The sequence below is a fragment of the Scyliorhinus torazame genome, chromosome 12 (assembly GCF_047496885.1).
Source record: "Scyliorhinus torazame isolate Kashiwa2021f chromosome 12, sScyTor2.1, whole genome shotgun sequence".
Lineage (NCBI taxonomy): Eukaryota > Metazoa > Chordata > Chondrichthyes > Carcharhiniformes > Scyliorhinidae > Scyliorhinus > Scyliorhinus torazame.
In genome coordinates this window covers 41,885,423-42,142,115 of record NC_092718.1, presented here as the reverse complement: position 1 = coordinate 42,142,115, position 256,693 = coordinate 41,885,423, and the positions used below count along the sequence as shown (strand labels likewise).

Below are 256,693 nucleotides of genomic sequence, written 5' to 3'. Positions count from 1 at the left end.
CCCAAATTTTCAAAGTCGCTGCCACCACCGGACTCGTGGTGTACCTAGTCGGCGGGAGCGGCAGCGGTGCTGTCACCAGCGCTCCCAGACTCGTGCCCACACAGGACACCATCTCCAGCCTCTTCCACACCGCCCCCTCCCCCTCCATTACCCACTTGCGTATCATGGCCACATTGGCAGCCCAGTAATACCCTCACAGATTAGGTAACGCTAACCCTCCTCTGTCCCTACTCCGCTCCAGAAACACCCTTCTCACCCTCAGGGTCTTTTTCGCCCACATGAATCCCATGATGCTCCTACTGACCCGCTTAAAAAAGGCCTTAGGGATCAGGATGGGGAGGGACTGGAATATAAAAAGGAACCTCAGGAGCACCGTCATCTTCACCGACTGTACCCTACCCGCCAAGGGGAGTGGCAGCATATCCCACCTTTTAAACTCCTCCTCCATCTGCTCCACCAGCCTCGTCAAGTTGAGCTTGTGTAGGGCCCCCCAGCTCCCGGCCACCTGGATCCCCAGGTACCGAAAACTCCTTTCCACCCTCTTCAGTGGAAGCTCGTCTATCCCCCTTCCCTGGTCCCCTGGGTGTACCACGAAGAGCTCACTCTTCCCCACGTTGAACGTAAACCCGGAAAGGTCCCCAAACTCCCTGAGGATTCGCATCACCTCCGGCATCCCCCCCCACTGGGTCCGCCAAATACAGTAACAGGTCATCGGCATACAACGAAACCCGGTGTTCCTTCCCCCCCCCCCCCCCACCCCGACCAGCCCCCTCCAGTTCCTGGACTCCCTTAGAGCCATAGCCAAAGGCTCAATTGCCAATGCAAATAGCAAGGGGGATAGGGGGCACCCCTGCCTCGTCCCCCGGTACAGCTAAAAGTATTCCGACCTCCTCCGGTTCGTGGCCACACTCGCCACCGGAGCTTCGTAAAGTAGCCTAACCCAACTAATGAACCCCTCCCTGAACCCAAACCTCCTCAACACTTCCCAGAGGTACCCCCACTCCACCCTATCGAAGGCCTTCTCTGCGTCCATCGCCGCCACTATGTCCGTCTCCCCCTCCACTGTAGGCATCATGATTACGTTAAGGAGCCTCCGCACATTGGTATTCAGCTGTCTACCCTTAACAAAACCCGTCTGGTCCTCGTGAATCACCCCTGGGACACAGTCCTCAATTCTGGTAGCCAACACCTTTGCTAACAGCTTCACGTCCACGTTGAGGAGAGAGATTGGCCTATACGATCCACGCTGTAATGGGTCCTTGTCCCGCTTCAAGATCAGCGAAATCAGCGCCCTGGACATCGTCGGCGGTAGGGTCCCCCCCTCCCTCGCCTCATTGAAAGTCCTCACTAATAGAGGGCCCAGCAGGTTCATGTACTTATGGTAAAATTCCACCGGGAACCCATCTGGCCCCGGTGCCTTCCCCACCTGCATACTCCCCAGCCCCTTAGTCAGCTCCTCCAGCCCTACCGGTGCCCTAAGCCCAGCTACCTGCTCCTCCTCCACCCTCGGGAACCTCAGTCGATCCAAAAATCGACACATCCCCCCCTCCTCCGTCGGGGGCTCAGACCTATACAGCCCCTCATAAAAGTCTCTAAATACCCCATTTATTCCCACCGCACTCCGCACCATGTTCCCCCCTTTATCCCTAACTCCCCCAATCTCCCTCGCTGCCTTCTGCTTCCGAAGCTGGTGTGCCAACATCCGGCTAGCCTTCTCCCCGTATTCGTACACCACCCCTTGCGTTTCCTCCACTGCACCTCTGCCTTCTTGGTGGTCAACAGGTCGAACTCGACCTGGAGGCTTCGTCACTCCTTGAGTAGTCCCTCCTCGGGGACCTCTGCATACCTCCTATCCACCCTTAAAATCTCCCCTACCAATCTCTCCCTCTCTCTCCTCTCCTTCTTCTCCTTGTGGGCCCTAGTGGAGATTAGCTCTCCCCTAATCACCGCCTTCAGCACCTCCCAGCCCACCCCCACCTGCACATCCACATTATCGTGAGCCTCTAGATAGCTTTCAATGCAACCCCGGATCCGCCCGCTCACCTCCTCATCTGCCAGCAAGCCCACATCCAGGCGCCACAGCGGGCGCTGGTCCCTCTCCTCCCCTAGCTCCAGATCCACCCAATGCGGGGCATGGTCTGAGATGGCTATGGCTGAATACTCCGTGCCCTCCACCCTCGGAATTAGTGCCCTGCTCATAACAAAGAAATCTATCCGGGAGTAGGCTTTATGGACGTGGGGGAAAAAAGAACATTCCCTGGCCCCCGGCCTGACAAATCCACTCCTCCTATCTGGTCCATAAACCCCCTCAGCACCTTGGCCGCCACCGGCCTCTTACCTGTCCTGGACCTGGAGCGGTCCAATGCTGGATCCAGTACGGCCCAACATGCGCCGCATAAATCCGGCATCGTCCCAATTCGGGGCATAAACATTCACTAATACCACCCGCACCCCCTGCAGCTTACCACTCACCATCACATACCTACCTCTATTGTCTGCCACGATGTTGGCCCATTCCCTTTTAGGGATTGCTTTGATAAGTCATGACCTGGACTGGGTCCTGAACTCTTATTGTCCAGAGGGTTGGTTCTGGTAGCTCTGATCTTTCTTTTTTCTTTCTCTTCTATTGGAGACCCTGGGTCTAAGACTTGTTGTTGCCGGTCCCTTCTTCATAGTCCTGTAGTTACATAATTGATATTGGTTCTATTCTGAACCTGGATGGGGGTTAAATTGTGTTGTGGGGTAGGTACCTAATTCCCTATTAGAGCTGGGGTTCTCGTGGATTTTCATTTGTTTTTTGTAGTTCTGGGTATGATGTATCTGCTCTTGGCTTCTGCATGGGTGCAATTGGGTCTGATATCCATAAGAGATGGATGATGTCGTTCTCCTGTTCCATTCTGTGCCCATGTGTGTTGAGTTGTTTGTTCGCTTCTCCTTATCCATAGAATCCTTACAGTGCAGAAGCAGGGTGTTTTGCTCATCGTATTGCACCAACCCTCTGAAAGACCACCTTATCTAGGCCCACTCTCCCCCCTATCCCATAACCCTACCTAACCTTCACATCTTTGGACACTAAGGGACAATTTAGCATGGCCAATCCACCTAACCTGCGCTTCTTTGGACTGTAGCGGGAAACCGGAGCACCCGGAGGAAACCCACACAGACACGGGAAGAACATGCAAACTCCACAGTCAGTCAACCCAAAGCTGGAATCAAACCTGGGTCCCTGGCACTGTGAGACCTCAGTGCATGGTATTATGTATGGTATTATTTTGTAGCGTGTGATTCTAAAATGTAAAATCTTAATACTTTTTTAAGAACTGATGTTCAGTTGTAAATTTTATAAAAAATATATGGACAACCAGGGGAACCCCTAAATATGCTGTGGGCAGCGGGAAAACACGCCAAGTCTTCTGACCCCGACCTTCTGACCCTAATGAGCTATGCAACCAGGTGTTTTGCACCGTATTCCATGGCAGGCCAGGCCTGATGGCGGGTAGTCTGCGTTCGTATCCGAGTGCCATATTAAAAAGGTGCCCAGCATCACCAACTCACTATTGAAGATGGACCTCCAGGAGCACGCTGAGGTGGGAAGATAAACCGCCTGAAGAAAAAGATGGATCTTCAAGAACATTCTGAGACTGGAAGATGGACCCTCCTGACACAGAATCTGGAAGCTCCATCAGTAGATGCACCCCGTACCCACTGCTGCAGTGTTCCGGGCTCCAGGGTTCCGAACTCTGGACCCAGGCATTGCTCAAGTGAGTGCCAACATCTGTATGCCACATTGTTCGAGGTGTGTTTTACCCTTTGGCGTCGGAGAGAATCAGACATGGGTGCTCGAGCCTTCATCTGCATCCCATTAGTAGATGCAGATCGATTTCATGCCAGCTAACTGCAGGTTCACAATGGTGCCCACTGGGCACGAGAAGAAGATCCTGTGGGAAATTCATGCCAGTAAAACTGATTTTTGGGCCTCCTGCCAAATTCTGCAGTGGGGCCACAGGAGAATTCGACTCATCATCTCTGAGCACACCACTTTTGACTGGCAGCTCAAGGGTTAAATGGGCAGTCGCATCGCATTCTCACAACTTTGGAAGGCCACCTAACCGGCTTTGACAGCGGCCTCCCAGTGGTGGGGGTAGATGGACGGGTCCCTCTGGTCATCAGGCACTCTGTGTCTGATCAAGAGACCTGGCATTGGGAAGAGGGGGCTGCTAAATGCCACTCCCCTGTCCCTGCCTCGACCACCCTGCCCCATCGCATGACCCCCATCCCATGAGCCCCCTTCCTCCCTCACTTACTGGGCCTCTGGTGGATGCATTGCTGCCAGCTTCCACAGCTCCCACTGGTACTAGCACCAATGAAGAGCTCCAAGCCTCTGATTGACCAGCATCCCTCGGAAGGTGGGGCCTCCGCCATCAGGCACTTAAGGACCTGAGGAGCACTTCATTATGTTAGGCCCCCTGCACAGAACTGGTGGGGATTCTTCCCCAGTTCTACAACTGGTGGGTGAGACCCTCTCAATCCCACAAAATTTCAGCCTACAATTCTGTTTTTCGTTCTTTTTTAAATCCAAACATGTTCAAAAGTACAAAAACATAAATATGCTGGGAACATTCTCCACATCTCACGGATTTACAGTTTGTACAAGTTTTTTCTCCTTTTCACCCCCTCCCCTCCCTCCTCCGCCGCCCCCACCACCACCCCGCGACAAACAATTCCTCAAATATGGTCGTGAACAGTCCCCGCCGTGTCTCAAAGCCCTCCGCCGATCTCCTCAATTCACACTTAATCTTCTCCAACCGGAGGAAGTCGTACAGGTCCCCTAGCCAGGCCTCCACCCCCGGCAGCGTTGTCGACCTCCATTCCAGCGAAATTCTTCGCCGGGCAACCGGAGAGGCGAAGGCCACCACATTGGCCTTCCACCCCTTCATCAGATCCGGCATTTCTGATACCCCAAAAATCGCCACCATAGGGTCCGGCCCGGCCTCTACTCCCACAATCTTTGCTGATGTCTCGCACATCCCCTCCCAGTATCTCTCCAACTTCTCACAACCCCAGAACATATTTAGGGCAGCACGGTAGCATGGTGGTTAGCACAATTGCTTCACAGCTCCAGGGTCCCAGGTTTGATTCCCGGCTTGGGTCACTGTCTGTGCGGAGTCTGCACGTTCTCCACGTGTGTGCGTGGGTTTCCTCCGGGTGCTCCGGTTTCCTCACACAGTCCAAAGATGTGCAGGTTAGGTGGATTGGCCATACTAAATTGCCCTTAGTGTCCAAAATTGCCCTTAGTGTTGGGTGGGGTTACTGGGTTATGGGGATAAGGTGGAGGTGTGGGCTTGGGTAGGGTGCTCTTTCAAAGAGCCGGTTCAGACTCGATGGGCCGAATGGCCTCCTTCTGCGCTCTAAATTCTATGATAATATGTACGTGGTTTGCTGGCCTTCGCCCACACTTCTCTGCCACCACCTGGAAGAATCCACTCATCCTCGCACGAGTCATGTGCACCACTTTAAACTGTATCAAACTCATCCTCACACACGAGGAGATCAAATTCATCCTGCACAGCACCTCACTCGACACATCCCACCCGATCTCCCCCCACAACTCCTCCTCCCATTTCTCCTTAATCCTCATCACTTGCATTCCCCCTGCTCCCCCAGCCATTCATATATATCCCCAATCCTACCCTCCCCTTCCACGTCTGGAAGTAGTCACTGTTCCAATAGGGCATATTTCAGCAGCTTGGGAAACCCTCTCCATACCTTCCGTGCAAAGTCCCTGACTTGCATGGACCTAAATTTGCTTCCCTTCCCGCAGCTCTTCCAGACTTGCAAACCTCGCCTCCAGATTTAGAGCCCTCGCCCTCACCAGCCCCACCACTCTCCACCTCCTATACATGCCATCTGTCTCCCTCAGCTTGATCCCGTGGTTCTCACACAACGGTGTTAACATTGACATCCCCTCCATCAAATCCAGAGTGAAATGCCTGACCCACCCATCACTTTCTCAACCGAACCGGATCCTTCACCCGGAGGTGAATCCCATGCAGGAAGACCACCCCCACGTTCGAGCTCCTCAAGTGTGCAAAGATCTGAGTCCTCTTCACGGGCCCGTTCACCCTCGTACATTCCATGTTACGAACCTTACCGGAGGCTTGCGCCTCCATTCGCCTCTACTGTCCGCCATCCACCGATTCTGTCCCCTTTAATTTCACCCCAAACCGGGACCATCCAAGATGGTCCCCTTATCCATCCATGAAACGGCTCCTGTTGACCTCACCGCTCTCCCCCCCCTCTCAAACAAAGACACATCCAAAGTCACAGATCACCTCCTCCAAAACTGCTCCCTTACAAACTTATTGGCCTTTAACAAATAATCACAACAATAAAATCGCCTCATCTGAGAAGAACAAAACCCCTCCGCTTTCCGGCCCCCACACTACCCGCAGATTCCAAACTCCATTGTCCCAACTCCTCCGTCTCCCGTCAACGTTTTGCCAGCAGCCGGTCAATGGGGTTTCCCATTGTGGGCACCTCCACACCATCGGGAAATCCGCAGGTCTGAGTGTGCTGCGGGCAAAACGGAGGATCCCGCCGACGGAGAATCCAGCTCAGGATTTCTGAACTTGGACAGAAGTGGGTCTGCAGGCTCTGATCCGATTCAACCTTCCCCCACCACACCCCTAACCCCACACATGATGGTGGGTCTTGATTCCCCATGTGGAGCACTGACCTTCCAAATTAAACATCTTGGGCGGATACTCGGTTTGCCGACGGCGAAATCGGGGTGTGCGATCGAGCAGAGAATAGCTCCCGACGCCGCAATCATGGCAGGCACTGGTTCAACGCCAAATCGCAATGCTTCGTCTCCTCGAAAACAGTGTAATTTTGACGCACGCCACGTGTAGTTGCAACCGGGTTTGCATCTCAATAGCAGGCCCACCCACAATGCTCCGCCTCTGGTGGGCCATGTTCCCGACGGCCCGGTCCACGCGTGCTCTCAACAGTTGTGAACCTGGCGTGGTGGCTGCGGAGAGAGAGGCAGGGCGTACGGACCGTGTCCAGCACCGCCACACATTGCTGGCAGTAATGCCGCTGGCCGGAGGGGGGGGGGGGCTTCTGCCAGGGCTGGGGGGAATAGTGGTGTTGGCCAGTAGGTGGGCTGTGGGGTCGGAGTTGACGGGGACGCGGTCCAGCACATCCAGTGCCATCAGTGTGTGTGTGGAGGTTGTATAGTCTACACGCGGCTGCAGCTCGTCAGCCCTGCGCTTGTCCAACACGGATCTGGCGATTCCCGCGCCGTTTTGTGTGTGTTCTGCTGGTGCTCCATGCCGCGCTGATGCTAGCTCTTTACCGGTAGCAGAATCGGCGCGGGTGTGGTGCCGATCTTTCTGAAGTGGAACTCCACGGATCCTCCGTTGGCATCAGCACTTAGACTCAGGAATGGAGAATCCAGCCCCATGTGTCTGCTCTCTCAGGTGGATGTAAAAGATCCTATGCCGCTATTCAAAGTGAGTCCTTTCTGGTGTCCTGACCAACATGTGACCCGCAACCAACCTCACTAAAATGAATATCTGTCTATTATTGCGGGACCTTGCTGTACTAACATTGGCTGCTCCGTTTTCTACATTACAGCAGTGACCACACTTTAAAAATGCGTTGGGACAACCCGAGGTATTGAAAGGTGCTATCTAAATGCAAGTCTTTCTTTATGATGAGTGTATAGTAAAAAAAAACTATACACTAGTTAAAATAATGGAAAGATAATCAACTGACAAAATAAATATGCCTTTTAGTTTGCATACCGTTAATGAATCTTTTGAAATCGAGTTATGAATTAATATATGCAGAAAAAAAAAGCAAGGGACAGGGGAAGTAACACACCAGCCCTTCTGAGGTGCCTTTTTGTTAGGAATCTAAGCTTCTCTTTCAATCCTGCCAATCAAATTACATTCTGCCAGATCTGTTATTTCTTAAGGCAACATGAAACAGAAAATTCCCTTTCTCCCAGACTAGCTAGGTTGCTAAGGAACGAGATTAGGCCATCGATGTTGCAGGCTGTCAGATTGAGATGAAATATTCAATAAAGATCAATCACTGAAGACAATTATTTGATGAGTAGTTTGCAGAAATGCAAACCTGCAAAATAATTATTCAGGAAACACTGTTCTTGAAGCCAGTGGGTTTATCATAACTGACACAACTCTTGAATCTTCTGCAAGTCTGGCTCTGTAGTTCCAAAATCATTTATTTTTATACCAAAAATATCACACTACTGGATTATTATCCAATGGTATGACAAATACATTTCACTCCAAACATTTCAATGTTCTTTAAAAAAACACCAGCATTGTTTTCCTTATTTTGTGTTCTTTTTAAAATATTTTTATTCTCCTCCTTTTTCACATTTTCTCCCAAATCTACACCCAACAATAAACAATAATCAATTGAATGGTGGAGCAGGCTCGAGGAGCCAGATGGCCTACTCCTGCTCCTAGTTCTAAATATGTTCTAAAATATATCAATAACAATAATCCCATCCTCCCACCAAACCCCAAACACTAGCCCGCATGTTAACATAAACAAATGACGACTTCCGGTGGCGGCCATAGAGGAGTAGGTCACACATTTGATAGCTCCCACCTGTAACGGACATTTGGACCTTTCTCCCCCGTTTATTTCCGGATTTTGTGGGATAAATCGATGAAGAGTGAGACAGTAAGGAGAAATCCCCCTCTGGTGTATGGAGAATTCGACCAGAAGTGGCCGTGTGAGAAGACAACGTCCTATAAGGGAGACGCAAGTAGAGCTGGTAACACGGGACAGCATGGCGGGGCAGCAGGGCCGTGGGGAGACGACACAGTGGTCGACGGAGCAGCTGATGAGGTTTTTCGAGGATTTCTTCGCCAAGCTGAAGAAGGACACGCTGGACCCGATTAAGGCTTCGATTGATCAAGTGGTTCAGAATCAGGAAACCCATGGGAGAGTGATCCAGGAGGTGGAACAAAAGTTATCTGAGCACGAGGGGTACATAACCATGCTGGAAAACAAGGTGGGAATGATGAACGACCACCAGGAAAGAATGCAGGAGAAGCTGGAGAACCTGGAGAATAGGTCCAGGAGGCAGAATCTCAGAATTGTTGGCCTCCCTGAAGGCAGTGAGGGATCAGATGTGAGGGCCTATGTGACGGACATGTTGGAGACGTTGATGGGGGCTGGGGCGTTCCCTCGGCCCCTGGAATTGGACAGAGCGCACAGAACCCTCTCGAGGAAGCCCAGAGCGAACGAGCCACCGAGGGCCATGATGGTACGTTTTCACCGTTTCATGGACAAGGAATACATTTTGCGGTGGGCCAAGAAAGAACGGAGCAGGAAGTGGGAGAACTTTGAGTTGCGCATCTATCAGGACCTGGGAGAGGATTTGGCCAAGAGGCGAGCTGGGTTCAATCGGGCAAAATCAACCCTCTTTAAGAAGGGGGTGAAGTCTAGGATGCTGTACCCAGCTCGTCTGTGGGTCACACATGAGGAACGAGGCTTCTACTTTGAAACACCAGATGAAGTACGGACTTTTATTAAAGAAATGAAGCTGGAGGCGAATTAAAAGACATTGAAGCCTTGGAGAAGTACTGTGGCGGCGATTTGCTGTGCTGGATTGTATACATCTAAGTAGCGCTATGTGAAATAAGAGGCTGTGTGGATGGTTAAAGGTTGCTTTGTCTTGCAGGGAGCTAGTTAGAGGGGGGGGATGGGCTTTGAATTTGGTTCTGGTTTTTGGGTGATTACTTTTTGAAAGTGACTGTTTCTTCACTGTTTTTTTTCCTGATGTTTGTTTACTGGGGAATGTGATGCTTTTAAAATGTTTATTCATGTGGGGGGGGGGGGGGGAGGGGAGAGAACAATAGGGAGACAGACTGCTTGGTGCCGGGGTGGCCGCTATCAAGTCAGCATGGGTCAGCTGACTCTCGGAAGCGCAGTGGGGGGGGGGGGGTGAGCATGTGTTAAGCTGGAGCTTGACTTGGGGTTTGGGTTTCTAGTGTTGTTGCTGGGGGGGGGGGGGGGGAGGGGGAGAGCTGCTTTGCTGACAGGGAGGAACTGTTACTAGGGGACAAATGGGAGGTCGGGAATGGTGACTGCCCGAGTGGGGACTCGAGGAACGGAGGGCGCGAGCTCAAGGCTGGCCTAAAAAGGGTGATGGCTAGTCGGCGGTGGGAGGGGGGGGTTGGAAGCCCCCTCAACCAGGCTGATCACATGGAACGTTAGAGGACTGAATGGGCCGGTCAAGAGGGCTTGTGTGTTCGCACATTGAGGGGCATGAAGGCGGACGTGGCAATGCTACAAGAGACACACCTAAAGGTTACAGACCAGACAAGATTGAGGAAGGGGTGGGTCAGCCAAGTGTTCCACTCAGGACTGGACTCAAAGACCAGGGGGGTAGCGATCTTGTCTGCAAACGAGTGGCATTCGAGGCAGGGAGAATCGTGTTAGACAAGTGGGGTAGGTACATAATGGTGAGTGGGAACCTGGAGGGGGTGCGAGTGATACTTGTGAACATATATGCTCCGAATCGGGACAACGTGGAATTTATGAGGCGGGTTTTAGGTAAGATCCCAGACTTAGAGTCACATAACCTGATCATGGGAGGGGACTTCAATACAGTCACTGATTCGGAATTGGACTGGTCAAAATCCAGGACAGGGAGGAGGCCGGCTGCGGCAAAGGAATTGAAGGGTTTTATAGAACAGATGGGGGGAGTAGACCCATGGAGGTTTGCACGGCCGAGGACGAAGGTGTTTTCCTTTTTCTCACATGTCCACAGGGTAGGAAGGAACTTAAGCAAGGAGTCAGGAGGGCTAGAAGGGGTCACGAAAAGTCATTGGCAAATAGGGTTAAGGAAAATCCCAAGGCTTTTTACACGTACATAAAAAGCAAGAGGGAAACGGTTGGCCCACTGAAGGATAGGCAAGGGAATCTATGTGTGGAGCCAGAGGAAATGGGCGAGGTACTTAATGAATACTTTGCATCAGTATTCACCAAAGAGAAGGAATTGGTGGATGTTGAGTCTGGAGAAGGGTGTGTAGATAGCCTGGGTCACATTGAGATCCAAAAAGACGAGGTGATGGGCGTCTTGAAAAATATTAAGGTAGATAAGTCCCCAGGGCCTGATGGGATCTACCCCAGAATACTGAAGGAGGCTAGAGAGGAAATTGCTGAGGCCTTGACAGAAATCTTTGGATCCTCACTGTCTTCAGGTGATGTCCCGGAGGACTGGAGAATAGCCAATGTTGTTCCTTTGTTTAAGAAGGGTAGCAAGGATAATCCAGGGAACTACAGGCCAGTGAGCCTTATGTCAGTGGTAGGAAATTACTGGAGAGAATTCTTCAAGACAGGATCTATTCCCATTTGGAAGCAAATGGACATATTAGTGAGAGGCAGCATGGTTTTGTGAAGGGGAGGTAATGTCTCACTAACTTGATAGAGTTTTTCGAAGAGGTCACAAAGATGATTGATGCAGGTAGGGCAGAGGATGTTGTCTAAATGGACTTCAGTAAGGCCTTTGACAAGGTCCCTCATGGTAGACTAGTACAAAAGGTGAAGTCACACGGGATCAGGGGTGAGCTGGCAAGGTGGATACAGAACTGGCTAGGTCATAGAAGGCAGAGAGTAGCAATGGAAGGATGCTTTTCTAATTGGAGGGCTGTGACTAGTGGTGTTCCGCAGGGATCAGTGCTGGGACCTTTGCTGTTTGTAGTACATATAAATGATTTGGAGGAAAATGTAACTGGTCTGATTAGTAAGTTTGCAGACGACACAAAGGTTGGTGGAATTGCGGATAGCGATGAGGACTGTCAGAGGATACATCAGGATTTAGATTGTTTGGAGACTTGGGCGGAGAGATGGCAGATGGAGTTTAATCCGGACAAATGTGAGGTAATGCATTTTGGAAGGTCTAATGCAGGTAGGGAATATACAGTGAATGGTAGAACCCTCAAGAGTATTGAAAGTGACTTCCGGTTGCGGCTATGCCTAGGTAGGTCGCACGTTCGGCAGCTCCCGCCAGGAACGGACCTTTGGGCTCTCTAGAGGGGCCCCAACAGCAATTGTTCGACGGCTTCCAGTGTGGAAAGGTGACAGCAAGGTCCCCCCGACATTATATTGATTGGACCAGGAGTGGAGCGGTGAAAAAAGTGATCTTGGAGCAGCGGAAAGTGAGAGGGAGAAAAAACAAGATGGCGGCGGGTGGAGACCAAGCAGCATGGGCGCAGTGGTCGCAGGAGCAGCTGGGGTTTCTTAAACGCTGCTTTGAGGAGCTGAAAACCAAAATGCTGGCGCTAATGAAGGCGGCGATCGAGAAGCTAGTGGAGACCCAGAAGGCCCAAGGGGCGGTGATCCGGGAGGTGCGGCAAAAAGCTTCGGAGAACGAGGACGAGATCTTGGGCCTGGCGGTGAAGGTGGAGGCGCACAAGGCGCTGCACAAGAGGTGGGCGGAAAGATTTGAGGACCTGGAGAATAGGTCGAGGAGGAAAAATCTTCGGATTCTGGGTCTCCCTGAAGGAGTGGAGGGGCCCGATGCCAGGGCATATGTGAGCACGATGCTCAATTCGCTGATGGGCGCGGGAGCCTTCCCGAGGCCCCTGGAGCTAGATGGGGCCCACTGGGTCCTAGCAAGGAGACCCAAGGCCAACGAGCCGCCAAGGGCTGTAGTGGTGAGGTTCCACCGCTTTATGGACAGAGAGTGTGTCCTGAAATGGGCCAAGAAAGAGTGGAGCAGCAGGTGGGAGAACACGGAGATCCGAATCTACCAGGACTGGAGTGCAGAGGTGGCTAAGAAGAGAGCTGGTTTCAATCGGGCTAAGGCGGTGCTCCATCGGAAGGGGGTGAAGTTAGGTATGCTGCAGCCAGCGCGATTGTGGGTCACGTTCCAGGATCGGCACCACTATTTCGAAACGCCTGATGAGGCATAGAGCTTTATACGGACTGAAACGTTGGACTCAAATTGAGGGTTTGTTGTGGGGCGATGTTTACTGTGTATATGGTGTTTATTACGTTTGGGGAATGTTCCTTTGGTTGGGTGCTGGATGGGGATGGGTGAAGGGATTTGATGGAGAGACTGTGGGAGAGTGTGGGTGTCGGTGTTGGAGGGGTAGACCCCCACCCCCACCCCCCCCACGAAGGAAGAGGGGGAGTGGAGGCCCGGGGATGGGGAATTGGGGTAAGGCCGCAAAAGGAGCTGCGCCAGAGGGGGCGGGGCCGGCTCAGGAAAGCGCGGGCTTTTTCCCGCGCTAGGGAAGGACGGGGGTGGGAGCCGGCCGGGGGGGGATGGGCGGTGCTGGAGAGGAGCGCACACTGACTGCCATGGAGGGGGAGGGGGGATTCTCACACTGGAGGGGGTCGATGGAATGGCGGGAGAGGCCGGGGTCAGCAGGAGTCAGCTGACTTGCGGGAGTGTTATGGGGGAGCAAAAGGGCTAGATGCGGATCTAGCGGGGGGAGGGGGGGGTATACGGTTGCTGCTGCATTGGCCAAAGGGGAGCTGGAAGTGGGAGAGGTGGTCGGGGCGGGGGTCCGCCGTCTGGGGGACTGGAGGGTGCGGGAGACGCGGGCACGTGGCTGGCCTAGAAAAGGAGATGGCTAATCGGCAAAGGGGGGGGGGGGGTGAGCAGCCCCCCAATCCGGCTGATAACATGGAATGTGAGGGGCCTGAACGGGCTGGTCAAGAGGGCCCGGGTGTTCGCGCACTTAAAAGGACTGAAGGCAGACGTGGTTATGCTCCAGGAGACACATTTGAAGGTGGCAGATCAGGTTAGGCTGAGAAAGGGATGGTTAGGACAGGTATTCCATTCAGGGTTGGATGCGAAGAACAGAGGGGTTGCAATACTGGTGGGGAAGCGGGTGTCGTTTGAGGCAATGAATATTGTAGTGGATAATGGCGGTCGATATGTGATGGTGAGCGGTAGGTTGCAGGGGGTGCGGGTGGTACTGGTAAACGTATATGCCCCGAACTGGGATGATGCCGGATTTATGAAACGCATGCTGGGTCGGATTCCGGACCTGGAGGTAGGAAGCTTGATAATGGGGGGGGATTTCATCACGGTGCTGGACCCAGCACTGGATCGCTCTAGGTCCAAGGCGGGTAAGAGGCCGGCTGCGGCCAAGGTGCTTAGGGGGTTTATGGACCAGATGGGGGGAGTGGATCCATGAAGGTTTGTCAGGCCCCTGGCCAGGGAATTTTCATTCTTTTCCCACGTCCATAGAGCCTACTCCCAGATAGATTTTTTTATTTTGAGTAGGGCGCTAATCCCGAAAGTGGAGGGAACAGAGTATTCGGCCATAGCCATCTCAGACCACGCCCCACACTGGGTGGAGCTGGAGTTAGGAGAGGAGAGGGACCAACGCCCGCTGTGGCGTCTTGATATGGGATTATTGGCGGATGAGGAGGTGTGCGGGCGGGTGCGAAGGTGCATTGAAAGATATTTGGAGGCCAATGACAACGGGGAGGTGCAGGTGGGGGTAGTCTGGGAGGCGCTGAAGGCGGTGGTCAGGGGAGAGTTAATCTCCATCAGGGCCCACAGGGAGAAGAGAGAGGGCAGGGAGAGGGAGAGGTTGGTGGGGGAGATCTTAAGGGTGGACAGGTGATATGCAGAGGCCCCGAGGAGGGACTACTCAGGGAGCGGCGGAACCTCCAGACGGAGTTCGACCTGTTGACCACAGGGAAAGCAGAGGCACAGTGGAGGAAAGCGCAGGGGGCGACGTATGAGTATGGGGAGAAGGCGAGTCGGATGCTGGCACACCAGCTTCGTAAGAGGGAGGCAGCGAGGGAGATAGGTGGAGTTAAGGATAGCAGGGGGAATACGGTGCGGAGTGCAGTGAGAATAAACGAGGTATTTAGGGACTTCTATGGGGATCTGTACAGATCTGAGCCCCCAGCGGGGGAAGAGGGGATACAACGATTTTTGGATCAGCTGAGGTTCCCGAGGGTGGAGGAGGAGGAGGTGGCTGGTTTGGAGGCGCCGATTAGGCTGGAGGTGCTGGTTAAAGGATTGGGGAGCATGCAGGCGGGGGAGGCCCCGGGGCCAGATGGGATCCCAGTCGAGTTTTACAGGAAATACGTGGACCTGCTAGGCCCGTTGCTAGTGAGGACTTTCAATAAGGCAAGGGAGGGGGGGGACCTTGCCCCTGACAATGTCCGGGGCGCTGATCTCTCTGATTCTGAAGCGGGACAAGGACCCACTGCAATGTGGGTCGTATAGACCGATGTCGCTCCTCAATGTGGATGCTAAGTTGCTGGCAAAAGTGCTGGCTACGAGAATTGAGGACTGTGTCCCGGGGGTGATTCATGAGGACCAGACGGGATTTGTAAAGGGCAGGCAGCTAAACACCAATGTGCGGAGGCTCCTCAATGTGATTATGATGCCCTCGGTGGAGGGAGAAGCGGAGGTAGTGGCAGCTATGGACGCGGAGAAGGCCTTCGACCGGGTGGAGTGGGAGTATCTTTGGGAAGTGTTGCGGAGGTTTGGGTTCAGGGAGGGGTTCATCAGCTGGGTCAGGTTGCTATATAGAGCCCCGGTGGCGAGTGTGGCTACGAATCGGCGGAGGTCGGAGTACTTTCGGCTGTACCGAGGGACGAGGCAGGGGTGTCCCCTGTCCCCCTTAGTTGTTTGCATTGGCAATTGAGCCTCGGGTCATGGCACTAGGGAGTCCAGGAAATGGAGGGGACTGGTCCGAGGGGGAGAAGAACATCGGGTATCGCTATATGCGGACGACCTGTTGCTATATGTGGCAGATCCGATGGAGGGGATGGCGGAGGTCATGCGGATCCTAAGGGAGTTTGGGGACTTCTCGGGGTATAAGCTCAATGTAGGGAAAAGTGAGCTCTTTGTGGTGCATCCAGGGGACCAGGGAAAGGGGATAGACGACCTACCGTTGAAAAGGGCGGAAAGGAGCTTTCGGTACTTAGGGATCCAGGTGGCTGGGAGTTGGGGGGCCCTGCATAGGCTCAATTTGACCCGCTTGGTGGAGCAGATGGAGGAGGATTTCAAAAGATGGGATGTGCTGCCACTCTCGCTAGCGGGCAGGGTGCAGTCGGTTAAAATAATGGTCCACCCAAGGTTTCCCTTTGTGTTCCAGTGCCTTCCCATTATGATTCCCAAGGCCTTTTTCAAATGGGTAGGTAGGAGCATCATGGGTTTCTTGTGGGCAAATAAGACCCCGAGGGTAAAGAGGGTGTTTCTGGAGCGTAGTAGCGACAGGGGAGGGCTGGCGCTGCCGAATCTGTGCGGCTATTATTGGGCTACCAATGTGGCAATGATCCGTAAGTGGGTAATGGAGGGAGAGGGGGCGGCGTGGAAGAGGTTGGAGATGGCGTCCTGTGTGGGCACGAGCCTGAGGGCGCTGGCGACGGCACCGCTGCCGCTCTTGCCGACAAGGTACACCACGAATCCGGTGGTGGCGGCGACATTGAAGATCTGGGGGCAGTGGAGACGACACAGGGGCGAGGTGGGAGCCTCGGTTTGTTCCCCGATTCAGGAGAACCATCGGTTCGTCCCGGGAAGGATGGATGGGGGGTTTCGGAGCTGGCATCGGGCAGGGATTAGAAGAATGGGGGACCTGTTTATAGATGGGACGTTTGCGAGCCTAGGGTCGCTGGAGGAGACGTTTGGGTTACCCCCGGGAAATGCTTTCAGGTATATGCAAGTGAGGGCATTTGTGAGGCGGCAGGTGAGGGAATTCCCGCTGCTCCCGGCACAGGGGACTCAGGACAGAGTGATTTCGGGTGTATGGGTTGGAGAAGGCAGGGTTTCGGCGATCTACCAGGAGCTGAAAGAAGAGGAGGAGGCCTTGGTAGAGGAGTTAAAGGGCAAGTGGGAGGAGGAGCTTGGGGAGGAGATAGATGAGGGTCTGTGGGCAGATGCCCTGAGTAGGGTTAACTCTTCCTCCTCTTGCGCCAGGCTCAGCCTAATACAATTCAAGGTTACTCACAGAGCGCATATGACAGGGGCGAGGTTGAGTAGGCGAATCACGTCCACATGTTCTGGTCGTGCCCGGCACTGGATGGGTTTTGGAGGGGTTTCGCGAGGACTATTCCAAGGTGGTGAAAGTCCAGATCAAGCCGAGTTGGGGGCTAGCACTATTTGGAGTGTCGGACGAGCCGGGAGTGCAGGAGGCGAAAGAGGCCGGTATCCTGGCCTTTGCGTCCCTGGTAGCCCGGCGGAGGATCTTGCTATTATGGAAGGACGCAAAGCCCCCCAGTGTGGAAGCCTGGATAAATGACATTACAGGGTTCATCAAGCTGGAGAGGATAAAGTTTGCCTTACGAGGGTCTGAGCAGGGGTTCTTCAGGCGGTGGCAACCGTTCCTAGACTATCTCGCGGAGCGTTAGGAGGAGGTCAGCAGCAGCAACCCAAGGGTGGGGGTGGATGGGGAGGGGGGGTCTCTTTCGGGGGGGGAATTCGGGTGGGTGGGGGGGGGCTTTCCTATGGGTACCTTTGAATGTCATATGGGGGGGGGGGGTTACTGTATATGGGGGAAACCCAATGCATAAGTTTTGTAAAATTTTTGACTGTTGTGTTTATGTTTCTTTCTTTTTGTTATTGGGGGTGGGGGGGGGGGGGTGTTAGAAATTTTGTTGGAAAATTTGAATAAACATATTTTTTTTTAAAAAGAGTATTGAAAGTCAGAGAGATCTAGGTATACAGGTCCACAGGTCACTGAAAGGGGCAACACAGGTGGAGAAGGTAGTCAAGAAGGCATACGGCATGCTTGCCTTCATTGGCCGGGGCACTGAGTATAAGAATTGGCAAGTCATGTTGCAGCTGTATAGAACCTTAGTTAGGCCACACTTGTTTCAACTCTGGTCGCCACATTACCAGAAAGATGTGGAGGCTTCAGAGAGGGTGCAGAAGAGATTTACCAGAATGTTGCCTGGTATGGAGGGCATTAGCTATGAGGAGCGGTTGAATAAACTCGGTTTGTTCTCACTGGAACGAAGGAGGTTGAGGGGAGACCTGATGGAGGTCTACAAAATTATGAGGGGCATAGACAGAGTGGATAGTCAGAGGCTTTTCCCCAGGATAGAGGGGTCAATTACTAGGGGGCATAGGTTTAAGGTGCGAGGGGCAAGGTTTAGAGTAGATGTACGAGGCAAGTTTTTTTATACAGAGGGCAGTGGGTGCCTGGAACTCGCTACCGGAGGAGGTGGTGGAAGCAGGGACGATAGTGACGTTAAAGGGGCATCTTGACAAATACATGAATAGGATGGGAATAGAGGGATACGGACCCAGGAAGTGTAAAAGATTGTAGTTTAGTCGGGCAGCATGGTCGGCACGGGCTTGGAGGGCCGAAGGGCCTGTTCCTGTGCTGTACTTTTCTTTGTTCTTTGTTCTTTGTTCTTTGTATACTCTCGTATCGACTTTTTTGTTCTGAGCAGGGCGCTAAATCCGAAGGTGGTGGATACTGAGTACTTGGCAATCGCAGAGTCGAATCATGCCCCGCATTGGGTGGATCTACGGGTCAGTGTGGAGAGAGGGCAATGCCCGCTTTGGAGAATGGATGTGGGGTTGTTGGCGGACGAAGCGAGCTGTGGGTGGGTTAACAAGTCCATCCAGAACTACCTGGAAACAAATGATGCGGGGGAGGTCTCTGCAGTGACTGTCTGGGAAGCTTTGAAGGCAGTCATCAGAGGGGAATTAATCTCGATACGGGCCCACAGAGAAAAGGTGGAACGGGCTGAGAGGGACAGGTTAGTTGAGGAGATACTCCAGGTGGACAGGAGATACTCGGAGGTCCCGGACGCGGGGCTACTGAGGGAGCGGTGGAGGTTACAGGTGGAGTTTGGGCTGTTGACCACAGGGAAAGCGGTGGAACAGTTGAGGAAGGCAAGGGGGGCGATTTATGAGTACGGGGAAAAGGCAAGCAGAATGTTGGCGCACCAGCTCAGGAAAAGAGAGGCAGCTAGGGAGATAGGTAGCGTAAAGAGTAGAGACGGTAATACTGTCCTGGACCCAACCGGGGGATAAACGAGGTTTCATAGATTTCATAGAATTTACAGTGCAGAAGGAGGCCATTCGGCCCATCGAGTCTGCACCGGCTCTTGGAAAGAGCACCCTACCCAAGCCCACACCACCCTATCCCCATAACCCAGTAACCCCACTCAACCAACACTAAGGGCAATTTAGCATGGCCAATCCACCTAACCTGCATATCTTTGGACTGTGGGAGGAAACCGGAGCACCCGGAGGAAACCCACGCACACACGGGGAGAATGTGCAGACTCCGCACAGACAGTGACCCAGCCGGGAATCGAACCTGGGACCCTGGAGCTGTGAAGCAATTGCGCTAACCGCTATGCTACCGCGCTGCCCCGTTTAAGGTGTTTAAGGACTTCTATAGTAAATTATATGAGTCAGAACCCCCTGCTGGGGTGGAGGGGATGAGGCAGTTTTTGGATCAGTTGAGGTTCCCGAGGGTGGAGGAGGACCTGGTGGAAGGGCTGGGAGCCCCAATTGTGATTGAGGAAATGATCAAGGGGCTGGAGGGCATGCAGTCGGGCAAGGCCCCGGGGCCTGACGGCTACCCGGTGGAAATCTATAAGAAGTTTTCAGAGATATTGAGCCCACTGCTGGTGAGGACATTTAACGAAGCAAGAGAGAAGGGAGTCCTGCCCCCAACAATGTTGCAGGCCTCGATTTCATTGATCCTGAAACGGGAGAAGGATCCGGAGCAATGCGGGTCATACAGGCCGAATTCTCTACTGAATGTGGATGCCAAACTGCTGGCTAAGATACTGGGCACAAGGAGAGAGGACTGTGTCCCGGGGGTGATAGGGGAATACCAGACTGGATTTGTTAAGGGCAGGCAACTCAAGGCCAATGTTCGAAGGCTTCTCAATGTTATTATGATGCCCTCAGAAGGAGTGGAGGTGGTGGTAGCGATGGATGCGGAGAAGGCTTTTGATCGGGTGGAGTGGAATTACCTGTGGGAGGCGCTGGGAAGGTTTGGGTTTGGTGAGGGCTTTATTGACTGGGTGCGGTTGCTCTATCAGGCACCAGTAGCGAGTGTGCGTACGAACCGGCTGAGGTCAGGGTACTTTATATGACACCGAGGGACAAGGTAAGGGTGCCCCCTCTCCCCATTACTGTTTGCTCTGGTCATAGAGCCATTGGCCATGGCGTTACGAGCATCTAGGAACTGGAAAGGGCTGGTTTTGGGGGAGGGGGGGTGGAGCACCGGGTCTCGCTCTACGCAGCTGACCTGCTCTTGTACATTTCAGACCCGCTGGAGGGGATGGGGAAGTAATGCGAATCTTGGGGGAATTTGGCAATTTTTCAGGGTAGAAATTGAACATGGGGAAAAGCGAGGTATTTGCGAACCAGGCAAGAGGTCATGTGAAGAGACTGGGAGAGCTGCCGCTTAGAATGGTGGGAAGAGCTTTCGATAGGTGGGAATCCAGGTGGCCCGCAAATGGGAGGTACTACACAAGTTAAACCTATCCCGGTTGGTAGAACAAATGGAAGGGGACTTTAAGAGATGGGACATGCTCCCGCTATCACTGGCGGGGAGGGTACAGAACGTGAAAATGACTGTCCTTCCCAGATTTCTGTTTCTTTTTCAGTGCCTCCCCATCATCATCCCTAAGGCCTTTTTCAAGCGGGTGAATAAGATTATTTCGGGATTTGTGTGGGCGAGTAAAACCCTGCGAGTGAAGAAAATGTTGCTGGAGCGCAGTTGGGGGGAGGATGGGCTGGCGCTGCCAAACGTCTGCAACTACTACTGGGCGGCTAATATAGCCATGATTAGGAAGTGGGTAGTGGGGAAGGGGTCAGCATGGGAGCGGATGGAGGCGGCGTCATGTAAAGACACCAGTTTGGGAGCACTGGTAACAGCACCTCTGCCATTCTCGCCGGTCCGATACTCCACAAGTCCGGTGATAGTGGCGGCTCTGAGGATCTGGGGACAATGGAGGAGATATAAGAGAGTGGAGGGTGCATCGATTTGGACCCCGATTTATAATAACCACAGGTGTATACCAGGTAGGCTAGCTGGCGGGTTCCGGAGTTGGCAGAGGGCAGGACTTAGAAGGATGGGGGATCTATTAATAGACGGGAGCATTCCCAGCTTGAATGTTTTGGAGGATAAATTTAAATTGCCAGCAGGGAATGGTTTTGGGTATTTGCAGGTGCGAGACTGCCTGAGAAAACAGGTGCCGGCCTTTCCGCTGCTGCCGCCATGGGGGATACAGGATAGAGTATTTCCAGTACCTGGGTGGGAGAGGGGAAGGTATCGGATATTTACCAGGAACTTTCGTAGGTGGAGGAAACCCCGGTGGAGGAGCTTAAGGGCAAGTGGGAGGACGAGCTAGCTGGAGAGATAGAGGCGGGTCTATGGGCGGATGCCCGAGGCAGGGTTAATACCTCCTCATCATGTGCCAGGCTTGGTAGTTCAGGTAGTCCACCGGGCACACATGACAATGGATAGGATGAGTAGGTTTTTCGGGGTAGAGGACAGGAGTGCGAGGTGCGCGGGAAGCCCAGCAAATCATGTCCACATGTTTTGGACATGCCCAAAGCTTAGAGGGTTTTGGCAGGGTTTTGCTAAGACAATGTCCACGGTGCTAAAAACACGGGTGGTGCCGAGTCCAGAGGTAGCGATCTTTGGAGTGTCGGAAGATCTGGGAGTTCAGGGGGCGAAAGAGGCCGACATCTTGGCCTTTGCCTCCCTGGTAGCCCGGAGACGGATCTTGTTAATGTGGAGGGACTCGAAGCCCCCGAGTGTAGAGACCTGAGTTAGTGACAAGGCTGGGTTTCTCAGTCTCGAGAAAATAAAGTTTGCCTTAAGAGGGTCAATGTTGGGGTTCACCCGGAGGTGGCAGCCGTTCGTCAACTTTCTCGGGGGAAATTAAAATGTCAGCAGATGCAGTATTCCATGGGGGGGATGGTTGAGGTGCGTGAAGATTGGGCTGGGGAGGGAAATGCTTATTTGACCATGTTGATGTCATTGTTTATGTTACTGTTATAAAAATTTTCAAATACCTCAATAAAGTACTATTAAAAAAAACATAAACAAATGACAAAAAGGAATCAGGAATCATCCATAATCACCATTAACACATACAGTCCCCCTCCCCCCAACCCTCCCAGCACCCCGCCGCCCCCAATGTTTGATGTGATCCAATTCTCGAAAGTGCATAATGAATAACACCCATGAATTGGGGAACCCCTCCATCCTTCCCCTCAGTTCAAATTTGACCTTTTCAAGCGTCAAGAATTCCAGCAGGTCCCCCCGCCACGCCAGGGCACAGGGTGGAGAGGTTGATCTCCACCCGAACAGGATCCGCCTTCGGGCGATCAACGAGGCGAAGGCTACAACATCCGTGCCCGTTTCCAACCCTGGCTGGTCCAACGCCCCAACTGTGTTTTCTTTTTAAATGACAAATACCCCTCTATGGTCGCCTTTAAGGTCAAGGACCACAATTTCAGCCAATGGGTTGTTCGAGGTCCCCACTCACAAACACGCCTGAGACAATTCTGTCTGTTTTTTGAAAATATTTTATACATTTAGAGTACTCAATTCTATTTTTAAATTTTTCCAATTAAATGGCAATTTAGCGTGGCCAAACACTTACCTTCCTACCCTGCACATCTTTGGGTTGTGGAGATGAGACCCACGCAGACACGGGAAGAATGTGCAATTCTCTCCCCCCCCCCCCCCAGAAAGTTCCTAAATTTAGTCCATAGTCTGGGTAGAGTTACAACATCTATTCTATGTCCATGTTGTAAGTGCTTTCATCATCCTCTGTGGGTCCTCTCATGCCTGGAATGTCTGATATGGGATCAGCATGGATATCCACAGAAACGGTACTTCAGGTTGTCATGGTTAGTGCTTGGCGGCACATCTGCAGCCATGACACCTCTGGTATTCCTCTGGGAGCATTGGATGTTGTGGGTTTGGCATTGATGGTCCTCAAAATATAATGAACCAAATTTCAAAGCTTGTCTCCACATGGGCTGGTTGACTGCAATGTTCTCCCAAGAGTGGTAGCCTGCAATGCAGAAGTCTGAGGATTTCTAAAATGGTATTCTTGTATATTTTACACTGGCCATCTCGATGTCATTTACCCTGAGGCAGTTCCCCATAGAATATCTGCTTGGGGATCCTGTACTCATCCATGTAGGAGACATGATCCACGCAATCTAACCTGAATTTAATATCATTGCACTTTCTGTAATGACGACATTGAAACGTTTATAATGTTCTTTTTATTGTAATGAAGCACCTCAAGAGTGCAACATGATTTATGTTAAAAATTTGAGTATTACACGGTGGTGCACTGGTTAGCACTGCTGCCTCACGGCACCGAGGTCCCAGGTTCGATCCTGGCTCTGGGTCACTGTCTGTGTGGAGTTTGCACATTCTCCCCGTATCTGCTTGGGTCTCACCCCCACAACCCAAAGATGAGAAGGCTAGGTGGATTGGCCACACTAAATTGCCCCTTAATTGGAAAAATGAATTGGTTACTCTAAAAAAAAATTTTTTTTAATTTGAATATCATCGCATTTTTTAATGATAGCTATTTTGAAACGTTTGATTAGGTATTTTATGAGTTTTTGAAAATAAATTTTTAATAAATTCTTTTTATCCAATTAAGGGGCAATTTAACGTGGCCAATTTACCTACCCTGCACATCTTATGGGTTGTGGTGGTGAGACGCACACAGACATGGGGAGAATGTGCAAACTCCACACGGACAGTGACCCGGGGCCGGGATCGAATCCAGGTCCTCGGCGCATGAGGCAGAAGTGCTAACCACTGCGCCACCGTGCTGCCCTTCGATATTTTATGAATAAAAAAAATCTAAGCTGAATTATCTGGTACTGGTTTACCTGTAAACACGACGAACACTATGGAATACGACAAGATTCAAGATCTCTGATGGGACAATCCACATTCAATGACTGTTGCTTGGTGACTCACTTGGTCAATCAAAACCGAATGCAATTTAAATGAGATACAATGAAATGGATCAAAATAATGTTTTAAATTGTCTTCATAAAGAAACGGCGGAAAAGAGCTTATTTCAAGTTGTTACCAGATATATTTGCATGTGATCACTATCACTGTGTATTAATAACAGCCTGACTAGTCATCAGCATTTCCCATTAGCTGTGATCTGTAATGGCCTATTTTATCCCATCATCATTCTTAAGCTAATTACACCAGCGGTTAAGGCTCTTCATTCATAGTAATTCACAGATTCATCATAGATAAACACCACAACAAAGCAGATGATTTAGTACCTTCATTCATCAAGTTTTACATAAAACTTAACTGTCATGCAAAATTAACTGCAGACTCACAAAAGGCAATTAAGGCTAGTGCACTTGTTTTGTGTGTTAAAATCCTTTGCTGATTGCATTTGTCAAATCCCATTCTGCCTGCTGCGTGCCCTCATTGTTCTGTAATGTGTGGTGTCACATCGCACAATGTACATGCAGGACACAAACGTACTTTTAAGATTCTGACAGCAAATTTCATCCTTACTCAAATCGTAGCGCTCAAAATCTTTTATTTGTAAATTGAATGATAAGCTATTGAAGCTAGTCCTTTCCTGCCAAAGAAACTGTACAATGTAACTGTCAACCTGTAACCACATAACACCAAGGAAAATGTTTTAAATTACTTTTTTTTTTTAGGCACAGATGCAATCATTCTGTCTCTTGGGACTTTACCGGACTTCAAATGCTTTAAGCAAACTTCGGAATAACTTGGTTTATTCTGGATCACAGTTAGTCTGGTTTGTGACAATCAAAGCTTTTTGCTGCTGCTTGTTAAGTTGGCATCGAGAGAAGTCGCAAGACAGGCCAGGCTGCAGAATCATCAGAATTTGACAGTTTCGTGTGGCTGCTGTTGGGTGGCCATTTGTAGGAACAAAATGAATTAGGAGCAGGAATAGGCTCTTCAGCCTCTCCAGCCTGCTCCAACATTCAATAAGAGCGTGGTTGATATGATTGTGACCTCGACCCCACATTCCCACCTACCCCCGATAACCTTTGACCCCCTTGCTTATCAAGAATCTATCTAGTTCTGCCGAGTCAGAGTACAGGGGGTAGATAGAGAACCTTGTGGCATGGTGCAACAACAACTACCTCTCCCTCAATGTCAGCAGAATATCGACTTCAGAAAGTGAAATATCCCACATGCCCCTGTCTGCATCAACGGGGCCGAGGTGGAGATGGTTGACAGCTTCACATTCCTAGGTGTAAACATCACCAACAGTCTGTCCTGGTCTGCCCACGTCGACACAATGACCAAGCACAACAGCGCCTATACTTTCTCAGGAAACTAAGGAAATTCGGCATGTCCACATTGACTCTTATCAATTATTACAGATGCACCATAGAAAGCAGCCTATCTGGCTGCATCACAGCCTGGTATGGCAACTGCTCAGCTCAAGATCGTAAGAAACTACAGAAGTCATTCCAACCTCTTTCACTGGGCAGAAGACACAAAAGTCTGTGAACATGCAACAACACATTCAAAAACAGCTTCTTCACGCTGATACTCCCGATTGGCCCTCTTACGGACTGAAATGATCTCTCCAGGCATCTTCTCTACTGTTGTAGCAGTACACTCCGTATGCTTCACCCAATGTTTATATCTATGTACTTACATTGTGAACTTATCATATATCCTGTTTTTCATGTATCGAACGATCTGCTTGGGCTGTGCGCAGAACAATACTTTTCACTGTACCTCAGTACACATGACAATAAATCTAAATCTAAATATTGGTTTTGCAAAGATCGTCAGGCCTATTCAGGCAGGCAGTGAGGGAGAGGGTACCTGACTTGAGTTTGGGTAGGGAAGTGGCATGAACTGGCTATCCTTAGGTCCTTCATAGGCAATGCCTTGGGATTGAGGATGACTTCTTTCCACTCCAAGTTCCATGGATTCTGAGATGGCTTTTAAGTCCAATGCACAAGTTGCAGACTCTACCGCATGGGAGGGGGTGGGGCAGGTGATGATTGAAGGCTTGGGCGGTTGGGTTGTTTGGAGGTTTGTGCCCTCCTTCAGGCACCTCAACGCCGCCTCTACATATCACTGGCATAGTCTTTGGTGTCTGCCAGAATGAGTCTTCTTTGTTTTGCTTGGCCACCATCCAGGGTCTCTCATGAGTCGGCAGGTATGGTGGATCTCTTTGAGAACGCTACGAGGACATCCCTAAAACTGTCCTCTTCAGAGTCTCCTGCTGTGACAAGCTCCCAGTGGACTATCTGCATCTTACGTGTGTTCTTTATGACACCTCCACACTCTGTCACTACATCATACTGATGCGCATAGCACCCTGGTCTCAATTGAGTATCTGTCATGAAGTCTGAGTGACATAGCCATAGACATAGAATTTACAATGCAGAAGGGGCCATTTGGCCTATCGAGTCCGCACCAGAAAGACCAACCCACCTAAGCCCACACCTCCACTCCATCCCCACAACCCAGTAACCCCACCTAACATTTTTGAACACTATGGGCAATTTAGCATGGCCAATCCACCGAACCTGCACATCTTTGGACTGTGGGAGGAAACCCACGCAAACACGGGGAGAATGTGCAGACTCCGCATAGACAGTGACCCAAGCCAGGAATCGAACCTGCTCCGGAAAGAAGTAGAAGGCGTACATCGAATGAGCAAGGTCGATGTTAGTGAGGTAGAAAGAGAGAACTTAGAGTTGAGGAGGAAGTTGGCAGCAAAAGACAGAGATGTGGATGATGCCAAGAGGGCACACCAGTCTTGTCTGGCGCACTTAAGCAGCTTCCAGTCCCAGTACGAAAAGGCCTATCAGGACACGTAACGTGCAGTCCTGGTACGAGAGGAAACCGAGAAGCAGGTAGAGACATTGCAGAGGCAGTGTAGTGACCTGAAGGCAGTGTTAAGAGCACTCCATGCTGCCACCACGGAGCAAAGACAAAGCTCACTAGACCACGCAAAGTGCCGGAAGCAGATTGCAGAACCGCAATCTCTGCTTTCAGTTCAAAAAGGATTCCAGGAAACCTTTGGATCCCAGTTAGACGAGGAAGACGGCCCTGATTGGGAAGAGTTAAATGAGACAGCGCAGAGATATGTTCAGGGAACATGTGCGCAGGGAAAGCCCCAAAAGAGGAAAGCGCCCCAACCCCCCATAGAGCAGATAGTTCAAGCTCCAATGAACCCAGTAACTACCCACCGCACAGCCACATCGGACGACACGGAATTTCTGTGAACCACCCCCTTAACAGTGACCCAATTACGGGACGTGTGCGAGAAAATCAAACCGTTCCTCCCCACCTCAGACCCCCACCACTTCTTTGCCAGAGTAAAGCAGCAGGCGACCATGTACGGCCTGGATGAGCAAGAGCATGTAAAGCTCACAGTTTTGAGTCTAGACCCTTCGGTCGTAGCAGCCCTTCCCGACCCACAGAATGTAGGAGGAGGCACCCTTGCAGAAATGCATACCGCAGTCCGAGACGCGATCGGGTATAACCGGGGTGACCCTGTAGATGGCCTCAATAAATGCAGGCAAAAGAAAACCGAGCACCCCACAGCGTTCGCTGGACGCCTGTGGATCCATTTTGCAGCAGTTTTTGGAGACTTAGACCGCGCCCATTTGTCCCCAGACAACATGGCCAAATGGACCCCCACCCTTATCTCCCATGCCCATGAAACAGGACAAAAAGCTTGTGCGAACTATGATCCCTCAGAGGAGGCTCATAATGAGAAATGGGTCGTAAAAAGATTGTCCCACGCCTGGGAGCAGCCTGTACAAAACAAACCCGCAGTTAAACATCCCGAAGAGAAGCAGGCAGAAGCAGACAGACAAGCAGTTAAGGCACACCAGAACCCCGCATGGGTAAATGAAGGAAAGAACAGCCCGCCACCCAAGTCACAGGAGTGTTACAACTGTGGCCATTTAGGACACTTTGCAAGAGAGTGCAATGCCCCTAGAAAGCCACAGAGAGCCCAGCAGACGGGCACTCTGAGTAAGAATAAGACAGAACCCATACGTAGTGTGAGCACCCGTTCAGATCAGACGGACCTGAACGGAACGGACTGACGGTGTTCGCGCTCCCACAGTTGGGTCTGCGACACCCTTTGGGATAGGTCCGGCCGACCAGTAGTTGCAGCAAAAATACGGGGACAGCCCATCGAATTTCTCTGGGACACAGGAGGGTCCCGGACCACAATAAATTCCGCCACCATGTTTCAAAAGGACACGTGGCCCACTACAGCAATATCACCCTCAGCGGCTTTACAGGCCACTCACAGCAGGGACACATCACAGCCCCTGTGCCCATTCAAATCGGCACCATCATCACCAAGGATCCCATAGTCTTAGTCGATCTACCCCACACAGCAGAACACATTCTGGGAATCGATTTTATGAATTCCCACAAGCTATCATTTGATCCAGTCAACCAGTGTGTCTGGAAAATGGCAAAATCTGCAAGAACCCCTGTAACGCTCACAATAGGGGAATACGCCAACAAAATTAGCGCAGTAGGCGAATTTTGGTTTAACCCGACCACGCTTAGCACGGACAAGCAGGTTAGGGCAGTTCTGCAAAAGAACAGGACAGCATTCGCGACCCACAAACACGACTGTGGCCGGATGACTGGTTCAGTGCAAATCACAGGACCTGACCCTAGGCCCCAAAAGCAATATGCATTTCCCCAAGAGGCAGATGGAGAAATTTCAAAAGTAATCGACAGCTTATTAGAGCAGGGCGTACTTAGATCATTGGCCTCCACTAATAATGCCCCGATTTGGCCAGTGAGAAAGCCCGACGGATCATGGCAACTGGCCATCGATTACCGGGAACTCAACAAAGTCACCCCCCGCAGCCGCCCCCACAGTAGCATCAAGTCCCGAGACCATGCTCAAGCAGGGACTCAATTCCCGATACTTTACGGTTTTGGATGTCAGTAATGGATTCTGGTCCATTCCATTGGCAAAGGCGTGCCAGTACAAATTTGCCTTCACTTTTAAAGCACAGCAGTACACGTGGACATGCCTGCCACAAGGATTCCACAACTCCCCCTCCATTTTCCACCGACAGCTGGCAAATGGTTTAGCCAAATTTTCTCGTCCCGAATGTCTGGTCCAGTACGTAGATGACCTACTACTGCAGACATACACCAAGCAAGAGCACATTGAGCTTCTGTCCGAACTCCTGGAACTCCTACAAGCAATCGGATGTAAAGTTAACCCCAAAAAAGCCCAGATATTGGAAAACAGAGTGATATATTTGGGTACAATTATCACGCACGGTAAACTCGAGATCGAGCATAAAAGGATTGACTTGATTGCTAAATTGCCTCTTCCCCAGTTTCAGCCCTCCGGTCATTTTTAGGACTGGTTGGCTACTGCTGAAACCACATTGACGTTTTCACCAGCAAGGCAGTACCCCTCTCAGACCTCCTAACGAAAGGAGCCCCCTGGGAATGGCTTCCGCAGCATACGGATGCTGTGGACTCGTTGAAAAGAGCACTCATAGCAGCCCCCGCACTACAAGATCCAGACATGCTTTCCCCTTACGCTATAGCGGTAGCAAGTACAGACCGCACCCTTTTGGCCGTGCTCCTCCAGGAACGGCGCGAACAGTTAAGGCCCGAAGCTTACACCTCCCGACTTTTAGATGCTGTGGAGCAGGGATTTTCAGCCTGTGAAAGGCACCTGCTCGCAGTTTTTTGGGCAGTACAGTATTTTTCTTACATTACCGGACTGAATCCCATCACAATCCTCACAGAACACACCCCCACCCAACGTTTACTGGACGGACGACTTAAAGACGGTACAGTTAGTCAGATTAGAGCAGCCAGATGGACCCTTCTTTTGCAGGGACGACACATCACTGTTAAAAGGACAAAGACCCACACCTTTTTAGCCGACAGCCTACAGTACCCCGGAACCCCCCATGAATGTGAAATTATCTCTCCACACCACAACGCAGGCCCCTTTATTGCTAAAACACCCCCCGAAAGATACGTAGTTCAACCCAGAGACCCAAGCACACAGACACGTGCGAACCCATTAGAATATATGTCCACAATATTAGAAGGGAAACGCATAACAGGGTGCGGCATTTATGTCGAGGACGCGCAGGGACGGCCCGAGAAGAAATAGCAATAAAACTTCCAGGACACTTAGGCGCGCAGGCAGCAGAACTTGCGGCCATCGCATACATAGTGGAACACCCAGATTCCTTCCCCAGCCCAGCAGACATATACTCGGACAGCCTCTATGTCTGCAACAGCCTTACGGAATTCCTATCCCTGTGGAAAGCAAGAGGATTTGTTTCTGCAGACGGAAAACCCCTCCCCTCAGCCCCATTGCTCCGTCACATTTTACAGCGAGCACAGAACAGGACTTTTGGAATAGTCAAAGTTCGAAGTCACCATCATTCCTCCCCCCCTGGAAATGTAAAAGCCGACGCACTGGCTAAAGCAGGTTCCAGGCACAGATATTTTTGGACACCCCCCGAAAGCGCAGCAGTGAATGCAGTTCAGGTCTCGCAGACTAATATCGAGGATTTAGTGCAGGCCCAGAAGCAGGATAGCAATCTCAGGGAGATTTTAAAAGGAAGATTCCCAGCATCTTTTGATAGGTTTATCCCAGAACAACCCGGACAGATACGCCAAAAAGGCTCAACTCAGTCACATCCGACCCGTTAATGGCCCCTGGACTAACCTCCAGATTGATTTTATAGGACCATTGCCCCCTTGCCGGAATGGTTATAAATATGTACTTGTGGTGATAGACACGGTTACAAAATGGGTGGAAGCATTCCCATCCATAACAAACACTGCAAAGACCACAGCCAAGATTTTAACCCACCACATCTTTACAAGATGGGGACTCCCCCGCAGCATTGAATCCGACCAAGGTTCCCATTTTACGGGACGTGTCATGAAGAACGTCCTCACGATATTTGGCATTACCCAAAAATTCTACATTGCATACCATCCCCAGTCAAGTGGTATCGTGGAGCGCATGAATCGGACCCTAAAATCCACCCTCAGAAAAATGGTCCAGCAAAACAACACCACTTGGGACTCAGTACTCCCCTTTGCGCTGATGTTTTTGCGAAATACAGTTTCAACATCCACAGGTTACACCCCACACACCCTCATGACCGGACGCCCCATGAAAGGCACAGAATTTTTATTAGGATTAGATTTGACCACCCCGAAGTGACGGCCCTCACACACGAGAAAGCAGTAGAACAATTAGTGGCGAATGTTAAAACGGCTCAGCTAGCAGCCGCCGTGAAATTGGGCACAAGAAAGAAACAGAACAAGGCCTGTTTCGATAAGACAGTGCATGCGACTGAGTTCAGTGTAGGACAGCAAGTCATGCTCTCCGTACACAACCCCAGTACATTCCTGTCACCTAAGTATTCGGGTCCGTACTCCATTGCGGCCAAAGAAAGCCCTTCCGTCTACAAAATAAAGTATCCCAATGGAAAGACTGCGTGGTTCCATATCAACCAGATGAAGGCATATGGAACACAGTCTAACCACGCACACCACATCATGCTCGACGCAGCAGACCACGCCCCGCCCATAGCTGACATAACCCTACCCTCCCCCAACACTTCCAGCCCAGCCACGGACTCAACCCCGACTCCACCCCCGAACTATAGACTCCGCCCCAGAACGCCCACAGACAGCAGCAGCAGAGACAGCGACTGTGACTCGGACAATAGCCACAGCACGCCTCCCTACTATCCCGATGCAACAAGACCCACACCCAGCGAATCTGACCATGATTCGAGTGATCCGTTCATGATCACTTTCCTAAACAAACCCCACCACCGACCACCGACCTACAATGACGACCCCGATTCCATCCCCACAGAAATAGACACCACCTTTTGGCACCGAGATAATTCGTACAGACTCGTCCGGAATGACGAGAGCGATCCCAAATCACACTATGCAGCACTATCAGCCCTGATACACTCGAGAGTTTGGCATCCGGGAGAAGATGACGACTTTGAGCCTCACTCCCAAAACGAGAACCCCTTTGCGGCCCTGTTCGCAACCGATATCTGAGGTGTCCAGATGATGTTTTAAAAGGAACCGCTTGGGAGAAACGGTGTCCTTTCTGATGGAACCTGCAGCATGTTTGATGTTGTTTGTACTTGTTCTGTTAAATGTTGTATGTCAGACCGGAAAGTTTTTTCCACAGCCCCATGTCCTTTCGGCTGAAACCTCTGAGAACTTGCCCGCAGAGACTTGTTAATGTCCCAGACGCCAGTTCAGAAGAACTCGTCTGTCGACAGAAACACAGACCCCCATTCGTAACTGCCCTTCTGGTTCGAAGGAAGAACCAATACGGCAACCCCCCACGATGACTACATTTCTTGCCCGTTCTTGTCGGTTGCTCAGGCAGTGGAGAAACGGCATTGGGACCCTCCCTGCCTGGGAACCCCCCCTCTGGTCAGCTACGCTCGGGTAGGGCACACACGGCATTGGTCGCCGTCCTACCCGGGGACTCCATCCAAATCGTACCCATCGCGGCCCATACGCAACTCATTTTGGCAAGTTTTGTTCAAAAAGTTGTGTTTTGTTTTCAGGTGACCCTTAGGTTGCCAACCCTCTGCTATTTACATCCTCAAACATTTGGATGGTAAACCGCACAGTCTGCGAGACAGCTCGCACTGGTTCAGTATTTGTAAGTGTGTCTTGTCCTGAAATTCGGTTTTTGGAAAAAAAAGAGGGAGTCACACATAGTGACCAATTATAAAGGGAGTAATTGGCACTAACGGACAGACAGGCTATCATACGAGATATTAAACCAAGATAGTAACAGACACTATGCTTGATCCCACAGAACCCCAGAAGCTCCAGGACCAGAGAAGAGAAGAGAAGTGAAAGAAGAAGAACCATGAGGACATCCTCCGCATGGCTCATAACCCTAATGGACATTTGGTTGCGCGCAAACGCGAACCCCCTGACCTCAACTCCCCCAGCCGTTAATGATTCACTTACCCACAGTACCCAGAGCCCAGTCACAAGCGACACCACACCATCTTGGTGTGACAGGATTATAACCTGGTACTTCCTGTCCTACCTGATAGAATCCCTATTGTTATTGACGATACTCTGCTGCATCGTGCAGACTATTCGTCTGAGAAAATGGAGAAGGAGAGCCGACCGCGCTCGCACCCCGGTATATAGAATAAGATCCCCTATTTTCAGATATGACCAGACCCCAGACCCCCGACCCCCATGAATAATAATAAAGAGCATTCATTTGCGATTTGTTGTAAATAAAGAAATGTTCATGAGCAATTGTACAATCCTGAGCTTGACAGCAAAGCCAGGAAAATGTGTATAATACTGCTATGATTTTGTTTGTATGGTTTAGGAAGTTAGTGTGATGAAATGTTTGAGTGAGTGTAGTTTATTAAGGGTAGTTAGAGGTTCCGATTTTCTTGTTTTGTAATGCATGTCCCTGTTTGACATGGCGCCCCTCAGAATTGTCAGTAAAAATTTTTTTTTTGCATAGTTATGGTCAGTGTAGAGGCCATAGAAGAGTGCTCGCCGGGTCAGGGAATGAAAAACAACGCAGTTATGTGATCCTTCACGCTTCGCGTTAGGATCACAAGGAGGGAGTGTAGCCACCTGGGTTGGCCAACTTCCGATGTAAAATGGAGAACAGCAAAGGCTGCAGGGAAATTCAGCCAACACAGGCAGAAACCAGCAGGTACGTACTGTTCTTACTTATGGTACTTACTGTTCTTACTGTTTGTTACATGTCTGGGTTTGTCCCTGCTGGCTCCTGCTGGCTCCGCCCCTCAGGCTCAAGTATAAAGATAGCTAACCTCCAGCCCGCCAACCCGATGACCCGCCAACTCCGGAGGCCCGAAATGTTACTACTGTGGCCAGGGTAAGCACCCCAGTCAACGCTGCCCAGCGAGGAGCGCAATCTGCAATGGGTGCGGAAAGAAGGGCCACTTCTCTAAAGTCTGCCAGGCCCGACCCGTTTCTAAACCCAGCAGCGACTTCGGGAGCACGGAGAGTTTCATTCACCCAGATACGGTACGGCGCTGCTCCCTCCCAATTTTACCCGCGACCCAGAAAATCTCCATGGCTTCCGAATCACATTCCGTGGAAGTCCGTGGGTATTGTGTCGCAACCCTTACGGTACGCGGCTTCGAATACAAAAATTTCAAGCTCTATGTCCTCCCCCAACTCTGCGCTGCCCGATTACTAGGTCTAGCTTTCCAATGCCACCTCAAAAGTCTTACCTTGGAGTTCGATGGACCCCTGCCCCCTCTCACCTTCTGTAGCCTCTCGACCCTTAAGGTCGCCCCAACCCCGCTCTTTGCTAACCTCACCCCGGACTGTAGGCCCATCGCCACTAGGAGCAGACGATACAGTGCTCGGGACAAAGGCTTTGTCAGGTCTGAGGTCCAGCGACTCCTGCGAGAAGGGATCATAGAGGCCAGTACTAGCCCCTGGAGAGCCCAGGTGGTGGTCATCAAAACTGGGGAGAAGCACCGGATGGTCATCGACTACAGTCAGACCATCAACCGGTACGCAGCTCGATGCGTACCCTCTCCCCCGCATATCTGACATGGTCAATCAGATTGCGCAGTACCGAGTCTTCTCCATGATTGACTTGAAGTCCGCGTACCACCAGCTCCCTATCCGCCTGGAGGACCGCCAATACACTGCCTTCGAGGTAGATGGCCGCCTCTATCACTTCCTCAGGGTCCCTTTCGGCATCACCAATGGAGTCTCGGTCTTCCAACGGGAGATGGACCGAATGGTTGACCAGTACGGGCTGTGGGCCACGTTCCCGTATCTGGATAATGTCACCATCTGCGGCCATGACCAGCAGTACCATGACGCTAACCTCCAACATTTCCTCCACACCGCCAAGCTCCTGAACCTAACATACAATAAGGATAAATGCGTTTTCCGCATAACCCGCCTAGCCATCCTTGGCTACGTTTTGGAAAACGGAGTCCGAGGGCCCGATCCCGACCGCATGCGCCTCCTCCTGGAACTTCAACTCCCCCACTGCCCCAAGGCCCTGAAGAGATGCCTGGGGTTCTTTTCCTATTATGCCCAGTGGGTCCCCAATTATGCGGACAAGGCCCGCCCACTCATTAAATCCACCATTTTGCCCCTGACGGCTGAGGCCCGCCTGGCCTTCAACCGCATCAAAGCAGATATTGCCAAAGCTGCGATGCACGCAGTAGACGAGTCCATTCCATTCCAGGTGGAGAGCGATGCGTCTGACTTTGCTCTTGCCGCTACCCTCAACCAGGTGGGCAGGCCCGTGGCTTTCTTCTCCCGTACCCTCCAGGGCTCCGATATTCGACACTCCTCCATTGAAAAGGAAGCCCAGGCCATTGTGGAAGCTGTGCGACATTGGAGGCATTACCTGGCCGGCAGGCGATTCACTCTCCTCACTGACCAACAGTCGGTTGCCTTCATGTTTAACAATACGCAGCGGGGCAAGATCAAGAATGATAAGATCCTAAGGTGGAGGATCGAACTCTCCACCTATAATTATATCTTGTATCGACCTGGGAATCATAGAATTTTTATAGAATTTACAGAAGGAGGCCATTCGGCCCATCAAGTCTGCACCGGCTCTTTTGAAAAAGCATCCAACCCAAGCCCACACCTCCACCCTATCGCCATAACCCAGTAACCCCACCCAACACTAAGAGTAATTTTGGACACTAAGGGCAATTTAACATGGCCAATCCACCTAACCTGCACATCTTTGGACTGTGGGAGGCAACCCACGCACACACGGAGAGAACGTGCAGACTCCGCACAGACAGTGTCCCAAGCCAGGAATCGAACCTGGGACCCTGGTGCTGTGAAGCAATTGTGCTAACCACCATGCTACCGTGCTCAAAGAAGCTCAAAGAGCCCCCAGATGCGCTATCCCGCAGTACATGTGCCAGCGCACAAGTAGACCAACTTCGGGCCCTCTACAATGACCTCTGTCGCCCAGGGGTCACCCGTTTTTTCCATTTTATCAAGGCCCGCAACCTACCTTACTCCATCGAGGAGGTCAGGTCTGTGTCAAGGGACTGCCAGTTCTGTGCAGAGTGCAAACCGCACTTCTATCGGCCAGACAGAGCACACCTGGTAAAGGCCTCCCGCCCCTTTGAGTGCCTCAGCAGCGATTTCAAAGGGCCCCTCCCCTCCACTGATCGTAATGTGTACTTTCTCAACATCATTGATGAGCACTCACGTTTCCCTTTCGCCATCCCGTGCCCTGACATGACCTCTGCCACAGTCATCAAGGCCCTGCACGGCCTCTTCACCTTGTTCGGTTTCCCCACTTACATCCATAGCGATCGGGTTTCCTCCTTCATGAGTGATGAGCTGCGCCCGTTCCTGCTAGCAAGGGCATCGCCTCAAGCAGGACTACCAGCTACAACCCCGGGGAAACGGACAGGTGGAGAGGGAGAATGCAACGGTCTGGAAGGCCGTCCTCCTTGCCCTACGGTCTAGAAGTCTCCCTGTCTCCTGCTGGCAGGAGGTCCTCCCTGCTGCGCTCCACTCCACCCGGTCGCTCCTGTGTACCGCCACCAATGTGACCCCTCATGAGAGGATGTTTGTCTTCCCCAGGAAGTCCACCTCAGGGGTCTCGCTCCCGTCCTGGCTAACGATTCCAGGGCCCATCCTCCTCCGGAAGCATGCGAGGAGTCACAAATCGGATCCCCGATCGAACAGGTCCTTCTCCTCCATGCTAACCCCCAATATGCCTACGTGGCACACCATGACGGGCGGGAGGACACAGTCTCCCTTCGCGACTTGGCACCCCGAGGTTCCCCAGCAACCATCACCACTACCCCCGACTCTACACTGTCTCCCTCTGTTGCTACTCACGACTCTACACCGTCTCCCTCCGTTGCTACTTATCCGGAAGCCGACACGGTCCTGGATATGCAGGCCTCAACACTTCATCCGACACCAGTGTCCTCACCACAGCCGGGACTGAGGCGATCACAGAGCAAGGTCAGAGCCCCCGACAGACTCGATCTCTAATTCAACCCGTCCACTTCACCCCAGTCAGACTCTTTTTTAACAGGGGGTGAATGTGGTGAACCACTGTATTATATTGTACGTACTATTCTTACTTATGGTACTTACTGTTTGTTACATGTCTGGGTTTGTCCCTGCTGGCTCCGCCCCTCAGGTCAGATGACCAAAGATTTGGTCAAAGTGATAGGTTTTAATTTGTGTCCTAAAGGAGGAAAGGGAGGTGGAAAGGTGTGGAGTGAGTATTTCAGAGCTCAGGGCCTCGGCTGTTGAAGGCATGGCCACCGATCATAAAGTGATTAAAATCGGGGTGCACAAGAGACCAGAATTAGAGGAGCACAGATACTACAAACTCGGGTTGTGGGGCTGGAGAAGGTTACAGAGACGAGGTAGGGAGGGGCAAGGTCATGGAGTGGTTTGAAAACAAGGATAAGAACTTTAACCAGAAGCTAATGTAAACCATCCATTCATTGTATCAATGTTGTTCTAGAGTGCCCATACTGTAATTCAAATATATGTCAACATTTTACTGAGTGGTCGCTTTATTCACGGATTAGCTGGAGATTATTGTGGATTTCAGGCCTGTGGTCTAGATCTGTATTCAAAGTATTCTCATGGTGTTGTTGCTAACCAGACATAGCCTAAAGGTTGATGTACCATCAATGACAACAGACGAGAGTCGGAAGAGTAAACTGTGGCTTTAATCAGCTAAAAGACACCTGCTGGAAGCCGGTTATTCTTGATAACATCTACTGTATACTTCTGGCTGTGGTTCGTACTTTACCAGTTAACCTGTGGACCCAGCCCTTGCGCTATCTTAGAGAGGCACTCAGCACATGTCTCAGTTGAGGCGCAGGCCGTGTTCTCGTATCCGAGCAAAGACGCGCTGGAGACGACTGATGTGCTCCTGTGGTGTGGTGGACCAGATGATGATGTTGGCAACATAGACGCGCACCCCTTCGATGCCCTCCATCATCTGTTCCATGATTCGATGAAACACCTCGGATGCCGAGATGATGCCAAACGGCATCCTATTGTAGCAGTATCTGCCAAAGGGAGTGTTGAAGCTGCACAGCTTCCTGCTGGACTGATCCAGCTGCATCTGCCAAAAACCCTTTGAGGCATCAAGCTTTGTAAAAATTCTAGCCCGGGCCATTTCGCTGGTGATCTCTTCCCGTTTGGGTATGGGGTAGTGTTCCCTCATGATGTTATTGTTCAGGTCTTTCGGGTCGATGCAGATCCGGAGCTCGCCAGAGGGCTTCTTTACGCACACCATGGAGCTGACCCATGGCTTGGGCTCCATGACCCGGGAAAGCGCTCCTTAGTCCTGGAGATCCTGCAGCTGCTGCTTGAGGTGGTCCTTGAGTGGTGCTGGGACTCTACGAGGTGCGTGAATGACCGGGGTGGCATCCGGTTTGAGCCGTATTCTGTAAGTGTAGGGCAGTGTGCCCACGCCCTCGTAAACCTCCTGGTTGTGGGCGAGGAGCGAGTGGAGCTGTGCCCTAAAGTCTGCATCCGGGAAATCGGAGACGTGCCTTCTGGAGACAGAGTGTGTACCCACTGAACGAGGTGGAGAACCTTGCATGCCTGTGCGCCTAGCAGGGAGTCCTTCGAGGATCCAACTATCTCAAAAGACAGTGTGGCTGCGTGTGAATTGTGTATAACCTCGAGCTGGCAGGATCCCATGGCCGGGATAACATTACCGTTGTAATCGACCAACTGACAGCGGGATGGCCGAATCGTAGAAGGCTGACCATGCAATGAGATTGGCGGAGGTACCAGTGTCTAAACGGAATGTGATTGGTGATCGGTTGACCGTTAGGGTGGCACACCATTCATCACCCAGATTGACGCTGTGCACTGGCATCGGCTGGTGGGTCCTACTTGGGGACATCCGATTTCTGTCAATTACCGCAATGCGGAAGGCTTCCCGGTCGTCGGTATCACCGGTCTGTACGTCGACTGGGTATGCCTCGGTGTCTGGAGGCTGAATGGCCCACACGTCCCTGCGCGGCTGGCGGAATTGGGGAGCGTTGGCCGGTTGAGCTGCTCGACAGCAGGCAGCGTAGTGGCCCATCTTGCCACAGCGGAGACATTGGCGATTTTTCACTGGACATTGCCGCTTTGAATGTGTGGATCCACAGTTGCCGCACGTCGTGACGTCATGGCGTTCGTTGCGCCGCCGCGCATGCGCAGTTCGGTCCTGCGATGAGCGCGCCTGCGCATCACGTCCCTCTGCATCGATGTCTCTTTTGGAGTGTACAAGCGCGGGAGGTCGCGGAAAGCGCGCGAAATGGCCGCCTTCTTCCGGGCCGCGGGCCAGGAGGAACTCGATGGAGTGGACCCGCTCGGCCTCGTGCGATCCGCGCCGTGCCGATTCGGCCGCCTGGATTGGGAGTACCGGCTGGTCGCGTTTTCGTGGAGGACGCAGGTTTCGATGGCGGTGGCTCGGGTGAGGCTCTTTATTTTGAGGAGCTGCTGGCTAGGGTGTCCGAGGAGACCCCAAAAACGATCTGGTCCTGAATCATGGAATCGGAGGTGGCCTCATAGCCGCAGGACTGCGCGAGGATACGGAGGTGTGTCAAAAAGGATTGAAAAGGCTCATCCTTACCCTGCAGGCGCTGCTGAAAGAGGTACCTCTCAAAGCTCTCATTCACTTCGACGCTGAAGTGTTGCTCAAGTTTTAGAAGGACCGTCTTGTACTTCGTCTTGTCCTCGCCATCCGCGAATGCCAGGGAGTTGTAGATGTGGATGGGGTGTTGCCCTGCCGTGGAGAGGAGGAGGGCGATCTTCCTGGTGTTGGATGCATTCTCCCTGTCTGTGGCTTCTAGGAAGAGCTGGAAGCGCTGTTTCCAGCTTCCAGTTGACGCCGCGGTTTCCAGCGATTTGGAGCGGCTGCGGCGGGATGATGGTGCCCATGGCACAGGATGGCGGATCGCTGAAGATGTGCAGGTAGGTCTCACAGTTGCTGGGTTCCAATCCTGGTACTATGTCGTGTTGGGTGTTCCGCTATACAAACGAACCAACACGGTTGTAGATGGTACAACTCTGTTTTATTATTCTTGATAACATCTACTGTATACTTCTGGCTGTGGTTCGTACTTTACCAGTTAACCTGTGGACCCAGCCCTTGCACTATCTTAGAGAGGCACTCAGCACATGGTGTATGTCTGAGTGGCACGCTGTGAGCTCTGTGCCCTGAGCTATCTCCTGCTGGAATGAGCGGGAACTGTGGTGTTCCCCGTTTTATAGTGCGTGTGCTCTCACTGGTGATTGGCCGTGATGTTGCGTGTGTGTTGATTGATCAGTTGATCTGTCCATCAGTGTGTGTGTGTGTGTGTGTGTGTGTGTGTGTGTGTGTGTGTGTTTGCACCATGATATGTTTATATGAATATCATGACACCGGGTTCGAATCCCGGCCCAGGGTCGCTGTCCGTGTGGAGTTTGCACATTATCCCCATGCCTGCGTGGGTCTCACCCCCACAATGAAAAGATGTGCAGGTTAGGTAGATTGGCTATGCTAAATTGCCCCCAAAAGTGGAAAAAAAATAATTGGGTATTCTAAATTTATAAATACAAATATAAAATAAATAATCTTTATTGCCACAAGTAGGCTTATATTAACACTGCAATGAAGTTACTGTGAAAAGCTCCTAGTCGCCACGTTCTGGCACATGGAGGGAGAATTCAGAATTCTCAGCTGGTACGGGAATCGAACCCACACTGCTGGCTTTGTTCCGCATCACAAACCAGCTGTCCAGCCCACTGAGCTAAACCAGCCCATTTATGTCAACCAGTGGTAACTCTTCATTGGTTGATATGGCGGATAAGATATTGCTGAGTAAAGGATTAGTAAGAATTTGAATAATCTTCTCACGCTTGTGTTGAGATCTTCCCAATTCATTGTTCCAATTAACGGGCATTTTTGTTTTTTTAAATTTAGAGTACCCAATTCATTTTTCCAATTAAGGGGCAATTTAGCGTGGCCAATCCACCTAGCCTGCACATCTTTGGGTTGTGGGGGCGAAACCCATGCAGACACTGGGAGAATGTGCAAACTCCACACGGACAGTGACCCAGAGCTGGGATCGAACCTGGGACCTCGGCGCCGTGAGGCATCAGGGCTAACCCACTGCGCAATTAAGGGGCAATTTAGCGTGGCCAATCCACCTACCATGCACATCTTTGGGTTGTGGGGGCGAAACCCATGCAAACATAGGGAGAATGTGCAAACTCCACACGGACAGTGACCCAGTGCCGGGGTTTAACCTGGGACCTCAGCGTCGCGAGGCAGCAGTGCTAACCACTGCGCAACCCTGCTGCCCTCCTCCATGATTTCTAAAAAATAACTTAGAATCAAGCAAACCAGGTTTCAATCTGTGATCTAGCTGGGGTTGTAACAATAAGAAATTAGCAACCAATTTGTGCACAGCAGGCTTCCACAAACAGCAATGTGATAATAGCCAGAACAGCTGTTTTGTGATGTCGATTGAGGGTTAAATATTGGCAGGGCATCGGGAATAATTCCCCTGCTCAAAATGGGGCCAAGGGATCTTTTACATCCACCCAAGCAGGCAGATGGGGCCCTGGTTTAATATCTCATCAGAAAGACGGCACCTCCAACAGCGGTGCTGTGACAGGAGAGTCAGTCTTGATTTTATGTGCATAAGGAAACAAAACCTGCTTTTTGATCAATCCAGAAGTTACAGAATAGTTTGGGTAATATTCTTAGCCAGAATGAAGAGGGAGAGCTGCTGATTGCCTAAACAATGGTGAGCTAAATGGCCTCCCTAGTTCAGGGGTTTCTACACTGTGGGTCGCGACCGCCAAGGACTCACAGAGGTCAAACCTGGGCCATGAGCTCCCTCTCCTGTGAGCAGCTATGGCAACTGTGGAGAGGCGACATCCCAGTCTGGAGGCTCTGGTGAAACAGCCCTGGGCTCAAGGGATTAATGCTGCCAAACAGCACTGGGCAGACGGGGAGCCCAATGTGTCCCTTAACAGCAGAAAATACTTTTAGCCACGGGTTTGAGGAGACCCGGGATGTTTGTGTCTGGAACTGGTGCAGCAGAGACCGACTGTGTCCAGAGTGTGATGAAAGGGCTGAGGTGGGGTGCTTTTTCCAAGGGCCAGTGCAGACTCGATGGGCTGTATGGCCTCCTTCTGCACTGTAAATTCTATGATTCTCTTTTTTTTCATAAATTTAGAGTACCCAATTCATTTTTCCAATTAAGGGGCAATTTTAACGTGGCCAATCCGCCTACCTTGCACATCTTTGGGTTGTGGGGGTGAAACCCACGCAGACACGGGGAGAATGCGCAAACTCCGCACGGATAGTGACCCAGAGCAGGGATCAAACCTGGGACCTTGGTGCCGTGAGGCTGCAGTGCTACCCACTGCGCCACCGTGCTGCCCTATGATTCTATGAAAAACCAGTAGGTCATGTGGCTAAGCCAGGAAGGTGAGTGGTGGCATCAAACGTTACTGTATTTCTGCTCCTGCCTGCCTGTTGTACAGATCCTATCAGGATAGTGACTTTGTTTCACAGAAATTATGTTGGGGACAGAGGAGGGCCTGCTGAGTGAGTGAATGTTGGGAAGAGGGACATGTGTGTGTGTGTGTGAGAGAGAGTGAGAGGGGGGAGGAAAGTGACTGATTATAATTTGTGTAGTTTGACGGGGGAGTCCTGGGAAAGCTTGTCTGAGGGCGGCATTTGGCACAATGGTTAGCACTGGGACTGCTGAGGGCCCAGATTCGAATCCTGGCCCTGGGTCACTGTCCGTGTGGCGTTTGCACATTCTCCCAGTGTCTGTGTGGGTTTCACCCTCACAACCCAAAGATGTGCAGGTTAGGTGGATTGGCCGCGCTAAATTGCCCCTTAATTGGAAAAACAAATTATTAGGTTCTCTACATTTTTTTAAAAAAGGAAAGCTTGGCTGAAATCTGCATGAGTACATAAAATAATAAGTATTTTAAAACATGCATTTTCATTTGATAATTCACAAACTTTAATAATTATATACTGAATGATGCTATGCTGCTTTCAAATTTTAAAATTGGGTCACATCAGAAATAATTCTTTGTACTCGTTTGTACTCGTTGGATTGTACTCGTTGGAATTTAGAAGGATGCGGGGAGGATCTTGTAGAAACCTATAAAATTATGAAGGGAATAGATAGGATAGATGCAGGCAGGTTGTTTCCACTGGCAGGGGAAAGCAGAACTAGGGGGCATAGCCTCAAAATAAGGGAAAGTAGATTTAGGACTGAGTTTAGGAGGAACTTCTTCACCCAAAGGGTTGTGAATCTGTGGAATTCTCTGCCCAGTGAAGCAGTTGAGGTTCCTTCATTAAATGTTTTCAAGATAAAGACAGATAGTTTTTTGAAGAATAAAGGGATTAAGGGTTATGGTGTTCGGGTGGGAAAGTCGAGCTGAGTCCACAAAAGATCAGCCATGATCTAATTGAATGGCGGAGCAGGCTCGAGGGGCCAGATAGCTTACTCCTGCTCCTAGTTCTTATGTTCTTATAATTTGGGAAGCATTGCTCTAATTCCTACTCTCAGATATGTAACAGCTGGTAAGGAACAGGATGATTGTTATGATTTGTGCATCTTGACTTTCTAAAATTGGTGGAAATTGCTTGTTGCCATAATTATGAGTTGAGGAACTGTTTTAAAGCATCCTGCGTCTCCTCCTCATTACAGGATGCAACAGTGGAATGTCGAAGGAGAGGCAAAAGTAACTGTCCTTTAACCAAAGTGGGCCAGGGAGCTGGAACAAACCTGAGGATGTACGAGGATCTTTTGGGAGGCAACCATCATCCATTCTAATGATGTGGCCTCGACGACATCGTTCAGAGTTAGAAAGTTGCAGAGGTTCTATGTTGGGGATTCTATGCTCCCAATGATCCCAAAGATTTGTCTCAAACAACACGTATGAAATGAATTCAACCTGCATTCCTGTTTCAGATACACAGTCCAACTTTCATATCTGTACAGCACTCTATTGAGTACACAGGCATCATGGATTATTAGTCAGGTGGCAACTATGTGCGTAGGTTTTTTTTCAAGCTCTTTCCTGGAGCTTTCCAAATGGTACAGCAGTACCACCAATACAAACTGATATTTCCTCATCATTTCACTTTGACTGTTGACCCCAGGTAACAGAATTTGTCTACATTTTTCAATTGAGTGTTATTTAGTTGTGATGCTTCTCCGAGCTGACCACCTTGAGTTATTTCATTGTCTTTTGTAGGTTGATTGTGACCCCAAATTCCTCTGCTGGAGTTGAGAAGCTACTTAGGCTTCAGGCCGACAGCTGAATGTGCCACCGAAGCTGCAGCGTCAACAAATAGGAGTTCACGTATCAGAACATGTCTCACTTTTGGCCTTTCCTCTCAGTCAGGACAGGTAGAACTGTAAGGGAGATGCACAGAATTACACTGAATCTACCGCACAGAAACGGGTCATTCAACTCAGCAGCATTCAAATGACCTCTTCCTATCCTGTACCATATGATCAAAAAGTATAAAACATTGACAATAGCAACTGGTCGAAAATAAATCACTTCCATACAAAAATAATCTAAAAAAATAAGCAATTAAACAATTTGGATGACAGATTTCAAGCATTTAACTTGTAACATTTTTATTAACTTCTAATATGAACTGCAACAGTATAGGAGTGTGACTCGTGTGAAAGTATAGGAGATTGACAGTATAGGAGTGTTACTTTATTGGAGTGCAGGAGTATACCAATGTGACATTGTAGTATGGGAATATTAATCTACAGTAATGTAACCAAATAGGAATCAAACAATATAACAATATGACAGTATAGGAAAGTAATAGAAAGGGAGAATTATTCTTTATGAATGTAACCATACTGGAATCTTAACAGTGGGGGATTGTTACATACAGGAATTGAGGTCCAAGTAAAGAATGCCATCCTTTACTCCATCTCAGATGTCTCAATCGCCTCCATGACCAAATATTTCTCACCATCTATGCATAGCAGTTAAATTTATCCTGAAGATTGTTGAGCCAAAGTGTAGTCCTGCTATAGAACGCCAGAGCAGGAAAGGCCACTATCCAGGCTCCAAAATTCTAATCCTGTCATTTTTAGAAGCTTGACTATTGTGATTCTGCCGATAACCTGTAGAGGTCAGTAGTGCACTTTGCGTCTGTAACCCGAGTATCTGGCACTTGTAGAAACTCATTCAGCATAACCCAAACGAAACGCTTTGAGAAATGCACAAAAGTAGTTTTCACTTTATTGCATACTTCACGCAAACTTTTTCACCACTTGCCCAGGATTTCTCAAGTATGAGAATTGCCTGGCGCTTTACCAGCCAAAACCATGCATCTTATCAGCACAGCATGCTGGTAGATTTTCCACTGCTAGCATCCCCTACTAAAGCAATGGCTTATAGAAAGATGGATACCCAGAACGGATCCCATTCCCAATATGCTCGGTTTCTCCAGATACATTTAGTGAGGCATGTTGATGGTGCAACCTTTAGTCATGGTTTGGCTGGTCTAGTTTCCTGTGGAAAATGTGCACCACGTACAGATAAACTCCTGGGGACCAGTCAGCTAAACTCCAAAAAGAAATCACTGCAGAAGATAGATTTTTATTCGTATACAGCAAGAGAGATTAGATACCAGCAAGTTCACAGGAGAGAATGGACAGAGTTACGGATAGTGAGCTGGTAATGTCAGGGGCCCCCTTACGGAACTCAGTTTGATTGACGAGTCAGCAATAGGCAATCAGGCCCGGTTCAGTTCAACAAAGGGTTTAATTCCGAGGGGAGATTGCACAAACTAGGGTTGCGTTCCCTGGAATTTAGAAGGTTAGGGAGTGAAATGATTGAAGTTTTGAAGATATTAAGGGTAACAGATAGAGTAGAGAGAAACTATGTACACTGTAGTGTCTGGGACGGTCAGTCAACCAAACCGTCATAGAATCGCACAGCACAGAAAAGGCCCTTCGGTCCATCACGTCTGTGCCGTTCAAAAACAACCATGGAACCATTCTAATCCCTTTTCCCAGCACTTGGCCCACAGCCTTGTGTGCCCTGGGATCACAAGTGCACATCTAAATACTTCTTAAATGTTATGAGGGTCTCCGTATCCACCTCCCTTCCAGGCAGTGATTTCCAAACTCCCACCCCCCTCTGGGTAAAAATGTTTTTCCTCACATCCCCTCTAAAGCTCCTGCCCCTTACTTTAAATCTATGCCCCCTGGTAATTGACCCCTCCGCCAAGGGGAAAAGTAGTTTGTTCCCATCTATCTAGGCCCCTCATAATTTTATACATCTCACTCATGTTCCCCCTCAGCCTCCTCTGCTCCAAGGAAAACAATCCAACCTCTCTTCACAACTAAAACTCTCCAGCCCAGGTTACATCCTGGTAAATCACCTCTGCACCCTTTCCAGTGCTATCACATCCCTCCTATAATGTGGATTCCAGAACTGCACACAATACTCCAGCTGTGGCCTAACCAACATTTTATACAGTTCCATCATAACCTCCCTGCTCTTAAACACAATGCCTCGGTTAATAAAGGCAAGTATACCATATGCCTTCTTAACCACTGTATCGGCCTGCCCTGCCACCTTAAGGGACTGGTGTACACGCACACCAAGATCGCTCTGATCCATTCCCGTGGTCTTTAACCAAGTTTAACATTTTTATATTTAGTAAAGAGAGGGCAGCACGGTGGCACAGTGGTTAGCATTGTTGCCTACGGCACTGAGGATCTCGGTTCGAATCCCAGCCCTGGGTCACTGTCCATGTGGAGTTTACACATCAACCCAGAGTGTCTGCATGGGTTTCACCCCCACAACCCAAAGATATGCAGGGTAGGGGATTGGCCATGATAAATTGTCTCTTAAATGGAAAAAATAATTTGGTACTCTAAATTTTTTTTAAAATTTTTTTTTTAAAAGGGGCAGTACGTGGCACAGTGGTTAGCATTGCTGCCACACGGCACTGAGGACACTGATTCGAATCCCGGCTCTGGTTCACTCGCCATGTGGAGTTTGCACATCTCCCCGTGTCTGCGTGGGTTTCACCCCCACAACCCAAAGATGTGCAGGGTATGTGGATTGGCCACGCTAAACTGCCACTTAATTGGCACTCTAAATTTATATTAAAAAAATATATTTGGTAAAGAGAAATGACCGGAAAAAATTATTTTTTAAATGTCCCGATGAATTTTCTCCAGGGTTGCACCTTCAATTCCTGGAGACTCCGGGCCAATCCTGGAGGATTGGCAACCCTACCTGCCATATGCCAAAGTTGAGAATGGCTTCTCAACACGGTCTGTGGACAAGAAACTGGAGCCTTCCTTTAAAAAATGAGAGTTTAATTTGTACAGCACCTTCTAATGTCCTTTAGAGAAGGAAAGCTGCTGTTCTTAACCGGTCTGGCCTGCATGTGACTCCAGACTAACATAAATGTGGTTGACTCTTAAATACCCTCATGGATGGGCAATAAATGCTGGCCCAGCCAGCAATGCCCACATCCCATGAACACATTTTTAAAAAGCATCTCATCGCCTCGCTTAGAAACATCTCAAAAACACTTTGCATGCAATGAATTGCTTTGAAAGAAAGGTAAGAAAATATTTTGTGCAAAATAAATGCATTTAATAAAGCATCAAATGTAAACTAATGTTGAAGTGTGGTTTGTCTAGTTGGTTACCTATTTTGCAGATGAAAAGGACCTTGGTTTTTAAAAAAATATTTTTTATTCTCCTTTTTCACATTTTCTCCCAAATTTACACCCACCAACAACAAACAATAATCAGTGACAAATATGTCAATCCCTGTATCAATAACAACGATCCCATCCTCCCACCAAACCCCAGACATTGGCCTGCATGTTCACATAAAACAAATAACAAAAAGGAATCAGGAATCACCCATAGTCACCATCAACATACACAGCCCCCCTCCCCCCAACCCCCCCACCCACCCCCCACAACTAATGTTCAATGTTCTCCAGTTCTCGAAAGTGCATAATGAATAGTGCCAATGAATTGTAGAACCCCTCCATCCTTCCCCTCAGTTCAAACTTAACCTTCGCAAGTGTCAAGAATTCCAACAGGTCCCCCCGCCACGCCAGGGCACAGGGTGGAGAGGTTGCTCTCCATCCCAGCAGGATCCGCCTTCGGGCGATCAACGAGGCAAAGGCTACAACATCTGCCTCCGCACCAGTTTCCAACCCTGGCTGGTCAGACACCCCGAATATGGCCTCCCGGGGGCCTGGGTGAAAAGGACCTTTGTTAAACAGGCACAACTGTCAAGCATTCCAGAGATTGTGGGTTCAATACTAGTTATCAGGATTGAGCTGATACAAGGCTCACTTCCAGTTAACAGATAACAGGGATATATAAACTGTGTCATCAGTGTCATTGATGCACTGAAAGGAAGCATTCTTTTTTTAAGAGATTAACGGTCTGATTATTTTCTATGATCTTTCAAAGAGGTCATCGTTGAAGTGAAAGTCCGCAGAAGGGAAGTTATATTTCACATGGAAACGGAATCTACAGCTAGACTCCCAGCTCACTCTGTTTACTGTTCCCAGCCCAACAGCACCTTCATTACAGAAGATTGTGTGGTATCACAGAGAGGGAGCAATTTAAGAAGGTTCGTTATGGGATGGGAGATGATAAATACATGGTATCGCTGGTCAGGCAGATGCCCAAATCTGAACACCTTTTTTTAAAATATAAATTTAGAGTACCCAATTTTTTTTTCAATTAAGAGGCAATTTAGCGTGGCCAATCCACCTACCCTGCACATCTTTGGGTTCTGGGGGTGAGACCCACGCAGGCACGGGGAGACTGTGCAAACTCCACACGGACAGTGACCCGGGGACGGGATCATACTTGGGTCCTCGGCGCCGTGAGGCAGCAGTATTAACCACTACACCAGCGTGCCACATGTCAGAACACACTTGGTGGTTACACCAGCTTCATACCGATGTAAAAACTCACAATTAGAGAAAGGCCAGTTGGGGCAGCTTTTGAATCCAGCCGTCATGTTTGACTTTAGTGTAGGTACATGAAAGATGTGTCACATTGAAAGTGCTTTTCCCAGGGACATTTGATTTTAATGTGATGGCAAATAGTTGCCCTTTAATTAGCACCATGCACTAGGACCATGCAGCCCTGGGTCCTGTGGAAAGGAGAACTGCTTTGTGGACAGTCCCCTGTGCCAATGCGGCCCAGAAATGTGCTCTTAAAAACTGCCCAGAGAACTCTTTTCTCCATTTGAATAATGCTTGCCCCCTCAAGTTCTCGGCATGGGCAATCATCAAATCCAGAGTAAATCAGGACAGTTTTTTTATTCGACAAATTGCGAAGAACAAAAGACGGGATTAGGGTTGGTGGCGAGGTGAAAATGTAAACTGACTGCAGCTACTAGTTGTCCCTGACACACACACACACACGCAGAGGTCCTCCTACTTGGGTGGGATGGCTGGAGAGCTGCCTGCACCACACCAAGAGGAAATAACTGTGGCTGGACATTACACCCCCTCCTCCCCTCTACCCCACCCCCACCCCAACTCACAATCAATCAGAGAAACTTCCACCGTCTATTGTGTGTCTAGTCCCACACTATCATCACATAGCAAGTAGGCCTCAGTCTGGCTGAGCACAGGGGTCAGTCTGACCAGCGGGGTCAAAAGCTTTGTTGAAACGCACAGCTGTACAATCAGATTTGTTCCAAATTCGCAGCTGTTTACAATCAAAATGCCCCCTTGTAAATTGTAGAAATTAACTTCTGATGTGATCTTCAAGTAAAACTTTCCACCTCCTGTCGGTGGCTTTTAAACGCAGCTCCGAAAGTGATTGGATTCAAATCACCGTTATACTCCTTTTACTCTGTAACTTGCTAGGCCAGTAGTGTGTGTGTGTGTGACTGTGGTAATGTGATACTGTCTGCTGCATGTCTACGGGAAAGAGGGAGAGCTGAGTAAACAGTACCTGACTCGGACTCAACTAATATGGCACCTGATCCATCGTCGGTGGCAAGTCAGTGGCTTCTTTGTACAAGCTCAGCCCTCGCAGTTGTGAGGTGGCAAGGATCCATGATGGGGTAAAGGGAAAGGAAAAGCAGCTGCTGCAACAAAGCGCGGGGGCAGGAATCTGCTGCTTATAGCTCTTTATGTTCCAATCAAATCTACAAATGTTTCCAGATCTTTGAAAAACATTCAACCACAAATCTCCCAACAGTCATCAGTTCCAGACCCCCCCCCCCCCCCCCCCCCCCTCATCTGAGTATCAAGGACTGAAGTGGGGGGGAAAAAACACTAAAGCTATCTCTGACTAACATCCCTAAAATGATTCACATCTTTGTCTGAAGGAGGTATAGGCCTACAGATTCATATCTGGATTTTTGCTACCACACATTTAATTCAGGCAGAATTTCAGATCTCTCAAGGGGCTCGTACCATCAAGTTATTTGGAATTATTTGAACGAGTGGTTTTCTGGACCAGTGAAGGAAACAGCTGAATTCAATCCTGTGCCTCAGCCGAACAATTAGGGGAAGAAAAAGAAAACAATCATAGACAATAACTGAATAGGGAGGTCTGCAATAGAGGGGGCAGGGCCAGCACATGTTGTATTCCAGATTGACTAATCTGAACGTACAATGCGAGTTGGTGTCACTGAACATCTTACGTGCAACTTTCGTGTTGCGCAGTGAAATGGATGTGTGGTACCTGCTATGATTAATTCATTCCTGCTGCATTGAGACAGCAGTTTTAACGTAGAGTGCAATGAATTGCCTTGTGCAAATCACAAGGGGAGGGGGGAGTGCTCCAGATAATAATCTGCATCTTTGTTTTAATTGGTGCTACTGCATGGACGAGTGGTTGAAGTAGATCTTGGTGGCAATCAAAATGTGAGGGACAAAACAAATACAACAATATTGTTTTTCTATTTATTCCCTGGTACATGGGCATTGATACTGTGTCAGTATTTATTGCCCATCCTTAATTGCCCTTGGGGGGCAGTTAAGAGTCAACCACCGCTGTGTGTCTGGAGTCACAGGTAGGCCAGACCAGGTAAGGACAGCAGATTTCCTTCCCTAAAGGACATTAGTGAACCAGGTGGGTTTTTATGACAACCAACAATGGCTTCATGGTCAGAATTAGACTTTTAATTCCAAATTTTTATTGAATTCAAGTTTCACCATCTGCAGTGGCGGGATTTGAACCTGGGTCCCCAAAGCATTACTCTGGGCCTCTGATTTACTAGGCCAGTGACACTACCAATCTGCCACTGCCATCCATAACCTGCATTTCTACTGCATCTTTAGGTAGTATTAGGGACATATATGCACAAAATAATGATCGTTTTAAGGATATTCTCCACATGAGAAAATGTTGCCTATGGCTGATCTAAGAGCAGCAACATTTTTTTGAATAATTTACGAACTGAAGTCCAGATTTCCCAACTCATTTTTAAGTGGCTAAGTGCCTGCAAGCGCGACCCAAGTCCGAACAACAACGATGCAGTTTTACAAGCAAGACTTACGTTATTGTTACAACCGGGAACTGCCCTCGTCGGCTGAACATAAAGAGGAGAAACTGGCTGAATGTGGAGCCCGGCATGAGATTCCACTATGGAACCAGAGATCACCCCATTCTTACGAATCAAAAGCACCACCATTCTTCCCATTAATTCGGATAATATTTTCTGTAATGGCAAGGGAGGGCAGCATGGTGGCGCAGTGAGTTAGCCCTGCAGTCTCATGGCGCTGAGGTCCCAGGTTCGATCCTGGGTCTGGGTCACTGCCCGTGTGGAGTTTGCACATTCTTCCTGTGTTTGCGTGGGTTTCACCCCCACACCCCAAAGATGTGCAGGCTAGGTGGATTGGCCACATTACATTTTCCCTTAATTGGAAAAAATTAATTGGGTACTCTAAATTTAAAAAAAAATGTAATGACAAGGGAAGTTTTGTGGGTTTGGGCTAGTTGGCGGTCAGTCTAAGCGATCCCTGAATAGAAACGTTTTTATTAGGGGACAGATTTGGGGGGGGGACACTTCTCCTCCACCACTGCTTATTCCACCCCCCCCCCCACTTCCTCTATCCTGCAAAGAATCTAACGGAAGCAGAGAATCCTGCTCTTTAAGGGGAGTCTGGGTGTAACCGTACGTCTTCTACATTTCCTGCACTCCAGTGACTATGATGTCTGATGTCATAGCAATAAACATTGTCCAAGGGTCGAAACATCAGGCCCAGGTCTCAATGATATTTACATTTAACTCTTCCAAAATGGCAAGCTGATAATCTAAACTAGACCTCTTGACACAAACTCGAAAAAGAGGAGTACCTCCCCAGTTCTTGGCTGTGATTTATCCCTCAATCAACATCACAAAAAGATGGCCTGGGAGACCCCGGGCGAGCGCTGTTCAGTACTGGTCACCACAAAGGGGGACCAGACGGAACGGCACTTGTGGGGATCTCCCAGGGGGTCGGAGGCCCCCAGCTACATGCCCTTTAGGCAGGGTGATGCTGTGGAACTGCTGGTGGCCATCTGGGCCTTCCTGGCAGTGCCACCTGGGTGCCAGCCTGGCACTGCCAAGGTGCATAGGTAGCATTACCAGCTGGCATGGACACTGCCAGGGTGCCAGATTGGCATTGCTAAGCTGGCATTTTTTGCATGCGATTGGGCCGGGGGGTGGGGGGGGGGGGGTGCAGGAACCCACCCGTAGTGCATTCAGGCTGGGTGGAGCCACGGGTCACTTCGGGATTCTCGGAGATCAGGACGCCATGCTGTACTGGGAGTTCCAATAAGCGGAGCTCCTCAATGTATAAAACGGAGCTGTGTGTCGGCTAGGCTGCATGTTCCCTGCTGAAGCTCCTTAAAAAAGAACGGGCAACACGGTGGCACAGTGGTTAGCATTGCTGCCTACGGCACTGAGGACCTGGGTTCGAATCCCGGCCCTGGGTCACTCTCCGCATTCTCCCCGTGTCTGTGTGGGTTTCACCCCCACAGCCCAAAGATGTGCAGGTTAGGTGGGTTGGCCATGCTAAATTGCCCCTTAATTGGAAAAAAAATTGGGTACTCTAAATTTATATTAAAAAAAAGAACATCACAAAAAGACATGACCTGCTCAATATCACAATGCTGTTTATGGGGGCTTGCTGTGCACAAATTGGCTGCATTGTGTCCTACATTACAAAAGTTATTACGCTTCAAAAGTGTTTCATTAACTGTAAAGTGCTTTGGAACGTCATACACTTATGAAAAGTGCGATATAAATCAAGTCTTTCCTTCTTCTTTTGGGCGCAAGCTGTCGTGTTATTCACCCTGGGGTAACACGGACTGCAACAGGATGCAGATGAACTGCAAAGCATACACCAAACATAGACGTTGGTTCGATACGATTTACTGAACATCTGTAACAATGCACACAGCTGGCTGTGGGTTGACACTCTACTACTCTAAGTGTACTAACTCTAACTTACTAGACCAGGCTAGCTCTGATCCACGTGTAGAAGGTGCTGACTGATATATACACCCAGACTGTCACTACAGTTGTCACCAGTGGAAAGAGGCGGAGTGCTGATGCCGCGTGTGTTTTATAGTTGGAAGCCCCCCTCTGGTGTTCTGTTTGGTGAGTGGTTGTGTTCTTTCCTGTATGTTGATTGGCTAACCTGGGTGTCTGTCACTGCCTGTTTTTACCTCATGATGTGCATGGGTGCATATTATGACACAGGCTCGTTACTAACAAAAGGAGGAGAGAATATGAGCCAGGGTCCTTAATATGATGCACTTTGGATGTACAATTTACCAGGGCCACTGGTTGTAGCAAGCTTTGGCCATCTTAAAATTGTGTGAAACTATTAAAAACTGTTAAAAACTATTCCACTTTATCTGAAAATCATTCAAAAGAAAACCAAAATGCAATTACCAACTCACATAAATGGAATATAAACTGCGGTGAAAGGGAACTAAATCAGATGCTGATGACCACACGTGCACATGCAGTCATGCACTTGCTGAGTAGCTTCCATGGCAATGACCTATCACAGTAGGACCGTTGGTTGTTGTTATGGAAATAATTATTAATCAATCAGAAAATTAATATTAGCCAATCTCAATGAATTGCCATGTACCGACTGTTCTCACACACAATGCCTACAGAGTAGATATGTGGGTTCAAAATTATTGTTTGGCTCATTTGCAAACAGAGACATGTATAAAAAGAACATGTTCGTTGAGTGTGGGGTATGGGTAGGGTGGGGGAGGGGGGAGAGACAGGGGGAGTGTTCCGTGACTGTTTTTAGGTGCAATACTAATATTTATTACCACCAGTGAAGGGCCGACATGATCTTCCAACCCAGATGTTGAAAAAACAATAATGATCATGGGCATCAGCTTGTACAAAATGACATGTTCATCCTACCTACATGCTGTGAGTTTCCAGGTCTTAATGTCGACATTCAATCTCTGCTACTCATTCCTGCATAAAATTACTATCCTATTGTGGTATTCAGAATTCTGTAGCTCCTCTTCTGAACTTGCCCATGTATTGTTTGAGGGACTTTGCAGTGCAGAATGAATAGCTGACTCCATGCGTGAGCCCTCATACAGTCTGCTTTTTTCATTTAGTCTTTTATTCCCCCTCGTTTAACTCTGATTATCCTGTTGCTCCCTACTCTTATTAATGTCTTACTTTTCAGAATTAGCCTTTATCTTAAACAATGGAGGATTTCTCCATAACTGCTACCAATACGAGACATTTCACAGTACTTGGTCAGGCCATGCATTTAATTCAATGTTTTTGGTGATCTCAGAATCATAGAATTGTTACGGCACAGGAAGAGGCCATTTGGCCTATCGTGTCTGTCCTAGCTCTCCAAATGAGCATCAGGACTTAGTGCCATTCCCTTGCCTTTTCTCCACACCCCTGCACATTATTTCTAATGAAGTCATCATCTAATGTCCTCTTGAATTCCTCAATTGAACCTGCCTCTTCCAAACTTCCAGGCAGCGTACTCCAGACCTGAACAACTTGTGTGAAAATGTTTTCTCACACATCACATTTGCTTCTTTTGCAAATCACTTGAAAACTGTGTTCTTTCATTCTTTTTTTAAAAAAAAACATTATTTATTCTCCTCCTTTTTCACATTTTCTCCCAAATTTACACCCAACAATAAACAATAATAGGTAACGAATGTAACGTCAATCCCCATATCAATAACAACGATCCCATCGTCCCACCCAACCCCAGACATTAGCCCGCATGTTAACATAAACAAATGACAAAAAGTAATCAGAAATCACCCATAGTCACCATTAACGCAGTTACAGTCCCTCTCCCCCAAACCCTCCCAGCAACCCCCCACCCAAGTGTTCGATGTGATCCAATTCTCGAAAGTGCACAATGAATAACGCCCATGAATTGTAGAACCCCTCCACCCTTCCCCTCAGTCCAAATTTGACCTTTTCAAGCGTCAAGAATTCCAACAGGTCCCCCCGCCACGCCATGGCACAGGATGGAGAGATTGATCTCCAGCCTAACAGGATCCGCCTTCAGGTGATCAACGAGGCGAAGGCTACAACATCTGCCTCCGCACCCGTTTCCAACCCTGGCTGATCCGACACCCCGAATATGGCCTCTTGAGGGCCCGGGTCCAGTTTCACGTGCACCACATCCGAGATTACCCTAAACGTTTCCTTCCAGTAATCCTCCAGCTTTGGACGGGACCAAAACATATGAACGTGGTTTGCAGCCGCCCCCCCCCCCCGCAACGTTCACACACATCTTCTACCCCCTCAAAGAGCCGCTCGTCCTCGCATGATCTTTCATTGTTGATCTTTCACGAGCGGGAACAGTTTCTCCCGATCTTCATTGCCCAGCCCCCTCATGATTTTGAACATCTCAATCAAGTCTCCTCTCAGCCGCCTTCTCTCCGAGGAGAACAATCCCAACCTCTCCAATCTACTAGGATCTTGGCTGACCCCAACGGCAGCCATGTTATTGCCTATGGCTCTGATGGACACTCTGGTGGTTTGAGTTATTTTCTACACCCAAACTGGGACGATATGAATTTTATTAATAATCTGCTGGCCTCCCGCCCCGATTTAGATTCACATCAGCTTATTTTGGGTGGGGACCTAAACTGTGTTGTGGTTCCTAGTTGGGTCGGACACGACATTATTAGTTGACAAAAAAAATTATGATCACACATGCACTGTGTTATGGGCCACAGTTTAGAGAACCCCAAAGTATATCATGGAGTTCACCTGACCCACAACTATTTATAAATTTTGGTTATGAGGAGCATAAGGGCCTACCTTTCAGGTGTTATTCAACAGAGGCACTTAAAAAAAAAAAAAAAAACATTTTATTAGGGCATCTGTAGTTTTTATAATAACAATAACAGCAACATAAACATGGTACACAAAACATTTCCATCCCTATCCCGTGCTTTGCACCCACACAGCTACAGTTGTCTATACACATATATACCATTAATAACTTCCATTTCAACTGTTTCAATTTGATAACATCCAATAAACCCAAAAAACCTTTTTACCAAAACAGAAGGTTTGAATTCTTTCCAGAAAACAGTTATCACTTTTAAATCATCATGTGATCCGGACACCTTTTAACATGCAGAGAGAGAGAGAGAGAAGAGAAGCCTTCTTTGTCTGAATCCAGCTTCCAACTGTCTAAACCAAAAGTAGAGCCACAGCCAGCTTCCAGCTCAAAACAAAAGTAAAACCAGAGCCACAGCCCAGCTCCACCCACACAATGGCATCACTGAAGCCATTTGATAAACACATATTTCTTAAAGGGACACTCCCATGACAACTGCCATTGGGGATAATAGAAAATTTAATAAAGGTGAATCAATCACACCTTCTACTCTGTGGGAAGCCCTTAAGGTGGTCCTCAGGGAGGAGATTATCTCCTATAGAGGGCACTTGGTGAAGAGAGCGAGGGCAGAGCACCAGAGGTTGGTAGACTGCATTCTCGAGCTGTTTTTGAGACCATGGTATAAGAGGAAGGATTTCTAGAGTGTGGCCCGTGGGACTGGTTTTGTAGCGGAAAAGTGGCTGTGCATGAATGCATGAAGCTGTATTTCATAAAATGCCGTCAGTTACCAGACAGAAATAGGCTCAGTAGCTTATTGGTCTGTATTCCTCTTGAGCCTCCTCCTACCCTACTTCTCTATAATCCTAGCTGCAGATCTTCCTCCTCATAGAATCCCCACAGTGCAGGAGGCCATTTGAACCATCAAGTCTGCACCAACCCTAGGCCCAACCTTACCTAGGCTCAACCCCATGCTCCATAACCCCACCCAATCTGCACATCTTTGGACTCTATGGGTCAATTTTAACATTGCCAATCCACCTAACCTGCTCATCTTTGGACTATGGAAGGGAACCAGAGAACCCAAAAGAAATCCACGCAGACACGGGGAGAACGTGCAGACAGTCACCCAAGGAATCAAATCCAGGTCCCCAAGGTGCGATAGCAGTGCTAACCACTCCCACCTGTTCTCATTTTATCTCATTTAACCCTTTTCTTATTTAACCTATCTTCCCTTTAAAAGGCAACTCTGTTATTCGCCTCACACACCCCATGTGGAGTAAGCTCTTTTACATAGTCACAGTCAACAAAGAAACAGACAATTCAGCCCATCTGATCTGTGCCACCATTTATACTCCACACGAGCCTTCTCTTCTCACTATCAACACATCCTTCTCTTCCTTCCTCTCTCATTTGCTTGTAGTAGCTCCCCTTAAACACATCAGGATAAAGAATTTTCTTTTGAAATGTTGTAATGGGTCTATTTGTGACTCTTATTTCTAGCCCCTCGTTTTGTTCTCGTCCACACATGGAAACTTGCCCATATCTACCCTATCAAGCCCCCTTCATAATTTTGAAGACGTTTATCAGGTCACCTCTCCAGCTTGTTCAGGTTGAGTTCATGAAGGGAATCTGCAAGTCATAACATCATTGGCTTTACTGTCACAATAAATAAAGAAAAAACAGAGGCAACCCAACTGGACTGGACTGAAGAACAAATTTGGTCGGGGGGAGGGGGGTGGGGGTGGAATCTTGCCCAGATTAATGGAAAAGTTGACAGGTTGATTGATTGATATTTATTGTCACATGTACCGAAGTACAGTGAAAAGTATTTTTCTGCGGCCAAGGGAATGTACACAGTACGTACATAGTAGACAAAAGAATAATCGACAGAGTACATTGACAAATGCTACATCAACAAACAGTGATTGGAGAGCAGCTTAGCGTGTCGTGAATAGTGTTCTTACAGGGGACAGATCAGTCCGAAGGAGAGTCGATGAGGAGCTGGAGATAATGCCAGGCATAAATATCCTAACCAGACAAACACCAGAGTTTGAGCACTGAATAAAAAGTTTTGTTCCAAAAATAAGGAGATGTACTAGAAATTGAGACCAGTGGAAGAAAATCAGGAGAAAAATCACAATCAAAGTAGCAAAATAGGGAGATTAGAGCGGCTGAGAGAGTATCAAAAAAAGGATTTTCAGCCAACAGAGTTATAGACAAGGCTTTTCTAAACACATCGAAGGGTGGGACCTCTAAAGGATGGAGAGGGGGGGGGGGGGGGGGGGGGGGCGGTGAAAGAACATTTGAGATGCTTAACAAATATTTCACCTCTGTTTCTGGCAGAAGGGGCTGAAGGGGTGACAAAAGGAAAATAATAGGGTATGAAGGCATAATTAATCGTCAACGTTTGAAAGGAGCAGCTACTGATGGGCCTAATGGGACATAAAATGAATGAGTTACTGGACCTGGATAGTCTCCAACTCCAGAACACAAAAGAAGGTTAGTGATGAAATATCTGAGCCCTCATAGTCGTACAGGACTCTTTAAAGAAGGCGGCATGGTGGGGCAGTGGTTGGCCGGCCCTGGGTCACTATCCATGTGGAGTTTGCACATTTTCCCCATGTCTGCATGGGTCTCACACCCACAACCCAAAGATGTGCAGGGTAGGTGGATTAGCCACGCTAAATTGCTCCTTAATTGGAATAAAATAATTGGGTACTCTAAATTTATTAAAAAAGGATTCTTTCAAGACAGGTACTGGTAAAGCCATTCCTTCGCACAGCCCTGGCCAATATGTAACAGGAGCAAAACTTGTCCATTTCCTGCCCATTGTCTTATTTTAAATTAAGAGACCTGCACTTAATTTTTTTTAAAATTCGTTCTCGGAATGTGGGCATTGCTGGCTGGGCTAGCATTTGCTGCCCATCCCTAATTGCCCTTGAATTGAATGGCTTACGAGGCCATTTCAGTGGGGGGCAGTTAAGAGGCAACCACATCGCTGTGTGGGCCAGGAGTCACATGTAGGCCAGACTGGGTAAGGATGGCAGATTTGATTCTCTAAAGGACATTAGGTGAACCAAATGTTTTTTTTACGACAATCGGCAATGGTTTCATGGTCCACATCAGACTTTTACTTCCAGATTTTTATTGCATTTAAGTTTCACCATCTGCCCTGGTGGGATTCAAACCCAGGACCCCAGAGCATTACCCTGGGTCTCTGGATTACTAGCCCAGTGACAATACCACTATGCCACCGCTTTCCTCTTCCTCACGATGATCCCCAAACAGCTGTTCCATCACAAATTGAAGTGATAAAGGGAACGAGGCAACAAAAAAAAAAAAAAAAAAGGGGGGGGGGGGGGTGGGGGAGAACAGAGAATGTAGGGAGATGACAAGTGAGGGGAAACAAAAAAAACAAATAACAATGGAGCGAGGGGTTAGAAGTGGAGCAGAAACAAAAATGAAGAAAATGAGAAAAGTGAAGCAAGAAAAATAGAAGTGGAAAGCAAAATGGTGGAGGAATTAGCTGGAGAAACAGAGGGGAAAGAGGAGAATGAAGTGAACATGGAGGAGCGGAAATAGAGTAGGAGAGAATTGCATCAGAAGGAAAGAACAGTAAAAATCAGAAGTGAAAGGAAAGACAGACTTGGCAGGCCCAATTTGAATTAATAGGTTTAGAGTGAGTTAAAATTGGACCCATCATGACCAGTGTATTTACCTGGAGGATTTAAGAGAGAGATGAGGAAAATATTTTTCTCTCAGAGTTATGAGTCTCTGGAACTGTCTTCCTCAAAAAGCAGTGGAAGCAGAGTCTTGAGCATTTTTAAGGCAGATCTAGGTAGATTCTTAATTAACAAGGGGGTGAAAGGTTATTGGGGGCAGACAGGATGTGGGGTTAAAGTTACAAACAGATCAGCCGTGATCTTGTTGAATAGTGGAGTAGGCTCGAGGGGCCGAAGGGCCTACACTCCTGCTCCTAATTTGTATGTTTGTATGTGTGAGGCTGAGGTTTTGACAGGGCCTAGTCAAAAATGGTTGAAAACAAATCTCTGAATTGGTTGGTTGTTCTTTTGCCAAGGATGCCAATTGGCTTTAAGAAGCTTGAATCAGTTTAGATGGGCATGGCTGGGGACAGGCCACCAGAGTCTCAGCCATCACTGTGAGCGGTTGTACCTATGGAAACAAAAGAACTGTACCAAAGAATCAATGGTTGGTGAATATCTCACCTTTGCATGCAAATGGAAAAGAACAAACTGCCTTTGTCAGAGGAGCAGCAAACTTCTGGGTAGTATAACGGGTAGCATAACAAAGAATATTATAACATGTTGCCGCTAGAGTTTAGAAGGGTGAGGGGTAACTTGATTGAAATGTAGAAGATCCTGAATAGTCTTCTCAAGGTGGATGTGGAAAAGATGTTTCCTCTTGTGGGTCAGTCCAGAACCATGGTTTTAAAATTAGGGGTATCCCTTTTAGGAAGAGGAGGAGGAAAGTTTCTGTCAGAGGGTTGAGAGACTTTGGAATTCTTTGTCTCAGAAGGCTGTGGAGACACCGGGGTCACTGAATATTTTTAAGGCGAAGGTAGATATATCCTTGTTAGGTAAGGGAATCAAAGGTGATTCGGGAGTTAGATGGGCGTGTTGAACTGAACACAAACAGATCAGCAATGATCTTATTGAATGGAAGAGCAGGCTCGAGGGGCCAAATGACCTACTTCTGCTCGTATTTTGTATGCCCATATTAGTGAACATTTAAAAATGTATCAACCAATCAATGACTGCCAACAGGTAGTTTAAAAAAAATAAATTGAGTAGCCAATTCTTATTTTTTCAATTAAGCTAAATTGGCAATTTAGCGTGGCCAATTCACCTACCTTGCATATCCTTTTGGGGTTATGGGGGTGAGACCCACGCAGACACAGGGAGAATGTGCAAACTCCATACGGACAGTGACCCGGGTCAGGGATCGAACCTGGGTCCTATGTGTCGTGAGGCAGCAGTGCTAACCACTGTGCTGTCCACAACTGTCAACAAGTAGTCCAAGTAGTTGTGGAGGATAACCTTATCAAATTTGTTATAGGGAATCAAGGTAATTCAAGGACTGGGTCCCCACAATGTCATCTGCACCAGGAGTAGGTCATCCAGCCCACTCCATCATTCATTACGATAATGGCTGATCAGACACTTCCACTGTCCCCATAAACCTTTATATTATTGTTAATCAGAAATCTATCAATTTTTACCTTAAACAGACACACTGACTGAGCTTCCACAGTCCTCTTGAGGTAGAGAATTCCAAAGATTCACAACTCTCAAGTAAAGAAACTTTCTCCTCAACTCGGTTCTAAGTTTTCTGGTCCAGCACTTTATCCTGTGTGCGTGTTAGCCTCTGCCTCCTTTTTAAAATGCTGTCCAATGCGAACATCTTCCATTTCTGACAACAGAATTCCCAAAATATCAATTCATCTGTTTTCTTCACAGTTGCCAATTGACTTTGAAAGCTCCCAGCATCTGCAACATTTTTGATTTTTGTGAAGAGAAATATACTTTAAACTATTAGTCGTGGACTCAAGGGCCCGAAATTTCACGTAGTTTCAGGAAAATGCGACTTGCACTTTTGTGATTTCCAAATTGCCCACCCAACCCATGTGTGACTTTGCTCAGTAGTTCTGTTTCCTCGTGCAGGGTTTGCATTTTCAGTGCAGTTTGCAAGTCGTAACACTGTTCTGTGGGAGAGTGTGGAGGCGAGCTGGTTAGAAAGCCCATCTCTCAACATCATTTAAAGGCCCCTCCACCACAACCCTTAACCACTCCTTCCACCTTCATGCCACCTTTCCCACAGATCACCCATCCACCTCCATACCCCAAGTCCATATGTCACCTGATTAGCCATGCCACCGGTGCCCCATGTGTCCTTCATGTCCACTCATCTATCACGCACGATGTACAGCCCTCCAGAGAAATGCAATAGAAATTACTTTAATTGCAGGTGTAAAAAAATTAAACCTATGACAATGTATAAAACTCTCATTCACAGGTCCAACTTCTCCATTGGAAAAGGTTAATCCTTTGAGCGGCCATTAAATTTTGTAAACAACCCTGTACTCTGAAAACACATCAAAGGCCAAGTATGTTAGTACAACCTCATAAAATTATTAGCCATTTCTCTCAACAGCTGTATCAACATAACTGAGTACTCCATTAGCTTTTGGAACTCCCCAGTATTCATAATAGTCACAGCATTTGAAACATTGCAACCGCAGAACCTGAAATTGAAAGAACAGATGGTGCCCTCTCCATTTCTGTCAATCAATGGATGAGAGTAAGTTCTCCAATTTATTTTTACCTTTCAAAATCAGGGAATTCCAGCTTATCCCCCCTTTCCCCACTTTCTGAGCTGTCTGCACATTTGAACTCCAGTGAGAAACATGGCAAGGAGTTTACCAGCATATTTCTGAATGTATTAGAGCACTTTCTGCAATGGAAAAAGTACAGCAATACATATGAATGTTAAGATACTGTTGTAAACCCCGCCTGTCCGGTGTTCTTTTTATCCTGTCCCTGCTGCCTGTCTTCTGGTTAAGCTACTACGATGTTGCTACACCATCTGGGGTTTGTTTAAACCATAGATTTTAGGCAGTGCTGAATCCCCCTATCGTGATGGACTGAGCCAAGACATCCTCTTTAGGTCTGGGGTAGAACTGGTGATGATGATTTGACAGACATGGCAAGCAGCCAATCAGAAATGTACAAGTTTCTATTGGGGCCTGTGATCGGTGGGGCCAAAGTTCCAGAAAGAGGGTGTGAAGAGTGCCATATTATTTTGGGTGTGTACTGTGAAGAGTTCCAGGCACAAGGCAGGTTTTAAATCTCTCTCTCTCTGCCTGCAGACTTAGAGAGCTTTCTACAACCTACAGTTTCAGATTGGATACATGATTAGAAGATCGCTAGCTACAAAGAGCTACGCCGGCAGCAAAGAGCAATCTCATAAATATTAATCCCTTTTCAGTTTAAACCTTTCCTCCCATTCCCACCATGTGTCTGTCTTGTGCGTATCTGGGTGGAGGGTGGGATTTGGGATTAGGTAGATCATTAGATCATTGTTCTGTTATTACTTCATATATTCAGCTTTTCCTCGTTATTAATAAATACTTTGTTAATGGTTTTACTTATAAATTTGGGGTCTGCATTTCATTGCAGCAGTCTCGGCCCAAAATCTCTATACGTTAATTTGAATTATTTGTTAATTCACTTGGGACCCCGGGTTGAGGGGGATTAAAAATGACCGTGCGCTCGCCCAGGGTGTCGTGACAAATGCTTACAAAGATGTGCTCTTTCCCACGATAGCGGTCAATGACTTACATCTGCAGGATTTTCCCTATGGTGAATCACGGTATTAAAATCGCATCTATATTACTATCCAGCACCTAGTAGTGACATTTGAAGGCATCAAAAGATGTTACACTTACCCGTCGGAATGTTTGAGACTCCTCAGCAAGTTTCTGTTGTGGCCATGAATTTGCCAAAGACAAATTTGGTAGGATTTCCAAAAACATGCACCAGTACAGTGTTTTTATACATAGATGATATTAGAAAGTAACTATAAAAATTGGGAGACGGCCACCACCTAATTTTTTAATTTCTTTATAAATTATAAGATGTTCAGGAGGAAAAGCAAAACTGTGTGAACAACTGAAGAATAGTTGTTCAAAAGCTGTAGCTATTCATTTCAAGTGTTGGCACAGGTCACATTGTGGGGGTCCAGTCCTTGAATGAGAACTAAAGTGTATAAGCTCAACTATACCCTTTTTCTTCTAAAAAAAAACACAAATTTATGGAGGCATTTATATGAACCCTCAAGAGTATTGAAAGTCAAAGAGATCTAGGAGTACAGGTCCACAGGTCATTGAAAGGGGCAACACAGGTGGAGAAGGTAGTCAAGAAGGCATACGGCATGCTTGCCTTCATTGGCCGGGGCATTGAGTATAAGAATTGGCAAGTCATGTTGCAGCTGTATAGAACCTTAGTTAGGCCACACTTGGAGTATAGTGTTCAATTCTGGTCGCCACACTACCAGAAGGATGTGGAGGCTTTAGAGAGGGTGCAGAAGAGATTTACCAGAATGTTGCCTGGTATGGAGGGCATAAGCTATGAGGAGCGATTGAATAAACTCGGTTTGTTCTCACTGGAACGAAGGAGGTTGAGGGGCGACCTGATAGAGGTATACAAAATTATGAGGGGCATAGACAGAGTGGATAGTCAGAGGCTTTTCCCCAGGGTAGAGGGGTCAATTACTAGGGGGCATAGGTTTAAGGTGAGAGGGGCAAGGTTTAGAGTAGATGTACGAGGCAAGTTTTTTACGCAGAGGGTAGTGGGTGCCTGGAACTCACTACCGGAGGAGGTAGTGGAAGCAGGGACGATAGGGACATTTAAGGGGCATCTTGACAAATATAATAGGATGGGAATAGAAGGATACGGACCCAGGAAGTGTAGAAGATTGTAGTTTAGTCGGGCAGTATGGTCGGCACGGGCTTGGAGGGCCGAAGGGCCTGTTCCTGTGCTGTACATTTCTTTGTTCTTTGTACACACATCAAAAACAACCAAAAAGCAAACAGAAAACGACACCCTTTTTCAACTGATATGTTGAAATGAAGCAAGAGTTTGCTTGAGTTAAGTGCATTCACAGATGGAAATATCTCATCTTGGGAAGTTGTTTAGTCTCTTATGAAATATGCTAGCTTCAGTCAGGAAGTCTTATATCTTCCTTCTCTGGAATGGTATCTGCTGTACATATAAATATTGGATTCCACTGGAAGTAACAGATTTTTAAATCTGCATTGCAAAAAGGGCATGATGAATGAATCTGTACTGCCTTGCTTCTCAATAAACCTCGCTACACTTGTATCTTGCTGAGCAACTTGTTATTAAAATGGTTGAAGGGCGTGACACATGGTACTTGCATGGTAGAAACACACCAAGCATAACAGAAATGTTAGGGCATGTCTTTTCAGATGTAAGTGAATTTTGAATGAAGTGGTAAGTTTTATATTACCAAACAACTACTGGCACTGAAAAGTTACTTTTACAATTGTGTAGTCTCACTCTTTCATACATCAATTATTGTTGGTGATTGTAAAAAAGGAGGCTTGCATGCATATGGCTCCTTTTACAGACATACAAATAAACATACAAATTAGGAGATGTAGGCCATTTGGCCCCTCAAGCCTGCGCCACCATTAGATAAGATCATGGATGATCGGTTTGTGTTTCAAGTTCCACATTCCCATCTCCCCCCGATAACCTTAGATTCCTTGTCTAACAGGAATCTATCTCTGCCTTAAAAATATTCAATGACCCCCGCCTCCAGAGGCAGAGAGTTCCAAAGTCTCACAACCCCTGGAGAAAGGTTTTTCATCACCTCTGTCCTAAAAAGGTGCCACCGAGTTCTGGACTCATTCACAAGAGTGAATGGTTGACACAGTGGTTAGCACTGCTGCCTCACCATGCTGAGGACCCAGGCTCGATCCCGGGTCACTGTCCCTGTGGGGTTTGCACATTCCCCCCATGTCTGCACGCTTCTCACCCCCCACAACCCAAAGATGAGCAGGGTAGGTAGATCGGCCACGCTAAATTGCCCTGTAATTGGAAAAAATAATTGGTACACTAAATTTATTTTAAAAAATCAAATCAAATTACAACTTAGTCCTAAACTGGTTTCAATAAGCTTCCCCCAAGAGCTCAACTGGATAAAGCAGTGAATTATTTGTCTTACAGGCCAGGAAGGGTTGGATTTGTTGGCCTGAGTAGGAGCGATACAATAATTGGCTTCAGTTCACCTTGGTTAACAATGAGATTATTGAATATGATTTCACTCCTGATTGCTATCCAATAGTCTTTGAAAGGCTTGTCCAAATGGATATCATGTATGAATGAGGGTTGTTGCCACCAGTGACCCAAGTGTGACCTGGTCTGAGCTCACCTGAGAGACAAGCACTCAACCAATGTATAAAAGGACATTTGTGGAACATCAACTCTTTGTGAATTCAGTGTCCTTGAGACAAGAAAAGGCACAGAGTAAATTTGACAGAGGGGGGGTAAGGTTTTATTTTAAACTGACTGAGTTGGTATGAGCTAGATAGTCATCAGAGGATTTAGGTCCAAGGGAAATTAATCACTCAAGAATTGTTAATGACAAGGTGCCGAGGACCCAGGTTTGATCCCGGCTCCGGGTCACTGTCTGTGTGGAGTTTGCACATTCTCCCCGTGACTGCGCAGATTTCACCCCCACAACCCAAAGATGCGCAGGGTCGGTGGATTGGTCACGCAAAATTGCCCCTTAATTGGAAAACCTTTTAAGATAAGAATCATTAATGAGTTCAAATACCTTGAATTATTTTGCAGTTTTTTTCCCCCCATTAAATGCATGGCAGTATTTCTTTTATGGAAAAACTTTATTCAAACTGTGCAATTGTTCAAAATTCAGACTATTTTACAACAGTTTTAAAACATTTTGGCTTTTAGACTAGTTATATTTTTGGCATGACTTAGCAAGATTACAGATCAGGCACCTGAATTCTAGGCAGCATTCACCGTAATGCTATTATAAAATAGGAAAACACAGTTTCTCAATAAAAGTAGTTAAGGACATAAATGAGGTACATTCACAAATCAAGGCAAACGTTCATTCTCCTACAGCAATGGATACAAAGTGAAGCTGATCCCCTGAGACAAATAAAATTTGATATAATGCAGGTTCACCATCCACTGGCAGGATCACAAACACTGCCTTTACAAGACAATTGGCAATTGAAGCTAGAAGGTTCAGAGCACCTGAGATACATCATTAGACTGGACCTTCCACTTCTTCCCTTTAGTTCACATCTTAACAGTATGCTCGAAATAAAAAAAACTAACACATTATTATTGTTCTCATCACAAGGAAAAAAATACAACAGTAAAACAAAAGCGGAAGTTTTTTACTTCCACCCTGCTGACTGATGTAACGTGCGCTTACATGACACACTTCGGTACTGCTACATCAGTTACCTCACAAGTGGGTGTAGTAAATGTCATCTAAGCAGCCATTACAGCAGCGCCACAAAGTTTAACACATGTCAAAGAGAAAATACAATTTCAGACAGTTTAACACACAATTCCAGATTAATGTGCATCAACACTTCAATTCAAAATGAGGCAGTAGTTTCTATTTAGTCAACATCTCCAACTTCAAAAGTATCAGCAAAATCTCACCAGCGAGCCAGCATATTTTCCACAGACCCACCACAGGAAATGTCGCAAGCGGGGGTTGGAAAACTTGGGGGTGACCATTTAAATGTCCACTGGCCTTGGGTGGAAATTTCCGATCTCGGGCAGGCGCAACCGGAAAATCCTTCCATTGCTGGACTAGAGGATATGATTATTTCCTACGATTGTGCTAACTTTTCCTAATGTGTTGATGTCGTCAATAACCTGAAATTCATTAGGCACAAACTGCAGGTCCTCTTAATAAATCTGAAAGGTGGTTGCACAAATTAATATAATTTGTCCCAAGCACTTTGCAAAATTTGATGTAGCTGTGGTTACGGCTTATTGCATCTCGCATTTCCCCAGCAATCAACACAGCAGGACAAGATGTATTTAACAAAGGTTTTGCCTGCTAAAGTTCCCATATTTTTTGACTACATACAGTAAATATTAGCATCTACCTACATCTGAAACATATTTGAAAAGTGGAAAATATGCTGGCAGCTTTTAACAGCAGTTCTCAATCCTGAAGTACTGTACATTACATCTCAGAATATATTACCTCTAATATGTTTCTGCTGACTGGGTATTTCTTGACCTCTATTAGAAGGAGCACGAGTAGTCCTGAAGCTACAATAGACTTTCAACTCAGAATAGCAAATCCCAATAATGACCAAGACTTGCGTAGGCCAGGATTTTCTCCGACATTGGGGCAGGGAAAATTGGGAGTTGAGCCACGGATGGCAATGGTGGCTGTTTCTGCCATATAGTGCAGGGCTCTGGGGGGAAAAAAAACCAACTTGAAGTCACGGATTCCACGGCGATTTGCTCACCCTGCCATCAACTCAGAACGCAATGACCCAGGATGGAGGGGAGGGACAATTGCTTCCTCATTTGACGCCATCATGAAACGCTACTTGAGCCTTCTCATGATATTTGCCACTCTCACCCATAGTATTTTCTGGAAGATCTACCCTGCTAGCCTGGATCATGCCATGAATGGAGAGAACATGGCATTACCTTGATTGCTGCCCTCCTGAAATAGGACAATTTTACAGAGTCCAAAGCAGATTAGAAATAGGGCAAGGGAACATGAGGAATGGGGCAACGGTTCAAGACCTTAGATTTGCCAAGCTGAAAATTTATTGGAAATTCTAAATGATTAATTATGTCTTCACATCACAAGATACAAAACAAATAGGTAAAATGGGCTTTCAACTTTAAAAAAATGATTCTGTGAACTTACAAATTAAATTTTTTCCATTAATTAATAACCGGAGTAATACCGAGAAGCAATAGACATCTAGCCTGCAGGAAATATAGTGTTGATCAGAGAGACGGGAACGCCATCCAGGTTAAATCAAAGACATCACGGCGGCACAGTGGTTAGCACTGCTGCCTCATGGCACCAAGGTCCAAGGTTCGATCTTGGCTCTGGGTCACTGCCCACGTGGAGTTTGCACATTCTCGCAGTGTTTGCGTGGATTTGGCCTCCACAACCCAAAGATGTGCAGGGTAGGGCAGCATGGTGGCGCAGTGAGTTAGCCAAGCTAAATTGCCCCTTAATTGGAAAAAATTAATTGGGTACGCTAAATTTTTTTTTTTTTTTTTTTATAAAGATGTGCAGGGTAGGTGGACTGGCTACGCTAAATTGCCCCTTAATTGGAGAAAATGAATTGGGCTCTCAAAATTATTTTTTTTTAATCCATGGGTTAGACCATATATTGCAACTCATACCCGAATGAGGAGACAGGGAAACAAGCACTTTGTTAAAAAATATCTTAAACGGGCAGCACGGTGGTGCAGTGGTTAGCACTGCTGTCTCACGGCGCCATGGTCCCAGGTTCGATTCCAGCTCTGGGTCACTGTCCGTGTGGAGTTTCCACATTCTCTCCGTGTCTGCGTGGGTTTCACCCCCACAACCCAAAATATGTGCAGGGTAGGTGGATTGGCCACGCTAAATTGCCCTTTAATTGGAAAAATATAATTGGATACTCTAAATTTTAAAGAAAAAAAAATATCTTAAACAATGGCCATTTTTATCATTTTGCATGCTGCGATTAAATCAATGTTTACAGTACTTCAAAATGATTGCTATACATAATGAAAAGATGCAGATTCTGACTAAGGATGTTAAACATGGACATTTGTTGTTGCACTAAAATAAAAAGCAAACACTTCAACAGCATTGTTTAAGAGAAGACAACCGTCTACTCTTCTTAGAGGGAAGAGCTAAATCCTACTTTCGATACACAAAGGTGAACAAAAAATAATCTTTGGTTTTTATGGGCGGCTGATCTAGCTGTATTTGAAAATAACACTGAATTTATACTGATTATAAAGGAGGAGGCAGCTTTATTTACTCTCCTTCACACTTTGAAACCTGACTGGTCAAGAGACAGAGCCCTCTTTATTGCTCAACACTGGTTAGAGTTTTTTTTAAAAGCTATTACAAGACCCTCTTCTTTCACATTCTCCAGAACTGCCATTTTATTGTATGGAAGTGTTAAGTATATGCTGCAGACGACATTACTCTAAGCCACAGAAATATGCAGCCATCTTTGGAAAGGTCCTCTGCAAATTCAACTGAATTGTTAAAGAAATTAGAGCGAGCGTTACAGGCAGCTGGAGCATTTCACTTTGGTTTGCGCAGAGGAATTTGGTGTTTCTTTCAAAAGCAGTTTAAAATTAGAACCTAAGTTCATCAGGTAAAAAGTTTGCCTCTTTTAAAAAAAAATGCCAAATGATCAAAATGATGGCCAAGGCATCCAGTAAAACTCAATTGATCAGAAAAAGAGAATCCTCTTCTGCTCAGTGATTGATATTAAACACTTACTTATTGCAATATTGAGCAATGCACTTTTACAATATTACACTTGGAACTACTACAAGAAAATTCTCTTTTTTCCCCATTCATCAACTCTATTGAAGGTAGGATGAAAAGTGACACAGTTCTCAGGTTGGGAATTCAGATACTGCATAGACACAGTGCCCTGTCAATATATATATAAAAAAATCCAACAAGGAAAGGAAATCTTTGGATTTAGATACACATCATTTACCTTTGTATACTGCCTTGAATCCTAATACTAAAGGATGACACTAATCTGAAAGACAAGTGCTAAACTGACTATTACTATAATTCTGATCTACACTATAAAGAGCAGAGTGCAGCTAACCAGAAGTAGTACTCAGTAGATAGTACTAAGGATATTTCAATGAGCCGATTCAAGGACTTAAAACTCAAACATTAAAACCTTTTGGATTTGGATAGGGCAAAGATCTGGCTTGTAACTAATTCTGGACATAAAAACATTGGAAAGCTATTTAATATAATTCTATTTTTTCTAATAAAGGATGAGGTATAATAGGCCTTGGGTGTCACACATCAATATAGCTTGCTCCCCAAATCAGTTTTCCAATTACATGACTGTAATATTGTATTAGAAAATCATTTTTTCTATTCACTTATAAGTCACTACTTCTGATCGATTAGTAACTATCATAAAATTAAGAGATTTAATTGTAATTAAATGGCCCAAAAAACATTTCACAGAAAAAAAAGTTTTATGTACATTTTCTTTGGTAAGCTTGTTTTAAAATAGTTTTGATATATCGGCGTCACGTAGACGTGAACATTTACTGGCACATATTTCTAGTGATCTGTTCTAACTCTTAAAAGCTACACAGTAACTATTTTAAAATCAAAAATTCAACAAGATACCCTGTCAGTACACCACACATCTCTAGTGTGGCAGTTCAAATGTAATTACTTGATCCCTGAGGTTAGATAAAGAATAACACTAAAATAGGTTTTTAAAAAGAGGTAGTATCAAACAGGGGGTGCAAGGTTAGAGCACATGAGAGTAGCAGCTTCTATTCCCTGTGAACATTTTTGGTATCATAAAGCTCTGTTTTATGCAAGCAATTCTAAAAACAGAAATACAGTGAGACACCAAATTACATAGTCTTTGGACTGCAACTCTGGTGAGTTACTTAATATAATACGCACAAGCTGAAGTTGTTTTGATTAGATGAAGAAAAATGTCTTGTCTGAATACACACACACACACACACACACACACACACACGACGTTTGTTGAAGTAACTCTGTATTCTATACAGTGGATTGGATAATAAATTAATATTCCTAATGGATAAAAATAAGCAGAAATCTGCGATTTTTAAAGATTTGATTAAACTGTTTTAGCATTACTGCTTCTGAATCATGTAAATCAAAAATTAACTTTAATTATTAAATCAATTCTGTTGTGTACTTTCCTTGTATGTTTAAATGTAAAAGAAGTGTTCTTGATGACAAATGGTTATTACTTTGCATCTGACAGATTGTTGAAATAAGTAAATCCATGCACATTGGGGAACTGGGGAACAGAAGTTAAGTATTCTGGGCTATAACTGTGAAAAAGCGTTTAGAACTGTCATTTGGGTGAAGAGTCAAATGAAGTTAAAAATAAAGTATGTAGCTAATATGTAGAATTGGTGGAAATGAAATATCCATTGAAAGGAATAAAATCAAAATGCTGCAGATGATGAAAATCTGAAATAAAAACTGGAAATGCTGGAAAAACTCAGGTCTGGCAGCATCTGTGGAGAGAGAAACAGAGTTAATGCTTCAAGCACATATGACTTTTCTTTAGAGCTCTGAAGAGTCATCTGGACTAGAAATGTTAACGCTGTTATCTGAATGGCCATAAGCTAGGAGAGCAGAATGTGCAACGAGACCTGGGTGTCCTCGTACACCAGTCGCTGAAGGTAAGCATGCAGGTGCAGCAGGCGGTAAAGTCGGCAAATGGTATGTTGGCCTTCATAGAGAGAAGATTCTGCTGCAGGAGCAGGGATGTCTTGCTGCAATTATACAGCGCCTTAGTGACGCCACATCTGGAATATTGCATGCAGTTTTGGTCTCCTTATCTGAGGAAGGATGTTCTTGCTATAGAGGGAGTGTAGAGAATGTTTATTTTTTTACAAACTTTTTTTTAGGGCAGCACGCTAGCACAGTGGAGAGGATGTTTCCACTTGTAGGAAAAACTAGAACCAGAGGACACCATCTCAGACTAAAGGGACGATCCTTTAAAACTGAGATGAGGAGGAATTTCTTAAGCCAGAGGGTGGTGAATCTGTGGAACTCTTTACCGTGGTTGTGGAGGCCAAATCATTGAGTGTCTTTAAGACAGAGTTAGATAGGTTTTTGATTAATAAGGGGATTAGGGGTTATGGGGAGAAGGCAGGAGAATGAGGATGAGAAAATATCAGTCATGATTGAATGGCACAGCAGACTCGATGGGCCGAGTGGCCTAATTCTGCTCCTATGTCTTATGGCCTTATGGTTAGCACAGTTGGTTCACAGCTCCAGAGTCCCAGATTCGATTCCCGGCTTGGGTCACTGTCTGTGCGGAGTCTGCACGTTCTCCCCGTTTCTGCGTGGGTTTCCTCAAGTGCTCTGGTTTCCTCCCACAGTCCAAAGACGTACAGGTTAGGGGAATTGGCTACACTAAATTGCCCTTAGTGTCCAAAAAAGGTTAGTTGGGGTTACGGGGGTAGGGTGGAGCTGTGGGGATGGGTGGAGGTGTGGGCTTGGGTAGGATGCTCTTTCCAAGGGCCGGTGCACAATCGATAGGTCCTTCTGCCCTGTAAATTCAATGATTCTATGAACTCGTTCATGGAACCTGGGCATCGAATTTATCGGCTAGCATTTATTGCCCATCCCTAATTGCCCTTGAGGGAGCAGTTAAGTGTCAACCACATTGCTATGGATCAGACCAGGTAAGGACAGCAGATTTCCTTCTCTAAAGGACACTAGTGAAGCAGATGGGTTTTTACGACGATCGGCAGTGGTTTCATAGTCATCATTAGACTTTTATTGCCAGATTTTTATTTAATTCAAATTTCACCATCTGCAGTGGCAGGATTAGAATCTGGATCCCCAGAGCATTACTCTGGTCTCTGGTTTACTAGTCCAGTGACAATACCACAACCTCACCAGTCTGATTCCAGGAGAGATTGAATCGGTTAGGATTGTATTTACCGTAGTTCAGAAGAATAAGGGGGGTGGATCTCATAGAAACTTATTAAATTCTAACAGGGACAGGATAGATGCAAGAAGGATGTTTCTGATGGTGGGGGTGTCCAGAACCAGGATACGAGGTAGACTATTTAGGACTGAGATGTGGGTGAAACCTCTTCACCCAGAGTATGGTCGGCCTGTGGAATGCACTACCACAGAAAGCTGTTGATGCCAAAATGCAAATGTTTTCAAGAAGCAGTTAGATATAGCACTTGGGCGAAGCGGATCAAAGTATATTGGATTGGGGGGGGGGGGGGGGGGGGGGGGGGGTAGGTGGGATCAGGTTATTGAGATGGATTATCATAATGAATGGCGGAGCAGGCTTGATGGGCAGAGTGGCCTCCTTCTGCTCCTATTTTCTATGCAGTTGCAGGGGTATCTATTAGAATGCATGAGATCAGAATCCAGCTCAGACAGTGTACGGCCACGGATATGAATCAGTGCAGGCGCTATGTTTTTCCTAGTTTCTGCATCGTATGCTCCAGTTTCTAGAACAGGAAGCCTGTAGGTAATCATTCTAGTTAGTCCTGGCCAGCTTCAATTTGCCTGTTGTTCCTCCCAACAGATATTGTATGAAATTGAAATGTACCCAAAACACTTCAGGTTCAGGCTGGATAAGAGTTCATTCATTCTGCTGGCACAGCAACACAGTTATAGTTCAGATGACTGTCAAATTAGCAGCACATGCGAGTTTACTCAGCTTGTGAATGTTACAATGCACAAACGTGTATCTCTTCAAAATCATTCAAATGAAAGCATTTCCTCTTCCCTCTGATCAAACATACTTTACATTTTCCACAGCTCTATGTAAACCTGTATTATTCACAAACATAACAGCTGTGAAAAGTGATCATATTAAGTTTCAAGGATCGGGACTGTGACTTTAATACTCTTACTCAAACATACGACTCAGATCCTTTGCCGTACATTAAAAAAAGCACAAGTGAATCAAAACAACTTCAGCTCAATGGTGCTGCATTTGGCCCCACTTTAGAATGCTACCTGCTTGTATAAACAAGAGCTTTAGTTAAACACTCTCATGGCAATGTCCTTACAACCCCTACATCACAGCAGAACATCAACAAACATTTCTTTTAGCAAAACAACGTATTTCTGTAAGGAAGTATCAGCTATTAGGCAATGGAGTAAAATATCTGTTAAATACTGGAGTTTACCATTAGGTAACATTGAGGTAGATTTCCAGCAGAAAGCCTGACAAATTATTTCTGCTCCAGTGATATACTTTTCAAAATAAAATCAAAGAAATGTAACGGTCCTTTTCACATTATTGACACAGACATTCATGGTGGGTAAAATTAAAAATGTAACATTCATCAAACAAAAACGTGTAAGAACCTGGAGTGATAAAACAAAAAAGACCCAGATTTTTATTCCGGAACGTTCTTTGGCTTACTGCACATTGTCCATTGTACAGATAAATTACGGTCAAACTGGATCGGGTAACTTTTAAATTGGAAATTCATGGTTGACGTGTTCGCGAGCAGTTTTTGGAGAAGGCATTTGGCATACATGAGGTGGTGCCAGTAGGTCTGAGGTAGTAGAAGGAGAACCAATCATCAGGAGTTCAGCTTCCTCCGAGGTAGACTTGACAGGAACGCTGACCGTTGCTGCCTGGACAAATGGCCCCAAGAGGGTAGGTGTAGTACATATGACAGAAGAAAGGTGAGCCATTTCCATTTCCTCCCTAGAATCGTGCGAGTATCTGCCTGAATCTCCAGTTTCATGGCTTCCGTCACTGTTGTGAGAATATTCTGTGTCTCCTGCAGTGCAGAACGCAGCCTGCAGAGACGTAGGTGGAATGAGTATTGAGCCGCCCGATTCGTCACACGTCAGCTGGTAAGAGCTCAGGCCGCGTCCATTTCTTCTCACTGGCTGCTAGCAAAAGAATGACAGTTAAATTTAGCAAGTACTACAAATTCAAGCCAACTTCTTTTGCAGACTATGTAAAACTTTTAGGAGGATCATTGCTATAAACGTTGGCATGTGGGTAATCTGTAAAAATGTTTGAGCAATTTACATAACTGTAACAGAATCATAGAATTTACAATGCAGAAGCAGGCCATTCGGCCCATCAAGTCTGCACCGGCTCTTGGAAAGAGCACCCTACTCAAGCCCACACCTCCACCCTATCCCCGTAACCCAGTAACCCCCCCTTACCTTTTGGACACGAAGGGCAATTTAGCATGGCCAATCCACCTAATCTGCACATCTTTGGACTGTGGGAGGAAACTGGAACACCCGGAGGAAACCCACACAGACACGGGGAAAACGTGCAGACTCCGCACAGACAGTGAGGCAAGCTGGGAATCGAACCCAATTTAGCGTGGCCAATCCACCTATCCTGCACATCTTTGGTTTGTGGGCAGACACGGGGAGAATGTGCAAAGTCCACACGAACAGTGACCCAGGACCAGGATCGCACCTGGGTCCTTGGTGCCGTGAGGCAGTAGTGCTAACCACTGCACCACCGTGCTGCCCCGCTGGTGATGATTTAACCAGAGGGTCACCACACCTCAGGTGAGGGACAAGGTTGAGAAGGCAGGGAATTCATGAAAAATCTCAGCTATTACAGGAATTGAACCTGTGCAGTTGGCGTCACTCTGCATCACAAACTAGCCGTCCACCCAACTGACTCCCAACGTAATTTCCCCATAAAACTGTAAATGCAGAATATTTGCTATACTTGGTGAGTGAATTAGGTCAAGCATCTGTTTCTCACTAAAAGTCACTGAACACATTGATCATAATTCAATAGTAGACTGTCAAACCAACAAATTTGCAGGCTCCTCCAGATAGCAGCAGAAGCTCCAGAAACTGTACGAAACATCAGCTAAAATGCAAGATTGGTTATTTTCATTTAAATGTGTTTGTCAAATGTGTGTAGTATTCTACACTACAATCATCAGATTACACAAGATGTACAAAGAAACATACCATTCAGGTCAACCTCAGCGTTTACACTCTACACAAGACTCCAAACACCCAATCAGCATTGCCTTCTATTCCTTTCTCGGTCTTGTGTCTATGTAGCTTTCTTTTGAAAGCATCAACTACATAAGCTTCAAGAGTTTGATTCCAAATCTTACCTGTTTCTCTTTGTGTGCCTTTACCGATTTCTTCATTGACCCAAAAAATGACCATTTCTTTACCTTTTCGTTCACACAAGTAGAGCTGCTAATAATCAGATCAGATCCACCCTGTTGGATACAATAGAACACATTCAGGTGGTTCATTTCTTGCTCAATCACCACGTATTATTACAGTGAATCAGAGTGTTTGATTTACACTTTCTGTCCTATGTTCAAGTCCCAGTAAAGATATTTTGAAATGTTAGATTAGATATTTTATGAGTTTTTAAAAATAAATTTAGAGTACCCAATTACTTCCCCCCCCCCCCCCCCAATTAAGGGGTAATTTACCGTGGCCAATCCACCTACCCTGTACATCTTTGGGTTGTGAGGGCGGAACCCACGCAGACACGGGGAAAATGTGCAAACTTCACACGGACAGTGACCCGGGTCCTCGGCGCCGTGAGGCAGCAGTGCTACCAACTGGATTGGCCACACTAAATTGCCCCTTATTTAGAAAAGTAAAAATGGGTACTCTAAATTTATTTTTTAAAAGTAGGGTCTGTTAATAGTATGTTAATTATATTGTCAGGATACAGGTGAAGGGCATTGTTTAATACACATTTGAAGAACATATAAATAGGAGATAAAGTTTCCTTTAAAGTTTTCAATTTGCTACCGTACCCCTTTTAAAATAAATTTAGAGTACCCAATTATTTTTTTTCCAATCAAGGGGCAATTTAGAGTGGCCAATCCACCTAACCAGCACATCTTTGGGTTGTGGGGGTGAGACCCACACAGACACTACCGCATCCTTTAAGCAGTTATTAATTTGTTTGTTAGTTTGTTATTTATTTTGATTGCTACTCAAAAGAGCATAACTAGGGGATAGCTGACGACACTGGGTTATGGGCGAGGAGAGCTGTGAGGGCTAAACAAAGTCAATCACTTCTCCTTGTAAAGAAAAACTCGGTCTTGGTTTCGGCTTCATCAAGAAGCTTGGGTCCCCTTTCCAGAGTCCTTCCAGTTTTGTCTGACCTGAAACTGGCATAAACTGCAAATCAGAAAGTTCCAGGTTCAATCTCCATTGTGTGTTGAATTCGCTGACCTATATAACAACTATGGCTACACTTAAAAATTATTTTCTTGGATGTATAGAATTAAGGTTAGGGGCAGGGGATTTAGAGATAACTTGCGGAAAAAACTTTTTTTCACTGAGACATCCAGAGATTGCAAACGGCACTATTGAATGCAATTCTTTATTTAAGGGCAATAAGAAAAACAAAGAAGGGTTCCTTCTTTTAATAGATATTCTGTAACCCCAGCTGGAAAAGCCACATAGCTGGATGAAGGCAAGAATGAGTATGTGTTTGCGTGGGTTTCACCCCCACAACCCAAAAGATGTGCAGGTTAGGTGGATTGGCCACGCTAAATTGCCCCTTAATTGGAAAAATTGAATTGGGTACTCTAAATTTATTTTTTTTAAAGAATGAGTATGTGGCCACAATATCTCCTGTCATAGCCCAATACTGTTGAGGCTCACACATGAATAGTAGTCACCCAAGTGAGAAGAGGTGGATCATTTGTCAGGTGATAGAATCCCTACAGTGAAGAATGAGGCCATTCAGCCCATCGAGTCGGTACCGACCCTTTGTAAGAGCACCTTACCTAGGCCCAATCCCCCTGCCCTACCCCCATAACCCCACCCAACCGTTGGACACCAAGTAGAAATTTAGCATGCCCAAACCACCTAACCTGCACATCTGTGGACTGTGGGAGGAAACCAGAGCACCCAGGGGAAACCCACACAGACATGGGGAGAATGTGCAAACTCCATACACATCTGCTGACTGTGGAACTGTATCCCAGTGACGAATTAACATATTGAAGTGGATGGGAAGAGAGAAATGTGGCAAGAGAAGTTGTTTTTAAAAGGAACATAAGAACCAGGAGCAGGAGTAGGCAATTCAACCCCTCGAGCCTGCTCCACCATTCAATATGATCATGTCTGATCTCATCTTGGCCTCAACTCCACTTTCCAATTACTAACTATCTATCTCCTCCTTAAATTTACTCAAATGTCCCGGCATCCACCGCACTCTGGAGTAGCGAATTCCACAGATTCACGACCTTTGAGATAAGTAATTTCTCTTCACCCCGGTTTTAAATCTGCTGCCCGTTATCCTAAAACTATAACCTCTCATTCTAGAATGTCCCGTAAGAGGAAGCATCTGCTCTATGTCTACTTCATCAATATCATCTTATATACCTCAATTAGATCTCCTCTTGTTATTCTAACCTCCGAGTATAGGCCTAAACTACTCAATCTCTCTTCATAAGACACAGAGGGACAAGATAGTGTATCAAACTGGAATTCCACAATTTCCATTTTCCCTCCTAATCTCCTTCAAGTATTAATGTTTAGGCCATTTAAAAAATGTATGGCTGGGGAAGCAAATATAGTTTGATGTCAAGGTTAACAATTCATTCAAAAGCTTCTGCTGACGCAGTGTTTTGAAAAAGAAAACATTTAGAGTACCCAATTTTTTTTTCCATTAGGTGGCAATTTAGCATGGCCAATCCAGCTAACCTGCACATCTTTGGGTTGCGGGGGTGAAACCCACGCAGACACGGCGAGCTGACGCAGCGTTAAAGGTTGTGAGACCACCAGGAATAGATCGCTCAGGGCTGAAGTTCAATATATGGACGATGGTCTGACTGACAGTTAGTGTTTGTGAGGTGAAAAATGGGAATTCACATAGTAACAATACAATGTTACTTGCATTGGTGTTGAAACTTCTGAAGGACTTCCACATTTGGCTCAAAATAGCACATTACTATAAAACGCAAGAGGTAGACAAAGTAGAAATCAAAAGCAAAATAAAATGAATCACCTTGGTGTCCAAAATAACATTTTCAGGCATCATTGGCATCAAGGTTTCCACAGTTTCCTGTTCATTCTGACTCTTAACAATATGGTTTCCATTGACCAGTGGCCGTGTAACATGTGCCAACTGTACATTTCCCTGTTGCTCAGCCTTGATAGCAGAAGATTTCCTGGATAAACAAAAGTTCACCAAGAAAGTTTAGCTTGGCAGATCTAATAGGGAAGTATTCAATGCTGAATATGATGAGTTTAATCCCAGATTCGATTGAAAAATGGGTGAATCGAGATAAATGCAGCCTAATACAGAAGAGAACAATTCCTAAAAGTACCGGTTGACGGTTGAAGGGGCTGAGCATTTTCAGCTATCATTTTGATTAACAGAATGCTTTTGCTCACAATTACAGTCAATATGTTTACAATAAATTCTAATACACTTCTTGCCCATTTAACAATACTTTTTTGCTTGCTGCCTTGAACATTTGTACTTTCAAAACAATACCTTGCTTTGCTTCGATAAAGGAGGATAAGGATGCAGATGATGATACAGGTTAGGGCTATGCAAACGCCAACAATAATTCCAGTCATTGACTTTTGGTCCAAGTGGTAAAATACATCCGAGTTAGCTTCAAGTAAAAACAGAATGATAACTGGCATTAGAACAATTAAATTAAAAGCGCCTCAAAATGTTTTTAGTCACTTTTGTCACTGTATCACACAAATCTACTACTGATTTCAGTTATGAAAATAAGATGGGATAATATAGATGTGACAATCTATCTCAATATACACACTATACTACTGAGAATATAATCAATATTAGAACAGATCCTGGTGTGCCACTGGTAACACAAATATTGCTTATAAAAATTGCTTTTACATAGGTAAATAGTAAAGGATAATATTTTTCATAAAAGGCTTCTGCTGTCCACAGCAACAATCCATATGTAGTGAATCTGGGCAGAAATACATCACCTTGTTTAAATTTGTGGATAAACAGGTATGCAGTAGGACATCTGTAGAAGTTCGTTGTAGAAGCAAAGAACACAGAATTCATACATTTGAAAGTATTGCCACCAGGTTTTTCTCTAGCTTTTACCAACAGTATGTCCCAGTCGATTTTCATTCAGATAATTCCAACATCTTGCTGATTTCCCTTCCCCTTTGAAGTGCAACCATGTGATATGACAGAACTTCCCAAATCAGTTGCTCTGACACAGACCTCCGCAGAGTCAGCATACAACATTACAACTGAAACTATCACACATCCAAAAAGTTCTATCTGGTCACAATAATTAGACAGAATTGTTTTTCCAGTGGGATAATGTTTAAAATGCCCATTTTAGATTCTTTGTAGCTCGTGATAACAGAATTTCACTGACAAGTATTTAGAGAGACCTTGTCAGAAAGGCCTAAGAGATTACATTAGTTACACACTTGCCTGATGGCAGCTGACTGTTCACTGACCTTTGGCATCTCCTCTGCTGAGAGAGTCAGCCCACTTAGGTCCCTGGCTAATGTGTGCAGTTTCCGTAGCTGGGATTGCTAGCTCCACAGAATTCGAAAAGGGCCCTTCTCCAATTTCATTAGATGCAGATACCTGAACGAGGTAGACATTTCCTGGAAGGAGGTTCTCCAACAAAGACATTGTAATTGTTCCTAAAAACAAAAATGACATTCATGGATCAAAAATAAAAAAAATGCAGTGAAAGCAGTATCATGTATTGCACAACAAATGACCTATTCGTTTTGCAGCTCCATACATCACTCTTGTTTTAATTCCAGTTTGGACAGCTCTGCACCAGACACAAATGTGCTGGGACCATCCAGACAAAGGAAACATATATAGGCAAAAGTCCAGCAGAATATAATTTGTCTCCTACTAGCCGAACCATGAGCACTATTGGAGGGAATCCAAGGTTAGGTTACCTGACTTGGACAGACATGCATGCAATACCACAGAGCATGGATTTCTTCATCCAAGTCCACAACATAGACAGAGAACAATACACAGTCAGCATAGCGTCCTGTTACACTTCACTCAGTACACACCCGGTCCTCCCTCAGGTAAGAGGTCCTAACATGTTCTATATCCATACTCGGGTTTTAACTTGGAATAGGACAGGGGACACAAGTTCGAATTCGTAAAAGGAAAATTTAGGACTGTCAAGAAGCTTTTTCTTCACACAAATAATGACGTCTAGAAAGGCACTACAATCCCCAGAATGGGCCTTACTGAATGGATGAACCAGATTGGATCCAAGTGCCTTTGTCATCCATAATTACTGTGTGATGGTAATTAGTGTAGGTGGTTAGGGAGGCAAGATCATCCTCTCTTAAAACCATAAATTGTGTAATTTATTACACAATTCTCATGCAGGTAAACCATGACAATAAATTCCATTAATTATGTTTATTTAGGCCGAGTCAGATTTGCATAAGGTCGAATGAATTCATGTATTCGGAGTAAAGCTCACCTTCCCTATGAAGTACTTGCCATTCGCCTGCAATCCAGGCCTTTCTGGAAGCGTAAAGGATAGTGTATCGAGTAATGGCTCTATTGATACCTTCTGGGGGTTTCCAAGAAATTAGAGCAGTTCCTTCTTCTATTAAAGTGACTTTTACACTTGAAGGTGGATTGACTGGAGCTATGGTAGAAAACAATTAATGAAGGGATCTTCAAAAACACCCATATCACAGGTCAATACATCGAAAGAACTTCTTTTAACTTCTGACAAAGTCCAAAAATGATCATAATACAGATTATTATTTTATGCAAGAATTAGGACTTTTTGGGAACAGAGTTGGGTAGCGTGCGTGTCAGCATCAATGCTCAGGTCAGGTGCAGAGTAAAGCTCCCTCAACTCTTCTCCAACAACATGCCCCAGTCCCAAACTCACCTACCACATCTTAGGATTTCAACCCCCCCCCCCCCCCCCCGCCATTCCAGGGTTGCACAGGTCAAAGAGACAGAGCCTGAGTGAGTGAGACACATCCAGAGTGGGGAATTTGAAACTTGGTAATCTGGTGCAGTGAGGTAATTCGGTGCAGAGTGGGAGAAGGTGCTTTTTCCCTACTGTTTTGTTCTCTCTTTCTTCGGGCCTAGTTTCGGGAGCCGTTCGGAGGAGGAGGAGCAGTCTCTGTGTGAGTATAAAAACCTAATGGTAACTTCCTGTTTTCCACTTTTTCCCCCCAAAAGTGACGTCAGAGGGAAGCTGTGATCTGATTGGTTGATAGCAAATCTGCCCCAAATTTAAAGAAACACACAGCTAAACTCGTAAACTTAAATTAAACTAATTAATTAATTAATTAGAGATGGCTGGTCAGGTGATGTGCTTGAGCTGCTTGATGTGGGAGCTGGCAGATCCCATTGCGAGCTGCAGCGCCCACATCTGCAGTAAGTGTTGGCTGCTCGAAGAGCTCCGGCTCAGAGTTGATGAGCTGGAGTCTGAGCTTCAAACACTGAGGCACATCCGGGAGGGGTGACTTATCTGGACATGGTGTTTCAGGAGGCAGTCACACCTGTCAGAGTAAGTAGTTTAAATCCTGCCAGTGGCCAGGGACAGTAGGGTGTGACTGCAAGTCAGGCAGGTAAAGGGAACCAAGCAGTCAGGAACTCAGGAGCCTCAGCCCTTGACCCTGTCCAACAGGTACGAGGCACTTGCTCCCTGTGTGGATGGCGAACAGGGCTGCAGGAAGGATGAGTCAGCTGACCAAGGCACCATGGTTCAGCAGGCCATTCAAGGGGAGGGAGTAAATAGGCAAGTTGTAGTTGTAGGGGATTCTATTATCAGGGGGATAGATAGTATCCTTTGTGAGCAGGATAAAGAGTCCCGCATGGTATGTTGCCTGCCCGGTGCTAGGGTGCGGGACATCTCTAACCGGCTTGAAAGGATACTGGAGAGGGAGGGGGAGGATCCAGTTGTTGTGGTCCATGTCGGTACCAACAACATAGACAAGTCTAGGAAAGAGGACCTGTTTAGAGATTATAAAGAGCTAGGATTCAAATTAAAAAACAGGTCCTCAAGTGTCATAATCTCCGGATTACTGCCCAAGCCACATGCAAATTGGCATAGGGAGGCAAGAATAAGGGAAGTTAACACGTGGCTGAAAGAGTGGTGTGGGAAAGAGGGGTTCCTTTTCATGCGACACTGGCATCAGTTTTGGGACAGGGGGACCTATACCGTTGGGATGGTCTCCACCTGAACCAAGCTGGGACCAGTGTTCTGGCAAAAAGAGTAAATAGGGTGGTCAATAGGACTTTAAACTAGAGATAGGGAGAGAAAGGAAAGTCAGGGAACCAAGAGGTGAAGTAATAAGTGGGAAGCGTAGCTGCTTAGGAATACAAAAAAGCAGGAAAAGACAGAACTCAGGAGAGGTTACGATAGTCCCCATCTCACAAAATATGACAGTGTATGGAAAGGCTCAGCAAACCAAGGTCCACCACACTAAGAAAACAAAAAGGGACGGTCAATAGAGAATTAAAGGTGCTATATTTAAATGCGTGCAGTGTACGGAACAAGGTAGATGAGCTTGTGGCCCAGATTGTGACTGGCAGGTATGATGTGGTAGGCATCACAGAGATGTGGTTGCAGGGGGTTCAGGACTGGCATTTAAACATCCAGGGATTCACAACCTATCGAAAAGACAGAGAGGTGGGCAGAGGGGGCGGGGTTGCCTTGTTAATTAGGAATGAAATTAAATCAATAGCACTAAACGACATAGGGTCAGATGATGTGGAGTCTGTGTGGGTAGAGTTGAGGAACCACAAAGGCAAAAAAAACATAATGGGAGTTATGTACAGGCCTCCTAACAGTGGTCAGGACCAGGGGCACAAAATGCACCACGAAATAGAAAGGGCATGTCAGAAAGGCACAGTCACAGTGATCATGGGGGACTTTAATATGCAGGTGGACTGGGTAAATAATGTTGCCAGTGGACCCAAATGAAAGGGAATGCATTGAATGTTTACAGGAGGGCTTTTTGGAATAGCTTGTGATGGAGCCCACGAGGGAACAGGGCATTCTGGACTTAGTGTTATGTAATGAGCCAGACTTGATAAAAGATCTTAAAGTAAGGGAACACTTAGGAGTCAGTGATCATAATATGGTAGAATTCAATTTGCAATTTGAAAGAAAGAAGGTAGAATCAGATGTAAAGGTGTTACAGTTAAATAAAGGTAACTACAGGGGCATGAGGGAGGAACTGATGAAAATCGACTGGGAGCAGAGCCTAGTGGGAAAGACAGTAGAACAGCAATGGCAGGAGTTTCTGAGAGTAATTGAGGACACAGTACAGAGGTTCATCCCAAAGAAAAGAAAGGTTATCAGAGGGGGGATTAGGCAGCATGGCTGACAAAGGAAGTTAGGGAATGCATCAAAGCAAAAGAGAAAGCCTATAATGTGGCAAAGAGTAGTGGGAAGTCAGAAGATTGGGAAGGCTACAAAAACAAACAGAGGATAACAAAGAGAGAAATAAGGAAAGAGAGGATCAAATATGAAGGTAGGCTAGCCAGTAACATTAGGAATGATAGTAAAAGTTTCTTTAAATACATTAAAAACAAACGGGAGGCAAAAGTAGACATTGGGCCGCTCCAAAATGACGCTGGTAATCTAGTGATGGGGGACAAGGAAATAGCTGAGGAACTAAATAAGTACTTTGCGTCAGTCTTCACAGTAGAAGACATGAGTAATATCCCAACAATTCAGGAGAGTCAGGGGGCAGAGTTGAATATGGTAGCCATCACAAAGGAGAAAGTGCTAGAGAAACTAAGAGGTCTAAAAATTGATAAATATCTGGGCCCAGATGGGCTACATCCTAGAGATCGAAAGGAGATAGCTGAAGAAATAGTGGAGGCGTTAGTTATGGTCTTTCAAAAGTCATTGGAGTCAGGGAAAGTCCCAGAGGATTGGAAAATCGCTGTTGTAACCCCCCTGTTCAAGAGGGGAACAAGAAAAAAGATGGAAAATTATAGGCCAATTAGCCTAACCTCGGTTGTTGGCAAGATTCTAGAATCCATCCTTAAGGATGAGATTTCTAAATTCTTGGAAGTGCAGGATCGGATTAGGACAAGTCAGCATGGATTTAGTAAGGGGAGGTCGTGCCTGACAAACCTGTTAGAGTTCTTTGAAGAGATAACAAATAGGTTAGACCAAGGAGAGCCAATGGATGTTACCTATCTTGACTTCCAAAAGGCCTTTGATAAGGTGCCTCACCGGAGACTGCTGAGTAAAATGGGCCCATGGTATTCGAGGCAAGGTACTAACATGGATTGATGATTGGCTGTCAGGCAGAAGGCAGAGAGTTGGGATAAAAGGTTCTTTTTCGGAATGGCAAACGGTGACGAGTGGTGTCCCGTAGGGTTCAGTGTTGGGGCCACAGCTGTTCTCTTTATATATTAACGATCTAGATGACGGGACTGGGGGCATTCTGGCTAAGTTTGCCGATGATACAAAGATAGGTGGAGGGACAGGTAGTATTGAGGAGGTGGGGAGGCTGCAGAAAGATTTAGACAGTTTAGGAGAGTGGTCCAAGAAATGGCTGATGAAATTCAATGTGGGCAAGTGCGAGGTCTTGCACTTTGGAAAAAAGAATAGAGGCATGGACTATTTTCTAAACGGTGACAAAATTCATAATGCTGAAGTGCAAAGGGACTTGGGAGTCCTAGTCCAGGATTCTCTAAAGGTAAACTTGCAGGTTGAGTCCGTAATTAAGAAAGCAAATGCAATGTTGTCATTTATCTCAAGAGGCTTGGAATATAAAAGCAGGGATGTACTTCTGAAGCTTTATAAAGCACTAGTTAGGCCCCATTTAGAATACTGTGAGCAATTTTGGGCCCCACACTCAGGAAGGACATACTGGCACTGGAGCGTGTCCAGCGGAGATTCACACGGATGATCCCAGGAATGGTAGGCCTAACATACGATGAACGTCTGAGGATCCTGGGATTATATTCATTGGCGTTTTGGAGGTTGAGGGGAGATCTAATTGAAACTTACAAGATAATGAATGGCTTAGACAGGGTGGACGTAGGGAAGTTGTTTCCATTAGCAGGGGACACTAGGACCCGGGGGCACAGCCTTAGAATAAAAGGGAGTCACTTTAGAACAGAGATGAGGAGAAATTTCTTCAGCCAGAGAGTGGTGGGTCTGTGGAATTCATTGCCACAGAGGGCGGTGGAGGCCGGGACGTTGAGTGTCTTTAAGACAGAAGTTGATAAATTCTTGATTTCTCGAGGAATTAAGGGCTATGGAGAGAGAGCGGGTAAATGGAGTTGAAATCAGCCATGATTGAATGGTGGAGTGGACTCGATGGGCCGAATGGCCTTACTTCCGCTCCTATGTCTTATGATCTTATGGTCCAATGCCAGCCATCCTGTGTTCCAAGTTAAGGTTTGCCAATTTTCTCTAAATCTGGGTATGTTTTGTGCAGCAGGCCCATGTCATCGTTAGCCCAATATAATTTTGTACTTAAATCAGGATACATTTATCCTTGTTTAGACTACATTTAACCATTCCCCTTAATGTGAAAGGCCAGCATCTAACACACATTGCCACCCAGCTCAAGGACTTGCATAAAATACAGACAGTATAATAATACAGTTTTTTTCATGTTAACCATTGCGAACGATTAATTACAGCAATGCACTATTATGAAACACAATAACAAAGAACAATACAGCACGGAGATAGGCCCTTTGGCCCTCCACGCCTGCGCCGATCACGTGTTCTATCTGGACCAACAACCTGTATCCTTCTATACCCCGTCTGTTCATGTGTCTATCCAGATAAGTTTTAAAGTTCGTTAATGTATCTGCCTCAACCACCTCACTTGGCAGTGCATTCGAGGCCACCACCACCCTGTGTAAAAAAAAACTTGCCCCGCACATCTCCACTGAACCTTCCCCCCTCACCTTAAACTTGTGTCCCCTTGTAATTGTCATTTCTCCCCTGGGAAAAAGCCTCGAACTGTTCACCCTATACCCCAAATAATTTTATAAACTTCTATCAGGTCGCCCCCTCAGCCTCAGTCTCTCTAGGGAGAACAATCTCAGTTTATTCAATCTCGCCTCAGAGCTAATACCCTCCCATACCAGGAAACACCCTGGAAAACCTTTTCTGAACTCTCTCCAAAGCCTCCACATCCTTCTGGTAGTGCGGTGACCAGAATTGGACACAGTATTCCAAATGTGGCCTAACCAACGTTCTATATAACTGTAACATAATTTTCGAGCTTTTATACTCGATACCCCGTCCTATGAAGGCATGCATGCCATATGCTTTCTTTACCACCATTTCCACCTGTGCTGCCACTTTTAAAGATCTGTGGACCTGCACACCCAGATCTCTCTGTATCTCTCTGCTCTTGATGGTTCTGCCATTTATTTTATAGCTCCCACCTGAATTGGATCTACCAAAATGCATCACCGTGCATTTGTCTGGGTTGTCTGCCCAGTCACGGTAGCATTATGGATAGCACAATTGCTTCACAGCTCCAGGGTCGATTCCGGCTTGGGTCACTGTCTGTGCGGAGTCTGCACATCCTCCGTGTGTGTGCGTGGATTTCCTCCGGGTGCTCCGGTTTCCTCCCACAGTCTAAAGATGTGCAGGTTAGGTGGATTGGTCATGATAAATTGCCCTTAGTGTCCAAAATTGCCCTTAGTGTTGGGTGGGGTTACTGGGTTATGGGGATAGGGTTGAGGTGTTGACCTTGGGTAGGGTGCTCTTTCCAAGAGCCGGTGCAGACTCGATGGGCCGAATGGCCTACTTTTGCACTGTAAATTCTATGACAATCTATGATAAATTCCATCTGCCACTTCCCTGCCCAATTTTGCAGCCTATCTATATCCTGTTGATTTCGCTGACAATCTTCATCACTATCCGCAACTCCTGCAATCTTAGTATCATCCACAAACATGTTAATCAGACCCACTACATTTTCTTCCAAGTCATTTATATATATTACAAAGAGCAGAGGTCCCAGTACTGATCCCTGCGGAACACCACTAGTTACAGACCTCCATTCAGAAAAACACCCTTCCACTGCTACCCTCTGTCTTCTATGCCAAGCCAGTTCTGAATTCATCCAGCTAGTTCACTCCTGACCCCATGTAATTTAATCTTTTGCACGAGCCTGTCATGAGGGACCTTATCAAATGCTTTACTAAAGTCCACGTAGACAACATCCCCAGCCCTTCCCTCGTCAATTATTTTTCTCATCGCCTCAAAAAATAACCAACCCTATCACTTCCATTCGGTCATCAAATGCAGCACAAAATATTTATTAAAAGGTTGTTCCTACAGAACGTGGGAGAATGGTCAAGAAGGTAAGAACCCATGGGGTCCAGGGCAATTTGGCAATTTGGATCCAAAATTGGCTAGGTGGCAGAAGGCAGAGAGCGTGGTCGAAAATTGTTTTTGTGACTGGAAGCCTATGACCAGTGGTGTTCCACAGGGATTGTGCTGGGTCCCTTCCTGTTTGTCGTGTACATTAAATGATCTGGAGGCGAATGTAGTCGGCATGGTCAGTAAGTTCACAGGTGGCACAGAAATTGATGGCGTGGTAAAAAGTGAGGAGTAAAGCCTTCGATTACAGGATGATATAGACCGGCTGGTTCGATGGGCGGAACAGTGGCAAGTGGAACTTGTGGGGTAATGAAAAGTCTGGAGTAATGCATTTTGGGAGGACTAACAAAGCAAGGGAATATACAATGAATGGTCAGACCCTGGGATGTACAGAGGATCAGAGGGACCTTGGTGTGCATGTCCATAGATCGCTGAAGACAGCAGGACAGGGAGACAAAGTGGTGAAGATACATGGGATACTTGCCTTTGTTAGCCGAGACATAGAATATAAGTGCAGGGAGCTTATGATGGAGCTGGATGAAACACTGGTTACGTCACAGCTGGAGTACTGTGTGTAGTTCTGGTTGCTATATTGTAAGAAGGAAGTGATTGCACTAGTGAGAGTGTAGAGGAGAATGATTGCACTGGTGAGGGTGCAGAGGAGATTCACCAGGATGTTGCTAGGACTCCGAGCGTTTCAGCTATAAAAGGGAGTCTGGATAGGCTGGGGTTGTTTTCCCTGGAGCAGAGAAAGCGGAGTGGGGGAGACCTGAGTGACGTTTATAAAATTATGAAGGACATATGAGATGGTGGACAGGAAGGAATCTTTTCCCTTCACGGAGGGATCAATAACCAGGGAGCATAGATTTAAGGAAAGGGGCACAAGGTTTACAGGGGATGAGGAAAAACTTTTTCATCCAGTGGGTAGTTGGAATCTGAAATTTACGGCCTCAAAAGATGATAGAAGCTGGAACCCTCAAAACATTTAAGTAGTATTTAGCTAAGCATTTGGAATGCCATAGCGTATAAGGCTACAGACCTAAGTGCTGGAAAATGGATTAGAGTAGATAGGTGCTTGGTGGATGGTGCAGACACAATGGACATCTTTCTGTGCTGAAAAAACTCCTAACATTGACGACATTCGATATCACAAGAAATTATGTTGGAATGTTAACAATAGAACATGGTGTATGGATTGATGCGCAGATACCAAGTTGATGAACAGTCTGACACAGCTTTGGTTTCATTTGCTGTGAAGATTGGCTGGCAAAAATTTTTTTTGGATGGGGTTATATTGTTGGAAAATTAGTTGATAATTTGATGCAATGCTTTTTTTCAGAAAATTTCCAGATAATTTATCGTTGCTACAGGCGATCTAATGCTTTATTAATTTCTCAGAACATCACCCGTTGCACTATGTACAAACCAAAAACAGCATAAAGCAAGGTAGCAAATAGTTTTTAGGTAGCAAATAGTTTTTAAGTAACGTGCCATTGACTTTTTTAAGTTTGTAGAGGACTAGGGAGTTTGACACTGTTCTTACCTTCTGGCAATGTAAGCTGATAAACCACAGGGCTCCAGGGGCTGGAGAGCTGGTCTGCATGAAGACGCACAGCGAACTCATACTTGGTGAAAGGTTCTAAGCCATGAACAAGCATGTGTGTTTCAGACCTATTTAAATTAAAAGAAAACAGAGAGCTATTAATACACTAGAATCCAGAAAGGCCTTTTGTTATTTATTTTCTGATTATACTTATGAACACCAAGCAATTTGTAATGTAATTAAACTTCTTAAAATCAGCTTACAAGTGTCTGAATTCAGTGTAATGTGAGGTTTTATGGATATATTTAACATAAACTACACATAAATATCTTTATTAATCATTCAACAATTCAAATAAAAATATTCTTTCATGGGATGTGCGTATTTGGCTGGGCCAGCATTTATTGGCCATCCCTAACTGCCCTTGAACTGAGCGGCTTGTTAGGCCATTTCAGGGGGCAATTAAGAGTCAACCACATTGCTGTGGGTAGGAATCACATGTAGGCCAGACCAGTAAGGACAGCAGATTTACCGCCCTAAAGAACATTAGTGAACCAGATGGGTTTTTAGACAATCGACAATGGTTTCATGATCATCATTAGAATTTAATTCCAAATATTTTTTTATTTAATTCAAATGTTACCATCTGGCATAGTGGGATATGAAGAGTGTTACCCCGGGTCTCTGGATTACTAGTCCAATGACAATATCACAACACCACCACCTCTCCAAAGGTGTGCGGGTTAGGTGGATTGGCCATGCTAAATTTCCCATAGTGTCCAAAATGCCCTTAGTGTTGGGCGGGGTTACTGGGTTATGGGGATTAGGTGGGGTTACTGGGTTATGGGGATAGGGTGGAGGTGTGGACCTTGGGTAGGGTGCTCTTTCCAAGAGCCAGTGCAGACTCGATGGGCCGAATGGCCTCCTTCTGCACTGTAAATTCTAATTTTAATTCTAATTCTCCTGATGCTAGATGAACCAAAATATGCAGAGCCCCAAACGACAGTGACCTAAGCCCAAGCATCTTCAGCTACTTCATCAATGACCTTCCTTCCATCATAAGGTCAGAAGTTGGGATGTTCGCTGATCATTGCACAATGTTCAGCACCATTCGTGAGTCCACAGATACTGAAGCAGTCCACATGGGTGATATCCAGGCTTGAGCTGGTAAGTGGCAAGTAACATTCATGCCACACAAGTGCTAGGCAATGACCGTCTACAACAAGTGAGATCCAACCATTGGCCCATGACATTCAATAGAATTACCATTGCTGAATCCCCCACTGTCAACAAGCTGGGGTCCAGAACTGGACCAGCCAAATCACTAATATGGCTACAAGAGCAGGTCAGAGGCTAGGAATCCTGCATTGAGGAACTCACCCCAAAGCTTACCCACCATCTACAAGGCATAAGTCAGGAGTGTGATGGAATATTCTCACTTACCTGGATGAATGCAGCTACAACAACACTCAAGAAGCTCAACAGCATCTAGGACAAATCAGCCCACTTAATTGGCACACCATCCACAAACATTCACTCACTCCACCACTGATCCACGATGGCAGCTATGTGTACCATCGACAAGATGCACTGCAGGTACTCCCCAAGGCTTCTTAGTCATAACCTTCCAAACACATGACCACTACCATCAAGAACAACAAAGGCAGCTGGCACATGGGAACACTAGCACCTGGAGGTTCCCCTCCAAGCCACTCACCATCCTGATTTGGAAATATATTACCATTCCTGATGTATATTAATGATCTAAATCTTTGTCTGCAGGGGACGATTTCAAAATTTGCAGATTACACAAAACTTGGAAGTATTGTAAATTGTGAAGAGGACAATGTAGAACTTCAAAAAGACATAGACAGGTAGCAGATGTAGTTCAATTCAGAGAAATGTGAGGTGATGTATGTTGGTAGGAAGAATACGGAGAAACAATAAAAAGTAAGGGGTAAAATTCTTAAGGGAGTGCAGGAGCAGAAGGACTTGGGTGCATAAGCCATTAAAGGTGGAGGACAGGTGGAGAGAGCAGTTAATAAAGTGCATAGTATTCTGGGCTTGAAAGCCCACCTTCTCAACCTTGCCAGAGGTGTGATGATCCTCAGGTCAAATCATCACCAGTCAGCGCTCCCCTTCAAAAGGAGAAAGCAGGCGATGGGCATCTGGGATGATGGCGACGTTACGTTTTTTTTTATTAATAGGGGCATAGAGAAGAGGAGCAAGGCAGTTCTGTTGAACATGTACAAGATCCTAGTCGGACCTCAGCTGGAAAATTGTGTAGAGTTCGGGGTGCCACACTATAATGTGCGTGTAAACGCATTGAAGAGAATGCAGAAGAGGTTTACAAGAATGGTTCCAGGGATGAGAAACTAAGCTAAGATAGATGGAGAGGTTGGGACTGTTTTCCTTGGACAGAAGGCAGCTTAAGAGGAGATTTGATAGAGATGTTCAAAATCATGAAGGGGTTGGACAGAGTAGATGGGGAGAAACTGTTCCTGCTTGTCAAAGGCTCTAGAATGAGAGGCTACAGATGTAAAGTGATTTGCAAAATAAGCAAATGTGATGTGAGAGAAAGTGTTTTCACCAGCTGGTGGCTCTGGTCTGGGGGTGTGGTGGAGGCACGTTCAATTGAGGCATTCAAGAGGACATTCGATGATTATTTGAATAGAAACAACGAGCAGGGGTACAGAGAAAAGGCAGGGGGATGGCACCAGATCCCACAATCCCAACCGGTCAGTGATGTAGCCTGACTTGTGTTAACAATTGTTAAAAACACATTGCTTTTAGCAATAGCCTCCTTCAAAGCACTGAGTACATGACAATGTGATATTTGTTTCTCCATATACATCAGACTAAAATAGTGCTTCAAAAGATTAAATAAAGTTTTTGCACCTCATAAGCACCCTTTATAAATTGCCAGAGATGAGAGTTTGAGGATTCAAAACAGCCAAATATTAATTTTTGCTTCCATGTATCTTTTTGTCAGTTTTGACAATGTTTGACAATTTTGAGAGCGAGAGGTGCACAGAGACAGCGACAGCGAGAGAGAGAAAGACAGACAAAGAAGGAAAAGGCAAGCTCGTTTAGCACCATATCTTAAAGAAATGCATAAGTGAAAGTTTATGGTGCTGGTCTATAATCGTTCTACTACGTTAAAAGCCCCATTCACCCTGGCTGAAGCTTTCATACTTTCAAAGTGTAAATAACTGGTGTCATGCCAGAGGGACCCAATAATCTCTTCCAAATTGCTAGACAACAAAGGAGAGCAGTGTGGGGACTAGAATTCTTCCTATCTGGCATTCTTGTTTACTGTGCGATTAGATTGGAGATTGATACTGAACAGCACCCATCTAGAATCACCTTGGGCAGACATAGACAAATGCAAGGCAAAGCAAATGAACATACTTGCAAAGCCTAAAGGTGTTCATTGAAATAATGTATGTTGTACCCCAATGAGAGACATTAGTGTAAATCTTAAAAGGCTCTCCCAAACAGATTCATCTAGACTCAAAGCATGTTGTTCATATTCAGCAGATTTCCCAACCTCTCAAGGCTTAAAATGTCTGAATTAAATACAATGCTTCAATTTAAAAAAAATTGGTATTTGAGACAATCTCTATAAGCAATAACATTTATTTTTAAAAATAAATTTAGAGTACCCAATCAATGTTTTCCAATGACGGGTAAATTTAGTATGGCCAATCCACCTAACCTGCACATCCTTGGGTTGTAGGGCTGAGACCCACACAGATACGGGGAGAATGTGGAAACTCCACACGGACAGGGACTTGGGCCGGAAACGATCCTGGGTCCTCAGCGGCGTGAGGCAGTAGTGCTAACCACTGTGCCACCATGCCGCCCAGCAATAGAATTTCTTTAAGTCAGTCACATCAACAGAGTTCAGATGTACCTGTGCAAGAACACAGTAACATAGCGCTATCAAAATACCACAGATGTTGGAAATCTGAAACAAAACCGAAAAATTATAGAAATACTCAACAGGTCAGGCAGCAACTGGGGGAAGAGGGCGAGAAAGTTAACATTTGAGATCAATGACCTTGCATCAGAATCGAGTTCTGAAGAAAGTCCATCGATCAGGTCGCTGATCTGAAATATTAACCATTGCTCTTCTCCCCAGAAGCTGCAAGGTCTGCTGAGAATTTCCAGCAAAATGTTCTTTTTTTCACGATAGATTATGCAATTCCACTGTACAGTTGGTAACCCCAAACCATAAACTGCTACAAAAACAAGTGGATCACCTTGCGACATAGATTCGCAAACAGAGGTATTGACTTACGTCTGAAGGTACATGACGAGAGAAGCATTCTGCAGCCCCACAGGATTACAGCGGACAGTATAGTTGATCATTACTGCAGCAGTAAAGACTGGTTTCCCCCATTGTAAGGAGATGGAAGATGAACTGTTGGCTTTTGCGTATAAGTGATGAGGTGGGGGTGGAGGAGGCACCATGCGATCCCGAACAGCTACCAAAGAAAAAAAAATAGTTTATTGATCTGTTTTGGGCTCTAAAAACACATTCAAATACTTGCAGTTTGTCATTAAATCAGAAATGTGGTTCGAATGTTCATTTAAGCCCCCACGTGGGGCCAGGAAAAATGTGCGTTTTCCACAAGTATTTATCAATTTGAAAAAGGAATAACAGTTTCTACGGAGAACAGCTGCAAGTAGGTTCTGTGCTCAAGGGACAAGAGGCTATCAAACACCTGAGAAATGGTCAACATAAATTCAGCACGATCTTCACAGCATTCATGGTGATTATTTGAATTGGAATCACAAATGCACCTTGATCAAAATATCCAGTTTTCCAAACATGTTGAACGATAAGGGCATACTATCAAGTTCTGTAGCAAAATCAACATGTTTAAGGGAAGCTTTAGGGTGATCAAAAAGAGGAAACAAATTTAGGAACATTCTGAAGATGTTGTCAGCCTACCGAACAGTAAAAGCATTCTTTAAATTGTGAGCCATTCAAAAGGCAAATGATGAAATGGTTTAAACTCTGGTAAAAATAGTTTCCAATTTACTTATTCCTCAGTGTACTGCGCAGTTGCTGACAATTTGGATTTGGAATTTTGTAACAAGTTACACTTCTCAACAGCTTGAGGATTGGCTGGCTAACAGAAAGCAGAGGGTTGGGATAAATGGGTCCTTCTCTGGCTGGAGAACTGTAACTAGTGGGGTGCCGCAGGGGTCAGTCCTCAGACCTCAACTGTTTACAATCTATATAAATTATCTGCAAGTAGGGACTGAGCAGAATACAGCAAAATCTGCGGATGATACTAAAATAGATGGAAAAGCAGGCAGTGAAGAGAAGATAAAGATTTTACAGATGGATATAGATAGGCTAATAGAATGGGCCAAAATTTGGCAGATAGAGTTTAATGTGGATAAGTGTGAGTTATCCATTTTGGCTGAAAAAAATAGAAAGGCAAATGATCTAAATGGAAAGCAGGTTCAAAATGCATCTGGGCAGTGGGATCTTTGTTCATGAATCGTAGAAAGTCGGTATGCAGGTGCAGTATGTAATTAAAAAGACAAATGGAATTTTAGCATTAATTGTACAAAGACTGGAACATAAAAGCAGAAGTGTTGTTGCAATTGTATAGGGTGTTGGTGAGACCACATCTGGAGTATTGTGTCCAGTTTTGGTGTCTCCTTATTTGAAGAAGGATGTGCTGGCATTGGAGGCAGTTGAGAGGAGGTTCATCAGATTGATCCTGGGGATGAAAGAGTTGACATAAGAGATTGAACAGTTTGGGCTTATACTCGCTGGAGTTTAGAACAATGAGAGAGGATCTGATTGAGGTATATAAAATACTGAAAGGGATTGATAAAGTAGACATAGACCAAATGTTCTCCATCTAGAACGCGAGGTCGCAGATATAGGTTGAGAGGCAGTAGATTTAAAACTGAGATGAGATGGGACTAATTCTCGCAGAGGGTGGTGAATTTCTGGAACTCGCTGCCCCATAGTCTGAATCATTAAATGATTTCAATGAGGAGATACAGATATATTTCTGATTTTAAAAATGGGTTAAAGGGATATGGGGAACAGGCAGGGAGGTGGATTTGAGGCCAGGAAGAGATCAGCCATGGTCTGACTGAATGGTGGAGCAGGCGCGAAGAGCTGGATTGCCTACTTATGCTCCTATTTCCTATGCTGAAGGCTGGGATTTTCTGCCCCACCCCCGCAGTGATTTTCCCGTGGCAAAGGCAGCAAGTCATTGGCCAGTGGCAGGACCTTCAAGTCAATGGCAATTTGCATGGTTCACCCATCCCGCTGATGGGGGAGGTCAACTTTGGTGGGACTGGAAAGTCCCGCCGGTGAGAAAGGCCAGAAAATCCCGCCCCAAATCTATTTTCTTCCACATAACAAATGTTATTTTCTGCAGTTTTTGCCGCGCCAATATTAAAATCTTAGTTGTAAAACGCAAAACAAAACAAGTTCCTATAAATCAGAAGTGATTGATGGGAGCTCCTTAAATATCTAACTGGCTACTTTAGTTGTGCCTAACAGGATGTCCTTGTTTACATATGGCATTGGTGACAAGAGCTCTCATTTAACACATAGTTGTATGAATTGAGGATTTGGGGATGGGGACAATGTCCATTCTGGCAAGATTGCCTTAAATATTGGATTGGTTTGTCACGTGTACCAAGGTACAGTGAAAAGTATTGTTCTGCATGCAGCTCAAACAGATCGTTCCATACATGAAAAGAAAATACATAATAGGGCAAACATAAAATACACAATCTAAATACATAGACACAGGCATCGGGTGAAGATGTGTGAAGAGATCAGATCAGTCCATAAGAGGGTCATTAAGGAGTCTGGTAACAGTGGGGAAGAAGCTGATTTTGAATCGGTTAGTGCGTGTTCTCAGACTTTTGTATCTCCTGCCCGATGGAAGTAGGAAGAGTGGTAAACAGAATCAATGTGTCAAATATAAAGCTTTCCAGGTTTAAAAAGTGACTGGATTTTTCTGGAGATCATTCCTTCAATGCTAAATACTCTGCACAATTTTAAACGGAGAGTTAAAAATGAGCCACTTACACACACATCCTGGGGTGCTTACAGTTTGGTCTGCCTGGTAGCCTTCACCCATATAATTGTACGCCAGCAAACGCATATGATACTTTCTTCGAGGATCTAAAGTTTGAAAAGCACTCTGTTAAAAGACTTGTGTACACCCCTTTTTCTGGTCACTAATATTTGCATCGCCACACATCTCCTAGCTTAGAAGCTTTGTTCTGTTGCCATGGATTAAAATAATGACTGTTGCTCAGTACCATTTAGCCTGCAGAATAAGTTTTCGTAATTCATATACAAGTTTAATCTGGGATGTATACAGCAGTGTGTTAAAGTATAATGTGAAAATAAATTATTCCATATATTGTAGCATTTGTAATTATCTAAACAAGGACGAGAACAGGGAGAAAAACATCAAAATTATAAGCAAAGTTACAAACTCAATGATCCTGAAATTTAGTGTCCTTCCATATTTAACATGTGCTACCTCAATTTTTGAGAGTCAAACTCTGCTCTCAACTATATCTCGTATTCAGAATACTCTATCATGCTGAATGTATCACAGAATGTCAGGATGCAGAGGATTTGCTTCCTCCTCCGAAACATTTGAGAAAATGGGCTTCTCATGAAACATCGGAAAACCAAGATCTTCAAAATATGACGGGAAGAATGGTGGTCCAACACCAGCATCCTCTTCCAAGCCAACTTGCCCAGCATTAATGTGCTAATCATTCCCGCTGGGCAGGACGGATGTTTTTCGTATGCCTGACACTAAACCCCCAAAGCAACTGCTCTACTCCGAAGTGAGATTCCCAGGAGGGTAGCGGAGACTTTTTAAGAGACATCCTCAAAGCAGCCCTGAAGAGGTCAAAGATCCCCACTGACTCACGGGAGATCAGGCTTATAACCGAGCAAAATGGCAAAGGCTCATTTAGCAAGAAAACATCATGGGGCTTTGTTGGGAATGTGCAACTGTAAAGTGGAAGCATTGGAGAAAGCATACAAATCTCCAAACAACCCATCTACCTAATCCTTCAAGCTCCACATGTCTCCTATGTGACAGAGTCCGCAGATCATGAATTGATTGGACCGATCAGCCATCCAACCAGAATGAAAGCAAGTCGTCCTTGATCCTGACAAGACTGCCTAAGGTGGAGGATATCGAATCCCAAACAGTATTGCTTGTCCGTTCTGCCTTTAGGTTCTTTCTACAGGTCGATTGCCTCTAAACAAGCAACCACACGATCGAGTCCGTGCCAGATTTTGGATCTTGCTGGTTTTATTTGTGGGGGGGCAGGAGAAAGGTCCAATAAATTTCACAGTACCGGTCATGCAATTAGATAAAGATAGCAGCTATCAAATCTAAGAGTAAGGCAGCCACACTGAAGCTGGATAGTGCTTTGGCATGCTGACAAACTTTAAAACTGTCCATTTCAAAGTACTAGAGAAACACTCGGGATGGAAGTTGTACAGAGAAGGGCATCTCCCTGAAACTTTCAGGGTTGGGTGGGGTCAAGGGTTGCTCCGACCACTCGAGCATGGGAAATGATAGGCGCATGAAGTGGATAAGTACTTGGCACACCATCGCTGTGGTGCAGCAACTCCCCAACAAGCTGATCCCATTCATTTAATAACACTTAAAATTCTCGCATGGCCTGCTTAAAAAAAAACATTTTTTCCATAGTGACTTTCAGATAGCTGGCTTAGAGGTACTGTACCTGTACTAAATGTTGGCACAATTAGAATTCAATTTGTCCATTCGTTTATGTTTTTTGATTCTTTTTAAATTAGAAATAGGACAGACCTCCTTTATAAACCCAGCATTCTCGAACACAGAATACCGCCATCCTTTTGGAATGTTTCAATTGAAGAACACAGGAATATATAAGACCCATTGCACATAGCCAACAATCTTGGATATTTGTCAATTATCTCAGCCTATCAGTTTTCCAACATCATCTCTCCCCCTCAAACCAATCTATGCTTAAATCTCCCTCTATGCTGCAGTGTAGGGTTTGCGACTTCAAACATATTAGTGTTCAATTTATCCAATTCATAAAATCTGTCCTGTGCTTTCCTCCTTCCAAGTCAGAAAGTCCCTAGTTTCAATTGTCCAACCCAAGCCAATTTAAGCTATTCTCTCAACAAATTTGTAGTGCATTGTCTAAAATACTACACAGTATGATGCTGTACCGGTGGTTTGTATAAAATCATTACCAACCTTCAAATGCCTACTTTTCTGAAATTCAGTCACATTCGCTGCACTATTTATTATACACAGCAGTTGCCACTTGCTTTCAACAAACATAATCGTGTGACACAATGGCACATCCTTAAAATTATTTGAATTCGTAAGTGCCAATTTAGTGAGATTGCTTTATTCTGCTGAGCAGTCCGTCTAAATACTTTTAAAAAAGGTTTGTGCATAAGCACTATATACATAATAAATATTCTAATCACAAGTCACATTGTCATTTTAAGCTGGCAGGTATCAGTGAGCATTCGCATGGCACCAGTATCTCCTCAATCACTGCTGATTTAGCATCAGAGAATTTATAGCAGCTAAGGTGTAATTTTGGGCCCTAGTCTGTTAACCCCTGGAAAAAACGCCATTAGGCATTTCGGCAAATAACTCCTTTTCAAACACAATACACTTTCAAAGGGGTTGCCTGATTTCTGAAGAAAACTAGCTTGAATATTCATTTTAAAAAGTCAAACTCTTCTGTAAGAAGCAATCACTTTAAATAAACTAAGGAATTGTCTTTAGCATGTGTACTTGACCGTTGTTCTCAGTATCAAAATAAAACATTGTTCTTGCAAGTATGAAATAAATAAAAAATAAAAGCAGAGTAACTAGCTCATGGATCTTCCAACAAAACAACTTATCTACAAGGGACCCCTGCTGACTTGTTGAATACCAGAGGATGGCCCCATTAACCATTTATCATACTGTCAAACGGCTTAAAAATGTCTGCTGCCCTCCCGAGTGGTCATCCAGAACCGGTCACTGTTCCATTAAATGGAGACAAGTGGAGGTCTAATGTCAACACAGAATTGCCCTTCCTCAGAGGGAGATACCGCTCACAGCAATAGTTTACACAATGCATCTTAACACACGAGGCCTCTTTTTGCAAATGCAACCAATCCATCACCCTCCAGCTCTATAAAGTTTAAGATTTTCTTATCCAAGATCGCAAAGCGTTGGCATTTAACATTTTGATGACCATGCTATACTTGGGGCATTTGTACAACAAACCTGCACAACATCCAGTTTGAATATAACTTTATCTTTAGAGAAAATTCAAAATGGGTAAAGAATCAATTTATTAACAAGCTGTTAATGAAATACAGCGAGCAATAATCGTACGGTTCTCAGAACAAAGCAGAAATACATGGTCCCCTCAAACAAGTTTCAAGGCTGCTTAATGAATTCAAGTTTACTTAATTAGCAACTGTTATGGATTTTAAATACAGCTGTCCTATAAAACTTTAAGCCAAAAATAATTTATAACTCCCAATTGGCTTAACAATAAATAAAGATTTCCCCTCTTTTCTGCCCAATGCCCCCCCCCCCCCCCCCCCCAAAACACACACACAAACAACCTAATTTTATCCCATTTTCTTCTCAAGTCAGTGACTCTCACTGGGGCACAGTTCCATCAGTGTCAGCAGCCTTCTGGCATCTCAGCAAAGTGAGATGCAAAAATAAATGTCAATAGGGTACTTGATCATGAGCACATCCATGCCAAAGCGCTTTCCAGCAGAGGTCACTAGATAGCAATCAGGAGCACGAACCTCGCTGATATATCCCCTCCCTTAGCCAGAGGCACCGAGGATAATTGTAGCACCCCCATTACTACTCTAAGATAAACTAACCAGAGCACAACCTGTATGGGTCAGCAAAAAAAAAAAAAAAAAAAAAAAAAAAAAATCACAATCCACTGAATGAGAAAGCTGCGTTTTAATTACCCAATTATTTTTTTTCCAATTAAGGGGAAATTTAACGTGGTCAATTCACCTCATCTTTTTGGGTTGTGGGGGTGAGACCCACGCAGACATGGGGAGATTGTGCAAACTCCACATGGGCAGTGACCCGGGGACGGGATTGAACCCGGGTCCTCGGCGCTGTGAGACAGCAGTGCTAACCACTGCACCGTCCTATTAATTTATTTCTATTCATTATACAGAGCCATTTATTAGCACAGTCATAATGAATGCAGGATTAATTGGTTAACGATACAAAGTTAATGTTGAAACTTTTCAGGTTGTCATAACTTCTTTTCTCTGCAAAATGTCTTCAATTGTAATTTTGTTTTAAATTACAGGGTGGCCATTACAATTCCACAGGGCGGGAGTAAGCAGATTCATTCCTGGCATTCAGTCTTAATCTAGCCATTTTAGTCAAGGAGGAATGAACTGGAGGAGGTGTCAATGGGCAGCTGATCCACAGCGTCTGGAGGCAGACAACCCTCCTGACTCTTGACATACGGGCGCAAAAGGACATAATGGAGCAAATGTTGGGAAAACCTGGGGGTGCATGACTGTGTAAACTCTCCTTACTGAAACGATTAAATAATTATACTGACAAATTACACACTACATAGCAAAGCACCTCTACTTAGCTTTTAAGTAAAATAATGTATTATTGAAAAGTAATTATTGGCATGTGAAGTGGATGACAAGTGGGGGTGGCACGGTGGAACACTGGTTAGCACTGCTGCCTCACAGCTCCAGGGACCCGGGTTCAAACCCGGCCTCGGGTGACTGTCTGCATGGAGTTTGCACTTTCTACCCATGTCTGCGTGGGTTTCCTCCGGGTGCTCCAGCTTCCTCCCACAGTCCAAACGTGTGCAGGTTAGGTGGATTGGCCATGCTAAATTGCCCTGATAGCGTGCAAAAAGGTTACGTGGGGTTACTGGGATAGAGTGTGGGCTTCAGTAGGGTGCTCTTTCCAAGGGTCGGTGCAGACTCAATGGGCCGAATGGCCTCCTTCTGCGCTGTAAATTCTGTGATTATAGCATATTTAAATTATTGTTTAAACAATGAACAGACATAAAATTGCCAGACCCGCAATATATTGCTGTGGAAAAGTGCAAGTCAGTAGAGTAGCTATAGAAATGTTTTCAAATTAGTTTTAATTAAAGTCGTCAGAAAAAAATTCTCTTTCAATCATTTCGGAGCACAATAAAAGAAATGGCAATAGTGAAAACTTCAATAAAAATCAGCTGAAGTAAATAAGAGTGTGAAAATGGTTGATTTTCTCCTTTAACCTGGACATGCACAGCTCCCATTACATAGCGATACGTCTGCTGTGGCTGCTGCTGTTAATGGATCATCTAAAACAAAAGTGCAGCTTTTGCTGTTTTAATGGTTTCTGGTAACCAGATAACCTCTAGGAGGGCTTAGATGCTAAACACTTGTAGTGGGTTCAAATAATCCCCATAAAACTTGAGAGCCACCACTTATCAGGAGATCTACTAGAGACCATTATTTATTATACGCCATCTTTGTTAAAAGTTCAAACAGTGGTAACAGTGGAAATCTTTACCTTAAGATAACACACCGGCTTAAGTAAAGGACGATGGAGTTAATGCTGCACTATTATTGTCTCCACCATTACGGAGGTGACCTTTCGGTTAAATCCTAAAGATGATCCTCTGTCTCCTTGTTGCTTTTACTTCAAAACCGCAGACTATAACCTCAAAAGAACTGGACTTTCTTACAACAGTTCCAAATGATCCAACATATAGTTACATAATAACATTGGAAGTAACTAGTGCAATCTGTACTAACTAAAGGCGCATTACAAATAAGCGAAATGACACTGGAACACACACAGTGAATATATGAACTCGCTGAGCAATCAGTGCAGGATAAAGGAGAAATGAGAAATTGTGGGTGGGCAACTTCAGTGAAAGATGCAGGACAATGGGCTTATTACTGGTCTTAAACTATTAAACTGTTCTGTGCTGGTATAATTCCTCCTTTGCCCTTAGTTTTCTAAAGGCAGCAACACATACTACGACAGTTCTGCAAGTGCCAGTACCCCTACATAAGCAGAAATTTCTCCCACATAGGAACCTCAACATAATAATAATCATTATTAGTGTCACAAGTAGGCTTACATTAACACTGCAATGAAGTTACTGTGAAAATCCCCTAGTGCCACATTCCAGCACATGTTCGGGTACACTGAGGGAGAACTCAGAATGTCCAATTCACCTAACAAGCTCGTCTTTTGGGACTTGTGGGAGAAAACCGGAGCACCCGGAGGAAACCCACACAGACACGGGGGAACGTGCGGACTCCATACAGGCAGTGACCCAAGCTGGGAATCGAACCCTGGTCCCTGCCGGTGTGAAGCAACAGTGCTAACCACTGTGCTACCGTGCCTCTCTAGCACAGTGTTGTGCTATTCAACTTGTAAGGGCATCACAGATGAACCCGCCCATGTCTTCAACTTGATATCCAAGCACATTTCCAGCAGTGGTTACTACAATGAGCTCAGGAACATGCATTTTCCGTCTCAATTTTGCCCTGAATCTACAATCACTGCATTCCACTGCAGTAATCAACGGAACCAGTCACCCCACCTCCGAGCAGCATCAACCCTGATCTTGTTCCATTTTGTTCAGCACCATCCCCTCCTGCGCCAACAGGAAAGTAAATCGGTATCCACTAAGAAGCCAAGAAAACTATTAAAGAAACAAAGCAGCCTTCTCATCAGGTGGACAAAAGTTATCTTCTCAGAAAGACAAAAGGAGAAGCCCACTTCAATCCAAGTGTTTTTTTTTTTTAAATGGATGCCACAGTGACCTCACTGACTGACCTTTGAGGGCTGATTTCTGCTCCAAATTACCCCAGTGAAAAGTAAGTGCCCTCTATGAAAAGCTCTGCAGTTTTAAACAGCTGCACCCCCACTCGCTGCGTCCCCCCTCCCAAAATCTGGCTCACACTCTGGGTTATGGCAATTTCTAAACCCCAAAATGAGGTCACAGTGGGGGGGGGGGGGGGGGGGGGGGGAAGAGAGGTTTGGGAAGCACAAACCTAAAGCTATGGGTTTTTAAAAGAGTCAATTCCTGAACCAGCTGGTATGCTGCCAACAAATCTCCACAGAACTCAGCATCCCACTATTAATGTGCAAAACCCCAGAATAAAGTCATCACTGAAGATCCTATTGATCTCTCCAACAGCTGTAGTTACAGCACTTTACTACCATCATGTACAAACAGTATCATCCCATATTACAGCAAGACGCTCATAACATAGAACTACATGCTCAGTAAATGCATTGTGCACAAACATATACAGTTATCTCACCACTGGAGTATGTTCAGAGAATCATAGAATTTACAGTGCAGGAGGCCATTCGGCCCATCTGGTCTGCACCGGCCCTTGGAAAGAGCACCCTACTTAAGCCCACGCCTCCACCCTATCCCCATAACCCAGTAACCCCATCTAACCTTTTTGGACACTAAGGGCAACTTAGCATAGCCAATCCACCCAAGTTGCACATCTTTAGACCGTGGGAGCAAACCAGAGCACCCGGATGAAACCCACGCAGACACGGGGAGAACGTGCAGACTCCGCAGAGTGACCCAAGCCGGAATTGAATCTAAGACCCTGGAGCTGTGAAGCAGCCATGCTAACCACTGTGCTACCGTGCTGCCCATTTATATATACAATGAAAATAAGAAGTGTCAAAATTAAATCCAGTAGCAAAGTAAGGATCTTGATTACCATTAAATGTATATTACCATAATACGGCTTACAGAATTCCACATTAGGTAAAAGTTTATTCCCACTTGTTTTAATTTTAACAATTGGCCAATGGACAGATAACTCATTTGAAAAGTAGTATTGAAATTTAAATAAACAACTAAATATGTGGATTCCGAGAGCAGAGAATAAATACCAAGACTGCACAGAGTAATCTGACATTGGACATGTGCTCTCGAATTGCAGAATGAAGTTGCCTGCTTCCCCACTCCCGAGACTTCACAGAGTCTGTCGAATCTCTCAACTAATGAGACACAGTCTCAAAGGATTTTTTAAGAGTCTTTAATATTTTAAAGCATGTCACAGTTCATTAGACACAATCTTCTGCATGAATTCAGACACTTAGATGCAATCTACAGCATCCATGCAACAGGGTAAAATGTAATTGCTCATCAGTTCTGTAAGTGAAGCCCTCAGGACCACTAACATTTCAAACCAACTTAAACAGATCGCACAAGATCATCAGATCACATTAACTATCCCACTTTAACTATCCCACTTTGGTTCTTTCTAAAAATAAATCTAGGCCCCAAAATCACAATATTGCTTTCAATGCAAACGAGAATGGAAATATTAAATATTCATATGACCATCACGGTACCTATGCCCTATCAGCCTATGCCCTATCAGCACCAAAGAGGTTAACTACTCCAATTTTCCTTTTCCCTGTGATAAGACCATAAAGACATAGGAGCAGAATAAGGCCACTCGGCCCATCGAGTCTGCTCCGCCATTCAATCATGGCTGACATTTTTCTCATCCCCATTCTCTTGCCTTCTCCCCATAACCCCTGATCCCCTTATTAATTAAGAACCTATCTACCTCTGTTTTAAAGACACTCAGTGATTTGGCCTCCACAGCCTTCTGTGGCAGAGTTCCACAGATTCACCACCCTCTGGCTGAAGAAATTCCTCCTCATCTTAGTTTTAAACGATCGTCCCTTTAGTCTGAGATAGTGTCCTCTGCTTCTAGTTTTTCCTACAAGTGGAAACATCCTCTCCACATCCACTATATCCAGGCCACGCAGTATCCTGTAAGTTTCAATAAGATCCCCCCTCATCCTTCTTAACTCCAACGAGTACAGACCCAGAGTCCTCATCCGTTCCTCATACGACAAGCTTTTCATTCCAGGGATCATTCATGTGAACCCCCTCTGGACCCTTTCCAAGGCCAGCACATCCTTCCTTAGATATGGGGCCCAAAGCTGCTTACAATACTCCAAATGGGGTCTGACCAGGGCCTTATACAGCCTCAGAAATACATCCCTGGTCTTGTATTCTAGCCCTCTCGACATGAATGCCAGCATTGCATTTGGCTTCCTAACTGCCGACTGAACCTGCATGTTAACTTTAAGAGAATCGTGAACAAGGATTCCAAGTCCCTTTGTGCTTCTGATTTCCTCAGCATCTTCCCATTTAGAAAATAGTCTATGCCTCCATTTCTCCTTCCAAAGTGCAATAACCTCACACTTTTCCACATTGTATTGCATCTGCCACTTTTTTGCCCACTCTCCTAGCCTGTCCAAGTTCTTCTGAAGCCCGCTTGCTTCCTCAATACTACCTGCCCCTCTACAGGTCTTTGTATCATTTGCAAACTTAGCAACTGTGCCTTCAGTTCCTTCCTCCAGGTCATTAATGTATATTGTGAAACATTGTGGTCCCAGCACCAACCCCTGAGGTACACCACTAGTCACCGGCTGTCATCCTGAAAAAGATCCCTTTATCCCCACTCTCTGCCTTCTGCCAGTCAGCCACAGAACCCAATCTCAGCAAGGTTCTGACATGGAGAGCGGGACAGAAAAATGGTGCAATAGTTAGCATAAAGTTTTCCACATCCAGTGACTTGTGCAATTAAACATATTCTATCTAGCTTTTCCATGGTGTGCTGGAATCATCAATTGCATATTTTGTTGGCCTTCCCTTTTAACCCAGTTTCCTCAAAATAGTGCACCCACACAAGACACAATTAGCAGCCGCAGTTCTCCAGTACCTTGTCCAAAGGACTTTTAATGCTGTGTATATGGTTGGGATCCATCACAGTAAAGCCCCTATCATCAGATATCCACAAACATTTTACTGCAGTGGTCAATCAGGGAAGGGAATTCTTTTTTTTTTACAAATTTAATTTTTTCCAATTAAGGGACAATTTAGCGTGGCCAATCCACCTACCCTGCACATCTTTTGGGTTGTGGGGGCGAAACCTACACAAACACGGGGAGAATGTGCAAACTCCACTCGGACAGTGACCCAGAGCCGGGATCAAACCTGGGACCTCGGCGCTGTGAGACTGCAGTGCTACCACTGCGCCACCGTGCTGGAGGGCTGGTAACCTTAATTGTTCATTTAAAAAGTGGCACCAACATGTCAGCAAAGCATTTTAGACTACGTGCCAAATGCATCATTGCCAGCAAATGTTTGCAGACCATTCATTACCGATGACAAGCTGTAAATAGCTTTGTTTCAAAAGGTGATTCACTCATCCGTTAGAAATATTTGCAAATCTTAAAAGTCCTTAAAAAGGCTAGCAGGTCACCACCAGTAAGGGAAAAAAAAGTTAAGTCTGGGGTCAAAAGCATGAGGAGTTTTTTTTCTAAGGGTCACTCCACCCACACAAACCTTGATTTTGTGGTGATAAAGACAAAGGAAGGCAAACCCCTGAAAAACCAGACCTCTCAGTTCTAAAAAGGTCCCCTCTGGGACCAAGCAACAGATAAGGGCTGGCTAGACAAGGCAAAAAACAGTGCCTGCACAGAAAATTTACAGCTGTTTTTTAAAAAAGTTCTGACTACTTAATGCAAAATGGACTTTTTCCAAGAAGGGCATGCAAAATTTTAGCCTGGAATCCAGGCTAAAGCTTTGACCTCAAGCAAAAAGTGGCTGGTTTCTCTGCTGTCCGATTCCTAGTGAGCTTGCAGTATAAATGTCCTGCAACAATCCAGTGAGCTAGCCTGCTGGGGTGAATACAGTGCCCCTGGCCCATTCTTAGAACACAATAAAGTTGCTGCAATTATGCAGGAAAGAATCCAACCATGTTAGATGGTGACATCTGGGCCATGCCCTTTGACACGCTTAGAATCTGCCTTGACTAAAGTCTGCTTTTGAAGCAATGAGAGACTGAAGTCTGGGGACTGCAAAGGGAGCAGTGTCACAACAAAGACAAAAGTAAGCTGTATGATGTTACAGAAATCTCCTGAAAGGTTAGTTTTTCTACTCATAACAGCTCGACAACAGATACTGCTGCATTTAACATATGCAATCAGTGCAAGTATATCAAAATACTATCAGTGCAAGTAACAACCTAAACACTCATAAAAAACTATTAAAATACCCACATTTTGCAGCACAGTAAACGTTCACAGCACACTGGTATATATTTATACCAGAGCAGGCCACATTCCATGCACATTCAGGTGATTCAAACTAAGTACATCTATTCATCTGACTTTTACTTGTTTTCATTCAATGTAAAATGCTGAGTTTGCGCACACAAAGGAGATAGGTGTTGCACAGTGAGCCAGCCACAATTCTCTGATGGCAGCAGCACAGCAGCCAAATTTGGAAGTTTATAGCTCAAACCTAACCTGGAATGATTCCTCCCCTTCTACATCAAACCATTTACTGTGGATCAAGGAAGTCAAATTTTGCAATTGCAGAGTAAACCAGATTTTGAAAGATTTAATTGCTGCTCCCATTGTAAATCTTTCCATTTCTTCATGGTCACCTGATGTTTATGATTTATTTGCGTAATCACGCCTATCTTAAGCCTTTGTTCTGCCCCCTTTGAAGGCCTTCGGGTCAAACACTCCCTCACTTCTCCGCCCCCCCCCCCCCCCCCCCCCCCCCCCATCCCAAAATAAATGGTTCATTTTCCTAGTGTTATTTGAATGTGAAAAATCTCATCATGATTATACCCCCAAAAAAGGTAAAAATACAATAAAGGGTGGTCTGGAAATGTCAGAATAATTTGCAGCATATAAGTAACTCATCTGGTACAGAGTTACGGACGTCCAACTGATATTTCAGTAACTAAGAAACGATTGTAAATAGCAGTGTTAAGAAACTGGGAAAGGGAGATGATATCGGTTTTGTCCAAAATATGCCCTCAGGCCTAGAAATACATTTTCTTCTAGAATCAACACGGCTCTATTAATTTTTCATGGGTTAACTACCATTGTGACCTTGTAACAGAATGAAAACTTACATTTATCAAACTAGTTAAATTAAGACAACCCTGTGCTTTATACAAAGAACAGAACTATTGGACACAAGTATTCAAATATAACCACACACTTTGTTGGGTGCAGTAACCTTCCTATCAACAATACTTCCGTCTCTTCACAGCTGTGACCTGCTCAGTAGTTTAACATCGTAATGATTTAACAGTATGAAGGGTTCTGTAGTTTTACTTTTAACAGGTTAAATGGAAATGCATTCTTCTGTAGTGTATGTAAACCTATCGCATCAAGAAAGGTTTAAAGTTGTATCAAATCTCAAACATTCAATCTCAAGAAGTTTGTCTTTCTCATGTTGATATCCAATGTTTCCTTTTAAGTAAAGTTAATTTATACTTAAATTGCTCTCATCAGTGTCCTCTCAAGTAACTGAAACATGCGTAAAACAGTCTTTTAACCTTTGGTGTTACAGTTGAGAGTTGGGCTTAATTCTGGGTGTAGAACGACTATTCAAATGAGCCAAGGGCCATTAGCGGCATTGGTCAAAGTGAATAATTTCTCCTGATCACTAGGTATCTTCAATCTCTAATGTTTGGCGAGGACTTTATCTGTTTTCCCCAGCAACTGAAGGGATGGAAAGTGTGGAACCAAACCATTAACTTAGAAGGTGTAATAACTGAAGGGGAAATAGAGTCTGCTCAAACACAGTGGTCTGAAATATATTAGTTTCAATGTGTCTTGAGAATGTGCTTTCAGAAATGGTTAGCTGCTCATGTTACTGCAGTGATGTCAGAGTGTGGGTGGAGCTGAGCTCTGGTTCTGCTTTTTAGTTTCACTTTGAGAAAAACTTGGGTGTGTCTCTGTCTTTTTGGTTTCGTGTTTCAGAGTGTGTTGCAGCTGAAGTCAGCCAAAGTAGCTGTACTGTTGAGCTCTCTGCCATGAAGGACTATCTCTTGATCATTTGGTGAATTCAGAAGAATTATAAATGTTTTCAGTAGTGACTGTAATCTCTGATGTGCTTATGTTTAAAGGTTTGTTAAGTCTTCTGGGTGTTAAAAGAACAGCATACAGATTACTTAAGTGTTGTATTCTTTGGGGGGTGTATTTGATTTACTGGTTGCTAAGATGTTCACTGCTTGTTTTAAAAAGGTTAACTTGAATTCATAGAATAAACATTGTTTTGCTTTAAAAAGAACCTTTCCCTTTCTGAAGTACCACACTTGTAGAGTGGGCCGTGTGCTCCCCATACCACAATCTATTAAAAGTTGTGGGTCAGGTAAACTCCATGATACACTTTGGGGTTCTCAAACCCTGACCCATAACAAATGCCAGAAGTATAAGGCAGGTTAGGCAGATTAGGTTAGGACCCTGATTAGTACTTGGAACTATGATGTTGTGGATATCACAGAAACGTGGTTAAAGGAAGGGCAGGATTGGCAGCTGAAACATTGGAAGGTATAGATGCTTCAGGAGAGATAGAGGGGGATGTAAAAGGGGTGGGGGGGGGGGGGGGGGGGAGTAGCATTACTGGTTAAGGAAAATATTATAGCTGTACTGCAGGAGGACACCTTAGAGGGCTCATACAATGATGCAACCTGGGTAGAACTCAGGAACAGGAAGGGGGCAATCACCATGTTGGGGGTTTGTTACAGGCCCCCCAACTTCCAGCGAGAGATAGAAAAGCAGATAGGTCGAGAGATTTTGCATAGGTGCAAAAGTAACATGGTTTTTGTGGTAGGGGATTTTAACTTCCCCAAAATTGACTGGAACTCACTTAGTGCTGGGGGCTTGGATGGGGGAAGAGCTTGTAAGGTGTATCCAGGAAGGCTTCTTGACGCATTATGTAGATAGTTCAACTAGGGAAGGGGCAGTACTGGAACCTGATATTGGGAATGAGCCTGGACAGGTGGTTGAGGTTTAAGATGGGGAACATTTTGGGAGTACTGACCACAATTCCATAAGTTTTAGGGTACTTGACTTCAACACAGTCATTGACCCTGTATTGGACCGGTCAAAGTCCAGGTCAGGAAAGCGACCATCAGTGGCTAAGGAACTGAGGGGTTTCATGGAACAGATGGGGGGGGGGGCGCGTAGACCCATAGAGGTTCGCTTGGCCGAGGTCGAAGCAGTTCTCTTTTTTCTCCCACGTCCACAAAGTCTATTCTCGTATAGATTTTTTTGTTGTGAGCAGGGCGTTCATCCCAAGGGTGGAGGGGACGGAATATTCGTCCATTGCAGTCTCTGACCATGCTCCGCACTGGGTGGACTTGCGACTTGGTGAAGAGTGAGGGCAGCGCCCACTCTGGAGGCTAGATGTGGGACTGCTAGCGGATGACGAGGTTTGTGGGCGGATAAAGAGGAACATTCAAAACTACTTGGAAACAAATGATACGGGGGAGGTAACGGCGACTACGGTTTGGGAGGCTCTGAAGGCAGTTATTAGAGGGCAGTTAATTTCTATCAGATCCCATAGGGAGAAGAAAGAGCAGAGAGAGAGGGGCTAGTTGAGGAGATACTCGAGACAGGAGTTACGCGGAGACCCCCGAGACGGGGCTATTGAAGGAGCGCCAGAGACTGCAGGCGGAGTTTGATCTTCTGACCACATGGAAAGCGGTAGCACAGCTGAGGAAGGTAAAAGTGGCAGTCTATGAATATCGGGAGAAAGCGAGTAGAATGCTGGCGCACCAACTTCGTAGGAGGGAGGTGGCCAGGGAAATTGGGGATGTTCGGGATAAGGATGGTAACACGGTCTTGGACCCAGAGGGGGTGAACAAAGTCTTTAGGGTGTTTTATGGTAAACTGTACGAGTCAGAAGCCCCGGCGGGAGGGGAAGGGATGAAGCAATTCATGGACCAATTGAGGTTTCCAAAGGTGGAAGAGGATCTGGTGGAGGGACTGGGGGCCCCAATAGAGTTAGAGGAGATTGTTAAGGGCCTAGGGAGTATGCTGTCGGGCAAGGCCCCGGGGCTGGACGACTATCCTGTAGAATTCTAGAAGAAATTTTCAGAACTGTTGAATCCACTCCTGCTAAGGACCTTTAATGAGGCTAAAGAAAGAGGGATCCTCTCCCCCAACAATGTCACAGGCTTCGATTTCACTCATTCTCAAACGGGAGAAAGATCCGCTACAATGTGGGTCCTATAGACCGATATCGCTCTTGAACGTGGATGCCAAATTGCTGGCCAAGATTCTGGCCGCTAGAATTGAGGACTGTGTCCCAGAGGTGATAGGAGAGGATCAGACAGGCTTCGTTAAGGGCAGGCAACTGAACTCCAATGTATGGAGGCTTCTAAACATTATTATGATGCCCTCAGAAGGAGGGGAGGCAGAAGTAGTGGCTGCGATAGATGCAGAGAAAGCCTTTGACCAGGTGGAATGGGAATACCTGTGGGAAACGCTAAGAAGGTTTGGATTCGGTGAGGGATTCATAGGGTGGGTCCAACGACTTTATCAGGCCCCCATAGCAAGTGTATGCACGAACAGGGCGAGGTCGGAATATTTCAGATTTCATCGAGGGACGAGGCAGGGGTGTCCCCTCTCCCCGTTATTACTCGCCCTTGCAACAGAGCCGTTGGCCATAGCGCTGTGGGCTTCAAAGAACTGGCAGAGGTTGGTTCAGGGGGAGGAGCATTGGGTCTCGCTTTATGCGGATGATCTGCTCCTGTATATTTCGGACCCACTCGAGGAGATGGGGGAGGTCATGCAGATTTTGAGGGACTTCGGCAATTTTCCGGGGTACAAATTAAACGAGAAGAAAAGCGCGATGTTCATGATCCAAGCTAAAGGGCAGGAGAAGAGACTGGGAGAGCTGCCGCTTAAGATGGTGGACAAGAGCTTTCGGTACCTAGGTATATAGGTGGCTTAGAACTGGGATGCCCTCCACAGCTTAACTTATCACGGTTGGTAGAGCAGATGGAGGGGGATTTTAAAAGGTGGGACATGCTCCCGCTTTCTCTAGCGGGGAGGGTGCAGACCGTTAAGATGATGGTCCTCCCAGATTTTTGTTTGTCTTCCAGTGCCTTCCCATCTTCATCCCCAAGTCCTTCTAGGGCAGCACGGTGGCCTAGTGGTTAGCACAGTTGCCTCACGGCACTGAGGTCCCACTGAGGTGGAAGGAGCCTCAGTTTGGACCCCGATACGCAACAATCACAGATTTGTCCCGGGAAAGATAGACGGAGGGTTTCAAAGCTGGCATAGGGCAGGTATTAAAAAGATGGGGGACCTGTTCATAGATGGGACATTTCCCAGCTTGCAAGCGCTGGAGGAGAAATTTAATTTGCCCCCTGGAAATGCCTTCAGATACCTTCAGGTACGCGCCTTTCTTAAAAAAAGCTGGTGACATTTCCGTTGTTACCCCCACATAGGATACAAGATAGGGTGGTCTCCAGCACCTGGATAGGGGAGGGGAAGGTGTCGGACATCTACCAAGAACTACAGGAGGCGGAGGAAGCCCCAGTGGGGGAACTTAAGGGCAAGTGGGAGGAGGAGCTAGGTGGGGAGCTGGATGTGGGCTGATGCCCTAAACAGGGTTAATTCCTCCTCATCACGTGCCAGGCTTAGCTTAATTCAGTTTAAGGTGGTCCATCGGGCTCACATGACAGCAGCGAGAATGAGAAAGTTCTTTGGGGTTGAGGATAGATGTGCGAGGTGTGCAGGAAGCCAAGCGAACCATATCCATATGTTCTGGGCATGTCCGGCTCTTAAAGGATTCTGGCAGGGATTCGCTAAGGCAATGTCCAAGATCCTAGACACGTGGGTGGTGCCGAGTCCAGAGATAGCGATCTTTGGTGTGTCAGACGAACCGGGAGTTCAGGAAGCGAAAGAGGCAGAGGTCTTGGCCTCCCTGGTAGTCCGGAGACGGATCCTTTTAATGTGGAGGGACTCGAAGCCCCCCGAGTGTGGAGACTTGGATTGGTGACATGGCTGGGTTTCTCAGTCTCGAGAAAATAAAGTTTGCCTTGAGAGGGTCCATGACGGGTTTCTCTCGGAGCTGGCAGCCGTTCCTCGACTTTCTAGGAGAGCATTAAAAAGTCAGCAGCAGCAATCCGGGGGGGGGGGGGGGGGGGGAATGTTGCGTATTTTTGTTCTTTTTTTCTTTATATAATGTTAACGTTTACCTTGTTTTGTTAAATGTTGTTAATGGTTATGCAAAAATTATGTTTTGATAAAAATCGGAATAAAAATAATTTTTTAAAAAACAAGTTTTAGGGTACTTTTGGATACAGATGAGGTTAAGGTGCTAAACTGGGGAAAGGCAAATTACGATATCATTAGATAGGAATTGAAGAATTTGGTTTGGGTGCAGTTGTTGGAGGGTCAATCAACATCAGACATGCGGGTGTCTTTCAAGCGCCAGTTGCTTAGGATTCAGGAAAGTCAACATGGGGAAGAGTGAATTATTTGTGATACATCCAGGGGACCAGAGTAGAGAGATAGAAGGCTTGCCTCTAAGGAAAGTGGAAAGAAACTTCCGATACCTGGGGATTCAGATCGCTAGGAGCTGGGGAACCTTGCACAGACTTAATCTGACACGGTTGGTAGAACAAATGGAGGAGGACTTCAAGAGGTGGGACATGCAGCCTCTATCGCTGGCGGGCAGGGTGCAAGCAATTAAGATGATGGTCCTCCCGAGGTTCTTATTTGTATTTCAATGTCTCCCTATACTAATCACCAAGACCTTTTTTAATAAAATAGACAGGAGCATCACGAGCTTCGTGTGGGCAGGGAAAGTTCCGAGAGTAAGGAGGGGGTTCCTTCAGCGTAATAGGGACAGAGGAGGATTGGCACTACCAAACTTGGGCGATTACTATTGGGCCGCCAATGTGGCAATGATACGTAAATGGATGATGGAGGGTGAGGGAGCAGCGTGGGAAAGACTGGAGAGAAAGTCCTGTAAAGGGACGAGTTTAGAGGCGCTGGTGACGGCGCCGCTACCGATCTCACCTAAAAAGTTTACCACGAACCCGGTGGTGGCGGCAACATTGAATATCTGGGGACAGTGGAGGTGACAGAGAGGGGTGCGGGGAGCCCTGGTGGGGTCCCCAATCAGGAACAACCATAGGTTCGCCCCAGGAAGAATGGATGGAGGATTTCAGAGCTGGGTACCAGTTGGGAATTAGGAGGGTGGGAGATTTATTTATAGATGGGACTTTTGCGAGCCTGGGAGCATTGGAGGAAAAGTATAAGTTGCCCCGGGGAAATTTCTTGAGATATATGCAGGTGAGGGCATTTACTAGACAACAGGTGAGGGAATTTCCGTTGCTCCCGACACAGGGGATACAGGACAGGGTGCTTTCAGGGGTGTGGGTCGGAGAGGGCAAGGTGTCAGAGATTTACCGAGAGATGAGGGAAGAGGGGGAGGGGTTGGTGGGCGAACTAAAAGGAAAGTGGGAAGAAGAACTGAAGAACTAGGGGAGGAGATAGAGGAGGGTATGTGGGCTGATGCCCTAAGCAGGGTAAATTCCTCTTCCTCATGCGCCAGGCTTAGCCTGATTCAATTTAAGGTGCTACATAGAGCACACATAATGGGAGCAAGATTGAGCAGGTTCTTTGGAGTGGAGGACAAATGTGGGAGGTGTGGCGGGAGCCCGGCAAACCACGCACATATGTTTTGGGCGTGCCCGGCACTGGAAGGGTATTGGAAGGGAGTGACGGGAGTGATTTCGCGGGTGGTGAAGGCCCGGGTCAAACCAGGCTGGGGGTTAGCTCTATTTGGAGTTGCGGAAGAGCCGGGAGCGCAGGAGGCGAAAGAGGCCGACGTTGTGGCCTTTGTGTCCCTAGTAGCCCGGCGCAGGATCCTACTCATGTGGAAGGAGGCGAAACCCCCCGGACTGGAGGCCTGGGTAAATGATATGGCGGGGTTCATTAAACTGGAGCAGATAAAGTTTGCACTGAGAGGATCGGCTCAAGGGTTCACCAGGCGGTGGCAGCCATTTCTCGACTACCTAGGGGAACGTTAGAGGGAAGACAGGTGACCAGCAGCAGCAACCCAGGGGGAGGGGGGGGGGAGGGGAGGGGGGGGGGTTTAGTTTAGTTTAGGTCAAAGATAAAGGGGTTTTGTTACTTGTGTATTGTTAAAAATTTCTGTATTGTTATTGTTGCGTTTGCTTTGTAAGAGGGGAAAAATTGTTGTTTGGGAAAAAATTTCAAAAAAACATTTTTTTTAAAAAAGGATTCAGGAAAGTCATGTTCCCGAGAGAATGAAGGAAAAGTATGGGAAGTTTAGGGAACCTTGGATAATGAGATATTGTGAACCTCGTCAAAAACAAAAAGGGGGCTTTTGTCTGGTCTAGAAGGGGGGGGGAGGAGGAGACACAGTCGAAACTCTTGAGTAAAAAGAAAGTCGGAATGCAATTAAGCAGGAAATTAGGAGGGCTAGGAGGGGTCATTAAAAATCCTTGGCAAGTAGGATTAAGGTGAATCCCAAAGCTTTTTATTCATATGTGAGAAGCAAGAGGATGGCCAGGGAAAGGATTGGACCACTTGGTGACAGTGGGGGAAATCTGTGTTGAGCCAGAGGAAATGGGTGAGGTACTAAATGAGTACTTTGCAATAGTGTTCATCAAAGTAAAGGACTTTGGGGCAGCACGGTGGCGCAGTAGGTTAGCCCTGTTGCCTCACGGCGCCAAGGTCCCAGGTTCGATCCCGGCTCTGGGTCACTGTCCGTGTGGAGTTTGCACATTCTCCCCGTGTCTGCGTGGATTTCACCCCCACAACCCAAAAGATGTGCAAGGTAGGTGAATTGGTCACACTAAAATTGCCCCTTAATTGGAAAAAATGAATTAAAGTAAAGGACTTTGTGGAAGATGATTCTTGGGTAGGGTGTGTCGATAGTCTGGGTCATGTTGACATGAAAAAGGACGTATTGGGTGTTTTAAAAGACATTAAGGTAGATAAGTCTCCTGGGCCTGATGGGATTTACTCCAGAATACTGAGGGAAGCAAGGGAGGAAATTTCTGGGGCCTTGACTGACATCTTTGTATCCTCATTGGCTATAGGTGAGGTCCCAGAGGACTGGAGAATAGCTAATGTGCTAACGCTGATTAAGAAAGGTAGCAGGGACTTCCGGGTGCGGCGATGACCAGCTGAGTCGCACGTTTCGGCAGCTCCCGGTGAAACGGACTTTTGGGCTCTTGATAGGAGCCCCAACGGCAATTTTGACGGCTAAAAACACTGTGCGGTAAACCAGAAGGGAATCCCCCCTGGATACGGATGGAAAAAGGAGAAAGTGGCCGGATTGCAGTGGATCCTTTAGAACAGCGGCAAGGAAGGCAAGCAAAAACCAAGATGGCGTCGGAAGGTGGCAGTTTAACATGGGGCCCTGAACAACAAGAGTTCTTGAAATGCTGTGTGGAAGAGCTCAAAAAGGAAATGAAGAAAGAGCTGTTGGCCCCGATACTACAGGCGATCGAAGGGCTAAAGGAGGAACAAAAGACCCAGGAGCGGGAGCTTCGGGTCGTGAAGGCAAAGGCAGCCGAGAATGAGGACGACATACAGGGCCTGGTGGTGAAGACGGAGACGCATGCGGCACATCAGAAACGATGTGTGGAAAGGTTGGAGGCACTGGAGAACAACGCAAGGAGGAACAACCTGAGGATTCTTGGTCTTCCTGAAGGTGCGGAGGGAGCGGACGTCGGGGCATATGTGAGCACGATGCTGTACTCGTTAATGGGAGCGGAGGCCCCGGCGGGTCCGTTGGAGGTGGAGGGAGCATACCGAGTGATGGCGCGAGGACCGAGAGCAGGAGAAATTCCCAGAGCCATAGTGGTGAGATTCCTCCGTTTTAAGGATAGAGAAATGGTCCTTAGATGGGCAAAGAAAACTCGGAGCAGTAAATGGGAGAACGCGGTGATCCGCATTTATCAAGACTGCAGTGCGGAGGTGGCGAGAAGGAGGGCGAGCTTTAATCGGGCCAAGGCGGTGCTTCATAAAAAGAAGATAAAATTTGGAATGCTGCAACCGGCAAGACTGTGGGTCACATATCGAGGGAGGCACCACTACTTTGAGACGGCGGATGAAGCGTGGACTTTTATTGTGGAAGAAAAACTGGAATGAGCGGGTTATTAAAAAGAACATTTGAACAAAGTGGTGGGGCGAATGTGGGGGGCGAAGAGGGGGGTTAAAAAGGGGGGAAAGAGGAGTTTTATGTACTAATCCTGCGATGTGGTAACTTTTCTCTCTTCCACAGGTGGTGATGGGGGGAGGAGGGGAGGTGGAGGAGATGGGGCATTGGCCATTGGGGGCGGGGCCAAGGGAGAAGCGCGGGCTTGGTTCCCGCGCTATGATAATCATGGCGGAAATAGAGAAGCAGGAAGGAGGGGGCGTCGCACGGTGCCAGCCGAGGTCACGGGGGGAAGCCGAGGTTTGCCAGAGTTTGCTGACTTCTGGGAGCAACATGGGGGGAGTAATTACGCTAGCGGGGGATCTAGCAGGGGGGGGGGGGGGTGGGGGAGAAAATACTGGGTTGCTGCTGCTGGTGAGAGGGGGGAGCTGGTATGGGAGGGGTTGGGCGGGGGGGCCACCGCCTGGGGGAGATACAGCTGCGTGGGAACCGGGTGAGGAGCTGGAAAAAGGGGATGGCTAATCATCAATTGGGGGGGGGGGGTGGTAGGAAGCCCCCCAACGTGGAACGTGAGAGGGCTGAACGGGCCGATAAAGAGGGCATGGGTACTCGCACACCTTAAGAAACTTAAGGCAGATGTGGTTATGTTACAGGAAACGCACCTGAAACTGATAGACCAGGTTAGGCTACGCAAAGGATGGGTGGGGCAGGTGTTCCATTCGGGGCTAGATGCGAAAAACAGGGGGGTGGCTATATTAGTGGGGAAGCGGGTAATGTTCGAGGCAAAGACTATAGTGGTGGATAACGGGGGCAGATACGTGATGGTGAGTGGCAAACTACAGGGGGAGACGGTGGTTTTGGTAAACGTATATGCCCCGAACTGGGATGATGCCAATTTTATGAGGCGGATGCTAGGACGCATTCCGGACCTAGAGATGGGAAAGCTGATAATGGGGGGGAGATTTTAATACGGTGTTGGAACCAGGGCTGGATAGGTCAATGTCCAGGACTGGAAGGAGGCCGGCAGCAGCCAAGGTACTTAAGGATTTTATGGAGCAGATGGGAGGTGTAGACCCGTGGAGATTTAGCAGACCTAGGAGTAAGGAGTTCTTGTTTTTCTCCTATGTCCATAAAGTCTACTCGCGAATAGACTTTTTTGTGCTGGGAAGGGCGCTGATCCCGAAGGTGAGGGGAACGGAGTATACGGCTATAGCCATTTCGGATCACGCTCCACACTGGGTAGACTTGGAGATAGGGGAGGAAACAGGGGGGCGCCCACCCTGGAGAATGGACATGGGACTAATGGCAGATGAGGGGGTGTGTCTAAGGGTGAGGGGGTGCATTGAAAAGTACTTGGAACTCAATGATAATGGGGAGGTCCAGGTGGGAGTGGTCTGGGAGGCGCTGAAGGCGGTGGTTAGAGGGGAGCTGATATCAATAAGGGCACATAAAGGGAAGCAGGAGAGCAAGGAACGGGAGCGGTTGCTGCAAGAACTTTTGAGGGTGGACAGACAATATGCGGAAGCACCGGAGGAGGGACTGTACAGGGAAAGGCAAAGGCTACATGTAGAATTTGACTTGCTGACTACGGGCACTGCAGAGGCACAATGGAGGAAGGCACAGGGTGTACAGTACGAATATGGGGAGAAGGCGAGCAGGTTGCTGGCACACCAATTGAGGAAAAGGGGAGCAGCGAGGGAAATAGGGGGAGTGAGGGATGAGGAAGGAGAGATGGAGAGGGGAGCGGAGAGAGTGAATGGAGTGTTCAAGACATTTTATAAAAAATTATATGAAGCTCAACCCCCGGATGGGAGGGAGAGAATGATGGGCTTCTTGGATCGGCTGGAATTTCCCAAGGTGGAAGAGCAGGAAAGGGTGGGACTGGGAGCACAGATCGAGGTAGAAGAAGTGGTGAAAGGAATTAGGAGCATGCAGGCGGGAAAGGCCCCGGGACTGGATGGATTCCCAGTTGAATTCTATAGAAAATATGTGGACTTGCTCGCCCCGGTATTGACGAGGACCTTTAATGAGGCAAAGGAAAGGGGACAACTGCCCCCGACTATGTCTGAAGCAACGATATCGCTTCTCTTAAAGAAGGAAAAGGACCCGCTACAATGCGGGTCCTATAGACCTATTTCCCTCCTAAATGTAGATGCCAAGATCCTGGCCAAGGTAATGGCAATGAGAATAGAGGAATGTGTCCCGGGGGTGGTCCACGAGGACCAAACTGGGTTTGTGAAGGGGAGACAGCTGAACACGAATATACGGAGGCTGTTAGGGGTAATGATGATGGCCCCACCAGAGGGGAAACGGAGATAGTAGTGGCGATGGATGCCGAGAAAGCATTTGATAGAGTGGAGTGGGAATATTTGTGGGAGGTGTTGAGGAGATTTGGTTTTGGAGAGGGGTATGTTAGATGGGTGCAGCTGTTGTATAGGGCCCCGATGGAGAGCGTGGTCACGAATGGACGGGGATCTGCATATTTTCGGCTCCATAGAGGGACAAGGCAGGGATGCCCTCTGTCCCCATTATTGTTTGCACTGGCGATTGAGCCCCTGGCGATAGCGTTGAGGGGTTCCAAGAAGTGGAGGGGAGTACTTAGAGGAGGAGAAGAACACCGGGTATCTTTGTATGCGGACGATTTGTTACTATACGTGGCAGACCCGGCGGAGGGAATGCCAGAAATAATGCGGATACTTGGGGAGTTTGGGGATTTTTCAGGGTATAAATTGAACATGGGGAAAAGTGAGTTGTTTGTGGTGCATCCAGGGGAGCAGAGTAGAGAAATAGAGGACCTACCGTTGAGGAAGGTAACAAGGGACTTTCGTTACCTGGGGATCCAGATAGCTAAGAATTGGGGCACATTGCATAGGTTAAATTTAACGCGGTTGGTGGAACAAATGGAGGATGATTTCAAGAGATGGGATATGGTAGCCCTGTCAATGGCAGGGAGGGTGCAGGCGGTTAAGATGGTGGTCCTCCCGAGATTCCTCTTTGTGTTTCAGTTCCTCCCGGTGGTGATCACGAAGGCTTTTTTAAAAAGGATCGAAAAGAGCATCATGGGTTTTGTGTGGGCCGGGAAGACCCCGAGAGTGAGGAAGGGATTCTTACAGCGTAGCAGGGATAGGGGGGGGGGGCTGGCACTACCGAGCCTAAGTGAGTATTATTGGGCCGCTAATATTTCAATGGTAAGTAAGTGGATGGGAGAGGAGGAGGGAGCGGCGTGGAAGAGATTAGAGAGGGCGTCCTGTAGGGGGACTAGCCTACAGGCTATGGTGACAGCCCCATTGCCGTTCTCACCGAGGAACTACACCACAAGCCCGGTGGTGGTGGCTACACTGAAGATTTGGGGAGAGTGGAGACGGCATAGGGGAAAGACTGGAGCCTTGGGGGGGGGGGGGTCCCCGATAAGAAACAACCATAGGTTTGCCCCGGGGGGAATGGATGGGGGATATGGAATGTGGCAAAGAGCAGGAATAACGCAACTGAAAGATCTGTTTGTGGATGGGAAGTTCGCGAGTCTGGGAGCGCTGACCGAGAAATATGGGTTGCCCCAAGGGAATGCATTCAGGTATATGCAACTGAGGGCTTTTGCGAGGCAACAGGTGAGGGAATTCCCGCAGCTCCCGACACAAGAGGTGCAGGACAGTGATCTCAAAGACATGGGTGGGGGATGGTAAGGTGTCAGATATATATAGGGAAATGAGGGACGAAGGGGAGACTATGGTAGATGAACTAAAAGGGAAATGGGAAGAAGAGCTGGGGGAGGAGATCGAGGAGGGGCTGTGGGCAGATGCCCTAAGCAGGGTAAACTCGTCATCCTCGTGTGCCAGGCTAAGCCTGATTCAGTTTAAGGTATTACACAGGGCGCATATGACTGGAGCACGGCTCAGTAAATTTTTTGGGGTGGAGGATAGGTGTGCGAGGTGCTCGAGAAGCCCAGCGAATCATACCCATATGTTTTGGTCATTCCCGGCACTACAGGGGTTTTGGATGAGGGTGACAAAGGTGCTTTCAAAAGTAGTGGCGGTCCGGGTCGAACCAAGCTGGGGTTTGGCTATATTTGGGGTTGCATAAGAGCCGGGAGTGCAGGAGGCGAGAGAGGCCGATGTTTTGGCCTTTGCGTCCCTAGTAGCCCGGCGCAGGATATTGTTAATGTGGAAAGAAGCCAAGCCCCCGGGGGTGGAGACCTGGATAAATGACATGGCTGGGTTTATAAAGCTAGAGCGGATTAAGTTCGTTCTAAGGGCGTCGGCTCAAGGGTTCACCAGGCGGTGGCAACCGTTCGTCGAATACCTCGCAGAAAGATAGATGGAATGGAAAAAGAAGGCAGCAGCAGCAGCCCAGGATCGGGGGGGGGGGGGGGGGGGGGGGTGGAGGAGGAGGAGGAACCAGAAGGACTCTCAGGGTTGTTAATATATACTGTATAATATGTATAGGTCGTTGCGACAGATAATTATATATTGGACTGTTAAATTATATTTTTGGAGAGTGTTATTTGTGACAAGGCAGTTGCCAATTAGGGTTAGTTTTCATTTTTGTTATTTATTATTTATTCATTTTTTGTTTATAAAATAGGTCATTGTTATTTGTGTTGTTATAATATTGTGTAAAGGATGCACAATGTACTGTGTTGGTTGACCAAAAATTTTCAATAAAATATTTATTAAAAAAAAAAGAAAGGTAGCAGGGATAATCCAGGAAACTATAGGCCGGTGAGCCTCACGTTGGTAGTAGGTAAATTACTGGAGAGAATTCACGGGGACAGGATTTATACTCATTTGGAAACAAATGGGCTCATTAGCGACAGACAGCATGGTTTTGTGAAGGGGAGGTAGTGCCTCGCTAACTTGATCGAGTTTTTTGAGGAGGTGACAAAGATGATTGAAGAGGGAATGGCAGTGGATGTTGTTTACATGGACTTCAGTAAAGCCTTTGACAAGGTGCCTCATGGCAGACTGGTACAAAAGATGAAGTCACATGGATCAGCGGTGAAGTAGTAAGATGGAAACAGAACTGGCACAGTCGCAGGAAGTAGAGGGTAGCAGTAGGAGAGTGTTTTTCTGAATGGAAGGTTGTGACTAGTGGTGTTCCACAGGGATCAATGCTGGGGCCTCTGTTGTTTGTAGTATACATAAACTATTTGGAGGAAAATGTAGGTGGTCTGATTAGTACGTTTGCAGATGACAGCGAGGTTGGTGGAGTGGCAGATAGTGTTGAGGATTGTCAGAAGATACAGCAGGACATAGATAGGTTGGAGACTTGGGCAGAGAAATGGCAAATGGAGTTTAATCCGGACAAATGTGAGGTAATGCATTTTGGTAGGTCTAACATAGAGGGGAAATACAGTAAATGGCAAACTCTTAGGAATATAGAAATTCAGAGATCTGGGCAATCAGGTCCACAGATCTTTGAAAATGGCAACACAAGTGGACAAGGTAGTCAAGAAAGCATATGGAATGCTTACCTTCATTGACGGGGCACCGAGTATAAAAACTTGCAAGTCATGCTACAGTTGTATAGAATCTTGGTACGGCCACACTTGGAATATTGCGCACAATTCTGGTTGTCACACTGCCAGAAGGATGTGGAGGCTTTGGATAGGGTGCAGAGGAGGTTTACCAGGATGTTGCCTGATCTGGAGGGTGCTAGCTATGCAGAGAGGCTGAATAGACTCGGTCTGTTTTCATTAGAACAATGGAGGTTGATAGACCTGATAGAGGTCTACATTATGAGAGGCATGGATAGTGTGGATGGGCAGGCACTCTTTCCCAGGGTAGAGGGGTCAGTCACTAGGGCGCATATGTTTATGGTCCATGGGACAAAGTTCAGAGATGTGTGAGGCAGGTTTTTTTCCCCCACAGAGGGTGGTGAGCGCCTGGAATGCGCTGCCAGCGGTGGTTGTGGAAGCAGATACATTAATGGCGTTCAAAAGACCAATAAATGCACAGGATGGGCATAGAGGGATACGGCACCAGGATGTTTTGAGGGTTTTGGCCAAGTGTAGTATCATGACCGGTACAGGCTTGGAGAGCCCGTTCCTGTGCTGTATTGTTCTTTGTTCATTGTGTTGTCCATATTTTCTGAGACATGTGGAAGCACACTTGCCAATCTGTGTTTAGAAATGGCTTTGCAGGTAATAGGATTCAGGGAGAGTTATTGATGGAGAACCTGTTCCCCAGTCTCATTTGATTGCTTTATATTTTCCAAACTGAAGACGAAATGTATTTTAAAATTATATTTGTGAATTTTGAATAATTGGTCATTCCACACTGTTCAGTTTATAGGTTTCAAAATGAACAGGGTGTGAACTTTTCAGAGCGTCATACCTGCTCATCGACATTATTCAAATCCCTCAATTGCGTAGTACTCATGTAACCAGGAAACTACAGCTGCATTTAAAAAAACATTGTCTCATAACATTCTTCTACTGTATAAACACAAGTGTATAGAATTTGCACAGGTCACGAGGATGAAGGATTACCCTTTGAAGACTGTGGCATTGTGGAAATGCTGTTGGTCTGTGGAACACTCCCAACACTTCCCCACCTTGACAGCTTTTGAGCAGATTACAGCTGAGGGCCCTTTTCTGTCTTTTTAATATGATGGAAAGAAAACGATGTGGGAGAACGTATCACCAAATAATCTTGTCATAATTCTCTCTGGCATATCCTATTAAATTGGCTGTTTGAATCATAGGGTTGGAAAAGGTAAACTACATATATAAAAGCACAGCAGACATTCATTCAATTGGCCCAGAAAGAGAATTTCAGACCCCCAATTAGAGCAAGTCTGCGTTACTGCAAGATAATGGTCAACTTCATTTCGCACCCAAGGACGATAATTTAGGAAGGATCGGTGAGATAAAAGGAAAAGAAATGACCAGTTCTTCAAACTCCCCTGTACGAGTTAGATGCTTCCTAATGTTCAATTTAAAAATATATGTTGGAATTGTCAATAGGAAATTTTATGCCAACATTTTCCTCTTTCTGAACTTGGGGCAAGAGGTCTCAACAAGCATGTGTAAGATTTCTATAGCAAGCACTAATAATTACAGACTGTGAAGCCTTCAAACAAGGAATTTCATATCTCAGCACTAAAAATAAACAAGGTCATTCCAAAAACTTATGTCCGAGTTCATACCACAGTCCAAAGAATGCACTTCTAATGATTCAGGGTCAATGCGAGGGTGGGAATTACAACTGAGGAAAATGCCCTTTGGAATCCTGGAACTGCGTAGGGCTGAATGCTGACTCAACTTAAATGGACCACTGAATCTGAAAAGCTGAACTTAATTTTTCCACCTGCACCACATTCCCTGTTGTTACATTAGGGGATCTACACCCCTTAAAATTAGAAAAGAAAAACCTTTAGTGTCTTTTATGTCCTCGGAACAATCCAAAGCACTTAATAAGATACTTTTGGAGTGTAGTTGTGAGTGTTTTGGAGACAAACGCAATATCCAATTTGTGAATCGCAAGATCCCACAAACAACAGTAATGGCTAATTTACAAACCAAAAATGCTCAAGTACTCAGCAGGTCAGACAGGATATCAGGAGAACGATATGCTCTCTGAATAGTGCCATCAAATTTATTTTTACAACATTCACCTGTGCAGGGAGATGGGCCTTTGTTTAACATCGCCCCAAAAGAAAGCTACATATAAACAATTTGCACTGTAATTACACCCTCCTGCCAGTGGTAGCAGCTCATAACTTAGCTTTGCATCTTCCAGTCGTTTCCAAAAAACCCACTGTGCTCCAAGTGATTTTCTGACCTGTTTTTTTCTTCTAATTTTATCAAATATAATTTTTTGCTTGGGTGGCATGGGGGGGGGGGGGGGGGGACACACCTCAACAAATTGCAGCCGCTTCACAAACATAACCCTCACTTTATCACCAGGTAGCAATGTGAACTCTTGCAGAGAAAGTATGAACCAACGTTTTTTTAGGTCTATACAAAATGATGTTACTTTGACAATGAGGGATGTGGATAATTCAGAGTGCCCATTTTTATTAATAAGGGTAGGAGGGGGCAGCACGGTAGCGCAGTGGTTAGCACTGCTGCCTAGGGCACTGAGGGCCTAGGTTGGATTCTGGCTCTGGGTCACCATCCATCTGGAGTTTGCACATTCTTTCCGTGTCTGCGTGGGTTTCAACCCCACAATCCAAAGATGTGTAATGTAGGTGAATTGGCCATACCAAATTGCCCCTTAATTTGAAGAAGAAAAAAAATTGGGTCCCCTTAAATTTATTTTAAAAAATAAGGGTAGGAGTCTGATAAGAAGTCATTGGCTAAATTTTGAGGTGAATGTTGAGATTTGTAGACAGTCAACACAATTGCATAAATATCCCTCCTTCAGAGGAGGATGGTATTTCAATATTGGATACAGGGTTGGGACAATGTCTCTCTCGCAAGGGGCGAGAAAAGTCTCTCTCTCTCGCAAGGGGCGAGAAGGTGCACAAAACCTAGAGAATACACGGCAAAGTTAGTTTTTAAACTTGCAGAAAGTAAACTCTTCTCAAATGATGCATGCTTCAATTTTAGTGGACAGAGTCAGCAGCATTGGTGGTCAGCTTCAATGTCAATTGGACAAAATTAGGTTCCATGGGGGCGAAGCCCGTTTGCATGGAACTGCTTCACAAGACTCGTGTTGATTTCCTGGAACCTGGCTGCCTGCACTGCCATCTTCATTGATATCATTGAAGAACACTGTGGGGGGCACCCAGATAGTGGCCCTCCTGGCCCGCAGTGCTGCTTAGATTCATAAAGTTTTACAGCACAAAATGGGGCACTTTGGCCCATCGAGTCAGTGCCAGCCATCAAACAGCTATCTAATTGATTTCGTCGATTTCGGCGTGAGAACAGCTGGTGAGTCAGTTTCAGCGGGAGCATTGCGGAAGTGGTTGCTGGGAGGCAAGTCTGTCCTTTAAAAACACTTGTCTTTGCATGGGCAGGCCAGTCGATTTCGGCGGGAGTGGAGCTGGCTGGTTAGTCAATTTCAGCAGGAGCTGAGAATTTTTTTTATTTTTTTTTTTAATTAGTTTTTTTAGGCGGGAACAGGAAGTCGACCCGCGGACGTCTGGGAAGACCCTCACCAATAAATTCTGGTGGAGAGGAAACCCGAGACACTACACGTGTAGTGTCTCCCACCCGCCCTCCTCCTCTAACCTAATAATAAAACCCATTGGTCTGAGGTAAGTACCATATTTTATTATATTATTATTTTTTATAAAAATTTAATTTAGTTGTTAGCCAGATCTTGGTAGAAAGTTAGAGGAATGGCAGGGAAGGGAGTGCAATGTTCCTCCTGCAGGATGTTTGAGGTGAGGGATGCAGTTAGTGTCCCTGCTGATTTTACCTGCAGGAAGTGCTGCCATCTCCAGCTCCTCCAAGACCGAGTTAGGGAACTGGAGCTGGAGTTGGAAGAACTTCGGATCATTCGGGAGGCAGAAGGGGTCATAGATAGCAGCTTCAGCGAATTAGTTACACCAAAGATTGGAGATAGGTGGGTAACTGTAAGAGGGACTGGGAAAAAGCAGTCAGTGCAGGGATCCCCTGCGGTCGTTCCCCTGAGAAACAAGTATACCGCTTTGGATACTTGTGGGGGGGACGACGGGGTACGGGCCTCTGGCACGGAGTCTGTCCCTGTTGCTCAGAAGGGAAGGGGGGAGAGGAGCAGAGCATTAGTAATTGGGGACTCGATAGTCAGGGGCACAGATAGGAGATTTTGTGGGAGCGTGAGAGACTAACGTTTGGTATGTTGCCTCCCAGGTGCAAGGGTACGTGATGTCTCGGATCGTGTTTTCCGGGTCCTTAGGGGGGAGGGGGAGCAGCCCCAAGTCGTGGTCCACATTGGCACTAACGACATAGGTAGGAAAGGGGACAAGGATGTCAGGCAGGCTTTCAGGGAGCTAGGATGGAAGCTCAGAACTAGAACAAACAGAGTTGTTATCTCTGGGTTGTTGCCCGTGCCACGTGATAGTGAGATGAGGAATAGGGAGAGAGAGCATTTAAACACGTGGCTACAGGAATGGTGCAGGCGGGAGGGATTCAGATTTCTGGATAACTGGGGCTCTTTCTGGGGAAGGTGGGACCTCTAAAGACAGGATGGTCTACATCTGAACCTGAGGGGCACAAATATCCTGGGGGGGAGATTTGTTAGTGCTCTTTGGGGGGGTTTAAACTAATGCAGCAGGGGCATGGGAACCTGGATTGTAGTTTTAGGGTAAGGGAGAATGAGAGTATAGAGGTCAGGAGCACAGATTTGACGTCGCAGGAGGGGGCCAGTGTTCAGGTAGGTGGTTTGAAGTGTGTCTACTTCAATGCCAGGAGTATACGAAACAAGGTAGGGGAACTGGCAGCATGGGTTGGTACCTGGGACTTCGATGTTGTGGCCATTTCGGAGACATGGATAGAGCAGGGACAGGAATGGATGTTGCAGGTTCCGGGGTTTAGGTGTTTTAGTAAGCTCAGAGAAGGAGGCAAAAGAGGGGGAGGTGTGGCGCTGCTAGTCAAGAGCAGTATTACGGTGGCGGAGAGGATGCTAGATGGGGACTCTTCTTCCGAGGTAGTATGGGCTGAAGTTAGAAACAGGAAAGGAGAGGTCACCCTGTTGGGAGTTTTTTATAGGCCTCCTAATAGTTCTAGGGATGTAGAGGAAAGGATGGCGAAGATGATTCTGGATATGAGCGAAAGTAACAGGGTAGTTATTATGGGAGACTTTAACTTTCCAAATAGTGACTGGAAAAGATATAGTTCGAGTACAATAGATGGGTCGTTTTTTGTACAGTGTGTGCAGGAGGGTTTCCTGAAACAATATGTTGACAGGCCAACAAGAGGCGAGGCCACGTTGGATTTGGTTTTGGGTAATGAACCAGGCCAGGTGTTGGATTTGGAGGTAGGAGAGCACTTTGGGGACAGTGACCACAATTCGGTGACGTTTACGTTAATGATGGAAAGGGATAAGTATACACCGCAGGGCAAGAGTTATAGCTGGGGGAAGGGCAATTATGACGCCATTAGACGTGACTTGGGGGGGATAAGGTGGAGAAGTAGGCTGCAAGTGTTGGGCACACTGGATAAGTGGGGCTTGTTCAAGGATCAGCTACTGCGTGTTCTTGATAAGTATGTACCGGTCAGACAGGGAGGAAGGCGTCGAGCAAGGGAACCGTGGTTTACCAAGGAAGTGGAATCTCTTGTTAAGAGGAAGAAGGAGGCCTATGTGAAGATGAAGTGTGAAGTTTCGGTTGGGGCGATGGATAGTTACAAGGTAGCGAGGAAGGATCTAAAGAGAGAGCGAAGACGAGCAAGGAGGGGACATGAGAAGTATTTGGCAGGAAGGATCAAGGAAAACCCAAAAGCTTTCTATAGGTATGTCAGGAATAAGCGAATGACTAGGGAAAGAGTAGGACCAGTCAAGGACAGGGATGGGAAATTGTGTGTGGAGTCTGAAGAGATAGGCGAAATACTAAATGAATATTTTTCGTCAGTATTCACTCAGGAAAAAGATAATGTTGTGGAGGAGAATGCAGAGCCCCAGGCTAATAGAATAGATGGCATTGAGGTACGTAGGGAAGAGGTGTTGGCAATTCTGGACAGGCTGAAAATAGATAAGTCCCCGGGACCTGATGGGATTTATCCTAGGATTCTCTGGGAGGCCAGGGAAGAGATTGCTGGACCTTTGGCGTTGATTTTTATGTCATCATTGGCTACAGGAATAGTGCCAGAGGACTGGAGGACAGCAAATGTGGTCCCTTTGTTCAAAAAGGGGAGCAGAGACAACCCCGGTAACGATAGACCGGTGAGCCTCACGTCTGTAGTGGGTAAAGTCTTGGAGGGGATTATAAGAGACAAGATTTATAATCATCTAGATAGGAATAATATGATCAGGGATAGTCAGCATGGCTTTGTGAAGGGTAGGTCATGCCTCACAAACCTTATTGAGTTCTTTGAGAAGGTGACTGAACAGGTAGACGAGGGTAGAGCAGTTGATGTGGTGTATATGGATTTCAGCAAAGCGTTTGATAAGGTTCCCCACGGTAGGCTATTGCAAAAAATACGGAGGCTGGGGATTGAGGGTGATTTAGAGATGTGGATCAGAAATTGGCTAGCTGAAAGAAGACAGAGGGTGGTGGTTGATGGGAAATGTTCAGAATGGAGTACAGTCACAAGTGGAGTACCACAAGGATCTGTTCTGGGGCCGTTGCTGTTTGTCATTTTTATCAATGACCTAGAGGAAGGCGCAGAAGGGTGGGTGAGTAAATTTGCAGACGATACTAAAGTCGGTGGTGTTGTCGATAGTGTGGAAGGATGTAGCAGGTTACAGAGGGATATAGATAAGCTGCAGAGCTGGGCTGAGAGATGGCAAATGGAGTTTAATGTAGAGAAGTGTGAGGTGATTCACTTTGGAAGGAATAACAGGAATGCGGAATATTTGGCTAATGGTAAAGTTCTTGAAAGTGTGGATGAGCAGAGGGATCTAGGTGTCCATGTACATAGATCCCTGAAAGTTGCCACCCAGGTTGATAGGGTTGTGAAGAAGGCCTATGGAGTGTTGGCCTTTATTGGTAGAGGGATTGAGTTCCGGAGTCGGGAGGTCATGTTGCAGCGGTACAGAACTCTGGTACGGCCGCATTTGGAGTATTGCGTACAGTTCTGGTCACCGCATTATAGGAAGGACGTGGAGGCTTTGGAGCGGGTGCAGAGGAGATTTACCAGGATGTTGCCTGGTATGGAGGGAAAATCTTATGAGGAAAGGCTGATGGACTTGAGGTTGTTTTCGTTGGAGAGAAGAAGGTTAAGAGGAGACTTAATAGAGGCATACAAAATGATCAGGGGGTTAGATAGGGTGGACAGTGAGAGCCTTCTCCCGCGGATGGATATGGCTGGCATGAGGGGACATAACTTTAAACTGAGGGGTAATAGATATAGGACAGAGATCAGAGGTAGGTTCTTTACGCAAAGACTAGTGAGGCCGTGGAATGCCCTACCTGCTACAGTAGTGAACTCGCCAACATTGAGGGCATTTAAAAGTTTATTGGATAAACATATGGATGATAATGGCATAGTGTAGGTTAGATTGCTTTTGTTTCGGTGCAACATCGTGGGCCGAAGGGCCTGTACTGCGCTGTATTGTTCTATGTTCTAATCTAATCTAATCCCATTTTCCAGCACTTGGTCTGCAGCTTTCTCAAATTTCTTCCCCATGTGTTTAATAAACCTACTCACTGAGGGGAGGCAGTGGTGTAGTCGTAGTGTCATTGGACCGATAATCCAGAGGCCCTGGGGGCATGGGTTCAAATCCCACCTCAGCAGTTGGTGGAATTTAAATTCAATTAATAAAATCTGGAATTGAAAACTAGTCTTGGGAGGAGTACCAACAATCAAGCGGTCATCGATTGTTGCAAAAACACATCTGGTTTAAGAGAAGGAAATCTGCCATCGTTACCTGATCTGGTCTTCACATGACTCCAGATCAAGTCCATTGCAGTTGACTCTGAACTGTCCTCAGAAATGGCCAAGCAAGACACTCATGTAAAGGGAAATCAGGAACAGGCAACTTGCCAGCAATGTCCACATCCCATGAAGGAATTAAAAAAAATATCATGCAATACTTACAATATTTTACATACACATTCTTTGAAAATTTGTGATATTTTTCAAACAAATTAATTAACTTTTTAAGGAAATGCACCTTTGACTCAGTTACACTCTAAAGGACCTCGCACATCTGCGGCTTCTCATTCTTCTAAGAATAATCGATGGAGACACACATCGGGCCTTACAACTTGGTTAAGTGAGGAGAAATTATTCAGTTCAAGCTGCACATTCAGATGAGTTCTTGTTTTTTGTAAGTGTTGAAAACAATTTTTATTTAAATTTAAGAGTACCCAATTCTTTTTTTCCCCCCAATTAAGGGGAAATTTAGCGTGCCAATCCACTTACTCTGCACATCTTTGGGCTGTGGGCTGCGAGGGCTAGACCCACGCAGATACGGGGAGAATGTGCAAACTCCACACGGACAGTGAGCCGGGGCTGGGATTGAACCAGGGTCCTCAGCGGCGTGAGGCAGCAGTGCTAGCCACTGTGCCACCGTGGCCCCCTACAAATCCTTTCTTTTTTAATATAAAGTCGCTCACAAACTTTTTAAAACAGTTCAGTGCAATTTTCTTGTAACATGAAGTTTATGAGAGGTTCGACCCTACATCGCTTTCCATTTTTGAATAGAAAAACAGATTCCAGAAATAGATGGACAATCAAACATGTCTAATAAAACAAAAGATGTCCAAAGCAAAAATCCTTTGTTTTTAGAATGTATTGTTCATGCAAGAGCAGTATGGATGAAGATAGTAGCCTTCATTACAGATACTTCATTGCCTTGGCAGTAAACATTTTTCCTTCCAATTATCCAGCCTGAATATGGTTTAATCTAGAACCAAGAAGGGCTTTGCATGGATGTGCTTTATAGCTGATAAGAGGATAGGTTTCCTATGCTGATCTATTTCTGCAGTTTTCTGGTTACGCATTCGTCTATTCACTGTACAGATTTGCATTAGTAATGTAACATGTAAAATTAATATGGCAGCAGGCCATTACTAAAAGTTTAACCAGAGCTAGAGTACTTACTGATGGGCATTACCATACATTAGACATTTGGGTCACTCCAAAGAAAAGTGTATTACGTTAATGATTCACAGAAGATAAATACAGAAAGCTATTAACAGTGTTTACAAGTCATTCTAATATTTACTTATATCATTACTTGCTCATCCATGGGTCTTATCTTTTATTTATTCAAACAGGATCTTACAGTCTTGCTGATAATTAATCAGATAAAATTAGGCCTTTTTTTGATCTCGTTGTGCTGTGAAAGCCTAATGCCATAAATTAAGTGTAATGTTTTGAAGATGTCCCTTCATCAACTAATTGAAACTTTTGGATTTCTGACAAACATATGGCCTTGTTTCTGAACAGGGAACAGCAGCTGCTTTGATGCTGCACTCATTTTCTGCAACAAAGTTAAGTACCCAATAGTCCACGATGATAACAGATTTTGCAAAACCTGTAGAGATGATTTGCTACAATTTGGCCACATCTCTTCTTGGAGGAACTACTGCAGTTTGTACCTACAGCTACCCTTCTAACCACAGTTGGCTTGCAACAGAGCGAGGCCAGTGGGTTCAATTCCCCCGCACCGGCTGAGGTATTCATGAAGGTCCCACCTTCTCAACTTTGTCCCTCGCCTGAGGTGTGGTGATCCTCAAAGGGGAAAAGCAGCCTATGGTCATCTGGGACTTGACTTTTACTAGATGAAAGGATATAAAAGTTTAGATTTACACAGCACCTCAATATATCCCAAAGCATTTGCAGCCAATGTAGTATAATTCTTTTGAAGTGCATTCCACTGTCGTAATTTGGAAATGCAGTAGCCAATTTGGACATAGCAAGGTCCCATAAACAGTAATCAGATAATGACCAAATATTAAGATTATTAAAAAGTAATGTTGGTTGTGGGATAAATATTGGCTAAGGCACCAAGGAGAATTACCCTGCTCGTTTTTTAAATAGCGTCATGGAATATTTTACACCCACCCGAAGGCAGAGGATCTGTTCAACAATCTTCTAAAAGGTGACACCTCCAACAGTGCAGCACTCCCTCAGCATTGCACTGAGATGGCAACCTAGATTAAGGCCGAAGTCTCTCAGGAAGAGAGTGGCCACTGAACCAAGGCTGATACTTTGGCCGTGCTGGATCTTTCAAAACATAGTTCCAGTATTTTACAAGATAAAACCAACAGAATAACCATTCAGCAATAATTTATAGACCCAATAATTAAAAATAAAACTTATTTAGGTTATTGAACAAGAATGGCATGTTTATATAATTTGTTAAATCAGCATGAATTCCCTCAATTTTGTTTAACTGTTTAGGGATTTCAAACATATGCAAGTAAAAATAATTTGAATAGTACATCACAATTCAGTAACTAAAATGTATTTTTAATTGATCGTTTTCATTCTTTAGAGACAGGGGACAGTCAGATGATCAGAATTAAATTTCAATGCTCAAATCAACAGTTCCCTTACATTTTATTTGGCAGCCCTTACAATTATATAGGATTCTGGGTATTAAAGTTCAAATTCAATGAATGTTTTTTAAAAAAAACAATGCAATTAAAACAAAGGGAATAAAGCTACGATTAAATTATTACTTTATTGATTTTAAACGAGATTAATAAAGCACAAGATGGATAATGATAAACTGGCATAATAAAGCAAGTTAATTAGCTATAATGTCCTCTCATTCAATAATCATACTTATGGAATGGCTACAGAATTGAAGGTGACCATTCGGCTCACCAGGTCTGTGCCAGCTCTCCAAAGATAACTTAGCTAGTCCCACTCCCTCATCTTTTCACAATAGCCCTGCAAACCTTTTGTCTTCAGATAATGATCCAAATCCCTGTAAAATGCCAAGATATAGATTGGGCAAATTAGCAATAATACTGTGGCAGATTCCTGGCGAGTACACAGGATATTTTTTTTTTTTTTTTTTTAAGACCAGTATGTTGAGGAACCAACGAGGGAACATGCGATCTTAGATTTGGTATTATGCAGTGAGAAGGTGTTAATTAATAATCATGTTGTGCGGGACCCTTTAGGGAAAAGTGACCATACCATGATGAAATTTTTCATAGGATGAAAAGTGAAGAAATGCGGTCTGAAATTAGGGTTCTAAATCTAAACACGGGAAACTATAAAGGCATGAGTTGTGGGTTGGTTTACATAGATTGGGGAACTTCATTAAAAGTCATGATGGTGGATAGGCAATGGCGAATATTTAGGGAACAAATGTTTACACTGCAACATTCCTTAAGAAAAGCGGCCCAACCATGACTTACAAAAGAAATTCAGGATAGTATTAGATCCAAAGAGTAATCATATAAAGTTACTGGAAAAAGTAGAAAGCCTGAGGATTGGAAACAGTTCAGAATTCAGCAAAGGAAGATTAAGTAGGGAAAAATAGAGCATGAGTAAACTTGCAAGTAACATAAAAGGGGACTGTAAAACTTCTATAAGTAGAAGACAATAGGTCTTTTGCAGTCCTAAATAGGAGAATTTATAATAGAGAACAAGGAATTAAACAACTACTTTTGTCCCGTCTTCACAGAGGAAGATACAAATAACTTCCCAGAAATGCTATAGGACCAAGGGAGGAGGAATTGAAGGAAACTAAAAAAAAAATTGTGCTGGAGTAATTAATGGGACTGAAAGCCAATAAATCCCAGGGTATTAAAGAAGGTGGCTATTGAAATAGTGGATGCGTTGGTTGTCATCTTCCAAAATTCTGTACATTTTCAACAGTCCCAGCAGATTGTCGGGTGGAAAATGTAACCCCGCTATTTAAAAAAGGGAGGTAGGAAGGAGATTAGCCTATCAGCAGAATGGAAAATACTAGTCCATTATAAAGGATGCGATAACAGGACACTTAGAAAATATTGGATTACATTAAAAAAAACATGGATTTATGAAAGGGAAATAATGTTTGTCAAACCTACTGCAATTTGTTTTGCAGGTGTGATGAGAACAGATAAGAGTGAACCAGTGGATGTAGCATATTTGGACTGTTAGGAAGCTTTTAATAACGTCCCACATAAGAGGTTAGTGTGCAAAATGAAAGTGCATGGGATTGGAGGTAATATATTGGCATGGATTGAGAACTGGTTAGCACACAGGAAACAGAGTAGGAATAAATGGGTATTTTTCAAAGTGGCAGGCAGTAATTAGTGGGGTCCCACAGGGATCAGTGTTTGGATCCCAGCTATTCACAATTTATATCAATGATTTGGATGAGGGAACCAAAAGTAATATTTCCAAGTTTGCCGATGACACAAAACCTGTGGGAATGAGAGTGGTGAGGAGGCTGTTAAGAGGCTTCAAGGTGATTTAGACAAGTTGAGTTAGTGGGCAGATGCAGTATAATGTGGATAAATATGAAGTTATCCCATTTGGATGGAAAAACAGAATGGCAAAGTATTATTTAAATGGTGATAAATTGGGAAATATTGATGTTGGTGATAAATTGGGAAATATTGATGTACAAAGGGACTTGGGTGTCCTAGTATTGCTGAAAGCAAGCATGCAGGTACAGCAAGCAGTTAGGAAGACAATGGTATGTTGGCCTTCATTGCAAGAGGACTTGGGTACAAGAGCAAGGATGTCTTATTGTTCAGGGCCTTGGTGAGACCACACCAAGTAATGTGTGCAGTTTTGGTCTCCTTAGCGAAGAAAGGATATACCTCCCATAGAAGGAGTGCAGCTAAGTTCACCAGACTGATTCCTGGGATGGCAAGATTGGCCTATGAGGAGAGATTGGGTCGACTGGACTTGGATCCACTGGAATAGTAAGAGTGGGGATCTAATTGAAACATATTGAATTCTGCCATGCTGGACAGATTGGTTGCAGGAATATTGTTTCCCTGGTTCAGGAGTTTAGAACAAGAGGTCCCACTCTCAGGGTACAGAGTAGGCCATTTAGGACCGAGTTGAGTAGAACTTTCTTCACTCAGAGGGTGGTGAACCTGTGGAATTCTCTGCCACAGAAGGCTAACGAGGTCAAGCACTGAATATATTTGAGGAGGAAATAAATACAAATTTCTAGACATTAGAGGTGTCAAGGGGCATAGGCAGATTGCAGGAGCGTGGCGATGAGATAGAGGATCAGTCATGGTCATATTGAATGGCCTACTCCTTCTCCTATTTTTCTAACCACTCACTGCACAAGAAGTGTTTCCTCACGTTGCCTTCATAGGCTCTTTTAGCATTCACTTTAAAATAAGTGTCCTCTTGTTTCGCTGCCAATGGGGACAATTTTTCTCTATCCACTCTGTCCAGACCCCTCATGATGGTGAACACAATCAAATCTCAACTTTCTCTTCTCTAAAAGGAGAACACCATCAGTTTCCCCAATCTATCCACATAGCCCAACCTCTCATCCCTGAACCATATTTATAAATCTTTTCTACACCCCATCTAAACCTTCACCTTTCCTAAAATAGGGTGCCCTGAATTAGACACAAACTCCAGTTAAGTTTAAACCAATCTTTTATTAAACTTCATCATAATATCCTTGATTTAGTGCCTCTGCTCTATTTATCAAGAACCTGTGTGCCTTATTAACTGCTTTCTCACCCAGTCCTGCCACTTCCAGTCCATCATTCCTCCAGCTATGTTCTCTTGAAGACTATCGCGGCAGCATGGCAGCACAGTGGTTAGCACTGTTGCTTCACAGCGTCAGGGACCCGGGTTGATTCCCTTGGGTCGCTGTCTGTGCGGAGTCTGCACGTTCTCCGTGTCTACATGGGTTACCTACAGGTGCTACGGTTTCCTCCCACAGGTTCCGAAAGATTTGCTTGTTAAGTGAATTGGCCATTTTGAATTCTCCCTCAGCGTGCCCGAACAGGCGTCGGAGTGTGGCGACTGGGGGATTTTTATAGTAACTTCATTGCAGTGTTAATGTAAGCCTGCTTGTGACACTAATAAAGATTATTCTCACAGACACAATACTTTGAAGTTTTATGTCATCTGCATGCCTTGCACACCCAAGTCTAGGTCATTAATATTGAAGAAAAGCAATGGGCCCAGTACCGACTCCTGAGGAACCAGATTCATTGTATAGATTCCTTCAATCCAACAAATATCCATTCGTCACTACACACAGTTTCCCGTCATTCAGCCAGCTTCGTATCCATGATGTCACTGTCCCTTTTCCTGCACTGGCTTCAACTTTGCTGACAAGCCCGTTAGTGGCACTTTATCAAATGGAGGTCCATGGCCACCATATCAACAACATTATCTACATCAACCTTCTGTTATCTCACCAAAAAACTCAATCAAGTTAAATAAAACTTGCCTATAACGAAATCAGTGCTGCCTTTCCTTAATTAACCTACATTTAGTTGAGTGACTGTTAATTTTGTCCTGGACTATCATTTTTTTTTTTTAAAAGTATTCCCACCAAGGTAAAACTGACTAGCCTGTCGTTGCTGGGTTTATGCATACCTCTTTTTATTTAAAACCTTCCAAACCTTTGCCTGGTTTTCAGTAGACCACTGCCTACTTTTAATGTTCAAGCTGAAAAATTATTAGTAGCTGAACCTAGAACAAATTAAACAGTGTTAGCTGGTGTCAGCAACTTTACAGACAGTGCCAACTCTCTTGAAGGTAAGTACATAAGGCAAATCTCACAGCACAATGGTTTCAGTGATCAAGTTATTTCATTCATACTTGACCTTCGTAACCAATTGCTTAGTCAAATTAACTGGATGAACATCTCGAGTAAGGTTAAACAGTAACAAATCATTTAGAGAGTTATCAGTGATAGGTAAAATGACAGGAGAATTATATCCAAATTTAAAAAGCTACAAACATTCCAACCCTGATATCATTGAGCTCACAGCAGAGAATAAATACATCATGTTTATCATTATCTGTTCCTCTTTAGTCTTAACCCTTCTAGCTCATAGTCCAATGATAACTCACTGCATTGGAGACTCGCCATTCCATGATAAATGTGGTGCTCCCACGAGATAAGATTCCTCAATGGCTTTCTCTTCAGTTGTAACATAGCACTCTTTGTCTATAAACAGACTAGTACATGTCCATTCAGCAATTATGTAAAAGAAAAACTCTTCACTTGGTCAACAAGACTATTAGCATTTTGCAGGCACCTACCAGAACAGTCTCATCTCTTTCCAAGTCAGATTTTTAAAAAATCACTTGACAATTGACTTTCCCTGCGCATTGGTTTTGTCACATAAAAAAGCATGAACATATGCACCATCCATCTCTTTACAACCTTCTGCTATTTCAGATTTTTCATGTCCTTCAGTTAGAAGCAGAGTAGGCATGTGGGCCCACCAGTGTTGATCTGTGGTCAGCACATTTTCTTCTCGCTTTAAGAGGAGTTCACTTGCATAAAATGCTCTGGTGAAAGGGGGTGCCAAGAATCAATGGGTCCATCATGCCTACATGGCTGGAAATCCAGTAAAATCTGAGTTACCAATAGAGTTCAGAGACTTTTTTGTGTAGCTGAATTAGTTCAAAAGTGGCTCATTGTTTTTCTTTTGTGTTAATATTTCTGGACTCCAACGTGTCTTCTGTCAAGACGTTTTCTCACCTTTAGGCAATGCGATTTTGATATTTTCTGACATTGAGGCTTTATATTTGGGAATGTCTCTTACCAGCCCCAAATGTGTTATTTTCTTAATCGATCGCAAAATACAATAGACAATCATGTTCTTGGAAAGTTTCCAGAACTTGAACTGAGAAATATACAGTGATTGTACAGCAGAAATGTCAAAAAGAGGGCAGGCAACAGGAAGCACAACAAATTGCTGGATCCTGTTTGAGGTTACTACTGAATTCAAAATGTTATGTTTAAGTAAAACACATGCAATTAATTACATGTTCATAGAACATAGAACATTACAGCGCAGTACAGGCCCTTCGGCCCTCGATGTTGCGCCGACCTGTGAAACCACTGTAAAGCCCATTTACACTATTCCCTTATCATCCATATGTCTATCCAATGACCATTTGAATGTCCTTAGTGTTGGCGAGTCCACTACTGTTGCAGGCAGGGCATTCCACACCCTTACTACTCTCTGAGTAAAGAACCTACCTCTGACGTCTGTCTTATATCTATCTCCCCTCAATTTAAAGCTATGTCCCCTCGTGCTAGACATCACCATCCAAGGAAAAAGGCTCTCACTGTCCACCCTATCCAATCCTCTGATCATCTTGTATGCCTCAATTAAGTCACCCTTTCCAATGCTTCCACATCCGTCCTATAATGCGGTGACCAGAATTGCACGCAATACTCTAAATGCGGCTGCACCAGAGTTTTGTACAGCTGTAACATGACCTCATGGCTCCGAAACTCAATCACTCTACCAATAAAAGCTAACACACCGTACGCCTTCTTAACAACCCTCTCAACCCGAGTGGCAACTTTAAGAAATAGATAATCACAACTTCCTGTGCACTAACATTTAAAATATCTAACACTTTGAACTGCATTTAAAGTAGGATTTACCTCAGAGTATTAATATACAATCAAGATATTTGCACACACAAGTTCGCAGATGGGATACACAATAGTATTAGTTAGTGTCTTGCATTCTATTTACGCAATGAAACAGTTCAGCTTAATAAAACCTGTAAATAAAAATGCAAGAAGCTGGTTCATTTGTCCAGTCATTTCCTTGGGATTACAAGACACGTTTCTATAAAAAGTATTGATCACCAGCTACATTTAAACATTATACAGTTTATGCTTGATTAAATCTTTATGTTGAAACGATTCAAAAATAGAATACACATTTAGAAGCTAAAGCACTCCTCAAACCAGTTACTTTTCAAATTGAGCTTTCAGGAGGTCACCATAAAGGGTTGTGTCTCATTATAAAACGGCACGCTTCCATACAGGTGTTCTTAACTTTATTACATTTTCACACCTTGTTAACTCACAGCAACTATTTAAACACAAACAGCTAGTAAAAGACTCCATTTCCTACCAATTTGCCTCCCCTTTTCATAGTACTTAGTCCAATTTGTGTTGTCTTTCAGGCCCACCCTAGCCTGTATAATTTTATTGCACCCTGGGAGACCATCATTAAAACAGGCCTCCAGTGCATAGGCTGAAATTACCAAAAGGACATAAGCTCCACCCCAGCGCGTACCCAGCTCCTGTTATCATATCCCACCGAAAACAAATCAAACACGAAAATATCACTGCGGCAAAAAACAAAATTGAGCCTAAATCTAGTGTCCTGAAACGAATAGTTAATTCCTGGAGTCTAGCACTCAAATACCATGTTATGCTTTTCTAAATATGTCTCCTTGTACCTTCCCCTCTCCTCCGGCATAGGCAGCAGTTCACACTGGGGTGGTTTCACAACTGCTGGGATCTCAGGTATTTATATCGATGTGGCCATTTTTCAGGGATGAGTCTAGATACTGTAGTCTGTTTTGTTATTCAACCATGGAGCATCAAAGTATAACTCAATCCCAATTTCATCTGCTACCAACACATACATGTGCTTTCCAGCAGGGATTTATTTGACAGCAATCAGGAGTGGCAATCCTGTGTGATTTCTTTCCTCCTCCTAATGTTGAGGTTTCATAGCCAATGCCAGCACATATCCCTCAAAACTAAACAGTCACTGAAAACCCAACTGGTATTACTCAAAAGACCAGGGATCCTCATAGCTCAGTACATTTACACACTTAACCATTACAGTGCACTTTACATTTTGTTAGTTTAAGACAGTGGCATTTAAAATGTTATCCAAAGGACAACATAGGATCCTCAAAAGTCTGGAAATCAGTGGCTGAACCCCAAGTGCCTCAGTCCTGTTTGTACCATATATTGTATTATTCAATGGTTTGGCCAGTGAGGATCATGGCTTGAAAATGTTATTATTTCCAATGTTACCCCATTGATAGATTAATGTCATATCAGAACACAAACATGCAAATTTTAAAAATTGGTTATCGCTGGTCTAAATGGTGTATATAAAGGAAGACAATATAATTTTGCTGTATAAGCAGGCAGCAAGTTATGCACAAGGTAACTGGTACTTCCTCAAGAACTGAATCAAAGGATCAGTGCCAACACAATGGGAACCTTTCTCTCATGATTGCACGTAGCATTTTTAACTATAGAGTGAAACATTTAAATATAAAATGAACAGAACCCACAATGCTCAAACCCACTGCAAGAACCACGCTACAGATTTTTCCCTGTTGGAAATGCTAATTAGGTTTGAACACAATGTATTCACAGTCACAGAGCTCAATTCAAGTTTGCTGCTTTAGTTTCACTGGGCAGGATTTTCCACACAACCCGGATCAATGCACCTCTTGCCACTTTGAAACCAGTGGTGGGGGTGCGCCGTTGGCAGGACCAGAAGATCCCACCGGTGTGGACGGCAGGAAAAATCAGGCCACGGGGTCCATTAGCCAGATCACCCGCTTCCCCCTCCAAAATTACATATGCATCTACTTTGAATTCACTACTCAACACCCAAAATCTCAGGCCTCCACTGTTGGTTTGATCCAATGTTCTTCCAAGCTGTATCGTACAGAAACTTCCAACGCATCCAGAACTCTAATGTCCAGTTGCTTACATCTCAATTGATGCAAGGTTCCTCTTTTGACAAACCTTCAGAGCTTGTGGGGGAGCCTAATTTCTGGTTTTTACATTGCGCAGGCATGTGAATTTGGGACCAAAATTGATGGAACACAGTAAGAATTTTATCAGAAATAAAAGCAATGGCCAAGATTTTCCGCCAATAACCCAGTGCAGGTATCCCGCCCGTCCTGCCAAAATCACTTCACAATAACTGAGCGTAAGGGCAGCACGGTGGCGCAGTGGGTTAGCCGTTGCCTCATGGCGACGAGGTCCCAGGTTCGATCCCGGCTCTGGGTCACTGTCCTTGTGGAGTTTGCACATTCTCCCAGTGTTTGAGTGGGTTTCGCCCTCACAACCTAAAGATGTGCAGATTAGGTGGACTGGCCATGCTAAATTGCACCTTAATTAGAAAAAATTGATTAATTTTAAAAATAATAACTGAGCGTATTTGTAAAGCTTATGATTCGTATTGACCACAGCCTGGATTGAAGCATGTTTACAAACTGTAATACATCCTTTGAATGAGTTTATTTTCGTAGAATCATAAAATTTATAGTGCAGGAGGCAATTTGGCCCATTGAGGCTGCACCGGCCTGGTCAATCCACCTAACCGGCACATCTTTGGACTGTGGGAGGAAACCAGAGCACCCGGAGGAAACACAAGCAGACACAGGGAGAAAGTGCAAACTCCACACGGACAGTCACTCAAGGGCTGAATTGTACCTGGGTCCGTGGAGCTGTGAGGCAGCAATGCTAACCTCTGTGCTGCCGTGCCGTGGAAGTTAGTTTACCACCATGAAGCAATTTTACTAGCTTCAGACATGAGCATGCAAATTTATATGTGTGCTTAAACAGTAGAGTTCAAAGAAGGGAACACTGTGCATAAATCAGTACTCATTGGTAGTTATCCGAGTGCTGAGTGGTGTGGGCGACCATGGCCTTCCAAGCTTTTCCAATCATTCCAATACTCATTACCGAGCTGAATTAATCCTCTCCAGTTCAGGGTGGGTAATTTAACAATCCACAAATCGAAGTGTCTAAACATCTGGGACTTGATGACAAAGTGTTCCACTTTCCAAGTGTAATGCAGTTAAAGGAATGTAATGAGGGAATTTATTTTTCACGTTGTACAGTTCAGTCTGTAGTACCATTTTTTGTCAGCAGGTGTTGCCATGGGAATTTTTTTGAAACAATTTAGAATGTTTTAAAAACGGTAACGCTAATATCATAGTTCAAAAACTGTCAAACATATATATTTTTGCTTTTCTCTTTACAGCTATTTGCAGGTCTGATTCATGCATTAGCAGATTTTAAATTGTTCTACTTTTTTCCTATGAATAAGGTATGAATAAGAATCCAAGAACTTCATGCATACTGATTCAGTTGTGGTGAGCATCCTCTCAAGGTCTATAATACATTTGTTATTAGCTAGAAGAGCCTGCAATTAATCCCACAAGTATAACATGCAATTTTCTTAGTATTGCTTCAAGTCTTGGCTGATTAAACTTTATTTATAAAGTGGGCCTGGGCTGCAAAAAGGTCACATTTATAAATCGTCACTGTCTGCCAGAGCAGAGACAGAACTTTATCTCTGTTCACGGAGAAGAGATAAAATCCTGGGGTCTTAGAGGTCAAAAGGCAGTGACTGGGACAAGTGCCTTAAGCAAACCATTCCCATCTAGCCTCCAGTTGGAATTTCACGACAAGGCTGAGGAAATAAACTGATTTGGTGCACAATAAACCGGTTAATATGTTGGAAACAGAGCCTTGTACTCAATAAAAACTCATAATTTATCCTCTGTAAGTCTAACACCCCAAATTAATTTTCTTTTGCAGAAATAAAATGCCAAAATAAAGATCAGAAACAACTTTTACTAAAGAAACAGCAGAAAAACAACATGCTTCCAAACTCCAGTGACTTGTGAAAAATTGTATAACAAAGATGATCTTTCTGAGCAATAACTTTGTGAGATAGAGGGGTGTGGAGCATTTGCTAGATTTTAATACTTTGTTATTTGCTTTACAGCTCTGTCTAATTTTTTTTTAAATTTTTTTAAATGTTTTATTCTGACAGAAAATTTTACACGAATTATATATATTGTACTGCAGAAATAGAGTTATTACAATTAATAACTTAATTCTCCAAATATGATTTGCAGAACATGAGCAGAGAGACTAGTTCACCCGAACTGTGCCCCTTAATTTTCATTTTCTTTTAAGATTAGGCAACGTTTAATGTTAAGGTATAAAGGAATACTGTTTGAGCTTAGATATCTACCAGAAAGTGTTTTTCAATCCACATAATATTGAATCAGAAAAGCCTAACCTACCATAACTAAGGGAAGAATCGGGCCAACAAGACAGACAGAGGTTGTTCAAAATGAATGTCTCCACAAAGTTACATTTACTTTGGTCTGTAATGATCGATCTAATAGCCAAAGTAGCTACATCAGGAAGGATAAACAACATGCAAAACACTGGAATAGGAACAGAATCCAATCAATGATCAGGTTTTGTTCCACTCTCTTGGTTCATTGTCCTGGACAGTTTTTTGCCTGGTTAAATGGTCAGCTGCCAGCCACCTGCTATGGCTGAAATGGCCACAGATGGTCAGTTGTCCAGTTAGCAGTTAAGAATGTGCTGTTGTTCCCACATCACACGGGGATTGAGGCCCTTGACAGGGATCCGTGAATCTAAGCTCATCACCAAGCAACAGTCAAGGGCCACAGCCAAACAGTGACTGAGGTCAGAGCTAATAATTCTACAATGACTTACATTTATAGATCGTTCAAACCAAGAATTTCAAACGCAATAACATTCAGATATTCATGTTCCTTTTCTTTGCTGAAGGATCACACTACTCAAGTCGTAAGAATAGCAGTTCCAATAACATGCTAAAAATATTCAAAACTCTTACATTTGAAAGCACTGAAGAAAAACAACAAAGTCTTTCTCAAGCTTATAAATAGACAAAGATCTGAATTCAACACAATCTCAATTGTATACTAACATCCATTAGTATGTACACATTAAAGTAAATTAGAAGAGGTCCAGTGTTTACCTCCATCACATCAAGTCTAGAACTTCACAGTGGCCTGTGAAATATTTAACTGCATGCGCACAGAAACCAACTTTACCATTACTCCAATTGGTTCTCCACAAGCCAACAGAAACCGTAGTTCTGATTTAGCACAATTTGATAATAATGGTTACGTGGCACAAATTTCAGATCATTTCAGGTGGTCTAGGAGCAAAAATGCAGAACAACTGTGCTGAAGGATTGTGTTGACAGAAAAGGTTGTGTAAATAATTCACAATGCAAAAAGCTCTCAGGAATGGCTGATGTGTAAATGATACTGTGCGATATGAAAGCCCCTTTGTGGAAGTCACATTATTTTTGTAGAGCTAAATGTTTTTTGAAAATCAAAATTATTTCTGCAGCAACCACTAACACAGATGTAATGGAGAATGAACAGGAAGGCAGACGTGTTGAACAGTGAGTGGTATTTGCAGATGAAGGGAGAACACTTTTGCAGTTTGTAAAGAGACAAGTTCTTGTCCCTGACAGAAGAACGAACAGATAATGTCCTGATTCAAATCATTCCACTTTCAATGGAGACAAGGGGCAAAAGGAATTAAATATACTGTTCAAACTGATTAACAAATCCAATCACACTTATTCTGAAAAGCAGATACAGCATACAAAAGTTTACACTTTTACTCGTTACAATTATACAGTAGCAGCACTGTGAATAAACACTTTAAAGTTTGTTTATGCTTTTGCAACACAGATGTGACTTGCATATAGAGTTTCAATTACTTAGAAAAGTAGCAAGAGTTGGCAATTCAGTGAAGATGGTTTTTTTAAATTTCAGATTACCATCTTAAGTTTTCCATTTATAGTTACTGGATAGGTTTCCCCGAACAAAAAAGACATTGAGTTATTTTATTCTCAGACCCCGTGTCAAGCAACTTGTTTGTTGTTTTCTTAAAATAAATTTAAAGTATCCAATTATTTTTTCCAATTAAGGGGCATTTTAGCGTGGTCAATCAATCTACCCTGCACATCTTTTTGGGTTGTGGGGGTGAGACCCACGCAGAGAATGAGCAAACGCCACACGGACAGTGACCCGGGGCCAGGATCGAACCCGTACTTGTTTGTTGTTAATAAACTTTACTGTGGAGTTGATCCAAAGGGAAAATTAAATTGCACCCCTCCCCCCCACCCTTGGGGATTTCCAGCACAATTGACACCCAGTAAGTATACAATAAAAGAAAATGTCCTATTAACTGGGTAACATGGTGAAAAAAGATTGAAAAACCTCCATTAGTAAGCATAAAACACAACCAGAGTAAATAGTTCCAAACAGATTTGGTTATCGCTAGAATCCACGTTTTCACCCAGCCAAAGACTTGAAAAGAAACTATGTCGGAAAATCCTAAAAGTGGGGAGTTAAAAGTAACAGCACTAAACCTTTTGCAAGTAGAGACAACAAGTTAAAACTAAATGAAATATTTGGAAGTCACATACCTAGTCCACTGATGGTGTAATGGGAATCCTGCATGCCGAGTCCAATTGGTCCAGTTTCCTGCTGACTTTCTTCCCGGTAAAACAGTCTATATCCCTGGACGTGCACACTATTCTCCTCTGCTTGTTTCCAGCTTACTGTAATCGTCGTGCAGTTCAATGGCTCCAATCGCAGCTCCGGGGCCAAGGGGACTATGGAAATAGGAGATGGAAAGAAAACATTATTATTAACATCCTTTCAAACATTCCTGTTCAAGCACAAGTTTCCTTGAACTGAAATAAGTTGATCAAATGTGATTCTTTGTTTTAAAATATAGATGAAGCAGTCAGTTTTTTCTGTTAAAGACTACATTCACAATGCAAACTTTGTATTTTAAAAAATGATTTATTTCACCCTTAAAAAGAGTATCATTTAAAAAAAAAAATAGATTTAGAATACCCAATTAATTTTTTCCAATTAAGGGGCAATTTAGCGTGGCCAATCCACCTACCCTGCACATCTTTGGGTTGTGGGGACGAAACCCACGCAAAAACAGGGAGAATGTGCAAACTCCACACGGACAGTGACCCAGAGCCTGGATCGAACCTGGGACCTCGTCGCCATGAGGCAGCAGGGCGAACCCACTGCGCCACCGTGCTGCCCTAAAAAGAGTATCATGGCATTTGTGTTTGTTCTCAGAACATTACATGTGGATTTAAAAGTTATTGATAATACCTTATTTTGTCACTATAGAAAGCTTTACTCCACTGGATGAAAGAAAACCACATTTCACAACTAAAGGGAAGCCGGGAAACAAATTGCTGTCAAATTTAGAAGCACTTCCATTGCTCCTGCTTCAGAAAAGTGAAATTCAGCTGTGACTTAAATTGGGCCTTAGTATCTCCGTCAATAAAACCACTTCTGAAAAGCATTGAAGTGGTATCCTATACATCCAGTTGAGGAGCCCAATAGCCAAACTTGGCCCATTACATAAACATTCAAATTGGCAACCAAAATTTCTGGATATATTTTTCTCTCTCCATACATACATGCATATTTCTTTAGGGTTACTGCTTTAAGGTCATAGTTTCCAAGCGGGTCCTGATTGGTGTTGAGAAAATCTCAAAACATAGCAGTGCTAAGAAATCCAGGGATGACAGACAGGAGGCTACACGAAGCCAAGACAAAAAACACAAGTGTAGCAGAACTCGGGATGAGCTTTTTCAAGTCTTGCTTTTCTTCTTTTAAGGGAAGGAATGCTGTCCACCCTGCTGCTTACTCCCCTAATCTGATGAAAACAACAGGACTGGAGCCCCACAGGGATATGTCCTGCTACGAGCCTGACAGCTTCAAGATTGATGGTTTAAGATAGCAGGCACCAGAATGAAATGCTGGCGCTTAGACTGTTTATTTGGATGTATCAGCAAACATAAACACACCATCTCTTTGTCTGTGCCCAAACGGAATTATTCTTGGATGGATACCATTTAATAAAATCGAAGGTGAACACAAGAAATTTTCTCCTCCCACAGTTGCAGAATCAGCTCCCATCAAACACCGGTGCTCATCTTTGCTACCGAGGCAAGCAGAGCATTGCAAACATTCATGATCCATTGATTTGGAGCCCATTTTGATGTTACTGGCGCAAGGGCAAAGGTTACTAGGGTAACAGCAGCAACAGCTTAACAAGATTATTGCAACAATCTCTTATGAACAACAGGCAGATCACCATATGCTCTCTGCCTGGGGATGGAGGTTTTAATTTTCCTCCCCCAAATCCTAACAGTTTCATTTTGCTCCCCAGTCATAAAAGAGCGCGCCCAAAACTAATCCCAGATTAACAGCCTCAAATCGGTTTATCAATTTATTTCCAATCTCTCACATTTGACAATTCAGAGGAATAAAGAGCACAACGCAGATCTATCCTTTGCTGAAATAACAATCCATGGTGCACATTTTGTATAATTTTTTAATGAAAAATTGTACTCGTGGGTCGACAGGCTGCATTTGTTATGATAGAATTGTCCTTCAGGAGACACGGCCCAACCTGGGATATTTTAATCCAGCACCCTGTGCACAATGTCAAGAAGAATATGGCAACATTTATTATATATTGAAAAAATGTTCAGTGGGTTGCAACGTACGATAATTGTGATGCTAGCTCAGCCTATGAAAAATAGTATAATAGAAGTATTAACATGCACCTCCAGTACCCACTGTGCCTTTAGATTGAATGGTCAGCAGGCAATTTCAAAACTCTGATTTCCAAGTCAGCGATTTTATGTTTGGGCAGGGAGCCCAGGACGCTGTTGGTGTGAGCTTCGGGTGAAACTCCCAGGTCTTATTAACATGTAGGAGGCAACACTCCTTGGACTTGGCGAAAATGACAAAATGGCCAGCAGACTTCACTAGGTAGGAGGCCACCGTCAGGGCCCCGAGGGAACAGTCCCTGGCAATAAAAGGTAATTGGTGAGAGGAGATCTGGAGAAGATCATTGGAGGGGGAAGGGAAGCTAGAATAACAAAATTTAACTTTTTCAAATTATGTATGGAGCTTTATTTTACCAATGAGTACTTAAGGATATGCTCTGTTAAGGGTTGATTCTCTCTGCTTTGGATCCAAGAGATGCATGTGCTAATAATCATTCACATACAGCCCAACAAAATAAAGTTAGTCACAGAAAAATGAATTTTAGGCCTCCCACAAATCGAATTGTTCAGTATCTGATTTCTAACCCCAGTCTGACTGACCGAGCGTACAACCGGTCTGATCTTGCTTCATCTGGTTGGAAGTGCCCTTAGTTCTCAGTAAGGCCACGTTGGAGCATTGTAATGTTGCAAAGCACTCATGTGCCAATGGAACTGAAAGCCATCAATCACATAATGGTGCCGGTGGGCCATGGAGAGAAGTATGGTCCCAGTAGACACCTCCTGGTTGATACAAGCTGAACGTGAGCTGTTCCCACAAAAGCAGGGCACGGGCGAGGTGAAGATGAAAATTAGTTTAAGCATACACACTTAAAAAGACAATTGCTAGCATTGTATTGTACTTGGAATCGGAAGTTTACCTGAACACAAATGACAGGTAATGCTTCACGATCGAGAGGGATTAACAAAACTGGGCAGTGATACTTAGCAGCTTGCCACAGGTTGGCATTTGTGAAGCCGTATGTTCAGGTCTCCAGCTTGATCAGCATCTTGCAGAAGGTGCAAGCACAAAATCCAACCAAGGATAATAGTTAGAAATCAGGAGCAGGAAGCCTAATCTTGATTCATCTTAGCCCAGGAGTACGAATTACAATTTTACACACCCTTGTTGGAACCTTGGTCGAGATTAGTTACCACACACCATGAATGAATCTGCAGCCTTCTATCATGTGTTCTTTAATTACATGCTACGATCGCTAATTTGAGTCAGAGAAAGTCATTATGTACTGATCAAAATAGATTGCAGAGCATTTCATATTGTATTGTTCATCACATCACTAATAAAAAAAACTACATAAAGCACTATCGGGTCCTGAACTCATCTGCTAAAACTGCTCACTATTCCATGATTATCCTGGATCGAAACGATAGGCCGACTTATTTTCTCTTCTGAAAATCATCTCCAACATCTGTAGTTATCTCCTACACCCTGACCTCCAACCAGTGAAAGGAACGCGTGGACTTCTGTCCGCCTCTGTTGCTTCTTCCTCTTCCTTAGTGCACTGAGGTCAAGCGTTTTCTAAGGTTTCGCCCCAGCACACCCTCCACTTTAGCCCCCCATCAGCCCTAGTCTTCAGCTCAAGTTTATCCATTTTTTCACTCATGTCTCCTTATGCCCTCGGAGTTGATCTTGTCCACAAGACCAAGCTCCCACTCCCTCAACCTGATTCCCATTGAACTGCTAACCACCCAAACATTTCCTTTAGCCGATAGTGTTAATGGTTCTTTCCTCTGTCATGATTGACCCCGAGATGAGTGTCTGATCATCTGCACCAAGACCACCTACATCCATTTCCATAACAACACCCAACTCCTCTCCTACCTCAGCTCAACTGTTGCTGAAACCCTCATCCATGCATTGGCTATCTCTAGTCTTCATTCATTCCATTCCAATACTCTCTTGGCTGAGCTCAAATATTCTACCCTCCGCAAGCTTGAGGTCACCAAATCTCTGCATGTGTCCTAACTCGCACCAAGTCCTGTTCATCCACAACCCTTCTGCTTGCTGACCTACGGTGGGTCCCGGGTTAAGCAAAACCCTCGTCCACGTTTTCAAATTCCTCCATGATTTTCCCTATCCCTCTATCTCCGTAATCTCCTCCATCCCTGTAATCCTCAGTTATATATGGTCCTCTAATCCTGTCCTCTTGATCTTCCTTAATTTTATCGCTCCAGCAGCACTGGTGAATATGCATTCAGCTGCCAATACATCCAGCTCTGGAATTTCCTCCCCTAAACCTCTCCCCTTTTCTGTATCTCTTTCTTCCTTTCAGGCACTCCTTAAAATCTGCTCTGGCCAAGCTTTTGATCATCTTCTCTAAAATCTTCGTACGTAGCTCAACGTAATTTTTTTTTTTTTGATAATACCCCTTGTGAAAAGGCACTATATAAGTAAAAGTTATTTTGTATTTATCTAGCATGTGGATAATGCATATATAATCAATACTTTTGTCTGGCACAACAATGAATGTAAAATAGATCAATACTTTGTGAATTCTAAGATTGCCAAGGGGTACACAATTTTGCAGCACTGAAACAAAATTTCCCAAATGCAAAACTAAAGATTCATAGGTTAGGTCATAGAATCCCTACAGTGCAGAAGGAGGCCATTCGACCCATCAAGTCTGCACTGACCCTCTGAAAGAGCACCCCATCTAGACACATGCTCCCACCCTATCCCTGTAACCCAACCTAACCTTTTGGACACGAAGGGGCAATTATTTTTAAAATCACAGCCAATCCACCTAACCTGTACATCTTTGGACTGTAGGAGGAAATTGGAGCACCTGGAGGAAATCCATGCAGACACGGGGAGAATGTGCAAACTCCACACCATCAGATGTATTGCTTTTTGTTGGTGTTCGAAATCTGATACACTCAACATCCTGACACCTTAACATTCCACGGTCATATTTTAACCAGATATCTAATTTCGGTATCAAGTCTGAATATATGCTTATTGCACTGGATGTTGAATTCGCATTCCTAAATTTGCATGATTGTTGAACAGCTGCCCGACCCTGTGGTCAACCATAACAATAGGTCATAAATAGTATGGAGCACCTTGGCCATGACAAATCTTTTTAGATGGGTTTCCGAAATGCCACTGCATGGAGATCAAAGTTTAACAAGACAATAAATCACCTTTCACACTCGTAGCTTTTGGGGTTCTGTGGGAAGTCCAGATTGAAGATTCTCCCCATCCCACTCTGGTCGCTGCAGAGATCCGTACAAGGTAAGTGCTGTCAGGCTCCACATCTTCAAGCAGATGTTCGGATATGGCCCCTGGAAGCTCCACAAGATGGACAGCACTCTCTGTGCTTTTACGGTAGTAAATGCGGTACGCAATAATACGCCCTCTCCTGAATTTGGCTGGAATGGGGAGCCACGAGATCAAGATGTTGGTTGGACTGCGACTGGTCAAGCTAATTTCTGGCACTCTCAAAGGGACTATTAAGAAAGAAACAGTATTTAAAATTAATCCATGTTAAATTGATCTTATTTTCAGCCATACCAAGTTTAGTAACAAGAGGGTATAACATACAAAATACTATCTAATACCATAGAAGTTCAACATAAACACTGCCAAGTGGAAGACTAAAAGCTTATTGTAGCAATCTAATGCTGTGGATGCAGTTCAATGTGTGGTTTCTAAAATTGTTTCTCCATTTTGCACACGATTATATTTTATAAAGAAGTCAATGTCCAGAACTGAAGTCATCATATATAATGCCAATGATGGGGGAGAGTTTTAAAGATTTAAATTTCACTTATAGTGGATAGTCTAACAGATTGACTAAATCTGAACTAGAAACTAATAATTTACGCATTGTGTAATTACTGGACAGCGGGTGTATATAATTAACAGCTGGTTTCAGAAAACCTGAGAGAAACTAATTGGGAACTATGAAAATAACATTTTTCACCCAGCAGTAGTTGGAAATAAATGATGAATATTATGGAACAGATTTGAGTGGGAGGGCGAGGTAAACAGTGGATGCATGTGAAAAACCGGTGACCGAGATAAAATATAAAAAGTAAACACCTCTTGCACAATGCTCAAGCACTACAGGTATGAGGTGATTTATGTTGCATGAATGGAGCTGCTATACTAAAAAGTAAAAATTTCTTTCAAAGGCATTTAGGCTTATTCCAGGCTGGTAAAAAATAAACTAATCCTGATTTCTTCGAGGCTGCTCAGTGGAGAAATAAACCATGGATATAATGTTGTACAAGAAAGAACTCTCACGAGCCATTCATTAATATACATTTTCTGTATTAAACAGAAGCCAATGTTTAAATGTTCACGACAACTTTTCATACATACCGTCTTCCAATGTGTGCTGGATAACATGCTCTGACATTCGACTCGCTCCCATAGGCATATACGCTACAATATAAAATGTGTAATTGCTGGCTGGTTCTAGGTCGTCAATAGTGTACCGAGTTGTGTCATTTCCAATAACCACTTGATATTCTTCATTATTTAAACCTGGGGAAAGATAAATCCCCTCTCAATTTGTGAGCCTGAAATAATTAACCTAGGCAACCCTGTTACACTATGTCTTTAGGGCTTGTCATGCGATGGAAAAATAATACACAAAATCTGAATATCCCTTAAAATGGCAAACTTTTCAGGCTTTTGGTTTCATTTTTCAGAAAATAAACTTTTCCTTCCATCTCCACTGTGGCAATGGATAAGAGTTTATCTTCCCGTAATCAGCTTCGCCAGCACTTTGCCTCTTAAAGCAAAACACCGCATTTTAAAATCACAGCCAAGAGCAAAATTATTCCCAATTACATTTTCCCACATTCATGAATAAGCTTGATAGCCGCTTAATTTGCAAAACCTAAGAGGCCCATACACAAGTAGTAATTACTGGCTAATAATGTATTTCAAAAGTCCTGATTTCTGACCTAGAAAACAAAATCCTTGAAGGAAAATTAAAGAGTCTTGTTACCCTGCTGAATACTCCAACAGAACTCACGCTGGGGCTTAATGAAATAACTATAATGGAATACAAAGCAACCATTCGACTGCAATCTGCACTCCATGGCCAACACTTTAATGTCTTCAGAAAACTGGTGGTGCTGCTTGAACACACTTCACCACACACTTTAATTACACCTTCACGCATTTCTATACTCTCTGTTCTATGAACTCATAATAAACACCTTTCCCTTGAGAAGGTAAACCTTCTACCCAATTTTAATCATCTCAGCAGATCACATTGTTTGTACAGAGAAGGCTGCTATTCCCATTTCATTAGAGAGGCTATTCTCTCTTTGTGACCTCTGCTCAGCAATAGAATATTAACAACAGATGGTCAGCTTCTCACATTCCAATTAGACATTGGGAGCGGATAATGTCCAAGCCCAAACAACAACAAAAAAAAGTGAAGAAGATGATACTTACAGATTAGCTTTAAAACAAGCAATCTAATTTACATTTAAACCGATGCTTCTTCTGAAGTTCTAGTAAAGATGCACCTTGTAAGGATTACTGCAGTAAACAAGTCTTTATTACCTGGCAGACAGCTTTAAAATCAACAATTCTAGTCATCTGCAGGCTGAAGGAGAAAATATATTTCAGCAACACAAAGCTTGAAGCGTAGGCATCAGGTTCATGGCTCACCTTCTGCTTTCATGTAATGGACCGAGTATGCGATTACTTTATCAGAATTGTACATGGGCCTTTCCCAAGACAGAAGAATCCCTGAACTCGACACAGTTTCTGCCTGGATACTTCTCGGCGCACTGGGCCTGTCCTCAGACATAATAACAATCAGTCTGGCCACTGAAAGAACAGACCCTTGTTGGTTTTCAGCCACACACTGGTAAATGGCATCATCTTCGGGAATGATCTGGTTTATCACCAATTTGCTTTAAAGAAAATAATTTGGTTAATTACCCGAATGTTTGAGCTCATATCTACTAACAATGAATGTAGCATTCTAATGGAACAATTTTACATTTGGCACATGCAAAGCTTAAGAAACAGGATCTATACTTTGTACATTTAATAAATGAAAATGTCTATGGACAAGTCATAACAACATGACCAGTTTACTAGAAAGAACCCCAAGTCTGCTTACTGCGCAAATCTTAATTGTATAAGATAAAATAAATTCCAAAGCTAATCTGGTTCAATTCAAATCCAGGAGGGAGCCAGAAACCTCTCTAAAGTCATCTGGTATTCACTCAGTCAATCATAACTTTGTATTGGTATGACACCAGCCTTCACGCATTGTGGCCTACAGGTAACAAAGAGTTACGTCAGGTTATCGTACTGGGCAGGTTAAGCATCTGCATCTGAGGTTCCGAGGCCTGCTGCTGATTAGTATTGTGCTAGAATTAGGCCAGGTCCACGTTTGGATACACTCCTGGCTTACAAAGCACATTTACCATTGGATCACCAGTATATTGCACTGGGATTAGTTGTGTTTCCACTATTTCAGAACTTAGCGCTTTAAATTCCGTGCTCAGCAAGTCACAAGAAAGACAACTGTAACGGGCCAGTGCGACAAAAGTAGTATAAAACGGTTGATATGAGCTCGTACCACAGCCCCTATAAAATGTAACCTCATTCTGTGCCAGTGCCCATTAGTACCAGAAAAAACACTGCAATCCTCTGGCAATACACATTCCAATTGAATGGAGCTGACTGGCCTATTATCTGCTCTGCAGAGGGAGATAAAGATTAGAGTCATGGTGAGTAAGCAGTGCTCTGATACAGAACAAAGCAAAGTACAGCACAGGAACAGGCCCTTCGGTCCTCCAAGACTACGCCAACCATGCTGCCTGTCAAACCTAAAATCTTTTACACTTCTAGGACTCGTATCCCTCTATTCACGTGCTATTCATGTATTTGTCAAGACGCCCCTTAAACATTACTATCGTACCTGTTTCCATCATCTCCTCTGGCAACGAGCTCCAGGCACCCATTACCCTCTGCGTAAAATACTTCCCTCACACATCTCCTCTAAACTTTGTCCCTTGCACCTTAAACCTATGTCCCCCAATAATTAACTCTTCCACACTGGGAAAAGGCTTCTGACTATCCACTCTGTCCATGCCACTAATAATTTTGTAGACTTCTATCAGGTCACCCTCATCCTCTATTGTTCCACTGGGAACAAACTGAGTTTATCCAACTTCTCCTCCTAGCTAATGCCCTCCAGTGCAGGCAACATCCTGGTAAACCTCTTCTGTATCCTCTCAAAAGCCTCCACATCCTTTTGGTATTGTGGCGACCAGAATTGAACACTATATTCCAAATGTGGCCTAACTAAGGACTAAGGTTCCATACAGCTGCAGCATGACTTGCCAATTTTTATACTAAATGCCCCGGCCGATGAAGGCAAGCATGCTGTATGCCTCAACTATCTTCTCCACCTGCGTTGCCACTTGCAGTGACCCAGATCCCTCTGCCTGTCAAAACTCTTAAAAGCTTTGCTCTCCCCTGCTTCACAACATTGCAATTCAGTAGTGTAACCCCAGCTCCCTGATGGATCCTATCTTCACCGATCAGAACAACACTACAGAAAAACTACAGGAAGTTGGGTCTATTTTCCCCTCATATCCCAGGGCTCTGAGGTCCACCACACCAGTCCCACAGCGGACTTCAGTGATTGAACCTGGATCCTCCCCAGGTACTGTGGCCAAGCTCATGCAAACTCCACGCCCTGGCCAGTTATACCAAGCCTGCCCTTAAGTCATAGTTACTTTTCCCAGAATTGCATTTAAATGAAATACATTTATATCTCTTCACTGCGTGAAAAGGGTAGTCACTGAAAGGTATGCTAAGTAATGCCAATTTAAAATTAACTATGGCCATTGAGATCACGGCGCCAAGGACCCGGGTTTGATCCTGGCCCTGAGTCACTGCCCGTGCGGCGTTTGCACATTCTTTCCATGCCTGTGTGGGTCTCACCCCCACAACACAAAGGTGCGCAGGGTATGTGGATTGGCCACGCTAAATTGCCCCTTAATTGGAATTTTAAAAAACAAATTAGCAATGTAACTGAAGTTGCTCTTCACTGGGCTCAGACAATGACATTATTGGGCAAACAGCTGCACTTAAAACTACAACGAAAATCAAGTACATTTTAGAAACATATTTTTATTAAATCATAGTCAATTCTACAAAAGGGAGTCAGGACTTTCAAATCAGAGCTAAAAATAAATAGCCGTGTACCTGCTATACTGGACTTTGATACGCCCATTGGAGTGAATCCTTTGTCCATTCTTCAGCCAGCTAATTTTAGGTGTAGGAATACCTTCGGCCTGACACATAAACCTCGCCGTACCAGCACGAGGCCTCGTCAGGCTCTCAGGCCACTCAACGAAAGAAGGTGGGGCTACAAAGCAATATCAGAAAACTCTAGTAAGGATATATTCTTGTACAGATATATTCTTGTTAATAAGTGCCATGCATCTTGACCGATAAAGAAGGCAAACTTAAACAATATTTTAAAACTCCATGCTGCGAAGTCCACTCTCAGCTACAAAGCTAAGCATATCTTTAGCTTCAGTGATATTAGTGGAAGCCCCGATTTGTTGGGGGGGGGGGGGGGGGGGGGGGGGGGGACATCCTTTGGTGAAATGATATGTCATAGATAATGATGAAAAATGATATCTGAAGCAACTCAAGGCCATGTACATTTTCAATTCATACAAAGTAGCCAAGATGCCTACTTTTGATGAGGGAGGTCAGAACCAATATTTACTCCGTTGTGCATGAGAGACTTGCGCGTTATGATGGATGAGCTGCTGCTATCCCCTGTACACGCACACCAGCACGCCATAACCTCTCATGTTCCTCGAAACAAGGCATTTTAATTTAAAATTGACAATCGTTTGTCCTATAAATACAAAGCACTAATACAAAAAAAAAAACTTGTCTTCATGAGCCTGAGACAAAAGACAAGTCCAGCCCAGAGCAATGGAATAAATTTTGGTCTGCCTGTCTCTGCAGCACTCCTGCTTCAATTGTGTTTGGGGTGTCTCAATCCAGTTCCTAATGGTTGTATTCCGCAAGCAAGGAATTGGTTTTAGTTCGGTAACAGTGAGAAATCTAACCCAGTGGCCACAGGATAGCTGGTGCAAAAAATGAAAATTTCATCAGTGCAGTACGGATGCTCTTAGCTTAGGGTTGGTGCACATTTTGAGAGTGAAATGCAGATGGTTTTATTGTGCGCATCAGACCATGAGGTACCAAACCTGATGTGCTTAGTGCTGGTGTGCTGTTTTCCCAAATTAGGCAAACCTGTCGGCCATGATTCAACTAAAAGGGAACAAAGTCCCATAGCAAGCATTTTTAGCCATGTGTTTCCGAAACACATGTTGAGAAAACGCCACGTGCATTAGATAAGGGGCCCTACTCACCACACTCCGGCGCCTGTTTGGATACACCGAGGGAGAATTCAGAATATCCAATTCACCTAACAAGCACGTCTTTCGGGACTTGTGGGAAGAAACCAGTGCACCCGGAGGAAACCCACGCAGACACAGGGAGAACGTGCAGACTCCGCACAGACAGTGACCCAAGCCAGGAATGGCATCCCGATCTCCAAGACCCTCCACACAACACTCCCCCCCCCCCCCCCCCCCCTCCCCCTCCCCCCCCCCCCCCCCCGAAAACTCACTCTGGGAGGGTAGCTGCCCCCTACATTCCCCTAACACCCACGCAGGGCACCTCCAACCCGATCGCCAGTGCACAAAAAATGCCAGCTTAGCATATTGGGAGTGCCACCCTGGCAGGGCACCTGGGTACCTTGGCAGTTCCAGGGCCCCACCCTGCCCAAAGGGCATGTACCTGGGGCCTCCAACCCCCTGGGAGACCCCCACGAATGCCGTTCCGTCTGGTCCCCGTTTGTGGAGACCAGTGCTGAACGACGCTCGCCCGAGGTCTCTGAAGCGAGGGAAATTGATCCTATGCCTCGGGTAACACAGGAATCTGCACATTGAAGTGAGATTAGCTGTCTCCACAATGGGTGGGATTTACATCGCAATGTCTCGCGAGATCTTGTCAGAACTCGCCAGGCGTAGTGAGCCGGGTAGATCCCGGGTGCTGAGTCTCCTGGCTACTATCGGCCAGGCTGAGCTGCGACAGCTGCTTTTTGGAAGCAACATGGCCGTTGGATCAAGCCCTTTCATCTTGCAGCACTACATTCCTTATAAAATTTAAAACATTTTTAAACTCGTCTATTTACACCTTGTAAATCTAGTACAAAAGTTGAACAATAGGAGATGAAAAGGAATCCATAAGTGACCAGGCCTATATTCGGAGCAGGAGAATTTTAGTCATATAGACTCTGCCTAAGCTGCACATTTCTGTTCTTTTTAAAAAAAGATGTTTCATTTTGATTATCGACAAAGGTTTTTTACAAAAACAGAGATAAATCAGTGTCTCCAATTAGCTGTCATCCCATTGCTCACCTATCCCTTATGGAATGTCCACTGTGTTCATCCACATTCTTCAAGGGATAAAAGTTATAGTTCACTACCTTTTAAAAGCTTTACCCTTTTTGCAAATAATTGCCAACAAAAGACCATTTATTTATGTCAGCTTGGTTTAGCTACAGTGCCTTCAATTGCTGACCTGCGTATATAATCTCGGCGACACATTACTAAGTGAGTGCTGCATTCTCAGAGGTACCATTCTGCAGATTTTGTAATGGATGTTAAAAAGCCCACGGTGACATCCTGTGACGGGGATGTGCTGAGCGGACGCTGGAAAGGGGGCTTTCCCCCTGGAAACTTGAAATTAGGCACTTTTAGCTCCACATTAGGTCTCTAAATGCCGGAAAAAACTCCCCCACCCTCCTCGAACACCACATCGAGCGAGGCATGCCAAGCAACAATTTGAGGAGCCAAAAGGATGGCAGAGTCAATAAAAGCCTGGGGAGAGGGCAGCACGGTGGAGCAGTGGTAGCACTGCAGTCTCACGGCACCGAGGTCCCAGATTCGATCGCGGCTCTGGATCAGTGTGGAGTTTGCACATTCTCCCAGATCACACATGGCAAAAGTGGAAACAATGGCACCACAACAGCTATCTTGGAGGGCCCCCAAACAAATGGAAACCTGGGAGTGCAGGGGCACAGCCAGATGTGGAGATGGTGGCACCGGGCATCTTGGATGTCCCCCAAACAAAGGGAAACCCTGGTGTGCAGGGGTGCATCCACAAGCTAAGAATGGTTGACCCCGAAGGAGGGTGCATCCACAAGCTAAGAATGGTTGACCCCGCAAGGGGGTGAGGAGAACCACCAGAAACACGCCCATCCGAATAGTCACCTGGAACGTCAGGGGAGAAGGACCGACTGCGGGTAAGAGAGAGATGGGTGGGACAGACTTGCCAAATCATGCTACGGGACGAGGGCTAGGGAGGTGGCCATACTGCTAAATAAGAGGACAGCGTTTACAGTGACGAGAACGATTACGGACGGACCATGGGGTTAGTGGTATCATGGTTAGTGGCATCCAATGGTCCTTGTAAACATGTACCCTCCCAACTGGGACGACTCGGAGTTCATGAAGAAAACCATGGCAGAAATCCCCGACATAGACTCACACTGATTCATCATGGAGGGAGGGGGGTGCTTTAACGGTGTACAGGACCCACGGACAGACAGATTGGGGAAAGATCAATCATGGCAAATGAGTTGAATGCCTTCATGGAACAAATGGGAGCAGTGGACCCATGGAGGTTCACACACCCAGGGGAGAAAGAGTTCTCCTCCTTCCCCCAGGTACACAGGGTATATACCGGGATTGACTTCTTCATAGTTGGATAAGGTCTCACACTCCTCGTTCTGGGAGGTTCAAAGAGTGTGATAAGGGGGAAATTATTGCGTACAAGGCGCGCAAAGGTAGGAAGGCAAGGGGAGCTAGGCAACAGCTGGTCGACTCCATACTGGAAGAGATGGAACGGTGGTACTCCTCAGCCCCAATCGTGGAAGTACTGATGGAGAGGAAAAAGCTACAGATGGATTTTGATCTGCTTTCCACTGGGAAAGCAGTGCACCAGCTCCGCCAGACGCTGGGTATCTTTTACGAACATGGAGACAAAACCAGCCACCTGCTGGCCCACCAGCTGAGAAAGCAGGCAGCCATGAGCGAAACAGCTCAGGTTAAAGACAGAAGCGGCAGACTAGTCGCAGCACCAGAAAAGATTAAGGAAGCGTTCAAAACCTTCTACCGAGGGCTGTACACCACCGAGCCCCCCAAAGGGGGACTCGAAGGTGAAGCAGTTCCTCGACAGGCTGGACATGCCGGTCGTGGGGGAAAGATAAGAGACGGCCTAGAAACACCACTAGAACTGGGGGACGTCATGGAAGGTATCAATTCCATGCAGACGGGGAAGGCGACAGGGCCACATGGATTCTCAGCATACTTCCAGAAAACATTTACGTCAGCACTTGGGGGAGATGCTCGCAGACGCACTAAAAAAGGACACCCTGCCCCAACACTGGCCCAAGCCTCAATATCGCTGATACCAAAAAAGGACAAAGTCCCGACGGAGTGAGGGTCCTTTATGTATTTAATTTTTAAAAAAAAGTTTAGAGTACCCAATTCTTTTTTTTCCAATTAAGGGTCAATTTAGTGTGGCCAATTCACCTCCCTGCGCATCTTTTTGGGTTGTGGGGGCGACAGCCACGCAGGCACAGGGGGAATGTGCAAATATGGACAGTGACCTGGAGCCAGGACCGAGGGGCCAATGTAGGTCAAGGACCACAGGCATGATGGGCGGAAAAGTCTAAATAACAATGCTGATTGGACTTCAGGTCCAGTACATTGGGCTATTTCTGAAATACATATTCAATGGGCGGTACGGTAGCACAGTGGTTAGCACTGTTGCTTCACAGCTCCAGGGTCCCAGGTTCGATTCCCAGCTTGGACCACTGTCTGTGTGGAGTCTGCATGGGTTTCCTCCGGGTGCTCCGGTTTCCTCCCACAGTCCAAAGATGTGCAGGTTAGGTGGATTGGACACGTTAAATTGCCCGTTGTGTCCAAAAAGGTTAGGTGGGGTTACTGGGTTATGGGGACAGGGTGGAGGCGCAGGCTTAAGTAGGCTGCTCTTTCCAAGTGCCGGTGCAGACCCGATGGGCCGAATGGCTTCCTTCTGCACTGTAAATTCTATGAATACAAGGTCTTGATATTTTGATTTTACTTAAATAACATATGAGCTTTAAGGAAACACCTGCATGCATGAATAATAATGATCAAAAAATGCAATATTGCTTTTTCAAAATACTTGCGCCTGAAGACATTGCAAATATAGACAGCATGAATGCCAGAATTTGGTAGGACTGTGTCCCTTGTTACAAATGACCATTTTGGCTCCTCAGGACAACAGAAAGCATATATCACACTGGCCACCACAAACACACATTAATTCTCGAGTCTTCATTTTAAATGTTCTGGTTATCTTACCCAGTACAGTAAGCATAGCTGTGGCTACAGTATAATTGCGTGTGCCTGGTGTAGTGGCCCGACACACATATATTCCAGCATGTTCAACCTTCACATCGGATATCATCAAATTTCCATTCCCCACAACCCGTGTATTGAAAACATCAATAGATCGATGATCTGTTCGGAAAAAGTAGATATTTGTGTCAACCATTAAAAATTAGGTCAACATCATTCAACAGGACTGACTCAAGCAATTAAAATAGACTCATTGCTAAATACATTTGCTTGCAACATGTTTGCATTAAAGAGCAAGACGAAGAATGAAAAATGAAAATCGCTTATCGTCACAAGTAGGCTTCAATGAAGTTACTGTGAAAAGCCCCTAGTCGCCACATTCCGGCGCCTGTTCGGGGAGGCTGTTACGGGAATTGAACCGTGCTGCTGGCCTGCTTGGTCTGCTTTAAAAGCCAGCGATTTAGCCCAGTGTGCTAAACCAGCCCCTAAAATAAAACTTAGAGATCATTTAATTATACTGAGAACAGCATTCTAGTTATATTTGTTGGATCACAAAGTTGTAGTACTTTTAAATTGCCAGTTTCCCCTGGTCTAACTATTGCCAAGCTGATTTTAAGTGTCAAAAGTGCGAAGAACAACAGGAGGAATAAAAGAAAATGGACATCTCACCTAAACGGCTCCAAGATACGAGAGGTTTTGGGGAACCAATGGCAATGCATTCCAACATGGCGTTTTGATGTACTGGCACAGTGAGGTTTTGGGGACCCGCTACAATCACTGGTTTCTGCAACTTTTTTGGCTCCCAAGCTATTAATGAAAAATCAATTATCAATGGAATTCATTGCTATTTAGTGGAGAGCATTGAACAAAATACTTCATAACGTTTTACTGATTGGTAACACCAATTAAGAATTAAAGTAAACTGGTGTCTAGTACAGAGGAAAAATGTCAATAACAAAAGAAAGTCAAACAGAAGTGGGTCAGTTAGAGATGTACACATATCCCAGGTATTGCCTTCTTCCAGACCCTTCCATCAGGCAGAAGGTACAGAAGTCTGAAGACCCGCACATCCAGACATAGGAACAGTATCTTCCCCACAGGTACAAGACTCCTCAACGACTCCCCCTCGGACTATCTGTTCCCCGTAAGAACACTATTCACGACGCCCTATGCTGCTCCTGCTCATGTATTTGCTTTGTTTGCCTCCTTGTCCGCACTGTAACCAATCACTGTTTTGTCGATGTACCATTTGTCAATGTTCCCCGTTGATTATTCTTGTGTCTACAGTGTACGTACTGTGTACGTTCCTCGGCTGCAGAAAAATACTTTTCACTGTGCTTCGGTACATGTGACAATAATTCAAATCAAATATCAATTTGGGGGATTAAAGGAAATGTCACCTGAACATAGTACACATAACTTGCAACAAAGCTATTAACTAAGATATGTATTTTATTTTAAATAGCACCACTAAGCACATCCATGAAAGTTAGAAAGCATCATTTAAGATTCCCAATAAATGGTGAAGGAATAACCACATCCTCAAACAAACCAAATTAGGCCAGGTGGGTTTCCATTTGAAACAACCCCCCTTTTACTTTTAATAACAAAATGGCAAATTTATACATGGAACCTTTGAGAAATAATAATAATCTTTATTAGTGTCACAAGTAGGCTTACAATAACACTGCAATGAAGTTACTGTGAAAATTTCCTACCCGCCACACTCTGGCGCCTGTCAGGTACACAGAGGGAGAATTCAGAATGTCCAATTCACCTAACAAGCACGTCTTTCGGGACTTGTGGGAGGAAACCAGAGCACCCGGAGGGAACCCACGCAGACACGGGGGAAACCTGCAGACTCCGCACAGACAGTGACCCAAGTGGGAATCGAACCCGGGACCCTGGTGTGTGAAGCAACAGTGCTAACCACTGTGAGGGTATATAGGATATAGTAGTAGAAATTAATTTTAAAATGAATAAGTGTGGGGCAGCAGTAGCGCAGCAATTAGCACTGCTGCCTCAAAGCGCCGAGGTCCCAAGTTCGATCCCGGCCCTGGGTCGCTGTCCGTGTGGAGCTGGCACATTCACCCCGAGTTTGTGTGGGTGTCACCCCCACAACCCAAATATGTGCAGGGTAGGTGGATTGGCCACGCCAAATTTCCCCTTAATTGGAAAAAATTAATTGGGTACTCTAAATATATATTTTTTTAAACGAATAAATGTAACATAATTACTTGCGAACATATGAATTAGAAGCAAGAGTAGGTCACTTGACCCCTTGAGTCTGCTTGGCACAAGAAGATCATGGTTGATCTTATTGTAACCTCAACTCTACATTCTTGCTTACCCCCAATATCCTGTTACCCCTTGCTTGTCAAGAATCTACCTCCACCTTCAAAATATTCAAAAGTTCTGCTTCCACTGTCTTTCGAGGAAGAGTGTTCCAAAGACTCAACCTTCGGAGAAAAAAAATCTCCTCATCCGTGTCTTAAATGGCGAGCCCTTGTTTTTAAAATGGTGACCCCCAGTTCTAGATTCACCCAAAAGAGAAAATATCATTTCCATATTCATCCTGTCAATACCCCTCAGGATCATATATGTTTCACGTTCCTGACAATTGACAAAATTGCTTCATGTGGCTAAAATAAGTATGGACCATCAATTCAAAGTAAACTTGGATAACAACGTCATTGACTACATTGGGCAAGAGTACCATATATTAAAAACTAGCAGAAAAATCTACATGCAACATTTCAAGAATGAGTTTGATCTTGAAACTGACTCGGGTAGCCTTGCTGGCAATTTGGTCATTGCAATGGAAAATTTGACCCATTATATTGATGACTTGATCAGTCAAATCCAAAGGGATGCTTTGTGAAAATAGTTATTTCTCGCACGATCATGTTCCTAGCCAGGGATGAAATCAATTCCATCTTCATCATGATTAAGTTGATCTCTTCAAAAGACAATTTGTCTCAAGAGTTTGAAAATAAGACTAAACAGGGATGACATATCTGCACGTCTATTGCAAGAGGGAGTTGAGGACAGTTTGATCAGTTCAACCATCCACCGCTTTTAGCATTTCCATGACAAACTAGGCAGCACGGTAGCAAAGTGGTTAGAACTGTTGCTTCACAGCACCAGGGTCCCAGGTTTGATTCCTGCTTGGGCCACTGTCTGTGTGGAGTCTGCACGTTCTCCCTGTGTGTGCGTGGGTTTCCTCTGGGTGCTCCGGTTTCCTCCCACAAGTCCCAGAAGACGTGCTGTTAGGTGAATTGGACATATTGAATTCGCCCTCTGTGCTCCCGAACAGGCGCTGGAGTGTGGCGACTAGTGGTTTTTCACAGTAACTTTGTGCATGTTAATGTAAGCCTACTTGTGACAATAATAAAGATCATTTAACTTATTATTATTTAACTTAATTTTCATGTGCACTTTTTTTTGAAAGATCCGATGTAGCGATCATGGAATATCTTCAGCTGTGAAGTTGAATGCAAAGCCTAATCCATTATTGGGCTTTGTTCAGGAGGAGAAGCTTCTCAATTGCGTACCTGGAATAACAGTCAAAAAGGCTTCCGCGCTCCTGCGCCTATTTGCGACATTGGTTGCAACACAACGGTACTGCCCGGCATGTCGTCCTTCAACACCGTAGATCTGAAGAACTCCCGTTGGCAGAGCAGTTATCCTAGGAAGAGAAAGAGATGCTGTTTTTGAACATTTTGGTTAAAATGCTCGAATTGTGCAAATTTCTAGCAGAAGTGTGGTAATGCAGTGACAACAGTACCAATTCCATGCATCACAGTAACTCTTGTGGCTAATCATTGGCCCAGGCTTTGCAGCAAGCACAGAGGAATGATGCTCACTGCTGACCAAGAAAAGCTGCCCAGAAAGAATTAGCAGGCTCTAGAGTGTCAATTTCCTCTATTCCGTGTATTTCCAGTGTCACCTATGGCACCTAATTACAGTGCAGCCAACCTGATGATCTAACCACTAAATTGAATTCTCAGTCTGCAAAGGTGCAAGTAAAAAGCAGGGATTTGGTCACATTTTAGGACACTGTAAAAAAAGCGAAATAAACATTGGAACATTCACATGGGTCTACGGTAAAATGTGAAATAATGTGCAAACTTATTTTTATTTTAAAAACAATAGATATTTTTAAATGTTGATGAAATAAGACTCCACAATTGTAAAATTAGATTTCACAGTCAGAGAGGTTGTCCAGTAATTGTGATCATATAATGGTTGCAGCACAGGAGGAGGCCATTGGTCTGTCATGCCTTTTCTGGCCCCCTGAAGGAGCAATTTTGCTTGTGCCACTCATTTGCCTTTTGCTATGCAGTTTTCCTTTTCACGATCCAATTTTCTTTAGAAAGCTTCAATTCACCCTGTCCGCATCACACTCAGAAAGTGTGCTCCGGGTCTTAACAATTTTCTGCGTGAAAAAGCTTTTCCATATGTTGCCATTGCTTCTTTTGCCAATACCTTAAATCTGTTCCTCTGGTTTTTGGCCCTTCCATCAAAAATAATAATACAAAAATAATCTTTTTTTTTGTTTATTATAAATTTAGTGCACCCAATTCATTTTTTTCCAATTAAGGGGCAATTTATTGTGGCCAATCCATCTACCCTGCACATCTTTGGGTTGTGGGGGCGAAACCCACGCAAACACGGGGAGAATGTGCAAACTCCACACGGACAGTGACCCAGAGCCAGGGTCGAACCTGGGACCTCGGTGCCGTGAGGCAGCAATGCTAACCACTGTGCCATATAAGAATAATCTTTATTAGAATCATAGAATTTACAGTGCAGAAGGAGGCCATTCGGCCCATCGGGTCTGCGCCGGCTCTTGGAAAGAGCACCCTACTTAAGACCATGCCTCCACCCTATTCCCGTAACCCAGTAACCCCACCTAACCAGAGCACCCGGCGGAAACCCACGCAGAGACGAGGAGAATTTGCAGACTCCACACAGACAGTGACCTAAGCCGGGAATCGAACCTGGGACTCTGGAGCGGAGAAGCAACTGTGCTAACCACTGTGCTACCCTGCTGCCCTGTCACAAGTAGGCTTATTGTCACAAGTAGATTTACATCCACACTGCAATGAAGTTACTGTGAAAAGGCCCTAGACGCCACAATCCGGCACCTGTTCGAGTGCACGGAGGGAGAATTCACCTAAAGTCTTTCGGGACTTGTGGGAGGAAACCGGCACACCCAGAAGAAACTCACACAGACACAGTTTCTGCAAACATAGATACAGTTTCTAGCCAAATAGTGTGTCCAGACCCCTCATAATATTGAATAACTATCACATCTTCCTCATCTCAAAGGAGAACAGCCACAGGTTTTCCAGTCTTTTTGTGCAATGGTGACCCTCATTCCTGGAACCATTCTCATTAATCTTTTCTACCTTCTATAATGCCTGCACATCCTACCTAAAGTGTACTGCACACATCTGGACAAATTTTCCAGTTGATGTTGAATCAGTGTTTTACGCAGGTTTAACACGATTTCCTTGCTTTAGTGCTCCATGGCTCTTTTGCTAAAGCCCAGAATGTTGTATGCATTATTATCCGCTCTCTCAATCTGTCCTGCACCTTTAATCATTTATTCACATATACACTTTTGACCCTGAACCACCTTTAGATTTTTATCTGTTATTTTGTCTCATCTCTCTGCACAATTTTGAGGAAAATGAATCACTTCTCTGCATATCGGTCACTTGTCTGCCCATTCCATCATCCTATCTATAGCTGTTTATAGTTCTACACTATTTTCCTCATAGTTCACAATACTTCCCAGTTTCGTATCATCTGCAAATTTCGAAATTGCACCATGTACAACAAGGTCAATAACATATACTGGAAAGAGCAGGGGTCTGAATACTGATCGCTGGGGAACTCCATGATAAATGTTCCTCTCATCCAAAAAACAACTGGTCACCACTGCTCTCAGTTTCCCGTCAGTCAGCCAGTTTTGTACTCATTTGACTGCTATCTATTTTATTCCAAGAGCTATAACTTTTCAAAAAAGTCTGTTCTGTGGTACTTTGTTGGAAGTCATGTACACCAAATCAACAGCATTACTCTCATCAACCATCTGTTGCCTCATTTTTAAAAAAATTTTGAGTACCCAATTCATTTTTCTAATTAAGGGACAATTTAGCATGGCCAATCCACCTAGCCTACACATCTTTGGGTTGTGGGGGCGAAACCCATGCAAACACGGGGAGAATGTGCAAACTCCACACAGACAGTGACCCAGAGCCAGGATCGAACCTGGAACCTCGGTGCCGTGAGGCAGCAATGCTAACCACTGCACCACCGTGCTGCCCTCTGTTGCCTCATTGATAAACTCAACCATGTTAGTTAAACATGATTTTCCCTCAACAAATCTATGCTGATTGCCCCTAATTAACCCACATCCCCCCCCCCCCCCCCCCCAGTGATTAATTTTGTCCCAGATTATCATTTCTAAAAGCTTTCCCACCTCACAGGTCTGTAATTGTTGGGTTTATCTTTACAACATTTTAAAATATGGATGCATTTGCAATTCTCCAGTGCTCGGGAAGATTGGAAAATTATGGCCAGTGTTTCTGCAATTTCCACTCTCACTTCCCTCAATATCCCTGGATGCATCACATCTGGTCCTGGTGCCTCATAAAATTTAAGTGCAGACAGCCTGTCTAATACTTCTTCTTTATCAATTTTAAACCTTTCAAGAGTCTGAACTACCTCCTTTTTTTCCATGACCTTGGCAGCATCTTCTGTGGCAAAGACAGGTACACAGTCTGCATTTAATATTTCAGCCATGCCCACCTCCTGCATTATCCTGATAGCCTGTTATGTCTTCGCTATCTAGAAATCTATAATTCTTCCATCTTGAACATACTCAATGACTGAGCCTTCACAGATCTCAGAGGTAGAGAACTCCAAGATTCATCACCCGTTGAAATTTCTCCTCATCCGGTCCTAAACGCCTACCTCTTGTTCGGAGGCTGTTCCCCCTGGTTCCAGACACCTCCAGCCAGAGAAATCATCTTTCCTGCATCTGCTGTGTGGAACCCTTTAAGAATTGTGGATGCTTCAATTAGATCACCTCTTGTTCTTCTAAACTCTAGAGAACATAGGCCCAGTTTCCTCACTCTTACCGTCCCAGATATCAGTTTGGTGAATCTTTATTGTACTCTCTTTATGGCAAGTATATACTTCCTTGGGTAAGGAGACCAAAACTGTGTACAATACACCAGGTGCAGCCTCAATAAGGCTCTGCACAATTTTAGAAGGACTTCTTTACTCCTATACTCAAATCCTCTTGCAATCAAAGCCATAAACCATTTGCCTTGCTAATTGCTTGCCGCAACTGCATGTTAACTTTCAGACTTCCCAATCCCTCATTGCACAGAAATATTCGGAATTTCTGTTTTTTAGACCAAAGTGAAGAACTTCCACATTTTTCCATATCATATTTCATCTGCCATGTTCTTGCTCATTTACTGAGCAATGCCTAAATCCCCTTGAAGCCTTAGCACCCTCCTCACAATTCTTGTTCCCACCTAGTTTTGGGTCTTCAGCAAACTTTTATATTTAGTCTGGTTCTCAATTGTATTATCTCTCTGACATCTGTGATCTTAATTTCCATCTCTTTTGCCATCCAAGGACCTCTGGATTTGTTTGCCCATTTGCCTTGACTGTACTTATTTAACCATCTCTTCTTTAAAGGCAGAGGGTGATGAATCTTGGACTTTTGCTTGCTAGCCTTCAACTCCAACTCCAACTCATCTGGGTCAGATCCATTCCAACCACACTGAAGTTGGCTTTCCCACAGTTAATGATTCTCACCCTGGATTGCTCCTTGTCCTTTTTCAAAGCCAACCCGAGTCTTATGATACAATGATCACTGTCCCCTAGATTTGACGTTTGAGCCAACTCATTGCCAAGAAACAGGTCCAGCAGTGCCTTCGTTCTCATTGAACCAGAAACATACTGTTGTAGAAAGTTCTCCTGAACATATCTGAACAACTCTTGGCCCGCTCTGTTCTTTACTGTCTATAATCAGTTAAATGAAGCCTCCACCCACCCCTCTCTGTAATTTATTTGCAGATTTTGTCCACTACATCTTTCCAATTAGTTGGTGGCTGATACGAGCAATGTAATTACACCTTTTTCGTTCCTTGGCTCGAGCCAAATAGATTCTGTCCTTGACCCATCTGGAATATCCTCACTTTCCAGCACTGCAATGTTCTCTTTTATGAATATGGTCACCTCTCCTCCTGTTCTTCTTTTTCTATCTTTCCTGAACATCTAATTTCCAAGAATGTATATGGTTTCTTTGAGCCAAATTTCTATTATCGGCACAACATCATATTTCAATGTGGTTACCTGCATCTGAAATTACCAATCTTATTTAGTACACTTTGCGCGTTCCCATACATGCACTGTCACCCTAATTTAGATTTGACTGCTTTCCCTCTTACACTGAACCTATCTTACAATTTCCTACTCTTGCAAAGAATGTTGAGAGAGATGGATGGTGCATGTCAGGATCCCTCAAGGATTACCTTCCGATTCTCTACCAAGTTAGTTTAAACCCTCCCCAACACCACTAGCAAATGACCATGCAAAGAAATTGGTCCTTACCCTGTTCAGGTGCAAATCACCTGCCTGTGCCATTTCCCCCAGAACTGATCTCAAAGTCTCAAGAATCTAAAGCCCTCCCTCTTACACTATTTCGCCAGCCATGCATTCATCTGCTCTATCCTATTTCTGTACTCATTTGCGTGTGGTACCAGGACCAATCTGGAGTTTACCAATCTTTGAGGTCCTGCTTGCTAATGCTTACCTAGCTCCCTGACCACAGGACCACATCGCTCTTTCTACCGGGGCACGGTAGCACAGTTGCTTCCCAGTTCCTGGGTCCTAGGTTCGATTCCCAGCTTGGGTCACTGTCTGTGCGGAGTTTGCACTTTCTCCCAATGTCTGCGTGGGTTTCCTCCGGGTGGTCCGGTTTCCTCCCACAGTCCAAAGATGTGCAGGTTAGGTGGATTGGCCATGCTAAATTGCCCTTAGTGTCCAACAAGGTTAGGTGGAGTTACTGGGTTAGGAGATAGGGTGGAGGTGTGGGCTTAGGTGGGTTGCTCTTTCCAAGGGCCGGTGCAGACTCAATGGGCCGAATGGCCTCCTTATGCACTGTAAATTCTACGATCTATGATCTATCCATGTTGCCTGTTGACTTTGCTTTGCAACCAGTGGCATCCTTGACCCGGACACCGAGAGGCAACATAACAACCTGGATTAATGTCGGTGCCTGCTGAAACACCCATCTGTTCCCCTATTGAATCTCCTACCATTATTGCTCTTCCAAATTTCTGAATGGCCCAATGTACAGTTGAGCTACCCATGGTGCCATGGACATGGCTCTGGCTGCACTCCCCAGGTGAACCATCACTTTCACCAATATTCACAACTGAATACTGGCTAGAGAGCAATATTCACTTGGGGGACTAATGTACTACCTGCATGATCCTTCTTGACTGCAAGACCCATTCTCTCTCTCCCTGCATACACTTAACCTGTGACCATATCTATAAAAGTACTGTCCACAAAGCTTTTCAATCTTGCGTCGCAGTGACACCAGCTGCGGATTAAGCTGCAAAACACACAGCTCAAACTATTGCAGCTGACAATACTTACCGCACAAATGGTAATATCCAGGACATGGAAGATGTCCTAGGGTTCCCACAATATTTTTTTTAATTCATTTTATGGGATGTGGGCGTCACTGATGAGGTCAGCATTAATTGCCCATCCCTAGTTGCCCTGAGATGGTGGTGGTGAGATGCTTTCTTGAACCGCTGCAGTCCCCGACGTGTAGGTGCAGCCACAGTGCTATTAAGGTAGGAGGGTTCCAGGACTGACTCAGCGACGGTGAAGGACCGATGATATATTTCCAAGTCAGGGTGGTGAGTGACTTGGAGAGATATCCAGGTGGTGGTGCTCCCATGTGCCTGCTGCTCTTGTCCTTCCAAATGGTAGTGGGCATGGTTTTGGAAGGTACTGACCAAGGTGCCTTGGTGAGTTCCTGCAGTGCATCTTGTAGTGGCACACAAGGCTACCACAGTTTGTCGATGGTTGTGGGATTGAATGCTTGTGGAAGGGGCAGCAAGCAAGCGTGCTGCTTTGTCCTGGATGATGTTAAGCTTCTCACGTGTTGTTGGAGCTGCACTCATCCAGGCAAGTGGAGAGTATTCCATTATACTCCTGACTTATGCCTTGTGGGCAGGCTTTAGGGAGTTAGGAGGTGAGCTACTCACCCCTGAATTCCTAACTTTTGACCTGCTCTTATAGCCACAGCATTTATATGGCTAGTCCAGTTCAGTTTCCAGTCAATCGTAACCCCCAGGATGTTGATAGCCGGTGATTCAGCAATTGTTTTTTTTTTTTTTTTTTAAATATAAATTTAGAATACCCAATTCATTTTTTCCAATTAAGGGGCAATTTAGCGTGGCTAATTCACCTACCCTGCACATCTTTGGGCTGTGGGAGCGAAACCCACGCAAACACAGGGAGAATGTGTAAACTCCACATGGACAGTGACCCAGAGCCAGGATCGAACCTGGGACCTCGGCGCGTGAGGCAGCAATGCTAACCACTGCGCCACCGTGCCACCCGATTTAGCAATCATAACGCCATTCAATGTCGTGGGGCAATGGTTACATGCTTTCTTTTTGGAGATATGGTCATTGCCTGGCACGAATGTTACTTGCCACATGTTAACCCAAGGCTGGAGATTGTCCAGGTCTTGCTGCATTTGGACATGGACTGCTCCTTTCTCTGAGTGGTCACGATTGGCAGTGAACATCGTGCAGTCATCCGCAAATATCCCCACTTCTGACCTTATGATGAAATGGTCATTGATGAAGCAGCTGAAGATAGTTGGGCCGAGAGCACTGCCCCAAGGAACACCTGCAGTGATGTCCTGGGGCTAAGATGATTGACCTCTAATCACCACAACCATATTGCTTTGTGCCAGGTATGGTTCCAACCAGCACCCTGATTCCCACTGACTCCAGTTTTGCTAGAGTTCCTTGATGCCATACTCGGTCAAATGCTGCCCGATATCAACGGCAGTCACTCTCACCTCAGACATTCAGCTCTTTTGTCCATATTTGAACCAAGGCTGCAATGAGGTCAGGAGCCGAGTGACCCTGATGGAACCCAAACTCAGCATCCACAAGCAGGTTATTGTTGAATAAATGCTACTTGATAGAGCTATCGATGACCCCTTCCATCACTTAACTGCTGATCGAGAGGCGGCTAATGGGGCAGTAATCAGCCAAGTTGGATTTGTCCTGTTTCTTGTGTACAGGACATACCTAGGAAATTTCCCACATTGCTGGCTAGATGCCAGCGTTGTTGCTGTACTGGAACAGCTGGGCCAGGGGGATGGCAGAACTGCAGAACTTAGAGCTGGTCTGTTGGTTCTGGGATCACTTTGTTTTGTCTATTACTTGGTGCTTATGCTGTTTGGCACGCCAAGTAGACCTGTTGTGTAGCTTCACCAGGTTGACACCTCCTTTTTCGCTATGCTTAATTTGCTCCTGGCATACCATCCTGCACTCTTCATTGAAGCAGGGTTGATCCCCTGGCTTGGTGGTAGAGTGGGGGATATGCCAGGCCATGAGGTTACAGATTGTGGAGGAGTACAATTCTGCACCTGTTGATAGCCCACGGCGCCTCATGGATGTCCTGTTTTGAGCTGCCAGATCGGTTTGAAGTCTAATCCATAGTACGATAATAGTGCCACAATTTGAAGACGGAACTTTGTCTCCACAAGGACTGTGTGGTGGTCACTCCTACCGTTACTGTCATGGACAAATGCATCTGTGGAAGGCAGGCAAGGATGAGGTCACGTATGTTTTGTGCTCTTGTTGGTTCCCTCACCACCCGCTGCAGTCCCAGTCTAGCAGCTATGCCCGGTGGCACTGCCATGCTACAGATTGAAATCCCCCATCCAGAGTACATTATGCCACCTTAGTGCTTCCTCCATGTTGAAGTTGAACACCCTCCTGACTGTATACTACTGTATCACCACCTCTGATGGGATGGCATGGTACCCAGGACAGGACATTATCTGTAAGGTATGATTCTGTGAGTTTCTGTTGCTTGACTAGTCTTGTGAGACTGGTCTCTGGGGGCACAAGCGGACTTTGCAGCGTCAATAGGTTTGCCATTGTTGTTTCCGGTGCCTAGGTTGATGGGTGGTCCATCTGGTTTCATTCCTTCTTGTTCCATTTGCAGCAGCTGAATACAACTGAGTGGTATTTCAGAGTCAACCACATTGCTGTGGGCCTGGAGTCAAATGTAGGCCGGGAAAGGAATTCCTAAAGGAAGGGAATTAGTGAGCCAGATGGGTTTTTTAAACAATGGTTTCATGGTCGTTGGTTTCATGGTCGTTGTTAGACTTTTAATTCCAGGTATTTTATGGAGTTTTTATATTCCATCATCAACGTGTTGGGATTTGAACCTTGGTCCCAAGAGCATTACCCTTCCTCTCTGAATTACTAGTCAAGCTATAATACCATTGTGCCACCGACTCCCCTTACGGAGTCTTTAAAAACACAATTACACCTCATTCAACAAGGCTTAACATTTTCAATGGTTCTTATAACAAGAGTAGTGTGTTAGAAAATTGAAGTACATGTCAATTCACAGATTCTGTTGATTACATCTGGAAGATTGCAACTGTGCAATTGGGAGGAGGTGCAGGGTTCACTGACAGAACTTCACCTTTACATGCATGTCAGTTTTAACACAACAATGCCAGACAGTTTTGCTGTCATATCAACCACAAAATCAAAGCTAATGTATTTCAGTGGCACTGGTAATAAATTTGTGCAAATAAACAAAATGTAACATCTACATAATTAAGGCAGCATTATGTTCCAAATCCTCTTTGTAAATCAGTGTAAAGTTACAGATTTTGCTCTCAGTTATATTACCTGTCAGTCACTAGTGGCAGTGCTGTCCGATTGAATTCCCAGGTTATGATTGGTGGAGGATTTGCATGTATCTTGCAGATAAACCTTGCTACTTCACCTTCATTCACTACTGTATGGACTGGCTGAACTTCAAATGGAGACATATCTGAGAATTAAAGGGACATTGCGAGAGTTAGACACTTGCACTCGTACATGCACATAAGCTGTGGGAAGAGGTGTTTCGATCATCATTGAGGGGGAAAATGATGGAACTCTAAATTCAAACTGAAACCTTATTATACAATTTTTAAAGAAATGAATATTAAATACCACCAACAGAGAGCAGACAACAATAGCTAGAAGGAAAATGGCACCAAAAGTTAACTTTTGGAATTATGGAAATCAACAGTGTTCATACAACATTTCCTTAGTTACATAGAGACAAACCCCACATCTTACTTTCCAAAAGCAGAAATTGTTTATTTGATGTCTCCCCTGCAACATTTAAGCTGGGTATACAGTTGACCAGGGGGTCTGACCAGCAACAAATACATATTGGTAATCACAATAGAGATTTGAGTGAATGGCACTCAACAGGAAGGAGCAGAAAGATAAACCCTGTAACTTACCCGGAGTGGCAATCAGCGGCAGATTGCCATTCCTGAGCGATTTATCGGACTTGAAATGTAAAGCACTAACCCACTCTACCTCTTCTCCTTCCCACCACTGCCGCACCTTGTCCACATTCGCCGCCCAATAATAATGAAGCAAGTTTTGTAACGCCAACCCCCCCCTGCTGCCTCTGTAGTAGGGTCCTCCCCACCCTCAGCACCTTCCCGGCCCATACAAAGTTAGAGATGATTGTGTCCACTTTCTGAAAAAAGGCCTTTGGTATAAAGATCGGGAGAGCCTGAAAGATAAACAAAAACCTTGGCAGAATATTCATTTTCACCACTTGGACCCTCCCCGCAAACGTTAAGTGCAGTGTATTCCACCTTTTAAGATCCTCCCTGGCCTCCTCCACCAGCTTTGTTAAGTTCCACTTATGGAGCCCCGTCCACTCCCTCGTTACCTGAATCCCCAAGTACCTAAACCTATCCCTCGCTACCGTAAATGGCATCCCCCCGATGCTCCCTCTGTCCCCTCATTATCCCCTGCCACTCTGCCGACCCCGAGAGCCATCGCCAATGGCTCTATGACCAGCGCAAACAGCAGCGGCGACAGCAGGCACCCCTGCCTTGTACCCCTGTGTAATTCAAAGCTTCGTGAGCTCATATCATTCATCCTCACCCTTGCTCTTGGCGCCACATACACCAACTGTACCCATGCCACAAATCTCAGCCCAAACCCAAACCTTCCCAAAACTTTGAACAAGTACCTCCACTCCACCCGATCAAATGCTTTTTCTACGTCCATGGACACCACCACCTCCAGTACCAGAGCTTTCGACGGATTCATCACCACATTCAACAGCCGTCTTATATTACTTCAACACTAGGGAGCCAAGCAGTTATATAGTACACACTTTAGATGGTTTAGGGATTATTTCTTAAAATCTTTAGCAAAACCAAGGGCTTGGTGACCCACTAAAATACGACACACAATATTAAACATTAAGTAGAAGTATTCCAAAATTCCCACTTCATGCTCGTAAAGTTGAAATTCTAAAACAAACCTTTCATGCATTAAATTAGTTCACGCAATCAAAATGGTAGCTTAAATTTCTGTTCATTAATTTTTGCTCAGAATACATACACATTTATACAGAGACACATTCATACAGAGGCAAGCACGTCAGAATTGGGCTAAATGTCCACCCTGTGTATTTCCCTTAACAACGAGCAAAAGCAGATCCTGAATCTATTTCCAATCAACGCAAGATAACCGAAAATGGTGGAAGACGGTTTTATGTAAACAAGATTATTTTGTGAAACATTAATCCCATTAATCATGAAATTATGAAACTAAAAATCCTAATGCTTCCTGTGCATTCCTAATAAATTCTGTAGCGACTAGCTCATTCTGTTAACAAAATGGACTTTACCAATGCGAAACGGACTTTTTCAATACAAATGGTTCACGTCCCACAGATGTTTTTGCCAGCAGTAATTGAAAGAAACCTGGTGAGGAGAGTCATTTCTCACACTCCAGGATCTGAAAGGAACTCCGAACTCTTTCAGGGTTGCACACTTGCAGATGTCAAAACTTCCCTCAGGATAAGTGATCATCTTGAGCCTCACCATGCTACCCACACAAATGTTGCTAACAATCAGAAAAAAACATTGCTCATGAATATTTCACACCTCTGGAAATTTGTCACTCACCAATATGCAAGAAAGGGATTAAATCCAAGTTTGTGTGTCATGGGGCTGGTTTAGCACAGGGCTAAAGAGCTGGCTTTTAAAGCAGACCAAGGCAGGCCAGCAGCACGGTTCAATTCCCGTACCAGCTTCCCCGAACAGGCGCCGGAATGTGGAGACTAGGGGCTTTTCACAGTAACTTCATTTGAAGCCTACTTGTGACAATAAGCGATGTTCATTTCCATTTTCTTTTTTTAAAAACAGAGGCATGTTTGTAGATCAATAGAAATCTTTAAACATTAAAGAAACCTAAAACCTAATCAATGGGCGAAAATACAGGTTGCAATCAATTAATAATCAACCAGCCCATTGGGGGTCCAATAAATGCCAAGAGATCATTGATGCTGTTTAGTAAAAGATTCAAACAATTTACCACTGGAAATGAAAAACCCTATGCCACCTCAAACTCAAGAGTGGCCAGGCCATCTGCACTGCCTAAAATTCAATGTGAACAAAAATAAATTTACAAGTTTGAGAGGCAGCTTCCCCAATAGCTCAACAAATCCATTCAGGGAGTAGCCACATCCTACAGACCAAAAGGTTTGTGTCGCGTTGCTGAGAGGAGCGATTAGGGGTACTACAATTGGCTCCAGCTCTCCTGGGCCAAGATAGCAAAGAAAATCAAAAACTTCCTTGCAGTACCCTGTTGGAAATGCCCATCTGAACATTAAAACGGTAGAACTTCTGTGATGTCTCGGTGGGTCCGCAGTCTACTGACACTCCCTGTAAAAATCCGCACGTGAACAATGGCCACCTGGGCAAAGTGCTCCAGAGAGACTGGCGTCTGTGAAACTTTACCTCAAACAAGAACACGCGGAAAGGAAACTGGCAAAAAAAAAGCTTTGTGACTTGAAAACTCCCAGAAGCACCCGTTGATTCAATGTATCACTCAGGAGTGGTTTCTTGATGACTCCAATTAATTCGGGCAGCACGGTAGCCTTGTGGATAGCACAATTGCTTCACAGCTCCAGGGTCCCAGGTTCGATTCCGGCTTGGGTCACTGTCTGTGCGGAGTCTGCACATCCTCCCCGTGTCTGCGTGGGTTTCTTCCGGGTGCTCCGGTTTCCTCCCACAGTCCAAAGATGTGCAGGTTAGGTGGATTGGCCATGATAAATTGCCCTTAGTGTCCAAAATTGCCCTTAGTGTTGGGTGGGGTTACTGGGTTATGGGGATAGGGTGCCGGTGTTGACCTTGGGTAGGGTGCTCTTTCCAAGAGCCGGTGCAGACTCGATGGGCCGAATGGCCTCCTTCTGCACTGTAAATTCTATGATCTATGATTAAGCAACAATTAAAATGACAAATTAAGGCAGCACTGTGGCAGCACTCATGCGCTGAGGACCCGGGTCCGATCCTGGCCCCAGGTCACTGTCCGTGTGGAGATTGCACATTCTCCCCGTGTCTGCGTGGGTCTCACCCCCACACCCAAAGATGTGCAGGGTAGGTGGATCGGCCTCGCTAAATTGTCCCTTAATTGGAAAAAAAGAATTGAGTGCTCTAAATTTAAAAAGAACTAAAAGCTCAAAATTAATTTTATTTTTTTCTTTAAGTGACAAATTAAACCAAAACAAAGGGTTTAGTGAGCCATTCCCAATGTCTGAAGTGTAAAATAAATCTCATATCAGGAACAGAGATTTTCTAACCCTAGACATGGTCCCTTACAATGCTGGGTTGTGTATGCAAACGAGCTTGTGGTCTAAAATGTTATTAAATTATTAAGAAAATCAGAATCAAAATCAAATCTCCTTACAGTCTATCTTTTGAGATTAGATCACAATGATCTCGGCTTTTAGCCAAGAATTTATGTTGAGAGCCGAATGGCTTTTCACACTGTGAGCTTCTGATGCAAGTGATTTTACTGCGAATGTAAAATGCAATCTGCTTTTGTCGGAGCACAATGCCACCGATGCGCTCTTGCTAAACTAACAAAAGTGCCTTGTCAGATTCTCTTACCGCAACACAATTAGTTCCTGTGAGATGAAAGCCAAAAACTAGCCAATACTAATCCAATTTACAATCAGTTATGGTTGCCCATATGTAACAGCATTTTACACCACCCATGTGAAAGGCACTTGCTCAGATCACGCTACACATTATTACAGGGTTTACTCACATGCTCCAGAAGAGCAGATGTTGGATGAGATGTACAGCATGGAAATCAATACAAAGATTTCAATGAGAAATTAGATACTTCCCTCTGCACTTTCACAACAAACACACTGAATTTGCATATTAACAGATGAGAAATAAGGTGGGCACTTTTGCGCGGGTCAAACTGAAGCTTCTCTGCGTATATATATATATATATATATATATATAAATAAATCAGGTCCTTAATCTTTGCTAGATACGAATAATCATGGTTATATTTTATATATTAACACAATGTTTTTGCAATGACGAAAAGAAAGTTAACAAAACTATCTGATCTATGAAAAGAGGCAAGGGTTGGACAAAATAAGTTGCCTTTCTTCAAAGTGCAGATATTGTCGCAATCCAAGCTAAGAACAGATTGAGGGATAAAGTTTACCCATCAGGAACCACAAACTCCAAATTTTATCTAACAGGATCTTACTACATGTAAACAATATATATACCCAGTATGCTTAAATTTTGGCAGTACTCCCTCCCTCCCCCCCAACCCTGCCCGAAATGAGTGTCAACTTTTGTGCTCAAACATTGAATGTATTATGGTGAATATTACACACATCACAATTGTATTGAAGCACCTCAAGAGTGCAACTTGATCTAGTAAAATATCTGAATATTATTGCACTTTTTGATGGCCATTTTGAAATGTTTGTAATGTTCTTTCCGATATTTTATGAATAAAGTGCCTCTTTTGCAAAAACAAAAATTGCGCTCAAATTTCTCAAGTGAGACTTGAACCCACAAACGTCTGACTCAGTGGCAAGAGTACCAAACCTAAGCCAAGGATGACATGTGTCACTGCAGGTGAGTGGGTCTGAGGCAGATCACAGCTTTTTTTAAACAGATGCCAATCCAATGGTAAGATTATGTAATTCAGATGCCTGCCACTCAGCAGACGCCACTTGTCAGACAAGGAAGTTTAATTCCAAAGACATATACTCGGATATTAAGATCCATTTGGTTCCATCTCATCTTCTAGGAGTTCAGTTGGGGGCCAGTCTTCTCAAAGTACTTCCTGAACATTTCAGAAATGTGACAGAAAGCAGGGTCATCATTTCCTTAGTCTAAACATGGTCCCTTACATTGCTGGGCAGCGCATGCAAACAGCTCATGGTCTACCGTGCAGCTGTGGGAGCCTTCCTTACTGTACAGGACCGAAACATTGACAACATATGGAAGGGACCTCAAAGGTCTGGAGTTATGCTACCAACGCTGCCTGCGGAAGATTTGACATATTAAAGTGAGGACGACAGGCAGACCAATACCAATGTCCACTCGCAAGCAGTCATCACAAGCATCGAGGCTATGATCATCCACCATCAGATTCATTGCATTGGTCATTATAGTTTGGATGTCAGGTACCAGGCTCCCAAAGCAGGTATTCTTCTCCCAGCTCAATCAGGGCAGGTCACCAGCAGAGGACAGCTGAAACACTTCGAGGAGGTGCTGAAAGCCAGCATGAAAAAATGGAGCATTGACATCAACTCCTGGGGCCACACCAGACGGCAGCAGTGCAAGTGGGAAAGATCCCAAACATTCTGAGACCCAATGACAAAATGAAGAGGAAAAGCAAAAACAGTGAAAAGCAGCCGCAATAGGAACTGATATTTGCTCAGGCGTGCTATAAAGCCTGCAGATCCCAATCGGTCTGATCTGCCATCTTCAAAATTCATGGAAGATAATCATCCTCACTAGCAAGGGATAGCCAATAATAATAATGCTATCAATGATTACTCTTTTATTTTAAAAAAAAAATTTAGAGTACCCAATTCATTTTTTCCAATTAAAGGGCAATTTAGCATGGCTAATCCACCTACCCTCCACATCTTTGGATTGTGGGGGCGAAAACCACACAAACACGGGGAGAATATGCAAACTCCACACGGACAGTGACTCAGAGCCGGGATTGAACCTGGGACCTCGGCACCGCGAGGCAGCAGTGCTATCACTGCACCACCGTGCTGTCCAATGATTACTCTTTTAGATCAACACTGTGTGCAAAATGGAGGATTTTCACCAATATTTGGAAAGGAATTTCCCCCCCCCCCACCCCCCAACTCTTAGAAAGGAAATTATTTCACTATGCTTCTCTGGAAGAAAGCAGGTCACTATCAAGTTTATTTTACATACACTTCTCCCCCAAATGTATTGGTTTCCCAGTCAACTTTCTCTTATTCTCCTCTAAACATAGAACATAGAACAATACAGCGCAGTACAGGCCCTTCGGCCCACGATGTTGCACCGAAACAAAAGCCATCTAACCTACACTATGCCATTATCATCCATATGTTTATCCAATAAACTTTTAAATGCCCTCAATGTTGGCGAGTTCACTACTGTAGCAGGTAGGGCATTCCACGGCCTCACTACTCTTTGCGTAAAGAACCTACCTCTGACCTCTGTCCTATATCTATTACCCCTCAGTTTAAAGTTATGTCCCCTCGTGCCAGCCATATCCATCCGCGGGAGAAGGCTCTCACTGTCCACCCTATCCAACCCCCTGATCATTTTGTATGCCTCTATTAAGTCTCCTCTTAACCTTCTTCTCTCCAACGAAAACAACCTCAAGTCCGTCAACCTTTCCTCATAAGATTTTCCCTCTATACCAGGCAACATCCTGGTAAATCTCCTCTGCACCCGCTCCAAAGCCTCCACGTCCTTCCTATAATGCGGTGACCAGAACTGTACGCAATACTCCAAATGCGGCCGGACCAGAGTTCTGTACAGCTGCAACATGACCTCCCGACTCCGGAACTCAATCCCTCTACCAATAAAGGCCAACACTCCATAGGCCTTCTTCACAACCCTATCAACCTGGGTGGCAACTTTCAGGGATCTATGTACATGGACACCTAGATCCCTCTGCTCAGCCACACTTTCAAGAACTTTACCATTAGCCAAATATTCCGCATTCCTGTTATTCCTTCCAAAGTGAATCACCTCACACTTCTCTACATTAAACTCCATTTGCCACCTCTCAGCCCAGCTCTGCAGCTTATCTATATCCCTCTGTAACCTGCTACATCCTTCCACACTATCGACAACACCACCGACTTTAGTATCGTCTGCAAATTTACTCACCCACCCTTCTGCGGCTTCCTCTAGGTCATTGATAAAAATGACAAACAGCAACGGCCCCAGAACAGATACTTGTGGTACTCCACTTGTGACTGTACTCCATTCTGAACATTTCCCATCAACCACCACCCTCTGTCTTCTTTCAGCTAGCCAATTTCTGATCCACATCTCTAAATCACCCTCAATCCCCAGCCTCCATATTTTTTGCAATAGCCTACCGTGGGGAACCTTATCAAACGCTTTGCTGAAATCCATATACACCACATCAACTGCTCTACCCTCGTCTACCTGTTCAGTCACCTTCTCAAAGAACTCAATAAGGTTTGTGAGGCATGACCTACCCTTCACAAAGCCATGCTGACTATCCCTGATCATATTATTCCTATCTAGATGATTATAAATCTTGTCCCTTATAATCCCCTCCAAGACTTTACCCACTACAGACGTGAGGCTCACCGGTCTATAGTTGCCGGGGTTGTCTCTGCTCCCCTTTTTGAACAAAGGGACCACATTTGCTGTCCTCCAGTCCTCTGGCACTATTCCTGTAGCCAATGATGACATAAAAATCAAAGCCAAAGGTCCAGCAATCTCTTCCCTGGCCTCCCATAGAATCCTAGGATAAATCCCATCAGGTCCCGGGGACTTATCTATTTTCAGCCTGTCCAGAATTGCCAACACCTCTTCCCTACGTACCTCAATGCCATCTATTCTATTAGCCTGGGGCTCAGCATTCTCCTCCACAACATTATCTTTTTCCTGAGTGAATACTGACGAAAAATATTCATTTAGTATCTCGCCTATCTCTTCAGACTCCACACACAATTTCCCATCCCTGTCCTTGACTGGTCCTACTCTTTCCCTAGTCATTCGCTTATTCCTGACATACCTATAGAAAGCTTTTGGGTTTTCCTTGATCCTTCCTGCCAAATACTTCTCATGTCCCCTCCTTGCTCGTCTTAGCTCTCTCTTTAGATCCTTCCTCGCTACCTTGTAACTATCCATCGCCCCAACCGAAACTTCACACTTCATCTTCACATAGGCCTTCTTCTTCCTCTTAACAAGAGATTCCACTTCCTTGGTAAACCACGGTTCCCTCGCTCGACGCCTTCCTCCCTGTCTGACCGGTACATACTTATCAAGAACACGCAGTAGCTGATCCTTGAACAAGCCCCACTTATCCAGTGTGCCCAACACTTGCAGCCTACTTCTCCACCTTATCCCCCCCAAGTCACGTCTAATGGCATCATAATTGCCCTTCCCCCAGCTATAACTCTTGCCCTGCGGTGTATACTTATCCCTTTCCATCATTAACGTAAACGTCACCGAATTGTGGTCACTGTCCCCAAAGTGCTCTCCTACCTCCAAATCCAACACCTGGCCTGGTTCATTACCCAAAACCAAATCCAACGTGGCCTCGCCTCTTGTTGGCCTGTCAACATATTGTTTCAGGAAACCCTCCTGCACACACTGTACAAAAAACGACCCATCTATTGTACTCGAACTATATATTTTCCAGTCAATATTTGGAAAGTTAAAGTCTCCCATAATAACTACCCTGTTACTTTCGCTCATATCCAGAATCATCTTCGCCATCCTTTCCTCTACATCCCTAGAGCTATTAGGAGGCCTATAAAAAACTCCCAACAGGGTGACCTCTCCTTTCCTGTTTCTAACTTCAGCCAATACTACCTCGGAAGAAGAGTCCCCATCTAGCATCCTCTCCGCCACCGTAATACTGCTCTTGACTAGCAGCGCCACACCTCCCCCTCTTTTGCCTCCTTCTCTGAGCTTACTAAAACACCTAAACCCCGGAACCTGCAACATCCATTCCTGTCCCTGCTCTATCCATGTCTCCGAAATGGCCACAACATCGAAGTCCCAGGTACCAACCCACGCTGCCAGTTCCCCTACCTTGTTTCGTATACTCCTGGCATTGAAGTAGAAACAGTGCTGACAGATCTCAAACCTCAAGTAGGGCTGATGTATGTGTGCACCTAGGTAGTGAGAATCTGTCAAGTTATACACCTCTGGGATTAACACACTCAAATTGTCCAATGTATAGTTGCTGCATGGGATACTAGATAGTAATCAAGCGTGGAACTGCTGGTGGGTTTCTTTCTCCCTCCTTAACCCATTTGGGACATGGAAGCCAATTGTAGCGAGACCAGCAACTCAGGTCAAACCAGGTCTTATCTAGTTCACCCAATGTCATAAGGTGTTTCCTGACATATTTTAAACATACATTTAGAGTACCCAATTTGTTTTTCCCCAATTAAGGGGCAATTTAGCGTGGCCAATCCACCTACCTTGCACATCTTTGGGTTGTGGAGGTGAGACCGACGCAGACAAGGGGAGAATGGCAAACTCCACACGGACAGTGAGCCGGGGCTGGGATCGAACCCCGGTCTTCAGCGCCGTGCTAGTTCCAGACATTGAAATAGCTGTGAGCACCTCAAGAAAAGCAATGGATGCAAATGAACCCTTCATTCTCGGAGATAAACAAACAATACTATCCATTTGTCCATGAACAGAAGATGTAGGTTTTGCTGTTCTATGATGCTTTCCTGCATTACAATTGTGACTACAATTCAAACGTGCTTCATTAGTTGTAAAGTGCTTTGGGATGTCCTGAGGCCATGAAAGGCGCTGCACAAATGAAGTATTTTTTCATGCAAATAGGCTTTTTTAAAGCTATGTCTCAAACAATCGAGAGAGAGGTAAATTGCAAAATAAGCAATCTTTAAAATGGCACAAGAGTACAGAAGTGTTCAGACTTGAGCTTATGAGAAAAGTGCATTCATGGATTCCTTGGAGAGTTTTGAATGCTCCTCATTGAATTAGAGAACATACAAGGAATTAAAGTGTATGGAATAGGGCACCCAACATAGCAAAATAAAGTGTTGAAGCAAAGAATCAAATTAGTAATGCATTGCTGGTCTATTTGATTTCTGCACACGCTTGCAGATATTACAGCCAAAACCATTTGTCGGCTTAATAAAAAATGCAGATATACGGTGATAAGAATCACTTGTTTTGTTAAATACCAAGAAGAATTGGAACCTGTTCAATATCTTTCTGCATCAGTTGCAATTGAAAGTACAGTACTGTCTCAAGCAGGATTCAAGAGAATAATATGTGGCGGAGGTGGGAAGCATCTTCATATCAGCTTTGTCAGATAAACTGACCATTTTGGGCGAAGTTCACACAACTCTGAAAGACATGGTTGATATTGCAGAGAGGCTAGAATGACATCTCTTGGAACTTCCACGCAGGGGTGTGATTGTCCCATGGTGGATATGAGGGAGGGTTTAAAAAATGTTCCACCTTAGATTTTTTTAAATAAATTTAGAGTACCCAATCATTTTTTTTTCCAATTTAGCATGGCCAATCCACCTAGCCTACAAATATTTGTATTTGAACTGAGTATTGTATATAATCAGAATGATACAGCACAGAGGAGGCCATTTGACCCATGATGCCTGTGCTGGCTCTTTGAAAGAGCTATTCAATGATTCTTACTCCCCTTCCCTTCCTGCTATTCTTGCAACATCCTCCTTTAAGTATTTATTCAATTTATTTTGGCAAGGGGTGATTCAATCTGCTCTCTGCTACGCGAAAAATAAGCTTCTTACCAAATCTATGTAAATACATCCCGACCTAAATGTACTTCTCACTGGCTTGTAATGTTAACAATACTTTTATGACTGTTTTGACCCCACTAAAATAATTTAGACCTTTTGGAGGGAGGGAGGAATTTTTATTTAAATAAAAACAAAGGTCTGGAAATACTCAGTAGGTCAGGCAGTATTGGTGGAGCGAGAAACAGAGTTAACATTTCAGGTCAAACAGGGCTCTTCCTCGGTTCTGAAGTCATATTTGACTCAAAACATTAACCCAGTTTCTCTCTCCATAGATGCTGCCAGGCCTGCTGACCTTTCCTCTTCAAGCTTAAAACTTCAAAATAATCACTTCAGTTTAAATATTTTACTTGCTGATTTTGATCAGACAATTTCAGACTGGTATAATCAGCTGCAAAGTGTCACTTCCTTTTGATAGTTAAAAACTGACAAACGGGGGATTTCTTCATTCTGAAGCAAAGCATCTCAAATTCTATAAGCTACACTTGTAAAATATTGTGATAATCTCTCTTTGATCGTTCTGCATTTCCCAATTTTCTGATTAAGATCTACCGAGGTTAGAAAGGGAAAATGAAACTAACCAGCTACGGTTTACAGCTACAATGAACTTTATATCCCGGGGGGTGGAACTTCACTTTCCAAACAACTACTCTACGGTTCCCTCTACAGGAAACGGTTCCTATACAGGAAGAGTTCAAAACGTTAAAGCACCCTAAACTTCAAATATTTGGGTGGTCTCCACGTGTTTCGCAATGATAGTAGAATCGTAATGCAGCACAAATAAACTCTGATCAAAAGATCTCCCTTCCGTTCTAGTGATTGTTAGAACTAAACCCGAATAACTTTAACACATCTGTTGGGGGACAGAGTATCACAAAACAATTATTCTTTCCCCAATGCCACACAACATAGGTACAGCCATGCTTCCCTCTCCAACTGCAAGGATATGTTCATTGGTTGTAGAATGCTAACCAAGGTTGATCAACATTCGGCGAACAGAAGTTATTTTTCTTATGGCAAGAATGGACAATCTACTGTGCAGCACCCCAACAATCTTCATGTCCTTGAAGCCCGGTGTCAATGCACAGTGTCCTACTGGGTAGTGAAGTACACCCCCCTCCCCTCGGGGCAGTGAGGCAGCAGTGCTAACCACTGCACCACCTTCGCCCTCAGGAAGATGGAAGTTTAATTTAAGACATCCTAACTTGTATGGAGTGTTGGCACAAATTACTGAATGCATTTATTTGCCCAACATGTGAGTGCACTTTCAGTTCCCAGCTTAGAGCACCAGGAATATCACACTAGGTATTGAGTGATGCCTGATTTGCAATGTCAGACAATCTGGAGGCAGAGAGTTGAAGTTTTTCACTCTAGATTATGAGCAGTTAACTTTCCCTCACTGTCTAAAGTATGTTTAACTGGTATAGGTTTCTGTCACTGGATAATTAGATTATGTAGGTAAATATTTCATTTTTTGTCTTAACAAGCTGTTATGGGAGACTTCCGGTTGCGGCGATGCACTGCTAAGCCGCACGTTTCGGCAGCTCCCGCTCTAATGGACTTTTGGGCTCTTTTTGGGAGGCCCAACGGAAATTTTTTCGGACCAAACCCAGTGTGGGATGACGAAGTAAGGAGTCCCCCCGGGTGTGTATGGAAAAGATCGGTGGTAGTGGCCAGAATGCGAAGGATCCTCTGGAGCAGCGGCAGAAAAGAGAAGGAAGAAGCAAGATGGCGACGGATGGAGACCAGACGACATGGGGGCCGGATCAGCAGGAATTCCTTAGACGGTGTGTGGAGGAATTAAAGGAGGTGCTGGCGCCGATGTTGTTGGCAATCGAAGGGCTAAAAGAAACGCAAAAGGCCCAGGCGATAGAGCTCCGTGGGGTGAAGCAGAAGGCAGCTGAGAACGAGGATGAGATTCTGGGCCTAGCGGTAAAAATGGAGATGCACGAGGCGCTACACAAGAGGTGTATCGAAAGGCTCGAAGTCCTGGAGAGCAGCTCGAGGAGAAAGAACCTCCGGATTCTGGGTCTCCCCAAGGGAGTGGAGGGAGCTGACGTTGGGGCTTATGTGAGCACGATGTTCCATTCGCTAATGGGAGCTGAGGCCCCCTCGGGCCCCCTGGAGGTGGAAGGGGCTCACCAGGTCCTTGCGAGGAGACCCAGGGCTGGAGAACCACCAAGGGCGATAGTGGTGAGATTTCACCGCTTCACCGACAGAGAGGCTGTTTTGAGCTGGGCCAAGAAGGTACAGAGTAGCAGGTGGGAGAATGCGGTGATACGAGTGTATCAGGACTGGAGCGCGGAGGTGGCGAGAAGGAGAGCGAGTTTTAATCGGGCCAAGGCGGCGCTTCGCAAGAAGAAAGTAAAGTTTGGGATGCTGCAGCCGGCGCGATTGTGGGTCACGTACCAAGGTAGACACTACTATTTTGAAACATCAGAAGAGGCATGGACCTTCATCCAAGAAGAGAAATTGGACTAGAACTGAGGGACTGATGCTGTGGGGGAGATGACGATGTTGATGTATAGAAATGTAAATTGGGGAATGGGAGGTTCACCGTATCGGGACGATAGATGGGGAGGGGAAAGGGAAGAGAAGAATCCCTGTTTTCTTTGACGGGGGGGGGCACTGAGAAATGTGGGCGCCGGTGGAAAAAGGGACATAGGTGGAGGATGGGGAATGGGAACGGGGCTGTAGGGGGAGCTGCGCCATAGGGGGCGGGGCTGATCTAGGAAAGCGTGGGTTTTTTCCCGCGCTAGGGAGATGATGGCGGGAAGATAGGCGCAAGGAGGATGAGAGCTCCACACACGGGGGGGTCAAGGAGAGAGCGGGGGAAGCCGGGGTCAGTTGGAGTCAGCTGACTTTTGGAAGCATTATGGGGGGAGTAACCATGCTAGATGGGGATCTAGCGGGGGATAACTGGGTTGCTGCTGCTGGGATCGAGGGGGAGCTGGCAAGGGAAGAGGTGGTCGGGACGGGAGTGCGCCGCCTGGGGGACTGGTGGGTGCGCGGGACCTGGACGTGGGACAGGCCTAGAGTAGGTGATGGCTAGTCAGCAGGGGGGGGGGGGGGGGGCCCCCAATCCGGCTGATCACGTGGAATGTGAGAGGCCTAAATGGGCCGGTTAAGAGGACCCGAGTGTTCGTGCACTTAAAAGGACTGAAGGCAGACGTGGTCATGTTTCAGGAGACGCATCTGAAGGTGGCGGATCAGGTTAGGTTAAGGAAAGGATGGGTGGGTCAGGTGTTCCACTCAGGACTGGACGTGAAAAATAGAGGGGTGGCTATATTGGTGGGGAAACGGGTGTCGTTCGAGGCTAGGAATATAGTAGTGGACAACGGTGGCAGATATGTGATGGTGAATGGTAGATTGCAGGACCTGGAGGTAGGAAGCCTGGTAATGGAGGGGGGGGGATTTCAATACTGTGCTGGACCCAGGGTTAGATCGATCTAGATCCAGGACCGGAAGAAGGCTGCCAGCGGCCAAGGTGCTCAGGGGGTTTATGGAGCAAATGGGGGGAGTGGATCAGTGGAGATTTGCTAGGCCGTTGGCCAAAGAGTTTTCTTTTTTCTCCCATGCTCATAAGGCTTACTCCCGGATAGATTTCTTTGTTTTGAGTAGGGCACTGATTTCGAGGGTGGAAGGAACGGAGTGTTCGGCCATAGCCGTTTCAGACCATGTCCCACACTGGGTGGATCTGGAACTAGGAGAGGAGAGGGAATAGCGCCCACTCTGGCGACTGGATGTGGGACTATTGGCGGATGAGGGAGTCTGTGGAAGGGTGCGGGGATGTATTGAAAGGTACCTGGAGGCCAACGATGATGGGGAGGTCCAGGTGTGGGTAGTATGGGAAGCGCTGAAAGCGGTGGTTAGGGGAGAGTTGATCTCCATTAGGGCTTACAAGGAGAAAAAAGAGGGCAAAGAAAGGGAGAGATTAGTGGGGAAGATTTTGAGTGTGGACAAAAGATATGTGGAGGCCCCGGACGAAGGACTATATAGGGAGAGGCGAAGACTTCAGATGGAGTTTGACCTGCTGACCACAGGGAAGGCAGAGGCACAGTGGAGGAAGGCACAGGGGATGAGATACGAATATGGGGAAAAGGCGAGCCGGCTGCTGGCCCACCAGCTTCGTAAGAGGATAGCGGTGAGGGAAATAGGGGGAGTTAGGGATGAAACAGGAACTACGGTGTGGAGTGCAGGGAAGGTAAATGAGGTGTTTAAGACCTTTTATGAGAGGTTATATAGGTCCCAACCCCCGGAGGGAAAAGAGGGGATGCAACAGTTTTTGGACCAGCTAAGGTTCCCGAAGGTGGAGGAGCAGGAGGTGGCAGGTCTGGAGGCGCCAATCGGGGTGGACGAGGTGACTAAAGGGCTGGGGAACATGCAGGCAGGGAAGGCCCCGGGACCAGACGGGTTCCCGGTGGAATTTTATAGGAAGTACGTGGACTTGTTGGCCCCGCTGTTGGCAAAAACCTTTAACGAGGCCAGAGAAGGGGGAACTCTACCCCCGACAATGTCGGAGGCGACGATATCATTAATCCTGAAGCGAGATAAAGATCCGCTGCAATGCGGGTCATATAGACCTATCTCGCTCCTGAATGTAGACGCCAAGTTGCTGGCAAAAGTGCTGGCGATGAGGATCGAGGATTGTGTCCCAGGGGTGGTGCATGAAGACCAGACAGGGTTTCTAAAGGGGAGACAACTGAATGTTAACGTGCGACGGCTGTTGGGGGTGATAATGATGCCCCCAGCAGAGGGGGAGGCAGAGATAGTGGCAGCGATGGATGCAGAGAAGGCATTTGATAGGGTAGAGTGGGAGTATTTATGGGAGGTATTGAGGAGGTTTGGGTTCGGGGAGGGGTTTGTCAGTTGGGTTAAACTCCTCTATGGGGCCCCAGTGGCAAGTGTAGTCACAAATCGGCAGAGATCGGAGTATTTTCGGTTACACAGGGGAACAAGGCAGGGGTGCCCTCTGTCCCCATTACTGTTCGCGCTGGCAATTGAACCACTGGCCATAGCGTTGAGAGACTCTAGGAAATGGAGGGGGGTGGTTAGAGGGGGAGAGGAACACAGAGTGTCACTCTACGCAGATGACCTACTGCTGTATGTGGCGGATCCTGTGGAGGGGATGACAGAGGTTATGCAGATATTGAGGGAGTTTGGAGATTTTTCGGGATATAGGCTTAATATGGGGAAGAGTGAGCTTTTCGTAGTACACCCCGGGGATCAGGGAAGAGGGATAGACGACCTGCCGCTAGGGAGAGCGGAAAGGAGCTTCCGATATTTGGAGATTCAGGTAGCCAGGAGCTGGAGAACTTTAAACAAACTCAATCTGACGCGGCTGGTGGAGCAGATGGAGGAGGATTTCAAGAGGTGGGATATGCTGCCGCTCTCATTGGTGGGCAGAGTGCAGGCGGTCAAGATGATGGTCCTCCCAAGGTTTCTTTTTGTGTTTCAATGTCGCCCCATTTTGATCACTAAGGCCTTTTTTAAGAAAATAGATAGGAGTGTTATGAGTTTCGTGTGGGCAGGGAAGACCCCGAGGGTAAGGAGGGGGTTCCTGCAGCGCAGCAGGGACAGAGGGGGACTGGCGTTGCCGAATCTGGACGATTATTACTGGGCTGCCAACGTGGCAATGGTTCGCAAGTGGATGAGGGAGGGAGAGGGGGCGGCGTGGAAGAGGCTGGAGATGGCGTCCTGTAAAGGAACGAGCCTAAAGGCGCTGGTGACGGCACCGCTACCGCTCTCCCCGAAAAGGTATACCACGAACCCAGTGGTGGCGGCAACCTTAAGGATCTGGGGGCAATGGAGGCGACATAGGGGTGTGACGGGTGCCTCGGTGTGGTCCCCGATCAGGAACAACCATCGGTTTGTCCCAGGAAGGATGGACGGAGGGTTCCAGAGCTGGCATCGGGCAGGAATTAGGAGATTGAGAGATTTGTTTATTGACGGGACGTTTGCGAGCCTGGGAGCGCTGGAGGAAAGGTAAGAATTGTCCCTGGGGAATATCTTTAGATACATGCAAGTGAGGGCGTTTACGAGGCAACAGGTGAGGGAACTTCCGCTGCTCCCGACACACGGGATCCAGGATAGAGTGATTTCGGGGGTATGGGTCGGGGAGGGCAAAGTGTCCGAAATATATCAGGAGATGAGACACGAGGGGGAGGTGCTGGTAGAGGAGCTGAAGGGAAAATGGGAAGAAGAGTTGGGGGAGGAGATTGAGGAGGGTCTGTGGGCCCTAAGTAGGGTAAATTCCTCTTCCTCATGTGCTATTTTTTGTTACTTTGTTAGTTCACTATTTTATTTAAATATTAGTTATTGTGTTATCTTTTTTGATTGATTTGTAAGGTGGAAAAACTGTTTGAAAACTTTAATAAATTATATTTTTTAAAAAACAAACAAGCTGTTATGGGTGAGGCGTTTTCAGAACCCAAAAATGTATCATGGAGTTCAACCAACCTCTCCCTTGAATGAATTTGTTGCTTTTCCTAGCACACGGCCTTTTTCCCTAGGCGTGGTATTACAATTATGGACACGTGGGTTTTTAAACAGAAAACACTGTTTATTCCATGAACTCAACTTAACATCTTAAATAAACATTGGATCTCTTAACACCCCTTACTTCAAAGATAACTCAGAAAATATTGCAACAGTAAATAACTCCTTAAAATGTTCCTTCAAACTTCCAAGAGACTTAACACCTTTAAACAGTATCATATCAGGTTAAAGGATATATATATTTTCTGGAGAATGGCAGAGATATATTAGCTTGGTTGCCTTCAGCTCCAGCAAAACAGCCAGGCACTTTTAAACTGCTCTCAGCAAAAACTGCCAGGCACTTTTCAAACTGAAACTAAAAACCTGCAAAATGGCTGAACTGAGCGGAGTTCCACCCACTCTATGACAGTTTCTTAAAGGTACATTGCTTAAACATCCAGTTCTTAAAGGGACTCTCGCATGACAAAGCATATATGAGAGAGTAATGCACCATATAAAGTAAGCATGCAGAAAATGATGACAATTCCAAATTACTCCACAAAAAAACACGGTACTCTACTGTGGCTGTCCCACCTCAGTGTAGTATCTACATTACAATTCCAAATAGTCCCATGTCTGCATGGGTCTCACCCCCATAACACAAAGATGTGCAGGTTAGGTGGATTGGCCACGCTAAATTTCCCCTTAATTGGAATAAAAGAATTGAGAACTCTAAATTTATTTTAAAATAACAATTCCAGGAAGATAGGCAGAACAAAATCCAATACAATAAACCAGTTTAAAAAAATAATTTTAGAGTACCCAATTCTTTTTTTTCCCAATTAAGGGGCAATTTTAGCGAGGCCAATCCACCTACCCTGCACACCTTGGGGTTGTGGGGGTGAGACCCACGCAGACATGTGCAAACTCCACACGGACAGTGACCCGGAGGCGGCATCGAACCCAGGTCCTCGGCGCCATAAGGCTGTAGTGCTAACCGCCGTTCAATAAAAAACAGTTTTAAAGGACATTAAGAGCAATATGTATTAGACTAACTCTGAAAAGTACAACCAGTTGACAGAGGAAAATTACTATGTAACTAGCATCACACGAAATGAAGGAACTTATAAAGTAATGAATAAAATATTAATTCATTTCAACCATCTTTCATTACACGTGTATTTTTGCTCTGAACTGTGTTTGCTTCTCATGCATCCTTTCAATACAGGCTCACTAAATGAACCATTCACAGGAAAAGCCTTGTAAATTTGGATTTTCCAATACTGGAATCAATAATTTTTAACCTTGATTGATATGGATGAACTCTGCTTACTGATCCACATCACCTGGTGCCAAAAAAGATATATAATTACATTTTCTTAAACTTCTCAAATCATTGGACTAATACTGAAATGTCACAATTTTAGCAAGTTTTTAAAAATACTAATGGCACTGTAATCAACAACTCTAAATATTATTTTTGCACCTTATCTACTTACACCAAGGAACATTTAAAGAGACAGAGCCTTGATCATTGTACTGAAGAAGGGCATTGTCTTAAAATAAGAGAGGCCACAAGTGACGTACTTCAACGGGCTTTGTGGACAAAACTGATTTAACTTTTTAACCCTTTGGCTTTACCTTTTATTTGATGATTTTACAAGTATAATTAACTCAATATGAACACCTTCACACTGGAACCTTCCCTCTTTGCTTTTGTAATAAAGCAAACACTCCATAAGAGGCCATAAATCAAAGGAACAGAATTAGGCCACACGGCCCATCGAGTCTGCTCCACCATTCAATCATGGCTGATATCTTTCTCATCCCAATTCTCCTGCGTTCTCTCCATAACCCGATTCCCTTATTAATCAAGGACCTATCTATCCCGATCTTAAAGTCACTCAGTGATTTGGTCTCCATAGCCTTCTGCGGCAAAGAGTTCCACAGATTCACTGCCCTCTGGCTGAAGAAATTACTCATCTCTGTTTTAAAGGATTCTAGTTTTTCCTACTAGTGGAAACATCCTCTCTACGCCCGCTCTATCCAGACCTCGCAGTATCCTGTAAGTTTCAATAAGAAGGGCAGGCGGCGGCGCAGTGATTAGCACTGCTGCCTTACGGCGCCGAGGTCCCAGGTTCAATCCCAGCTCTGGGTCACTGTCAGTGTGGAGTTTGCACATTCTCCCTGTGTCTGCGTGGGTTTCACCCCCACAACCCAAAGATGTGCAGGGTAGGTGGATTGGCCACGCTAAATTGCCCCTTAATTGGATAAAATGAATTAGGTACACTAAATTTATTTTTTAAAGTTTCAATAAGATCCCCCCCCCCCTAATCGTTCTAAACTCCAACAAGTTCAGAGTCCTCAACCACTCCTCATAGGACAAGCTCTTAATTCCAAGGATCATTCTGGTGAACTCCCTCTGGACCCTTTCCAAGGCCAGCACATCCTTCCTTAGATACGGAGCCCAAAACTGCTCACAATACTCCAAATGGGGCCTGTCCAGAGCCTCATACAGCCTCAGAAGTACATCCCTGCTCTTGTATTCTAGCCCTTCTCAACATGAATGCTAACATCGCACTTGCCTTCCTAACTGCTGACTGAACCTGAATGTAAACCTTAAGAAAATCTTGAACAAGGACTCCCACTTTTTGTGTTTCTGATTTCCTAAGCATTTCCCCATTTACAAAATAGTCTACATGCCTCCATTCCTCCTTCCAAAGTGCATAACCTCACTTTTCCACATTGTATTCCATCTGCCACTTCTTTGGCCACTCTCCTAGCCTGTCCAGTCCTTCTGCTGCCCTCCTGCTTCCTCGGTACTACCTCATCAACTCAAGTACACATTGAACCATTCCATAGAAATGCCAGTACCCTCCAGTGAGAAACAAAGCTCTGAGGAAGGGCTCACATTAGAATCCCGACAGTGCAAGAGGCCATTTGGCCCATCAGGTCTGCACTGACCCTCTGAAAGGGCACCCTCCCTAGGCCCACTCCCCTGCCGAATCCCGTAACACCTCGCATTAATCATGACCACTGCGATGATAAAAATTGAGAATTTGTCAACTCAGTGAAAAACAATAAAAAACAAAATTCCACTTGTGGGATGCAGGAGTTATTCAGATTCACCTTCAGCTCTCCTCACTTTTATAGAATGCTGTCATGCCAGAAAAGTGCCTCAAGTGTGGCTAATTGCTACACCTGGGGATTTGGATCCAATTTCAATTCCTTTCTCTGTCCATTTTAACACATTTTTAAACAGTGTTTAAAAATGATATTTATACTCAAGGAGAAGAGGTTAGTTACCGAAAGCAATAAATATATCAGCTCCACATAATAGTACGAGAAATGAAAATCGAGCAATATTTTATTTATGATCATAACCTTGTAGCAACCCAGATAAGTGGGATGGATTATTTTGATGCTTTTGTATAAAATTATAAATAAATTAGAATAACTTTATGGTCAAGGGTCCCATTTAGACCTCAAACTTTATGGTGACATCATATTAGCTCACAGCTTTACCCTGAGTGCATCTCTTGGTATTCACTGATGGGACTGCCGTGGCATCTCTCATTCACCTCAACTACCCCCATCCACCTCTCTGGACAATATTTCCCCCCAGGGCATCAACGGATGTTATTAACGCAAACCTCCTTCCGATCTTCTTCACTGCAAATATTACCAGTGCTAAACCATAGAATTCCTACACAGTGCAGGAGGCGGCCATTTGGCCCTTCAGGTCTGCACCGACCGTCTGAAAGAGCACCCAACCCAGGCCCACTCCTCACCCTATCCCTGTGACCCCATAACCCCACCTAGCCTGCACATCTTTGGATGGTGGGAGGAAACCAGAGCACCTGGTGGAAACCCACGTAGACACGGGGAGAAAGTACAAGCTCCGCACAGACAGTGACCCAAGGCTTGAATTGAACACGGGCCCCTGGCACTGTGAGGCAGCAGTGCTAACCACTGTGCCACAGTGCTGCCCAGCTTTAGCCAGTGATTTCCACATTTCCCCAAGAATTTCCATTCACTCATGAGCCAAATCCTGGCCATTCACAATTCCACTGTGGATGATTGGATTAATATCCCTGCTTTGATAAAAAAATACAGACAAGATCTTGCCCTTTGATGAAGCCTCCATACTGGACTAGGCTTTTAAACATCAGCACTGGTAAATGTGTGGTTGTAGTTTTTCTCTTCATGATAGAATTAGACCCAGATCTTTCCTCCGAGTCTTTTAGTATCATCTCTGAGCACTGTGTCTTGTTTCGTCCCAACCTCCCTGCTTTCTCTCCTGCTCAAGCCCCACTCTGAAATTCTTCCAAAAATGTCCTCCTTCCCCTCTCATCATTTGGTGTGTATCAAATCCCTGTGAAAGGTTCAGACCCGTTTCCTTCTGCGTCTGCCCCTGGAATAGAGATAATCATAGTTGCAATTTAAAGTGCCTATCTTTTGGTCCTCTATTTGCCACAAAACGTTTTCGGCTGTTGATTTGCTTCACATTCCCCCTCAGACTTTGACCCAATAAAACCCTGATGCATCCTCTCTGATTCAGCCCCCATCAAGTCCAGACGGTGCAAACTTCAGCATAACAGGCGCACAACCGTTCACAACATCTTTCGCCCGGGCCACTGCGAGCACTACTGGACTACATACTGCTCTTGTCCTGAAAGCACTTCTTTCTTTCATTTCTCCTGTTTCCTTTTATGATCTCTCCCAGTTCTTCTGGTCGATGAGATCCACTAGCTGCTCCCTTGATGCCCTTCCCACTAAATTGCCACGCAACATCCTGTCTGACCCTCATTCCAGCTGGCATTATAAGTGGTTCGATCACCTAGGATACTGTTCCCCCTCCCTTCCAAAACCCCCATCACTCCCAAACTCTGTTGTTTCTCCTACAAGGCCCCATCCCCACTATTGGTGGCATCAGCTGTATTGGTCCTCGTTATAGTGCTTCAATAGTGTTTTAATAAGCATCTTGTTATTTGATTATGCATATGGATGGATTTAACAAAAGTGCGCATGCACGTGTGACGCTATTGGGAGCGGCAGGTTGTGCAGGTTTTCAGTTTAGCCACAAGGAGCTGGTGTATAGTTGTGTTTAGCTGCTGCTGGTGTCTGAAGCCAAACTGTTATTACCTCAATGTTTTCTGAAGTAAAGAAGATTTAAATTTTACAACAGGTTTGACGATCTTTCTTGTGGTAAAGTTACTTCATCTTTCTGGCGACAAGGATAAAAATAATCATGAAAATAATTCGAGGTGTAGCGTGGCGACAAAGTTTTGTACAGCGAACTTCCGGTGACGGCAGGCGGGAGGCGGCCGCACAATGGAGAGCCCCCGCTCGGGAACGGCAATTTCGGGGCTTTAAGCCCGGTCCCAGGGTCCGCGGAAGCTGCAGAAGGGAGAAGGCACGGAGGAGGCACTGAGAAGACACAGGAGGGAAAAAAAAACCCAAAGAAAAATGTCGAGGGTGAGCAGAAAAACGGCCGAAAAAAAAACCAGCTGGAGGTCCGTCGGGGAGTGGAAAGGTCACCGCGGGGTCACCAGGTAAAATGGAGGCTGGAGCACCAGGGAAGGCCGCACTGCTTACGGCTGACGAAATAACCAAGGTGATGGCTGCGGAATTTGAAAAGCAGTTGGCGCAGATTGCGAAATGCATGGAGACGGTGAGGAAGGAGGCTTTGAGTGTGCTGGTGGAGGAGGCGGTTTCCCCGGTGAGGACGGAGGTGGCGAGCGCAGTGGCGGAGGTGCGAGAGCAAGGGGAGGCGCTGAAGGAAGCGAAGGAGACGTTATTGCAGCACGGTGATCAACTTGCCTCGATGGGGAAAGAGATGCGGAAGGTGATGGATACTAACAAGGATCTGCGAGGAAAAATGGAAGACCTGGAAAATAGATCCAGGCGACAGGACTTGAGGATTGTGGGGCTGCCTGAAGGAGTTGAAGGACCGAAGCCGACTGAGTATTTTGCCGCGATGCGGGCAAAACTACTGGGGGAGGGGGAGGACCCCTCCCAATATGAACTGGATCGGGCTCATCGGTCGTGGAGGCCTGTACCAAAGGCGAGTGAGCTGCCAAGGGCAGTGACTCTGTGCTTCCGTAGGTACAGTGTGAAGGAGAAGGTCCTGAGCTGGGCCAAGCAGAAGCGGATGGTGCAGTGGGCTGGAGCTGGTATACGTGTATACCAGGACTTTACGGTGGAGCTGGCGAGGAGGTGGGCTGCCTTCAACCGGGTGAAGAGGGCACTGTACATCAGCAAGGTGCGGTGCGGCATTGTATATCCAGTGAAGCTGAGGGTGACCTACAAGCTCAGGGACTTTTATTTTGGAACGGCGGAAGCAGCGGAGGAGTTTGCGAAAGCAGAAGGACTGTGGCAGAACTGACAAACTGAGGAATGGCCATGTGCCGATGTAACCTCGTGACTGTATTTTCTTCTTTTTTGTATCACTGCGCGTGGGTGTAGAGATTAAAGGAGCCAAGGTGTTATATATTTGGACGAGGGAAGGGACGGGACTTTCACTCGAAATAAGAGTTCTTTGGGGTGTAGGTGGATATGCGGGGTTTATGTGCTAAAAGGGGATCTTTGGGCTTTCTTAGGGCCGGGCAAGTGGGAAAGGGACCCGGGCGGGGGCCTCCACGCTGGCTGGTGCGTGCCGGCCAGTGAACAGGAGTGAGGTGGGGGGAGGGGCTGCGGCCATCGGAGCCTGGCAGAACAGGGTCCGAGTGGTCTAGCCAGGGTGGAAAGTTGGGGGGGGGGGGGGGGGGGGGGGGAGGAACCGAGGATAGGGGGAGGAGTTTTACAAGAGGCAGTGGACGGGAGGAGCTGGAGGCCTGGGGTGGGGGCTGTGTAAGATTAAGAGTGACTACGGGTAATCCCTGATTTATTTTTGTCATTTGTTTATGTAAACATGCGGGTTGAAGTTTGGGGGTCGGTGGGTAGATGGGATCGTTGTTGTTATTATGGGGACTGACATATCTTGCTGATTATTGTTTATTGTTGATGGATGTAAATGTGGGAGAAAATGTGAAAATGGAGGAGAATTTAAAAAAAAAGTTCTGCACAGCGAGTAGCTCATTTGCAACTTGGTCAGCTGCAATGGCTAGGTTCAGGGCTTTCTGAGTTTGTGATGGGGCATGAGGACTAAGTGTTGAAAGTTTGGGACACTTTCCTCGAGGAATATGGCAACACCGTGGAAATCAGGGGACATTTCATTTGTGGAGTTAGTTGCACTCGTTCAGATTCATCACCATCCTAAGCCCTGTGAGTGTCCAATATTTTAAATTCCATAGGCATTTTTGAAAGGCAGGACAGTCTCTAGCTGCTTTTGTTGTTGAACTGTGTCAACTCTCTGAACACTGTATTTGGGGCAGTGTTAGAGGATATGCTCTGGGATAGATTGGCCTATGGCACTAATAAAAGCAGCATACAGCGTGTTTGGTGGGGGAAGCGATTCGGCCAACCCAGTCTGCATCAGCCCTTGAAAAGAGCACCCTATTTAAGCCCACGCCTCCACCCTATCCCTGTGCCCTAGTAACCCCACGTAATCTTTTAGAAACTAAGGGGCAATTTAGCATGACCAATCTACTTAACCTGCACTTCTTTGGACTGTGGGAGAAAGCCAAAGCACCCAGAGGAAACCCACGCAGACACGGGGAGAAAGTGCTAACTCCACACAGAGACAGTCACCCGAGGCCAGAATGGATTCTGGGTTCATGGAGCTGTGAGGCAGCAGTGCTAACCACTGTGCCACAGTGCCGCCCCAACTTTCAAGGAGGCTCTAGACATTTCTCAGGCCATGGAGATGATTCCCAACAATGCAAAGGACATTCAAAAGGCACACACTGGGGCACAGGCGAGTGCAATCCATCAAGTAAGAAAAGAGCCAGCAAACAAAAAGGTGAAAGTGGTGCAATGTTTCAGGCGTGGAGGCTCACAATATGCCAACCATTGCAAGTTCAGGGACGCTGTGTGCCACGGTTGCAACAAAAAGGGGCATTTGGCTAAAAAGTGCAAGAGTGCGAAGAGCAAGTCAAATTTCAAATTCAAATAACCCTCAGGTGCTACACATCATTTGGAAAGCACGGTGTAGAAGAGGAATGCTCCGACAACTTGTTCAATGTGAGTGAGGTGTACTCAGAGCCTATTTATGCTACAGCAGCCCCTGCACCTGTCCTGAGGAGACATTCTGGGGAATGAGCCTCTAAGTAGGTGCCAGGCCATACCCAGGAAGGGATCAACCTTCAAAAGTACACTGGCAAGACTATATCATTACTTAAGAGCATTTGAGATGGACATTGTGCGTAACAGCCTAGAAGCAAGAGTATGGCTCGCGATAATAAAAGGACATGGATGTAGTCTACTTGGTGTGACTGGCTCTGGAAAATTTGGTTGAACTGGGAAGTGACACAGCCCGTGCTGTATCATTCAGAAATATCCTGAGGTTTTCGAAGACAAACTGGGTACAATGCGTGGCACTACATCCTTAGGCTACTCCTTGCGTTTTCAATCATGAGGGCAGTGCCCTATGCCATGAAAGCCAAAGTGGAAGAAAAACCCATTGGATTTGCATCATATAGGCTGACAACAGCTGAGAAGGAAAATTTGCAGCTTGACAAGGAAGGTTTAGCCATCGCTTCCGCTGTGACAAGGTTTCATCAGTACCTTTATGGGTGTTCATTCACCACATGTACAGACCACAAGTCATTGTGAGCCTTTTTAGTCAGTCCAGGTGCATTCCTCCCATGGCTTCAGCAAGGTTTCAGCGCTGGGAGAAAGTGTCAACTCCACACCGAGACAGTCACCCAAGGCCAGAATTGAACCTGGGTTCCTGGAGCTGTGAGGCAGCAGTGCTAACCACTGTGCCGCCCCAACTTTCAAGGAGGCTCTAAACCTTTCTCAGGGCATGGAGATGATTCCCAACAATGCAAAGGACATTCAAAAAGCACACACTGGGGCACAGGCGAGTGCAATCCATCAAGAAAGAAAAGAGCCAGCAAACAAAAAGGTGTAAGTGGTGCAATGTTTCAGGCGTGGAGGCTCACAATATGCCAACCATTGCAAGTTCAGGGACATATTTCAGCCTACCAGCATAATGTGGATGGTTGTGCCCATGTCTGGAACTTCAGCAGGAAACAACGATTGCAGCCTGGAGTTATTCTGAACCAAAGGTGTCTGGTATCGTTAGTGGTGAAGAAGTAAAATGTAATGGTGATCCGGAGACACCATGATCACATTTGTCCACTCCAGACAGAGAAGTTTCTGGATCACACGGCAGAAGGAAATGCTGCCGTGGAAATTCGACAGGAAGTGGTTCCTGTTGCTCAGGGGCATCCAGTGGACGCTACACCAGGGCAGGTTGAACGACTTCTCCGCACTAACAACCAACCTACGCCTGTGCCCTCAAGTCCAGTTAAACTGAACCGACTCACCAGTGTCTACGCAGTCACCAGTGGTTCTACGCAGATCACAACAGCTACCACAGTCCTAAATTCTGCAATTCCCTCCCCAAAATCTACTCCATCTCTATTTCCATTTCCCAATCTAGTTTAAATCTCCTCCTTAAAACACACTTCTCTGACCAAGTTTTAGGTCATCCCTCCCAATAGCTCCCTCTTTGGCTGGATATCCATTTTTGCCTCATGTTGCTACAAAGTGCCTTGGGGTGTTGTGCTGTAGTAAAAGGTGCTATACACAGGAACATAGGAACAGGAGTAGGCCATTCAGCCCCTCGAGCCTATCCCACCATTCAATGAGATCATGGCTGATCTGAGAACCAAGTCCATATAACCTGCCTTTGGCCCATATACCTTAATATCTTTGCTTAACAAAAATCTATTTACCTCAGATTTTAAATTAACTGATCTAGCTCCAACTCCTGATTGTGGAAGAGTTCCAAACCTTTACCACCCATTTGAGTGAAGCTCTTCCTAACATCTCTCCTGAACGATTTAGCCCTAATTTTTAGACTCTGCCCCCTAGTTTTAGAATCGCCAACCAGTGGAAATAGTTTATCTTTGTCTACCCTGTCTTTCCCTGTTAATATCATGAATACTTCAATCAGACTTCCGGTGACGGCGGGCGGGAGGCGGCGGCCGCAAAATGGAGGGCTCCCGTTCGGGAACGGCATTTTCGGGGCTTTAAGCCCGGTCCCAGGGTCCACGGAGGCGCCAGAAGCAGGGAGAAGGCACGGGGGAGGCACAGTGAAGGCACAGAAAAAAAAAGAAAAATGTTGAGAGTGAGCAAAAAAAACAGCTGAAGGTCCATCGGGGAGTGGAAAGGTCACCGCGGAGTCATCAAGGAAAATGGAGGCTGGAGCACCAGGGGAGGCCACATTGCTTACGGCTGAAGAAATAACTAAGGTGATGGCTGCGGAATTCGAAAAGCAGTTGGCGCAGATTGCGAATTGCATGGAGACGGTGAGGAAGGAGATGAGGGAGGTTTTGAGTGTGCTGGTGGAGGAGGCGGTTTCCCCGGTGAGGTCGGAGGTGGCGAGCGCAGTTGCGGAGGTGCGAGAGCAAGGGGAGGTGCTGAAGGAGACGTTATTGCAGCAGTGATCAACTTGCCTCGATGGGGAAGGAGATGCGGAAGGTGATGGACACTAACAAGGATCTGCGAGGAAAAATGGAAGACCTGGAAAACAGATCCAGGCGACAGAATTTGAGGATTGTGGGGCTGCCCGAAGGAGTTGAAGGACCGAAGCCGACTGAGTATTTTGCCGCGATGCTGGCAAAAATATTGGGGGGAGGGGGAGGATCCCTCCCGATATGAACTGGATCGGGCTCATCGGTCGTGGAGGCCTGTACCAAAGGCGAGTGAGCCGCCAAGGGCAGTGACTCTGTGCTTCCGTAGGTACAGTGTGAAGGAGAAGGTCCTGAGCTGGGCCAAGCAGAAGCGGGTGGTGCAGTGGGCTGGAGCTGGTATACGTGTATACCAGGACTTTACGGTGGAGCTGGCGAGGAGGCGGGCTGCCTTCAACCTGGTGAAGAGGGCACTGTACATTAGCACAGTGCGGTGCAGCATTGTATATCCAGCGAAGCTGAGGGTGACCTACAAGCTCAGGGACTTTTATTTTGGAACGGCGGACGCAGCGGAGGTGTTTGCGAAAGCAGAAGGACTGTGGCAGAACTGACAAATTGAGGAATGGCCATGTGCCGATGTAACCTCATGACAGTATTTCCTTCTTTTTTGTATCACTGCGCGCGGGTGTAGAGGCTAAAGGAGCCAATGTTGTATATATTTGGACAAGGGAATGGACAGGACTTTCACTCGAAATGAGGGCTCTTTGGGTGGACATGCGGGGTTTGTGTGCTAAAAGGGGATCTTTGGGCTTTCCTAGGGCCGGGCAAGGGGGAAAGGGACCCGGGCGGCTGGCCAGCGAACGGGAGTGGGGGGGGGGGGGGGGGGGGGGGGGGGGGCTGCGGCCATCGGAGCCTGGCAGAACAGGGTCCAAGTGGTCTAGCCGGGGTGGAAAGTTGGGGGGAAGGAACCGAGGTTGGGAGGAGGAGTTTTACAAGAGGCAGTGGACGGGAGGAGCTGGAGACTTGGCGGGGGGGGGTAAGATTAAGGGTGACTACAGGTAATCCCCGATTCCTTTCTGTCATTTGTTTATGTAAACATGCGGGTTGAGGTTTGGGGGTCGGTGGGTAGATGGGATCGTTGTTATTATGGGGATTGACATATCTTGCTGATTATTGTTTATTGTTGATGGATGTAAATGTGGGAGAAAATGTGAAAAAGGAGGAGAATAAAAATTGTTTTTAAAAATGAATACTTCAATCAGATCACCCCTTAACCTTCTAAATTCCAGCAAAATCGGGTCCAATTTGAGTAATCTCTCCTCGTAACTCTACTCCTGTAATTCTGGAGGTGTGGTGCCCAGAACTGCTCACAATACTCCAAGTGGGGACTAACCAGGGGTTTGTATAGCTGCAGCATAACCCCAGGGTCTGTATTCCAGTCCTCCTAGATATAAAAGCTAGCATTCCAGTAGCCTTTTAAATTATTTTTTGCACTTGTTCCTGGTATTTTAAAGATCTGTGCACCTGAACCACCAGGTCTTTTCTGACATCCACTGTGTCGTGTTATTCACCCTGGGGTAACACGGACTGCAACAGGATGCAGATGAACTGTAAAGCATACACCAAACATAGGCGTTGGTTCAATACGATTTATTGAACATATTCAACACACATATTATGACACACTGTACCCAACGTCTTTCCATTTAGAAAGTACTCTGCTCTAGCCTTATTTGGTCCAAAATGGATAAGGTCATCCTTGCTTACATTAAATTCCATCTGCCATAAGTGTGACCATTCACCTAGTCTGTCAATACCTCTGTGCAATGTTCCCTATTATCTAGGCTGCCTACAATGCCACACAAATTTGTATCATCTACAAATTTTGATATATGATTTTCTATGCCATCATTCAGATCATTAATGAATAGTGTGAATAATGGAAGCCCCAACACAGATCCCTGCGGTACACCCACTAGTCACCTCCTATATATACACATATGCTGTTGTGGTTGTCACTTTAAATCAGGGCCATGGACATAGTCATGGTGATCAACATGGCTATCCTTATTGTGCCTAAAAGTATTTCAGGAATTTTCAACCATAATTGATCTTGAAAATGTATTACTTGAGTTAAACAATGATTGATGAGGTCACAGAATAAATATACTGCTGGCATCATCGCAGTAACATTTTGTCAAAACTGCAAGTGTCCGTGTGCCATTATAATGAAAATAAGCACCTTCAGAGTTGAGCTCCTAATTAGGAATGTTCTACTCCCATCCCCTCATCAGCTCCAATGCACACCGCAACGTAACAAATTGGAACAGCCCAAACAATATTCAAATGAGTAAGAATCAATGTTGTAAGCTGGGCATTTTCAACGATTCTGTTGCTGGCTCTCCCTCAGAACTGTGGCCCTAACTGTCCTGCAATACAAAGATAGTTCTAAAACTGTGACAATTACAGTGATCTATTATACAGATGCTGTTTCTTGACAGCGTGACCTCCACTCCTGTGCCTCAATTCCTGACTCTACAACTGGCGAGAGATCAACGCACGTGGTAAAAATTAGACGGCAAAACTGGAGAGTTCAATCTCAATTACAAAAGCAAAGCCTCTGTACTTCAAAAATCCATAGGCTTGCAAATGTGCAACAAACCACATTTCAAAATGTTTAAATATCGATCGCGTGCAGCATTGCAGCTGAGTTATTAACCTACCGTCAGGACAGTTTTAGTGCGCACTGTATGATTGATGCTGTCCATAGTTAACTGTTGAGAGAGCCAAGTAGTTCTAAGCAGGACGTCGATAAAAAAAATAATAAGTATCTCCAAGCTATCCAAGCAACACAAGCAAAATTTAGGTCACATGACACAGAGCGCTTTGGACTTTCATTTGTCAACGGTAAAAAAAAAATTCCCAATGAAAGTTGTTGCTGGTGAGAACACTTCCCAGTTGGTCGACATAAGCTGAATTTTAAAACCAACAATAAGGAAGGTCACACAACATTACCTCCTTCATTACTGACAAGGCAAATAAGAATCATCCACAGCAAGGAGGGAGAGCTGTTTCAGGAATATTTTATAAGTGTGTCAACTAAGCTTATAAAATGAGGGGGGCAGCACTGTGGCACAGTGGGTTAGCCCTGCTGCCTCACGGCGCCGAGGTCCCAGGTTCGATCCCGGCTCTGGGTCACTGTCTGTGTGGAGTTTGCACATTCTCCCCGTGTTTGCGTGGGTTTCGCCCCCACAACCCAAAGATGTGCAGGCTAGGTGGATTGGCCATGCTAAATTGCCCCTTAATTGGAAAAGTGAATTGGGTACTCTAAATTTATAAAAAGAGGGAAAAAAATTTTTTTTAAATAAAATGAGTGGTGAGGGCTAGTAAGATTTTACAAATAACTCATGAGGTAGTGTTAGCAAAATCATTTCAATTTCCATTTATTCTGTCTCTTTCATTTCAGGACAGTGCCCTCCAAACAGATACTGTGCCGATCTTCCGTAACAGGAATCTTTCAGCAAATTGATCAAGAGGCAATTCCTTTCTTGGGATTCTCCATATAACAGGCTTGTTCAGCATTCGAAGGTCAGGCAGAGGTGGCAGCAATTATAGCTGCTGCACCTTTCCCCTCACGCCTTCTGAAAATCGTCTGCAGCCCAGGCAGAACTCGCCTCCAGGCTATTAACCAGGCGAAGACGAGGACATCCACCTTCACCCCCGGTAAGTCCGATACGCCAAAAATATATGGGGCAGCATGGTAGCATAGTGGTTAGCACAGTTGCTTCACAACTCCAGGGTCCCAGGTTCGATTCCCGGCTTGGGTCACTGTCTGTGCGGAGTCCGCAAGTTCTCCCAGTGTGTGGGGGTTTCCTCCGGGTGCTCCGGTTTCCTCCCACAGTCCCAAGATGTGCGGGTTAGGTGGATTAGCCATGCTAAATTGCCCCTAGTGTCCAAAAAAAAAAGTTAAGTGGGGTTACGGGGATAGGGTGGAGGCGTGGGCTGGGGTAGGGTGCTCTTTCCAAGGGCCGGTGCAGACTTGATGGGCCGAATGGCCTCCTTCAGCACTGTAAATTCTAATTAGAAAACGGGCACGGCTCCAGCTGATCCCCAGAATCCCCGACATGGTGCTGAGAAAGGAGACCCAGAAGCTTACAAGTCTACGGCAAGATCAAAACACGTGCATATAATTCACCAGTCAGTCCCCTCACACAACGTTCGCACCTATCCTCCACGGCGGCGAAGAAATTGCATCTGCGCCCTGGTCAAGTGCACCCTGTACACCAACTTGAACTGGATCAATGTTGAGCTTAGCACAAGAGGTGGAGTTGACCCTGTGAAGAGCCTCACTCCACATTCCTCCCCCCCCCCCCCACCAAACATCAAAAACCAGACCCAGTTCATCCTCCCACTTCCTCCAAAGTAGCCAGCTCCGTGGGCAGGATCCAACCATAGATATCAGAAATCCGCCCCTCTCTCAACTCGGCCAGAGACAGGACTCTATCCAAGAGAGAGGGAAACAGTGCCAGGGAAATGAAGGAATCTGCTGGTGCAGAAAGTTGCGAACCTGCAAGTACCTAAATACATTTGTGGGGGGGGGGGGTCACTCCTGATCTCTCGGATACATAAATTTCCCTGGATATTTTAGCAGCTGAAAAGAATAACCCTCTTGTTGATCAAAGGGGCGGGAGGCCTTTACCGGGTGTGCTCTATACGGCCGATAGAAGTGCATTTTGCACTCCGCGCAGACCTGGCAGTCCCTGGTCATGGTCCTGACCTCCTCGATGGAGTACGGCAGGTTGCGTGCCTTAGTAAAATGAAAAAAGGGTGACTCCCGGGTGACAGAGGTCATTGTGGAGGGCTCGAAGTCGGTCTACTTGTGCGCTGGCACAAGTACCGCGGGATTGGGCATCTGGGGGCTCATTGAGCTTCCCAGGTCGATACAAGATATCATAATTATAGGTGGAGAGTTCGATCCTCCACCTTAGGATCTTATCATTCTTGATCTTGCCACGCTGTGTGTTACTGAACATAAAGGCAACCGACCGTTGGTCAGTGAGGAGAGTGAATCGCCTGCCGGCCAGGTAATGCCTTCAATATCGCATAGCTTCCATAATGGCCTGGGCTTCCTTTTCGACGGAGGAGTGTTGAATTTCGGAGCCCTGGAGGGTACGGGAGAAGAAAGCCATGGGCCTGCCCGCCTGGTTGAGGGTAGTGGCCAGGGCAAAGTCAGACGCATCGCTCTCCACCTGGAACGGGGTGGACTCGTCTACTGCGTGCATCGCAGCTTTGGCAATATCTGTTTTGATGCGGTTGAAGGCCAGGCGGGCCTCAGCCATCAGGGGAAAAACGGTGGATTTAATGAGTGGGCGGACCTTGTCCGCATAATTGGGGACCCACTGGGCATAATAGGAAAAGAACCCTAGGCATCTCTTCAGGGCCTTGGGGCAGTGGGGGAGCGGAGGTTCCAGAAGGGGGCGCATGCAGTCGGGATCGGGCCCTAGGGCTCGGTTTTCCACAACGTAGCCAAGGATGGCTCGGCGGGTTGTGCGGAAAACATTCTCCTTATTGTATGTTAGGTTAAGGAGCTTGGCGGTGTGGAGGAAATGTTGGAGGTTAGCGTCATGGTCCTGCTGGTCATGGCTGCAGATGGTGACATTATCCAGATATGGGAACGTGGCCCGTACTGGTCAACCATTCGTTCCATCTCCCGTTGGAAGACCGAGACCCCATTGGTGATTTCAAAGGGCCCCTCCCCTCCACTGACCGTAATGGGTACTTTCTCAACATCATTGATGAGCACTCACGTTTCCCTTTCGTCATCCCGTGCCCTGACATGACCTCTGCCATAGTCATCAAGGCCCTGCACGGCCTCTTCACCTTGTTCGGTTTCCCCACTTACATCCATAGCGATCGGGGTTCCTCCTTTATGAGTGATGAGCTGCATCAGTTCCTGCTTAGCAAGGGCATCGCCTCAAGCAGGACTACCAGCTACAACCCCCGGGGAAACGGACAGGTGGAGAGGGAGAATGCGACGGTCTGGAAGGCCGTCCTTCTTGCCCTACGGCCTAGATGTCTCCCCGTCTCCCGCTGGTATGAGGTCCTTCCCGATGCACTCCACTCCACCCGGTCGCTCCTGTGTACCGCCACCAATGCGACACTTCATGAGAGAATGTTTGCCTTCCCCAGGAAGTCCACCTCAGGGGTCTCGCTCACATCCTGGCTGACTGTTCCAGGGCCCATCCTGCTCCGGAAGCATGCGAGGAGTCATAAGTCGGATCCCTTGGTCGAATGGGTCCTTCTCCTCCATGCTAATCCCCAATATGCCTACGTGGCACAGCATGACGGGCGGGAGGACACAGTCTCCCTTCGGGACTTGGCACCCGCAGGTTCCCCAGCGACCATCACCACTACCCCCGACTCTACATTGTCTCCCTCCGTTGTTACTCACGACTCTACACCGTCTCCCTCCATTGCTACTTATCCGGAAGACAGCACGCTCCTAGATGCGCAGGCTTCAACACTTCATCCGACACCAGTGTCCTCACCACAGCCGGGACGGATGCGATCACAGCGGAAGGTCAAAGCCCCCGACAGACTCGATCTCTAATTCAACCCATCCACTTCACCCCCGCCAGACTCTTTTTTTTTTAAACAAGGGGTGAGTGTGGTGAACCACTGTATTATATTGTACATACTGTTCTTACTTATTGTACTTACTGTTTGTTACATGTCTGGGTTTGTCCCTGCTGGCTCCGCCCCTCGGGCTCAAGTATAAACCTCCAGCCCTGTCCTCATTCTGGGACCGGCTGTCAGCCGGTATCTTTTAGCTGATTAAAGCCACAGTTTACTCTTCCAACTCTTGTCTGTCGTCATTGATGGTACATCAGAGGCCAGCAGACTTCCTCCACCTCCAACACCCACCCACCCCTAAACAACCACAAGGAGAGCAAAGATTCTGATTCCCCCCACCCCCACCCCAAACAAAGCAAGCTCATTACCTAAAAGGAAAATCCCTAAAGTAATAAGCTGCAGATACCCCCACTCCTCCTCCCCTGTTACTCCGCAAGAAGTAAAACCAGAAAAATAATACCAACAGTCTGCCCCCCCGCCAACATCTGACCTTAATACAAAAAGAGAGAAAAAGAAAATCCATCTAACAAACAACCCCAAAAATACAAACTCCAAACTTGCCCAGAAACCCCCCAGCAAATCCCTATAACCACATGCCCAGCCATAATACAAAAATACCACAATAAATAGATACAAATGCGCCTAACAATTAGTTTGACACCAGTCCATAATTCTTTACAAACTCATCTGCAACCTCCAGCGTAAAGAAATAGTCTCTCCTTAAAAGTCACTCGAAGACGAGGTGAGTACATCACACCAAATTGCACATTACTTTTGTACAATGCGGCCTTGGTCTTGCTGAACACCGCACTAGCCAGTTCAGCTCCCACATCCTGATATATCCAGACTACATGGCCCTCCCATCTACAGTCTTGATGGTCTTTCGTCCTCCTCAGGACCCATTCCCTGTCTTGGTACCTGCAGAGCCGGACTATAATCGCCCGTGGCGGTTTCCCAGATCGGTGCTTCTGCCTTCGTGACTGATGGGCTTGGTCCAATTCGGATGGGGATGCCAACACCCCCCCCCCCCCCACCACCACCACCACCACCATCTTGGACACAAAGCCCATCGGATTTGCACCTTCCAGACCCTCTGGCAGCACAACTATTCTTAAATGTTGCCATCTGGAGCGGATTTCTAAATCGTCCACCATGGCCTTCAACACTTTATGCCCTTCAGCCAGCAACGCCAATTCCACCTCTTGGGAAACAATCTGGTCACTCTCGTCCAAGTGTCTCTACCCCTTGCATCACCGTGCTTTGCTCCTTTACCTTCCGACCCATCTTCTCCAAAGCTGCACGAATGGGATCTGGAACCCCTTCCATCGCCTTATCAAGGTCATCAGAGACCACCTGCCGTTGCTTCTTGAATTCATCCGCCAAGAAGCTTGCCAGCATCTCGGCCATCCACGGAGAGGTCAAAGTCACAGCAGGAGCCTCACCGTTTTCTTCACCAACGAGGCTGGAGGGATGTCGATTCTTTGCCCATCTGCTGCCTTGTGTTATACTGTTCGGCATTACTTTTATGTGGGGACTGTATTCCATGAAATTACTCACATTCCTCCCCCGCCCTCCTCCTTCAAACATCACCAATAAACTGGGTGAAAAGGGCCATAAAACAAAGTTTCCTGGCAGGAGCCATCGCATATGCTGCTGCCGGAAGTTCCGACAGAGCAAGCTGGATGGGGCATATTTCTAAAGTTCTTCCATATTTTCTGGGTCTTTTACCTACACTTTTATCAAGTTCTGCAAAGTCGTGACATTGTGGGCAGCACGGTGTTGCAGTGGTTAGCACGGCGCTGAGGTCCCAGGTTCGATCCCGGCTCTGGGTCACTGTCCGTGTGGAGTTTGCACATTCTCCCCGTGTTTGCGTGGGTTTCGCCACCCCCCCCCCACCCCCCCAACCCAAAGATATGCAGGGTAGATGGATTGGCCATGCTAAATTGTCCCTTAAATGGAAAAAATGAATTGGGTATTCTAAATTTATTTTTAAAAAAGTCTTGGCATTATGATGGCACTTTTCACAATACAAAGTAGTGACGTACACATGCAAAGACGATTGAGATATTTGGAGCGTAACGTTTGGGTAGCACTGCGCACTGACGTGATCAACCTCGTTACTTGCTTGGAGGTTCAGATAGTCAGCAGTACAATACCTCTTATGGATTTAACCAAGATGTCAATTCAGAAGCCAACACTACTGCGTCCATTTGTCGAATATACATATCTCAGCGAATCGATAAATATCAATGCTCTCTCAAGTGCATCATTTAATTTCCAACTGCAGCGAAACATTGCTTTGACTCAATAATAATTCAGGCCCTAGGGTAGGATACTATTTTTAAGCAAGCAGGAGCACAAATGCCAATGAATCAAAGTTCAGCCTATTGGCAAAGCCAAAATCGTTCAAGTGACAGTGTGGAATGCTGCCAAAAAATTCAATGACCCAAACCCCTGGTAATAACCTCCATAATGGATTTCATTTCCAAGACATAACCCTTCAATCAACACAGTAATCCACTTTGTGGTTAACAAATCAAAACAGTTAAAACACAGTCGTTACTTCCTACAGCTGTCAAAATCTATTACTATACTATTTAGTTCTTTTCAGGATTCTCTCCCAGTTCCCGTCTTGCCGAGGCACAGACGAGAACACAAACCTGTAGAAAGGAGATTCAGTTTCACTCCCTTAATTTTCCACAAATTGACGTCAGTTTCCAGAAAACCATTAGTAAATCCCAAAAGGTGCAGTTTACAAAATAATTCACCGGCTTCCGATATTTGTGATTATATAATTTAAAATTGGAAATTCATTAAATTAAACCTTCTTGCCCTCAGAAGCATCAACTGGAACATACATCAGATGCATACGTTACTTTTAACCTTTTCCTTGGATAAATTCTCACCTTTATAACAAATGTTTCTGATAAATTGTGACTCGGGTTCCCAGGTGTTTGTCAAAACCGAACAATTGCATTTTTCCCCCACTCGTACAAACGTTCATGTCCACTGGTAATTTAAAAAATTAATTAATTTAATGTGCTCAATTCATTTTTTTCCAATTCAGGGTCAATCTACCAACCCTGCACATCTTTGGGTTGTGAGAGTGAGACCCACGCCAGTCATGATATTCAGGTAAACATCATAGCACAAACACACATACATACTGATGGGCAGATCAACGGACCAATCAACACACACCACAGCCAATCACAGGCAAGAGCATACACAGTACAAAACAGGGAACACGACACTTCCTGGGGATTCCAGCAGGACACAGCTCAGGGCACAGAGCTCATAGCAAGCCACTCAGACATCCACCATGTGCTGAGTACCACTACAAGATAGTATTAGGAATAGGTCCACAGATTCTAGGGTTATGATCGAACCTCAGTAACCAGTTTACCACTGTAAATAAATGTTAGTAATAAAACTGAGTTGTACCATTCGCAACCGTGTTGGTTCGTCTGTGTAGCAGAGTACCCAACACATCAACGCCAACACTGGGAGAATGTGAAAACTCTACACGGAGAGTGACCTGGGGCCGGGATCGAACCCGGGTCCTCAGCGCCATGAAGCAGCAGTGCTAACCACTGCACCATCATGCCACCCTCATCCACTGGTAAATGTGTCATTTCAGACAATTTTAACTTGTATATGTGACTCACAGCCAGCTTTATACAATGGAAAACAAGAATACCAGGTTACAGCAACTACCCATGGACTTCTAACGGAGGTTTACGGTTATTGGAATCACAATACGATCTCCTTGTATATTGCTCCTTGTTGATTAAGTACTTTTAGTAATTTCAAATTGCTTTAATATGTTCCGCACTGCAGTTGCACTAACTACAATTAGACATATTATTGCAAATGTTCACAAACAAAACCTTTACAACATTTAACCATCTTTCCAAACAGAACGCTCTCAAGTACCCAGTTCATTTTTTTCCAATTAAGGGGCAATTTACCGTGGCCAATCCACCTACACTGCACATCTTTGGATTGTGGGGATGAGACCCACACAGACACGGGAGAATATGCAAACGCCACACGGCCAGTGACCCTGGGCCAGGATCGAACCCGGATCCTCAGCGCTGAGGCAGCAGTGCTAACTACAGCGCCACCATGCAGCCCAACAACGCTCTCTTATTAATAACGGCACGCACCAAATTTTCCAAAGCAGGAACATTGAAGCATCATGCGCATTCTCATGCTTTGCTTTCTGCACTCCGCTGATCCTGTTAGATTGGTTTGTTCATATCCAGTGTATAATTGCTGTCAATTTAATGTACTTTTCCTTTTTAAAAAACAAAAGAAATTCACAGAGAAAGGTGTGTGAATTTCTCTTTTTAAAAATAAATTTAGAGTACCCAATTCATTTTTTCCAATTAAGGGGCAATTTAGCGAGGCCAATCCACCTATGCTGCACATCTTTTTGGGTTGCGGGGTGAAACCCACGCAGACACGGGGAGAATGCGCAAACTCCACACGGACAGTGACCGAGGGCCGGGATTCAAATCCGGGTCCTCAGTGCCGTAATCCCAGTGCTAATCACTGCACCACCGTGCTGCCCAGGTGCGTACATTTCTAACCGTTTGTACTATACGTGGGCTAATTGATGCCTGTTTGGCTCAGAGTCAATATTTAACTGGCATTTCCTCCCATAATGTAAAACAATTAATTTATGTCAAACATTAATTTGGAACAGCCATAATCGATATTTTATTCGCTGTCCAGTGTGTCTTTGACACTGAGGAGAATACACAAAACTTTATTCAAATTAATTATACTTCTTACATGCATGTTTAAATCGTTTGTTTAGTAGCTTTTTTTTTTTTTTTTTTTTTTTTAATTTTAATTTTATAAATTTAAAGTACCCAATTCATTTTTTTCAATTAAGGGGCAATTTAGCATGGCCAATCCACCTACCCTGCACATCTTTGGGTAGTGGGGGCGAAACCCACGCAAACTCGGGGAGAATGTGCAAACTCCACACGGACAGTGACCCAGAGCCGGGACCGAACCTGGGACCTCGGCACCGTGAGGCAGCAGCACTAACCACTGTGCCACCGTGCTGCTCCTATTGTTTAGTAGCTTTATTCAAATTAATTATGCTACTTACATGTACATTTAAATGATTTGGTTAGTAGCAAGCGTGGGAAAACTCTTTTAAGTACTTTGCAAAGCAATATCATAAATTGGCACGATAGCGCAGTGGTTAGTACTGTTGCTTCACAGCGCCAGGGTCCCAGGTTCGACTTCTGGCTTGCGTCACGGTCTGTGTGGAGTCTGCACGTTCTCCGTGTCTGCTTGGGTTTCCTCAGGGTGCTCCAGTTTCCTCCCACAAGTCCCTAAAGACATGCTGTCAGGTAATTTGGATGTTACCCGAACAGGCGCCGGAATCTGGCGACTAGGGGCTTTTCACAGTAATTTCATTGCCGTGTTTTTTTTAAAATACATTTTGAATACCCAATTCATTTTTTCCAATTAAGGGGCAATGTAGCGTGGCCAATCCACCTAACCTGCACATCTTTGGGTTGTGGGGCAAAACCCAGAGTGACCCAGAGCTGGGATCGAACCTGGGACCTCGGTGTTGTGAGGCAGCAGTGCTAACCACTGCGCCACCGTGCTGCCCTTCATTGCAGTGGTAATGTAAGCCTACTTGTGCCAACAAAGATTATTATTATGTTCACAAAGAATGCATCAACCATTTTGCTATTCCTAATCCACACCTTTTTGAATATACCTTTTTGAATAAACCTTTATTTTTATTAGAGATGGGCTTCCTGGGCAGCACGGTGGCGCAGTGGTTAGCACTGCTGTCTCACGGCACCGAGGAATGAATTGGGTACTCTTTTTAAAAAAAAGATGGGCTTCCTCACTGGTAGTTGAGTCTGTATTTTTCAGTTCTGCATAATAATCTAACAGAGACAACAAACGTAAGACAGAATGCATTATACATTCTCAAGCCTTTGTTTCACTATCTGATCACTTGCTCAAATAATTACTCCAATTAGTGTATAAAAAAAAGGTCACGTCTTTGCTGGAGGCAGTCAGTTGTATTGCCTCACACTGTTTGGATAACTAGAAAAGATGCTCAATCACCACATCGCATCGAAAGTTACACCATGGTGTTTATTAAGAGGGCAGGGGGTAGCCTGCATCTGTTCTATTGCAAGCAGCAAAATCTACCCCGCATACGTAATTGTAAATACAGGCATTTTGCTACAGGCAATCCAACCACTTCGGAAAAACAAGATGGCAGATTAATGGTCTTTATGTGCACTCTTCATCGTGAATAACAAAGACACAAAGAACCACCACAGATCAGCGTGCGCCTCTTGCATTGTTCATCTCATCGGTCCATCTGATCGGTGCTTTTTTTTTGTTAAGAAGCTTTATCCTCAAACAGGAGCAACGGCTTTGAATTGACCCAGACCTTCAGAGCACCCTACGTGCTCTCATCCCACGCACTCCCCGCATTGGAGATCTCTACTGCCTCCTGAAGATACACAAGGCCAACACACCAGGCCGTCCTATTGTTTCAAGCAATGGGACAGTGTGAGAGAACCTCTCTGCTACATCGAGGGCATCTTGAAACCCATCGTACAAGGTACGACCAGCTTCTGTCGCGACACGACGGACTTCCTACAGAAACTCAGCACCCATGGACCAGTTGAACCAGGAACATTCCTCGTCACAATGGACGTCTCGGCACTCTACACCAGCATCCCCCATGACGACGGCATTGCTGCAACAGCCTCAGTGCTCAACACCGACAAACTGCCAATCTCCAGACGCAATTCTGCAACTCATCCGCTTCATTCTGGATCACAACGTCTTCACCTTCGACAACAAGTTCTTCATCCAGACGCACAGAACAGCCACGGGGTCCAAATTCGCACCTCAATATGCCAACATCTTCATGCACAAGTTTGAACAAAACCTCCTCACCGCACAGGACCTTCAACCGACATTATATACCAGATACATCGATGACAATTTTTTTCCTTTGGACCCACGGCGAAGAATCACTGAAACGCCTACACTATGACATCAATAAGTTCCATCCAACCATCAGACTCACCATGGACTACTCTCCAAAATCAGTTGCATTCTTGGACATACTCATCTCCATCAAGGACGGTCACCTCAGCACTTCGCTTTACCGCAAGCCCACGGATAACCTCACGAAGCGCCACTTCTCCAGCTTCCACCCTAAACACATTAAAGAAGCCATCCCCAATGGACAAGCTCTCCGTATACACCGGATCTGCTCAGACGAGGAGGAGCATAACAGACATCTACAGACGCTGAAAGATGCTCTCGTACGAACGGGATATGGCGCTCGACTCATCGATCGACAGTTACAACGCGCCACAGCAGAAAACCGCACCGACCTCCTCCGAAGACAAACATGGGACACAACCGACAGAATACCCTTCGTCGTCCAGTACTTTCCCGGAGCGGAGAAACTACGACATCTTCTTCGCAGCCTTCAACACGTCATCGGTGAAGATGAACATCTTCCCTCGGTCATCCCCACACCCCCACTACTTGCCTTCAAACAACCACGCAACCGCAAACAAACCATTGTTTGCGGCAAACTACTCAGCCTTCAGAAGAGCGAGACACCACACAACCCTGCCATGGCAATCTCTGCAAGATGTGCCAGATCATTGACATGGATACCACCATTACGTGTGAGAACACCACCCACCAGGTACACGGTACATACTCGTGCGACACGGCCAACGTTGTCTACCTCATACGCTACAGGAAAGGATGTCCCGAAGCGTGGTACATTGGCGAGACCATGCAGATGCTGCAACAACAAATGAACGGACATCGTGCGACAATCACCAGGCAGGAATGTTCCCTTCCAGTCGGGGAACACTTCAGCAGTCAAGGGCATTCAATCCGGGTAAGAGTTCACCAAGGTGGCCTTCAGGACGCACCAAATCGCCGAGCAGAAACTTATAGCCAAGTTCCGCATACACGAGTGCGGCCTCAACCGGGACCTGGGATTCATGTTGCATTACATTCATCTCCCACCATCTGGCCTGGGCTTGCGAAATCCTACCAACTGTCCTGGCTTGAGACAATTCACACCTCTTTAACCTGGGGTTACCCCCATCTCTGGATCTGCAAACACTTAATTAACTGCAAATGCTCACATTCTAAGCATCGTCTTGCATCTTTGAATTTGTCGACATATACATGTTTCTGGAACATACCTCTTCATTCACCCGAGGAAGGAGCAGTGCTCCGAAAGCTAGTGTTTGAAACATACCAGCAGGACTTTAACCTGGTGATGCAAGACTTCTTACTGTGCTCACCCCAGTCCAACGTCGGCATCTCCACATCATGGCTAAAATCCAATGGCCACCGTCCGGATTTGTAAGCACTGGGCTCAATGGCCTTAAAATGGTGATTGCAAAAGCCAACACAAGTGTCAAGGAGGTCCACAGAAATGATCGACACAACAGATCAGAAATATCCTCCACCCTATGTTCTAACAGCTGAATCAATTGGTATCTGTGCTAACTCAGGTTAAGTGAAAAATGTAAAGTATTCAGCAGTGTTTGCTTTTTAAAGCCATCCACCAAAGTTTATCTGCTAATGGGATGTACATTGTGAAATGAGAGAAGGGAGGGCGAGAAAGAGAAACCTGGCAAGAAAGGGGATTAAAGGATCTTCTGAATTTCACATGCACGAAAGTTGCAGTAACTATTTTATCTAGTCTGATTGTTCAGCTGTGGCAATTCAAGTCAAATGACAAAAAAAAAAGCCCTCTGCATCTGAAAACATTTTGTAACTGTCCTGTTACATTCAGGAATGCAGGCGCTTATTTCCTGTCAACAGAATAATTACACGAGGATTTCTCAATAGAGGAGCGGGGGTAGGATTCGGAGAGAAATCAAACCCTTAAAATAAATTCAACTACCGCACCCCCCCTCCCCCCCCAAGTTTGAAACTTTGATTAAAATGTATTAGCATGTGGAGTTACTGACATCTGATATTGCTATATTTTTAAAACTATTCTCAGTTCTATTTCCTGAACAAATGCCCTCACTTCCCATCGAGTCTGCACCGGCCCTTGGAAAGAGCACCCTACTGAAGCCCACACCTCCACCCTTACCCCCGTAACTCAGTAACCCCACCTAACCTTTTGGACACCAAGGGGCAATTCAGCATGGCCAATCCTAACCTGCACACCTTTGGACTTGTATCTATTGTCTTTTATAACTTTACCCTCCATTTAATTGTTTTTAATATTTTAACCCTCAATATTTTAACCCTCTTCTTCTTTCTAACTTCTGTCCCGTAACCACTGATCCTCCAGTTAGCTTTTTAAATTTCCTTTCCTCTTGTTCAGCACTTGTGGGATGGGGAAGGGAGGCACAGGGGCAACAGGAAGACCAAAATATTGTATTCCGTAATCTTCAAAAAATCACTCAATCAGTGAAGTTGTGCTTAACTTGAAGCTGCCAACATTAATGAAATTGGAGAATAATAGCCTTGCCTTCATGTTTGTAGTGAATAGTGGTGTATAGATGTACAGTGGTGTACAGTCTAATGCAGTGTGAGGACAACAGCACGGGTTCAATTCCCATATCGGCTGAGGTTATTCCTTTTCAACCTTGCCTGAGGTGTGGTGACCTCAGTTTAAATCACCACCAGTCAGCTCTCTCCCTCAAAGGGGAAAGCAGCCTATGGTCATCTGGGACAATTACTTTTTTTTTTTAAAAAAGAACAGAAATCATACATTAGCTCCTGAAGAGTTTTGTTTCCTACAATAAGAAAAATGTAATTAAGATCTTACTAATGGGAAATCCTAAATTTCCGTATCTTACAGCTGCTTAAGGTAGGAAATGTAGAGGGCAAAATTAGTCAATGCCAGTAGCACGAAACAAGTCAACTTGGAACTGGCAATCTGTTTGATTTTAATTAGAGAAGAAAGTTGAGTTTGATGTAAAAAGGGTCTGATTACCCATTTCACACTCCTGGTGATGACCAACTTCACTCCTGTACAGTTTGCTCAATTTACTCTTTCTTTTTCGTCCCACTCTTAGCCTCCCTGGTCCCGCACTCCACTGATTACCTTAGGAAAGAGTAGACAAGAACACTTTAATGCTGCCTGCACCTCTACTCGGGTAGCCTTCCGAGAAACACTCTTGTGCAGCAAGAGACCCATTCTTCCCCCCAAAAGCTAACAAAGTATTATCCAAGGTATCTGCTCTTCTCAGACTCTGGTCTCTTGTGCCCCATTGGTGGTCATCCTTTCAGTTGTCTCGGCCCAAAGCTCTGGAATTCGTTCCCTGCACCGCTTCGCCTCTCTACCTTGCTTTCATCTTTAAGATGCTTCTCAAAACTACCCCCTATGACCAAGCTTTCAGTCATTTGGCCTCTTAGTCTCTTTTGTGACTCAGTGTCAAACCTTGCTTTGTATTGGTCATGTGAAGCACTTTGGGACAATTAATTACATTAAAGGTCCTATACAAGTATATGTTGTTGTTACAACGGGGGGGCCAGGCTATTTAAATCCAGGTTGTCAAAAATAAAGGTTCCAAATGAAATGCATGTTATTTTAAAGTATTCAGCATTAGTTATTCAAGCAAGAATTAAATATTAATTACTGGTTTAGTTAAAGCCAGATTATTTCCTTGGTTTACAGAAGGGTCATACGCTGGACTCATGATAATCCACAAGCATTAGCACCCAACGATACAATAATATTATTCCAAACAGTACTTACAGCTCAACATAGCTTAAACTGCAACAAAAAAAATGCTTGGAGGGGAAGAAAATGCAACATCCGCATCACCATACATTTGAAACTTTTCTGACAACCTGTCATTGGCTACGAGCTGCACTGCAGTCTGGGTATTGTAGTCCCATCACAGCAGAACGACAATTGCCATGATGCATAACACACATGTTCAATCACACACGCTTATGTACAAAACTGTGACCAGCGGTCAGAATTCAACATCCCAACACCCACAAGAAATTTCTATTTCTGGAACTGAAGCAAAACTCGTCAGGCTTTCACGGCTGATTTTGTTGGAGGAGTTGAAAACAAAAACTAGCAATTTCCTTCACTTTGCCTCTCCCACCTACATTGCAAACACTAAGTTTAAAAAAATTTTTAAAGTACCCAATTCATATTTTTCCAATTATGGGGCAATTTAGCATTGCCAATCCACCTACCCTGCACATCTTTGGGTTGTGGGGGTGAGACCCACGCAGACACGGGGAGAATGTGCAAACTCCTCACGGACAGTGACCCGGGTCCGGGATCGAATCCGGGTCCTCGGAACCTCCCATGTATTCCAATCCAATTTCCAGCACTTGGCCCAGCCTAGTATATCTTGGTATCTCAGTTACACATCTAAATACTTAAGGCAACTGCAAAGCAAAAAAAAAAGCAATTCTCACTAATGCTACAATTGTTAGTTAAATACACCCATGTTCTCCAAGTCAGAGAAATACAACGTCTAAAAGTACTGTCTCAAAGCAACAAACCCAACCAAGTAACGTTTCTCATTCTTAGGCGCAAGACTGTCGTGTTGGGTGTTCCGATAAACAAACAAACCAACACAGTTGTAGATGGTACAACTCTGTTTTATTATTCTGCACAATAATAACTATTAACTTCTGGCTGTGGTTCGCACTTCACCAGCTAACCTGTGGACCCAGGCCTAGCACTATCTTAGTGAGGCAGTCAGCACATGGTGTATGTCTGAGTGGCGCGCTGTGAGCTCTGTGCTCTGAGCTATCTCCTGGTAGAATGAACGGGAACTGTGGTGTTCCCTGTTTTATAGTGCGTGTGCTCTCACTGGTGATTGGCTGCGATGTTGTGTGTGTGTTGGTTGGTCCAACTACCTGTCCATCAGTGTGTGTGTGATTGCACCATGATATGTTAATGTGGATATCATGACACTGACCAATGGCAGGTTTAGCTTGTTATTCCACCGTGGGTTATAGTGAATCTAAAACATATAATGTGTGATTCTCTAGTTTGAGGTTAGTCACAGTGAACTCAAAAATGTGTTGTCATGTAAACCTCATCTGCTCAGGGGTTCTAATGAGAGGATTTAATCCACATTTACTTTTTTTTTTAAAGTGCGAGAATGTAGTCCTTCTGTTTCACAGGTAAATATAATGAAATGAAATGAAATGAAAATCGCTTATTGTCACAAGTAGGCTTCAAATGAAGTTACTGTGAAAAGCCCCTAGTCGCCACATTCCGGCGCCTGCTCGGGAGGCTGTTACGGGAATTGAACCGTGCTGCTGGCCTGCCTTGGTCTGCTCTCAAAGCCAGCGATTTAGCCCTGTGCTAATAATTTCTCGGTGAAAGCTATGGTTCCAGTTCAGTTCATGGATATTCTTTAATTAGAGAGCTACTGTATCTGCAGTATTGATGACACTCTGCCTGTTTTCTACCAGTCAAGCATGAAGTCACTTATCTGCCATTTTGGATTTTCTGAATGTCTTCCGACATCTAATTGTCCCATGATCTTTGAAGCCTACATTTCTCTCAGCACCCTGAAATCGTAACCATGGGAGAACACAGAGGCCTGTCCAGTACCCTCCCCGTTCACCACCCCCACTATGTAAAGAACAGGGTAGAGACCTTTAATCAACTTCAAAGAAATTCCTTGCTGCTGCACAACAAGAGATTCTCACCAGGCAGGTATCAAATCAGCACAGGCCCCGAGGGGAAGACAGGGATGTTATTACAGAAGAACTTTACAGATACAAGACAGGATGAAGATTCACACTAATGAAAGATAGTGAGACTCTTAATGATCGCCAAATATATAATGCAAGGCACAGAACCCAACATTTGTGGTAATGACTGTATTGTTTAGAAGCTGGGACAATTTATTAATCATTTTATTTGGCAATTTCCTGTCCAGAGGTTAGTCATTTACAACTAATAACTGCAATGATATAATTTATTTTGAGCAGATATGACAATTTCAGCCTAATAAAATTGAAAATGTATTTGCTTTAATATCAGACATACACATTTTGAAAGCACCAAGGAGATTTAAAGTGTTAAAGATATATTTTCCATCCTCAATAACCATCCTTGGGCTGTGGTTAACTGTTACTCACCTAATTTCATCTAGTACTTCCTGTGACTTAGAAGTAGTAACATGGGAAATAGGCTCTGGGCAGGGTTGTAGAAACAATCTGGGTTAATATTAAGTTGTGTGGCCTCACTACAATAACCACACACTTGATTGCTTAGTGCCTCATTCTAATATTTTAACTTACTTACTTTCAGAGTTAGTTAACAGTCTAAAACGTGCAAGGTTCTTCAGAAGTGCTTTCAGGAGGTAATCGTTTAGAGAATTCAGTCAGTACTGAAAGAGGATTTAACCATCTGCCCCTGCCCTGTCACCTCTGCCCTCCACAAATCCTTGCTGAAGCAATGCTTAGTAAACCAAAGGCAGAGTTGCTTCACAGGCCTTATTACATGAGGCTTCCTCGTTCTCAACTAACTGCCAATCAATCACAAGCAGGGCCCAACTCCTTTGGATTCTTAAGACACAATGTGCATATCACAGCTTTTCCGTCCTTTGCTTCAGTACAATCATCTGAAGCCCTTTACTGCCTACATTATCCAATCGCTTATGTAAACCCAGCAAAGCTTTACTGAACAAAATTCTTTGACTGTTTTAATGCTTGCACTCTTGGAAAACAGCAAGACGTATCTCTTAAGACTTTCACACAGAAAACAGGAGTATTTTTTTCCTCCATTGAAACTCTATTGCTAATTTGCTCAATTGTTCTGTAACCCGAGAAGCTGAAACACCAAGCAAAGCAACAAGAGTAAACAAGAGGTCAGTGGCCAGGTCAGCACAGAACAAAGGCTTCCTCAGAGATGTCAAAGGCAATCTCATTATTCTTCTTGCAATAGTGGTATGCCATCCTGCCCATTTCTTGGAGGTTCTTGCTTCAGCAGCTCTCAAAGGAATAGCCTGAAGAAAAATACTGTGTCCTGAACCCCCCAAAAAAGCCAACAAACTACACTCACAAGAAACACTTATCTATTCTGATCACAAACTAGAAAATGTGTTTTTTTTTAAAAAGGTAGTTAATTTAGGAATGACCACCACTACTAGATAAACTCTCAAGTCAAGTAGAATTTTAGTTGGATAAGGAAGACAATCTTACAGCATCCATGCCACACAAAGACAGTTTTGCATGCAAATTAACATTCTTCACATATCAGTACGAGAAAACAGTATTTCTACAGTTTGACGCACAAATTTCTACAATGAAGGTTTAGACCCATGCTTTCATTTCTTTTCTTCTGTACCCCATTTATTAAATAAGCATTAATATCTTGCCCGAGAGGGGTGCAATAAAACTGATGCACTAGTCAAAAATCTTTTGGCTCTTTCCTAGGCTGTGAAAAGCAGGAAATGGCCGAGGTGACACCCAATAAGCCACATTAGGCTGCATCAAAGCATTTCAACTTGTGTGGCTGCTGTTGGTTCAGTAAAACACATGCTTTTACTCTGCCTGCTCTATTTACCGGGGCCCTTCAGTGATTGTTGGAACAGTCCATACTGTAGATGAACATTGCCTTTGATTTTTTTTCCCCCCAGGTGTTCACACCTACAATTCACAAAAACCTCTGCAAAACTAACAGGAAGCCAAACCCCAGTTTTAACAATGTTTCTTCTAACATTTGACAAACAAATGTTTATTTTTTAAGCTGACAAGTTAGATTTTAAACTGCATTTATAAATCAGGAATATTCTTAGCATCCTACACATTGCTCGAATTCCACTGCCCAAGAATAACTTCACCATGCAGAAAGTACAATTGGTGAAATTCTTTGTTTGAATGCTGGAGATTGACTAAATGGAAAAGGATATCTCATTCCAAGCAATAACATGTTAAAAGTTTAGAACAATTTGTATTTGTACAGTACATTTATCGCAGTAAATCATCCAGAAGTACCTACTTGAAATCCTTAGGAAAATATGCAAGGTACTTTAGAAGCGTAAATAATCTCCTTTTCATGAATGATTTTTCCTACGCTGAAGGAACGACATATAATACAAGCTGTTACGGCGCCAAGGACCCGGGTTCGATCCCAGCCCTGGGTCACTGTCCGTGAGAAGTTTGCACGTGTCTGCGTGGGTCTCGCCCCCACAACCCAAAGATGTGCAGGGTAGGTGGATAATAATAATAAGCTTTTAGTGTCACAAGAAGGTTTACATTAACACTGCAATGAAGTTACTACAAAAATCCCCTAGTCGCCACACTCCGGTACCTGTTTGGGTACACTGAGGGAGAATTCCAAACATCCAATTCACTTAACAAGCATGTCTTGCGGGATTTATGGGGGGACACCGGAGCACCCGGAGGAAACCCACACAGACACGGAGAGAACGTGCAGGCTCCACACAGACAGTGACTCAAGCCAGGAATCGAACTGGGTCCCTGGCGCTGTGAAACAATTGTGCTAACCACTGTGCTAACGTGCCGCCCTAAATTGGCCACGCTAAATTAAAAATAATACAAGGCAAACTGTGACTGCATTGCTAAAAATGTAAAATAGGAGAAAGGGAGTCACGCGATTCGCACTGCAGTTCAGGTGGTTCAATGGCACAAATACAGGGCTAGTCAAATCAGGAGAGGCTTCACTGAGTGAACTGATCTCAGGCAGACCAGCAGGAGGAGCACAACAACTGACCCAGCATCCCTGAGCTTTGGGGAGGGGGCGTGAAGGCTAAAGTGGTAAATCAAAATGTCCTGCACCTGGGTCACTACTCAGTGACCTCTGCTGGAGAGCAAATGTGTATGGATGTTGGGTGAAATTCAGCCAAGATGGCTGCAACAGGGATGAGACAGTTCACTGATGTACTATCTCAGCTCACTAACAATCACCCAACTAGGTACGGTGCTGGAAGGTTACAATATTTGCATACTTACACTTAAGCATTAGATTTGGTTATGAAAAAACAAAGGAGAAGGTGATTTAGGAGAAAACTTAAATAAAGAAAAATGTCATAAGCTGAAAAGAAGAGTTGTCACCACTACTTTCTATCACAGTGGGCGCAATCTAACAAAAATCAACAGAGCCCCGTTCTAGGCAGGATTAGCTGGGTCGTTCCCGGCCCTACAAGCACAGGGACCAACCCCGCTCTATATCAGCACTCTTATCTTGTTTACATGCCCTGGCAGGGGAATACCCCGCCAAGGCCGCACATAGCCGCACAATCCAGACGCAGCTTTTAAATGGCGCCCTGATCTCACGACCCACCCCAAAACGTAACCCCCAGATTGCCCCAATGCGCCACCTCACCTGTTGGGGGGTCACGGCATCCCACACCCGACCACAGACTGGCAGGGAATACCCGGGCCCGATCCCAGTGTAGGCACAATGCCAGCCTGGCACCTTGGCACTGTCATCCTGGCACCAAGGCGGTGCAGTGTGCACTGCCAGGGTGCCATGGCTGACCAGAGGCCAACTACTCGAGGGCCTCCGATCACTTGGGAGTCCCACCCAGGTACCGTTCTTCCTGGTCCCCTTTTGAGGGACAAGTACTGAATGCTCCTGGCTGAGTGGCTGTTCGATCCAGCAAACGCAGAGGTGGGTCAGCTTCTAAGCCGACTTCACTCATACTAGATCCTGCCCACAATGGTGAGGTCTCACGTGATGCATGGGCCGTCGTGAATGTTAGCGGAGACCTTCTCGGTATCTACCGGCCACATCCCACTCCGATTCCAGCAGGGCGCGACCAGTAGATCACACCCAATATCTATTCATCGGTTCTTCAGAACAATCTCAACTATAGCAGAAATAGTGCCGCCAGGTTGGCTGGGAAAACCCAACAAGGTATCCAACTCAGGACTGCTGTCCAGTAACCTCAGTTAGACATGCATTTTTGGACTCTTGAGTGAGGTAACAAATTCCACCTGGACTCAGGTAGTCTGTTGACACTGGACAGATTGGAGCGGGAAGGTGGCACCCATTAAATGGCACACTAGCATGTAGCTTCTACCATAGAAGCAAAGGAGAGAGCCAAAAGAATGGCAAAAGCATCATTGTATTTATAATTAATGTTTTCACAACAGCATTTTTGGGAAGAGTTTTTTTTTCAAAATATAAATTAAGAGTACCTAATTCATTTTTTCCAATTAAGGGGCAATTTAGCATGGCCAAACCACCAAACCTGCACATCTTTGGGTTGTGGGGGGCGAAACCCATGCAAGCACGGGGAGAATGTGGAAACTCCACACGGACAGTGACCAGAGCCAGGGTCGAACCTGGACCTCGGCGCCGTGAGGCAGCAGGGCTAACCCACTGCGCCACCGTGCTGCCATGGGAAGAATTATATAGGTTGTCAGAAAGTCATAATGGACCAAAAATATGTAGTTTACAAATAATGCATTCAAGAACCGGAGATCAGTACGTTTCATTGAATCATAGAGTAGTACAACACAGGAGGCCATTTGGCCCTTTGCACCTGTTTGATAGAGGTATCCCAATCAGTCCCACTCCCCTTCCCTTTCCCCATAGCTCTACAAATTTCTCCCAGACGAGTATTTATTTTGAAAGTTATTTGGACAGGCTCTTCCAAAATTTTTTTTTTTTTTTTTTTTTTAAAATATATTTTATTCAAGATTTTTGGCCAACATAACAGTACAGGGTCGCAGGATTAACAGCTTGGGAAGTCATCTCTTCCCTCTTTTCCCCCCCTTCATCCCACATATTCACTTTGTCCCAAAAGGCGACTGCCCCCTTTCCCTCACCCCATTAAAGGTTCTCGTCAATAGCGGGCCAGCAAGTCCATATATTTCCTATAGAATTCAACTGGGAATCCGTCTGGTCCCGGGGCCTTCCCCGCCTGCATACCCCCAATCCCTTTCACCACTTCCTCCGTCTCAATCTGTGCTCCCAGCCCCACCCTCTCCTGCTCCTCCACCTTGGGAAATTCCAGCTTATCCAGAAAGCACATCATTCTCTCCTTCCCATCCGGGGGCTGAGCTCATATAATCTTTCGTAAAATGCCTTGAACACTCCATTCACTCTCTCCACTACCCGCTCCATCTCTCCCTCCTCATCTCTCACCCCCCCTATCTCCCTCGCTGCTCCCCTTTTCCTCAGTTGGTGGGCCAGCAATCTGCTCGCCTTCTCCCCATATTCGTACTGTACACCCTGTGCCTTCCTCCATTGTGCCTCTGCATTACCCGTAGTCCAACAAGTCAAATTCTACATGTAGCCTTTGCCTTTCCCTGTACAGTCCCTCCTCCGGTGCCTCCGCATATTGTCTGTCCACCCTCAAAAGTTCTTTCAACAACCGCTCCCTTTCCCTACCCTCCTGCTTTCCTTTATGTGCCCTAATAGATATCAGCTCCCCTCTAACCACTGCCTTCAGCGCCTCCCAGACCACTCTCACCTGTACCTCCCCATTATCATAGAGTTCCAAGTACCTTTCAATACACCCCCTCACCCTTAAGCACACCCCCTCATCTGCCAATAATCCCATGTCCATTCTCCAGGGTGGACGCTGTTGTTTTTCTTCCCCTATCTCCAGGTCCACCCAATGTGGAGCATGATCCGAAATGGCTATAGCCGTGTACTCCGTCCCCGTCACCTTTGGGATCAGTGCCCTTCCCAGAACAAAAAAGTCTATCCGTGAATAAACTTTGTGGACATAGGAGAAAAACGAAAACTCCTTAATCCTAGGTCTACTAAATCTCCAGGGGTCTACTCCTCCCATCTGCTCCATAAAGTCCTTAAGCACCCTAGCTGCAGCCGGCCTCCTTCCGGTCCTGGACCTTGATCTGTCCAGCCCTGGGTCCAGCACCGTATTAAAATCTCCACCCATTATCAACTTCCCCACTTCTAGGTCCAGGATTCATCCTAACATACGCCTCATAAAGTTGGCATCATCCCAGTTCGGGGCATACACGTTCACTAATACCACCCGCCTCCCCTTGCAATTTACCACTCACCATCACGTATCTGCCCCCACTATCCGCCACTATAGTCTTTGACTCAAACATTACCCGCTTCCCCACTAGTATGGCCACCCCCCTGTTTTTTGCGTCTAGCCCCGAATGTAACACCTGCCCCACCCATCCTTTGCGTAGTCTGACCGGATCTGTCAGCTTCAGATGCGTCTCCTGAAGCATAACCACATCTGCCTTAAGTTTCTTTAGGTGTGCGAGTACCCGTGCCCTCTTTATCGGCCCGTTCAGCCCTCTCACGTTCCACGTGATCAGCCGAGTTGGGGGGCTTCCTACCCCCCCCACCCTTGACGACTAGCCATCTCCTTTTCCAATCCAGCTCCTCACCCGGTTCCCACGTAGCCGTATCTCCCCCAAGCGGCGCCCCCCCGCCCCGACAACCCCCCCCCCCATACCAGCTCCCCCTTCTCCCCAGCAGCAGCAACCCAATTAACCCCCCCCCCCGCCCCCCAGATCCCAAACTAGCGTAATTGCACCCCCCATGTTGCTCCCAAAAGTCAGCAAACTCTGGCTGACCTCGGCTCCCCCCCCCCCGTGACCTCGGCTCACACTGTGCAAGGCCCCCTCCTTCCTGCTTCCCTGTTCCCGCCGTGATTACCATAGCGCGGGAACAAAGCCCGCGCTTCCCTTTTGGCCCCGCCCCCAATGGCCGGCGCCCTCAACTCCTCATCCTCCCTCCCCCACGACATGGGGAAGAGAGAAAAGTTACAGGGTCGCAGGATTAACAACTTGGGAAGTCATCTCTTCCCTCTTTCCCCCCCTTCATCCCACATATTCACTTTGTCCCAAACGTTCTTTTTATGGCCCGCTCACTCCAGTTTCTCCTCGACAATAAATGTCCACGCCTCATCTGCCGTTTCGAAGTAGTGGTGTTTCCCTTGATGTGTGACCCACAGTCTTGCCGTTTGCAGCATTCAAAATTTAATCTTCCGTTTGTGCAGCACCGCCTTGGCCCGATTAAAGCTTGCCCTCCTTCTCGCCACCTCCGTACTCCAATCTTGATATACGCGGATCACCGCGTTCTCCCACCTACTGCTTCGAGTTTTCTTTGCCCATCTGAGGACCATCTCTCTGTCCTTATATCGGAGAAATCTCACCACTATGGCTCGAGGAATTTCTCCAGCCCTCGGTCTTCGCGCCATAACTCGATAGGCTCCCTCCACCTCCAGCGGACCCGTCGGGGCCTCCGATCCCATTAACGAGTGCAGCATCGTGCTCACATATGCCCCGACGTCCGCCCCTTCTACACCTTCGGGAAGACCAGGAATCCTTAAATTCTTCCTCCTCGCATTATTCTCCAGCACCTCCAGCCTTTCCACACACCTTTTGTGTTGTGCCTCGTGCATCTCAGTTTTCACCACCAGGCCCTGTATGTCGTCCTCATTCTCAGCAGCCTTTGCCTTCACGACCCGAAGCTCCTGTTCCTGGGTCTTTTGTTCCTCCTTTCGCCCCTCAATCGCTTGTAATATCGGGGCCAACAGCTCCTTCTTCATCTCCTTTTTGAGTTCTTCCACGCAACACCGCAGGAACTCTTGTTGGTCAGGACCCCATATTAAACTGCCTCCTTCCGACGCCATCTTGCTTTGTGCCTGCCTTCCTGGCCGCTGCTCTAGAGGATCCACCGCAATCCGGCCACCTTCCTCTCTTTTTTCCATCAGTGTCCAGGGGGGATTCCCTTCTGGATTACCGCACAGTGTTTTTAGCCGTTAAAATTGCCGTTGGGGCTCCTATTAAGAGCCCAAAAGTCCGTTCCACTGGGAGCTGCCGAAACGTGCGACTTAGCTGGTCATCGCCGCACCCGGAAGTCTCGGCTCTTCCAAAATTAAGACAAACGTCAATTGAGTGCCAAATGTGATCCACAATTTATTCCTCAAATCCAGGCAATTAGATAGATGCTGGTCAATATCATTTGTTTGCAAACTGCATTGACCTAAACCTGCTCAGACATGATGGTCTGAATGACTTTATTCTGTGCCCTTAAAATTCCATAATGAACATTTTCTCGTGTCACTTCTCCGCTGGCAGGAAATAACGCTTCTTCGAGGTTGAAATTGTCGAGATTGGATAAATTAGATCAGATTTTTATGCATCAATTGCAGGGTTAAATCACGCAACATTGTCCTCATCAATGATAAAGCAACTTAAGTAGGCAAAGTGGAGATTTGCATCATTTGTAAGTCAACTGCTCGAGTCACTGTCCTCAATCAAGAACACGGCACATTCAGCAGGTAAGCCTGCTGAGTCCTGAGTGTGTGCATATTGAAAAACAGTAACTGGAGCTTTGCTCTGAATGAGAACAGGACAATGGATTTAGCTAATTTAAAAAGCATTTTCTATTTAAGACCATTTAGTGGTTAGTAATTACCGCTTTCATCTAGTAGCTTTCATCTCGGAGTCAAAAATAGGAAATGCATCACTGTCTCATTATTGCACAATGTTAGGTGACAATGATGAACGTTCTGCCCGTCTTTTGTTTGTGCTTTTCCCTCTAACTCAGGTATAAACAAAACTTCCATTATTTATAGTTATTCATCAACCAACTTGCTAGAAAGCAAGTTTTTTTAAAAATTAACATCTAATCCCCAGTCTGCCCTATTGGCTAATCCAGTATTAGGGCGACGGCTACAAAGGTTAGAGAGAGAAAAACAGGTCTGTTGTCCGTTCCACATCGCTATCCATCAGTTAGCATTTTTATCTTGGGCGCAACACAGCTAAGTCGCCCAACATTAAAAGCTGCCAACAAGGAGCAACGAGGGCAACTGCAGAACTATATTCTAGGAAAATGGATAAGCAGAGGAATTTAACAAAATTAAACCCCAAAATATTGTAATAAGACATCACACTGCTGTACCATAACCAGAAATTAAAAATTTTCAGAACCACAATCTAAATCATCTTTAATCATTATTGGTGAACAGCGTATACAAGCCAAATAAAGAATACACTGTTGAAAAATGTTGCAGGAAAAGAACTTATTGTAGATCATATTTCATCTAGAGCTGCTTGTCATGCTCACTCAAACAAAAGGCAGGAGGTTAAATGGTTGGATCTGCCTTTTAATGCTCATTAGGTCCACTGGAAGGAAAGGCTAGCGTCTCTTTCCTCAGCAGCTCATAAGTTTTGCTCGAGTGAAACCTACATCAGAGAGAAAGAAACTATCTGCTGCCACAGTACTTCAGAGCTGACAAATGACACTGCTGATAGATTGTTCCTTAAATCCAAAACCAGTGCTTTCAGCAGTAACATGTCAGCCTCCCTTCTCCTTCTCCGCCTCCGCCTCCCCCCCCCCCCCAAAGTGGAAACCAATTGGATAAGCAAGTGGCAGGAAGTGAGATCCTTAAAATAAGCAATTCACTTCAACAGCAAATTCTTGCTTTTAAAAATAAAAGATTCATACGATCGTGCCCAACTGAAACTTTTCTTGGTCATGCTCAGACACGATACATCCAGCAAGCATTATTCAATTCAAAGTTCTTTCACCGCCCCCCCCCCTCCAGAAAAGTCACAAAATGAGAAATTAATCATTGACAACCGACCATTTCTAAACCAGTGAACAAGTAGCACACATTGCCATTGTGGTTTATTCAGGCTTAACAAAGGGGGAAAAGGCAACTTGCTTATCTGCCATCTGTGAAGATCAATAAAATACATCAGCATTAGTTTGGACACTAAGCAAAACATCAACTTCATCAATGCTACACGAAACCACATCTGTGATCATTCAACATGGGCCTCTAAAGAAAAACTGTAAAATGCAATGTAATGATCGTGTATAATATGTATATACTTGGCCAACATCTACATTGAACATCAAAAGAATTTTCATTATTTACTCACAATCATGAATCAAAGATTTTTTTTTAAACTGAAAGAATGACTGGATGATTTACCTACATTTTCTAATAGAATTTATAAATCATATATTCAATGCGGTTGGCTTATATTGACATAATAACCCCAAATTTAATTTTTATTAGATCAGATCTTTAACAATGTTGTAAATACTTTTAACCTGTGTTTATGTGCCTTAATAATTAGCGTCTTTAGGTTTACATTGATTGAGTGAGTCAAAGTCGGCTTCCATTCTGGACTTTTACTGGTGTTTTGATCCATTACATTCTCAAATTTAATCAATTAGTCCTAAAAAAAAACCACAAGCAGTGGCTTGGATAACATTCCTCCTCCCCTAAAGATGCCAACTCCAGCTGGATCTGGTTCTAGGTGCATAGCCGTTCGGTACTTTGTCCATGTTGTCATTCTTCATGTGATCCTAGACAGTGTCAGTGCACAATTTGGGTGCACTGGGGCTGGTTTAGCACACTGGGCTAAATAGCTGGCTTTTAAAGCAGACCCAGGCAGGCCAGTAAGCACAGTTCAATTCCCATACCAGCCTCCCCGAACAGGCGCCGGAATGTGGCGATTAGGGGCGTTTCACAGTAACTTCATTGAAGCGTACTTGTGACAATAAGCGATTTTCATTTAATTTTCATTTCATTTGATGATGAGGAGCCCCGACAACTGGACCCGATACCGGCCTCACCCACATACAAGATTATAACATCCAAATAAAAGATTAGAATTAGCTCCAGGCTATAATGATGAATCTTTAACAAATATGGAAGAAAAGAAACGCTGGATAATTTATACTTTCTAACAGGTTAAGTTACTGGAAAGGAACAGGGAGCTTGGTTGATTCCCCCCTTTCTGATTGAGGCCAGCTACAATGACTCACAAATAAAGGAACTGAGATCAACAAAATCAGCATAGACCAATAGTTTAATGGATCACCTTCTTTGGACAGCTGAGCAACATGGAAAATGAAGCATTTAATAATGATCTCATCGAGTAGTAAAAAACCCCACAGGTTTCTGTAAAACACAAGGGGCATCTTCACAGCTCAGAATCTGAATTACAAAACAGTTAATTATAAAATTTAAATTTTTAGAAAATAAACATACAAATTGCTTTAAACAAGAGATGGATATCGGAAATGATTTGTTGATATTAATTAGAGTGCTCAACTCCTACCAAAAAGATAAGTATTACAGATCAGCCTTTTTAATATTCATGGGTCATAGAATCACAGAATCTCTACAGTGCAGGAGGCCATCCGGCCCGTCGAATCTGCACAGACCCTATGAAAGAGCACCGCACTTAGGCCCAATCCACTGTCCTATCTCTGTAACCCCGCCTAGCCTTTGGACAGCAAGGGCAATTTAGTATGGCCAATCCACCTAACCTGCACATCTCTGGACTGTGGGAGGAAAACGGAGCACCTGGAGGAAACCCACACAGACACAGGGAGAACATGCAAACATCACACAGTCACCCGAGGTTGGATTGAACCCAAATCCCTGTTACTGTGAGGCAACAGTGCTAACCACTGTGCCACCGTGATGCCTCCGTTCAGAAGATATTCCAAAATACTGGTTTTATATTTTTATTTTGCATAAATGGTAATTCTCCTAATCAGTTGATTTAATAAACCTAATAGTTCTGTCAGAGAGGCAGTCCAGCATTTTGACTGATCACGAATAACCATTTATCGCATCCATGCTAAATTGCTGGTGTCCAAAGATCTGTAGGTTAGGTGGGGTCACAGGGATAGGGCAGGGGAGTGGGCCTAGGTAGGGTGTTCTTTCAGAGGGTCGGTGCAACTTGATGGGCCAAATGGCCTCCTTCTGTACTGTAGGGAGTCTGCGATTACAAACGGATTTGAAAAACTTCAGTGGACAGAGACCAAAATTCTGATTTGTAGCGACCTGCTTTCTTTATGAACACCACATCTAAAGTCCAGCACATACACTGCAACAGCTCAAGACACTGCTTTTTTCTGACTCCAACTGAGCTAATTTTGCAGTGGAATGCAGCCTGAACTTCCACAAATCGGAACAGACTCAAAAGGGTCATTTTGTCACTTCATATGCAAATAGCCATAAACCTACTGCATGCTGTGATCAAGGGGAATGGAGTGGCAAACCGGCAGAAGTGAACACACAGTCCTCACGTAAGTCAGGCAAAATTTGTGAACTTTTTCTTTTGCTGGCAAACCATCTGTGCCCAAACCATGCCAGTCCTCAACCATCAACATAGCACCAAACATGTATTTTTGATCGGGAACGAGTCGATGGGATACGCTGACAATTTTAAAACTTTTAAATCATTTGCAAAACAAGCAGCTCAATCAAGCAGAACCCCTTTTCTTACTTCAAATGACTTTCTCAAAAATGGATTCTTTCAGAGAGAAAAAGGTGCTAGGAGGAATGAATATGCCAGTGGAATGAACTAAATTAATCAAGAAGTAGATGGAGACGATCATTTGTTGCTAGGGTGGTTAGCAAAGCCTGCTAGAGTTCACTGACCACTGCCAAAAGATAACAAAGCAAATTCTCCTATGAATAGTCTGGCCCCAGAACCCAGGGGTCATTGGGTAGCCCCTGCAAAGGCTTTGTGACTGTTCCTAAGTTTTCAGGTTATTGTGCTGGCCATACCATCATTTTAAGATGTCAATGTCTTGCCACAGGGGGAAGGAACTGACTTCCCTACAGCTCTTTTGTTCCAGGAAAAAAAAAATCTTTAAAACCCGATACCCATTCAAGCGAAGGGAATTTTATTTGATCAAAAAATGTTAAAATGAATTCATTTTAATCTTTGAGACATTTAACAATGTGCACTTTTAGATTTTGCCTAATTACAGGCTAATCCCCGAAATCCGTTATGGTGTAGAAGCAGTTCTTTACAGACCAAAAGAATAGTTAGTCCTACAGTTTTGCAGAGGCGCAATAAGGATTGATTTACAAGGTTTGGGCATCAATTAGCTTTTAATAGCCAGATCAATTACAGTAAGGACTATTGTCTTTAGCAAAATAAAAAGCCTGCATTCAGCTGTCTAGTGCATTTTGCCCAGAACACACACAGCAATATTTTCCAGCTTATATGTCAACAACCTCAGCCACCTCCTCTCTAAATATACAAACCATATCAAAACTAAATGAAGATTCCACCACTTTTTTTAAAATGTATAAATTAAATCAATTAAATTGCTTTTCACTTCATACATATGAAACCGTGGAGGAAAATGCAATGTGAAACATGCAGTTGTTACTTTTGAAAGGATTCGATCCAAAAAACTTCCCCAGATGTGGAACGGAGCTTAAATGAACCAGAAATTCAGCCTTTCTACTGATAATCCTGGGCGAGGGAAGAGAGGGCATAGAAACAGAATCTACTTCTCTGGTCAGTGATCAAAAAACACTGTGGATTTTGCGCAAGGGATCAGGATCACTCGAGACGTCACAATTGAACAGCCTACCAGCTCATACATAAGGAATGCCCATTGGGAGAGACACCAGGGGACAGTCCCCTTGGGACTGGTTCCAAGCCTTTAAAAGAGATAAGTAGAAAACCGGAGACTGGATTTTATGCTTCCAAAGCAGAGGCCAATTATAGCATTTTGTTAAAATAATTCACATCATGAAATCCACTATTCTACCCTAATTGACATTAGTTGTGGTTAATTGTCAGTGGATAAATTAACTCTTTCCCACTCCACAGATGCTACCCGACCTGAGTATTTCCAGGACGTGGTTTTTAAGTGCATTTAATACAATGTTCAGTTACATTTTGCACCACTTCGCACCTTGATATGGAAGGAACACAAACACTGCAGCCAGCATATCAGGATCAGATGGTCACTTAATTTTAAATAATGGCAGAACTCGGGTTTCATTGTTACACACCAGGAAAGAGACTAGAGCAAGATCCTCTGCTCTCATTCAAATATTCTCTTTTTTTCTATAAATTTAGTGTATCCAATTAATTTTTCCAATTAAGGGGCAATTTAGCGTGACCAATCAACCTAGCCTGCACATCTTTGAGTTGCGGGGGTGAAACCCATGCAAACACGGGGAGAGTGTGCAAGCTCCACACGGACAGTGACCCAGAGCCAGGATCGAACCTGGGACCTCAGCGCCGTGAGGCTGTCATTCGAATATTCTGACCACAGTACATAGTCAGTACTTTGAAGTAATTTGAAGCTTTTTTATGTTTGGAAGCAAACAAAGACCACTTTAATTAATATTTTTCTATGAATTCATTTGTAGCCAGATTCCAATATGTAGGAAAGAGATGACTAAAAAGCAGCTCGAAAGGTCGATGAATGATTTAACAAAGCTTGACGTTTCCAGTTTTTGCCCATGGCTGAATGACATACACAAGCTTTATACATAAAATGATGAATGCCTGTCATTGTGTAGATAAACTCAATGACTGCTATTGAAGTGAGGCAGTGATAACACAAGTTATAGCCTCGGGGCTATGTTACACTTATTAGGCCAACAATGGAGAGGGCTTGGAGTGTAAACCACAATTTAAAAACAGGTACAGTAACTCATCAAATTATTTATCTGTTAAGTCAATGTTATGCAGCTCTCAAAATAAAAAAAGGTGCTGGTTATGTAACCATAAATGCTAGTTTCGGAAACATAGTTGTCATAATGAATTCCCGTCTTCAGATGTCTCACGTTTTTGTCAAAATGTCAACATTCTAAACGGAAGCCATTTTTCCTACTGAGGGCAAAAGGTTACACTGATTAAATGTCAATAACCCTATCAGTGTTTGAAATTCACAGTAACCTGATATCCAGGCTACTAAATTTTAATTCTTGGGTATCCTACTGGCTACCTTTTCGACTCATTTTAAAACTGCTACGGAAAATACAATGTCATGTGCCTGACAAAACCCCACACTAAAAATGCACCAGAATTTATTCTTTACCTTTTTAAGAAAATCAACAAGGGAAGAAATTCTAAACAATTTATCCATACAATTCATTGCAGGGCACAAGAAGCCGTTTGTTGAGCTGATGTTTATAATATTAATTAGCCAGACTGGAAATAGATTAATTTTAAAGCTGCCAAAGTGAACATACATTTCTGCACAGTTTAACAAAAACCTGCAAACTGATGATAAAAGAGTAAGGAGGCGATACCAAATGTGATTTGATTATCATTTTTACTATCAGTAAAAGATTAGTGGTACGTCCACTGGTCCAACACCAACTGAACTCTTTTTGCGAATGTGGTCATTACTGGTCAAAATGGATATTTTTTCACTCTTTTTAAATGCGGGTTCAATTCCAAGGACTCCCAAGTCAGATACAGCAGGCTTCGATGCAGGCTAAAATTCCTAACTCATCCTAACTAGACTATATTTACAGCATCCGTTGAAAAATTTCATTTCCTATTCTACCCATCTTCTTAGTCCCTGGGGTAAATTCAGCAGTAAATCTTCAGTCGCACTCAAGCATCAACTGGACAGTTACACACTACAGACTTCCACCTATAGAAGCTGAGTTCACACTGCTCAAACTCAATTGACTGACCATTTTTGGTCATCAAGGCAGGAGACTCTCATCCCATTAGTCTAGGCGAGATGCAAATCAAAGTCCCAGGAGGTGAAAGGTCCCATATGTTGTCTCACTATTTAGTGCAGGCTGGATTCCAAAATAAAACCAACCCACCACTTCAAATGAGTTTTCAGTCCTCCCTTCCCGTGTCTCTTCAGGATTGAAGTGTGGAGAGCAGCACATTTATACAGGTCACAGCAGCCCTGTGGAACCTCGGCCATGTAGTCATCCTTTATATGTATGTTGCAGCCGAAACACCAGTGTCAAGAGGAAGCTTTGGAGAGACACCCTCAATCCGGTCACCCATCCAAATTTCACTCTTGGCGGGGCGAGGTGGTGAGGATACACAACCTAACTTTACCCTCCATTGTCCTCGACATTTGGGGAGTGCAATTGCACTACCATATTACTGGAGAGAATTCTTAGAGACAGGATCTACTCCCATTTGGAAGCAAATGGACGTATTAGTGAGAGGCAGCACGGTTTTGTGAAGGGGAGGTCGTGTCTCACTAACTTGATAGAGTTTTTCGAGGAGGTCACTAAGATGATTGATGCAGGTAGGGCAGTAGATGTTGTCTATATGGACTTCAGTAAGGCCTTTGACAAGGTCCCTCATGGTAGACTAGTACAAAAAGGTGAAGTCACACGGGATCAGGGGTGAACTGGCAAGGTGGATACAGAACTGGCTAGGCCATAGAAGGCAGAGGGTAGCAATGGAGGGATGCTTTTCTAATTGGAGGGCTGTGACCAGTGGTGTTCCACAGGGATCAGTGCTGGGACCTTTGCTCTTTGTAGTATATATAAATGATTTGGAGGAAAATGTAACTGGTCTGATTAGTAAGTTTGCAGACGACACAAAGGTTGGTGGAATTGCGGATAGCGATGAGGACTGTCTGAGGATACAGCAGGATTTAGATTGTCTGGAGACTTGGGCGGAGAGATGGCAGATGGAGTTTAATCCGGACAAATGTGAGGTAATGCATTTTGGAAGGTCTAATGTAGGTAGGGAATATACAGTGAATGGTAGAACCCTCAAGAGTATTGAAAGTCAAAGAGATCTAGGAGTACAGGTCCACAGGTCATTGAAAGGGGCAACACAGGTGGAGAAGGTAGTCAAGAAGGCATACGGCATGCTTGCCTTCATTGGCGGGGCATTGAGTATAAGAATTGGCAAGTCATGTTGCAGCTGTATAGAACCTTAGTTAGGCCACACTTGGAGTATAGTGTTCAATTCTGGTCGCCACACTACCAGAAGGATGTGGAGGCTTTAGAGAGGGTGCAGAAGAGATTTACCAGAATGTTGCCTGGTATGGAGGGCATAAGCTATGAGGAGCGATTGAATAAACTCGGTTTGTTCTCACTGGAACGAAGGAGGTTGAGGGGCGACCTGATAGAGGTATACAAAATTATGAGGGGCATAGCCAGAGTGGATAGTCAGAGGCTTTTCCCCAGGGTAGAGGGGTCAATTACTAGGGGGCATAGGTTTAAGGTGAGAGGGGCAAGGTTTAGAGTAGATGTACGAGGCAAGTTTTTTACGCAGAGGGTAGTGGGTACCTGGAACTCGCTACCGGAGGAGGTAGTGGAAGCAGGGACGATAGGGACATTTAAGGGGCATCTTGACAAATATATGAATAGGATGGGAATAGAAGGATACGGACCCAGGAAGTGTAGAAGATTGTAGTTTAGTCGGGCAGTATGGTCGGCACGGGCTTGGAGGGCCGAAGGGCCTGTTCCTGTGCTGTACATTTCTTTGTTCTTTGTTCTTATATCTGTCAGTTGAGCGAAGCTAATTAGGTTGGACTACAATGATCAGGTACAGCATTCAGCCAATCACGCAAGTTTTCCCATATGCATTATTCACACCGAATACAACTTTTGGGGATGAACTTATAACAGCTGGCCAACACACAGCTTCATGATGCCCAAGTCTTCTGTTCTTTAATTGATTTAGGTATTCTATTAAATATAAAACTCAATTAAGCAAGAATAAATGTACCGTTCTAACCACATTGTCCACCAACAATGCCTCTTCCCCCAAAAGGTAAAGACATAAATACACAGCCAGGTTAAAAATAGTTTCTATAAAAAGGATATTTAATGCTCTACAGAATTAATTTTCTTTCTGGTGACCCTGCTTGTTTTTAAAATTCACTAAAAATAAACTTGTACAAAGTCATTTGTGAATGGCACTGCTTTGTGTTGTGAATATTACTGTCCCTTCAGGCAGAGTGTTTTTTTTAAATAAATTTAGAGTACCCAATTATTTCTTTTTCCCAATTAAGGGGCACTTTAGTGTGGTCAATCCACCTAACCTACACATCTTTGAGTTGCGGGGGTGAAACCCAAGCAGACACGGGGAGAATGTGCAAACTCCACACGGGCAGTGACCCAGGGCCGGGATTCGAACCCGGGTCCTCAGCGCCGTTGCCTGCAGTGCTAACCACTACGCCATGTGCCCCCCACCCACCCCCGGGCACTGTGTTTTATGCTCTCAATGAACAATTGTGAGGGCTTTTCGAGAGAGGTACCAAAATGTTCAGAGTCAAAACTAACGTGAGAGATAGTCTTTAAAAGTTTCATATCCCCCAAGAAATCCAGTTTTAAAAAGTGAGTGACATACGGTCTCCACATTAAGCACTCAGTGATGCTGAAAAGTAACAACTGTTTCTGGGGGTGAGGAGGAATACATCTTTAATATAAAAGGGTTCCACCAGGTTACGTTGACACCCGCCCATCTACACCCCTCCCCCCTCGGCACCCCCACGACACACACACGCACACCTACCCCACAACACTCACCCATCACCACCATATACACATGACACCCACGCACATGCTCGTCCCGCCCATGACGCACATGCCCATCCCCATGACACACTCACAGGCATACCACCCCCCCCCCCCCCCCCACCCCCCCAGACAAGAGCAGCCAATGCAATGCTCTGCATGAATAACACCTCTCCATGTCTCAATGGTATAATAGGGCGAGTAAGTCAAGAAATATCAGTGTTATTTGAGAACCCTTGGTAGACGCTGGGTGAGCCATTCACTTTTTTACATTGAGGGGTGGGCGGACAGAGGTTGCACTGAAAGTTTCTCCTGCTATTCACTTCAGGGACTTGGACTCAAATTCAAATTAGTGAAGGTCCACTCTGACTCAGAGTCACAAGATCAAACTTGAGCTACTTAAGTCGACAAAAGGGAAAAATGCAAAACTGCTGAAGCAGAAGCTGCTCTTTTAAAATTGAGGCTGAATAGAAGGCCAGTGTTGAAACCGAGATGTGCCCCTAAGACTCAGTGCAGTCTATCCAGTTGCTCAACCTTTCAAGTCCCAGAAGATGCAGTTGCAATTTTGAAAACAAGAGGAAAGCGGGGGGGTTACACACCATTATGGAGAACCCTACAGTTACTTAAAACATTAAAAGTGAAACAAATTGCCAACAGCAACAGGTTAACAAATCTAACCTAGCAGATAAATTGCACTTTGTTGATTATATAAAAAGGCTCAGTTAGGCTCAGCATTAATCATCTTCCCGAACATATTTCATGTACATTACGTGTTTATTCCCAATACTAGCATCATGCAAGGCAATATAAAACAATAAATTACCAAAAGAGGAACCAGGTTAATGTTGGTTTTCATGTTTTGCTCTCCCCCACCACTAGGAGGGGGAAAAGTTTGTTTCCTCCAATGAGTCCTACTGTCCGAAAGGAAATAATCAGATTTGCTATTACAACAAGCAGGTGCTTCTGGCTCATCTTCACGTTTAATCTAATGCCCCATTTACATAGCAGCTGCCAATTCAGTGTGCAGCACATCCTCACACAGCTGCTTTGAATTAAAACACATCACATACACACACAGCAGCAATTTGTTTACTCTGCTTTGTAAAACAGTCTAAAAATCAATTGGTACCTTTGTGCTGCCAGTTCCAAACCAGTTCAAAGTATTCAACTTGTATCAACTATTTAATTCAAAACAACCATTGTTTCACAGCCCTCTTGCACAGCATGGCACCTTCATCAGCGCCAAAACTGAACAAGTCATACAACACAAAGTAACAGATTTTTAAACTCAATTCCACGCAACAGATATGCAGTCATTTAATGAAACGAAGTACTTAACTAAACATAACTGGGAAGTGCTTTTAATGTCCCATTTCTTCTTTGCCCTCCCAAAACTATACATCAATCTGAATTTTTTAATATAGAATCATAGAATTTACAGTGCCGAAGGAGGCCATTCGGCCCATCAAGTCTGCACTGGCCCTTGAAAAGTGCACCCCACCTAAGCCCACACCTCCACCCCATCCCCGCAACCCAGTAACCCCAACCAACCCTTTTGGACACGAAGGGCAATTTACAATGGCCACCTAACCTACACATCGTTGGACCGTGGTAGGAAACCGGAGCAAACCCACGCAGACATGGGGAGAATGTGCAGACTCCACACAGACATTGACCCAAGCCGGGAATCGAACCTGGGACCCTGGAGCTGTGAAGCGACCATGATAACCACTGTGCTACCGTTGGAAATATTCATCAGGTCTGGCAGCATCTGCAGATAGAGTAGTTGTTGATATTTCAGGCCAGTAACGTCTCATCAGAACTCATCTGGTTTGCTTCCCACTCAACTTAACTGAAATGGGATGGGGGGTGGTTTGCGCAGCACGATTGCGCAGCTTAGTTACCACTGCTGCCTCACAGCGCCGAGGTCCCGGGTTTGATTCCAGCCCCGGGTCACCGTCCGTGTGGAGTTTGCACATTCTCCCAATGTCTGCGTGGGTCTCACCCCCACAACCAAAGGAAGCAGGGTCGGTGGATTGGCCAAGCTAAATGGACCTTTAATTGGGAAAAAAAAGCATTGGGCACTTCAAACATTTTTACAACTAAACTGAAACGGACAATTCTCCACCCAAGATAGAAGTTGGATTATAGTCAGGACTGGAAGTGGTTGGAAGTTGTGCTAGGAAGTTGCGAGCAACTACCCAATAGGAAAAGTCAATTTGTGTTGTGATAAGACAAGTCCCTCACTTGAAAACACAAACGGCAGCACTGCTGCCTCACGATGACGAGGACCCGGGTTTGATCCCGGCTCCAGGTCACTGTGTGGAGTTTGCACATTCTCAGCGTGTCTGCATGAGTCTCAGCCCCACAACACAAAAATGATGCGCAGGGTCGATGGATTGGCCACACTAAATTGCCCTTAATTGGAAAAAAAAAAGAACTGGGTACTCTAAATTTATTTAAAAAAACAAAACAATTCGGAAGAGCTCAGGAGCCAGACTGTCCAAGAGTCCATTCTAACTCTCTGTGGAGCAATCCACTCAGTCCCATACCCTGGCTCGAAACCCTGCAAGTGTCCATTCAATTTCCTTTCCTGATCATTTCCATTGGGCACTCTTGCAACCCTTTATTAAAATAAATTTAGAGGTTCTGCCTACTCCGCCTCAACTGGTACACTTTAGCCAACACTGGCAAGTCGAACCCTCCTGGAGCACAGAAGGTTTTTTCCAATATCCTCCATCCATATGCTTTCCTTGTACAGCCAGGTAGTACCACAGTTCAGACAGATTTGAGATGAATACCAGCCTCCACAATGATCTGTCCCAAACTCATTTCCTATTCAGCTTTTACAACTCACTAGGTAGCCTCCTTTAATCCCAAAGTGGGATTTTATCCCTAACCAGATCTCAGAGCACACTATGCCACCCACTTTAGTTGTGGATTTAAAAGTAAATCCCTACCTTATGTCAAAAACAAAACTTATTTGAATGGGTGTAAATTGAGAGAGGTGGATACTCAGCAAGATCTTGCAGTCCTTGTGCAACAGCCGCTGAAAGTAAGCATGCAGGTACAGCAGGAAGTAAAGAAGGCAAATGGTATGTTGGCCTTCATAGCAAGAGAAATTAAGTATAGGAAAATGAACGTTGCACTGCAATTGTATAGGGCATTGGTTAGGCCACACCAAGAGGATTGTGCAGTTTTGGTATCCTTATCAGGGGAAGGATGTTTTTGCTATTGAGGGAGTGAAGCAAAGGTTGAGCAGTATGATTCCTGGAATCATGGGACTGTTATATGTGGAGAGACCAAGTCGGTTAGGATTATATTCATGGGAGTTTAGAAGAGTGATAGGGGAACTCATAGAAACTTATAAAATTCTAACAGGATTAGACAGGGTAGATTCAGAAAGAATATTCCCGATGGTGGGGGAGGGCCAGAACTAGGGGTCATAGTTTGAGGATAGGGGGTAAACCTTTAAGGACTGAAGTGAGGAGAAATTCCTTCACCTGGAGTGGTGAATCTGTGGAATTGTAGTTGAAGCCAAAATGTTGCGCGATTTCAAGAAATAATTAGATATAGCTTCTGGAGCTAAAGGGATCAAGGGATATTGGGGGGGGGGGGGGGGGGGGGGGGTGGCGGGCGGTGGAAGGAAGGTTCAGGGTATTGAATTTGATGATCAGCCATGAATGGCGGAGCAGGCTCGAAAGCCCCCTCCCCCCCACCCAACAACCATGCCCCCACACTCAACAACCATCCCCAGAAATATATTTGCTCTTCATCAATTTCCTTCTGAAGCCACTCTTTTCTAGGGTACAGCATCACAACTGTTGGGACACCCACTGATGTCTCACTCTTGTGGCCATTTTTCACATGTGATATTGGACATTGAGTGACACCGGGATATCTGATTCAAGGAGACATGAAAACAATGCTCCCCCGCACATACAATTCCAGCAAAGACTGAGGTATTGATCCAGAAGGAAACCCTGACGACTTTGTTCTCTTTCCTAATCGAGGCAAGTCAGTTTTAACAGTCCCTACTGCCTCCTGACTGAGCTGCATTGTCCGTGCAGAAGGAGCATTAAATGTGAGACCTGCTCAGCACATGTGGGACACTCTCAACCAGTTGAGTCTCTGGTGGACTTGAATGCCCTCATACTCCAAATGGAAATTTCCAATCTCAACTTGTGCTTCATGTCAAATTCAAGATATCTACCAGGGAATAGGTCATATACCAAGCCTACACTCCCACCATGGCTCAACAAGAAATATCCCATTCCTGGTCTGGTCTATGCAGAGTTAGCGGTTTTCAGGCAGGGTACCAGTGGGAACAAGGTTACCTTAGGCATCCTAAGTTTTTTAAAATTATATTCATGCATGTAATGTGGGCATGGCTGGCTGGGCCAGTTTTTGCTCCCTATCCCTAGTTGCCTTGGGTGGTTTGCTAAGCCATTTCAGTGAACATTTAAGAGTCAACCATCCTGCTGCTCACTTCGGGAGGCGGTGGCATAGAGGTATCGTCACTGGACTAGTAAACCAGAGACCCAGGGTAATGCTCTGGGGACCCAGGTTCAAATCCCACCTGGGCAGATGGCAGAATTTGAATTCAACAAAAATCTGGAATTAAAGTCTAATGATGACCATGAAACAACATTGTCGATTGTTGTAAAAATCCAATGGTTCACTAATGCCCTTCAGGGAAGGAAGTCTGCCATCCTTAACCGGTCAGGCCTACATGTGACTCCAGACCCACAGCAATGTGGTTGACTCTTAACTGACCCCTCAAGGGCAATTAGAGATGGGTAATAAATGCTGGCACAGCCAGCATCACCCACATCCCATGAATGAATTTTTTTTAAACTTGGCAAAACTCTCACCCAAGTCACAAGGTTGTGGGTTCAAGTCCCACTCTAGGACTGGAGAACAAAAACAGAGGCTGACAGCATAGCACTCCACAGTACTGCACTGTATGACCAGGTGTGTCTTCTTTTGGATAAACCATTTAACCAAAGCCCATCTATTCTCTCAGTTGGATGTGAAATATCCCATGGCATCATTTCAAAGAGGAGCAGGGGCATAAACCCCAGAGTCCTGGTCAATACTTCTCCCTCAATCAGCATCTCAAAGACAGATGAGCTGGTCATTATCACACAGTTGTGTGTGGAGCTTACTGTGTGTAAATTGGCTGCCGGATTTCGTACATTTACAGCAGTGGTCATATTTCATTGGCTGAAAAGTGCCGAGGGATGCTGAGGTAAAGGTGCTGCTTAAATGCAAATCTTTCCTTCACTTTGTATAAAGACTGTTAAAGTGAACGATTCAAACATGGTGATAAACAATGAAACGAAAACTGTGTTAATTTGTGTTGTGTGCTTGTTGTTCAGCTTCTAACGCTTTCAAATTAGGTTTAGAAAAGCCATCTTCCACAACATGGTAAAAGGTAATTTGATTACACCAATGAATGCATGAAGTTATAGGCTGCAACAAGAATGTGGATAAAACAGAAAACCCATTAGGATGTGCTGCATGAGCTGCTCCTTCAGGGAGAATCCTGGATTACCCAGAGTTGAATGCTTCTGTGTTAAAAATCCCTTCTACACACTGGGGACTAGGCAACTGTTTTCTTTATCCTATGTTACAATAGCATGGATGTGTCAAAAATTCCCTTCTGACACTCAAGGGGCAGAGCAATTTGGAAAGCAGACTTAAGCTGCCATTCAAATGTCCAACTTTTCACATTTCACATCAATTTTATTCTTGTAAAGTAACTGAGTGTTACTTCAAACATTTGTCTCTCCTAAATCTTTTAAAAGTAATGTGTCCCAATTCATATTATGAGGTTTTTTCCTAGTTCCTCTTCATCACCTTGATTGTCCTGCACATAATCAATAGGTCCAGCTGTTAAATTATGGAGACTTTAGAATCCCTGCACAAACAGAAGCAAAGAAAAAAGATCCCTTTTATTTAGGATAATCAGAACAGACAAAGGGACCAGAATGAATTCTTTTCACTGGCTCCTCGGAGTATTAGACAGTAAAACAATTGCAGGACCAGAACTATCCTGCGCTTCAGCGAGTTGCCTTGCAATAAAGCACTACAATTTAGACACTTAGTCACATTGGAAACTTTTGGCAGGATGCTAATCAACAAGAAAAGGTGGCAATGTGGTCGGGAGATACAGCCCCATCCCCATCACTTACTTCACCCACTCTCCAATTCTCAGGTATGTGCAAATTTCATGGGCTTCTGGATAGAACTTCCAGTACAGAGGTAAAGCTAACCGTTTTTTTTAAAAAAACCACAGGGAGCATGTATCGCCTACAGTTTCAACACAATAGATTAATAACCATAATATAACTGCTGGTAATAACAAAGCATAACAGTAGATGTTAAAGTATTCAGTAATCACCGCAATGGAAGGAAAAGTAAGGAAATGTCTTCATGAGTTTGACACTAATACAGGACTCATAGGTAAAGGAAACAGAGAAAAGAGTTTTGCAGTTCAGCCCGTTCTCATCAGAGCAGTTTTATCATGCACTTACTGCAAAGTAAGTCAATGTATGGATATATTAATGGCAATATCCATACTCACAGGTGGCAAAGGTGCTTAGGCAGCCAAGCATTATCAAAACAGGTGTAGGTGAAGCAGAAATGCACAAAGCTGTAGATAAAACTAATGCACTTGTGTTGCTTTGTGAATGGTAAAATGTGTAGAACCCATCAGCGAAGTGTTGGAGAGCACTCGAACAGGTTATCTCCAAAGTAGAGCAATTAATTAATCTCAACAGGAACATGTCAAAGTGATTCACGTCACAAGAAAAAACTGAATTGCACCGAGATTGGTTTACAAGAGAGTGAAGACCCCTTAAGAGGATTGTCAAAAAAAAGATAAGCTGCTGCTTCTACAAACCAAAACTTTGCTTATTATATCCAAATATATTCTTCCTTTGAAAATTACAATACTGAAGAATGGAACGCTGAGGCAACTTAAACTTCATAATTCTCCAGAAACGCAAAGCCCTTTCCTCCACCAGAAGTACAATTACTAGTTTGCATTTATCAGAGTCTGAGAACTGACTAACACATTCTAAAGTAATTATCTGGAGTTTGAGAAAAACACTAGTATCCTCTTAAAATACAACCAGAATTATTTAAAAGGAAAAATGAAATCACTTCTTCACTCTGAGCATACTCCTTATCAGTAGCAAAAGACTTTTCACTTGTGATCTTACTCAGACCTGAAGAACCCCATATGGGCCTTCAATTGTTTAGATAGCATTTTTCCCAGCAGGGTGCCCCACAAAGAACACAACAGCAGTGAAAAGAACTTCCTATTGTCTCCTAGTTACAAGAAAAATCTATTAAATGTACAGTCCTTTTTATATCTTAATAATTTCCTTAACGCTGGTATTCAAAGTTACTTTAAGGGAACTCAAGAAAGCAAAATTAGCTAAATTCCTTTCTGCATGGACGAACACCAGAAAACAGAGCCTTAAGGGTTTCAGAGCTCGAAACTGTCCCTAAAGACCTGCTGTGATGTCCTTATGTGATAAGGCTCCACAGTAACACTAAAGGCAAGGCATACGATTCCCTGCATTCCTTAAGAACAATTCCTGGCAATCACGAACTTTGTGGAGGAACAACATGAAAGCTATGGACAATGAATAAGGGTCATCTGCTCTTTATCACAGGGCTAAACCTCATCCTGCATTGCCTCTAACCTTTTAACCCAAAGAATTCTTAATTTGCACATGAATAATCAATTTCTCGACCATGGTGCAAGTATCAGCTTTTAGTTTCTAACTTTGGAATCAGTGACACCTCCCAGTGTGTTCATGCCCAACAGTTCTTGTATGGATTAAATCAGAGCTTTAAATGTTATACCAGACGTTACACATCTGTGATGAAGGATAACCTTACTGACAAATGCATTTAAAAAACCAGTATGCTGAAAAGAAAATTCCACCATCCCACTGCTGACCCGGATTCGAAATGCATTTTCTTTTCAAACTAAAAATACCATTTCACTGCTTGTTTGAATGTTGTGCGTATGACTGCAAACATGAAGAAAGTATTTTCATTAAACAAATACAAGAACACGCTTGGAAACATCAGTCTAAGATATTACATAGTGATACATGGCACTGATTTTTCAACATCCAACAACCAGTTTGTAAAATGCAATAATATAAAAACGTGATTAATCAGGATATATAAATTGCAAACATATGATAAAGCCTTTTTAAACTTTTTAAATGTTTGAGTTAATCTACATTCTATATTATGATCAATGAGCATTGTTAGTTTATTTTTTTCTCCTCTTAATAGGCACCTGAAGTTGATGATGCTGGAGAAAGGGTCCACAGGTGCCAACAACCCTGAAACATCTCCCTGAAGTGATCTCTCTGCAAGTGAGAACTTAACACCTATGACAGGCATCACAACCAACCCAATCATGTCCTCACTTTCCACCAGTATCTCTAAACAACTAGCCAGTAACCTCAGCTATTTTGAGACCAGCTAAATTAGCTAGACCAGGGATCAAACCTGAGGTTTTCTAATTCTGTGTAACTTAAGCAAAGCTGTTGAAGACGTTTAATAGACTTTTAGGTGTACGATCATAAAAATGCCAAAAATAGATATTACCTTTCAACTCAGATGACCATGGCCTGTAACAGTTTTATTAAATTAAGAAATAAAATTACCTAATTATATCAGCAACAACAGAATTACTCTCAAGTCCTAAAGAACTGATACAAGTGCACAAGCTAAATTTCAAGCGTTTGAAGTTTTAAAAGGAATGAAATTTTAACGATAATCTTATGCAAGCCTGATAAATATGCATCAGAAATAAGATTACATGATTTGTATTGAATAAGGCTGTTACAAAGCTTCAGACGGTCTTTCTATAACCATGTTCCCATTATTTACTTTGCATCTAAGCAATATCTGCCTTTAGACTTTTGATTTTCTCAAAAGCACCACACAAGTATTGCTGAATACTGGTGCTGGCGATAACACCACATGACTCGAAACAATGAATGTAATCGGCTTATAACAGATCAAAGTTCTCTATCACAATCCTAAACAATGACTGTGTGTCATGCTCACAAATTACCATTTTGGATCAATTTCCTGGAATTAAATACATTTTTCAGTATAACAGAAAAACCATAGCATCTAATAAAGCAGACTCAATGTTTAAATTTGAGATGAAGTAGCTATATCGACAGAATGAGAAACTGCTTTGAAAATTGGCAGGAAAATCTGGATGCCGTCCACATGAAAGGAAGCAAGAGCAGGTTTTTGGTCAGGATTAAGATTCAATAACTTTGAACTCCTTGGTCACCCAAGGAAGCACAAAACTTTACCATTTACTATTAACAGCAAAATTATAAATGCTTCCTTAACACACACATTACAACTTCACGAGAAATAGTGAACACAGAAATCACAACAGCTGAAACCCAATGCCTGGGATGCCTGCTGCCCACGTGATGCAAAACATCAGGTTGGGAATTTACCCCAACGTTTTGATTTTCATGTTTCAGAATGTATAAACAAATATGACTTGGATTCATTTTCCATTAGAAATGAAAATATAACTAACATTTGAAAAGCAACCATTCTCCCTTGCTGTTATAAGTCATGTTAGAATGATTTGCTTCAACAAAAGATGGGTACTGCATGTAACTCTGATGAACAAACCTCAACCCCATTTAAGGTTGGCATGTTCGTTTACAACTCTACAAGTCACTCCATTAGACTTACAGATTATACAAATGCAGATGTGTGTCGTGTAACGTACACAGTAAGGGCAATTAGGGATGGGGCAATAAATGCTGGCCCAGCCAGTCAGCGACGCCCATGTCCCATGAACGAATCGAAAAAAGCACCCAATCCTGGATTACTGGTCTTAGAATCTAGAAACTGGCACTGCTGGGACGAGCGCTAAATGGTCAATCAGGTTGTCTGGAAAGTGAGCTGCAGAAGCTACCAGAAGCCTCCAGTCAATTAATGTTCAGGAATGTTAAATGGCTGTGAGGCTGCTATGATCGGTGAGGTACATTCTCTTCTGATTCTTCAGGTGTCTCGCGGGAAGCTCCACCATCAGAAAAATCCTGCCCTAGGTTTCCCAAAAGCTCAACCTGGTTGTTCTTAATTACCAAACTCCATAAACATCCTTTGCTCTTACCTGACCAAAGTGTCTAGAATCCTACTATCCTGAATTACTGTTTGTTAAAGATGACATTTGCCTTGGGAAAAGTGGTCAGTTTAAATGTACCAAAAGAAAGAAATACTTACTGGCCACAGAGAGATAGGATTTCTGACTCAGAATGGCCCCATACTTGTTTTGAGCCAAACATTCATAGTAGCCTTCGTCTGATCGCTCTCCTTTACGATGTTCAACCTCAGTGATGTAAAGAGATCCATTTGATAAGACGTATATTCGCTCACTATCCACTAATTTCAGTCCATTTTTCAGCCAGACAATGGTAATTGGAAGTTCTCCACGAACCTGGCAATCAAGAACCACAGGGTCTTTCCGCAGGGCAATAACATCCTGGGGCTCTCTCGTGAAAAAAAGCTCAGTAAAGCACCAAATACCTGGAAAACATGATACAAATAATTTCAAATTTAACAAGACCTTGAATATTCATATTTTGACTAAGTAAAGTTTTTTATACATAAAACCTGAACCAGGTAACAAGCGGCTCACACAAGAGCATCAAGGCTACAAGAAGCAGTGCATTTTGTCAGAGAGAGCTATGCTGAATGATATACGCCTACTAATTAGGAATATTTCTTTTTGCCTCAATTTGAATGGTCAGAAGATGAAATCGATATTTCCATTGGGCATACAAATGTTTGATTAAACATTCTAAAATACATGTGGACATATGAAATAGGAGCAAAACTAGGCCATTTGGCACCTCGAGCCCCCTCCTCCATTCAATAAGAACCCCGTGGCTGATCTGTTTGTGTGGAGTTCCACATTCCCATCCACCCCCGCTCACCTTTGATCCCCTTACGCAACAAGAATCTAGCTACTTCTGCCTTAAAAATATTCAGTAACCCTCCTCCTCCACCATTTTGAGGCAAAAAGTTCCAAAGTCGTACAACCCTCAAGGTGGAAAAAAATCCTCCTCATCTCTGTCCTATAAAGGAGACCCCCAGCAAAAGTACCCTCCAGTTCTGGACTCACCCACAAGAGGGATCATCATTTCTGTACCTACCTTATCAATACAATTCAGGATCTTCTATACTTCAACCAAGTCACCCTTCACTCTTCTAAATTCTAATGGAAATAAGCCCATCCTCTCCAACCTTAACATAGATTCAGGAATGCTCCACATCAACCTGTTACTCCTGATCCTGATTCTTATAAAAACGCCACAGTGAAAACTTCTTTACAATAGATCCTCACTCCAGACCCTTGAATTTGTGGATTATCCTCATCCTCAAATTCTAAAACAGGATTTTAATCTTGTCCACTATAAAGGCCTTCAGCCACAACCAGCTCATCGCAATCTGCAGTCTATAATCTCAAGGAAAATCTTATATAACCATCTGGAAACCCCAAAGTCTGCACAACCAAAGTTCACAAATGATGTTCCTTATGGACAATTCTGGCAAAAATGTCAATGGTTCAACTATGTCGAGACCCAAAAGTTTGAAGACTGTCTACCTAGATTGCAAATGTTATTCCTGTGGGAGATTTTCTCTTCCACTCATTTCTCATCTTCTGTGTTTCTCTTCCACTCGCCGCATCTCAACAAATAAAAGTCAATTAGGTGATTAATTTAAATACTGAATTGGCATCCTTGCCATACCAAATCACTGACTTTAAAAAAAATGTTTTAGTCACATGGACAAACTGGCAGAGTTTCTGGCTATATGTTTTAGACTCAAGACACTTGTTTATAATGCTGCAACATAGCTTTTCGCATCAACCATAGCTTATTGGTCTCAGCTCTTAAAAGACTTGCAGGAAGGAGCTATCAGGAGCCAAGGGTAAAACACAAATTTAAAATCAAAACTTCAAACTGGGGAAAATCAAAATTCTGCATCTATGTATTATATATTTAATTGGGACTAGGGAACGAAAAATTCTCTCATCAAAAATGTGTGAGCGACCGTATTGAGAAAGCAATTAAAACAACTCCAGCCTCGCTCTGTGCGGGAGAAGCTGGATAGCACTATGCGCTGAATCTCCAAACCTGGGGCGGCAGGGGAGAGAAGAGAAACTAATCCAAGAATACTAATTAATTCAAACAAATCGAAGAGCCAGTACACCGAAGCATTCGGTGTTAAAATCACTGCAGGGGCGCATTACAATGGTGGTAACCTTTTATTGAGCTTTTATATGGGGCAGAAAACTCAATTAAGATCCGAATTAAAAGGGGCGCACTCTTGTAAACGCCTGTTATTATTTTGATTCTAAACACCAAGTCGATGAAAAGACTTGCTCCAACTCGAAGTTGCAACCGGTTGCTATACACAGGGCGGACTTCGCACAAGATGCTCGCTAATTTTACAAGCTTGTCAAAAAAGGAGTCTGAACAGGCGACGTCGTAAAAGTCTGATTTTACGAGAAATCATTAGCAACAGGCTGTCCTTGTGTATCAATAAGCTCTCGCCACCGTACCTTTCAGAGTTTTCAACTCTCCTCGTCTAAAAAAAACTCGTCAAACCACGTGTCAAGAACTGATTACTTCCAGTTTTGGATCAAACAAACATTCGGCAAGATGTGTATATATATTTTTGGGGAAAGAAGCTTTCAGAAATTTCTTGAGCCTGACAATCGACTCAAATCGCGCTGACGGATTGGATAATGCCCCTGTGAACGGGCAAAACAATTAATTTTCATTCAAAACAATTAATTTTCATTCTATCTTGGGCAAACAGTGCTTCGATTTTGCCACTCAAAATGCAAGCACCGGTTTAGGGGGAAGTTGACAATGTAAGGCTTCAAAAGCTGCAGTCTATAGTCACTACCTTTATATGGGGAAATCGATGTGCGTGTCTAGGGGTCCCAGGGAGAGGAGAGGATGGGGGTGCCCCAGAGATGTAACGTATTTTTAATTTGTCGTATATTTGTCAGTATTATGGTGACAGCGGATGGGGATCGGTTAGAGGTCCCGAGTGAATTTGCACGACGTGATCGAGAAGCAGTCTCATCAATTGATCAATTCTCTCCATCAATACAAATCTGTATACATTCTCTCCCCCCCTCCCCCCTACCCCCTCCCTTCAAAACCCCCCGACTTGAATTAATCAGTTCAGGTTCTGGGATGCAAATGAATCCTTCCGTTAGGGACAATGTAACGCGACAGGAGACCCCACCAACACACTTGGGGGGGGGGGGGGGGGGGAAAGAGAGAAACTTTGTCTTTTTGTTTGCAATTCCTCAAACTAAAAACAAAAAAAGGAGGTTTAAGAAGCTGGAGCGCATTTTTTAAAAACACGTTAGGTCAGCAACAGATTTGATACTGCGCATCAATTTAAAAGGCAATGTTGACAAATATTCAGTGATGTGCATCAAAGTCACCTCACAGCGGAGATCAATTGGTGTGTGAGAAATATATATATTCGTTTTTTGTTTAAGTTCAAACAGTTTTAACTGAATAAAAAAATGGGGGGGAAAAGTCTGAAGGAAGAGGAGTCAGCGTGGCCGGAGACCCCACGCTGAGTTATGGGGGGGGGGGGGGGGGGGAAGAGAGAGAAAGAGAGATTCACTCTCATCTCAAAGTGAATGGGAGAAGCAAAAGAGAAATAAATAAATACACGTGGGGGCACGAGGCGATACAATGTTGCAGCCAGAAACATTTTGTAGCGAGAGGACGACTGGGCAACTTTTGTTTGCAACATTGTGGGGACGAGGCGCCCTGGAAGTGGACAACACAAAAGCCGGTGTGTGTGTGGACACGGCCGGCCATGAAGTGGCTGCAGAGATGAGTAATCCCCCTCCTCCTCTCTCTCCCCTTTCACTCAGTAAAACCATTTCATACAAACAACAGACCACTTTCCTCATCCCCAAACCTCCACTCTCTGCTGTTTAGCGGGTAAGTGGCCCCCGGCTACAATGGGCCGGAGAACCAAGAGGTCGGGGGGGGGGGGGGGACACTGGTCACTCCGGACATCAAAAGCTCCTCTTCATCCAAATCAGCGGCGGCAACAAATAAACCACAGCAAAACCAACTCACCTGAAATTGGAAGCAGCAGAGCCACCAGTGCAGTCCCACCACAAGTTCTCCCTTGGAAAGTCGCCATTTAATCCACAGTTTCTTTTCTCATGCTAGAAGCCCTCAACCCTGAAACTCTTCCTTTTCTCTTCCCCCCCCCCTCCCCCCCGCGTTTCTCTGGTCTGCCGCAGCTCCAGCGCCTCCGCCTTCACTCACTGTGCGGACTCTTTGCCGGCCGCGCGCGCACACGCACACACAAAACACGCGCGGCGATGCTCCGGCCGGCCGCAGCACCCGGAGCCGGCGGCTTCATCCGCAGCAGGGCAGCGCACGCGCTCTACTTTCTTTTGCCCTCCGCCTGAAGGGAAGCAGCTGGATAATCGTAGGGGCAATAGGGGCAAAAAGTGAGTAACAAGGATGGAAGGGCTACAGCAATAGGGGTAAAAGTGAGTAACAAGGA

The 256,693-nt window shown here is 45.2% G+C and overlaps 1 protein-coding gene across 2 annotated transcripts; it reads right to left on the bottom strand.

Annotated features, from left to right (window-relative positions):
* Positions 1 to 66,831: 66,831 nt before the first annotated feature.
* On the bottom strand, positions 66,832 to 256,446 carry LOC140387534 (protogenin-like). 2 transcript variants are annotated; one of them, XM_072470756.1, is made up of 20 exons: positions 256,255 to 256,446; positions 252,353 to 252,655; positions 176,007 to 176,151; positions 166,557 to 166,690; positions 163,672 to 163,809; positions 163,006 to 163,164; positions 157,769 to 157,931; positions 155,207 to 155,454; positions 153,899 to 154,063; positions 152,716 to 153,021; positions 147,388 to 147,576; positions 97,670 to 97,765; positions 94,892 to 95,078; positions 90,589 to 90,716; positions 82,179 to 82,349; positions 81,169 to 81,360; positions 80,204 to 80,327; positions 79,712 to 79,874; positions 76,836 to 76,946; positions 66,832 to 75,624 (listed from the first exon to the last, which is right to left on the bottom strand). In XM_072470756.1, the coding sequence occupies exons 1-20, from the start codon at positions 256,319 to 256,321 to the stop codon at positions 75,196 to 75,198; spliced, it is 3,618 nt and encodes a 1,205-aa protein (XP_072326857.1). In that variant the 5' UTR covers positions 256,322 to 256,446; the 3' UTR covers positions 66,832 to 75,195. The 2 variants fall into 2 exon arrangements, with proteins under 2 accessions (XP_072326857.1, XP_072326858.1); XM_072470757.1 differs by having other exon boundaries at positions 66,832 to 75,621.
* Positions 256,447 to 256,693: the final 247 nt, after the last annotated feature.

What these genes read in the sequence shown, in the direction of transcription:
- LOC140387534 (XM_072470756.1), bottom strand. Translation starts at nt 256,321, where the DNA reads ATGGCGACTTTCCAAGGGAGAACTTGTGGTGGGACTGCACTGGTGGCT. An exon ending in AGCTATGCTTACTGTACTGG is followed by an intron (nt 157,932 to 163,005) that starts GTAAGATAACCA and finishes ATTGCTTTGTAG; the next exon opens with CCCCACCTTCTTTCGTTGAG. An exon ending in CTCGTCATGTACCTTCAGAC is followed by an intron (nt 90,717 to 94,891) that starts GTAAGTCAATAC and finishes TAATTTAAATAG; the next exon opens with GTCTGAAACACACATGCTTG.